A 247,340-nucleotide genomic window follows, 5' to 3' on the forward strand; every position below is an offset into this window, starting at 1 on the left:
TGCTCATTTGATACATTGCAGTTTATTAAATGTGACAAGAGTGTGAAATAGTAATGCGTAAGAATCATTATGGTTGCCAATCATTGTGATGCCTTTGAAAAAGACATTTTTTTATGAAACAACAAAGGGGAAAATAAAATATATCATGTTTGAAGACAAAGGCAGCGAGATACTCAGTAGGCTTTATTTTATACTAATGATCTACATGTACTGAATTAAATACATTATTGTCAAATAATACATGACGAATGCAGCAATATTTTATATGAAATCATAAATCCAAGTCAGAATAATATGTTTCTTTTTAAAGCCCTTCAAGTCATGTAGCCCATTACACTAATTTATAAAAGATAAAAATGGGTCAGATATATACTAAGTACATGTCTTGCATTTCATTTATTTTGTTTATTTGCAAAGGCATTTAAGTCACTAGAAGTGTGCTTGTGAAGAAATGAGACTTCGTCTTTAATGCAGCCTCGTGTTGGGGGAAATCAACCTAAATGAGTAATGAGACCATTTTCTCCAGAGAATTGTACTGACGGACAGGAATGGGCTGGAATATGTTCCAGACACTGCATTTCAAACCTTCATATTTCAATTTAGATCTTTAAACATGGATAATTGTATTGGAAAATTTGATGTTGAATTCCGTAATTGAATTTGTATTGTTCAGTTTGAATAATTGCACCGATAGACTAAATCTGAATTAAAACTTGACACGGATGCATGATCAGAGCTGTAAAGTGGTCTTCAATTGCCCATCCTCAGCGGCCAACTTTACATAGTCCACAAGTGAAGATCTTCTTGCAGTTCCTTTTAAAGCACAATGATGAAAGGCTTCATTTGGCGCAAGTCATGTGTACATTTTTTTTTTTTTTCTCTGCATGGACTAATGCTTGTTGTGCACACCTGCGCCAGCAGTAGCCCTACATACAGGGCCAATTATTTACAATCCGCTGCAGATACTGCACTTTATATCATGCAGAGTACACAGAAAAAAAGATTATTTTTTATAAAATATTCTTCCCAGAGGAATTGAGGCTCATGTGGTTTAGTGAATGTAACCCAAATTGATTTTCTCGTCCTGACATCTGCTCCACATATACAATTTGCCACATTTATTTTTTGGTACAAATTATATATATATAAAACTACAAGCTCGCCAGTTTGTGGGACTTAGTATTATGATAAAGAACACACATACAGAGTGAATAAAGACTTACAGGTATAAATGATTCAGCCTATAGGAAGCAAGTTTTAAGCCACAGGGGGAAAAAAATACTTAAACAAGCTGAAAACCTCTGTTAGTACATCAGAAGTGCTGTCTAAGAGCATCCCACTCATTAAAGTCACGAGCTGGATAGTTTTATTATTGATGCAACAGCAAAAGGATAGGGCATTAAAATTAGAGCAACAGTCAACACAGTTGTGACATTCTTACGTGCCTTAGTTACAAATCACATCAACTCAGAATGTAAAATGAGACATTCTGCCACAGCAAGTGTGAATGTGGTACATTTTTAATTTATTGAATGTTAACACTTGTCTTAATTCCCAGAAAAGCTAAGAGGGATGTTTTGTATTTCATGAGTCTTGAATATTTTTTGACAGTGCAGGTAGGTCTCACCGAGTTTTCTACACTTGCCTGTGCACACAAAGTAACGCACTAAAGATCACATGCTGTGAGCAGCACTTAGTTGTTTATCTGATATGACAGCCTGACCACAACCATCAACCTTTGCATGCAATTTGAAAAGAGAAAAGTGACAGTTTCTTTTCTTAAGAACTAATCAGAAGGGTTGTCATGTTGTGGCTGTGTCGTCAAGACAAATGGAGCCAAACACAAACTATGAGCAAAAATAGACAGTAGGTAACGTTTTAAAGAAACTCTTTGCGACGGTTTACGTTGCCTTCCAGTGTGGACAGCACATGGGCATATTTTCCTGAAGTGATAAAAAAAAATCCTCAAAGTTTGACGAGGCATCGTTGCAGTTCTTTGGCACGTTGGCCCAATTCCTGTGTTACTGTGCACGGTCCACCATCATAAACAACAAAACAGTGGCGGGTAACTCAAGTGGTCAAATTAACCCAAAACTTCAAAACTTGTATAATTTCAGCCAATTACCAGTGTTGTACAAAAGTTCATGAAGTCATTCATAATTTGGACAAACGTGATGAGCGTAGGGCACTTTTGCTTCATGAACGTTTTTGTGAATGCGCTCATTCTGGGGCCAATGAACTGTTTTCAATGCCAGGTTTTCTCTTCTTAGACTTCATAATAAAACCCAGCTAAACACTGTAAACGAGGCTTAAACCCCGGCCACAAACAATGCGTTTCATGAAAATGAGATGAAAGCGTGATTAACTTTGTTCATAAATTTTCAATAATGAATTTTTAAAATTGTGAACTAAACTTTGAACTAGTTCATGTAGAAAATGAACTTTTCCTAACACTGTGCTTGCACGTCTTAGCAAAATGGCATGTGTTGATTTAGTTGGCATTTTTTGTATTTTAATCTTAAAGCCAGGGAAAATTCACCTCGCACACTTGCGCATTTTTCTGTTTTCCTGTTCCATCTCGCACAAGTCCCGTTCCAGAAGACAGATTTGAAAAAAAACCAAAATCATTTTTCTTGCTCATATAAGCACAGAATATACATTTGGTGTATAAATCTTGTCAAACTTATCAATTCAATCAAATGACATTACTATTAATATTTTACTAATATTAGTAGTTTATAAGAATTATTTCCTTTCCTGAAGCTCAGCTGTGAATGCCTTTTCACCATGGCAACCAATGGAAAGCCGGCCCAGCACTAATTGTCCAACATGTGTCAAGTGTTTGTCCTCCTCTGTGATTGGTGATCAGAACTTCTCAGCCTGCTTAAAGTGCACGTGTGCCCACCTTTCCTTACTGTGGCCATTTGCTCCTTGATTCTATTGTTTGTCATGATGGTTGTGTGCCTGTTTGTGCTTCTGCTGTGGTGTGCTACGACGTTTTCTGGTTTGGCCGCGGCAAACTCTTTACCTCTGGTCACATGCGACGACGACAGCGTGATGGCGGCAGCCGGGATGGCCGTTCGTCTCATCAATGAAAACCACAAGCATGGCTTCAAGTTCAATCTGCAGAAGGTCCAGAGCAGTAACTATCAACAGGTTAGCCTCATAACACAATCCCTAATATAGTTTGCAGCTTTTGTAACTCAACTTTGGTGACATGTTTGGCAGTTTTCTGGAGGTTGCCATATTGATGTCAACGTAAAGCTGGTGCAGACCAAATGTCACTTCACTAACCCCAAACCTGTGAACCAATGCAAGCTGTGGCAGACGAACGAGCGGGTAGATATTCTTTTGAGTTGGGAAAGTGGACAGCTATGTCTGTTGATGTGCTGAATTATTATTAATTTTTTTTTTGGGGGGGGGGCGTTTAGGGTGCAGTGGCCACCTGCAGTGTTGAGTTTTGGGTCATGTGGGGTGTGGCCAAAATCACCAAATATGAATGTACCACCAGGCCAGGTTTTGACCCTCACTTTATTTTATTTATAACTGACTGCTAATCATATGCCCATTGAATGAAACGTCCATCTGTGTGCAGAACTTACCAATGAAGAGGCGTTAACAACTTGTCCCGACTGCCCTCGGTTGTTACCCCTGGACGAGCCCACTGCCGTCAAGGCGGTGCACGATGCAGTGGTCAAGTTTAACATTGAGAGTAAACGCCACAATTACTTTACTCTGATGGAGGTGGCGCACGTCACGATGGGGGTAATGATTTTTTTTATTTATTTTTAACCTCGCCAGTGTCCTTTTCAACACATAAACGTTCTTTTGATGGCAGGACCGAGCAAGGATCGGCACAATCACCTGGCTCAAGTTCGCCCTGGTGGAGACCACGTGTCCCAGAGGGGCCAGGAGCACTTTTGTAGCCTGCGTGCCTCTCTGTCCAGATAGAGCTGTAAGTTAGCGTTCATGCCAATGGTCAAAGATGAACACAATTTTGTTTTACCTCCCTTGCAACTAACTGGTTCTTGACATGTGTTCTGTACTATTTATAGAGTTGTAAATTTTTTTTTTTTTCTTAAAGTATCATGCCTTTTGTCAAACCGCCTATTACAACTCATATGGACAAGTGGGTGAACTTGACTGTGAAATATATCCACCAAAAGTAAGTCAATGTAAGAATGAAATCTATGTACTTGTACACCCAGAGTCCCTAATTGTTCCTCTTGGTTCTCCACAGAATCCTGGCCCCTACCCAACTGGTGAACCAGAGCCCATTTGCATGCCGTTGTTCCACCAAAGTTCAGAAGCTTGCCTCTGCAAGGACAAACTGAAAAGCCCTGAGCCGTCCCTTCATCATGTTTGTCCCTTCCCGCTAAAGTGAAATCATCACACTTGTTGATTTTTGATTAGAATAAAGTGGTTGGCTACCTCTAGTCCAATGTGACTCAAACATCTTGGTCCTGACGTTGGCTTTCACTAATGCTGCATGCTCATTGCTGGTTAGTTTCTTTATATGTATGCACTTGAATTTACCGGTCCATTACCTACCACTATATTGTTCACCCAGTGACTTGAAGGAGCTTTTCAAAAGTTTGTTCTGTGTATTCCCACTTGTCTAAATGGATCCTAGGAATGAATATTGCGGTTGTGGAATGACAAGCAGCAGAAATGTGGGCATTTTGTCACTTTCTGTCAAGCAAACTTTATTTTTGAGTTTGCAAATAAGCTGTGATTGATCATGACAAGAGGCAAAATTGGCTCTCGGGATAGGCAAAACAGCTGGGTTTAATTCCTTAAATGCAATATTCATCAAATTGCCATTACTAGTGATTCTGCATAGAATATTGTCAAATTTTTAGAATTGACCTCCCTTAAGTCATGAGCAATGTGGTGCTAGCATATTGCTTTCACATCTGATTTTGAAAATGGGATGGAAACACAAAATCAAAGATTTAAAGTAATAGCAGCACCTTGATACTAATGAGAATAGAATGGATCAATATGTCAGAGGGTAACAGCTCACAGCAATCTTTTTCTGGATGGGGGGGAGAAAAGAACTATGAACTTTATACTTTTTTCAACGATGAACTTAGTTTATAAATGTTGAATCTGAATTGTGAACTGAACTATGAATGGCTTCATGTAGAAAATGAACTTTCCCAACACTGCTGATTACATTCAAGGCATCAGTTTCCCAAACTGAAAGAGTCAAAGGTCAAGGGGCCCTAATATATCATTGAGAATACCAACCCAGACACAGGGTTAGGAAATCAGCACAATAAATGTTGAAATGTTGAAATCGCCATCTTAAGGTGCAACAAGGATGTATTTATTAGGTGTGATGAGCACAGCCGAAGAGACCAGGTGGGCCTAACCACATCAGCGAGGGAGGGCACTGTGACAGAAACATACTTTCCTTCTCTTTCTAATGTGATTATGGACTACAATCATGTCAATGACTGAACATTGTATGGCCACATGATTAACGTCCCATTATTTGGTAACAGTAGCTGGTCATTGCTGTCATATTGGATCTCACACACAACAATAAAGGGACATATAATTGGATCAAAGCCACATAAACATTTGTAGCTTCTGTTCCAGTGTTCTGAGTTTAGTGTGATAGAAGGAAGCAAGGTCAGGAAAGGGCCAAGAGAGCGGGGGCCTTGGAAAGTATCCAGGTTTGACTGAGTGTTTATGATGGGATAGTCGTGCGCATGCAATAAGTCAACCAGACAACTGCAGGGGCGGGTGACACACTTTGAGAGTGTAACCTCAGGAAACTCAAGCAGGGAGCCAGACCAGCCCACCATAATGCAAAGCTCGGTTCATTCGCACAAGGCTGAGAATGTTAATGCTGCCTGAGGTGAGGCATTGTGATGGGATGAATGAAAGATGAGAAAGTGTTAATTACAATGTTGAACAGATCTGTATCATTAGTGTGTTAAAAGCAAAAATACAAAAATATTTAACAACGTAGGGTTCAGTATGTCATTTGATTAAATGAATTGATTAACTGAGTCATTTTGTAGCGTTTTGTAGCAAATGCAGTCTCTTGTTCGTGTGGCTGAAAAAAACAATGTAAAATATTAATTAATGTAACTTTATTGTGAATTTATATATGTATTTGTTTTGTTTTATTTATACTTGAGTGCTCAGTGCTCCAATATGAAACAATGGAGTAGAGCACAGCATTGAACAATCGTTTGTGAAGAAAGGGCTAAGTGATTTATTGACTAAGTGACTTTATTTATTCATAGCACATCATAGCCGGGTTTGATTTGAAGCATATATCTAGTCAGGTTCAAACCTTTTATTCTGTCTGAGGATGCGGAGCCCCTCCTCCTATAAGCTTGAGCCTGGTGAACTCAGCCATGCAAACAAACATGGGTGAGACACGCATGGGGTGTTTCCTTCAGTTGCCATCAAAAGGGGAGTCCATCAGTGACAGACTGAGAAGGTCCATTTGTACTGACCTGGTTAGTTATTATTCCGGCAACAGAGGAAAAGCGTAATTATTGAAATCATCCACTTGTCAGATTAATAGTTTCACTCATTCTCAGGTCAACACATTTGAAAGAAAACATCACAGTCAAAACATGTACATACATCAATTTTATTCAACATACCGTCAGTGATTACACTGGGTGTTTTTTTTTTTGTTAACTGATTAACAAGTTACACTGGATACTCACTTCTCAAAACCTACCATTCAACGATGTTCAAGGCAGTTAATTGAATCTACTAGAAGAAGAAGCATACTTTAAAATACCTTTATCTGTGCATTTTTTGCGGCCTACCCTAAAGTAAAATTTTGAGGGATTTGTAATTGTGTAATGCTATCTGTCCTGCTATTTACTGGTTTACAATGTCAAAATGAATCCATTGTTTAGAGCTGAGTATAGGACAAAGGAAGTTGTGGCCAAGACTTAGTACAGTACATTTTAGAACATCTAGTGAAATTTACAATTTACAATTAACATTACAATATATGCATCTTTTTAATCTTGTATTTCAAGGCCTGGCAATGGAACAACAGATAGAATATAAATTCATACATACATTTTTTTTGTGCCAGTAATTCCACAACAAAAACATACAGGTCATAGGAATGAAGTGACTTCTCAACTAAAAAATGCGAGAGTTACAACTGCTGTAGTTTAACACTTAGTCTCTACATTATGAAAGTCTACCATCTATTTCAAAAAACTACAATTAGATTGTGTTAAAAAGTACAACAAAGGAACAATTGACTGAGTCATGAAGCCTGTTAAGTTGGTAGAGCAGTCTAGTCAAATTAAAAGGTAGGCCAAAAGAATTTCCTTGTCATAGTTTCTACCTTGAAGCTTTCAATATAGAAACTATGTCTTGTTTTCACATTTGTCATACATATATAATTAAAAGAATGTACATATGTACCGTACGTACAAAGCCGTCCATAGCTCTGGAAGAGAAAACTCATCCAGCTTCCACTGCACAACAGAGTTTAAAGTGTAATTTACACCTACATAGCAGATCAGAAAATTATAGGTATATAGGACATATGTAGGTATAGTATGCCAGCTCTGGTCAATGAGAGACAATTTTATTCTTGCATCCTAGAAATCTCCATACCTATGGAAAGAAAAACATAAGTTGAGAAAAGAAGCAACCATCACGAATTGGTTCTGTCTTCAGGATTAAGGTTGTATCTGCTCTGCTGCTCACTCGGTGAAGTAGGCTGAATCAATATTTTACACTGTAAAACGAATCACCTGCCTAAATGCAGGGATGAACTCAAAGAAAAGAATGTCTGCAGTACACTGTTCTTTTTTTTATGTAGCATTTTAACAAGCGTTATCATCTTTAGGAGTCATTTTGCATGAGTAAGGCATTAAAAGGTGCCATGACATACACTGCCCCTACTTGACCTTAATCTATGACCTCAGGGTCAGTATCCTGCATGTTTTCTTCCTTCAACACGCCTGATCCAAATGATCAGCTCATTAGCAATCTCTGAAGAAGCCTGGTAGCGATCCTGATCGTTTGAATTCGGTGTGTCGGAAGAGGGAAACGTCGAATCTATAAGGACAACATACAAACCTTTAGGTAGGTTTTTTTTTTTTTTTTTTTCCTTGCCCTTTTGGGAGCTCAAGATCAAGGGATGCTTTGAGAATAATTGTCAATTGTTTGTCTATGTGAAGCCCTTTGAGACTGCTTGTGATTTAGGGCTATACAAATAAACTTGACTTGACTTGACTTGACTTGACTTGACTTGACTTGACTAGAACCATCGCTGTATAGCATTCAGTGAAATTCAGTTCGCCATATGCAGAATGTCAAACTGAAAACGGGTTTAGCTGACTTCCTTTATATGCTATAATAACCGGCATAACAATGCTAGTCGTGGTTGGTTTGAACCCAAACTTCCTAAACTTTTGTTTTCTTTACTGCTCACCAAAAAAAAAATCATGTATAGGATTTATTTATACAAATACAATAAATACGAACTAAGCTTAAACATTGTGTTGGATATTGTCGTCTGTGGTACCTCTTGAAGACATTTTGTTAAAAAACAAAAGAAACACCTGTAGAAACTTTAAACATCCACAATCATTTCAAGTTTCTATGGGTGGTTTGTTCTGGAATGCTTTCATTCTGTTTGGCCGAGTAAGGAAGTGGTTGCACATGTACCAGATTAATCAATGTGCACCTTTATATTGATCTGTACTGATCAATTCTCCTTTGGGGCATGCATCCTCCTCCTATAAAGTTTACAGCCAATTAGCTACAGTACCTAACTGAAACGACTAATACTGAACCTTGCATAAATCACATACAATTAAAAAAATATATATATATGTAATTGGTTTTTCGTCCGTGTTAACAGGATTAGGGGAATTACTGCATGAAGAATCAGGGTTTTGTTTCGTGCTATTTGAGTGCTTTCTAGTCAAGCTGTTTTGTTTAAGTTTATGTATAGGCCTATGTATTTTTCAGAAATTTCCAACAAACATCTATGAGAGGAAAGCGTAGTCTTTGCTGTATGTAGTTTGTTGCTATATATTTGAATGTTCAGGGCATGTTCATGACTTACTCAGCATCATCAGCAGTTGGTGTGTTGTAGCTTTGGAACAGAGGTTGCATGAAGAGCCCTAGTGTTCCTATCACACACACCAGAATGAAGATCCACAAAAACAAACGGTCTATCACCATGGCGACATACTTCCAGTCCTCTATTATCTGAAACACAACACACACAATAAAAATACACACAATAAGAATGTTTTCTGTGTTTTAGGGTGTTGAAGCTGAATTATAAGGATAGGCTTGTGTTTTATTAATGGCTGCTGGGATTGTGACTGCACCAGCGCACCAAATGCACAAGATCCACTAAACTAAAGTGCAATTAAGATTCTGTAATATTTATTAAGCAAGGGAGCTTTGTGGAAGTTTTTTTTAATCTAAAATTGCACAAATGGGGCTCTATTTTGGTAAAGAGCGCATGTGCGCCCGGGCATAAAAACGGGCAGATCTTGATTTTCGTGCAGGTCCAAGCGTATTTGTAAATTTGACAGACCAAGCTGTAACAATTTGGTTGTTCCATCAGACGGAGGTTGTTTTTGTTTAAACACCCCCAGCGCACCTTACTATTTGGTGGCAAAAAGTTGAAAAAATTTAGACCAGCTAAAAGCAGGTCTAAGTTGCAGCGCAGATGGTTTATGACCATTTTGGTAGATTTGATGGCGGTGCAGGCAAACAGATTCTGATCTCCGCGGACGTGTAGTGGATGTCATTGTATTACGTTCATAAATATGACAACAGCGTACCTTATGAATCATTGTAGAAATCAACAAAGCAAATACCCGTTTCTAAATGTACACGTCTACAAAAATACCAAAAGATAGAAAACTCTACCCTTGCGCACAGTTAGACCACAATTAGTGCTAGACTTGCATTGGGCAAAAAAGTAGAAGCATTGGTCATCATCTACATGCCCTCATGCTGTTGATTTTAATTTGAAAAAAATCAAGCACCGCTCATTTAGCATTAATTATATAATTTCTTCACTGCATGGGTTTTTCAGGTATCAGTACAATTTGATTTTTTCATCAACTCCCTTACATTATAAAACAGGTACCTTTACTTTCTATGCCTTGTGTAATAATAATAATAACAACAATATGAATAATCATTTTCTGCAAAGCTATAGGAAATTGTTTCAATACTTAAAAGTGGAGATAACCTTTCTTTTCAGCATGCGCACTATGATATTAATAAAAAAGAGAAAACCCTTTGTGTGCAGTGAAGTTTTTTTTCTTGTTATCAAAACAAGTATTATCTCTAAGCGACATTATGTCTTTTAACTTTTCACTTTGGTACTTTTCTATACCTGAGTCTGAATTTTCACAAAATTTTCTAAAATAGACAAGTTGAATCAATACATTGATTTTGATCCTTTTTGTTTTCCACAAAACATTACTGCCCTTACTCCTTCATCATCCTCTTCTGTCTTCATGTGCTCAGCGATGTATTTCACACCTTCCACTGCTTCCTCAAGGTCGGCATCCCATTGTGAGCGCAAAGGCCTCGTGGTGTCTGAACATCCACCACTTGCATCCGGGATGTCACCCACCCTCCAACAATACTTGTGGGCCCAGTCCGCATTCACATAGAATGAGTCAGAATTTTCTTGAATTCCACCAAGTTTTATATTTGAGAAACGATGTCTATCAGTTGCGGTCTGAGAAGGACTTTTTCTGGCTGCGTTGCGGTCACCATACTTCCGCCTGAGCTTGTCACGGACATTCGTCGCGCCTGGACGCCTCATAAGAAGCAAAGTAGGAAGTTGTACTAGAAAGAGGCGGTTCACCCATTCAGGCATATAGTGAGTGGACGGTGAGCGGTGATGGACGTTCAGAACACACACGGAGGTCACAATGGAGAACGTGACTAGCACCATGGTGAACATCAGGTATTTACCTAAAACGGAAGAAGAGGTGTAATATTCACACAGCATTCCCAAAACAGAATGTAACATCTCCATTTTTTTCCAACTTCACATTAAAAGTCATTCATAAGAAAGAGCTCTTTTCTATTTTCAAGCAGTAGTGTATTTCATGACCTGATTTTCTGCAAGACTACTGATGATGTCTTACTACATTCACCATTAAATGTAATAACTCCTTTGAGTTGAATTTTTGTCATATGTACCATGCTATGAAAAGGAAGGGTACACTTCCACACATTGCAAAGATATCAATCAACCAATCATACCAGTTGAAATGTTTTACTAATTACACAAGGCAGTCATATGTCTTTAGAACAAAGTAGAATGTGAACAATGCACCCAAATCCATAATTGAATGAGAATTGGACTCTGAAATGATTCAACGTCAAATGGAAAAATTAATTATAAGCCGAACTAACTTACAGCAATTTACTCAACACAAATTATAGTTTGTTGTGTGTCTGACCCCCATGTAGCAAAAATCATTTATTTTTTGTCATTTAAGTTTATATTCATTGTTTCATCTCATTACAAACAATCAGCTCTTCCAGAGTTCACTGAATTTAAAATGATTTTTTTTTTTTTTTGTAAATGCACTTTGAGGTGTCAAATTTGATTTTTGAATGCACCCTAATTGAGAAACACAAAGAGTGCACGTCACTTCCACAATTGCAAGTATAACTCACTACAGTTTGCTTTAGGACTGGGAACATGGTGCTGTTCCTGAACCCCAGTCTTGTATTGTAAAAATAAAAACATCCAAATGTAAGTTCTCGCTTATTGTACACATGTGAACAAAATTAAAACTCACCAATAAGAGGTACCGCAAGGGAGGTGGGCGGTACAATCTTTGAAATAAGTAACAGGAACACAGTGAGTGCCAGCAGCACTGAGATGCACAACGTCATCTTCTCGCCACAGTCTGATGGCAGGTAAAACACAAGAATAGCCAGAGAGGTGATCAGAATACAAGGGATGATCATATTAATGGTATAAAATAACGGCTTCCTCTTGATAACAAAATCATAGGTGATATCAAGGTAAGTGATGTCATTCGGGTCCTCATTTTTCCGTCCTGGGAGTGAGACGATATCCCACTCTCCACTGGGTTTGAAGTCATCGCGGCTGGCGAAGTCACTGGTAAGTATCAGGTCAACTTCTGTGTGATCGTACGTCCAGGAGCGAAACTTGAGGGTGCAGTTCTGCTGGTCGAAGGGAAAGTTCTGCACCTCAATGGCGCAGGCTGATTTGTAGATGGCCGGGGGGAGCCAAACAATGTCCCCCGTGTTGGAGACCACAGTGTTGCAATAGAAGGACACTTCATACACACCATCTGCACTGTGACCACATGTGGGGCAGTAAAAGGTGAGGATTAGTAACGCAGTGGTGGGACAACAAAAAAAATCATCTAGGAACAAACACAAATCCAGTTCGTTATTGATTGTCTATGATATATTTGTAGATTTTAGTTTTACGATACATGTGTACCATTTTTGCACCAAAATGTAATGAGGTCTTTTTTGGCACGTAACCACATCACGAGTATTTTTTTTAATTGTCCATGCTGATATTTTTCTTTAAGGTTAGCTGAAGGCTAGCCTAGCTGACACCGGGTGAGAGTACACATCACAATTTACATTTAGGCAAACAGCCATTCGCACCTATTCGATTTAAGTCTTCAATGAACCGAACGCTTGATTTTCGGAATGTGGGAGGAAGCGACAGTACTCAGAACCTTGCCAACCGTTCTGCCCTACGTTCAACTTGAAAACATAAATGAATATATAACATCCTCGCACTCACTTGTTGTACAGCACAATGTCAGGAAGCCAGAGGAGTTTGGAGGGTATTCGAAGTTTCTTTATGCCTTCGAACTTCTCTGGGTCCCATCTCAGCCTATAGTCATTCCACTCCTGTGGATAAATAATAAAGCAGACTTTGACTTTGACTTTAGATGCTTGATGAAATCAAATTCCATCCCTTTCATGTAATGAAATACCGGTGCACAATGAGTTTCACTTACCTGAGACAGCCACAAGTTGGTCGTCATTATTTGCTCTCGTTCATTCTGCAAGAGAACAGTCCCATATTACCTTGTCATTGATGATCAGTTGTTACAGTTAACCATCAAAATGGCTTGTAAAATTTGGGTCCATTAAATCGAATCAACACGATGATCAATGATGACAAATTCAATATTAGTTGTGAAGAGTTGTATGGGAGGTTGCGATGGATTGTATGAAAGCTACAAAGAAAAGTGTTTTCTTCAGCACTGTGGGTTGGTCAGTTGAATGACGGATTTTTCTATTCATAAAAAAAATGCAAAAGTGGATTTAATAAATAACAACAGATTAAGAAATATTTAAAGCAACATGCTTTCTTGGGGAGTTCTTTTGGTTCTTTCTAAAATATAGGAAGGATATTTTTGTTGCGATCTGGTGGAACAGTAAATGACTGTACGCAAAATGCCTCTGTCTCTTCTGTCTCTATATTGTCTTGTATTTTTGTATATCGTTTTGTAAAATTGCAATGTGATAGTGGTGGAATTAAGAAGTGGATTAGGTCAATTAAATCCTTACTAAAGGACCAGATCCAAAATCCTGAGTTATGATAAGGATAGATTTTGATGGCTTCTGTACTTCTCAGGCTATAAAACAACTACCATATCTGAAGATAATCAAACGAAGTTCATGAAATCATCTGCGTCATTAGTTAGTCAGTTATTCTGCATGCTGGGCTGTAATAAAATGTATCGAATGATGCTTGACCACTGGCCTCTTTCCCTTTGAACTCCAACTTGAGTAAGACAATGATTATACTCACCACACTGATGAGCTGAGACAGTGACACTCGAATAGAGATGGTGACCTGTTGGCTCTTATTGACAGCCGGTCTGATCAGTTTGTTGTAGCGTTCAGGACCTAACAAGAAATTAACCAGCCGCTCCTCAGCACTCTCTGCTCTGCTGCCTGAAGAATGGCAACACAGCAACAACACGTTTCATGCAGTTATTCTTCCATTTATTTTATTTTATTTATTTTTTGCAATCATCATAGTCAGGGTCATGATTGAGTTGAAGTGGTGTAAAAGTGTATTCCAATAAATTGATGGGTATCATGAAATTAAAATATAGCATGCAATTTGTTTAATTTGCTTGCTGTGCTGAACTGAGCCTGAGCTGAGATTCAAAAGCAGGACCTCTCAAATTTTGCAAATGCATAATACAGAAAGTTAGTGTAAATATAGTTGCATCCCATTATGAACTGAATTTGCTTCAATTATCGGGGGAAAAAAAATGTTGCCCTTAAAATTGACACAATAGTTTATATGATAAAATGCATTCAACGTGCTCATTGCAAATGTATTAAAATTGTCTGAATTAAAATGGCAAGATTTGAATGTTTGTGCACTTTGCCACCACACATCAAAACCAACATGCTGAAAGATACAAACATGGATTCCATCATTTAAATAATTGAGACCATGACTTGAGGGTATCGTTGTCTTGAGTACAATGCGTTACTCTGGTTTCTGTCATGGGCCTACAACATCTTTGTCAGACGAATGGTTGTGGAGCAGATGTCAATTTGTAGGGATATATGATTTCAACCAAAAAAAAAAAAGTCTCCGTAAAATAAAGCAAGTCAGTCATCCTTTCTTCAGATCATATTTCTGCTTCCTTGATTATAGGTTGAAAGAACCATTGGTAAATTATTAAGGGCACCCATCTGCCTCTAGGTAGAGATATTTTAAGTTAATGGACACCACATACAACCAGGTCAATGCATTTGGCTACTATGAAAAGTAAAGAAAATTGAGGAAACACCACACAGCCATTTCTGCACACGCTCACTGGACTTTTTCATTATAGTTGCAACAGCCAACACAATTTCATGGAAAAGCTGCAGCCCAGAATTTTCCTAGGCAAAGATAATGTTGCAGTGCTGGGCGTTTATTTTTAATAGCCTCATTGTTCAAGCTGATATTGCTGGAGAAGGATATTGCTGAAGAATAAAACCTACAAATCATCTCAGTTATGATGCAATGCAGTCATAAACTACATCAAACTACATCCGCAATAATAAACGCATGGATGTTTTTTATTGTTTATGATTATTATTCCAGCATACTATTCTGGTAATTAAATGCGTACCTCTTTGACAGATCATTCAAAACTGCGCATTGCTATCCTTGGTTTACTGCTGTTTTTTTTTTATACTGATCTTGGATGGAGTTTTGGATGAAAGGTCATTTCTGATCAATATGATCCCCGATTATTTAATACATTGTGGAGGAGTTTTGTTTGTCTGCATAAGTGTTCCTTTGATGAAATTGGTTCTTTTCCCAGTCCAAACATCAAATCAAAAAATAATTCAGAGAATAAGGAAATAAGGAGCAAATGATCCCTATTGAAATAAAACATTGATGCACGGTGCATGCATGTGCGTTTACGCCCCATGTAGAGCAACAAGATGAAAAACACACAAGAAAAAAATATCCTCACATCAGTTGAAAATATAGAATATAAAGTCCATCTTACTTGTAAAACAGAGTGTAGCAAGAAGGAGAACGGCGTTGATTCTCATCCCCATCCTCGATAAAACTTGAGATAAATGGAAATAATTGGTTAAAATCTTAAAATAAAAAAGAAAGAGAAACGAAAAAAGTCCTTTTATATGGCTGTTTTCGTCCAACTTTCGCACTGATGGCTTTAAAGCTCCTCCAGCTGTTTGCGCCAGGAATGCGCCTCGCAGTTACGGACATATAAACTTGAGTTCTGACTTTTGTCAATTCCAGCATGCTCGCTAAAAGAAATGTCACTACGCGTACTTTTGTCTTAGGTTTTGAGGGGAATATCAGCGCTTACCTTCAAATCTTAGATCCCTTTCTCTCCTTTCTCACAAAGTAGGATGTATTTGGGATGCGTCTTCCGAGGGCGCACACGCACCTCCCCACTTAAACCACTTCAGGTTTAAAACGAACCTCGGATTGGAGCTGTGGAAGGGGATGGGGGGGATGGGGGGGGGGGGGGAATACATTGTAGCCGCGTCATAACTTGGATTCATTGTTCAGTTTGTGCCCAACTGGCCTTTCTCGTTTTTGTGCATTGAAAGCCAAGAAATGTCCAACGGTGAGTCACCTTAAAAAAAAAAGGGGGGGGGGGGGGGGGAATAATAAAATAAGCCATGCAGCATGACAAAATATTAACACACTCCAAATCAGATGAGTCAATTGTCACATTTGTCACAGTTATGGTTTCACTCACAGGGTGGTTATGAGTATGGAAAAAAAAAAAGGTAATTTCATAGTCAACTCATCACATACACAAATTATTTCATGGCTATTGTTAGCAATTAACTGAATTTGAAATCCAAAGTCATGTAAAATTGTGGCACACAAATATTTAACTATACAAAAGTCTAGGACTGGTATCACAAAAGATATATTTCACATTCAAACTAAGTGTTCCTTTTCAAAGTGATTGCTTTCCCAGTTTTCTCTGTCCCACCTTCAGGCACTACTAGTAGGATACTTTGAGTAATGTTGTTAGTGCAACGTTCATGTCAATCATGTCTTTAAAACGAGTCATTTTGATGACACTGTTTAGCTTGTTGCAGAGGGGGAAAAAAATCACACAGAGCCAGGTTGTGTTGGGGTTAAATGTGAAGCAAAATTTCAATGTCAGCACAGATTTTCTAATAAAATAGACTTTTTTTTTTACTCTGGGCCATGTAACGTGATATGGAAGGGCCGGTTGTGGCCCTCAGTCCTTGGATTTGACAACTAGGCTCAAAGGTGTATTTCAGAATTACAATGCTGTGTCTGGCTCTCAAAAAAAGGTTGTTGTTTTTATCTGTCTTTTAAGGGGAGAGCGGTTTCTCATTGCTTTTATGCCAGTGACTTAAGAGGGGGGCAGACCGAAGGTCATGAGGGTGTCGGCCTTGGAAAAGTAAATAGGTAGATAACTAAAAGTATAATAGATGACCACTGGCAATAACCTGAGTAAACTGAAACAGACTGCTAATGTACCGCAAATGCATTTCTGAGAGTATGGGACTGTAGAATAATTTATTTTTCTAATTTGTTGAGATTTGTATCAAAATGTTAGATGGTTGGTATTGTGAGGTGGCACAGCTCCATTTAGCATCCTGAGAAGACTTTTTTTATACTGTCCAGTATGTTTTGCCATCCCAACTAGCTCGTGTGAGAGCTGCAGCCAGAGTATTTTTAACAGCGCAACAGAGTGCACACACAATTTGCCATCATGGAGATTCGAGAAGATTCGTGTCACAGACCACTAACACAGAAGAAAGATGCTTGGGTCATGCATGGAAGAAATCAAGAAAATATGCAATCTCACTGCTGATTTTTAAGACATATGCTTGTTTACTTAGGAAAAATCCATTTGAACTGCAGTGATGAGAAATGATTAATTGTGAAGGCACTGGCCATGAGTGAGCATTGTGTATTTTAGAGTGGGGGGGGGGGGCTAGTTTACAAAGCCACATGAGAGCATTGTGTGTCTAAAGCAAACTAGAGCGAGAATGTTAAATCCGTATACTGGTCAACCGCAAATTTTCATTAGAGATAGCTTTATTTTTACCGAAACGTATTGCAGACACTGATGTCTGCTTTTTTTTTCGTGCACGTCAGGTTTTAGGGCTATGTTTGCTGTTGTTTTTAAGTGTACCCTATAAAACATGGCAAAATTGATTTCACCAAGCATTGACATTCATACCTAAGACGATTTTGAAAAATAATCCACCTGTTGTTAAACCTAACCCTTTAATCGAAAACATGACTAGTTACAATACTGTATTGCGTGTTATTATTGTGGAAACCTAATTTGCTAGAAAAAAAATAAGGGTACATTTCGAATCAGCAGGAAAATAAAATTCATCTGATCATCTGGAAAAGTTGACATACAAAATGTTAAAAAAATGTGTTGAGCAGTTGTGTTAACTCTTCTGGCAAAAAAAAAAAACCCTGCATGACCACTTTTGGAATGTTCATTCGTTTAATTTTGTGGACGAATAGCAGAAGAGACATGACATATAATTCAGTTCCATAAATTATTTTTTTGATCTGCTTGGTTCAAAAGCCGGGTGTTGCTATTTTGGGTGACTTCATATCTGTGATTTTACCTTTTCCCATAAATAAAGGACTAAATTAACATCTTCTGAGACTAGTAATTGCAATATTTTTGACAGGGGCTGTATAAAGGAGGGTTGAATGGGCGAAGGGGGGGGCACACACTGAAGGACACTGGTGATCCACTGGAGATTTCCATCAGAGTGCCTGGCGATAATACAATGTAGTGGTGACTATGTTGTGACTCATGTACACCACCAGGTGGCAATAAAACCATCATGATAGAGTCTGACGATACAGTACTACAGTTCAGTTTTACTGCTGTGTATTAAATATTCAAGCAGAAAATTATCATTTTATTTGATCGTTCTTCAGCCTTCGTGAAATATTTGAAAAGGGGTGACTTAAGTTTTGATTTATTATGCATATCACCACAAAAGAGTACAGTACTATACATCCAAGTTTGTATGATAGCAAGTTTATGTTTGTTGCTATGACTAAAGAAGGAGTATTAACCGGCCCAGAGTGAACTTGATCCCTGGTCACTGCTTAAACTCATCTCTGACAATAATCAGAATAGCGACTATAGAAAATAAACGCATGGGTAAGTGAATACGCTCCCAAAAAGCATGTGATTAGTGTTGTAGTTCAACAGGAAACTATGCAGGGCGATCGTGTGCATAGGTGGAGCGATAATTATAGAAAACCATTGACAAGAAATGACACAAGAAATTAAATGTTTGTTAATGTATTACATGTTTAATGACAATTTTTTTTGTTGCTATAAGACTGTGGGCACCCTCTCTCTCTCTGGTATTCTAGGTTTTCAGGTCATAACCATTGCTTACTATAAAAATGATGTACTTTTTTTAATGAATAGATACATTCCCCAGATTTACAGCTTCAAGTAAAGTATTTTCACCACTGCAAAATCTCACATTATTCTTCTTTTAATAGCTGAAAAGAACAGAAAACTGAAACAAGAGCAACAAAAACACATCATTGTAAAGATGTAACACTTGGGGACTTAACAATTTTGAAGATTTGTGTTCCCTGTAGAGTCTTAATGTTATTCTATGTCCGTTGTATCATGTCCTCTTGGAACTGCTTCCTGGCCGAGGGCCTCCAGGGTGGCTTTTTTCAGCACCTTTGACCACGCTGAGGGGCTTGTGTAGGGTTAAGCTTGCCTTGTGGGTCACATCATGTTCAATCTTGTTCCTGATGGCAATTTCCAGACCCTTTTGGGAAAACAACAAATGATGGTTAAATTCACCATTCAATTCAATACTGAGGGGGGGGGGGGGGGGATCTCAAGATGTGTATGACAATAAAAGTGCACAAAAGGCAAAACCAGATACTTAGGAGGAAAACATAAAGATGCATGTGCAATAAGTGGTAGGTCACATTCTGCTGCTACACTAACAAAGCAATGTTACTTTTGTCTTTTTGCGCTGGATTTGTGGGTGACATGATTTCCAATGCGTGGTGGCACAATTCAGAAATGCATCATGTCTGTGTTAATAAAAACTGGAGCAGGGTCAATATATTCCTGAGAGTATTACAATATGTTTTGTTTGTATGTATGTGTTGATGCGCATCAAGATGGAGTACACGATTATTGGTATGGTTATAAATGAGAGCTGAGAGAAACGTCTTACCTTCTTGAGTTTTTGTTGTTGAATAACCTGTGTCTTCTTGGGTGCAATGATCCTCCCTTTAAGAGGAAGAAAAAAAATGTTCCTTTACTCAGGACACAATTTTTAAACAGCCTGGAAGAATGAATAGACGGGGAAAAATACACTTGAACCATGTTTCGTTTTCTGTAAATAAGCACTAAAATAACGATTGTGAATGAGTTTTGTCGTCGACAAAAAAAACAACAACACTACTTTTCAGTAGGGTTTGAGAATTCCTACATCAACCATCGAAATTTCAGTCATTTGAAATGCAACAAAACGAAACGAAGGCAAGTCTAAAGCTTTTCCAAATTACGTCACATTCAGTGTTTATATAAATTCCTTTACGCATTCCAAAAACAATGATTTTCTAAGGGGGGCTTCTGCCACTCCGTCTAATACATGATCCGGCCGAATGGGCAGATACCTCACCGCAAAACGTTATTCCCCAATACAAACCTTTTCCAGGGAACTGTGAACAAATTAAGAAATTTAAGGTTGGTAATTGTTTGGGAAAGTAGTTAGTACGATCGGTGCAAACAGACCCACGTGCAGAGGACATTCAAGGATTAATTGTTTCACCTTTTGTCCCAGCTGCTAACTGGCAAAATATGACATTCATACCTCCTTTCTTTGGGCCCTTCTGTTTGTTTTGTTGTTGCTTTTTCGGGGCTCCAGGACGTTGAGCTTTAAACTTCTGTGAACCTTGAGCCATGTTGACGAACCGGAAAAGAAAACGTCAAAGGTCTTCTTCTGTCATTCAGCGCGTGGTCTCCTTACCGCCATCTATTGGTTGGATTAAGATATTAACATCGTGCAACCATGCCACGAAAACAAACGATTTTACTGTACTTTTATTTATTTTTTTCTTATGTGAAAAGACAGTACCTGATTGCATTGTAGCTATAGACACAAAAAAAACACATGGAAAAAACACTAAATAATTTTAAAAGTCAAATATTACCCTTACATAAACAGGACCAATTCTTCCAGAGTAGTTTGAGATTTCGGTCAGTCAGTCAATCATTCGGTTTCATTTTCTCAGTTTGTGAAAGTAATTTACAGTCATCTTAAATTCGGTGGCCACATGACCCCAGCTTGAGGAATAAATAAATAAATAAATAAATAAATAAAAATAAATAAATAGAAAAAAATGAAAGAAAAAAAAAAAAGAGGACCAATTCACACTTGAATGTCAAACATTTATTTTGTGATAGTCTATTCCTCACTGTGTATATACAGCAAAAGCTGTTTTGGTGATGTTTTTTTCCCCTTTGGAAATTCTTCATTCCATATGCGACGAACATGGTGACAACGGTTTTGAAAGAAGCGTGGCTACATTATATAGTGTAATAATTAAGCGTGTATTGAAAATGAAGTACCGTATAAATATAGCTATGTGTCATCTTTGGGGCCCATCGAGATATGCACTTTTATAAAATGTTGCCACATGGGCTGAATATTTTCATGATTGTTTGATATTACAGCTACAAATTTGGATGACACTCCTACTAAAGTATCTACACAAAGACAAAACTGAAATGTTAATATAACATTTTGATGCCACCGACTCGTGCGTCATTTTAACTTGATAAATCAGCCGCAGCAGTTGGTTGGATTTCTACATTATGTACACGCTACCAGCAAAAACACATTTGTATTTACAAGTAGACAGCAGCACTTTCAGATACCATAGTTGATCCGAATATTAACTTTAATGTTAAAATCAGTCTAGTCATTATTATTGTTTGTAGTTGCCCTGAAAATGCCCCAGTTATTTGTTGCCATACACAGTTGAAAGATTAGAATCAAATTAGCATTCACTAGGGTCTTTTGAAATGAGAAAGAAGCGGCCAAAAAAGTGTGAGATAGGAGTAATTATGGGAAAAATATGAAAACGTATGGAGGTAGGGGTGCCCTGTCCTGTTCAACTCCCTGCAGTGTGTTTCACCTTGCAAGTGATTGTGTGTATGAAGGAAAGACAAAGAAAAGTTTTTTTTTTTCTGCTGACATGTGACCACATTTTTTTTTTCAAACCAAAATTGAATCACATCATGACCGTGTGTGTGTGTGTGTGTGTGTGTGTGTGTGTGTGTGTGTGTGTGTGTGTGTGTGTGTGTGTGTGTGTGTGTGTGTGTGTGTGTGTGTTTTACGACAAAATTAGTGTCTGAAAGTAAGGTGCAGTGGCGCCAAAATGCCAAAAGGTGGAGCTCTAGAGGGCAGTGAGGCGGCCAGTGAGGGCTGCTTGAAGCTCTGAGGGGAGGAAGACCCCCAGCTCTGTGATGATGCCTCCAGTGATGAGCTGGTGGGGAGTCACGTCAAATGCCGGGTTCCACACCTCAATACCTGCAGATTCATAGCACAAGTAGAGAAAGCAGAGGATTTGAAGAGAAGGTCAATGATAGGAAGAAAAATACAAATATGTTGTCAATATATTATGTAGATTTTTCATGTAACTGTACTTGATTATTGATTTATTTTTTATTTTTAACTCAACCGTGTACCCAACTTCTGACTCAGTTTGGATAGGCTGCTCAGCCACGATCCGAATGTGGACTATTGCGATAGAAAACGCAAACAAATTCCTTACTTTGGTATTACTGTTAACATCTGGACAGAGAAAGAGGTTCTGTTGACAACGATAGCAAAGAAGACTATGTGTAAAATACAACTGCTCATCCTCTCATCCAAGGACTGTTGTACCCATTAAATGGGTGTTCTTCAATTACTGCGGAGCAGCTCTCTGCTCTACAAATGCAATTATAGAGTCAGCCCAGCACTAACCAAATGAACTTAAACACCCACAACCTCTATCTACAGACTCAACTTAGAAGTGCATAAGCTAGGACACCTTACAAGTGCCATTTAAACTATGTTCAAAAGTCTCCTTTATCCTTAATTGCCAGTGTGCCAGTCTATAATTATGCTGGACACCAAAGCAACATAAATCAATCAGACATTTTTTTTTTCTTTCATAAAATATTTTGCAAACATTCTTTTACTGTCTATACAATCTTGTGAAGTGAACAACATCTTTGTTGTTTCCATGGTGACCCTGAACCACACAGTTTTGGTCTGCAATACTGGTAGACCAGCTGCGACAACTGTCATATAGTGTTAGCGCTAGCGTCCATGCTATCCTTATTTTTTAGGAGAGTGCAGAAGACATACTGTATGCTAAAACAATAATCCCCTTTTTTTTTTTTTAATAATGATAAACATGCCATGTGCTGTATAATCATTTGAACTTCCTTTGTTTTGTCGGCTTCCTTAGGAAAAAAAAGAAAATCAGCGTTGGATGCTTTCCATGGAAACTTGGGGGATTTTGTTTAAAATAAACTGGAGTAAATGAATTCCCTAAAGTGATGACTGGCTCTAATGTAGTTATAGGATGTAGAATTTCTCATTATCCTGACTTTACGTACCTGATTTAGTGCAAGTACAGTGGTACCTAGACTTACGAGTACCGCAGGTTAAGAGCTTTTCTTATTACGAACTTTGCTTGTTATGTTGTGAACCAAAATTTGATTACACACCGGTGTCATGAGGAGATGGTAAAATGGTTTAAAAAAAAAAAAAAAAAAAAAAGTACATTGGGTATGTGCAAAGTTTATATCTAAAGCTACAAGAGCATGCATAGTTTTTCCATACCTGAAGCAGCAATTGGGATTCCGTTTATACTGGTGAGTTCCTCAGGCGGGCGAACTTCGATTATGATGTCCCTGCCACTTTCCAGGCTTAAGTCACATGAAGTGCTGGGAGCGGCCACATAGAAAGGAATCCCATGATGCTTGGCAGCAATGGCTAGCTGGTATGTTCCCACTTTGTTGGCTGTGTCGCCATTGGCAACCACTCTGTCTGCACCTACCACCACAGCTTGTGGGCCAAAGGGAACGGACAAACAGGGTTAAGGATGAGGTGGTTGTGAAATGAGGGGGGGAAAAAAGAAGTGAGAAACACCAAACCTGTGATGTTCATTTCTCTCATAGTGAGGGCCGCCATGCTGTCTGTGATTAGCGTAGCGGGGATTCCATCTGCTACAGCTTCGTACGCCGTGAGTCGAGACCCCTGGTTGTACGGCCTCGTCTCTGTGCAGTAGACTCGTTTCAGCCTGCCCAGCGTGTGGAGGCTTCGCACCACACCTACAGTCCACACCCAAACTCTTGCTTAGATAAACTTACAGTTGCCAAACAGCCACCTCACACAATTAACTCTTACCTAGTGCAGTCCCGTATCCAGCCGTGGCGAGCGAGCCAGTGTTGCAGTGTGTGAGGATGGTCACGGATTCCCTCGGGACGCCCGAAAGGATGTGCTGGGCGCCAAAGTTTCCAATCTTCTTGTTGTCATTGACATCTCGCTCCAGCATGGCTTCAATCCAGGCGATAACACTGTAGTGATTTAATAATTTTGTGATTAGGTCATCAAAGTTGAATTACTTTATTATGAAAGTATTTCTTTCTATTTATGCAGCTATTGCATCTCACGCAGCCATATTTCTTCTTCACGCTGACTGTTAAATCTTCAATTGAACATTCAGAGAGAAGGCTTTCCGATTTTCACTTTCTGCTTAAGTTTATGTAGCTTCTAGAATACATTTGTGCTGTAACAGCTGCTACCTAAAATGTGAAAGAAAACCCCAAGTTAGATTGTTTAGACTCACATTGCTGGTCTTTACGTCTGAGTTGGTGGAAACAGAGGTGGTGAAGCAAAAACACCAATACTTTTGCCTCACTTTTGAACCAGTACAATGAATTCAAAACAAAATATATAATGTAACAAAATTGGTAGTCACTTTGTCATCTGATTACTAAGATTCAAACGTAAAGTAGGCAAGTCCTTGTGGCCTTCTTTCCCTCAGTCACAGGACATTAAAAGGTTTGATTAGAGGTGATTCCAAGAAAAAAAAAAAAAATTTAGTAGCTTTTTAGGGAATTGCTTCAAAGAATTTCCAAGGCAAGAGAAATGGCTTATTATCATTATAATCAACAAAAATCTATCAAGGCAGATGGCATCACCTGTAGAAGTTGCCAAATATTCAATCTGCTACATTGTTAACAAGAAAGAATGCAATGGTAGCCACTGGAGCAGCCAAAGGTTTAAATCACAGGTGTCAAAGTCAAGGCCCGGGACCAGATACGGCCCGCGAAGACAAATTGTGCATCCAATTCATGTCAATTCCAAAATTTCAAATTGTTTTCACTTTTAAAATATAGAGATATTGTTAGCAATTTTTATTACCGTTCATTTTTTAAATACTTTTTATTTTTATACATTTGATTTGATTTCAATATTTCATTTTTAAATATTCGAACTGTTTTTATTAGTCTCTGTTTTGAAAAGTCGTTATTCATCAGTTTGTTGTGTAGCCTATACCATATACACAATATAAGACGTTCATACATTTATTTGGGTTGATGATTTTAATGGCCCTTTTGAGGCAAACTATGACTATGATGCAGCCCGCTACAAAAATAAATGAACAGGAATTGCCAGTTTTATGCGATGGAGCATAGTAACAACATCTAGTCCCTGCAAAGATTGGCAAATGGCCATTACAGAAAGTGGCAGTCGAACAATCGAATATTAGTTGACTCAACCCTGAAACTTTGACATTCATGAAGATGGCCAATAAAGGTTCAGCTCCTTACCACAAAGTTCACACCACTGGTGAGACTTAAAAATGAATTGTTGGACAGGCACAATTAAGAACTTGTACCACAATGCTACGAATAGAAGAATGTGCTCCAAAGCACCACAGTCCCTGTCAATCATTGCTGAGGCAGCATTATTACCATAAGAACTGGGTCACCTGATGTATTGATTGATTCCAATGTGTGATGGATCTGCATAGTATATTGTATAATGACGCAAAAAGAGCATGAGGGTTCATTAACCCATGCGATCTGCTTAGGACAACGTAAAGAGTCTCAAATGAGACGCAATATAAGACAGATTATATTCACAACTGACACATTTGAGCCGACGCGAGTGGCAGTGATCGCATTTGCTCAAGTTGGTAAATCTGAACTGGAGGAGACACATTACGGCGTCCTGAAAAAAAGACACGCACTGTGCAGGTAGCATGGAACAAAAATGCAGAAGAAAATATTTCATGTGGTTCGTGGGCACCGGGAGTTGTACACCACAGCGGGACTACTATCGGTTTAAAAAAAAAAAAAAAAAAAGGAGCAGGTTTGGAGACGGTTGAGTGTGGATGTTGGCGTATTAGGTTACGTTGTTAACTTGTTTACTGGTGTTAAACAGTGAACCAAGATAGCGCCAGCAATTAACATAAGACAAACCACTTGCTACATGATTGACACGTGATGTTCATATTTGTGTCAGAGGAAAACGAGGAATTTGTTTCTTCTGTGGAGAAGTCTTCTTGTTTATCACTACCAGCACTCAAGTCTTCTGCCTTTACAATTGTGTAGTTTGCAATAAAAGTATGACGTTAATAAAAGCAGGTGCCGTTTTTTTCTTATTACATTGATTGGATTTTCTTTCAACTACCAAACTAAACTACTTTACAATTTACATATATGCTTATTAAATGATACCAGAGCAAATAATAGAAAGCATGCTGGCGCCTGAATTGAAATCAAATTTGCCCACCTTTCTCTCAGCTGCTCGGAGTTCTTCTCCATGCTCTCGTTCTCGGCAAACTCCATTAATTCACGGGCGGCACGACCCATATTGACAGCGGTGGGCCTTGCTGATGTCAGGTGACACAAAGATTCACGGATGAACGTCACGGGGTCATCACCACCCGCGCCAGCTCGTAACTCCACAGCCAAGCTGAGGCAACCTACGATGGCGATGGCTGGGGCACCCCGTACCTGGTAAAGAGAAGCCGCCATGTTCACCAGACCGGATACCAAACCATATTGTTTCTTTACGAATTGTAGTGGTACTTTGACTTATGGGTTTAATTTGTTCAGCGACCAAACACTGAACTTTATTTCATCGTTAATTTGGAATGCCTTCACTGGTTCTCAGTACACTTTAGAGTTCTTTTGACGATTCTGTTATTTATTTTCAAATCTTGAAATGCTCTGGCCTCAACTTAACTCTCTGAGCTCCTTCTCCCATACGCACCTGCTCCACAGTACCGAGAACTAAGCTAAGCGAAGGCTCAGAGGGGATCGGGAACTTTTTTCCGTTGCCGGCCCCACTCTTTGGAATGTCCTTCCGCTAAATGTTAGGCAAGAACCCCACCCTACCGGGCCATCTTTAAAACTTGTCTTGAAACACAATTATATTCTTTGGTTTTTGACTCAGCGTGCAACTTGGCTTTTGGATTCGCTTGTTTTTTTTTTTTTTTTATAAATTGTCTTTGTTATCTATGTTTTACCTGGTTTTTTTTGTTGCGTGACTTTAGTTGTGTGAATTTTGCTCTATCTATAGCACAGAAAAAAAAACTTGTATTTGTTAATAAAACCAACATTAAAATCACAATAAAAGACGATCTAAAGAAATAAACTGATTATATAAAACATACCTAAATATGTACATTGGGATATGGTAGAGGTCACACGTTTCTGTGGCTTAGTGAGCAACATCAGGAGCAGCTCACACCACAAAGCAAAATTATCTATATACAAATAAATAAATATTTTGACCAAGCGATTGCTTGTCACTTCAACAGTTTCTAAGTTGCAGCCCTGTATTGTTTCTATCTCAATTTAATGTTGTCCTCTTAATTGAGTGTGAGAAAAATGCTTTGGGTCATTGCTCTGAAATTCCGACAACAGTTAGTCATTTCACCCTCTCCCCATAAACTACATCATCATGACATCACCTATCTGCTTATAGAAAAATTTGGAATGCTGACACAACATCACACTTAACTGCCGCATATTTGTGTAAGTGGGTGGAAGAAAGAGGGTCTGAAACATCTTGTCAATTTGCTCTTAGCTACTGAAGAAGTCCAACAGCTTGCAAGTGCACACATCTTCTTCACCTCTGGCCTTCAAGTGTGCAGTGATAAATGCAGTGGGGGTGTCACTGAGTGCAGCATAGGACCAAAAATGCGAACAAAAACCCAAGCAAGGGGCATTAATAATTCATCAATAAGCCGTGCTAGAGAAAGGAGGGGACCGCTTGATGGGTGACTGGATAGAAGTCGATTGTCTAGCTTGCACTTTATAAGTCATCTACATGAAAGATTTGGTTTTTTTGTGGGAAGGGGGCTACTGCATGTGGGTACAAAAAAGAAATCCAGGCCGAGTGGAAGCGAGAAGGGGGCTACACATGCGTGCACCGGCAGTGGCGGGAGCACAAAGGAGTCGACGGCAGAGGCGCGCATAGACGACGGAAGAAGATGCACATGCAGCCGGCGTGCATGGAGGGGAGGGGGGGGGGGCGAGGTGATGGAAGGAAGGGTCTTACCTTCATGGACTTGATAGCCTCGTAGGCGTCCTGTACCGAGCGGATGTCATCGTAGACGGTCTGGTGAGGCAGCAGCAGCTGGTTGAGGATCTGCAGAGACCCGACACGATAGCGGATCGCTTCCAGCGTCATGACTGACAAAACGAGGCGGGATGTTGGGGAGGATAACACGGGCGGGTAGTTGGCACGCACACATACACGATCACACACGCACACTTTAGCACTTCACTCGTCTCTTGAACTAGTCAGCGAGGCCTGGTAGTCGGCTGGTATCGATACGAACAAAGTTGACGAGAGAAGGAGGAAGATGAGACGCAATAGGAAGGAGGAAGATAAGGGGCTAAGGGAGAGAAGGGGTGGAGAGCTTCACCTACTCCTACACTGACAGGCAGAAAGACACGGAACCACGTGTCCACGAAGCAGGAAGTCCTCGCCTTGTTAGCCACGCCCACCCAAACCAACCCTCGCTCTCTCCAATATGATCGCTACTCCTTCACTGTGCCCCTTACCCCATCCCCCCATGTCTCTCTTTCAGCCCCTTTGTCAAGGGAAATTTCGCATTCAAAGCCGTTATTAGCATAACAGCAAAGCCCCCCGGTTTCCCCCGACAATAGCAAGCATTTTCCACCAACAATGCTTCTATATTTACTGCACACGGTCGCTCTGTTTACACTTGTTTTTGTTTGCAATGAGCTTCAATATTGCTTTCGCGAAAGAATTGCTCTGAAAATTGAATTAATGTGGGGGGGGGGGGGGGGGGATCAGGGATTGTAGTTCAGCAGAATTACTTTAAAACTCATCAAATAGTCCTGGACAAATTCAATGGTACCTTTAACATCATCTTTTATTGCACGACAATGAAACGATTTTTGTAACTTTCAGTGAGACAGCACCTCTCAATTGGGCTGTTGTCCCATGCTTCATGAACAAACTGTTTCAATTGTCTCAGGTTTGAGGAATGCTTCCTGCAGATGGCATATTTTCAGTTCCTTCCAAAGATGTTCAATAGGATTTTGATCAATGCTCAGTGACCACTCCAAAATAATCGAATGTTTTGCTCTTAGCCATTAATAGTTGTTTTTAGCTCTGTTATTATGCTGTCGGAAGCCCTGTGACCTTACAATTGCGATCAAGCTTTCTGATTCTAGGCAGTACATTCCTCTCTAAACTATATTGGTAGTTTTGAGATTTTATTGGCCACCCCATGGGATGAGCTGGATGAAGTGGCTGGGGAGAGGGAAGTCTGGGAGTCCCTCCTAAAGCTGCTGCCCCCGCGACCTGACCCTGGATAAGCGAAAGATGGATGGATGGACGGACGGACGGACGGAGATTTTATTGTACACGCCACACCAGATTGAACAATTAAAGCCACCCCAGAATACAACACCTGAGCCTCCATCTATCAGACATTTTCTCTGTATAATAAATGCAGTCCTTGTCAGGTTAAATTGTATTCAGTGAGGTCAGTTTGATTTATAAAGTTGTTCCATATTTTTACTTTCCACTCAAAAATAAAAAAAACGTTCAATTGTGTTGTAGGTCACATTCATGTTTAAGTTTTATAAATTATTTATCTTGGTGTGTATTTCTTTTAATCATCACAAACACCTAGCTATTTGAACCAGGGTGTGTGAATCTTTTACATCCGATTTGAGGTCTATGTATTATACAATTGTGGTATGTGCTGCATAGAGTGGGGATATCCCCATGAACTGTCAGTACCAAATTTTATGAACATACATTACATTCTAATTACATAAATAATCTTATAAGTGTGTGAAATCTGAATATGGTCTCTAAATGATCTTATTGCCTTTTACCAAACATTGAGAAACAATGTAATTAACTGGTGTATCAACAGTGTAATGACACAAACACAGTTTACCATTTATTCATATTAAACCAAACCCTGTACATATTACACTTTTGATTCATTCCCGCTTTGAGTTGCACAAATCATGACACGTTTGAAAATAGAGAAAAAGCATCAAATGCCATTGTTTTGTATATAAATAGTTTCTGATTGCACTTATATGAAAGAACAGAATAAAAAAGGTGATTTGTTCAACAAGTGCAACCCAATGGAATACATATAACTAGACAAAATAACGCCATAATGACAATAATAAGCCACACTGCCTTCCCTGCAGTCATTCTGACGATGGAGCCTCATTACACGCACACGCACACGCGCACACACACACACACACACACACACACACACACACACACACACACACACACACACACACACACACACACACACATACATATACATATATATATATATATGTGAGAAAGTAATTTTTTTTTACCAGATGAGCAAAGTTTTGAATTACAGTATGTATGTAATTCTGCACAACTCAAACCATCTGAAATCCTCACTGAATGCTGATGAGCTTGTCACCATGACAACAACACAGCCTCTTACTCAAAGAGCGGGTAATGTGTCAGGTTGTGTTTGTGTGTTTTGAGGTGATGTAGAGTTAAAAGCTTTTGTAACCAGGTAGGAGATCAGATGACATGAGTAAAATACATTCATATTTCTTGAAGTCGATTGGAGTGGTTTTGGCTATTTTACTGATGTGTCAAAACTGTTTTACATACTAGATAATTGTTTAATTCATTGGGTAAAAAGTAATAACGATATAGTGCTTCGCCATCAGTAAAAATTATAGTTGATGGTTTTTGCGAAACTGTTTCCATAGCAACAGTAATCTGCTTGAATTTATAAGTGAATGTGGCATCGTTTTTAATATGTCAGGCCAAAAACATATGAACATTATTCATCTAAATTCAGCACGATCCACGTGGATTCTTTTTTTTGTCTGCTCCATCAAGAAAACAGTTAAAAAAAAACAACTCAGAATAATTTTGACAAAACTGTGATGTAAATGATATTTTCCAAATGTAAACCAACACAACAGCAAACATTTAGGCCCGTTATCGTAAAAAGCACAGGTATGAACTGCCATTAATGATGCTCTCTTAACTGTCAGAGAGAATCGAAGCAGTGAGCAAGCACACGTGAATACAGCATATCACCGATATGAAATCAAGCTCCCCACCACCATCGACAGCAGAAGCATTTGAAAATGCTTGGATTGACGGTAATCTTTTCTAACACCATTTCAATTAACAAATTGTAATTCAGAGCACCCAAAAAAAAGACATCTTCAGACATAATCAAACAGATCTTAAGTTGATGCCTGTGCCCAGCATTTATATGAATGAATACACAGTTATAGCGGTAGAAGCTGCTAATTATTTTCTATTAGACGGCACCGAGGATTTAACTCTGTTTGAGACTTAGAAGAAAATCCAAATGTAACGCTGAATAATGCCTGAACGTATGTGAAGGGAATTAGTGTGAAGACGGAGAAGGTGAAGGAGGCATCAAAGAGCAAGTGGCTGATGAAGAAGGCAGTGCTAAACTGCTCCAACATTCATGGCACACTGTTAACGCTCTACCCTTCTGCAACCCCAAAGGCGACTTTATGTCTGATGTAGTTGTCTCCTTGGTGACACAAACACTAATCCCTCATTATGGGATGTAGGCTATGGTGCCCCAAAGCCCCGTTTTTGTTTTTGTTTTCCACTCCCATATCACACCACTGCAAATGCAGCAGATTACTATAATCGGGGAACATTGAACCAGACAGATTAGATTAAAAATCCTTATGCCCATAAAATAACCAGGAAAGGTGTTAAAATACCTCCGAGTATTAATCAAGCACGTAGTCATTTTGGTTATGTGCACTTGAAAGCAGCCATAAGACAATCATGGGGATTTTTTGTAGTGTTTGTCCTTTTAACAACAAATACGTCTTGTCTTTTATTTAGTGTAAAACTATTCTATTTGTTATTATTTAGGTTTTCCTTTTTTGTGGAGTTTTTTTTTCCCCAACAAAATATAATCTGATTTAACACATGGCTCCCTGCATTTGCCATGGTCGTGCAGCATAGAACCATGACAAAGGTCTCGAGTGTGGAGTGCTAGTGTTTGTATCTTTGTGTACATGTGAGTAAGAAGAGAGAAGACAACATTACTCCAGCCAATCCTTTGCCAAACTAGTCTCCCCTTATCTCGCGCGTTTCCTCTTCAGTGATTCCAGCTGATGAATAAAAAAAGATACACAAGGTGAAGCCTTTCTACAAGCAAACATATTACACTGCACCAGAATCCTCACCTCAGCCTCTACCATCTTCATCCTGCTCAGAGCATCCTTGGCAGCATCCTATGAAGAGCAAAAAGAATGGAGTTTTTACACAGGGACATACTGATGCATGAAAATAGACCGCAAGTACGGTAATTGGCCGACATCATGTTTGAAAAGGAGTCAACCCTGACACCGCATTCACCCGATTGCCTTGACTTGAGAATTTCTTCACGGAGTCAGTGAGTCCTTGGGTGAAGCGCTGCAGCACATTTTCGTAATCTGCTCATGGACAAGGAGAAAGAGTTTTATTTATTTATACAATTATTATTATTTTTTTAATAGAAATCAGATGTTTGTGGGCTACCTGAGAGAAGAGAAGGAGGTGCTCCCTCCAACTGAGTTTTTTGCCACTGCAGCCTGTGTGTGATCTCTTTGTACTGATGAATGACATCAGATGGGGGATCCCGCCGGTTCTTACTGTACTCTACCATCTGAGAGAGGACATGGTGACTGATGGGATCTTAAGGAATTAAATGCAAATCACATGCATAAAAAAATACCTTTCTCTCTAAGCGTTCCTTGTCGTAGTTGAGGAGGCTGAAGCTGTGCAGCTTGTACTGGGGGGGAGAGCTGCTGGAGTGGCTGCTTCTGTTGCTGACCTCATGTTTAGGTTTAGATGCAAAATTTGGAGTCTGGTTCATTAAAATACACACAAAGTTATTGAAACGTCATGTTAGCATTCTTATATCATTCCGCATGAATACAAAATGATTATTTATCACCATAGCAAAGCCTCTCAACAAAATCCTCTCCTTAGTAATGCACAATTTCGGACTTGTGATGATCTTCAGCACTGAGCCCTTGACACTTGTGTATGAATTGACATTAATGAGAGAATCTTGGATCAGTGTTTAGCAGTAAATAAAGTTTACAATGTCATCCTGAGCTAACTTTTCAACAAGGACAGCAATATAGGTCATTGACTCACCCGTTCTCTTTTTCGCTCTGGAGGTGAGACAGGGGAGACTGGTTCAAGGACTAGCCACTTTTCTGTCGTAGGCTGGAGTTCTACCCCGGATATGGGCTCTCTGATCTTCACCCTCACTTCTAACTTGCCACCTGTGGCTTTACGTCCATCCATCACCTAAGAGTGACAAACATCTCAAGCCACATGCGAGCAAAGGTATGCGAATACATGTTAATGTCTTCAGAAATGAAAAAAGAAGGAAGGAATTGACCACCACCAATGTATCACTTGTACTACCACTTGTACCAAACACCTGGCATTTCTAAAAATTCCAAAAACTCCCAAGAAAGGCGCTCCACTTGAGCCAATTGCCAGTAGCATCGACCCCAGCACCTACATTATTGCCAAACATCTTGCCATCATTCTACCTCCACAGACTGGAAATAACCCACATCTTATCCACACCGCCAATAACTCCACAAACAAGGTCAGGAACCCGAGCACTCCAGCTGTTGAAGTAGTCAGGGTGCCATAACTGCAGTCTACAGGACAGAAGCTGTCTCACCCTACCAGTTTATCTGGTTTCTCAGATATATACAGAAGAATTTTCTCTAAACCTAAACATACCAATGTACTTCAAAGTTGGTGGCGCCCACAGTTAAAAGATGGTTCACCCCAGGGACAAAATCCCCAAATGCAAATGGAGCAATGGTGTTCATGAGTGTGGCCTTGTGAGTAGTGCAGTGATATCTACATTGGAGAAACTAAGCAACATTGGAAAGCTGTCTCTTTGGATTCAGAGTCAATTGTTCATATGTGCCTAAAAATAAGGGCCATGTCTACATGGTAACAATGTCCAAATTCTATATCGGAGAAACTGCGAGTAAAAAGAAAAACATCCTTAACAACCAAGACTCCATTTGCCATGATTCAACTTTTGTGGATGATATGAATGTACTCATTAACATTTTCATTAAAATGTACTTTTATTTTTTTTTTTTAGATCAAAACAACTCACCTCAATAATTTCTCTGACATCACAACGGTTTTCTAAACCCTCGAGCTTCAGTTGAGCTGTGCCCACAACCTTGTCTGTTTTAAAGAGGCCTCTGTAAACACGCAGAAAATCATTCATTTCAAAGGGATCATTTGGGCATCGACATGAAAGCAGTTCTGATTTGTACCCCTTGTGGATGATCTCAAATTTCAAGCCTTTGGACTGAATGACTCGTTTAAATCCTCTGTGCGCTCGGTTGATGTTGAGTTTGAACTGCTCTTTAAACTCCGGACTGGTAGTACTTTTTATTGTGCTGGTTTTGTCCCTCTGTGCCTCCTCCTACACATGCATAAAGGGAAATTATTAAATAACACTTGTTTTTTCCTCTCTCTTGATATTACAACTCCTTACCACACTGGGAAAAGGAAACTCAAACTTCACACTGGCATCCAGATCATTAGGCGAGACACCTGAAGGCAAAGACAGCGGTGTAAATTCAAAAGCAATTTCATTTGGAGCAGATTGGCAGGAAATCTGCCTACCAGAAGGAACTGGTAGGTTGATGCCTCTGATGATGTACAGTATCATGTCATTGGTAGTCAGATTGGGGTAGTTCCTACAGAAACAGACAGGTGTCTTGAGTCCAGTATGAGTGACAGACATCAGTCAGCATTACTGTGATCCAAACAAGTCGGACTGTTGAATGAGTCATTTAGCTGACAGCTTGATGGGTTAGTGAAGTCCGAGAAAAAGCTGTCACACTGAGTCACTGTGAATCAGCCACTTGAAAACAAGGATTAAAATGTGTGAACAATTGAATAGTTTTGAAAATAAAGATGAAATTCACCAAAATGTGACTTATAGGGTTTCTGTCTAATTCAATTTGCATTGAATTTGAATGCGTTTACTGCTCACTTGACAACACTGAAGGTCTTCTCTTGCGTGTGACACTTGGGCACTGGTTGGCCCGTGGTGTAGGAATCCTTCAGTATCTCTAAATTTTTTAAGGAATCCTCTACAAGCTTTTCACACCTGCAAAGAAAGAGAAACAGCCCTAAAGCACAAAATATTTGCACAATATTCATAGCCTGACTACGGTGTCGCTGTTAAGAACAAATGTAATCCCATAAAACTAGTTTCTCAATACAGGCACAAGAAACAAGATCAATACAGGCACAAGAAACAAGATTTCAAGATGCTAGAACTTGACAAATCAATAAACCTCCTTATTTCAAGAAAAAGCAAACTGTTCTGTTAAAGGAATGCTATTTTTTTGTTAAACATGTTTTTCAAAAACAATATTCTATAAATACAGTGGTTCTCAACTGTTGTCACAAGAAAGATTTCAAGATGCTAGAACTTGACAAATTAATAAAACCACCTTATTTCAAGAAAAAAAGCAAACTAACAAATTACAGGTTCTATTAAAAGAATGCTATTTTTTGTTAAACATGTTTTTCAAAACCAATATTATATAAATACAGTGGTTCTCAACTGTTGTCACCTAGAATACGCATTTTCTTATTGTTGCAGTCATGACCCATTTTTTTTTTTAAACATGATTTGTTCAAATATACCCTATAAAAACATGTATATGCTATATTCTTAAAAGCCATTTGATATACTGCCAAAAGCATATTGCGCACAATGACTTTCATCAGCCAAAGACTGAGCTGTATTTATTTACGGAGTAGACGGGTGGCTAAAGCACAAAGCAGCCACACATAATCAAAATAAGAAGATATGTAATTTGTTTTAAAAGCTGTCCACGACCAACCCAAAATGGATTCAGGATCCACTTTGGGGTCTCAACCCCTCTGTTGAGGATTACGATATGAATATGTATAATAACTTCTTTCTTTATTCATCAATTGTACTTGTTGCCCGTTTATCTTTTCTCTTTTTTTTTTGTATTGGACCTACTGTGGCAAGAATAGCATGGGATACGGTCTTAGGCACATACACATTATTTTTATTGAATGTCATTCATTAATTAGTTCAAACAAGATTACGAGTGAAGCTGGACTCCTACATCCTAAACTATCACAATATAATTTGAACCACTACCAAAGAATATATAATTTTTTGAGCATTTAATTCTAAATATTTGGTTAATGTTATTTTGCAACAGGATAAAATGTCCCAAACATTGGATGTAATTAGACTGTGCAGTTAATTTATACTTGACTGCATGTCCACTAATAATATGCTTTGGCCAATTAAACTAAAATAAGATGACAAAAAAAAAAAAGCTTTGCACAACATGGTCTTACTTGAGAGCCTCGCCAATATGGCCCATGAGTATGAACTGCTGTGAGCGACTCAGACATTTCTGGAGATATAGTTGGGAGAGGGAAACATGTGCGGAGGAAAAGATTACAGCCACATTTAGACAATTCAATATATTGTACACAAGTGGACAGATTATTAGTCTATTAATGAAATGCAAACTCACTATGGTCAAAGAAATAACCTCAGTCTGACAAAAGTAATAAAAAAATGTATGGAAATGTACCCAATGAAAATTAGACATTGCTTTCAAATTGTGGTTCAACAGATTCTTTTTAAAAAGCAAATGAATGGAAGAGGTCTGGACAAAAACGATGGTACCCTTGCCCTGAATACTTTCTTTTTCTTTTAATAACATAGGAATACCAACAACCTTGTCCACATGTTTATGAATACATTTGAGCTGCTGTACAGTGCAAGAAAATGTGAATGCCAACCTCATGCTGCTTTCGCAAAAGATCCATGAGGCTCTGGTATTGTCCACTGATACGAGAAGAAAGAGGTGATGTACGGGAGCGAGTCAGCAAAAAGTCTTCCTCACTGACTGGACTGCTGGGTATCTAAGATGAGTACAAATATGGTGAAAAGATTACATTAGAATATTATTTTTTATACGTTTTGGACAATAAAAGACACAAATAAGGATCAACATTAGACAACTGTCCATTGTACCAAAAGGCCTAGCCCAAAATAGGGTGTTTTGTTATTGTTTTTTTTAACTTAAAGCTCATTTGTGATGCAGAACAGGCAAAAATATCAGGTACATGCACCCCTTTCCAATCAACTTTCCATTTTCTATTACAAGTTATGACTACTAGAAGCAAACAAAGAGAGGCACAGTAATAATATTGTTTTTTATAATTAGATTGTGACTCAGTCAGAGAGGAAACCTGTGAGTTATAGGAAACAAAATGCGAGACCAAAGCAGTCGTGGCCTATATTCTAGTGCACAGGTGTCAAACTCAAGGCCCAGGGGGCAGATACGGCCCGCCACATCATTTTATGTGGCCCGTGAAGACAAATTGTGCATCAAATTTGTGTCTTTACTGGAATTGCAAATTGTCTTCACTTTTAATATCTTTTTTTTTTAATATTTGACCAGTTTTTACTCGTCTGATTTGAAAACAAGTTATTTGTTAGTTTGTTTTGTAGCTTTTACTGTATATAACATGAGGTAATCATACGTTAATTTGGGTCCACAGTCATAATGGCCCTCCGAAAGAAGTTATGACTACAATGCGGCCCGCGAAAAAAATGAATTTGACACCTTTGTTCTAGAGTCACAGACAACATGCAGGCTGTACGGTGGAGTTCACACATGTGAACTCACACCGTGGCTTTTGGTACACCTCACACATTCAATTTCTTTGACAAACATATTTTGTCAGGTACAAAGGACTACCATAATATATTGTCTCTCATTAGTTTAAATGCATAAATGATAAACCTTGGTGATATCAACAGGGAGGCCAGACTTTGCTGCTTCGATCATGGGGTCGAGTCCTTTGGCGTGTCTGAGGTGCTGCGCTGCTGCCGTCATGTCCTGCAAAATATATTTGAGACTTCTACGGCTATTGTGGTTACAAATCTTAAAGAAACACAAACGTGTCATCCACTCAATCTACCAGGGAAAAATAACTGTATGGAATACCTTCATCTTTTTTGAGTGCAGTGCTGCACGCAAAAATGCCTGTCGCCGTAGCAACAGGAAATCCACTTGCTGTTGTGCTACAATGATCAATAAAAAATAAGTTATGGCCTTATGCAGCAGTAAAAGTATGAATATGCAGGCATGGTTCAGAGTTAAACAGCCAACACACCTTTGGCTCCCAGTTTTGGTAGTGTGGAACCCCCAGGGGCTTGAGACGCTGGAGATTTAGTTTTTTGGGCAACTACACGCACAGAGGACTGAGGAGAAATAACTGTCTTTAATAAGGATTCGAAGAGAGATATGAGAGAGTGATGAGATAAGAATAGTGACTGTCATTTAATAAAAACTGCGTAAGAGTATATAAAATTAACAGAAATACATATAAAGATTACATTATGGTACATTAGATTAAGGTACAAAAAAAAAAAAAAAAAAAGGTCAAGATTCAATGCATGCGAGTAAATACAACAGATGGTATTTCTATCTGGAGTCTAAAGGCAACCCAATCAAAATCCCTGGCTGTATATCAATTAGAGCACTTGGCAGTATATTTATTCATTTTTTTTACCTTGGCAGCCTCTTTTGGACCATCCTCGTCTTCATCTGCGTCTGGATCCCGATTTGCTATTTTCATAGCTGTTTCCAGGACACCCACAAAGTTTTGCGGATCCTTCTCTGAGCCCTGTAATGGTGGACAACCTAGAAAAGAAATACACAATATTACACAGTATATAATTGGTACACACTAAAAGCAAATTGTAAATGTGTGAAATTGGAAATGTACCTGGTGGTACAGGTAGATCCGACAAGTTGATAGGTCGGCCAGCTTTGTGTGCTTTGATAGAATCTTGGTATTGCTGTTAAAAGCAGAAGTTATGAGTTTGCCATTAGCCTTTGAAATCATTTTTTCTTTAAACAAGTAATTGGTGTCTTTTTTTTGTGATAAAAAAATTTCACTAAGGGCAGATTGACTCTCAAGACATTCCAAGACCAGAGTTATGGCGATTCCATGTAACTCGTTGAGCCTCTTTTGGCATAACCTGCAACCAAACATTTCCTATAGCTGTAGCTCAGAAAAACACAATCATCAGAATACATTTTGGACCATTTCTCTTGATAAAATTGTTCCAACATTTCTGTTGACAAATCTGCCATATGTCTACGTTTGGAAAGAACTGTGTGGAGGAAAAAAAATTGCACAGCACATTCACATCAAAATCTTATCCCAACATGGTAGAAAGAGCATAATACTATGGGTATGACTTGCTTACTCAGGTCCTGAATAGTTTGCTATCATGAAAGGAGACATACAAAATCCAATTTCTTAGCTTTTATATACATTTTACTGTGCACTTGGAGTCTTCAGAATTGTAGAAAAGTTCAATTTAATCACTCCAGGTACTGCAGAGATACTTTTAGAATCTGTTTGGGGGATATTTTTTAATCCGTTCAATTTCATCCATTCCCTATTATGTATTTTGAACAATTAGATCACAGTCTTTTTGCAGTGAGACTGTCAAACAAGGTAATGGGTGTGGTTAAATGGTTTCGCAAATGCTCTATCTTTATTCCTCGCCGCGATCCTGTCAACAGTGATAACACGCCATTGTGATAGCTCATCTGAAGTTGTGGTTCTGCCAGTTCGTCATCTACGCTGTTCTCTCACGCTAGGTCAAAGTCTTTTGTTGTTGACATCTTTTAATCGTTCAAATAAGTTTGCAAGATAACTGTACCTCTCCTAACGAACTACAAATATGTCCGACCGGAGTGGAGGTGCATACGACTGGAAGGGGAATACTATATTTGCATTTAAAGAGACCGCATAAAAAATGATTTGCTCTGAAACGCTACTCAAAACAGGGGTTAGGGCCTGTGATGCTATAATAACGAGAAATTCAGACAAAAACATTGCTGTTTCACTTTCTATAGACCACAACGAAATGATCCAAATGTAAAAATAAAGGATTTGTAAGCATGATTAATAGGTTTATCAAGATATTTTACAGAAGACCTTAAGGCCATCTGTTCAAAAAGTTAAGGCTTAATAAAGGATGTTAGAAGAAATGCATGTTCTGAAATGGCTCAGTCAAAATCCTGACCTCAATCCCACTGAGACGCTGTGCCACATGATCTCAGAACTACTCACACCGGACACAATTTTGCTGAATTGCAACAGTTTTATAAAAAAGACATTTTGGGTACATTTGCTCTGAAACCACGGGAAATGTTTGTCGGTTATGTTTCGTAGTTGTTCCTGCCAACGGAGGTGAGACAAATTAGTAAAGCCAAGGGGACATTTTTTTTTTTTTTTTTACTCCCTGTCCTGTAAATCTTTTTAAATTACTTCAAATAAAACCATGAAAATCCTTGAGTCCTGTCTATGAGTATCCTTGTTTGGCATCATAGCTGCACACACACAGATTTCTGAGTTTACTTTACAGGACATTTAAAATGAATTTGAATATGACTGGTTACTACTTAACACAGCCAAAATTAAAGTTTGCACACTTGCAAGCAAGCCCTAACCCCAACCCCTGCAAACACGTTTCTACTTTCTGGTTCCCCCTGCAATAAAGAACTGTAAATTATATTGATCATTTCAGCGTAAGGCCAAATTCATACATAAAAGTATTCAAGATGTACCATTAGGCAGAACAAAAACAATGTAATTGATTTGAAGTTAACAATAATAGTGACATTATTCTCCTTATCAAAAGATGGTACATGGAAATTCTTTTGAAGCCGTTAATGGATTCTTTATAAGGTTGAGCTCCGTGACGTGTACCTTAACAATACGTTGATGCATACGTGCTTTACGCTCATCTCCTTTGCTCTTAGCTCCATCTGCTGCTGATTTGTATATGTCCATTCTTTGCTGCAAGGCTTCTGCCACATTGCTGGGAGCGGGAAGGCCTTTGAAAGGCACACACCCATTTCAACAATCATCATCACCTTCATCCCACAATGCTAACCAGTCACAAGAATCATGTCTACTTGCCAGCAGCTGGTTCCTGCGTGGTTGTTGGAGCAGCAGTGGCTTGTCGTTTAGCGGAAGGTGGTGCATGTGACGCGGCTACGTCTCCTGTGAATCATTACACAACAGTTGTTGACAATAGAGTAACAGTAGAGTTATAGGTAATTAAACTAATTAAAGATTCAACATAAAGCTCAGGACAATAGAACAAACTGAGCAGAGAATTGTATGGCTGGTGCATGAATGACAAAATACAAATTTTTTTAACATTCGGCTTACCAGAACACTGACCAGGGCTTGGAGGAAGCAAGCTCAGGTCTACTGGTTCACTCCTATCAATGGCCTCCACCAATGGGTCCAGATTCTGTATATCAAGAGCCCATCTAGTGTTTAAAAACATGTTCTAACAGTCAACTTACACATGCCAATAAGATTATTTTTACTCCTGTTACCTTGGCAATTACATAGTGCTGTTTGGCCAGTTCAATATTACCACTCTGTTTGGCTTGTATGGCCGCTAGCTTGTACTCTCTCTGTCGGGATAACACTGCCTGTTTAAGTTCTGAAAGAATAGAAGAAAATCATCTACATTACTCTTCACAAAGAAAGAGAAACTTTGAGAGCCGTATGCTATCAGCTAACCTGAGTGTTGCGTGCCAGGATGAGAGGGTGTGAGTGGAGAGATCATCGGGGTTTCCGGAGTGATGGCAGCAGCTGGGTTGTGGGGTGGAGCTAAATGGAGTGGCTTAGTATTAGGAGCTGCTGGCTCTGTCTCCCAAGAAGGTTTTTGATTGACCGGAGGGTAGGGAATCAGCATGGGCTCCGACGTTTCTTGTTGGTTTGTGGATTCAGACTCAGCTGCAGCACCAGCTTTTCCGCCTAAAGCAACAGGAGGTGGCATCTCCTCCTCGTCGATTGGCTTTCCTTTTCTGACTGATGCAAGCATGGACTGCAATTTCTGAGGATGGCAAGGACAGGAACTGTAAGCCTAATTTACAACTTTAACAGAAGAGGCACTCATGAAACAGTTCAAAACCTTTAATCCACGATCATATCTTCGAGCTTTGCTTGTCTCCCCAGATGCAGATGAATTGGAGACGGCAGTCTTGTACATCTCAAGGCGCTCCAACACACGGCCTTCCAATCCAGTTGCACTAGTGGAATTCGCAGGAGAAGAACGGGAGCCTCGAGGAGCCTGTGAGATCTGAGAAGGACTGCTTTCCTCATTGTCCCCCAAAACATCATTCAGTTCCGCCTGTGAACAAACACAGATAATGAAATGCTCACTACAGAGGGAGTCCTTGCTGTATCGTGGCCAAACATTTGCGGCCCAATGAAATAACCGATTTTTAAGTCATTGATATTTCATGGGTTTTTACAGTACGCTGCCAAATCCGAATTCAGACTTCAGTGTAGTTATCACATAATGATGCAAAATCCTGGGCAGCAGTCAAATATGTTACCACATTTTACTGTTTTAATGTTCATCGTCCACAAATACCAAAGAGTATTTATGCCACTGAGTATTGAGTATTATCATAATATAGAATACATCCATCCATTTTCTGTACCACTATCCCAGCGGTCATTGGGCAGTAGGCGGGGGTCACAGGGCACAAAGAGACGAACAACCATCAGCACTCGCACTCCCACCTAGGGGCAACTTAGAGTGCGCAATCAGCCTATCAAGCATGTTTTGGGGATGTGGGAGGAAACCGGAGTGCCCGGAGAAAACCCACGCAGGCTCGTGGAGAACATGCAAACTCCACACAGGGAAGGTCGGAGATGGAATCAAACCAGCACCCTCCTAACTGTAAGGTGGACGTGCTAACCAGTGCGCCACCGAGCTGCCCTTTATAAAATACAATACCAGTCAAAAGTTTGGAAACACCCTCAAGTTCAGTGTTAAAAATGTCCTGAATTCATCACTCCTTCCATCGATTTTCTGAACCGCTTTCTCCCCACAAGGGTCACGGGCATGCTGGACCATAGCCCAACAGACTGGGCGGTAGGCGAGATACATCCTGAACCCCAGCAAATCACAGGGCACATACAGACAACCAACCATTCACTCTCACAATCACACCTACGGACAATTTGGAGTGGTCAATTGGTCTACCATGCATGTTTTTGGAACGTGGGCGGAAACCGGACCACATGGAGGAAACCCACATAAGCACAGGGGAATATGCAAAGTCTGCAAATGAAGGCTGGAGCTGGACTCGGACCCCACACCTCTGAACTAACGTGCTAACCAGTGCTCCACCATGCTACTTACATATAACAAGAAAAGCCTTTTTTCCTTTTTTGTTCTTATTTTTATTAATTTATATATTACAATTCAGTATTCATCATTTTAATGTTCAATTAGCGGTTAAAAAAAAACACACTTGTCATCGACATTATGAATGTTAATCAAAACAGAATCAGTTTTATATTAATTGAGATTCTTCAAAGTAGGTAGCTTTTGTCAACATAACTGTTGTGGACATGTTGCTACTTTCTCAATCAACTTTATGATGTGGACGTTACTTTATGACCAGAAATGACTTTCAGTTCACAGCTCTGCATTATCAAGAGTTTAATGGCTGGCATTTCTTGACCTATTACTGTGCTTGGAACCATTTCAATTTCGTTTCAAAACTTTTGACGAGTACTTTGTCAGGTGTGCCAAGATTATCTTTTGTTTCAGGCCACATTGTAGTTTTGGTTTCCCTGTACACAACAAATGGATGGATAGCTATAGCAGTTTTGTTATCAGAAGCCAGTCAAAGAGTGTTTGTTCTATTTTTTTTTAATTTAGTTTAAAAGATGAATTGCTAACAAATGCTTGCAATGTCTCAACAGTATTGAAAATTTATATAATTTGGAATTTTGGTATTTCCGTAAGAAACATGAAGTTGACACGCACTTGTAGACCAAACAGATCTTACCCCTGTTATCATATAAGGTTAATTTTCTTTAGTTTTATGTGTCAGCTAGTCAGTAAACGTATACTTCAACAAAGTTTTATATTACCTTCATCTCAGATTTTTTTCTATCCCACATTTAACATATTCCCGTGATAAAAAGGACCACACTATTATCAAGTGCATTCAAAGACATTTGGAATGCAAAAACAATATCGACAAATACGGTAAAATGTAAGTTAAATTATTATTCCTTCAGACAACTGAGACAATACTGTGTTTTTGCACACAAAAATGTGCAGTGCAGTTAATAGGCTTAACAGACACATGCAAGCAAAATATAAGTGCTAGAATACAGAATGTTATTAATTATCAAGTAATTCATTAATACAAGTGATTGTTTTACCAGCAGATCTTCATCATCATCCAAATCCTCATCATTCATGTCCTCTTCATCCAGGTCTTTCATGCAAAGAGCAGCCATTCTCTCAATGTCAGCCATTGCAACGGGACCTAGACACCAGAAATTATTAAAGCACAATGAGACACAAGCAAAATAAATGTACATAGGGGTGGAAGACAATCAAGTGGTCGCTGCACCTTTATTTTCACGTTTTTTCCTTTGCGGTGCTCCTCCTTCTCCCATCAAATTGTGTAGCTCAGCCTCAAACTCTTCATCGTTACCATCATCATCCATCCCCCCATCCGGCGTCAGGTCAAGGAGCAGCCCCATCTTAATCAAATTTGAACAGATCGAAGGTCAGACAGGTGTTCAAGAATCGTCATCTCCTTCAAACCCTGAGATGAGTTACCTGTTTAGCGCGCGCTGCCCCTTGACCTCGGGGAGGTGGGTTCCGACTTCGACTCATCGACTGTTACCTATGTAAAACGTGGCTTCTGATTAATTGTGTCAACGACAAAAAGATAGGTGGCCATTTTTACCTTCGGTCAGAAGAACCATTTAAAATTTAGTCATCAATGTTGGTCGAGTAAGGCAAGTCGTCGTAGTTTTCTGTGTGGGGCTAATGCCTTTTTTAAAGTAAACTCCTTACCTTTTCACTTTCACGCACTTAGCGACAGTTGATAGAATATCAGATGTTGTCGAATATTATTCCGAAATAAACAGTAAAAGGTTATAAGAACAGTGTAGTGTCAACAGACGTCTAGCCGTCAAAACAAGCCCGACAAGCAGTGAAATTACTTCCTACATTACATCTCCAATGGCAACAACGAACAGCTTTACGGCTGACCGCAAACGCCAGTTCCTGACGTAAACTCTTTTGAAGAGCTCTGGCTTGGCTTCAGGTGAGTTACAAAAGTCAAGTTTAATTTAGTCTTTTTATCACAATCCTCCAGCAAAAAATAAATAAACGCGAAATGTACATTGTCACATATTATTAAGTTTATTTAATATACAAACCTTTAATGTTATAGTAATTAGATCTTCTTTAGCTCAAGAAAACCATAAATGTGATAATTAGCTTTATGCTATCCAAAATCCCGCAACCCTGATACAGTTCCTATTGGAAGGCATGTAAAATTAGAACTCTATATGTAACATTTATTCATGCAATTTATTCATAAAGGTAACATTTGAAAGATGCCAGAATCAAGCTCAAAGAACCACAATGAAGGTAACACTATTTTTTATCTTGCTTCTAATTTTGAAGTATATAATAATACTGTACTGTTATTAATAAGGTGCTGTGACGAACGTTTTTGATTCCTATGCTTTATTTTTGTAGGCAACTCAGATCCACCACAGTTTCCATCCCTCAGGACAAGAAAAAGGGCTTCTGACAATCTTTCCTCTACGGATGTTGACCATAGTTTTCAACAGGTAATCAGGTCATTTTTAAAAAAACATCCTTATTCTAAAAAGCCACCAATAATTCACCATAATTCAAGGATACCAAAGATAATAAAGTAGCAAGCCGAGCTGCACCTCTGTCTCGCCTCTGCAGGTATCTATTGTCATTTCTGTGCAAGATCAGAAAGTGGCACAATCCACTCTGACCAAACCAGATGTCACTTCTGATGAAAAGGTTGACCAGTCAGAGCTGAATGATCCTCTTAAAAAGGAACAAGAGACAACAGTCACACATCCCATCAGTGATTCTCAACTCGGGATGTCTCCTGTAAAGGATGATACCATGAGTGGAAAGGACGAGGATGAAGATCAAATGACAGAGAAATGTGACCAAACATTGTCTCAAACAGAGCAAAACCAGGTCTTTCCATTGACCTCCAATGACTCAGGTCAGTTATGTTCAACTGCTTTAGAAGATCAGCAGAGAACAAATAATGGCCTTCAGTGTAATTTAGTAAGAAACCAAAAGGTGAGTCTTGGTGCACAGAGCAATGAGAGTATGGGTGACAGCAAAGATGACAAAACTGAAACAGTGACAGAGGAGCCAACCAAAAAAAGGAAAAGGATGGGTATGTGTGGTCTGACAGAAAAGGAGCGAAGTCATTTTTTACTGATGAGTAAGACTGTAAACGGACAGAACAGCAGACAGAAAGTTGAACGACAGATATCCACAAACAAAGTTGACATTGAATCATCTCTCCTACCACCATCACTGCTTTCAACCCCGGTGACCATCACTGGAGAACCGAGGAAAGAAGAAGTACTGGTACTGCACACCAGTCAGGATAGTGCAGCGGACAGGTTAGTCAAGAGGTCTCTTTTTTTTTTTTTTTTTTTTTACAACAGATTTTTTTCTGTTTTATATTAAACTCACATTCTCAAAAATATAGTGGGTCAAAATTTTATCCGGAGCACATTTACATTTTGATGTAAAACCTCACAACAAGTCAGTCAAAGTCAAATGTGTTCCAACAAATAAGTCAAGATAAAATGTAATGATGAAACATAAATAACATGTTAAGTTGTTTTAATTTGTTTGTTAAAACCCAGGCCAGTAACAGACCTCTACATTCCTGACACTCCCTGTAATGGGTGTGACATTGTGTGCAAGTCAAGTTGTTTGGACGGCGAAAGACGTCATGTCCATGAAGAGGGCTCAGTTCTTGCTCCGGATCCAACCGTTGACACCGAATCAGCTCCACCTGCAATGGAAAAGGAACATCCTTTGGAGAAACCAAATCTCCAAGAAGTGGACTGTGGATCATTCAGTCGAACTTCTAGCGATGTGGAGGTCCAGTGTGTTTCTATAGGAACTGATGAGAAGATGCATGATCTGCATGGTGATGCTATGGACTGTGAGGAAGACAAAGCAGATGTGTTGTCTGTTAACACCCAAGAAGGACACTGTCGTGTCAAACTCTGTGAAGTCATCCCCTCTGGCGGCTCAGAGACAAATAACATGGTGAGTAGTTCATCCAGTTTTCCTCCAGGAATTAGCCGTTCAAGCATTGAGGCACACCCACATATAGAACCATAGTGGTGCTCAGAGTCATTTAGAAACAAACTTTTTTTTCTGCCGGAAATGTCTAAATAAGTTTAAAAAAATCCCTTTAAGAGTTATACTGCTTTACTTACTAGAAAAGTCATTTAAAGTACGTATTTCTTTTAAATTATAATAATGTGAAAGCCTGAAGAAAAACATGACTATGTTACCCAAGCCATGACTCTGATACTGTGGCCAATAAGCAAACGATTTTAAGTTTTTGCTGCTGTGGGACATACTTTAATCTCAATTTTATATGAAAATAATTGTATTTGTCTTTATTTTTCTTGCACACAGCTTGGTCATGATGATGAGCGTTGCCCTGGTGCTGTGAACACAAAGCAGCCGCAAACTATAAACTCCAGTGACTCTCTTGGATCTGGGCGCTTCGATTTTGTCTCAGACTCGCAGCTCAACAACATTGAATTGATGTAAGCAGATATATACTGTTAGAAATATGAGAATATAGTGCAAGTCCATTTACGCCAAGTTCTTCATTGGACAGTCCTCACTGATGTTTGCATCTTTCCAATACAAAAAGGTACACCACATGTTAGTTTCTTCCAATGCATTTAGTACTTTGGACTTTGAGCAAACTAAATCTACAACAATCCCCAATAAATAAATGAATAAATAAATAAATAAATGGATGAATGAATGAATGAATACAATAAATAAATGTGATCATAGAGCTGATCACAATAGACAAATGGACCTTGAGTAATACTTGTATTTCCTTAATCAATATTAAATGAGTTAATACGAAGTGATTTGTGTCCCCTTCCAGTGACGGCCAGGCAATAATGGAGAAAATTGTTAAACCCTCAAGCCATGAAGAAGATGCCTCTCCATTGATTTGTGGGCTCATTAAGGAACTCTCCTTTTTAAAGTTTGTCAATTTACCATTCTATTTTTCTGCCTTGTATGAATTTGTGGATAATTTTAGATGCATTCTCTTCCAGTCGAACAATTATGGCCGCGCATCGAGAGATTGAGAACATGCGGCGTGGCAATAAGAACACAAGGAGCTTAACTCGTTGACAGGCGATCCAACTTAAGTTCTTAAGTTGAAGGTCAATGTAAACGTTGGATCTTTGTTATGCAATTTAACCATTAAGTTCACTTTGTGTTAAAAAAATTACATTTTGATGTTCACTTTTTTGCTTTTCTGTTCATATGTTGCAAAGTAAAACCGTTTTTTTCCTATTCATTTCTTATTCATGGTGTAAGGTTTCCATCAGAACCAAAAGTTTAGGTTTTACAACACACCATTTTTTATTTGAATACACACAAAAAGCGATCCAACATAGTTCTTAAGTTGAAGGTCAATGTAAACGTTGGATCATTGTTACGCAATTTAACCATTAAGTTTAGTCTTTAAAAAAAAATACATTTTGACGTTCACGTTTTTGCTTTTCTGTTAATTTGTTGCAAAGTAAAGCTGTTTTTTTCCAATTATATTCATTGTTTAAGGTCATTATTTCCCATCAGAACCAAAAAGATCAAACACCAAAAGTGTAAGTTTTACAACACACTTGTTTTTATTTGAATGCACACATAGCACTATCTCCATAAACGTTAGTTTTTTTCAAACTTACATGCATAATACTGAAAAGAACATGCTTCGTAATAAAATTATTCCCCACACACACACACACACACACACACACACACAGGGTTATAAGGTAAAAGCGAAACGGGGAACGTGATTACAATTTTTTTTTTCCCCAAATAGCATGCCAACACGTTTTAAAATATTTTAAAGTTTCCAAGCAGGGCCTGGCAGCCAGCATACTGGCATGTCAACCGAACACACTTCCAAAAAACATACACGTGCATATTAAAAACGAGAACCACAAACAAAAAGCACACAAATGCACACACGTGTTGAACTAGTTCACAGTCAATGATAGCTATCAAAGTTCTGGGATTTACTTGAGCGAAACCGGCCGGGTGGGACTCCATCGTCTGGACGGACGTAAACCGAAGTGTACGTGGGGTCAACATTTGGGCAAAACCGTTTGGTGTGGGCATTGGCGCCAGTAGCACCACACAGTGGACACACGTAATTGCGCAAATACGGACATAAAACTTCTCCAGCGGGATTTTTCAACCAGTGAGATTTATAAATAACTTCAGTCTCTCCGTTATGTTTACAAAAGCTGCACCTCATGGTTGCAACATCCGGAGATGGAAGCTTGGGTGTCTTTAGACGCGCCATCTTCTTCCACTGCTGTGGTGCACTTGTTCCGCCGAAACCAACTTCTTTTGGCGGATGAACAGAATCAGTCAAAAGCTCCCGGTGGCTGTTAGGTGGCTGTCCCGTGGAGAACTCTCGATTTATAAATCTAACACGATCAGATGGAATACTGGTCCCAGTGCTATATTCCGAGTGTGGACCAGCGGCCACAGAGCGTGACTGGATGGAGGTATTCGTACTCATAAGTTCTCGGACTACATCCGACAGACCCATGTAGTCTTTCCAAACCTCAAAACTTTTGCTGTTTTCCTCCATGAGGGAACGCTTCCATTCCATGCTGTTAATTATGGCGCTTTCAATAAGAACTGCTGCTACCTCTTGGTCACGTGACTGTTGATTAAGCGCCAAAGGAAGAGGGGGGGAAAAAAGGGGCGGGGCGGTGTCTGGCGGGAGTCTTTGATTGTTAATTGAGGGCACGCTTCGACTGGGGCGGGGCGTGCAAAGGCAGATGCTGCCTTAGCTCCGCTTACTGTCACTTTTTAAACAGCGTTGTATTTGCAATAAAATGAAGATATGATAGTGATCATCCATAACGTTTTTTTAGGGCTTAAAATTAGGACATGTCCGGGAAAAGAGGACGTTTGTTCACCCAAGCTAAGATTGATCTGACTCTGTTGCATGCATGCAATTCAGAAATTTTTAGCTCTACTAGTCAATACAGAAAAAAAATCTAAATAGCAGCCAATGGTTACGTGCACAGCTGTACTTTAAAGTGTGTGTGTGTGTGTGGGGGGGGTCCAAATTTGAAAATTAATTTACTTGGTGTGTCTGTTTTGCGCAAATTTTAATTTCTTTTAATGAATGAAAGGTTTAATAAAAAGCAACATCTTGGAAAGTTTTATTTTTATTATTTAAAAACATGCACATTTTAAAACGGTCTTGGAATTCAGTCGCCTCAAGATGACTGATCCAAAGGTGGAGCTGGGTTTGCATGCATCTCGTCTGTCTTACTATCCCATCTCTCTGACTGATTTTCTCCCTTTTTGGCTCTGCAGACAGCAAGCACATAGTTCACATAGTATACTATTACTAATAATATTTTTTTGCATCTAATACAGTGGTTCTTAACCTGGGTTCGATCGAACCCTAGGGGTTCGGTGAATCGGTCTCGGGTTCGCCAGACCCTCCACTGCGGAGGTCCGAACATACCTGATTTATCGTGTAAATTCGTGATGACGTATATTTGAACTGGTCTCGCAAAGTTAACAGCAGAAGTCAAACTGATTTGCAGGTATGTAATTTGTTTTGCGTTGGTTTTGTACTTTGAAGGTGATGTTCATACACGGCTCATTCTGTGCACCAGTAAAAAAACATTGATGTCTTGAATTTGGAAAAAAATATATATTTTTCTCTAAAAAGGGGTTTGGTGAACACATATATGAAACTGGTGGGGTTCAGTACCTCCAACAAGGTTAAGAACCACTGATCTAATATTTGCCATGACTCGCTAAATTCAATTTGATTTCTTACATTTTTGTTGTTTGTGTTTAGACTTGTGTGGGACATAATTGCTGACAAGGCAGAAAGGAAAATGGTAGACCATGAAAGGCTCCGAGACCCACTTGACACTTAAAGCCATAAAAGATGTACTTGACTGACCTGTGGTTGTATGACAAACTGAGGGCAGCATAGAGCTCTGGAGTACTAGGTGTTAAAACCCTGACTCTTCCCTGATGGCATGCTGAAACAGTAACGGGGCTGAATTCAATGGAAGATGGGGAAATGGGAACACAGCCATATTTGCTAGCAGGCCCCAAACCTGAGAAATCAAAGACCGTAGCTTTTTAACCTACACAAACATTAGATGCAAAGTTAAGACTCAACTTTATAGAGCACTTTGCAGATGGTGTCCATATACAAGGCTTAATAGAATATACATAGGGCATATTTTGTGCACCGCATTAAAAGACAATAAGTATAATAGCGGGGTCTATCATAAAAAAAAAAGCCACGCAGCTTTCTACTTACTAAGAAGAGTGAAGTCACTTTTGTCGCTTGCTTCTCTTCCACTACACAAAGGAGAATCATGTAAATACTGCTGCTTCAAGAGACAGCCTTTCTGATTCTCAAAGTTCTGACGCTGTTGACACAAAAAAGTGCATTTCCAGACAAATGGACAGAATTTCATGTCGAGTTTGAACATTGTCACCTCACGACTTAGGCGTATGGCAGCCTCCGTGAAGGACTGTCTCTCGCTTTCAAAAGTCCGTTTTTGATGGTTGAATTCTGCCCAATGCATTTGGAGGTGCTCCCATTCTTCCAAAAAGTAAGAATTACTCAGCTCAGATGGGATGGGTGATTCAAGATTGTCCTATTGAAGAAGAAAAAAAAAAAGGACCATGAAGAGGCGTGCACGTCAAAACAGTTTTGCATGTGTTATTAGTCTACGTTATTGACGATAACACCTGCAGCATTTGCTGTTGTAGTTTCACAATTTTTTGACTCTCTTTCAGTTCTTTTTCAAGCTGAGCCAAGAGTTTATCATGGTCAGTGCCATCACCCATGTGACCTACAGATAAACAGCAATTAGAATAAAGTTTATCATTGTAACTTATACCAGGAAGCAGGTGCACTTCTTTTAGTCGATTTTTGTTCTCATCAAGCTGTGAAGATGCACAAGACAACAAAATGAAGACAAAAGATTCTTCAAAGTTTTCACCCTCACGTTGAAGGTCAACCAGCCTTTGCTGCACACATTTCCAACTCTGAACTACACCTCCTGTCACATGGTCACCAAGCACTGCCTCAGCTTGAGTTAACCTTTTGTTCCCGTTTGGAGATCCACTGACGTCCTCCTCAGCGTTTGACAAGGTCTTAAAAGAGAACAACGGACAGTATTACAAGAACATCACAATGGCTAGTTTTGAAGTGGCCTGAAATTTGCGCTGTTGACAGACAGAGGTTCAACTGTCTGTTATGTTTTGGCGTGTTTCACAAGAAATTCAATACAGTAAAAATAACATGAAGAGGTTATATATATTATCAGATATCCTAGCTTCTTCCATTTCTTTGTATTTCCTGGAAGTCTGGGTGACCCATGCTATCTCTAAAAGGTCAGTCATGGTACTAGATCGGACTACTAGTTCGGAGTGAGCTCAAGTGTCGGAAAAGTGGGGTAATGGATTGAATGTGGCGTGCGTTGCTGCTAGCGTAGAGCACACGTAAGAGCAATAAAAACAAACTAGATTTTTTTTTTTTATCCCCTCGTCATGTATCTGTCGCATTTTAGGAATCGGTTGGTTGCTGTATGCAAGCTTACTCCATTTTGCTCCTCTTATTTATCTATTTATTGTTTATTTATTTGGGTTATTTGCTTATTACTTATTCATCGCTCTTGTCTGTTCGTTTTTACTCTTTGTGCTATTTGATGTGAGTGTTGTGTGCTGTCTAGTCACCGTGGGAAACGTAATTTCGATCTCTGTGTGTCTTAACATGTGAAGAAATTGACAATAAAGCTGACTTTGACTTTGAAATGTTCAAAATTGTGTTCCCACTGTAAGTCACCCGAGTGTACGCTAATATGTATTAGGGACTGCTTTGAGCATTGCCATTGTTTAAGGGGAGGAAAAAAAAAAAGTTAACAAGTATCGCCTTTTTCTTCCCCTCACTTGCTCCATGTCAACTCTGATAGCATGTAGTAAGGTGGTAAGGCTGTGTCGCAGCTTCATTGCTTCTCGGAGCTCCGCTTCTCTGCGCTCCAGCATCAGGCGCAGCGCTGCCTCTTCTTGCCTAGCCAAGGGAACAAAGAAACATCCACCAAAGTTTAAAGTAACTTCATACCAAACACTACAAGATATGAGAGTAGAATTTACTTTGCAGTGGACTGGGATGACTTTATTGACTTCACATTTTTGCCTCGACCTCCCGGTGGAAAGTTCAGCACCTCAATGGCTACAGAAAAAATGCTGAGAATATTTGACATGAAGGCCACAAGTTGTAAATGGATTTTGATCATCTCACAAGGTCCTTTGTCCTTGTTTCTGTCAGGCAAATGAGCAAGTCGTTCTTTCATTCTGTTGCTTTGCTGCTCCCTTCGTCTCAGCTCAGCTTCATGCTGGTTGACCCTAAGCTGCAAACGGGTACTCTGGCAAAAGATGGAGTTAAAACATTAAGAAAAAGGAAAATACTTTGTTCAGCCCACAATTTACCATAAAGGAATTGAGATTGAAAGTTTGCAGATAAAGTTCGTACAGAGCGGACACGTAAACGTACACCTTACTTTGGCCCGTTCACACTTCAGCATGTCCTGGAGTCTAGCCACATGTTCATCCATCTCTTTTAGTTGCTCCTATGGGAGCAGGTTTTGCCAAGTGAGTTTGAAACCCTTCACCATACCTGATAGTGTCAATTCACTTACTCTTAGGGAATCTGTTTGATGGCGGTATTCCCATGAGGGCAAGCTGTGAGTGTCCCGAAAAGAGTCTGAAGAAATGCCAGATGACATTGATAACTTTCCATTAACAGGAAACAAGCTGTCAAGCTGGTAGTAGAAATTGAGCAGAAAATGACTTCTGAGTAGGTGAAATGGGAAGGGAGGGGGGGGGGGGGGGGGGGGTCAAGAAACATCATAACAAAATGGGTTATGATGTTTCTTTAAATGTAAGATGCCAATATGATTGGGACTGGAACAGCTCCAGTCCCACCATGAATGACAGATCAAGGTATTTAATGATGCACATGCATGCAACGAGTGGCAAAATGAAATAGTGAAAGAAAACTTGGAATAATTAAAAACATATTGAATTAAAAGTAATTGAAACAACCAAGTGATGAAATACTAAACAAAGTAAATATGAAAGAATACATAATGAAATACTAAATATTGAAATCAAAATACATTAAAACACAAATAAATATGCCATTTCATATAATCCCATTTTTATTTAATTTTAGAACTCTTGTTCCTGCATAAAATGGGCACCATTACCTGGTAATTGCGGCTTTTTTTCAGCTCTTGTCTGAGTAAGACTTGAAGCCATATGGGGGTCACACTGAGGCTAGTTAAATTTCACAAGTTTTTGAGACAAAATGGTAACAACAGTAAGACTTGTATTAAGAAGGTAAGTAATTGGGAAAAAAAATGCCAGACAAAACTACAACAGGTTCCCATAATGTGTGCTGTCTTACCTTGAGGACTGCAACGTCCTCTGGTGGGTGTGGCCATTCAGGTGTTTGCTGTTCTACTAATCTGCAGGCAACGACAAAGTAGCTGTGACGTGAGAAGACAAGGGCCACTGGAGATCTGGAATGAAGCATTTATTCCAAAACCCGTAAATTACAGTATAGAGGAATAGCATTGCATGCAAATCCATAGAGAAGATGGTCAATGAGTGACTAATGAAATATTTACACAAGAGGAATATTATGGGTATTTATTAGAGTGGGTTTGGGAGGAGAAGGGGTACTATTGATCCAATTATCCTCACTAATAGTGAGTCTCTATAGGGAATCTCGGGTGTGCTGGAGCTGCACTGCTGTTTTCGGCCAGTAGGTGGGGGTACATTCTGAACTGGTTGCCAGCCAATCGCAGGCAATGTCCACTTAAGTTTTCAGGTGGAATGTTGATTGGTCTGGCACAAATTAAATGAGTTCCAAAGCCTAATGGCGCGATGTGGTAACATTGTGGATTGAAGTCAGATGAACATGGAGTGGTCACAAACATCAGCAGGCCAATACGATGCATTTGTCTGAAGAAATTCACAAAACAACCACCCATGGATCAGAACACCTCTTTACAGCAGAGGAGATGCAACCACTCAATTTAGGAAAATCAGCATATAAAAAGCAGTATACAATTTGCATCCCCCAAAAATTACATTTCCCAACATTCTTAAGATTAAGACATCATATTTCACACTGCCACTACAGAAGTGTGGGTTGGATAGCATATCAGTGGCATTAAAAAAAAACCTTGCGTATAATTCTGAGAACATATAAGAAAATGGATCATGCCAGGACCAAAACTCAACTAACGTAATTAACCCTCTCACTGGAAAATTACAAATAGCATTTTTTTTTTTTTTTTTTTGCCTGTCTCAGCCTTTTTGGAACAAGTTGCAATATCAAACTAAAAATGAGGGAATATTTGCAAAAACAACATAACGTTCATCAGTTCAAAAATTTAATATCTTGTCTTTATCGCATATTCAATTAAATATCTATGCATTCTGTTTTCATGTTTCACACACGTATCTAACTTAAAGTTCAGTTTTGTAGATAAAAATGTTCAGATTTAACATTTTGTATAAATTGCTCAATGGCCACTTTTCCTTTAATCTGGACTGTTTTCCTTTCATTTTTGTACCTCCATGGGCATAGGGATAGCAAAACATCAGACCTATTTTTGTTTAAAAAAAAAACCAATTAATTCTGATAAATGAATTTAAAGCAGTAAATGAATGTCAAAAGTCACCACAAGAGCAAAGTTCCAAAATATAGATTTCAGATGTCCATAAAGAGCATTATCTTCCTAAATTGCTTTTTGTGGTCAGTGACAACGAAATGGTTCCAAAAACCCAAATAAAAACAAATTGTTACTGTGTGAAAAAGAAATTTAATTTCTAAAATTGTTGCTCACAGTAGCAAAGACAAGGACGATATAGGGTAACAGTAGTAAAAGACCTGGTTGCTTGGCATAAAATTCCATTGTGGAAAACAGCTCATGCAACAGGTCAACTTCAGTAAGATTCATTGAACAGGAACATCTTTTCAAAATAGCTGCTGTTTGGCTATTTGCATAAGTCGTTATTCAAATGGTATAAGGCATGTGTTTTAAAGATGGTAATAGAGTAAAAGCTAATAAAAGCAACAATAACAAGCTATTAAAAAACATTTAGATCTGTACCATGTCATAGTGTGTCAATAGTGAGAAGATAAGCATAGCTATAAATATCTGAAAAATTAACCACAAGTTCGATTCTGTGTCTGTAGTGTTTGAATAAGAGTATCCTGTATAACAGCATTGGGTTTTAAATTAATACCTGGCTTTATCTACGGCATTGAATATAAAATAATGTGTTTGGAAACTAAATATCTAGCAAAACGGAGAAATACTTTAAATGTATTAGTTATGTTGATGCGATTTCATGACTATTTTTAGACTCCACAAGTTTGGTGCAGCATGAAAGTGATTCACGGATTGTTTTGGCAAACCAACCCCCCCACCCCCCTCCTAAATCCATCCATCCTTCCTGAGGTCCAGGAGAGAGCTGCTGGCAGATCTACAGCAACAGTAAGTAAAATTGAAGACAGCCTCCGGTATATAGATTCAGAAATTCTTCATTGCTCTTGCCAAACTATAAGGGAAGAAAAAAAAAAATAGCAAATGTTAAAAAACACACAGTTTCCTAAACATGTACTGTATTGCATCTTTGCACAAGTTGACTATGGTAATTTTGGAAATGGGATGCTTAAGGACAACACTAAAAGCATTTGGAAAGAGCCTACTGTATAAGACTTGTTGCACTGTTGATAGTTGTACTAACTAGCAGAAGTTGAGAAATGTTTTAAACTAGCACCGTAAATGAGGAGCTAATAATAATAATAATAATGGTTTTCAACACCAACTCAGGGGAAGAAGAATTAGGGTGAGAATTTGAAAAGACCACCCCTTTTATCTTGTAGATAAAAAGCAAGCTGCAACACGTGCTTCGATCTTCGTATTTACGTTAAAACAAACTGCGAGAGACGATTCGCCGGTGTCACAAGGAGAACATCAGTTATTTTCAATGTGTATGAAATCAAATACAAGAACTACTTCAAACATTTATCTTTATAAACATAGTATTTGGCTTTGGTGAACAGGTATGCAATTTAATAATAAATACAGCTCTGGCAATGTCACTTTCAAAGTAAGCATTATCATGTTTGAGAAGGATTATTTTTGACACCACTGTATTTGATCTCAATAGATCAGCAGCAGCCATATCGAAAATTTTGTGTAATTCTTGCTACATTTTACGTGTTGTGTCATTGCAAGTTTTCCCACTACGTCTACCTCAGAACAGGGAGCAGGATTTTGGTGGTCGAAAGGGATTATCGCTGGAGGGCACACCGACCAGGAGGGGGTCCTTGGAGGCATTTTGCAGACAGAAGTTCCTCAACTCGGCAGCAGCCTGAGACACCTGCGAGTCACATACGACGTCAGCATATGGTGAGGAGAAAAAAAATAATAAAGCTAGACGTCACGCAAAACACAAAACCTCCACACAACAACAGGCCTGGCTGTTATTTGCACACAATTTGCATGCAACGGTACAACAATATGTACAGTTGCTTGTCAGCTACGCTAAGTGTTTACAGACGATTATTATCACGTGATTAGCGAGTTACTGGCGTGTAAGAAAAGTAACTTCACCACACAGTAAAACTTATGAATTCAAAGTTTTAATGCTCGGTGACAAAGTTAACAAAGAGCAACAACGTTTAGTCCCTCTTAGCCGAAGATTTTGTTGTCCTCCATATAAAACTGCAAATGTGGGAAGCCTGTTTATTCCCCAGACTATCAGTTTGTCTCCGCCATTCAGCAGTCGATCGCTTAGCTTGTTGCTCTCTCGGCGTTTGTGTGTCCGCGTCGGTCGGCCGCTGATACCTTGATCCTCCGGATGCTGGCCTCCAAACGGAGCTGCTTCACGGCCCTCTGGGCGACGATTAAGTTGTTGCTGGCGTTGTTATTGGACATGACTACGAGATGTGGGTGAGAAAAGTCAGGAGCGCTTTATGAGTAGTACACGTCTACCAGCGACAGGAAATTGGTCCAAAACACTCGTAAGCATTTGGCCCAATGGGATCCTTAGGCTGCAGATTGTCCCTCCCAGCAGGGCGTTCTAATTGGTTTCCTGCATGTCAATCAAACTCCCTTGTAGAAACTTGGACATCATAGTGCGTGTTGAACACGTCAGTGAGCAAAAGGACTGACCTGACAATAATTTGATGTATTGGTTCATAGCCAGCAATGAAATAATGAAGTTGAAACTTCAATGGCATGTTTATTTTTGCGGAGGTGTGTGAAAATAGAGCCCTAGTGTCCCCCATGCAAGAATGATCAAACATGCTGGAATAATCTGGAGTGAATACAAGCCACTAAATACTATTCTCAGTGTTCATCAGTAGTGGAGAAGAAAATTCTTAAAACCTCTTTGCTTTGTAATCTGTGCACACACACAAACACATGATTAATATTATACGACAGACAGTAGAAGGGTAAATGTTTTGTTATCGATGTTGGAATGTAAATAGTCTGTCTATAGTCTATAGAAAGAGTCTGTCTGTATCCTGGGTGCTGGTTTCAGCACATTTTTTTATCAACAGAAACAAATGCAGGCAGGCAGATTTATGTAATATTCTTTTATTATAATTCTGTAACGGTTTAATTACATTCATCCATGATCCTATGTATTATATTTTATATTAATTTAATCTCATCATTTTGCCGATTGGAGTTGCTGAATAATAACTGGGTAGTCGAAAGGATGGGCAGCGCAGTGGAGCTGGTTAGCATGTGCGCCTCACAGTTCTGAGGTTTCAGGTTCAATCCCAGCTTTGGCCCTCCCTGTGTGGAGTTTGCATGTTCTCCCCGTGCCTGCGTGGGTTTTCTCTGGGTGCTCCGGTTTCATGGATGGATGGATGGATGGATGGATGGATGGATGGATGGATGGATGGTCAAACAAATTTATTCTTTGACAGCATGTCACTGAGATGATTTCTCCCCTAATAAAAAAGAAAGAGGAAGGAAATAGAACATTTAATTTGTATTCTATTTAGTCAACATGAAGCTTGATCCTTGAGTGAGTATGCTTACAAATGATCGGGCCAATGGTGAGTGGCTTCAATGGAGCAGAGTTTGAGACAGAGCGTTGGGCTCTCCTTGTGCAAGGCTACACGGCGGACCGTGGAAGCATGCGAAAAGCAACAGCATAACATCAGAAACAAGTGGTTAAGAAGCAATGGACATGGAGTTGTTATGCTGTGAATAAAATTGAATACAGTTTGCTACTCACCGGAACGCAAGAGTACCTCCTCCGGTCACACAGACTGAGGCTACAGTGCAGGTAAACATCTCGGTAATCCCCCTGAAGCAGGAAGAACAGGGCAGCGAAACGAGCCCGGAGGGATGAGCCGCTCTCAGCCACCGACACTTGTTGACGGTCAGCGGGACATCTAACAGGCCAAGGGGAGATCAATGGTTAGCTTCACCTTTGAAACAGTCGTCCCTAATGAGCAGGCGCATACTTGTTGCGGATGAGAGAGTATCGCTCGGGGTTTGCAGGGTTTGGGGAGTGGGAGGCGAAGCAATCCTCCAAAACAACTGCCAAGCTGGGATCTTTTTTGTCCACAGAGACCCCCACATACAATGGTGAGCCTACTGGAAGGACCACCGGACCCGCTGAATAAGGCTCTGTATAGTTGGAGTTATGGAACAGGACCATGGAGGCTCTGGCTTTGTCACCTGAGCCAACAATACCACCTTCCAGGCTGTCAAGAAAGAGCAATTATCATGATAGTCTCTCTTTGCTATTACTCTCTAAAGCTTTACATTGTCTATGAGACTTATATGAATCCTTATGACAGAAAATTACAGCTGATTTAAAATAAAGATACTCTGGATTCTGTCGTTAGCTTTTAACACCAAGGATTATGCACAATATCTACAAAATAGAATGTTGTTGTTTTTTTGCTTTACCTGACAAGAATGTTGATACTAATGCACTGCAATCTACATTAATACATTTTCCCTACTACTCACTCCAGGAACGGGCTGACGGCAACATTCAGCCTGCTCTCTGTGTCCAGGGGATAAGCACACGAGAAAGGAAGATTCACAGCGGGAGAGAAGGATCCGTTGTTCAATGGGTAGATGAATAAGCTGTTGGAGTAGATGGCATGTGTACTGTTGGTCTAAAAGAAAAAAAAAGTTGTCATTACATGGGGTGAAGTTGTGTCAAGATGTAGTGTTTCTGTATTTCTTTTTACCGTCAGCACGTTTCCACAAGCATTTGCCTTAGCGTCAGCCTCGTACCACACAACATCACCTTGCACCCTGACCCTTGAACAGTTGCGGACTGCCAGGTTGCCAGAGAGCGGGTTGTAACCAGCGCTGGTTATGCTAGCTGAATTCAGGCCCACTTGGATTTTGTCAGGGCCACAAATAAGGTGAGAAGGTCTGAGTGAAGGTCGGTTGTCTAAACAAAAAATATTTATAAGGGTTCATTAATTACATTGTTTAAGTATCATTATGCCAAAACGTCATAGAAACAAAAAGCTACCTTCGCAAACAACACCGGCATCCTCCCTGTGAACACAGTTGTGTCTCCCAAATCCGAGATGTCTGCAACTTGTTATTGAGGTTTCATTTCCAAAACAACGGACATCGTCCAACCAGATGGGTCCAGTGCCCTGTCCAAAGGCTGCACTGTGTAGTGCTGAACGAGCCCTGCCGCAGTCCAACTGTCTGCACACCACGTTGGCGTTGGGGAGGTTCCAAATGTCGTCGCACACAGTCCCCCACTGTCCATTATGATAGACCTCAACTCTTCCGGAGCAGCGTCTGCCAGAGTTGACCAGTCTCACGGGTGAAGCAGCTAACACAACAGCATAGCCAAAAAAGTATTTTAAAAAAAATGTTGCATGTTTTGGAACTACCATGGCAATTCAAACGCAAGTTGTTACCTTCACAAACCACTCCAGCATCCTCATGGTGGCCACAGTTGTGTGATCCAATCCCTTGGTGACTGCACTCACCCAGCTTTGCTTCGCTTCCCGTGCATTTGACATTGTCCAGCCAGATGGGCCCTCTGCCCTGTCCAAAGCGGGCTCTGTCAGGGGCCGCTAGGGCCCTGCCACAACCCAACTGCCTGCACACCACTTGCGCATGCTTCAAGTCCCAGATGTCGTCACACACTGTCCCCCACTGGCCACGGTGGAAGATTTCCACTCTACCAGAGCAGGAGCTGTTCCCACCGTTCGCCAGACGGACCTCCCCCTCTTTTCCTGGCTGCACTGGTGTTGTCGCTGTTGTTGAATTGGTGTGAGCTTGTGTCGTTGTCTCAGTGGCACGGGTTGTCGTTTCAGTGGTGATTGTTGTTGGCTCCATTCCAGAACCATCAGGTTCGGGTGTTGTAAAATAACTTGTCTCATTAACCTCTGAAAACAAAAGTCCAAAGAGTTGTGTTAGATTGAATGACTTCGCAAAACACCAACACACCATTAAAAGATCATTCTCCTTGTACCTGCGCAGTATGCCCAATGACAGGTGGGAGGCTTCACAAGTTTGTAGACATAGTAGCTGGAAGCTGCTCTAGAGCAGAGCTTCACGTGGATGGGTTGTGAATTAAAACGGCAGCAATCTTCACTCCAGGTATTACACACAGGACGAGTTACTATGACATCAGACTGTGTGGGATGAGGTTCATTTAGAGAGATGGTGATATGGGTTCCGCACTTGAATCCGTGGACACATCCCTCAGGAATATGTGCGTCATCTCGTCCGAGAAATAAGCGATACCAGCCTTGCCACTCAACATTTCTGTCACACTTTGCAGGTGATAACATTCCATGTTGTGTGGAACGCCAGTCATCATTCAGGACGCTGTAGCTCTGACAGGGGTCAGTACATGTATTTTCAATGCAGTCCATGCCCGCTGGACACGTTATGTTTCCACAAAGGAACCGGACCGATTGTGAGGAAGGGCCGGATCTGGAACGTGCGGCGGGCGCGAGGCATTCATAAGAGCCCGGTGTGTTTTGGCAAACAACCAGAGGTGCCGTGCAGGGTGAGTCAGGAAGCGAGCACTCGTCAGTGTCCACGCAGCCACTGTCGGGTGCCCACTCATAGCCTCGGTCACAACAAGAGCCATCGGCGCACACTAAGCGATTGTAACAAGTGAGACCATCGCCGACAAAGCCTTCTTTGCAGACGCAGGAGAAGCCGGGAAAGTCGTCGCCTCTTATCTGTGACTCTTGGCAGGTTGCTTTTTCATGGCACGCATCACAGCTGGAAACAACTGTACCTAAGAAGAGTAATTCAGATTGAATTGCATTTTTCCACAAGAGGCTTTAAAAACACAACTCACAAGAAATAGTAGGAAAAATGTTGGTGTGGAATACAATTTGAAGCTATGAAGGTGTGAACTGCATCTTGCTGCAAGTTAGGGTCTATCTTTAGGCATTCTTTCAAAAATAAATATGGCCCAATCGAACGAAATCAATATACAAATTCCTAGCAAAAATGTGGAGAAGCATTTTTGCACAGTTTTACTATTGGTACCTTAAAACAAACTCTGATGACTTTATCTGTGCACTATTGAAAGGGGTACATTTCCTGGAACCAATTCTCCCCCCCCACGTCCTGTATTTGATTAATTCTCTTTGAATGACTTGCACTTTTCTGTAATTCTGTGTGAGAGGATATCAAACCAAAATGACAAAACTAATATCAACACTGTACCTGATCCTCTTGTCATGAGCTGCAAAACCAGGAAGAGTAACACTTCACTTGGTATCCCCATATTGGCCTTGTGTTGACCTCTCAGAGAAAGAAAATGATGGGAATAAAATGTTAGCTAGATCTGAATAATAAGCAATTTGGATTTCATTGTGCTACTTTGCATAAAAATCATTGCTTTGCTTACCTTGTTCGCTTGACACGGAGTGAGTCCAGGCGCTGGTGGTGATGTTTCAAGTGAGGAAACAGCTCGGGAATTTATAGGCCAGAATTTCTATACGAGAGGGCGTACAGTTATTTGTCAAACACAAATGGTTCCTTGACAATTGATTCGGATGGGAAATTCAAAGAATATGTTACATATTAATAAAAACTATACCCACAAAACAGTCCTCAAACAGAACTAACCCAGAGTCAATACACTTTTATGGTAATCAGTGAATATCAGACGTTGTTGAAAAGACAACAGAAAGTGATGAATGTAGTTTGTACATTCCCTTGTTAATGTGAAGCAAATACTACCAAAGTATAGTATTGTACAACATGTGAATAACAATTTTCAATGAAAATGTGAAATAATTATACATTTCTGTAGAAATATTAACAATATTATAGTTGAAGTATAATGTCGCAATTTAGAACTAAAGTATATTAAAGTTATCGATTTATAACTTTTGCAATGAACATATATGATAGAATATCACAAAACCAAGAACTTATCAAGAACATATCAAATGTATTGTAGATACTAAGTTAATAAAACCCAAAACATTTTGCCTACATTTCTAGAAATGAAAATATGTACAATGATATTATGTATGATTATAGTCCAGGGTGTTATTATATTAGATATATTTATTTGTTAAGCTATAAACCTGCATATAATTAAAAAAAAAAAGTGTATTGTAACTCTTGTTTTCTCACACTTCACAACACTTTCTTGAACGGTAACCAGCTTTCTTTTATTTTATGTCTATTTATTTTGACCAATACGGGCTTTCATTTTTTTAATGGAATTGTTTGGGTATGGTTTTAAAAGCATAACCTTTCTAAGCCACAATTGCTATTGTGTTTCTATTGACTAGAAAGTACACATCATCACCCTTTTAAAACAGTGGCCCGAGTCATTCACATATTTTGACAAAAACGTTTTTGCCTTAAACATCAACTCGGTATGCTGGCCACGTCCGCTAAAATCAGCTACAATCTTAGTTAGACAGATCATTTAGCTCTAGCGCTGAAATAACATTCCGAATAAATATAATCAGTATGCAGTGTAGTGTTTGGTGTCTACTGAAAAAAAAATACTTGGGGCATTATTTTACAAAATTAACAATATTTTACAATAACAAAAATGTTTTTTCTCCAAACATGAAAAAAATAAATGCTTTCACACTTGGTTTTTATTCACCCTGGTTATGCAATAGTTTGTCTGAATGACGAATTAAATAATAGCACACTCCTGAAAATGTTTTATACTGCATAGCTAGGGTAAATAATTAACTTGGTGCTTTATTCTACGCTTACCCAATATAAGCAATCATTTTATGACAATAAACTGCACTTACATATCCCTGAAAGTATTCTATGAAGCAAGCACTTACCGTAATTTGGGTACAGTTATGCAACAACAAACACATTATCCTGAGATTGAGCCAATAACAGACAAAAGGCTTGACTGCAGATGATGACAAATGACGACTCGCAGTTCATAAATATTGATTACAGATTACAGAATAAAAGACTCTGTCAAGGGAATTTAATGATTTTTTGATAAAATGTTATACATGTGTTTGGTAATAATTGCTGAAAGCATGTGCAAATAGTGTTATGTAGACACTGACTTAACACCAAGCCGGAAAGCATCTCATCGTAGCATGGAAAACTCCGCGATGCTCTGGTGGAATATACTATACCAGTCACCAAACATATTTTAGCAGTTTAACATGTTGGTTAACGTGTTGGTATGTGTAGCGTAAACAAAACAAAGATGCTAGATTTAGTGGTATTTGAATAATGCTTGTGACTTGTTGTTTCCATGCATTCAGGGGACAAGTCCACAACACTTGGGAGCAGAAACAATAACTCGATTTTTAACTATTTTGAAGCCTCATTTTATATTCTTGGTGATTTTTTTAAACAATCAAATTTGGCATGATCTTAACAACACTGTAGTTGACACATTCAGACATGAAGATTTAAAGGCCAATTAAGATTATTTAGCATACCTACAATGAAGCTCTGTTAAATCAAGTCAATTCAAAGTGGGATTAAAACTCATTTATAGGAATATTCATCTCAGAAAGACAAAACTACATTTGCTGGTGTGACTGTTAACGTTATCTTACCTGCCTGCAAAAAAAAAATTCTCTCCAGAAAGTATATTATTGCCATTCCAGTGGGTGCAAGAACGTGAAATATTCACACTGCAGCTTTTCTTTTGCATGTTGCTTTACCTAAAAGGTGTTTGTAGCAGAGGAGGCTGAATTTAATTACGGTAGAGTTAGCTGAAACCAGAGCCGACACCGTTTGGCATTCTACGTTTAATGGCCCAATCATTAAAATCCTAGCTAAAAAGCGAAAGGACACAAAAATCTCTACCTTCTTCCAAATTCTAAGCATTGTTTTTTCTTAGGTTTGTTCCTGCTTGTATTTTGAATGTATTGAGTATTTTTGAGCATTTCTTTTCATGTACTGCACTTCTTTTTGTTTGAATAAAAACTAAAAGACTTTTTTTTCAGAATGATATGATCCTTTATTTTTAAAATGGTTTGTTGATTATCAGTCAGAGATTGGAGATAGAATTTTGTGATAAATGATCATGTCGCAGCTCAGTGGAATTTGTTGTTAACACGTACGGCTAACAATCAGGAGGTCAAATTTCTGTTCAAACATCTCTGTGTGGATGTTTGCATTTTCTCTGCATGCTTGAGTGGATCTTCTCCGGAATCTCCAGTTTCCCCAACCTACAAAGAACACCATATCCCAAAAAATTTCCTTCTCTGATTAATGAATTACTCTGAGTTTGAAAAAAAGCGTAAATGATTGTTTGCCCATTTGTGGCATGTTTTTGACTGCTGAACAGACCAGGGTGTATCTCACTCCTCCTCTGATTTATCCCCTGAAGATGAAAAAAAGGAAAGAAGAAGTGATTGCAATTATTTCTATTTTCTCAGTATACTATGTACTAGCTTAATACCTGAGTGAGAATACTTACAAGTGATCGGGCCAATGCTGAGTGGCTCCATTACACCAGAGTTTGAGACAGAGCGGTGTACTCTCCTTGTGCAAGGCTATGTGGTGGAAGTAAGTAAGAAGCAATAGGAAAGCAAAAGTATATTTAATTTGGCCCTAAGCAATGAGAGACATGGAGTTGCAACACTGTGATTCAAATGGAATACAATACTCACCGGAACGCAAGAGTTTCTCCTCCGGTCACACAGGCTGAGGCTACAATGCAGGTAAACATCTCGATATTCCCCCTGAAGCAGGAAGAACAGGGCAGCGAAACGAGCCCGGAGGGATGAGCCGCTCTCAGCCACCGACACTTGTTGGCGGTCAGCGGGACATCTAACAGGCCAAGAGGAGATCAATGGTTAGCTTCACCTTTGAAACAGTCATCCCTAATGAGCAGGCACATACTTGTTGCGGATGAGAGAGTATCGCTCTGGGTTTGCAGGGTTTGGGGAGTGGGAGGCGAAGCAATCTTCCAAAACAACTGCCAAGCTGGGATCTTTTTTGTCCACAGAGACCCCCACATACAATGGTGAGCCCACCGGAAGGACCGCCGGACCCGCTGAATAAGGCTCTGTATAGTTGGAGTTACGGAACAGGACCATGGAGGCTCTGGCTTTGACACCTGAGCCAACAATACCATCTTCCAGGCTGTCAAGAAAGAGCAATTATCATGATAGTTTCTCTTTGCTATTACTCTCTAAAGCTTTACATTGTCTATGAGACTTATATGAATCCTTATGACAGAAAATTACAGCTGATTTAAAATATAGATACTCTGGATTCTGTCGTTAGCTTTTAACACCAAGGATTATGCACAATATCTACAAAATAGATTTTTTTTTTTTTGCTGTACCTGACAAAGAATGTTGATACTAATGCACCGCAATCTACATGAATACATTTTCCCTACTACTCACTCCAGGAACGGCCTGACGGCAACATTCAGCCTGCTCTCTGTGTCCAGGGGATAAGCACACGAGAAAGGAAGATTCACAGCGGGAGAGAAAGATCCGTTGTTCAATGGGTAGATGAATAAGCTGTTGGAGTAGATGGCATGTGTACTGTTGGTCTAAAAGAAAAAAAAAAAGTTGTCATTACATGGGGTGAAGTTGTATAAATATTGCACACTTAACATGTAATCCATTACTAGCCAAATTGTATGGAAGCCGTTTAAAAAACGTGTGAGACAAAAGATGTAGTGTTTCTGTATTTCTTTTTACCGTCAGCACGTTTCCGCAGGCATTTGCCTTAGCGTCAGCCTCGTACCACACAACATCACCTTGCACCCTGACCCTTGAACAGTTGTAGACTGCCAGGTTGCCAGAGAGTGGGTTGTAACCAGCGCTGGTTATGCCAGCTGAATTCAGGCCCACTTGGATTTTGTCAGGGCCACAAATAAGGTGAGAAGGTCTGAGTGAGGGTTGCTTGTCTAAACAAAATACATATAAATATGGGTTCATTAATTCCAGTAAATATCATTATGCCAAAACGCAATAGAAATAAAAAGCTACCTTCGCAAACAACACCGGCATCCTCCCTGTGAGCACAGTTGTGGCTCCCAAATCCGAGATGTCTGCAACTTGTTATTGAGGTTTCATTTCCAAAACAACGGACATTGTCCAACCAGATGGGTCCAGTGCCCTGTCCAAAGGCTGCACTGTGTAGTGCTGAACGAGCCCTGCCGCAGTCCAACTGTCTGCACACCACGTTGGCGTTGGGGAGGTTCCAAATGTCGTCGCACACAGTCCCCCACTGTCCATTATGATAGACCTCAACTCTCCCGGAGCAGCGTCTGCCAGAGTTGACCAGTCTCACGGGTGAAGCAGCTAACACAATAGCATATCCCAATAAATATTTTAAAAAATGTTACATATTTTGGAACTACCATGGCAATTCAAAGTTGTTACCTTCACAAACCACTCCAGCATCCTCATGGTGGCCACAGTTGTGCGATCCAATCCCTTGGTGACTGCACTCACCCAGCTTTGCTTCGCTTCCCGTGCATCTGACGTTGTCCAGCCAGATGGGCCCTCTGCCCTGTCCAAAGCGGGCCCTGTGAGGGGCCGCCAGTGCCCTGCCGCAACCCAACTGCCTGCACACCACTTGCGCATGCTTCAAGTCCCAGATGTCGTCACACACTGTCCCCCACTGGCCACGGTGGAAGATTTCCACTCTACCAGAGCAGGAGCTGTTCCCACCGTTCGCCAGACGGACCTCCCCCTCTTCTACTGGCCCCGCTGCCGTTGTTTGGGGGGGGTTGGATCCGGTCGGCTCACCGTTGAAAGTTGTTAAAATAGGTGTTGATGTGGAATAACCTTCGTTGAAAGTTGTTAAAATAGGTGTTGATGTGGAATAACCTTCAGGTGCTGGTGTGGAATAACCACTTTCAGTAACCTCTGTAAACAAAAAAAGTTTTGTTGTTCATGAATAAATATTTCCAAGAACATTCTTATTTACATCAACTGACTATGTTTTCAAACGGAGCAATACCTGCACAGTAACCAAGACGGCACGTAGATGGCTTCACAAGTTTGTAGACGTAGTATCTGCTAGCTGCTGGAGAGCAAAGCTTGACATGGATGTCGTGAGAAGAAAAATGGCAGCATTCTCTCGACCATGCGTTGCACACAGTACGACTTGCGATCACATTAGACTGTGTGGGATGAGGTTCTGTTATCCACAATGGTGCGTGGGTTCCACACATGTTTTCCTCGATACATCTTTCAGGTATACGTGCACTGTCGTGCCCAAGAACCAGACGATACCAGCCTTGGAACTGAACATTTCGGTCGCATTTGGCCTGGTTAGAATTATTATATCGAAACTGTGTCGAACGCCAGTCATCATTCAGGACAGTGTAGTTCTCACAGGGGTCAGTACATGTATTTCCAATGCAGTCCATGCCCGCTGGACATGTTATGTTTCCACAAAGGAACCGGATCGATTGTGAGGAAAGGACGGATCTGGAACGTGCGGCGGGCGCGAGGCATTCATAAGAGCCCGGTGTGTTTTGGCAAACAACCAGAGGTGCCGTGCAGGGTGAGTCAGGAAGCGAGCACTCGTCAGTGTCCACGCAGCCACTGTCGGGTGCCCACTCATAGCCTCGGTCACAACAAGAGCCATCGGCGCACACTAAGCGATTGTAACAAGTGAGACCATCGCCCACAAAGCCTTCTTTGCAGACGCAGGAGAAGTCGGGAAAGTCGTCGCCTCTTATCTGTGACTCTTGGCAGGTTGCTTTTTCATGGCACGCATCACAGCTGGAAACAACTGTACCTAAGAAGAAAAAATTATTAAAAAGTTAAGTCAAAAGAATGTGATAAACCATTGTGTGCATATGACACCACATCGTGTTCAAAAAGTTCTCTGCAACCTTCAGTGTATCCACATCATTTCGCTGATTTTCTATCGTGACCCTAGCAAGTATAACTGGTATAGAAAATGGGTGAAGCTCAACAAAGAGGCATAAATGATATACAGTGAATGGGAAATCCGAATTAGAATTTTGCTTTATCAGTACAGAGACTTTTAGAGCAAATCATGCTTTCGACCTATGCAACAACGTGGCTGCAAAATTGCTAGAGAAACTGTTTAAATGAACTTTTGGGGGAGTTTATTAAACTCCCAAATACTGTATATTTAAGTATCTGCATTTTTTTTTAGCACATTTTGATGTTACAATGGATCAACAGTAAATCCGACATACACTCAAAGTCAAATTAATATTTCAAAATTTGATTTTACAAAAAAAAGACGATAAAAAATGTGTACCTGAAATCATTCCGGTGTTGAGCAGCAGGATTAGGGGCAATAACACCCCTCCAGACGTCATCATTATGGACCACACACAGAAATTACTGAAAGACATTTTTCCAAGTTAGACAAATTGCAAATGTACAAACAATTTTTTTTTTTAAGATTCTCCAGAAAAACAATAGTTGTCTTTAAGTTACCTTAAGAAATGAAGGAATCCCTGGAGCTGTTGAAAATGTTGCAGATGACAAGAGTGTGGGAGAATTTATACTGTAAGCCAGCTATTGTTGCCAAAAGATCATACAAAGAAATCTTTTGTCATAGGTCCTTGATCCCACTGATAACAGAAGGATTGGTAAATATGACAATCAAACAAAATGGCAAACAAAGCCTAAACCCAACACACACATTACAGAGATTCAATTTAGAATTAGATTGAAACAACACACCAGTGTGATAAATGAAGCTTAGCCGTTTTACTCAAGAGGAGTGACACAATGGAATGATATCAGAATGAAGAGATCATATCATTATTTATTTGTTATTAAATAGAATCATTTGAATAAATCAGTCTGCAATCATCACATCAAAAATGTTTGTACGTAGAATATATTGGAATGGTGGTGGTGGTGGTGTGGGTGGGGGGGGTCAGTGTGCCCGCCACTCCTTATCATAAGAAAAAGGAATATTGTACCCCTTCCAGTAAAGTTTCGTAAAGGACCAATTCATCACAAGTCAATTGTTGATTTATTCCAAGAGCCATTGCATTGCAGTAAGTGTTAATGGGGTCAACATGAATTGAAACTGAAAGTATGAAACAAACAAAAACACGAAGGGATCAAGTAATACCTTTCTTTCAAAAGACGCTTTGTGTAAGTATGCTTGGTCAAACACTTATCACCAATGTTATCACAGAACATGTCATTGGACAACAATAGAGGTTTGAAAAAACAAATCACTGAATTCATGAGTCACTTTCGTTTGAATATGAAGGTTAGGTTTCTATGTCAAGCCATGTTTCTGTCATTGACTGCATAATTTAAGCCATTTTTCGCAGCAGAGCGAATATTTTCCAGTCTCATAATCGTGCTTGAGATGTTGATGCGATCATGTCCACTTCATACACGGTCAAAAAATGAACATCCCTTCAATTGGAGGTTTTGCCAGTGAATCCTATGAAGAAGTACCTCTAAATTGATTTAAGGTTTGACTAAATTATTATATGACATTCAAAATAAGAAAATCATTTGAAATTGGTATTCTAAAAAAGCCCAAAAAACTATTGTCGTTGTTCTCCGTGCCCGGCTACGAGGCACTCGCCATTGAGGCCCTTATCTAGCCCTGGCTCCAAAGGGGAGCCATCTTTTAAAATATTTCGTACTAGTCTTTTTTGGCAGTTTTCTCGATCCCAGGAGCATGACATTCTCATCGTTTTAGGTTGACCTTCACCTATAAGCTCCATGGTGCAGTCTTAACTTTGTGTTTGAATCAAATGCGTGCTGTCAAGCGGCCAAGAATGCAGCCTTCAAGTTTCATCCACTTGGCCATTGAGAAAGGCAACTGTCACCAAAATCAAAATCCAGTGGAGGACAATGTTGAATAAGAGTCAACATTTTTGTGATGCAGACATTATGGCACTAGCGGTATTTTTGCATCCGCGCTAGTTTTTGCAACTTATGAAACTAACTATTAACTCTGTGCCTTACTGTACAATTCTATTAAATAGACCACATTTTATGGGAACTGACTTTTTTGTGTGTGCGTTCACCTTGCAGTAAATGAGCATCTGAAAAAAATTGACCTCTTTGAGGTTTGAATAAAAAATATTTGCCCAGTTTCCTTTGTGGCTGACAGACAATTATTAGTTCCCATTCAACTATATTTCCAATAAGTCAATATGTACAGTATTCTTATTACCCGAATTACAAAATCTTATTCGCAGAAGAATCGAAGCACAATAAAAGTATGTACTTAAGATATGGTACAGAGGTGCTGTCAAAAATATCAAGTCATTCTTTTGACTAAAACAAACAAGTATTTCCAGTCTATGATTATTTATACTGAGCTGTCAAATGAACATGCGTGACAAATTCCTTAATTATAAAGTAAGGATCGTACAAAATTCCTATACCAAAAGTATTAAAAAAATTAAAAAGATATATGAAAGTATTTGGTTCAATTCAGAAAACATGGGTAAAAATGTTGAACAAACAATATTAACAGCATTCAGGTCATGTAGTATTTTACATACTGGTGGCTTGGCACCTAAAAGTGGGCCACAGAAGCATTTGGGTGGACCGCTGACAGATAGTAAAAACAAACTGTAGTTTCTTATTTTGATTATTCTATTACAGTACAAAGATGTTCCAAGCACCCACGTGGAACACATTGGAAACATTAGTGTACCTGTTATCGCATTTTAGCCACTCGTGTGCTTTGTACACAAATAACATGGAGGTCAACGATGTCGTTGCGAAAAATTTGCTTTTGGTGGTACATGAAACTACCTGAAAATGTGTTTTCAAAGGCTATTTATAAACAAGTGGTGGAAAACGTGCGTCCCTGGTAAGAGCAGTCAAGAAACACTGTACTCGAGGATCACGGCACTAACAAAGTGTCTATTTATTAGCTAATGCCCTTAGCTGCTGATATGTTGCATTTACCAGCTCATTGAGAGAATTATAATATTCAAATGAGAAGATGAGGATCAAAGTCTGCCAAGTTCATTTCTAAAGACGTGAAAGCAGACGAGAGCTTTGGAGCTCACAGATCTGTTAAGTGAGTACTTGGTGGACCGCCTGCCACCCCGTTAGTTCGTGCCCCATTTAGTTTTGTGCATATGTGGAAACATCTCTTCCTCAGGCAGTGCTGGACACTTTCTTCATCATAAATTGAGGTTGCATGATTCCATTTGCAGTGCTGACTCAACACTATCAGCATATATGAGGCCCTCCAGATCTGCAGCTAAAAGAATCTCCTGGACATTTGGCTGGTGGGGAACCAAAAAGAGACAAGAAAGATTTTAGATGTCGGACTGTTTTCTGGATAAGTCAAAAGTCATCCATGGTGAAGGAGGAGAAAAGAATACTGCACTGCTCTAAGAGGGAGCAGTAAAAAAAATAACAGACAATGGTAAGAATTGAAAAATGTACTCCTTACATGAAATGATCATTGAGTATACCTGCAATCGAGAAAGGATCAGATGTACATCTTGCCGTTTGAACTGCCTCAGCAAGTCGCTCAGCTCATTAATCACAGTGTAATCTATCACACTGACATGGAGGCAATCCAACACAACTGACCGTGGAAGAGACTCTGGTGAATGTTGGGAAGCGAAAGATTGATCATCATCACTCTTAACCGTTTACTGTTTTGATCCTTTGATTGAACACCTACCCTGAAGAGCTTGAGTGTGTATGACGTGGCTGAGATGTTCTGCGGCAGGAAAGCTGAGCCCGCTGGCCAACTGAATTAGCAATACACTTTGATTCGATATCTGCACACAACAGACACATGGAAGACACAACGGTCGTCAAAAGCGCAGATATATGTTGTGAGAAATGCATTATTATGAATGATTTGTCTGCCTCAATCATTTTTGTAGCACAAGTGATATAGAAAATGGATAGATCGATGGATGAATTCGTAATAACACCAGTAGTGATATTAATAATTGCTCTCCATCACTATTGTTTATGATCACAATACCAATCAGTATTAATTCTTCTGTATTTTTGTCGTTTGTATTTCGGTTCCTGATAAATCTGCAAGGTCGGCAGAAGTTAGACAAGGATCTTGATCATTTGAATCAGATGCGCTGTAGCAGGAAGACATAAAACAGGACACCCAACGCCGAGGTCCGGAACTGGCTATCTCATAATGTTAGATTATATTTACTTCAGCTTCAATACACTTCAAAATCTTCAATCCATTCAATGAGTCAAAATAATAAAAGTAACACACTCTGTTCAAAACCCACAGAGAACCCACAACTACAAAAAAATATATATCTGAAAGGTCGGCCCATTGCAGACTAGTGGTCTCCACTGAAATACCCAACGATTTCCCAGCAACAATAAACGACATTGAAATACCTCGATTCGAGGTCTAGCCATGGTGTACATCAGTAAAGCTCCAGACACAGCCACACCTCCTATGATCCCATACTGCACCCGCCAGAAACTCATCAGGAATGTCACAATAAAGGGAAGAAGGTCCGACTCTGGGGATGACACAGAGGCACAATGTTGTGAGATGAAACAGTGAAACCCTTGGACACTACCCTACGTGTAAGTGTAGGAACATACTATGTATTTTCCACATCTTAGCCACGACTTGATAGTCAAACATTGGAGCGACTGCGCAGATGACAACAGCAGCAAGAGAAGCTTTTGGGATGTAGTAGAAGGCCGGCATGAGGAACGCCAAAGACAGCAACACTATCACACCTGCAAAAAATATATATATATATATTTCATGCTAAACTAACAACATTTCTAAATCAAGGCTGATATATGTGAAAGTAACTCTAAACTAAATTCAGATTTTGCAACGCTGTATATACACACTAAATACACAGTTTTAAAACAAATTACTTTTAAAAATAAAAACATCAATGCAAAAGTGTATGGACTCACTGGTGACAATCCCTCCAGCTGGAGTACAAACCCCAGTCTGAGAATTCACTGCAGTCCTAAAGATGACAAAATATTCATCTTTACAATTAACACACACACACACACACACACACACACACACACACACACGCACACGCACACACACACACACACACACACACACACACACACACACACACAATAACACACCTGCCAAAGCTGCCAGTAACAGGGTAGGCTGAGACAAAGGAACCCATAATATTAGTCATACCGATGGCCAATAGTTCCTGGTTGGCATCTATTCTGTAGTTGTTCTGCCTGGCTGAGAACAAACAAGTCAAAAGCTTAGCCCAGTATTACAATGGCCAAAAATATCTAGCTGAATAGCAATAACAACCTTGCAATAACAAAATATTCAACAGAACATAGTGTTTCGACTAGTGGGGGGGCATATACATATTATTGAGAAAGACAAATTTGGGTAAGATTTCTCTTTAACAATCTAATTTTCTTGGTGTAACTGCACAGAACATATGAGAAAGAAAATTTGGGGGTTGACTTTCCCTTTAATGAGGCCATAGATTCATTATTTCATAACTGTGACCTTTATCCCTTTGGAAAACTCACCAAATGCTTTTGCAATTGCAATGCTCTCCAGCAGTCCCATGAAAGGAATCACAGCTAGACCTCCGCCAAAGCCCTGTGCACCATATTTAGAGGAAGACTAAGAGCTCAGCCTTGAGATTTTAATCGCCAATTTCTCAGCCTCACCTGGACTCCTTACCTCTACAATCTCTCCAAATGTTATCACAGTGCCATTGACGTCGGTGTCCGAGGTAGGCGGTGGACTGAAGGGCGGAAGTCCCCGGGAGGTTTTCCCAGTGATTGTGAAGACACGAAAGCCATAAGCTTCCCACGAAAAGGCGCAAAAAGAAGCGGCCACGACGATGAGGGCGTTACGCACTGGCCAAAACACAAAAGGCATTTAAGGAAAACTATTGTGCAGACACACTTGCAGGTCAAATGAATGGAGTGTTGTACACTGGTACTGACTGGTAGCAACAGTGCAGACAAATTTTCTGGCAGCCCTGGAGAACCTGGGAGAATCATCATCATCATCATCGGAGCCCAGGCTTGTCTTCATTGACATCAGCATTACCAGCAATGCTATGCAGAGAAAACCAAGGACCACATCGCCTATTCGTGCCTCGGGGATCTTGTAAAATGTGTAGTAGACTTGTGGGAAGAACTCATGAGGAATATCTTCAAGTCCCAGGATAGTCTAGAGATAGAATTTCAAATATATTTTTTAAATGCCAGAAGGAAAACAAGAAGTTATGAATGTTGCAGTGAAATAATGTGCCAACTATTCAACTAACCATTTCTCAATTGGCTTTTTTGTTTGTTGCAAGTTTAGAACAGACAATTACGCATAATATTGCTCTCGTTAGTGTGTTTTGTGTAATGTTTCTGCAATGACAATGATTATCTCACCTTCACCTGCCCAAAGCCAATTGTTATTGCTGCGGCACAAGTGAAGCCTTTTAAAACAGGGAATGAGATGAAATCCAAGAGGAAGCCTGCAATGGAAGATTTTACCTTTTACATTTTGACTTGCAGAATGTGCAAAATGTACAGTAAGACCATTCATTCATACTCGTATGACTACAAATCCGGAATGTGCTAACCTTCTTTTTTTTTTTGTGAGGTCAAGTGTTAGTAAATTAAATCACTCCAATTTCACATGACTAAAGTGGTTCCCTCCCCTCACCTAATCTCAGTAATGCCAGTGAAGCCTGGATGAGACCGCAGAGGAGGCTAAGCAGCACGGCTCGGTGCGGCTCGCCCCCCACCAATGAGAAGCAAAGTAAAGACATGATGGCTGTGGGACCCAGTGTCACGTCCTTGGATGTCCCCAGGACGGTATAAATAAATCCTCCCATAAAGGCAGAGTAGAGCCCGTACTGTGAGTGCAAAAGGAATTGTGTTATGCAACAAATGATCAGTTTATCTCTTAACATGGATGGAAACAAGATAGATTGATAGTTTAGATACTGCTGTAGGACTCACCTGCACGGGAAGACCTGCTACTTCCGCATAGGCCAATGCTTGCGGGACAGTTGTCAGCCCGACAGTGAGCCCAGCAAGGAAATCCATCTGAAGCCATTTCAGATTGTACTTAGGTAGCCAGGAGAGAATGGGCAACCACACCTTTAACATCTTGCTGGAGCAGCAGCCTGTCATTCTTTCTCTCTTCTCTCTTTGCAGCAGAGGTTGGTCCATGGTGAACAAAACCTTGAGTGTGAAACAAGAACCTACAGAGGTCAATGATGGCAGAATTGGAAGGAAATCTCCTTGTTATGTAAATATACTACATAAAGCAACATGAATACTGTATTTGACTTAAAATACCAAATCCACTCACACACTGAGATTAAATGTCCACCTTTTGTTTTACATCTTACTCATGTTGTGTCATTGGACTGGAGATTTGCTCCTCTAACCTTTGTTATATTTGTTTGTTTGGGACCTGTGCATTCAGTAAAAGAGCTTCTCTGCATGTTAAGAAGAAGACACATCTATATTATTCATGTACACAAACTTGCATGAAATTTGACCTCTACATTTGACCCCTGATAGTGCTTGCTGGGGGTGGATGGCCTTTAATGGTCCCCACGGTGGCAGGTGACAATTTAACCGCTCAGCCTGTGGCAGTCTGTGTGTCCTGAAAGACCAACACAACACGAATTAGGAAGGTTAATTTGGGAAGGTCAGTTAGTGCAGAAGCACATTAAACCTCACCCACTCCTCGAAAGGTTTAGAGTAACGCTAGACGGAGAATTGATAAGCTCAGGTAGATTTTAGTTTTGAGTTTAGCAAACTGGACTCTCAACCAGGAAAATCGCGTCAGACCACAGCTACAATTATACCTTTATAGATTATGAGCACATGAGAATCATATGACACGCACGCTGACCGACAATAGCGCAAACAAGGTGTTATGACAGAGTCATAACATTCATCATTACAAAATTGCATATAGATAATAAGTTATGCTATTCAGGGTGCATCGAGTTGAAAACTGTGGATGAAAACATTCAAATAAAAAGAGAACTACACGAAGGGTAAATAACATGTTACTAAGACAAAAGTAGTGATTAGGTGGCAGGCATTAATAACCCAAAACGACAAATTCACATTGGATACATTTTTAAATATGATCAAGATATGTCATTCCACCTTACAAGTGCAAGTTCCCAAGTTCTCGGTCGCCGATCCGCGCTGCGCAAAGCACTTCCCAAAAGCATCCATACCCTACCGAGTCTTCCTGTTGTGAAATGTCACATGGCAACGATCACGTGATAACATGTTTGCGGAAGACATTTTTTTATTTCTATTTTTTTTCACTGCAGGCTAATGAACCTTGCATTCCAATACAAAACTGTGAACTACTGTAGAATATTTTGATTTCAACAAAGTCAAATTTCCAAATTACAAATCCGAACATCATCAACACGAGGATGCTCAAGCCATTTCTTATGTTTCTACTTTTTTGTCGCCTCGGGGAGTCCAAGAGAAGAAATGTTCTTCTGATAATCGGTGAGTGTTTACGTTTGAAACTTTGACAAAGTTAAGACAAATGTGCTCGACATAGTACAACCGGTGATGACATGAATTGTTTTACGTCGAACGTTGCAATAAGAAAATCCGTAGTGCATTACTGCGTTACTACTTGCAAAGACGTCGTAAACTCAGAGGTGACAGGAGTACTCGCAATGTGTCCGAAGTAGAAGTACAGACATCTGTTTTTATTTTTTATGGTAAAAGGAGAAGTAATCGACTCCATATGTAAACCAAACTGAAATGTCTTTACATTTAGTACAAAAGTATAAATGCATCTTTCTTGTCCAATGCAATTCCCTTTTGATGACACAATGAAAACTTTGCTAAAGCATCTAACGTTGACTTAAAAAATACACCTTACTTATTATTTTTTTTAGATTAGTCAGGACACACTTGTGGTTTTCAGCACATTTGCTAGAATAATTTTTAGAATCAACAACATCAAACAATTTGAAAGGTCTTGCCTTCAAAATATCTAACTTACTTATCTTTGTTTTAATGGAAAAAAAAAAAGCAGCGCAGGGAGTTCCAAGGCTCAGTGGCATTTCTTGCAAAGGTAACTTAAATAAACAAAATAGCTCCCTGAAGTTAATCCAATTGATGTCTTTATCATCTGTCACGTTTTTTAATAAAGCATATCTTGATATTTGGCATTTGTACGGATAGGGACATTGACAATATTGCTTGATAATCAGCCCGACCAATATTTCATCTATTCCTATTTGTTTTTTCCTCTTCCAGCCGATGATGCCGGTTTTGAAACGGAGGTGTACAACAACTCAGTGGTCCGCACCCCTCATCTGCGTTCTCTGGCTCAACGCAGTGTTGTGTTCAACAACGCTTTCACCTCTGTCAGCAGCTGTTCCCCCAGCCGCTCCACCATCCTCAGTGGTTTGCCACAGGTAATGCTTAAGAACCACCATATGCAGCCAAGTCTTGTTCTAGGAAGTTTTTCATCAATCAGATCATTTTGATCTTCTGATCTGACCATAACGTTGACATTTCGATGAATTTTATTTCAGAAAAAACTGATTTGGTATAGAATAGGGAATTGAATTGAACATGAAGTGAATCTGGAACTCTTTTTTTGATTTGACAAACCACATTGAATCGTGAATTAATAAACATGACAAAACCTAAAGCTGTACCCTCAAAGTAAATTGGAATCCCATTAAATTGAGGCAGGTTAAATCGTTACATTTTAAAATCCTTACATTATCGAATTGCATTGTGCTCCATATATCTAGAATTGTATCGAATCATCTTTGGTGGAGAGAACCAAGTATGCAAGCAAATTGATTTATGAACTCGGCCCAAAAATTCCATTCCTGAAGGCATGACTATATTTCCGGAAGAGCATTTCAAGGGGGTTACCATCATAAAATGTTAGCTTTTCATTTTGCCCCAATATTTTATCTAGAAATAATGTTTGTCTGCTGCCTTCTTAGCATCAGAATGGCATGTATGGCCTTCACCAAGGGGTCCATCATTTTAACTCTTTCGATGGTGTCCAAAGTCTTCCGCTGCTCCTCAGTCAAGCCAACATACACACGGGTTAGTAATAAAGTTAATTCCTCCTACTCAGGTACAATGTGCAAACATGTGTTAATCTTTATTTTCATTTTCATTCGCAGGTATAATTGGAAAAAAGCATGTTGGTCCTGGCTCTGTATACCCTTTTGACTTTGCTTACACGGAGGAAAACAACTCTGTCCTTCAGGTTGGGCGGAACATCACCCGCATCAAACTTCTCGTTCGAAAGTTTTTCCAGACCCATAAAGAGGAAGCTTTTGTCAGAAAACAAAAAGCGGAAGACAACATAGTCAGCAATTTGAAAAATGAAGAAAGGCCTTTTTTCCTTTATGTAGCTTTCCATGACACGCACCGTTGTGGGCATTCCCAGCCCCAGTATGGCGCTTTCTGTGAGAAGTTTGGGAATGGGGAGATGGGAATGGGTAGAATTCCTGACTGGTCTCCACAATATTACACACCAGAGCAAGTCAAGGTCAGTGATTACAGACAATTAATGATGTCATTGTTTTTACTTTTTATTTTATTTTGTCAATACAATGAGATGATACAAATTCTATTTCTCTCCAAATCATAAACTGTCTTCTGTTGTTCTAATCCAGGTTCCCCCTTTTGTACCAGACACACCTGCAGCCCGAGCTGACTTAGCCGCATTGTATACTACAGTTAGCCGACTGGACCAAGGTACAATTTTGTGCACCACGTGCGCACATCACAAATTCGTTCATGTGAAACTGCGTTTTTTTTCTGGGTAGGTATTGGATTAGTTCTTCAAGAGCTCAGGGATGCTGGTTATGAAAATGACACCCTGATCATCTACAGCTCCGATAATGGCATCCCCTTTCCTAATGGCAGGACCAACCTGTATCACTCTGGCACAGCAGAGCCCATGCTGGTGTCCTCTCCAGAGCACAGGGAGCGATGGGGAGGCACCAGCCAGGCCTATGTCAGTTTATTAGGTAAGATAAATTGAAAGTTGAGCTTCTCGGCCCGGCCGAACGCGTTCTGTTTGTTCTTCAACTTTAGTTTTGTCCCTATCAAGTATTTGTTGTTAAGAGGAACCTCACAAGAACCACTCAAGCAAATTGGCCTCCACGTCTCCAAGCAAAAGAACCAATATTGCATTTATTTAAGCAAACAAGCAGCTCTGGCTTAATACATAGATATTCTCTTGAGGAAAAAAAAAAGCCATCTGCTTTCATCTCACTGTGTAGTAATTGTTGATGTTTAATGAACTAGAAAAAAGGAACTGATTGTTATGTTCTTAATTGGCCACCAGAGGGAGACTATACGACATACTTACTATACATCAGAACGAAATTGAAAGGTCTGCATATGAACCGGTAACTTGTAGACCTAATTTGATTGACATGCACATACTAAAAATAATGCCTTTTTAAGTCTGTTTGGCTTAATTGCATCAATTTGTTTACAGTTTATACCTCGTAGTACACGGTTAACAGGGTGGTAAGTGTTTCACCCAGTTTCCACCCCTGTTCTCCCCCTGTTGGCAATCTATCAATACTACATTTGAAATGTTCATTTTATTGTTTCTATAGTATACATAAAAGTGTGTTTCAAGCAGTATATGCATGCAGGAGTACGTTAATCGGCTGTTCACGCGTATTTGTTGCATTTAGCTACAAATACATTTTGTGTCGGAACATATTTGCAACTCCGCTTGAAAGTACTTGCATTCATTCGTGTGAATCATTTTTTACCATTCTGACTTCTGAAAACAGAATCACTTGTATGTCCCCGGTAATATTGTAAATATTGTAATTGTAATTGCTTCTTTTGGCAGATATCACTCCCACCATCCTGGACTGGTTTTCTGTTCCCTACCCATCATACAGCCTCCCTGGGAGCAGCACTGTCCCTGTCCACCTCACTGGTCGCTCTTTGCTTCCTGTTCTGGTCACTGAGCCCAGAAGCTGGCATACAGTCTACGCCAGCCAATCACTGCACGAGGTCTGTGAGCACGAGACGATTTTCTTAAACACGACAAACACAAGCAGTAGTGGAAATTCATGAAATACAAATACTACTTCCTGACTGTACATATAAGTATTTGTCAGGTATCATTCTGTGCTTTACTTGAGTGCTTATTTTTCGGACAACTTTTTACTTACTCTCCCTCCCTGATACTTTTTTTTTTGCTCGTAATTTTAGTCGATGAGTGAGTACTTCAACAGATGTTGTCTGTTTCCGACCAGATCACCATGTACTACCCCATGCGTTGTGTCCACCAGGGGGCATACCGCCTCCTCCACAACCTGCACTACCGTATGCCCTTTCCCATCGACCAGGACCTGTATGTTTCGGACACCTTCCAGGACCTGCTGAACCGCACCAGGCTGAGTGAGCCCACACATTGGTTCAAAAGCCTGCAGCAGTATTACTACAGAGAGCGATGGGAGCTGTATGATATCAGGTTGGCCTTCATCTGCAGCAACACTATGCACTCACACTTTTGGGCCTAAAAAAGTTAATAAGACACGACTATGCTAGCATTACTGTACACTCACACTCTTGGGTCTGAACCATTTGATAAAACACAAATATGCCAATTATTGCTTTAGGATGAAAATTCTCTGAGGCCAAGACTAACATTTTAGTGATTATTCCATGGTTCAACACTTTTCTTCAGATTTTTGTGGGATGGATGAAAACTACAAATTGACATTTGCACCGGTCTATGTTGTAGGACACCTTTTAAAGTTGATCCATCCTTCTTTGACAGCTCTCCACAGCACATATTCTACATTATGTATAGAGGAGACTCATGTCCTCCATGCCTTTCAGTTATCATACACGTGTGTATGATGATGTGAAGTCATTTTTATTCAAAGAAAATTTACCACCAACCAAAAATGCGATATTCTCCTCACTAATGCACATCAAACTGGCAGAGGGCTCAACCCAAAATACTCAATAGTAGTGCCAAAACGTCAGCAGTACTTGTACAACCTTGCTGCATTTTTTTGCCCATTACTGGCCCATTTGTAAATGGAGTGTTTGTGAACTATGTTTTTTTTTTCCATTCAACTACTTGGACGATGCAGAAGAGACCCACTGGAAACCAAGAACCTGGCGCCAGACCCGTCCTACAGTGACATACTGGAGAGCCTGAAGCAGAATCTGCAAAAATGGCAGTGGGAGACAGGGGATCCATGGGTCTGTGGAGCAGACTATGTCCTGGAGGACAAGCTGGAGCCACACTGCAGACCGCTTTACAATGGACTTTAATAGTACATGGTATCTTAAGACGACCTTGATTAACATCTAAATCTGCACTCTGTAGACAATAAATTTTATTTTTGTATGCCATGCTGCTTTTAGTGGTCTCATCTCCTTAAATTATATAATGCATACTTGATTATGTTACTGGATGGGGCCTTTAATCAGTTTCCATACATCTATCTGCTGTATTCTCATCATACAGAGCCTCTTATAGAGAGGCAAAATGGGAAAACATGACATTTACCTGTTTCATAATTTTATTAGAGGAGCGTATCCCTCGCTATTTGTCTCCCAGGAGGGGAGTGGAGCTGCAGATGCAAAACGAGTGGAATTAGTTCATCAATCTGCAAATCACTTTATATTGATATGTTTCTGATTTCCTCTGAGCCCAAATTTCAAGCAAGACTGCTGATTTTGGATCAGTGAGGGAATGGCCTTTTTTTATTGATGTGCTCCTTTTTCCCCTTTAACTTAAAATCCATGTTGACTCATTTGAAAGTCTTTTAAAGCTATGCATTCACTGTTCTTTTTTGTTTAGTACTGTCAATTGGTGTTTTCCACAAGACTTCATAGACAACCGTCACACTTGTGGTGTATTCAATCATGACATTTACGTGTTTTATGATGGTCTGACATGGACGCCTAACTCTTTGTGGTATGAGCCTCTTCTCCTGTGATTAACTGCTCCAGTTTTCCAAGTTACTGACATAAGGATATGGACACTTGTAAAAAATAATGTAAAGGAGAAAATACAAAATGAACGAGGTTGAGAATTTCAAATGAAAAATGCAACACGGTGGGGCCAATGAAAGGTGGAAAAAAGTACAGAACCAGTTTTTACAACTAAGGAGTAAAAAGTAAAATCCCATTGTAGGAAAACTCAAGTTAATTGTTACCTCCCATCACCTAGGACAAGTGGTACAGACGGTTAAATGTCGTCCTAGTTACTAAGGCGTTCTTTGAGTAGGCCCATTTACGTCACAGTCTTGGACTATTCCCCCCACAAGCGTGACGCGTTTTACGTTTCTCTCGCTCTCTCCACGCACGCGCACGCATGCACGCCTCCAAATCTAACACAGATCAATTGGAAACCGCCCCCCCCCCCCTTCTTACGCATCAAGACGGAAGATCATCTGCTCTCCTACAATTTGATTTGACGAACATCCCGGGTCACGATACGTCTGGCAGCCCGCTTATAAAAGCAGCAGGAAATTTGCCCAACAGGCAACCAAACGCAAACAGCGTCCTGTAGGAGAAGAGCTCACTCTGAAAAGCCTCAACCTCACGGCACCAGTGCTTTACAAACATGGAGAGATCATTTAGGTTTGTTGTGGTCTGCGTTGGAGTGTCCCTCCTCATCTCCTGTCACTCCGTCCAGGCCTGGTATAAGCAGTCCACCGGCCCCACTTATTATTCTGTGGGTCGCGCCTCTGGTTTGCTCTCTGGAATCCGGAGGTCGCCTTACGTGCGTAGGTCCGAATCCCAAGAAACGATGGAGAGCGGAGAGACGACCAGTGCCAACGTTGTTCCGGAAACAGGCAAGCAGGTCTCCTTGCTCAAAAGTATGGTGAGTACTATTGAGATGGTGATCATTTCATTCCACACTTCTTTCCCACGGGCTTGTCTACAAGCGCAGCACACTTTATTCTTAAATTGCTTGTCACAGAACAGCTACAACATATTTATTAAAACGTCCAATCGTTGTGATCTTTGTGCGTAAAAGCTCGTGCGTAAAAGCGCGTTTTACGCACGCACGTCAAGCGCGTTCCAAGCGTGCGCCAACGCGATGCAACTGAGTGACTTTATGAGGATGTTAATTCAAAGAACGCTCTGATTGATCTATTGTGAATGTTAAAGCGCTGGGAAAAAACTCAAGTTGATACGCTCCAAATCAAATGTCTTCTTTCTTATGAATGGACTGAAGGCTATTTGCGTGAAGGATATCTCCCCAAACCTGAAGAGCTGCGAGCTGCTGCGGGACGGGAGCGGCACCTTCCAGTGCAAGGCGGATGTCTTTCTCACCCTGGACTCGCTGGACTGCCTGTCCGCATGAATTCACAATGTGCTCATCTTGTACAGCAGAGGGTCGATGTCACCCAGTATAGACTTGAATGTTTGTTTTTAACTTCAATTTGATTTCTTTTTTTTTGTTTGGTATGAATCATTTAAAATCATAGATTTCACAAGTGTTCTCTACCATGTCCGTGCACTGACATTGTGTGTGAAAGTTGATTTCTGTATATCCGTTTTTATTGTATTGATTAAAAATGAACATATATTTGGAACCTACTGTGTGTCTTTTGACTAATTAAATTTCATGTCAAGGGGAAAACAATTAAAGATTCCAGCCACACATTTTTATTACACATTGCAGTGTCAGGACAATGTTGAACATTCTGAACTGAGTAAGACACTGTTCCCATAAAGAACAACAATGTGTATTTTCCTTTTTTAGTTATTAAGAAAAACAATAATATAAAATCGTCATAAGGCATCAAATTCCTTTTACTTCCAGTCAAGACATGAAATACTAAGGACATATAAAACAGCTGCTGTGAGACATTACAAATCACATTTAAAAGGCACCTGGTTAGGTGTGATCCCAAACAGTTCAAACAGGTAAGTAATCAACTTTTTTAAGATACACCTTGATAAAATAAAAATGGGTTATTAAAGCACTAACTAATTGTTACTCCCGCATCATGTCCAAAGGGTTGTTTAGGGTTCAATTGTTAGGAACTCAAACTTCGGTCAGCTACAGGAGAGATACGGCCTCCAGGTTCTCTTTTATAATAGTGTCCATAACCACCTGAAAGACCACCTGGATGTTGGAGGTGTCGGTGGCTGTGGTGAAGTGGTGATAGATGAGCTTACTGGTAGCTGCGTCGAGTGAGACAAAGGTGGCGGTGATAAAGCGGGCAGCCGAATCTACGTCATAGTCTGCTCCTGGAAGATGATATTGGTAACTTAAACATAGTTTAGGGGGGGTTCGGGACAAGATTCCAGAAGCCATCCTTTTTTTCCCCCCATCCTCATTAGAAAACAATCCAAGCATAGCGAAAACATGCAAACTCCACAGGAGAAAGTAGACTGCGATGCCCAGACTAGAACCGAAATAAAAATGGTCATAAAAGGTAATCCACGTTTTATAAAGTAACATTTATTGGGAAGTTTAGAACTAGCAAAATGAAGACTTGTTAAAATAGCCAGGGTGAGTTTGTTTGAATAAGAATTTGATGATTTGAATGAGAATTATGATGGACAGTCAATTTTTCTAATGAGTGATGGACAGAATTTTCACATGTTCCAAAGGTAAATATAAAAGTTAGACAAACCTTTAAACTGAGGGAGGTAATGGCGCAGGTGTCGCCCCGAATACAGAATCTTGTCTTGAAAAAGGTCAATTTTGTTCATGAATAAGATCTGAAACAAAAAGAGCATGCAGAGAGAATAAAAAAAAAAAAAATCAGCGTTCAAGGTGTTCATCATGAGTCAGACGTTTACTCTCAAGTGGAAATGAAAAATCAATTTGAAAGATCATCAAACATCAACAGAGACCATATTACAAATTCCCACTTGTAGTAAAACAATAACGAAGCAAGCAATGAAAGCAATTAATCAAGTTTTTTAAATGAACTTGTCTCTTTACACTGTACGTGCCAGAGTGTCGAAAAGTCACAATACGAGTCCTTGCTTTTTGAGTTGTGTTGAAGGTACGGGACAGACACGAAGCCATTGTAGGCTTTGCACTTTTTGAGCATCCAAATCTTTTACTTGAAGCCTTTGAACAATCTGAAGTCTCCAAAGCATCCGATGAATTGAGCTTGTCGAATTTCATTTCATCCCTCCGTATAAACTTTCACTAGCTTTGCGTGAATGCCTGCATGCAATTGTGATAGCAGCTAGCCTTGCACTGCCATCGATGGTGTAAAAATGCAGTAGCAGTGAAATCGCCCAAAAAAAGAAAGTCTTGCCAGGTGACAATTTTCCAATGAAGCACAAAGATCAATTAGCAAGTGAAGTCATTTAGTGCTGACCAAAACTGCAAACCCTAAAGAGATAAATGCTGATGGCTTCATGACTTTTTGGACACGCTTATGTCAATGAAAAAAAAAAAAAAATCACCAACTGAGCCGCTCCGGGCGGATGTTGATTATGAGGTCAATTAACATGTCGTAGTACCATCAATGGCCTGTCGGTTGCAGTGCCGAACACACACATACACATTTACGTGTTCTTGATGCTCAAATGAACTCCTGTTCAGACGCCAGGTCTCACGGGAATACATTACCGACTTTGCAGTTGACCAATTAAAACTATGTCAGTGATCAAAAAGGCCCAGAGGTGTGTCATTACAACTGACCAGGCCAGAGGAAGACTTAATTGAGGTTACAAATGTTTCTTCCCACATTAAAAAGTATCTTAGGGCTAATGAGCCAGTTAGTCGCGTCACCATGCAGGTCCACACACAATGCCAGCACACAAACTTTTCATTTTCCACTTTCCAAACACACAAAGAGTTTCTTTAGTTTACAAATAACTCTGACGTGTATTTTCAGTCAGAAATAAAAAGGTAACATTTTGGTTGAAGTCACATAAAGCAAACAACCGAGCCACTCAGATATGGTGTTGCTTGGCAAATGTATGTTCCTTTTTTTTTTTATAAGCGTCTTGGACTGCAAGTTTAAAAACAAAAAAAACAAAAAAGTAGAGGGAAGTGCAGGCTTGCCCTCCGTTGACGGACACGTGCATTTTCTTGTAACGCAAATGAATTGAAACGCAAGTTAAGTGGAAAGAATTGAGCAAGCCTGTCACACGATTGTCTTAATAGAATAATTTAGAAGACTGGAGAATGGAAAAGCTCATCTTAATTGTAACTTAGTGTTTAATTACAACTGACAGAAGGCTCAAAGGCAGGGGTCACAATGAGCATATGTTCCACCTATATTTTTAACGCCGCTGCACTGCTCAGGCTGAATATCACTTCATCAAAAGCTAATTAGTTCATTTACTGTGGAAAATTGCGTCTGAGAAAAGGAATGACAAAATCAAATGTGTTTGAAGGACACGATTTCCAAGTCTTTCATATAAGTATGATTCACCCATTTGCTGTCTGTCTTATACTCTATGTATAGTAGCCAGGAAATATATAATAAACAGTTGATTTGCAATGTTTTGGATTTCGATTCCAAAAAATCTGGGTAGTCTAAGTGATCTGAACTGCCACAATTAATTCTAAGCATGTATATCAAAAGCTTATGAGTAATAAATAACAACTGAAAAATATACATTATACGCTTCTTTTCCAGATAAAAAAGAACATTTTTAAATGCCATAACCCAAGACAACGAACGCATTTGCCATCAGAACCTCTGATATTAAACAATTTTCTTAAATAAGGCGACGGGTTTGGAATAAATTGATTTTCGTCTTTAATGCTCCCCTTGTTTGCATCCCTTTGTGTTGTGACTGTCCATGTTTTTAGAGATTTCAACTTTTGACTTTCTCTACTACTTACACATCATCATCCATTTTTTTAGAGATTTCAACTTTTGACTTTCTGTCTCTTCTACTTACATCATCATCCATTCGACAAAGTAAAGAATAGAACTAACAGCAAAAGTAGTTTCTCACCATGGATGTATTTCGGAAGAAGACATTGTTGCAGATAGAGGAGAAAAGCTTCATGCTCTCCTGCAGACGATTCTATACAAGAGACACATACTGCCATGAAAAAAAACTACATGGTGCAGTGACAGCATTCATTTTTTTTTTAATTGAACAATTCTTGTTTTTGTATCAAACAGTTACCACGGAGGGATCCTCCACCAGGGTCATGTCATAACCGCTGAGTGACACCACAAAGAGTACGGCCCGAACGTCCTCAAAGCAGCCGATCCATTTCCTCCGCTCCGTTCTCTGTCCTCCGACATCATACATCCTATACACACCCAATGGAAAAGTCGGGGGGGACCAAAATATGGGGGGGAAAAAAAATTATAAGCATTTCTCAATACGGAAATACATACTTAACATACCTGTACAAGCTGTAAATGTGCCAAGTAAAAGTAAATAGTCACACAGCTTTGAGCTCAAAAAAAAAAAAAGTCAAGGCAAAAAAATGCAACTTTTTAGCAGCAAAATTCATCCAAGCTTTTTTCTCACATTCTTGGTTTGCAGGCACGGATAAAAGCTTTATCGTTAGATGAAACTATTATTGTCTTGCCGTGAAATGAAACAAGCAATCTGATCTCACAAAGAAGGCTTAAAATGTGAACATGAAACGAAATAAGCTTAGGGAACAGAAAAGATATTTCTTGTGCAGTGGTGGACCCAGGTGCTTCTCACAAGAGTCAACACTCAAACGTTTACTATTCAACATGACAAGGGTTGCTTTTTTGATTGTACAAACTGCACTGGTTTCATTCACGTCAAGGCACAGGAATAAAAAAGCAGCATGCTGGTGGGGTGAATAAAAAAAAAAAAAGACAAATATGAGGTCAATCTGATTTAATAGCACAAAAAAGAAAAAACAAACAAAAGAAAATCAGAGATGAGCACTAGCTGGTCACCAGTTGGTCAGGTGCACCACCTTTCATTGGAGCATCCTTGGAACTAATGTTGCCGTTTATCAAGAGGGGTCCATAACAGAGACACACAGAGGGAAACAAACATTGGATGTTATGCCCACGAGAAAAAAAAATAAAAATTCAGATGGAAATATTCCAGACACTCATTCGGTCAGTGAAGTTTATAGTGTGCCATGACATAAAGCGAGCTATAAACCCTTTCATGGACCTCAATGATGTCATGGTGTTAGCTGGAGGCATAAAAATAATTTAAAAAAAATTAACACCGGAATAACGTTCCTACATAAACACTTTTAAAATATGCTAACCGGTATTTTCAAGCGAGCGTGTTGGTATCTTTGCTGATTAATATTCTGATTTATATTTTTTTGGTAAAGTAACATACTATCTGCACCAACTGTGATGAAAAGTGTTGTTTATCAGAGTCCTTATGTTTCACTTTCTAATAAACACAGCTTGTAAAAAAACACCAGTTGGAATATCATTGCAAATTTAAAAGTAATAACTTTAACGTGCTAAACTCCCCCAGGCAACACCCGGGATTTTGTTCCTAAAGCAAGGTGAGGATACACATACACACAATGCTGGGTGTAAATGAACCAAACTCATTTATGTATCTCCTCAAGATTTCTGGCAGATAAGAGGGATGGTGTTTGAGAAGGAGGAATCGGAGATTGTCTTGCAACACCACCTGGGACATTGCTCTCCTTAATCAAATGTGACATTGTTGTTGAGATTACCAACAATGAGGACATCGATGCCTCACCCACTGCATCACAGACTATATCAACGTCCGTGTGGCGAACGTCTACCAACTAACTTCTCCGACAAAAAAACATGGGTGACCTCAGAGCTGAAGGCCCTGCTGAACGAGAAGAAGTGAGCTTTCTTATCTGGAGATTGGGAAGAACTGAAAAGAATGCAGAAGGATCTCACTGCTCAGAGACTGGCACCATGCGGACCGATTCACGTTTGTCAGAAAAATGGCAGAAGCGGCAGATTAGCCATCTTCACAGATGAGAGTGGGTTCACACTGAGGTAATGTGACATACGTGGGAGATCCAGAAGGATACTGTGGAGAACATTCTTCTACCAGCATCATCCTTGTGACATTTCACCAAGTACATACAGGGACATGGAGCCCATCTTGCCACTTCTATCCAACAAATGACACAACGTGATCAAAGCTTTCAAACTGCAATGATCATGAGAAATCATGACAATCATTTTAAATCATTAAGATCTGAGATTTAGGTTTTCTCTTCACATTTTTAACGGTGAGTTATACAAACAATAAAGAACATAAAAACAAAGCACGTACAAGTTGGTTTTCCAATCTATATTCAATTAAATGCACTAGAAAGACTAGATAATTAATGTTCAAGCTTTCCAATGTCTTTTTTTTTTGCAGACAGTCACTCATTTTGAGTTATATGCCTGTTCCAAAAAGGGGATACAGCTCTGGACTGCTGGCTGGCCAGTACATTGATGCCGTCCCCGTCCACCAGACTCCCGTGACTCTCCACTTGAGTAACAGATCTCTAAAAATATATATATTTTTTAAATGCAATATTTATTTTATAATACTGGCTATTTTTGTGCATGAAAAGATTCATGCTGAATTAACTAACAAATATGTCAAAATGGTGTGATTTTGTTTAATTGATAGCCTGTTATTATCTACAACAGCCTACCACATCTTAACTAAAAAGAACTTTAGGTGCAGAGGCCTATATGTGATAAATTTGTCAATGTTTTATGCAAGAGTTGTTTTTTATTTTTGTGTGGCATTGTGTAATGTGGCATGACATAATTGTAAAATATGTACATATTTGTAAATAACACGAGACGAGGACACCGTTGTTAAATGACCCTAAAACTGAAGCGTAATGTGTCAGATAACAACAATCATTTGTCACCAAAATCTATGTGGACATTACTAATTATCCCCACATCAACCTTTAAATACTGTATATTACACACAAAAACTTTTAAAAAAGCAGCCTACACTGATCACAAAATCATGTTGTCTGAGATTATGATTTCAACCCCAAAACGATAAATCACTCAGCTCCAACATCTAGTTGTGAGTACACTGAATGAATAGTTTTTTTTTCTGACAAAAAGAAAAAACAACAACAATTTGACACGTGATTGTCCATCAAAAATCTATGCGAGTCTGAAAGGGAACGTGTTGCACAAAATATAGCAAGGTAAAGGCAGTTGTAAGAAATGGAGCGTGTGGCTTTTATGTGGGCCGGGTAATAAATGCTCTTCAATATTAGTGAAGCATAACTGAAAGAACCATAAATCAGCAGCACCCAGAGACAAACAAACAAACAACATTTCGATGTTGACTTTAGTAATGTGCTGATAAACTGACTCACGCTACGTTGTTTGTATACTTATGAAACGCAGAGCTAATGTGTTTCATGATGCTCACTCAATATGAGCTGTGGGGATGAGGGACAAACTATATTGTGGAATCTTCACAGCCGAGGTAGTCCTCAGGTAGACATTAACTAACAACAGAAAGCACATCATTCAATTCGGTTGTAATGCATATCCCGCCCACCGTTGCCTGTATGTCTTGTCGAGTGCGTCGCAATAAAACTACCAATCCGTTCAGCTAAATAACACTAGTCCAATTCTAATTAATTTGGAAGATCACCTGTATTTGGTTGGTGGAAGACCACCTGGTTGGATGGATGGATTCGTAGATAATTTGTCTGTTCAAAATGTACGTTAAATATCTAATATTGTCCTGAAACAGCATATATAAATGAATGTATGTTTGCACTGTTATTAAATACAATACATTGGTTACTATTATTTTTAATTCCTCTTTAAAAAAAAGAACCACATCAATGGTCTGACATCTGCAGCAGCATTAAAACCAAACATTATAATGATGACAGGGGTTGTTCAACTAAAGCCACAAAGAAATCAAGCTCATTATCTGTCATTCTGTCAAGACCATCAGCAGCTTGAGGAAATGAGTTTAGCCATTGAGAGACGATATTATGTGACACTGGCCCATTGATCAGGAATGAATATGATGATCTGACATCTACCCTCTGCTCCTATACTGATAAGGCCACGACAGAGATGCCTTTGACTTTGTGTATGCGCATGTATGCGTGTGCGTGTGTGGCCGTATTGACTTATTGATGAATGAAGCCACCCATCTCCTTCTTAGATCTGCACATCATTGCAGGCTTGTAGACAGAGATAAGAGTGCCACAGCTCAGAAAGTAGGGTAACTTTGGATGAAAGGTGTTTAGGAAAGGTGTTCAGACCTCCTGTCTGAGGTGAGGCGTCTGTCCACCACTGCAATGTATAGGTGAATACAGTATAAGCTCTCTACCTGAAAGTGAGGTGCTTGACTTTGAACTGGGTCTCTATCACGCCTGTAGTCCTCAGCCGCACGCGCAGAACGTCCATCTCTGTAGGAATGTAGTCTGGAGACGAGATGCGGCTCATATTTTCAAAGAAACTGGAAAAAAAGGAGAGAGAGGGAGGGAAAGTGGCACAAAAGGTCAAAAACAGAGGAGACGTGGGGGAGGGGGGGGGGACAACAAATAACCTGCAGACAAGCTTTAGATCAAAGAAAAAACTAGGAATAAATTACAAGTGTGTATACGTATGTATGTACAAGGCCATTAGGCCAATGTAGCAGGTTGAGTGTGCAGTGATAAGAGTCAAGCCCCAGGGGGCGCAGTGGCTCCTCATGATGAATATTCACTCTGTGGTTTACCATGTTGATAATCCGAGGCAAACGTTCAAACACAGATTTGCTTGTAACACAATTAGCACAACCAAGTGTGCGTTGTGCCTGCGGAAGTGCGATCCTAATGGAAACAAGCATAAAAGACATCGAAAAGTAGCTGGGCCCACTGTGACATTCTCAACTCGTCATCCTGAATCAGTTTCTTGGAAGGCAAGTCGCATCCTGCTGTTTGGTAAATACAATAACAACATCCCTGGCTTGGATGGTGCTACGCAAGTAAAAGTGTTGTTGCTGATTTGTTTCTCCATAAAGAGCAATCTGGGTTGAAGACTTCCCATGGTTGACTTTTTTTAAACGCCTGTCAAATGTATATTTAAAGCGGTGTCTGTCTCAATTGAATCTCCGCCAAGTGTCGGTTGGTCATTTTCACACTATAGGAAATTGTTCAATTTTGTTTCAAAACATTTAGTCACAAAATGTATTTATTCTGGCGGCACGTCCGCCTTACAGTTCAGAGGGTGCGGGTTCGATTCCACCTCCGTCTCTCCCTGTGTGGAGTTTGCATGTTCTCCCCGTGCCTGCGTGTTTTTTTTTCCGGGCACTCTGGTTTCCTCCCATATCCCAAAAACATGCATGGTAAAATTATTGAGCACTCCAAATTGCCCGTAGGTATGAGTGCAGATGGTTGTTAGTCTCTGTGTGCCCTGCGATTGGCTGGCAACCGGTTCAGGGTGTCCCCCACCTACTGCCGGATTGCTGTTGTGATAGGCTCCAGCGTGCCCAGAAAATGGATGGATGGATGTATTTATTCTAATTGTCTAATCAACCATTATTTTTTGTTAGTACCATATATTTTATGTTGGCGTACACTAGAGTTTTTGGGGAAAGTCAGAGAAAAATATCAATTGCCAAATGATTTGTAAATTGTTTGGTTCCACTTTAAATGTGAAAAGCAGTAGATTACGCTTGGATTCAGTTGGGTGGCTGAAGATAACTTCCAACAATGGCTCCCTCCAACAAAATAGAACAGATTCATATGTAACGTTTTGAAGACGGCTTGAAAATACGTTTAGCTGTGACGCACTTTGCCTCGAAGCCCCTGACGCTGACTAATCTACGTAAATACAAAAAGATTCAGGCACAAAGATGCATTTGATGATTTTTCTCTGCCTCGGCTGATGTCGAAGTCATCAAAGACACTATGAAACATTAGGAGTTACGTGATGGAAGCTGATTCTCCTTGCCGCTGGGACACAGGCAGACACTCACGGATTTCTCAATGAAGTGCATTTATAGCTTACTTGAATATTAAATCACTCTTGAGCCAACCACTTGTTCATTTTCTACCACTTATCCTGTTTAGCATCTAGCTGGAGCTGGAGTCTGTCCTACTTGACGCCGGGTCTCTGTAGACCCTGGACTGATCACAGTCAATTTCAGGGCACATGTAGACAAAAAAACAAAACAAAAAACTCTTTGACAATATTTCCACGTAAGTGCCACATTAGAGGTATCATATTACAACCAGCCATTTATTCACATGTGCATTTCGTACAGAACCCATCGAAGTGTGACTTTGCCGTGCACGTTCACAGAGCTTTGCCCATTCGGATAATCAGTACAGTATATTTGCGTCAGATTGGTGGACTTAAGTGTCAGGTGTTGAAGCCACTTTTTTCACGTATTGGGGCATCTGACTTTGTTTTGATGCCCTTCAGATTTGTGATTTATTCTGACAACTGTGAGCTATCAGCAAGCTGTCTATGGGTGGAAAGAAAAGGAATTTGGCTAGCAGACATTGCACAGATGTTGTTCATAGCCACTATAACCATCTTCTATGTCATGTAGAAGAAAGAAAGCAACCAGTCTAAGTACCAGAGATCAAATGCTTACTCAAGAAGCAGGACGGAAATCATTGTGATAGCTGTTAATCAGATTCGGACTGTCTTACTAAATACCAATCAGATTAAATGGCAATCAGATACTGATTGGTTCTTTGAGGTAGGCATTTTTGCAACAGCTAAATTGGATGATGGAGAGTCTTTTCCTGAAAAAAAATAACTGACTTTGGCAACAAAAAAAAAAAAGTTAGGTTGTCATGCTCTTAGCAGATGTAAGCAATATACAAAATTTCGCTACTCAGTCATTCATTCACGACCTGGGCAGCCTTCCGTCATAGTCACTCTGTCATAATATATAATATAATCATCCGTCCGTCCCTTTCTGTCAGTCATCAGAAAAATGGCTGTCCGTCAGCACTTGAGCCAGTTAGGGACAATTAACAGGGACCCACCAAAAACATTTTTGTTTTATTCAAGTATGTTACAGGCTATATCGAAAATAGTAGGAGCAGTGGAAAACTTTGGTTGATAACAAGCCAATATGGAAAACTATGATGAAGTGCAAGCGTTGAATTAGTAAACTGATTTGACCACACTCTTACTTTACACAAGCATCTGAACTTAAGTACTTAAGTACAGAGTATGACTAATTGTGCCACCTCTGGTGGCTCTCGGTGGGGGACCAGTGTGGCCTGTCGGGGTAGATAACTGCAGAGCCGCAGCCTCTCGCTGGGTGGCGAATGAGACCAGACAACCTCCCCCAGCTCTGACGTACTTGTGCAATACACACGCCATCATCTCTACAGTTACCTTTCATTTTGAGTTCTCAACATGCTCCGATTTTCCGCCACAAAGAATTACAATTAAATTCAAAGCACATATTTACAAATAAAACACGTGTTGCCTGCTGTATAAGGTGCCAAATGGCTGATGAGGATGCACACTTTGACCTCGGCCAAATGGATAATGTTAGGCAAGAGGTCATGTTTTGATGACCATTTGTTGTAGAAGTGAGCCACAAGCTTTAAAATGTTGGTACAGATCCAGATAAACGTGCAGACTGAGCAATGGCACAACACCTTTGGCCATTACATTTGGCTTGCATTGATACCAAGAGGGTTAGAGAGGTACCAGCCATCAGATGTTGGAAAGGTCGCTGAGCATGTTCATCATTTTGTAATTCCTGCTGCCTGGAATGCACCAATATTAATGGCTGCGTCGTAATATTTCAGACATTTTTTTGTTTTGTTTGTCCTTGGCAGATGGCTGTGCCCTGCTGGGTGCGATTGGAGTTTTTGTTCATCATTACGCTGTAAGATTAATAACCAGTGGCAGCAAGCACATGGCTGAGTAGCAGCCGTAAAGTCCAACTAATTAGACCCCTGCATCTTTACAACACAATGTGTGTGTGTGTGTGTGTGTGTGTGTGTTTGCATGCTCAGAGAGCACTTACTACAGCGCTGAGTCGTTGAGCTCATACTCATATCCCCGAGCCACAGCGGCCCGCACCCCGTGGTCAGCCCACAAGCAGGCAAGGGCGTGACTCAAAAAGGGAAAAAAGACCTGATCTTCGTCAAAGCAGCGACCACATGACAGAACTGAGTGGGCGTGCACCTGGAAGAAAAGACGGAAATTAGAATATATGAATATATATATGCTGTGGCTGCTCTCTAGACGTACTTTATCGCTATAAAACTGATAAATGAACACGGGCGCACACAAACACACACTGGTGGCAATTATCTGAGGAAATTCTTTGATCAACATCTTCTCCCAACAGGATGCGATTAGTGGGTGGAAAGTGTGTGAGCTCCATTATGTTAATATAGGACTTTATAATCAAATGAATCCTCCCAATCAACCCCCTTAGGAATCTTAATGTGACAGTCGTGCATACAATTGAATGCTGAGAGGCAGTCACGGTGGTGAGATGCTGCTTCTTAGTGGTGAACCGATGTCAGTACACGAAATAAATTGCAGTGGGAAAAAAAATAAAGTACAGAATAGGGTAGCAAATACAACAAAAGCAGTCTAACCTTATTCCTGCTGTTAGCCAGGTTGATGCGGAGGACGCCCATGCCGTGAAGAACAAACTTCATAGATGTCAGGAGGTTATCCAACACTGCAGGCTGACATATCAAAACATATTAATATAGGCTACAAAAATTATTCACATCAAAAAAATTAACTGGATCAGATGACCTAGGAGTAATGTTAATAATATGAGTTTAAAATTGTACTTTTCTTCATGGTGAAGAATCACCAGCAAAGATACGTAAACCCGTCTATACTCATAGAATTGCCAGATTAGTTTTTTTTTAATTTTGCATATTTTGCAGTCAATATGAAAGTTTCTGTTTTTGAACATGATGCTTTCGTGCATCCAATTCATCAATTAAAGCAACAAATAATCAACAGATTAATCTATTATTAAAATAATCATCAGAGACAGGCTTCCAGCCTTAATAAATTCAAAAGGAAAACAATGAATAAAGCACATAAACTATTCTCCAGCCTACACAGCTATTCTCATGAACAATTTGGGCATGTGCGACAGAAACTTAACAGTAATTTTGAGCAATCGACGTCGACTACCTGGAATTTAAGCTTAAGCGCCCAAAATGACTTTGAACATGACTGTTTAGTAACTTTTACAGGTATGGCTGTTGTCTATCCGCCTTGCTAAGTAGCAATACCACTTATTTATGCACATCTGTGAAAATGTGATGATGTCAACAAACATTATTGCAATTGGTTGGTTGGCAAATTTTATGTCAGACAATCAAAAGTCGCCTTATCGACAGAGTAAATGATACATTCAGGGAAAACTGGAAGTCGAATCTATCTGACCCTTGTTTGTCCCTCAAAGCATTTGAGGTGAATGTTAACAACAAAGATGGCTGATTCTGATAAATTGGATGTTGCTTTGGTTCTTCACAACACAGTTTAACTCCAGCACACCTTCTTCATAATTGTATTAATTTATATAAAAGGAATATCGTTTCTTCAAAGCATTTCATTCTTTTCACAAAATAACTTCATGCAGGAAGACGTCGTCATATCTTCACGCTGTGCAAATCAAGTAGTGTTACGTGAAGTTATTTTTAATGATGAAATTAATAAATACTGTTTATAATCTTTTTTTTATCATGTTTTGCCATTCAGGGTCTAAACATCTTGTTAAATGACAAAACTTACACAAGAGCAGTAACTTACAAAAGCTTTGAGCAGACGGTCTCCTGCTAGTGAACGTTAAGCTTTGCATTCCATTCCAATTCTCTCACAGTCTGATGGCTTCTCTCTTGATTGTCCACATGGGAAATTGTTGCAGTTTCAATAGAACATGTGCCTGAAGCAACACTACTTCCAATTTAAACATCGGTCTCTATTACGAGAACATTGTTGACAATGCTATGATGATTTAGGTTGCAAATGGAGCGGGAACACCGATGCGGAGGAACCTCAAAGGCAAACAGTGGAAACCATCATTCAAGTGTGACATTACACGAGATGTATTCAGTTCAGTGCGCGTGTTAACTCCAAAAGTGGCTCGCTTTTGGACCACTTTTATGGTTCTCTACTGTCAACATTACAACAATACAATCATTTAAATACAATAGATACATACTTATCTTACTGGGTAGCTTCATAATATGTAACTAATGGCATAATCTGCTACGGATGTGTAAATCAGAAAGTGTGAGGTCTGCAAACTCAGGGGAATTACAGGAGCCCTGAGTCCAAAGTAAATATGGCGAAGCTGCATTTAGCCGCTATGCTGCACACAAATGGAAGAGGATGCCAACAGATGTGAAGTCAGCCACAAGGGAAAATGCTTTCAAATCCAGGTTAAAAACGATGCTTTCTGATGAAGGTCTTTTAAAGCATTTTTGAAATCTACTTTCTTGCACTATACGCTTTCGTTAGTAACTTTGGTCAGCTCCTTTTTTTACTGTGATTTTAAATGATGTACTTTGAATTATGTGACACATATTGCGATATCTTGTGTATGAAAAGCAGAAAGCTGCTTTGCATTGCCTAAATTTGGAGAGTCATGTGTTTTTGGAGAGCAACAATATGAGGGGGGGGGGGGGGGGAAACATATTTCAAAGATAAAAATCTGTCAGAAATTTGTTGGCAGAGACGGTGGATTCCTTGGATGCGTTTGTGTTTTTTTTTCCTGGCCCCTTCCACCTTTTATTCAACTGACAGTAAAGCTTTGCCTCTCCCTCTGCGACTCATGCTTAGCTTTCTTTTATGTTCACAACAGTAGGCAAACATCAGTAATCAATCTTTGTTGGCTCATTCCACATGCCGAATTATTTTTAAATGGGTTATATCTTCAGATCAAAAAACACAAATTAAAGCAAAGAATCTCTCATCCAACCACCACCATGAAAATTAATCTCTCTCACACACAAAAAAAAAAACCAACAGCATGAAGCCTCAATTGTATTACGCAGTCTAGGAACTTATATTGGAATTCCTCTTTTTTTTGCCATCGCAACTTTGCAGGGAACATAGAAAAAAAAAAAGACACCTGGAATCCACTGAGTGTGTATGTGTGTGAAAGAACGTGGAGAGAGGGAACGTCAGCCGTGTCAGCGTTTTTAACACCTAAAAATAACGAGTTGCCTTGTGTCCTAATATTTATTAACCACACACTGCTACAGTTGCATATTGAACCAATCAAATAGATCCGCCAATGAAAACACCAACACAATGACTAGCTATACTACACAAGAGTTCAATGCAATCGTGTGAAAACACATTTGCACACAAGTCCCTTGTTTACACAATGTTGTGTGTCCACCGGCTTGTGAATAGTCAAAACAACACACTGGGGCCCTCTGGCTGAATGAAGGATTAGATGAGAAGCAGCCCCCTTGGTCCCCCATTCCAGACATTCGACCTGGCGGTGTCCTCATGTGACACAAAGTCAATAGGAAGCATCATCAATGAAATTCAAAACACAAAGGGGATTAACTTCTTGCATAGTTTGAAGTACCTGCTCACTTTAAGTTGACTTCCGATGTGGGATAGTGCACCAAACAAATACATGAAGTGACCAATAAAGAGAAGTAATGATGCCGTAGTGTGTGCGGACACAAGGAATGGTGTGTGCAAGGGTGATCAGAAGTCACCAAAGTGCACATTGGGGGTGAGGTTTTTAATCCCCCCCAAAAAATTATGCTTTCACATGAGAGCGAATCCCAACAACAGTTTCTTTCTTTTATTTTTTTACGGCATTAGTGCAAGCCTGTACATGCCGACTATTTCGGGATACAAATTGTACACACCCGCTTCAATAGATATCGTACACTTGGATTGCAGCAACTGGCAAAACGGCCAAATGAATAAAAACGTGAATTTTGCTGCTTAACTCATATGCCACAAACGCAATATTAATCAGAATGCCACTGAGCTCAAAATGTTTTCCCACATGTGATCTAATGCTCAAGTGAACAGAAAATCATTTTGAGAATTTATTTAATATCCAGCTTAAGGTCCATCCATGTACTACTACGATTGGTGTGCACGAGTAGAATGGCTTCAACTGCTTATCAGGAGTAAATGTTTGTACTCTACATATAAATCATTTGAACAATTCAAACTTTGCTACTTGTGCTGTTTCATAAGAGTCTATGTGCAACCCCTGTGAGATCAGTTTTTTGCAATGGTTAGTGTTAAATGTCAATCCAATCTTCATTATCCGCCTGTATTGAACCTTTTAGCCTCCATCCAGAGTGGAAAGATATACAGAGAAATGCAGATAGGAAATGACTGGTGGGCCAGAGGATGGGTAAAACACTGCAGGAACGGGGCGGGAACAAGAGGCATGTGACTAAAGATAAGAGTTGATGGAAAATAGAATACAATTGTTTCCGTTCCATAAGTGTTTCCATTGTTATCTACCAATCACAGAGCAAGCAAAAGGGAGGAATAACAAAAGTTATCAGGTGAACAGTGAGGGAAGCTATTTAAGTTCCAATTTGGTCAAAGTGACAGAAAATTAAGTTGAAAGAAAAAAATTCAGACTAAAAAAATAAGACGGAAAAGTCACAAAATGTTATAAGTTCCAACTTGGTCAATGCTAGACCAATTGAGTAAAGTTTAAAGGGGAGAAAAGCATACAAAATATATGACGGAGAAGTCATCACATGTTTTTCTCTGATAGTTGCTGACCTTGAAGCTGCTGAGTTCTTGTTTGGTAAATCCATTGCTGTGGATGATCTTCATTTGTTTGACCAAAGTGCTTTTCCCACTTTCTGCCGCACCTGGAAGGCATCGCAAGGTGTATAGTCATTTATAAAATCACATTGTATAATTTTTACCAACTCATAGTTGATATGGTTGTAATGTCTTCCTCTTTACCACACAATATAAAATAAGAAAAACAACTAAACATTTACAGAGTTTTCCTGAAGTTTCAATTTTAGAGACAGATTTGCCGAAAATGTCGGCTGTGGGATTTCATCCGGCCACTCATCCACCAATTATTTTCTTGATTTGGGTCGCAAGTGGACTGGATGGAGCCTATCTTAAGTGACTTTGAGGTAGGGTACATTCTGGACAGGGCCAATGATTGATTCACTGGAACAAAAATGTAAAAAAAAATTAAAAAAATGCAGTGTTGCTTCCTGTTACAGTGTTAATAAATAAAGTGAAGATAACCCTTTCAATAACATGCTGTAGCAAATCTTCAGATGTTACCTAGATTCTTGCAAGAGTTTCTTTTATAACCTTTGTCTTTGAGACTCTGAAGGCATCTGTGATTGTGATTGGATGAGTTAATCGGGGGTGGTGGAAGGAGACAGAGGATTGCATGCATGACAGAGAAAACATATGTTTTCTTTTTGATGCATCCGTGAGAGGCGATTACTATCAATGAGAAATGACAACGTTCACGCGTCGACGAGTCCACTTGCTGATTTAACTCCTAATGTGGTGTGGGAATTCATTCAGTTTCACTAAAGTGGTCTAAAAATGATCTATGTCCAACAAATATCATATCTGTTTTCATCTATATATGCCGACGACATGACCGGGTAAGGCCTGGGTATCATAAAATTCAAGCCCTTGACAACATTTTATTTGACATGAAAGCAAACCATGTGTCTTTGATTCTTAATCAAATCTGGACTGAATTGCCATGTTTAATAAATTGTGTTGAAATATTACAACTTAGCATTTGTTGGTGTTACCAAACATCTTGTTACAATAACGTGAACAATTGTTGAATAGTTGTAATAGTTAAGGAATAGTTTTATCCATGACTTGATTTCAAAACTAGTTCTCCATCAATTTGTTCTGTAGATGTAATCATATGTTGAAAAGAAATCATCATTTACAAGGTTATAACAACTAACTGAGGAAAATTACATTGTGGCCCATGACAAAGATGAGTTGGACACCTACCCTTTTATTAGATGGAAAAAAATGACATAATTGACCTGCTACAGTTTTTGTGACATTTTTGTTTGGTTTTGAGACATGAGATTTCTTTCCCAATGTAAAATACTGTATGTTCCTTGGCTCTATATTTGGGAAAAAGTCATTCAAAATGCCCAGTGGGCGTGACTGTAATAAATCCGTTTTTTTCATTGGTCTGTGAGAAACAGTAGACCAAGTCCTATAAACTCTACCTTGCGACAAGTGGCTGCAAAGGTCTGATTTTTTTTTTTTTTTTTTTTGCCAGGGAAATCAGCACAACTAAGATCATAAAAGTTGCTTATTAAAATCAACATTTAGTAAGAGATTTAAAAAAAAAAAAAATACGAGAGTTAGTAGTAAAGCCAGGAAGACGTTGTCAAGTTTGTCTCTCACCTAAGAGGAGTATTTTAACCACATTCATCTCCCGCTTGGCACCTTCGTACAGGTCTCTGTCAATCTTGGCACTGAGTGTCCTCGCCTTCTTCTCCTCCTCTGTAACGTCGGTACCGAAACACAGTCCCATCCCGAGCACACATGTCCTCCTCTCGGAGTTGGACTCAAACAAAGTCCTGACTGGATTTAAACCGAGCGACTTTGTTCAAACTCAAGTGCATGCTTACAGCTCCTCGATTTTAGCGTGGGTTTTTTTTGCAAGCCAAACTCACTGGACGCATCGCTCCCGGGTTTTCTCGCTTATTATTTCACCGCAAGTCCAAAATATTGCGCTTGTTCACCCCAAACAATCCACAGTTCCTCCCTCTCACTCCAGATGGGAAGGCTCTGGAGTTCGTGGGAAGTGACGTCATCGTCGAGCCTATCAGATTTGTCACTTTTAAGTGTGTGACAGGAAAGGTCAACATGCGCAAGCCCTCCACCCAGGTTGCCATCACGGGTGGTTAAACCACTGATTAATTTGTCTAACTATAATTTGTCTAACTATAATTCATTTACCAATCATAACGGGGGGGATAACTGTTGTATCCGGGTTAAATGCTGGTCGTTTGTCTTTACGTCTTTTTGTAATAATAAAAAAAAAGACATTTCCCAAAGGTGGGATTTAAAAAAAATGTTTAATGTAATTCCAAACTTGTTTCTTTACATACATCAGTGACTGGTGTATGTAAAGAACAATGATGATCAGTCTTATGCCCACAGTAAAGTATTCAGGTCAGATTGTACTTTTTGGTTCTATGATGGCAACTGGTCGTTTTTATGCATCTCTGAAGTGACTGCTGTGCCTTTTACGCCATTTATCTTTAGTTAATTAATAGGGTCTTTATCTTGTGAGTCTTGCTAAGTTTAAAAGCTGCTGCATGTCTTGCAGAATGACGCGTTTGGTCTTTGGAATGTGACAGGCTGTCTTCATCGTTTCATGTGGTTGCCTCAGAATACGATGCTATATGCGTGACGATCATTTACGCTTGATCATTTTTGCGGGTAAAACAAACGCGGTAGTGATACGAGTTGACATTAACGCAGTTGCTACATTTTAGAATCAGATTGTAATCAGTATTTTATTTTATTAGTTGTTTTTTTTTTTTTTACCAAATTAGCAAGATTAACCAAGATTTAGACAAGGGCATTGCAATAGCGCCAATTTTGAGTTAAGAAGTCTTTTTTTTTTTTTTTAAATGAACGTGATGGGAACCCTAAACAGGAACAACATGCAAATTCCACACAGGAAGGCCGGAGGCAGAATCATACCTGCAACCTCAGCGTTGTGTGGTGGACGTGCTGACCAGTGCCCCACCGAGCCACTCTTTCACTTCACCAATTATTTAAAGTTATTGCTTGATCATCCACAATAAATGCTCAGAGAGGGATTCCTACATCATTAGGTAGAGTGGCACCAACGTTTCAACTTTTTAACTTGACCCTCATAAAACTAACAAGTTGGTGATATAGACATCAATCAAACCAGGAATCTCTGCTCAGTCACACTGACCTGAAAAAATGTTGAACTAGACAAAAACAAGAAGCATCTATGAATCAATGTTTCAAAACACACTACCAAAATATGTCAAAATAAATAAAAATATGCAAACTTTTTTTTTTTGAAACAATTCCATGACTGAAATGGACATTTTGGTTACCGAAGCTTCAGCTGTTTTTGACATCAGAGTGAGTGCGGTCCAGTGTTTACCCACAAACAGAAGGGTTTCTATAGCGTCAGGTTTTTGGTGTCCCTCAGCTGGGCCATGCCATTATTATGACATAAGCTCTTCCGCAACTCTTTGTTCTTATAATGAGGCTGACAGTTTGCGTTTTTTTGCCAGCGGCCACTACCAAACCGCACCCATCACATTTGGCAGGTTTGGACCAGCCGTGGCCTCATTTCACCAACTCAGCGGGTCGTGATGCACGCCCATCCAACAAAGAGCTCGTAACAAAGAGCTCTGTCATTAGCGGGCTTGCTTTTTGAATAAGCTAGCGCAGATTCATCTTCATCTACCGGCACACTTTAGAAATACATTGTCTGACAAACTTAATTTGCATTGTTTTATAATTGCAAGATGCAAAACCTTGCAGAGATTTTCTACAACAAAAGTATTTCTTACTCTTATTTTCGAAAGCACATTTCTCTGGGGAAGAAGAAAAACTGAAGCCATGGAGTCAACATTTTAATTAGTTTACATAACCTTAATAATTGCTATAGCTTTTGAGAATGAAGCATTGAAAGCAACACTCCTTTATCTTTGTATTTAGAGCTCTCACACGCGCACACGCACACACACACGTGCACACACACACACACACGCACACAGAGAGCAGCGTGGTTCAGTGGTAGTGGTCGTCCCCCAACCCAAAGGTTGGATGTTTGATACTCTGCCAAGTGTCCATGAGCAAGACACCAGTTGCTCCTGATGGTATATCATCAGTAGGTGAATGAGAAAGCAGTTTCAAGCGTTTTGAGTACCAAACGTAGAAAAGCGATATACGAGTTCACACAGCTCTTCAGGTAATTAAGTAGTAGTTAATGATCCAGTTTATAGGATGATATTCACAAGAGTCTTTCTAAAGAAATGTATCCTGTGTAAGATGCTTAAGACTGACAAAATCTTCAGCAATTTAAAATCTATTATTATTCTTATTGTGTTAAAATAAACATTATCCATGAAAAGTCTAAAATGAATCATTAAAAAAAAAAAAATACATTCCAAAATAAGTGTCAATTAATCTTTTTCTAATAAATTTTAGATTTAACATACTACTTGTACAGCCATGGGCCATGTACTATGTGATTACAAGAACAAATTGAGGATTAAAATATTGCTCTAAAAAACAGGTCTGAAGCAGAGTACAGAGAAAAGCCATTAAGCAGCAGAGACACAAATGAGGATTCTGTTCGCAAACAAGTGTCTGGAACCAGCTGGATGGAATTGCTGAGACAGAGTGGATCTTCCACGAAGGTTCAGCTCACCAACGAACTAGAGCCAGTACATCCCATACGGAAGCAATAGAGTCTAAAGAGTGCCATTTCTCTAATGAACCGTTTCACTCTGCTCCTCTGTCTTCTTCATGGCCTCAATCACCGCCATCTCCTTGGCCTCCTTCTTCTGGTTCCTGGCTTCAAACTGCAGCCTGTACAGGGGGATGATGACCATCAGACACAACAGGACCTCACCAAAGGCTGCCGGAAAACGAGTGGGAAAAGCACAAAAATTAAAGGGTGACCTGTTTTCAATGATCCTCTGAACGATATCATCGGTGGTGAGACTATTTGCACTATCGATGGTCCGAAAGATCCCTCTTCTCTTGGGCTCCTAAGATGAAAAAACACAAACGGTTACAGCAGTCTGCCACCATTAAGGACCAACGGTCTTCAACCAAGTCATGCCGTCTGCTTAAAGGATCACAATTAGAAAATATTTCTGACGAGTTCCACTCGAATCAGTTAGTTTAAATTTCTGCAATAATGCATTATGAGTTTAACAAATGTGGGTGGATTTGAATGAATAAGGTCTCGTCTCTGTACTTCAATCAGCTCCAGAGACAGATGTCACTCGTGAATTTACTCTAGCAAAAATAAATATTCTTTCCTTTAAATGATAACAAGTTACAAATGACAAAATCCCATGTGCTGTACTTGGGTTTGATGCAAAATGCATTTGTACTCACAGCGTAGGGGTCCGACGCATCCTTGTCGGGAAATACTTTTGTCATGCCATGACAAACCAGGTCCACCTGCAAATGCATATTGTTGAATTAAAATGAAAACATTTGAAACCAGAGCGTCCAACATTCCAAATACAAAAAATATCAAGTATTTTTGTCAACTCATATAGTCCTCACATAATCATCTTGCTTAATTGGCTGATATATATGATTTTCCCTTATTTTGTATCAAATGTTATTCGAGCAAAACAGTGGAGGGTGAATGCAGTTGAAAAATTACAATTGGTGTTCTATTATAAATATTTAAAAAATGTCAAACCAAACCACCGACCTTGAAATGATCCAGTAGATCTCTGCTCACTGCATAGGGTGCACCAATCACCACTTCCGACACATACTGCACACAGGGAGAAACAACTGTCAAGATAATGCATACCAGTTTAGTAGTTTTAAACAGAACGAATGAATCCATACAGTACGCAATGGAAAAAATAATAATAAATCACAACACGGACTCTCATCGCTGAAGGACAGCTAACCGAAAGCCGAGTGGGACCTGAGACACTAAAATCCTCTGACTGAGACAATTAGCGTGTTTGTGTACGTGTGTGCATGTGTGTGTGTGCAAACGTGCGTGTGTGTTCATGCTACTACCCGACAGGCCAGGACGCTCAGGGTCCTCTCGTGGACGTTCATGATTGGGTAGTTCTTGCCCTTGTACCGATTCACTTCCTGATTAAAATAAAGAGTTGCATCAGTGGCTTAAAGGTGCCATGGCAAGAAACGGGATCTGTTTTGTGGTAGGTTTGCCAAGATGTGCCTGATTTAACATACCTGGTCAAAATGTAGACCTACGATGACGTAGGGTCTCTCTGCCAGCTTGGAGACCATTGCTAAAAAGTCAACATGGCCGATGTCTGCCGGAAGTTAGAAGTAAAGGCAATAGCCAATAATAAAAGGCTATTTTGCACTAGTGGCAAGTGGAGCAGTTATGCAACATATCCAGCAGATGGCAATAGATTACATCTATTGATCTGTTTTTTGTTTTTTTTTACATTTCTTAAGTAGGCAGCCTTAGGAAAATGATGCCCATTTACAGAGAGCTCAAGACATAAAAATGTGTCCATATTGTAGTCAAGCACCCCAATTGCACCCCTGATCACTTCTCATTCAAAAGCACATTTTTAAATGTAGTACTTGGCATGTATTTGACTAGCGAATCTGAGTTATGCGAGTAATGTGTTCCTGCTGGTTTCAGTAAATAGAACTTTGCAGGAAACGTGTTATCAAGCTGTGTGTGTTCCGCCAGCGTGGCATACTTCAAATGTTCACACAGGGGCTGATATAAAAAGCATTTCAAAAGTTGATGATTTCCTTGTCGCTGTTCCGTAAACAACACACAAGGATACGGAAGAGGTCAAATGCCCCGGCGACATAAATGATGGTGTCCCCGGGCTGAGGCTCCTTCCCTGAGGCAAACTGGATGATTTTCTGGGACGTCTGTAAGAACTGGGACACTCCCGTCCATGGACTGTGGCCTTTGGGGCCCTGTAACTCAAGAAGACAACATGTCATTGTGACAAAGGTTTTTCATATAACTCACACCTAAGATCGAATAAAAACTAACAGACTTCCGTACCTTCCCAAAATTGTCTGTATGCTGCTGATAATCTGGGTTATCCTGCAGGAAATGATGACAGGAAAACGTAATCTTATTATCGACAGTAAATGAGGAGAATGCAAACATACATTATACCAGTCCACATATTATTTGCGCCTTCAGATATTTTTGTAGAACTGACTTTTAGTTTAATTGGTCATGTCTATGTGACCCAAATATTTCGCAAAGGATTGTTGCTGCTGAAGTGATTTGCCCCAAGTCTACTTACTACTTAGTTGTTAGTTGAAATGGCATGAATAAATTGAAACTATCCAAATAAACAATAATGGGGAAACAATTACTCTACAATTACAAGTGCACTTCCTCGAAAGTCAACGCTTATTATTCCTCGCAACCACAAGTGTCAATCAAACTCAAAGCCTAGTGGCCAGCTTTGGCCCCTGACATAATTTTCTTTGACTTTTGTTGAAAACTAATCATCCATCATAAAAATGAAACCAGTAATGCAATGGGGCAATTATTAGGGTTTCCCAAACAGACTGCAAATGCAAACTCACCATGTTGCTATGATGTGATTTGGTCATGAGGAGCATACGTCCAACAAGGTCTGTGGTGGACACTCCCTGCGTGCGTTTACATTCCCGATAACGTCCTGCTCGCTTCACCTCGTCATATGTGTCCTTACCATCCACAGTCAGCGTGATGTCATCTGTTGGGAAGGGGGGGGGGCAGGCCAAATTAATTGCTGGCATCATGGCAGAGGGTTGTGACAACAGGGTTAATTTACCTCCATGCACACAGAAGTCACAGTTGTACTTGTCCAGAGTATCCAGCGTGGTGACATAGGGTGCTCCTTCCACGATCTCATCCACCCACTTGATGGCCCGGACCATTTTATAGCGCTCTTCCTGAGTGAAGACCGGTGGGCCCTTGTGCTTGGAGATTTCCGCTTTTGATGGCAAAAGATCAACAGCAATATTAACCATTCATATATAAGTCCCAGAAAACAAACTATCCATCCACACATTTTCTTTACGGGCTTGCTGGAGCCTATCCCAGCAGTCATCGGGCAGTAGGGGGGGAATACCCTTAACCGGTCTCCAGCCAATCACAGGGCACACAGAGACGAACAACTATCCACACTCGCACTCACACCTACGGGCAATTTGGAGTGCTCAATCAGCCTACCGTGCATGTTTTTGGGATGTGGGAGGAAAACGGAGTGCCCGGAGAAAACCCACGCAGGCAGGGGAGAACATAAAAACTCCACACAAGGAGGGCCAGAGGTGGAATCAAACCCACACCCTCTAAACTTTGAGGCGGACGTGCTAACCAGTGCTCCATCGTGCCGCCGGTAACAAACTAATGTACACCAATTCAACTGGACTGCAAAGGCAGTCGCAGAGTTAAAGCAAGACCTTCACTTTCTTTCCATCTTTAAATATGTTGGCAGGAAGGCACAGATACAGAAATAAACATCAATAGAAGTACTGCAAGGTGAAAAAAAAAAAAATCAATTAATCAACAACGCATTGATTATTAAATCAGTAGATAACGATTGTTTTATAATTGAATGTTTAGTTAAACTCTTCAAATTAAGAATGTCCAAATACTCAGAAGTTCAGCTAATCAACATTCAATATTTTCCGATCTCCTCCATAAAAGCAGACCAATTATCTTTGCATTGAAGCAAAACAAAACATTTGCTTTGGAAAGTGATGATCAACATTCTTGCCAATTTCCCAACATGCTAGGGACCAAAGCATTACCTGAATTAAGATTAATTTAGGTTCTCTGCTTTAAAATAATGTCCCATTTCAAATGAAGATTAAGGTTTTATTTTTCCCCATTCATTGACTAATCGATTACTAATGTAATCCTTAGTTGCAGTCCTAAAAAACACCCAAAATTAGGCTCATCTTCACAAAAGTGTGGAGCAAAGATTAAAACAACACAGAAATGTGTGCAATCTGTAAATCGGGTCCTTACCATCTGTATGCACTCCAACGATAAGGTAGTCCCCCATGCCTTTAGCTTGCCGCAGTTGATTTGAGTGACCATAGTGGACCATGTCATAACTACAAAAAGAGTACCGCAGCACAAACCAAAATCAGCGTGGAAAAACTCCATACAGTAAGTGACAAAAAAATACTTGCTTGCTGCCCTTTACAAGTTGTGAATTTACTCAGGAAGGAGAGACACAAGCTATGATTAATCAATTAAATGATTACGAAGAAATTGTTCATTTAAACTGCGGTAAAATATAACTAAGACTCAAAATTAGTGATCCATGAATTGATTTTTATTTTCCCCCTCATAGTAGATAGTACATGAGTCAAATCACATCATTTATTTTGTACTGCTCAGCTCTTTGCATGACTTTCTGCACATTGTTTTACTGCAATATTACACAACAGAACAGACTGTAGATTTGAATTGCAAAAATATGACATAAACCCCATAAAATGAGCATGTACACATGACAAAGATTAATAGAAGAATGGTGACATACTAGAGGCATACTGTACGATGTTTACCTCTTAACTAAGCAAAGAAAGAATAAATGTCATGGTCATGCGTTTTTGACTATCCAGCTAAGCCACAGGTGTCAAAGTCAAGGCCCGGGGGCCAGATCTGGCCCGCCACATCATTTTATGTGGCCCGCAAAACCAAATTATGAGTGTCAATTCAATGTTTTTTGTTAAAATGTCAAAACTCTAAATTGTCTTTTCTCTTAACAGTGAGATATTACGATGATCTTTTGTTAAAGTCACACTTTCAAAGTGAATCAGGAAATTGAACTTTTTTTTTTTTTACTGGATTTTATTATGTGTATACGATAATATGTCATTATTGGCCCCATGAGGGAAACCATAATGACAATGTGGCCCGCAACAAAAATGAGTTTGACACCTCTAATCTAAGCCCTCACAAGTCACTTCATTAAGTACACCTATAAATATAAAGCATGCCTTTGAAAAGATTTCTTTTTAAGTTTATACTAATAGTGTGATCTAAAATATTGTTTCTTAGATTAAAAACAAGTCACTCAACAGTGCAGGCAGTCTAGTTTTTTATCTATGCAAAGTCAAGCCGCAATATTGAACATAGTCAAAACTGATGAAGGAAAACTTAACCTGAACGCTTCACCTGAATTTCCCCTCTAGATAAGATACAATCAATTATTGATAAGACTCCTGATATGGATCACGTTACACTTGGCACTTGCTGAAGAGACCAGAGTAGTCGATAAAACATATGAGCAAAGCCTGGAGCGCTATTTACTCCCAAAAATCCACAAACAACACACAATCTCGGTCTTTGTTATGTTCATTTTTGAGAGCAGCAGCACTTTGTACATTGCCAGGAATTAACAAGCAAGTGATTTATGACATGTTTTGTGAAGTCTTGCTAACTCTCAACAAGTCCGTCTACTCCAACTCTAAATCAACAAGTCTACTGGGCAATATGTTTCTTATTTATAAATACCAAGCGAGAGACACAGATACGTGTCAGGCAAGCTGTCAGAAACTTACTTGAGCGGCATCTGATTGAACAAATGTATTTATAGACTACATTTTATAAAGGGCGTCTGCAGTTTGAGGTTGCCGCGGCACAAGTCACACAAAAAGATTGTTTTACATAGGGATGTTTGATCATATTTTTCTTCTTTGTAGAGTTTTGTTATTTTTTTAGGCATATAAGTGGTTTTCATACAAAATGTATTGTTTGATTTCTTTTTTCAAACAATACTACTGTGTAGGTTAGTAATAGACCATGGCCCGAGTTTGAATATACTTTCTATGCTTGTGTGGATTTTCTATAGATAGGCCGGCTTCCTCTTACATTTCAAAACGTGACTAAATTGTCCATACGGGTTGGATGGACATTAAAACGGGGCAGTATGGTGGAGATGTGGCTGGCACATCGGTATTGCAGTTGAAAGGTTCTGGGCTCATCAAACCTTAGTCAATCAAGCCATCAATTGTGGAAAGCATGATCTTGCTGTTCTTTGTGGTTTTTTTTTTTTTGCATGATCAGACTTCTTCCCACATTCCAAAAATTTGCAAGATAGGTTCATTGACAACTCTGTCAGTAGGTGTCAGTGTGGATGGTTGCTCATCTATTTGTGCTCTGCAATTTTGCTGGCGACCAGTCCAGGGTGTGAACTGTTTGTCCTCGCGAAGGTCGCTGGCACCGGTGGAACACCCAGAACCGGTTGCCAGCCAATCGCAGGGCACACAGACGAACACTCCACTCACAGGCACACCTTACAGGCAAGTTGGAGCATCAAATCCGCGTACAATGCATGTCTTTGGAATTTTCGGGGGACCCGGAGGAAACCACGCAAGCACGGGAAAACATGCAAACTTCACACAGGAAGGCCGGATTCGGAATCGAACCCAGAACCTCTGCACTGTGAGGCGGACGTGCTATCCAATGTGTCCCCCCCCCCGCGGTGGCGTCCCTCGCAGAACTAATGTCGTTTCTATCCAAGATCGTAAAAATAAATGTTGCTCGATGATCCCAAACAATGACAAGTCGATCTTATTTACGTCGTGTAGCAATCGGCTAAGTTTAGCATGCTACCAAGGATAACCGTGCATAGAATAGTGACTACTAATTATCTATCATCTCCTGACAACCCTGCAACATGCGTGGAGATAATTTCACGGAGTAAAACATACTCACCAGCCGTCACACCAAAGCCGGACAACGCGCTTCCTTTTCTCCGGGCTGCACTCTGAACCTGCAGTCAGACTACTACGGCCGCCTTTTCCAAGTTGCCCCTCCGTATCGTGGTGACCGTTTTTAATCATTTTAACTGAGTTTTCCACACAGACGCCTTGAATTTAATATAAATCACTCACGATAGGGTTTGTCTTCATGGGGATTATGCCAGGTACTACTGTACACCCTCTGGGAGGTTCTTCTAGGGGCGTGACGTCACTGAGTCGGACGACGCCTCCAGAAACGCCTGATCGATCACGTGGTTCAACGTAACCTTTCCTGCAATTGCGCATTGTTGCCAACAGGGGGCAAATTGTTTTCCACCGTTTTGCATAGGTGAAGACGCTGGTTTCCTCAGGTTACAGTTTCTCACCTGCTTCACATTCTACATGACCTTTATGGAAAAAGTCAACTTGCAAAACAACGAATACATTTAGCTCAAAATGTTCGTCATCGGCATTTATAACTTATCTTGGAATTGTATACAAAAGGAGCGTCACATATGAAAGAAGAGCCGAATAGTCTAGTCATAAGAATGTTGGCTTAAACGAGTGAGTCAGTGACTATTACTTGTTACCAAGGTGTGGTGTGAGTTGACTGGGTTGTTGTGGCCAAGCAACTCGAATGAATGTGCATCTATTTGTTGTCAAATGGTGTCCGCGGTCCAATAGTGGTCCGTGGCGGTATTGGTGGTGGTCCGCGAAATTGGAAATGGAAAATGACTGCAACATTTTTCAAAATAAAATAATTTAGACTTGCTTTATTCTCTAGCTAATTTTGTGAGCAATTTACCCATCCAAATGATGTCAATTGTAACTGAGATTCCCAAAATAGACATACAGATGTAAATAAATAGTCTGTATAGGTCTATCCTCCTTCAGTGCAAAATAAAATAATATTCTACCAAAGCAGTGATCCCAGAATTGCTTCTTGGTTGTAATGGTGGTCCCTTGGACAAAACTAGTTGAAAACCCCAGGCTTAGTTGAATAAAGCTACTGAAGACCCTCACCGACTGTCATTCCTACGAAAGCGTATCACTGTGATTATTCGGATGCAAACTATATTTGCTCAACAGTTCCAGGAGTTATCCCCTGTAAGTTATTACTTTAAAAATAATTCTTGGATATTTTCTTGACAAAACAATGCAAAAAGCACGTTTTATTGATTCACATAAACCATGTTTTCATCCTTTTTTTTTTTTCGGAATACAGACAGAACATATTAGATGAAACTGTGACACAAGTGTTAACAGTGGTCCATCACTTGATTTGGTTACTTTGGCCCCACAAAACCTTCGAGGTAAATGATGCAAAATACAATTTCCTGAGACAAATCAATGGGCATAATGTACTTCGACCACAATGCAGTATAAAAAAAAAAAACTGTAAATACCATGATACTTAACAACCATGAATAAAAATTAAAATTTATAATTCTGTCTTGAACTTCTACGTCTTTGATTTCCATCAAAATAGAATGTAATCAGCACAGATCAACATTTAATAAAGTTGGTCTGAGAGGTCACAAAATAAGTAAACGACAATTCAAATGCCATCAGCAAAAAGTAAAAATATATGGAAGGGTTGGTACATTCATTGATGCAAGAAAAAAAAAAAATGGTTTACAAATTATTTACACCAAACGCTTGTAGAAAACTTGGACTAGCTGCCAAACCTTGTTACAATAATTTACCACTTGGAAACAACATGTATAACTAGTTCAAAGAACCACTACAACCGCTAATATCTATGAACATTGCTTACTGAAATGAAGCTATCATCATTTCACGCAATAGTAACACTTAAAAATTAAATTTCAGGTAAAAGACGACTGTGCGCTGTACTTGTTTACTTGGTTGTAGAAACGTAATCTGCCGTGATACAAGTACAAACAACAGACATAACACATTTTATTGTGCCACACTTTATGGCAGCACAGGGAAGAGAGTCCCAATAATACTTTGAACAAGCAGTTTGTCACATGACATCCATTGCCACGCGAGGTCCCACCAGAGCACCAACACCTCACCAACTTTAATGTAAACGTGCTGAAAGCAGCTTTTGTCACACATGAATAAAGTTACCCCCAAATAATAAACTGAGCTAATAAACTTATAAACTAGGCCACTTATAAATAGCTGATGCTTTATCAATGTATTGATACACCTTTCAAAATCAAAATTCTATGATCATCTTTTCTATATTAAAAGTCACTGATGAAGTAAACAAAAGTAGCACCTCAATTTGTCCACCAAATGATGCATCACAGGTACGCTGCAATGTTCTTGTCCTTAATTCAGATCTAGGCCGCTTTTTTCTTCTTCCTCCCTTTGCCATAGCCTCTTCCAAACCAGCCACCCTGAACTGCCGTAGCTTTTGCAGCCTCTCCGGGGTTACTGAAGGAGTCATTGGGACTGACGTGGGGAGCTATGATGGCACGGGTGTGGCTGTCCTTATCCTCAGGTTGAAGAGGTACAGCAAGGTTAAAAATGGGGTCCTCGGCCCTGAAGAGACACAACAAAACTGTGTGACTTCCTGGACTTGAGGTGACCGGTAGAGTCACAACAATATTCAAAATAGCATACAGAATTGACACACGCACACAAAGATGCTGAAATTGAATGAATACAGTGGAACCTCTGAGGCTGAGCACAAGCTTGAGATTGTCCTCTCATTTGTCCATATGTTGAAACAAATATTAGTCTTGGCAAAATGAAATGGAGATACTGGTATCTGCGCTCGGTCATAGCAGGAAGTGTTGTAAAAGTGCTACAAATAGTAGCAAAACAAACACAAACTGTCATTAATCCTCGGATTCTTGCTGAACTAACAAAATGTCACGTTCTGACATTTTTTTCCCCATAAGTTTGGACTGAATTAGTGATGGGGTTTCTATCTAAACTTGAAAACAACATTTTCACATACTAGTTATTTACGATTGGTGACGGCTATGGCACACCGGAAATCCTTGTCAATGGATGGTTTTATTATTTGAATTATTGTCTTTTGTTTTAAGTCCAGCATTTTTTTTTCTTGCTATGGTTACTGCTAAATTGCAATAAAAATTAATTTGTGTTTTTAACTAAATTATAAAAGGACATTTGAACTATGAAAAGCCTTTCAATATTTTTAAAAAGTTACAAGAACATAAACACAATGTTAATCCAGCATCACATTGGGTTCAAACTCACACTTGCCAAAATCATCACAAGTAACAGCTAATGCCATTCATTTCATGACCTGGCCATAAAGTCACAGTACCAACTGCTGTTCTTAAACTATCCAAAAAGGATCACTTTGAAAGAGCAGGCCTATCTGTAACTCATCAGTAAATGTGCAATATTTAGCGTGCACATAGAAAAACATACACAGAATTTTTTTGGGTCCCTTTCGCCTTTCAATGTGACTCAGCTGGGCGCAAAAGTGGCATCCTAGCGCCCTCTACTGGTGCGTTTGTTTGACTTGTCGAGACATACCTGTCGTAAACAGGAATTGGGAGAGTAAGCTCTTCCATGAGAAGACTCATGACATCATCACACTTGGCATTGATTTTTATTACAGCCAATTCATCTTTTGGTGTCCACTAAAACAAAAGAGAAGTATAATATTAGGTTTCAATGAGCACACTTGTGCAGCAGTACTACTTTTTCAGACCAATGATAGTATATTACATGTACCTGGAGATTAATGATGTATAGTTTGGGCCTTTTGCTTGATGGTTTGTTCATGGACCAGAGACAAGCGTATTTCTTCAGCACCTACACAGACAGAAGGTTTTAACATAGATATGGCAACACAATGTATTCCACAGTGAAAATGTTTTCAATTAAAACTATATTCATTATAGCTCTGCGTAGGAAGGAAGAATGGAAGGAATTCGGAAGAACAAGGAAGAAAATTAGGTATTATTATTTACTCAGAGCGCTAGCATTTTGCATTGAACGTATGAAAAGTAATGTCATAACATCAATTGAAAACTGATCTGAATAAAGGCCCATGTCAAGATTTCATGAACACTGCAAAACTAACAAAAACATGGAGCAAAGTTGTTGATAGGAACTACCTTCAGACTGGAACCTAAGCAGAGAATAACATCAGCTGCCTTAGCTGCCTCTGCAGCTCCCTTCCAGTTGAGAGGTTTCTCCAAGGTTCCTCGCTCCCCGAAGTGCACTATTGTGTCCCTGAGTTCACTGCCACAGTGGCAGCACTTTCGGCCTGTGCAATGCCGGTGGAGGGATGTCCGCTCTGTTACATCGAATAAACGCACGTATTCCCTGACTGGAGAACAATGAGTACACACCTGAAAGACACAAAAAGAAATGCTAAATTGTTGCCAGGGACAATTCTAGAATGAGCACTTCAGATACGGGTGGGGAATCAGGTTGGTGGAGGGTGTTGAGGTCAAAAACTCACTTACGAAAATGAAATACCAAAAAGAAAGATTATATGTTTGTATTTTTATATGCGTTATTTCAGGTTTTCTGTGTAAATATTTGTTGAAGAAATATCACTCTCGAAGCTCAATGCGATTACCTCAATAAACATGTTTCCATGAAGTTCAGACAGGGCATCTCTGGGAAGACCACTACGTAGATGAAGTCCATCACAGTTTTGAGACACGACATGCTTCACCTTTAAAAACATGCACCTTTTTACACATCGATGAAATAGCCACTATTACACATCGGCTAAACATACCAGCCTTTCCTCATAAAGCGCCTTAATGCACATATGTGTGAGCGTCGGCTCAGCTTTGCTTAGGTCAGATGAACTGTTTAGAAAGACAAAAAAAAAAATGGTAATAATGAATCATCCCATCAAACGGATTATGGCATACAATTAAAATCCCACAAATGACAAGAATCGACTTGACACCTGACAGCATGGCCCTTCTGCAGTTGTGTCCAAACACCGTTCGGCCCTCGGTAGTCGGGGATGGAGGCTGCCTATCATTAAATTATATTTTAACCAGGCAGAAGATGGAGATGCAAAATGTTAAAGAACAATAAGAGTTTCTTACAGTGCTTATTCCAGCTCCAGTGTAAAGAACCAAGTGTTTTGCTTGTTTGATTGCCACAGCTAGGTGTCGTACTTTACTTTTCAGGGCATCAGCAGTATCAAACACCTGTAAGAAAGAAAGAAAAGGGAGAAACAATTGAATAAAATCTAAATGCCATGTCTCTTTACAACCAACATGTTTACAAGCTAGGTCCTTTCAACCCTCTCATGTCTATAGTGTCGTGGCTAGCTAGAGTCTATGACAGCTGAATTGAGATTTTGAATCTTCAAACAAAACGAACGTGCATGATGAATGGATGACGTCATGAAAAATAATGAAGGCGTGGGAACCTGTTAACTGTCTTACCTCTTCTTGCTTCCTCTTGAGTTCATTTCGGCGGATCTTTCTTTTACAGAGCTCCTCCACCGTGTCTCTGTGAAGCAAAAGCACGGAAGTGTCCTCTTCGGACCTCTCAGCTTCAGGTTTTTTAAGGATACGTCCAACCTGAAGTTCAAAAGAGAAGCCCAACCACGATCTGCTACAAATGGTCTAGTGCCGATTTATATTGTTCGTATTTTTTAAGCTTACCAATCTAAAGATCTCTCTCTCGTTTTCTCGTTGTAGTATCATTGCCTTTTGTAAAGCTTTCCTCTCTGCCCTGGAAAAGACACCGCGGTCCGTCTCGTTTGCCATTACGGGTTTAACCAGCCGAGTGGCTGCGTTTTCAAAACAAAGCTCTCTTTAACTACAACCAGGCGGATTCTGGTCCAAGTTGACTCTACAGTTGATAGCGCCCCCTTGCGTCTCGGGGTAGGCACAACTTTTGTGAAGAACAGCAATAAAGTCCTCTTAAGTGACTAAAGTACTTCACTCTCGTTCATATCGTTGGCCACAGCATAATTGCCCAAATAATAATTCAATGTTTTGGGAAAACAAGAAAAAAATCAGAAGGCATATTTTATTTTATTTGAACACATTGTGTTTTTAATTGATGTAACAAAAACTTCAACCAGCAAGGATAACAAGTAAGCAGGGGGGGAAAAGTAACAAAACAGCAACGTGTGTTGAAAAAAAGTTGTTTTCTCTTATTTTGCCAAAATATTGAAATATGAATTGGGCCATTGGGCTATTTGGAAGGATATATGTAATCATAGCATGTTTCTTTCAGTGTGCATTGTGGAAAAACAGTTGTATGGTTTTAAACTGTTGGAAGATTGAAACATCTAAAACACGGAGGATAAAATATCTTGCGATGAAACAATATTATGTTGCATTCATGGCAAATATTTACAATTGCAAATGCCATTCGCAACCTTGAAATGCCATGCATCAGCCCCGAGGGCACTGTCTACTTCACATAACTCAAATACAATTGTCAAGTTGTAAAAACATTTATTATACTAATAATAAATTCCAACAAATATAAATAACATATAGCCACACTGCATCAAACAAACCCGGTGGCTTTATTTGAGTAGATATGCAATGCAACCCAATAATCTAGGCCTGAGGCAAGGCAATACTAGAGGAGAGAATTTATTGAAGGATAATAATCCAAATTAGGACTACACAACACAGCAATATAAATAAAGAATCAGTGTTTTGATGACATTGCTTAGTTAGAAGGCATGCTCATCTTGAAATGAGAAAAACGGAACAACAATTGAAAAAAAAAAAAAAAAAAACGTTTCCTCTATGTTGAGAGCAAATATTTGCTGAAACCAAGGCTGTTGGTGAAGTCACAAGCATAGCTGCTAGATGAAGTAGGTGTTTTTATATCCAACACGCCCATTTGCAGGCTTTCAGAAACCAGACTCAGCCATTTCAGTGCTTTGATGGGAAAGTACCCTGTAATTTATAATTAAGACACGAGTAGTTTATTTGAGAACTGTAAACTTGAGTTCTCAGTGGGTCTAAATGAGCAGGTGTCATCGGGATATGGAGTAGCTCCAGCTCTGAGAGCTCCTTGCGGGCTTTGCTCTCGACCGCCCTTGCTTGCTTTCAAGCGGCTGCTTGCTGGTGAATCCTGTCTTGTGTTCAGGCGTCACAACTCCTCTACGTCTTTCTGACACCTTCTTCTGGATCCTGGAGTGTAAAAGACAGCAGTGGGTCAGAAAACTAATTCAAGGTTCTGTCTGTGGTACAAAACATTTGATTTCATAAAAGCATAGATTGCACATGGTTACCCAGGAATACATGCAGTATCGCACAAAAATGAGTAGACATTTTTGTCAATATTTTATCTTTTGATGGGACAACACTCAGGAACTGTGGCTTTACTGCAATATAAACTAGTTAGTGTATAACAGGGGCGTCAAACTTTTTTTTCGCGGGCTGCATTGTAGTCATTGCTTCTTCCGAAGGGCCATTGTGACTGTCAACCCAAATAAATGTACGAGCACCTCATATTATATACAGTAAAAGCTACAAAACAAACTGACAAATAACTTGTTTTCAAATCAGACGAGTAAAAACTGGTCAAATATAAAAAAAAAAAAAGATATCAAAAGTGAAGACAATTTGCAATTCTAGTAATGACACGTATTTGATGCACAATTTGTCTTCGCGGGCCACATAAAATGATATGGCGGGCCGTATCTTGCCCCCGGGCCTTGAGTTTGACAACAGTGGTGTATAGGTTTGTAGTCCTCTTAATATAACTCAGCACACAGTGATTATTGTCAAAACCGCAGGCAAAAAAATGTGACTACACTTCTAAGTGGAAAAAGTTAGAAATCTATCCCAGTCAGCCCTTTTCCACCCTTGATCACGAGCCTCCTTAGTGTTTACAAACCCTCAGGTTTTAATCATGGCGTTATCGGTTATCGCTCGAATGAAATACCTACAAAAATATGATGGCTGCACTGCACTCCCTTTTGTGAGATTGTGTAGCTGTGTATTCCATCTGGCATTATTTGTGTATGCTGGTTTTCGAGGTCTCATAAAATGAGTTGGTTCCGTCTCAAATATCTACAAGAGAATACTCACAAGATGTTTCTTTTCCTCATGAGTGACTTCTGTGTTGCAGCAGACAGAAAACTCCTTCCTTTTGGACAGCTTGTTTGGTTTATCTGAACAAACAAAAACACATCGGAATTGTCCTAGTGTGATTCGCCTCAAAATGCAGCCCAGAAACTGTTTTAACTACTAACAATTCAATCTTTGTAGACTGTAGTCAAAAGCTGTGCTGACAAATAACATTCACTTGTTTTTCATGTTATGACACAGATAAGCCAAGCGTCCTGTCTTCCATAACACTGGTTCAAATAATATAATTCCTTATCAACCTATCGAGGTAACTTGACTTTTTAATTGAATTCATTCCGTCACCAAACTTGTAACTCAATTCACATAGATAAAATGTTCCCACAATTGAAAGGAATTGAATGCCACTAATCCATTCCTTTGAAAACACTTTTGTTTGAGCATTTTAATTAAGAAAATATACTATTTATTGAAATAGAGGATAGATGCATAAAAACATGAAAGATGAAACAAGAATCATTTTCGAGGTTGGTTTGTTGTTAGAGTGGGGGTAGTTATTATTTTTTTTAAAGGCTTTAATTATGTTAGGTCCCCAACCACCAGTTCACGGAAATGGGATCAGACCACACAGAAAAATCAGGGTTAGAAAAAGAACAAAATAAAATTGTGGTGACACATTTCAAATATGTTCCTAAAGGAAATGTATGGCAGCACCCTCAATCCACAAAAGGTCGCCAATCCATAAAAATAAAAAAAATTACATTCTGTACGACCATGAAGCGGTCCATGAAGATTGGGGACCACTGGTATAGTGCACGGAAACTTATGGACAATAAATCCAGTGCAAATGTGCATCCATGTGAATGAAACATACTGGTGCATGTCTTTTTCCAGTATAAATCGAGAAGATGCACTTAAAGCTTATTGGCTAACAACTTAATAAGCTTAAGTTGGGGTACTAATATGTCAAGGGACCACTCTTGGGTAGGACATTCAGTGATTTTGCCAGTCTGTTTCCTACTTGGCTTGAAAGCTGTGTTACCTGTCGTCTGAGCCCTCTCTCCTTGACCAGCTCTCTGTCCAAACTAATCAGGTGCATCCTTTCCGCCACTGACAGGCAGAAGAAGACATCGTACAATTCGTAGCGTGCTGCTCTCAGCTGGGGGGGGGTAAACAAGCACACAGCAGACGCCTCTTTGTGAGAAACTCACTATTTATTGTTGGTAAATTGCTATTTAAAGGATAAACGCACATTGGCAGGAAGCAACTCAACAGATGGGTGCAACATGTGGCTGACTTAATACCTGCAGAGAGACTCTCTGGCGCAAGACACGATCCTGTTTGCTACAGATATCCCCTCTGTTCGGAGGCAGCTGGGAAGCCTGCAGGAATTGTTGTGAGTCCTGAAAGAAAAAAAAACACAATCACAGAAGAAATTAAATATTTCAATTAGGGTACAGCTTTAATAATGAAGGACTTCAATGAAATGCCTCATTTGCTGTCTTGAGCAGAGTACACACATACAAATAATAGAGTCCAATTTAAGCATTTTCCCTTCATCTAATCACAGTCAGCAGGGGCCTGATTATAAGATGCAAATTTGTATGTGTGCTCAAAAAAAAATGTCAGTCCAAGAGTTAGGAAAGCCACGACATAAATATGTAATAGGGTTAGGGGTAATATTTTGAATGAATTAATGAATGGAGTGAATTCATATTTCCTTAAGGCCCTATAACAATGGTGATGTTATTGTGATGTGTGGTCCTGTGTCTTTAGGACCAGAAGAGCATTGTCCTCATTGGATGTGAAACGTGTACAGTCGGCTTTCAACAACTACTGAAGTGAAAATGGTGTTTCACCAAAGCACCCGTGTTTGACAAGAGCAGGTGTCAAACGGCAGACTTCACTCACCCCAACGGTGCGCGCCAGCTGAGCCACTCTCTCGGTCCTAAGCAGCCTGCGCGTCAGATAGCCTTTGACAGCAGCTAACAGCAGGTGGCGCCAGTGCTCTAGGTACAGCCTCGGGGGCTAATGAAGAGGGAACGAGCGGATGAGTCGGGTGAATAATGAAAGCAAGAGGAGAAGAGAGAGGAGAATGCTAATTCCATCGGTGACAACCAATTAATTTTCCAGACTCTCAAGGTCTTCTGTTTGGCATCTGTTTAGTGCGTCCATGCACGTGCACGGCTTTAATACAGAATCATAAACAACTGATAGGTTCTTGTCACTCACTTGTTGATTGGTATGCCTTCAAGGCATTTTTCTTCTCAAAAGAACTGACAGAAAACATGGGGAACTTACTATTTCATTGGAAAGGGTCGAACCACTGGTGTTAAACAGCAGAATATTTTGGATCAGTGACAAACCCAAGAGTCATACCTGAGAGAGCTTTGTTGATGTCAATGCCTTTCCATGATGAGAACCTGACAGAGAGCACGGGAAGAACGAACCCTGGAGCAGGCTGTAACGCACTCCGAGCGCCTAGGAAAGAAAGCCGGGCAGACATGAAGTCGCAGTGTAGAAAGACAGAAAGAGCGTGCGTGTGCGTGAACAGCAGCGAGTTTTTGCAAAAGTGGACAAGGTCGGCAAATAGTGAATTGGAACAGAGAGAAAATGAGGCAGCAGGGAGGAATTAATTGAGGATAGAGGAAGAAGTGGAGGGATGGGGCATAGGAGAGGGACGACGAAGATAATGAGACAGGTGAGGGCAGAAATAGTACAGCCAGAGAGCAAAAAGGACAGCAGAGGCGGGATGAGACAAAACAGAGAGGGATGAGAGACAAAAAAAAAAAGGGGGGATCATAAGCAGTGGCGCAGCGGCAGGACGATCTGGCACTTAACGGTGGACACTCATGAATTAAACAAATGATTCTTTTCTGTGTCAATTTCCTCGCTCCCCTCCTCCCTTGAAGCAAAGGTGGCCATGCCATCTCATCACAAATCACAAAGGGGAAAGAGGGGAGGCGAAAAGGAGCCTTTCTATTTAACGGCTTAAGTTCATTGTATTGTGTTAAAGGATATATCAATTAAGCAGAGCCCGTGATTAATAGGGCGAGAACATCGAACATGCACAGATACAAGCTGGAGAAATGGCTGGTAAAGAACAGCCGGCGCCCTTGAAGTGCACACAAGCACACAGGCAGACAACACACAAGCGACCGTACGTACGATCTCAGCTCTTAGGGATGTGATGAAACATTTATTGTTGGAATCCCTTAAGGGTTTTTTTTTTACGTGGAAACAAAGAGTCTGAAGGTCTCTTGTAATGAGCGGATGTTTGTAGTCTGCCCACGACTTGACCAGATAATGCAACATCATTTTGAGTGTGTGTGTGTGTCACAGGGAACATATGGACCATGCCAATTTTTCAAAAGAACGTTCGGATTGCTGTGAATCACAGCGGAGAAATTTTCATTCAAACTTTGCATTGTAATCTTTAAAGTATGGCCCAAATATTCATTCATTCATGATGTTGTTGTCAACCCCTCGCAGACCAGTTTTTTTTACGGCTGTTCTACAGGAAGAACTATTACACCTGCAGAATGTGATGCAACATCATGCAAGAAGTGGCCCCGTTGATACGAAGGAGTTTTGTGTGACTATTATGTTCAGTGTAGTAAATATGTCGTTTCAACATGGAGAATTTGATTTACTTTTCTAGCTTTTGGCTCATACAACTTGACATCCACACTGAAAATCAATCATGTACATATCTTAACTCTCACCTGGCACAGTTCTTCCTGCTGTCTCCTGTGCTCTTCTTGCAGGGCACTGACCTGAGCAGCGTGGACCTGTTTTAGGTCCTCCACAAAATGATCACTCCCTGGTGAAGCTACTGAAAAAGCAAAAATGATAAAGGGGATTAAAAAAAAATAAGCTTGTTATTAAAACAACATTCATCTATTAATACTGATAACAATAGTAATGCTACTACTACTAAAAATAATAATACACCAGATTGATGTATATATATATATAATGCTTTTCTGGACACTTAAAGGTGCCTTTCAATGGTTACATTATGTATGCACTCACTCATTCACACTTTGGTGGTGGTAAACTACGTAAGGAACCACAGCTGCCCTGACATCCCCTCCAACCACCACCACTTTCAACCCCCCTGCCGTTAAGCAGTGTGAGTGGCACTAGAGGCAGAGTGTCTTGGCCAAGAACATGACGCCACATGACTTGGATAGAGAGGCTGACCCTCAAGTTACTGAATGACCTGCTCTACCTCCTGATCCATGGCTAATCTATGCATGCTGAGACTTGACACTTGACCATCTGATCTTGGACAAGAGATGGGTTACAGCTAGGAGTGGTCACCAGACAACTGCAGTTTTCATTGAATACTTTGCTGTTAATAATTGGTGACCTTACATGAAAAAGTGAGACTTTAATACAGCATGACAGAAATAATCTGCACATGTGATGGAGGGTGTCTGTCGCCTTGTATGATTTTTGCTTCTATAATACTTGGTGAACATCTTCAAAATATTTGTTTCACTATCACTTCCGAACTTCATTTTGAGCTAGTGGTGCTCTCTAAAATTCTCTATGGTCTTGCAAATCATTATTTTGAGGGAACGCACAGTTTAGCAGACACTATTTTGGTCTTCGTAAAAGACTGCTGCAATATATTACAGTGAACGCACCATTTATTGTTTCTTTTTTGATATTTTGGTCTATCAGGCCCTTAGAGGCCCTCAGATTTCTGCCACAACATAAATAGCTTTGTCAAAAAAAGGTACCTTACTTAAGATAGTTAACAATATATTTCATGTCTGATACAATACATGCAGCACTGCATTTGACATGCGAGTCTTACCTCTGGAAGAACTGCAGCTGCGGTTGACCTCTGACAAGTCTCCAATGCTTGGTGCTGCAGCCACATCCAGGTTATCTCCCAAAGGCATAAGCAGTCTCCGTTTGACCTTGGATGAGTTGCCCTCAATACCTGCCACAGGGGTCAGTTCCTTTGCTTGATCCAAGTGCTCGGCTGAGTCCCGCTCGGATCCTGAAACTTCGAGGAGCCACAACTCAGAGGGTGTGTCCACCTCAAACGACCGACGGTTGACAGAAAGGTCATTAGTGGAGCTATGACTGTCTTCGTCCAATTTATTTGATGGTTGATGCTGTCTGTTTCCCTCGAACTGTCGAGAACTCCCGTTCAATGCTTCTTCATTCACATTTTTTTCTTTATCCTGCGAGATCGGTGGAACTTTGTTGCTTTGCACATCTGTGCTTTCCAGCGTGCTACTACAAGAGTCAAGTGATTGTCTATTTGGATCTTCATTGTTCTTTTGCTCTTGCTTTCCTACACAGCCGTCATCAGGTCTATCCTGCCATTTCCCTCCAATTTGCATGAGGGATGTCCCCAGATCAGAGATCACCTCTTTTAAGTTGGACAGGCAGAACTCAAGCTGGTTTATGGGCTGTGAACTCTGGACTATACCGCTCGGTACATCACGTTGCGCTCGCAGGCTTCGGTCTTCATCAGCCTCGTGGCTTTCATTATAAATTGAGTTCATCAAAACTTTACCCCCAAAGTTATCTGCTTCATCTGGTAAACTAGTTGAGCTGTTATTGTAAACTGGACTCAGGCAGAAATGAGGCACTGGGATAGAGTGATGGGTTTCATGCCCTTCCAGACAAGTAATGGGGTCCGCGATTGCTTGTTCACTTGTCATGAGATGTATCTTTTGAGTTTGTGATTGGGTCAAGGCCTGTGGTTGGGGAAGGGTGATTAGTTGTGAAACTCTTTCAGAATCACGATTTGCCTTTTTACTGATCAATGCATCCAGAAAGATTGGAGTCTTCTCATTGTATCTTTTGCAGGTAGGATTCATTGTTTTGACAAACCTCTTCTCTTTAGTTTTTCTCCCGTCTGTACATTTAGAGTGAAACTCATTGTTCTCCTTATCAGAGAGGCTCTTCTCCTCCACTTTTGATGGTTCTTGGGCTTTCTCCTGGATTCTCGCATTTTTGGCTTGGTTCCTCAGCATGCGTTGTTGCCTGCGGTACTCCTGAGATTTCCTCAGCAGGTCCTGGAGGCTTGACCGATTCGGAGACTGCGTCTGCGTATTCACTGATTCTACATTTCCGGGGCTGCTCTGAATGAGCTGATCGGTAGGTGAACATTCAATGATCGATGTTTGAGGTAACACGGGACTGTGTGAAGTGCTACAGCTGTCCAAAGAGAGGACGGGGACCACAACTTGCTTAATTTGTTGGCTTTCCTTCATGTTAAGGCCAACAGAAGAGGGAAGATTATCTTGACTCTCATGACTTTCCATTTGGCCGTTACCACATTTCTCTCCAGGAAAATGATCATCTCTCACTGGATCATTTTGACATACAGTACAAAAACTGCCATTCATTGTTATAAAATCATGACAAAAAGATAACTCTTGGCCACTTCTCTCTAATTCCTCCCCATCTATGGGAGGGTAGCTAAAAATATCTGGCATATTGGCAGTTGTCTTTGGAGTCTTGTGAAGGAAAAAGTCAGTTGTATTCGTCATTCCCTGTGGGGTTTGGTCAACACTCCCTACGTCAAGACTTTTTGAAAGACCATTGGTGTTTTCCAGAATTTCATGAGTCACGCGGCCCAAGGATACAGAGCAGTGAGTCGCACTATCAAAGGAGCTTGGTTGAGAGGCGTGTTGGTTTTCACGATGCTCAACAAGGCTGTGATTTGGTTGAGGAATCACATGAGAGATGAAAAAGGCACTATCTGTAGTAGATAGCAATGGACAAATGTGTGGACTATTCATTTCTGCCACAGTCTCTATACTTTGCTGACTAGATGCACTGGAGCATGAGGAATCCAAAGATGTTGGAGTGCCCTTCAATTCCAGACGCAAGTCCTCCAGTGTTGTTGAATGTCTTGTCTGTAATAAAATGAATAAATAAACATAAAGTGGTATATTTACAATGGGCCAGACGCCACACATACAAAAACTTCCTGACTCAAAAAAAGAAAAAGGCTACCTGGCAGAATGCAAACCAATGTTCCTTTCAATGGAGGTTATTCTGCTTCAAGTTTAACAAGAACATGTAACTACTAAAATGCATCACTGGTACGCAAATGCACAGCAACATATTTGATTCTTTTGCACATTTAATTAAAGTAATATCATGAAACCAAATGGAGAATATCAACCTTTGCATTGGGACTGAATGATATATCATTTTTGGATCAAAATCATTATCTCAGACATTGTAATTTTGTGACCATCAAGTGGCATGCTACTCGTGATACTCTGCGAGTCACCTTTCCCGGCTGTTAATTTATGAATTTTTACAGACACATTTGAAGAATATATGTAACAATCAAGGACATCACAGTGGACCAATGAAACTGTCAGAGTCGGTCCTCACACTGAATATTCAGATCAGTCATTTGCATAGTTAAGTGGGATCCTTGCATGCCAAAACTTTTGATTTGACCAAAACACTGACTTCATGCAAAGAGTGACTATTGTTGAAATGTGCCAGTGGATGTTGACAGTGTAAAGTGGCAAAAAATCCATTAGCAATGTTACCTTCATAAAATATTACTGATGGCAGGACCTATAATTGCATATTTATATCTATGTGTGTATCTGTGTGTGTGTGTGTGGTCTTGCTTTATTAATTTAACCATTTTAAAAATTCTTGAAAAACCTCCCTCATACAGCCTTCAATTGAATTTGAAATATCTGTCAGGAAAAGCAATTCAATCGTTTCCTAAAATCGTTCAGCCTAAGTCTGTGCCACAATATATACTGTACTGGAACATAGTGTGGTGTCAGAGACATTGCCAAATTTCAAGTACCTGAACACTATGAAGAATTGTTTGCACATATGCCAGTCTTTCATTGGCCTTCATCCTTCGACTGGCAGCTTGATTTTGAGCTGCTTTTTTGTGCTGCTGCATTTCCTCTCTCCTTTCGCCTGTGACCTGTTATCAACAGAAAGTACTCATGAGAAGTGAGACATTACCAGGCATGATAATCATTATCACAATAATTTGAGTTATGGGATTATGTGGTGGTGTACACAACTCACTTGAGTACCCAAAAATGGATCTCAGTGTCTACTACTCATAAAAAGTTAGGGATACCTTCTTACAGATGAATTTTCAGGAAGAACCTTTGTAACCATTTGGATGCACGTGTCCAAATGTTGTCTAACGAGGAGCTAAATGGCCAAATCCACAATAGATGACAGATCCATGAAAATGTTCAAGGCAAAAAAAGCGAGCTCTAAGAGTCGATTATCAAGGAGAATATCGTGGAGGTTACTACCCCAAGTGACAAGTCTCATTATACTCAAAAGGCAACAAATTTAATACCTGGAATAGAATTAGTGCTAGCTAGGTCGAAACAAATGGTCATACCACGGGAGGGAGGATGGGCGCCCCATAGAAGAGGATGGCAGAAGACGCAGGCTTTTTGTATTCCTCCTCTTTCACCCGCAGATGTGACAGCCGATTCCGCACAAATATATCGTAGTCCTCCATTGGGGTTTTCCTGAAGCCGGTCGTGAATTACATTAGGCTCCGGTGCGATTATGTTTTTTATAACGGTAGCTATGACGTGAAAATGATTGCTAGCTAGCTAGCTAGCGAGCCAAATAGCTTGCTGGATAGTTATATAACGCTATTTCATAAAATGGTTTAATAGCAAGCAGGTCTAGATCAGATCTGCAATAGACCGGTGGGGGATAACTCAAAGATAATCAACCATACTTTCATCAATAAGGTTAACACAATTTGTGCAAGCCAGTTTTACCCGCCTCTCTTCCCGGAGAAACTAGTACTAGTGTTGACAGTTTGGAGAGCTGCAAAATCAGGAGCGGATTCCAGGACGCTCGCGGATTTATTCTACCAAATAACAAAAATCGTCAAAAACATAACACGTACATAAACGTAACAATTAGTACTTTGGCTTCGCTCGTTAAGACCTTGTTACCACGGAGCAAATTGGTTTTAAACTTAAAGTATCAACTTTAAAAAAATGTAATTGAAGTCCATATTTTCATAAACTCCAGTTCGTAAGGCGCGAAGAAGAGAGTGCTGCTAATACAAACACGCTACTGCCTCCTACAGTCACAACGGGTGCATTTTATTTCCTCTTAAAGGTTAAATATAGTTTGTATTTTGCATAAAATACTCGTGATGCCAATCCACACTATTACAAAGTTAAGACACTTTTACTGTAGATAAAAATTACACTCACTGGCTACCACACGACATACACACAAAACTTTTTCCTTAGGGGAATCAATAACACAATAAATTTACCCAACATAAAAAAAACTTGTATTAGTCAACTAGCACATTTATTTTTAACGAAAGCAATAATAAGGTGCACTAACTATATTTATTTTATAATTATATATATATATATATATATATATATATATATATATATATATATATATATATATATATATATATATATATATATATATATATATATATATATATATATATATATATATATATATATATATATATATATATATATATATATATATATATATATATATATATATATATATATATATAGTATACATTACGTCACAGTAAATTGGACCGTGTTTTTTTTTTCCATTTCAGAGGTTCAATTCAAATTGTGTTTTCGGTTTTAATACTGTATTCTAATTTTCTAAGATGGTGAACTTTGGATTTCTATTGACTGAGAGCCCAAATCGTCATGACTACAGAATCAATAATCTTTAAATATTTCACTGTGTGAAGTGCTGTGTATTGTGTTTCACTTTTGATTTGAAATAAAACAAATTGCTTCACAATATTTTGATTCATGTGTTGGAGAATAATGAAGACTATGCTTCAGGCACTTTACCAGGAGCAGTAACAGAATTCTCATTCAATCAACAGCAGCCATCAACTAACTCCCATGGCCAAGCACTCGAAACGTCTCTTTTTTTTCTTTCATCTGAAATGTTTATTTGGTTTGTTACTCGATGTGAAAAGAAAGTGGAAATAAAACGGTGCTGTCGAAATTGCACAAGAAATTGAAATGGAACAATATTTAACGTAATTTCACTTTGGTATAATAAACTCAAAGACAATTCAAAACTCTACTTTAAACCATGTTTATTGGTCATATATAAAATAAAGTAAACTGTTTATTGACAAACATACAGTATATACATCAATAAATTAAAAGAACATTAGACTGATGATGAAACAATTAATTCCATAATCACCAGTACTTTGTCATCACTTATGTATCTACAAAAAAACAATAATTTAGTAGAAGATAAATACTTACAAAGACTGTCACATTTTCAGTATTTTCCCATAGAAAGAACAGTATAATAATTTATTACACCCCATACAGAAATAGTACAAAACACATAATTTCTTATTACAGGACTTTTTCTTAACAGGCTGCGTCATAGTCGAACAAACTCACTACTTCTCTATAACTCGAAACTGACCGTTATTTACTTTCAGACACAAATATATCCCAGCTTCAATGTATGTAATCTGACCAAATGATCACCATTAAATACACGTAGTTTGAAGGGAAAACTGTCAACAGAGAGATGAAAAAGAAGAAAACAGCAAAAAAAAAAAAAAAAATGAAATGATTTGATGCTAGTGAAGGCCAGCAGAGGCAAAACAAACATTATTATTGATCAACACACCAAACAAACGATCAAAGGAATGTTTGGTTCGTTTACTCTCATTGATCAACTTTGGAGGTGGGTGAAAGGCCTTTTCGTCTGGACGTGTGATTGACTGCTCAGAGAATTAACTACGCATCAATTGGCCCCACAGAATGGTAAGAAGTTATTGATAAGCATTCTCTTCACAATCATCAGATGTTTTCAATGAGGGCCCAGTTGATTTCGTCTGTAAAACATGTTATTATTTCTTTTCCTGTGTCATAAAATATTTAGGAATATGACTTAGGAGCGGCTACCAGGGCTGGTGATGAAATACATTTGTATTAGTAAGGTAAAACGTCTACGCAAACATGTGAAGCTCATGAAATATGTTACGGAAACCCTGTTTGATAATGCCTAATGGTCACTCTTTCCAGCCGACCACATGTTTGGATGAACTCCATTCAAGATCACAAAACCAAGACCAAAAACACAACTAAGAAGCATCGCCTTTCAAACTTAAAGTGGTAGAAAAATATTCTATTTTTCCTTGTCTATGCACATTAATAAATACAATAATATGCTGTGGGGAAGCAAGATAAATCACAACACATAATCCAGATATAAACAAATAAATTGCTAAAACATTTGATACCCAGTCACATATTGTTCAACACTGTAAATATAAACTCTTTAACCTTGCCACATTACACTGAACCTGAACAATTTGACACAAGGTGACAACAGCAGTACAGCGCCTGGGTGACACAGTTTGCATATTAAAAGACAACTAAACACCAGCTTGACACTGTTACACTCACAATGTATGATATTCATCCTGAAGGTTGGCAAAGTGTGTTGAACGTGGAGAATTTTCACAAAACAGTTTCACCCTTTTTAAAAAAAAAAAAAAAAAGTACACCATATCAAACACAACAGTCAAAAAACAGAATGGAGGCATTCAACAAGCGAGACAGAGAGAAAAACACACAATTATGAGGAAGCAATACATTGAAAACAAAAACAAACTTGTAAAACGTATGGACATGATTTGCTATGTCTTCATCTGATGTCATTCTTGGCAGGTTTTTCATTTTTTTAACCCAAGATTAAATTAAATATACAAAAAAAAAATGACTTCACATTTCTTCTTTTACAGGTGTTTTTTTTTTTTTTGGAAGGATGTGACCCTTGCACACCGAGATTAGTCACAGTCTCCACTATTGAGAGCAGAACATAAAGTGAACAAAGAGTTGAAAAAAAAAAAAACTACATAAAAACCAAACATGCAAATTATGGCAAGTTCAGATGGTCCTGGAGCACACGTCGTAATGAGATGAACAAGCACAGTTACCAGCTGTGTCATCACTCGCCCTGAAATCAAACAAGTAGTACCCATCAAATATAGTTACGTTATCGTTTCCCCCATCACATACACAGCACACAGCACACCACACGCTAATTCACGGCTACACACGAGTGCCTAGTCACTAGAGAAAGAACAAAGCTATTCAGTAGTTAAGCCACTTTTGGTACAATTGCAAAATAGAGAGAGACTGTATATCAAACTGATTTTCTTACCATATTTTTCACAGGTCAATACAAACAATGCAAAGCTAATTGTCTTTATAAAATTGGAGACGCTACCATGTACGGACAATGATTATTTGTATTTTTTTTTAAGCCATTACTTTTATTTTAAATCTTGTCAGTGACTCTTCATTTATGCGAATGCACATTTAAAAATAATAATAATAATAATTATGTCAATTATTTTTTTAACTGTGGGGAGACTGTACCAGCTTTGTTGAGACTTTCCTAAACAACTATTCAAATAAGGGAAATGCATCAACAAAACAAGTTTGTTAATACAGCACATGTACAAGTGCAAAATCACATGAATGTATGCCATTACAGTTTCTATTATTATTAGCGACTACTTCACAGCTCAGAGGACAATGCAGAGTTAAATGTCATAGACATTCAGACATTCAGTTAGATTATCCCATTGATCACAGGTACAACCAATTTTTTATAAATCAAATTCCTCATGAGTCCTCCCAACATTTTAATTAGTAGTCCACGTTACTTGCCCTTCCAAAATGTTTCCAGATGTACAGTATACACTACTTGTGGAGAATTACACATGTCAAAATTATATATATCCTTCAAACTGCTGGGTTAAAAATTGGACCAACCCAGAAAATTGGGTCAATATGAACCAACTTTAAAGTTGGGTCAATTGGGTCAGTCCAATTTCTTAACTCAAATTGGGTTAGCAATTTTAAGGGTTAATTTTCTTTATCTGCTGGCTACCTGTATAGTCGTAAAAGTCAATTTTAACTCGGAAAAATGGGGAAGGGCAAATATGAGTGACGAGTGAAGAGTCTGAAATAAAAAGACAATTGAACAAACAAAGCAATCACGAATTTCACAGAATTCCTGATATTTAACAATTCACACACAGAGAACACATTTTGAACCTCATGTGAATGACAACACGGTACAAAACAGTAAAAATACACGGAACACAAGTGCGCATCATATACGTATATATTCCATCGTACTGATATGAAAAGGTTGCAACTGGATGGGACTCATCTGCAGCCAATGAAATGAGCAGGTCACATGAGATGGATGATCTAGCAGACTAAATCCATCACAGAAATGTTCCAATACCATCTGTTTGTTTAGCCACGAAATGGGAACGTTGGATCCTCACTACAAGAGTTCATTGTTCATGATCAGTTCATGATCAACTTTAAATTGACTGATTCTTTGTTAGCAAGCACTGACTACCTCGTTAAGTCCTTCCCTGCCCTGGTGAACTGTGTCAAGTGACACAAGCCCCGACCAAGGGCAGTGAAGGAGGCGCGGCAAGCAGAGAAGAAGAAATTCGGCGATGCAGTTGAATTCCATCCCGACACACCTTTGTCATTCGAAACCTCCCTCAAGACCGTGCGTCTGTTTTGGACTTTACTATTGTGATGACACTCGTCGCCGTTGCCGCCTTCCCGGGTATGAGAGGACCAATGACGGATGACGCTCCCCCTCCTCCTCCTCCCCCTCCGGCCCTGACTCCGACCCCTACAGTGGGGCTTCTCGCCACAGTCCTGGCGAAGGTCTGTAAAGCCTCGTACTTGGACCTGAGAGCGTCCAGCTCCAGGCGCATGGAAGCATTCTCATTGGCCAGTTTGTCCACTTCCTGTTGCAGCTGAGCCTTTTGCTTCTCCAGCTCTTCCTTCTGGGTAACTCTTTTTACCCGACAGCTGGCGGCGTAGCCCCGATTCTTCAGGGTGCGCCGCCGCTGCTTCAGTTGCAGGATCTCCTCCTTGGTGAGACCCCGGAGATGCTGGTTAAGCTCCCGCACCGACATGGTCACCAGCTCGTCATCTGTCAAGCTGGTGCCATTCTCCCCCGGCTCTCGCTTCACCTTTATCGAGTTTGAAGGAATCAGATCAAATCAATCAATCAAAAACAACAATCTGAGCGATATACTGTTTGGGCATGGCAACATGGGGTAACAACATGAATGCTCATAATTGATTGTTAGTATGCTGCACTACGTACTGCCATGCCCATTTACTGTTTAATAAATTGTCTTACTTCTATGCTATGATGTCATAAAATTCATGGAGCTAACACAGCAATCGCCATGCTGTCTAAACACTCAGCAATGTAAATTCCAGCCTAATCGGGATTTACTTGGTAAACCTGCCTGAACTTGGTGGATGTTCTCGCTCACCTTTAAGGCTTTATTTCCTTTGTTTGTCGTCGTCATGCCACAGGAGCCTTGCTCTTCTGAACAGACCTACACAAATGCAGAAAAAAATATAACCGTTATCCACTATGTGTACAGAAGCTTGATTTAAAGAAAAAAATAGGCCTATATTATTTTCATAATTAATGATTGTTATTTGTGTTTCACTACCCACCAGACAAACCAAATCCAATAGTACCTCTCAAGGACTGTTGTTTGGACACATTAAACGTTGTGCATCAATACACTCAGAATGTATGAGTGAAAGTGACATGCAATATTTCTTAGAATTTCCCCGACTTCCTGTTTGGTGATCGTTACAGTGATAGTACCAACTGTCACAGAACAGAGCAGGGCCGCCAAGTGGGGGTCGGACCAAGATTTATTGAAGGGAAAGGGGTAGTGGAGAACAGGATAACAGGTCGGGCAACAGACGGGTAGCATACAGGATAGCACCGTGGGCAACAGACGGATAGCATAAAGGAAAGCAACATGGGGCAACAGACAGGTAGCAGCAGGTAGGGCAACAGAACGACTTGACACAGAGGGAAGGGTGTGCGGGGTTTATATAGGGCGGCGAACGAGCCGGGAGCAGGTGTGGAAATGAGTCGTAAGTGCGGGCAATCGTTGTAAACGGAACGGGAGGGGCAGGAGATATGAGCTGTCCAGAGTACCGTTGATACGGATGCATGACACCCACAGCTTTTTGTTACGTTGAACTGCTTTTGGTTGGCTTCAGGCCAATCGTTAAGAAGTAAACTGAGAGAAGAGGAAGTAATAGAATTTGTGGGAAGGACTCCAGGGAAAAAAACCAACTGTTTCAACCCTTACACTTTCATACAGTGTATGAGAAAGCAGCATATAAGAAAGCAGAGCTACGTATTAAATCAAACAAGAATACAAATGTCTAACGATAACAAAAATAAACGTACAAAGCACGAGTACGGTCTACATGTCGTTGCTTAAAGGGGGAAACAAAAGACAAAAGCCTGGAGATAAAGACTTCAACACAGGCGGGCAAAAAGATGACATCAGCCTTCCAAGTGCACATCTCCACAAGAGGATGCTTTGTGTTCGAGCACGCGAGTCCATCTCTCATTTCTCAGACCTCTGTGTGTGTGTGTGTGTGTGTGTGTGTGTGTGTGTGTGTGTGTGTGTGTGTGTGTGTGTGTGTGTGTTCACTAAAGGGTGTCTCTTGTTGCTGCTCTGACCTAAGCGATCATCATGAGACCAGTCACGATGACTCAGCAGATTCCAGCTGGCCTCACTCTCCTCCCCTCTGCTCTTTCCTCTCATTGCCGCGCAAATTTCATCTCTCTTGCTATCAGGCCACCCTTTTACTACACGACACATGACACACATCACTACCAAACATGTGGCAACAAAAAAAACATTTTGCCTGCAGATATTTGATCATCTTTACAAGCATCATTGGGTTTCTTGAAAAGCACTATCAGTGTCATTCATATTCTTCTTCATTTTCTTCTTCTTCTTCTTAATTTGGCCCAGCAACATTGAGCAGTCAACCTCCCCCACAGTGCACTTCCGTCGCTGTGATGCTACAGATTCAATCGTTAAAAATAGCAGCAGATCAAAGAAAATGTACATTACACGCAACGTATGCATAGCCAGCGTAACCCACAACTGTGCCATCATCATTTTTTAACAGCTTTTCCCAATTCATCTACCTGCCACCAACATTATGACCACTTAAAGATTTGAATACTTTTCTTACCTCATTAAACTCAATGAAAGAGTCGATATATACAATATGATATAGTGTAGCTCTACAACACAGCAAAGTAGAACCTCAACACTATCTATTCGTGACGGTCAATCAAAACGGAGTATTATTGTGTTTGTAAAGGCAGATTTTTTGATTTAGCAGTAGCTCTCTTGAATTGTGCATGCAGTGTGCTGGGATGCATTGTACGCTCCCGTAGCTGGAGATGCATCATCATCATCACACAATAGATGGATCAAAGACATGAAGACTAAGGGTGCCTTTGGGGCTGGGGGGGTGGAGATACGGTGGGGGGATGTGAAAACAGAGAGGCAAAAAAAAAAAAAAGGAGGCGTTTTTACTGCCAGGCACAGGTTTATTTCCCCCGTGCCCAACCCCCAACCTCCATAACCCCCCCCATCTACATACAAACAAAAAAGCATGCCAACACATTCCCCTGCCACCATGCTAGGGGAGGCACAAGAATATCCACATGTTCCACTGCAAGAACCCAAACGTGCAAATGCGTTCAAGTTCAACACAATACAAGCAAGCGTTAAGATGACCATACGTATTTCGTCGAGACATCAGTGACTTGGAACAAGCCATATAAGAGGGACATAAAAATGATGACCCTATGAGCACTGAAAGGTCCCTTAGAGAACCAAAAATGCATTTTATTTTACAATATTGAACTCAGTATCTTTCATAACAACACATTATTGAAGTTTAATACATATAGTAAAATTATGTTTTTCTTCCATTTCATTTTATGTGCATCTTATCTCACAGGGAAAGGATTCCACTCTTTTTTTTTTGTCTAATGGCAATTGAGCCCTTTGCCACAATTTCTAGCTTTACAGTTACCACCTCTGGTCTCTAGTTGGCGTATGTTGCAGTAAAGATGTCTGCTGTGGCACATGAAGATATCAAATGTCATATTAAATGTAATTATAGTCCGGCAAACACGACGCTATTATGGGTCTCTATGTCAAATGAGATACTGTATTTGAGCAAGTACTGAATTTCTTTATTTTTCATTACCGTGTTGTTACTTGGTTACTTAGTGAGCATCACGATACAAAATTCAATCAAAAACTAAAAAAGAATGTAAAAAAAGAAGCTTCATGTCCCTATAAATGCATGAACAGTATACAGTAATGTACAATACATTATAAAACATTTTACAATAGTTTCCGCCCTGACAAAGCGCTTTATAAAAACATCCGTCCATTTTCTGAACCACTTGACCTCAGGGGGGTCGCGGGTGTGCTGGTGCCTATCCCCAGTGGCAGTTCTAAACTGAATTACTCCCTGGGTGAGACTATTTCCGAGCACTCCCCCACCCTTGACGTAAAAAAAAACAAAAAAAACCACCATATTTTATTTTGCACAGATGTTATTTTTAGAACCAAAATTTTAGAAGCGCCCCTGTAATTGCAATTGAGCTTGGTATACGACAATTCAACTCTTTTACAGAACATCCCTCTATGAATTATACATTTATATAAACATGCCTTTATGTGCTAAATGTCATTAATGTAAATATAATAATGTACGGAATAATTTAATAAATAATCATAAGAAATAATAATGTAATAAATGTTATAAATGACAATCTGTCTTTCAAGGAAGGAGGAACGATTAGTTCCTAGGGAAGGTTCCTGAATTCTGTGCTTGGCACACTTCCAGTTATGATACAAAATACAGTTGTCATGAAAAATAGTTGAGCTCGTGAATGGCAAACGATTGTCTATGAAACTAATTTCAGATATGAACATTCCGTTAACTAATCACGTAACAACGTTAACCCAAGGGAAATAAGTAGGTCTAATAAGTGAATTTGTAACAGTTTTGTTGCAAAGCACAATCTTATCATCTTAACATTATATATCATATTTATCGAGTTAAGACCGAATTATAAATTGTAGCCTATAAGCAAAGCAAGCATAAGGGAAGGTGGAAAAATAACCTAAACAGAATGCTAACAAACGTAAAAGGTAGGCTATATCACAAATTATTATTAGCCCTTAATTTACAGTGTTGGGAACTCGTGCCGCCCCCCAAGTGCCATTAAAAAAAAAAAGCCCCATTTGGCCACCCGTGCCAAAAACCACTACTGCCTATCCTCAAATGACTTCTGGCAGTAGGCAGGGGACACCCTGAACTGGTTCCCAGCCAACTGCAGGGCACACCTAGATAACCATTTGCACTCACACTCACTCCTACGGGCAATTTGGAGTGTTCAATCGGCCTACCATGCATGTTTTTGGGATGTGGGAGGAAACCGGAGTGCCCGGAGAAAACCCATGCGGACACGGGGAGAACATGCAAACTCTTCACAGGAAGGCCGGAGCTGAAATACATAACTGTGAGCCGGCCATGCTAACCAGTTGACCACCATGACGTCTTAGGAAAACATATAATAACAATACAACAGAAAATATCACATAAAACATTAATTGGCTATAGAAATATCACAATCCCTCCATATGCCATTTTGTTTGAAGTGGTTAGAGATAAAAGAGGAGAGATTCAAATTCTCCTTTCACCAGTGGATCAAAGGCATCTGCTCGAGCTAAGTTTGAAAAGTAAACAATTAGCTGGAGAATCCATGCAAAAAAAAAAAAGGTTTCATATATTTCATTTTAAAAGATTCTCCACAATTGTAAAACTATATAATGCATTCTATATAATTTGGACACGAGACTTTCTTACAATATCAGTTTTGTTTCAGGTCACGGCGCAGTCTATAAGTTAAACATGAGCCTAGCACAAGTCGAGCACAAAGCACAGTATGAGTGTGCACATGGGTAGAATTTTCATTCTTTTGTTATTCTCATACACACACGCAGTTAAAATTGCCTTTGTGGGAGTGAGTCCAGCCAATTTGCCCCCCGGCCAATGGTAGCGGGTCCTCGTTAACGTCGTCGCTTGAGAGGCAGGTAGTCTACATGTCAGATAATAAAATTGACTCGCTGGAGTTCATATAGGACATTGACGGCAGTGAAGTGGTACTCGGAGACATTTTCAGAACTCGGAATCCATCTGCCTGTACCTAGGTCAAGTTCACCAAAATGGCATCACACCAACTTGCGCCACAACTTAGACCTGCTTTCAGATGTTCTAATGTTTAGTCTACTTTCAGACACCAAATTGAGTGTGCCGGGGGTTGTGTAAAATAAAATACACTCAGCCAGCCAGAAAACCCAGCATGGTGCAGCAGTCTTCCAGATTCACGATAAAACACGACTAACATCTACATGAAGATCAAAATATGTCAATTTTTAAGCCTGAGCGGACGTGTGCTGTCTACGTAAATAGTGTCCTCGGGGCAGGAATGCAAATAACATATGCATCATCTTCTTAATATCAATCGTATCAATTTTGTGTGTGTTTTAAAAAAAAAAAAAGCTTTTGAAGGTGGACATAATGTGGTATTGACGCTAAGGACACAAACATTTTGCTGTTCAGCAGTTTGTGAAGGTGCACCACTCAGCACTATTTGATCATGTAATAATGTATCGTAGATTGCTACAAGTTTAACCATGTTGGGAAAAGAACTGTTAAATACTGCACACACAAAAGAAGCTCTTTTTATAATAGACAAAAAAAAAGGTGCCCGCCCTGCTGCGTAAAATTGTCTCGGACAGCACAGGTCATGTGTCACCTGGGTTAGGGATCATCTGCTGAGCAAGGCCATCGCCATTCATCTTGTGCTCGATAGTGGCGTCCTTCCCAAAGTGCATGTGGGGTGGTCGTGGTGCTGTGGTCAATGCCGCTCACCGCCACTCTTGCTACAACAGACAGCTTTTCTGCTGTGCTCGGCTGTATTTTTTTTTTTTATGTAGCCACAGAAAGAACGCTGACGACTCAAGAGCCGAGCTGCTTATGGTTACCGCTGAAAGACAGCACACACAGAAACAAACATACAAACGCACACACGCGCAAACAGATGACATGCCGTGGAGATAGGTAAACACAAGCGGAGATAAGACTGTGAGGAGAAAAGAGGAGGTGATGCTGGAGGAGTTGTGTGAAGGAGGACGGAAAGAATGCTGACGTCTCCAGAGCTGATTAGCGCTACAGCGGAGACATCACACCCACAGCTGAGGAAAATGCTGAGTATGGAGAGAGGACCGGCTGGGGGGTGCAAATGACAAGGGAGACAGAAAAGAACTTGAGCAGGGGGGGGGGGGGGGGGTGTTATAGGTAGGGATGGTACAGCAAGGGAGGAGGGGAGGACGCAGAGGGGGTGGGAGGGTGTTTGGGGGAAAATGCATCCTCAACACATTTGTAAGAGCTTAGCTGTTGGGCACGGAGGTTGGGAGGAGGGAGGATAGAGAGAACACCAGCAAGGGGAGGGGGGGGGTAGCGGCGGGGGGATTGGGGTCGGGGAGAAAAGAACTGAGCTCAGCAACGACCATGGCTAAAACCTCCAATTAGAAAAGTTCTGAAGCTGATCCAGTGCAACAAAACTACTAGTGACCATCTGACACACACATAACACAAAATCTTGGACCGGGTGAAACGGTTGATAATCATAGACAGCAAAAGAATAAACACTTTTATGTCGTGCAGACGGAAAGTAATGTGTGTGCGTGCATGCGTTTGTGTGGCTAATTATAATTCTTTGAGGAAAAAAACGTTTGCGTCAGGCCCATAACAACACGGAGAGAAATTTCTTAGAAAGCGTCTTCTAGCCACAGACACAAATAAACCCCAGGGCTTGCGAGCGTGGATGTAGGCAAGCACAAACAAGTCAACACAGAGAGAATGATTAAGAATAACTCGTTAGAGTGGTGCAGTGGAGAGTCTATATTTAGTCGGTAATCCCGGCATGACAACAAGTTGCCTGCAAGTGACCGAGCGATCATTGAGTGGAGTAGGACGCTGAGATCACAAAAGACAAATGTGAAAAATGACAGATTCAACAGTTCACCTTGCTTGTAATCAGAGGGATCAAACTTGCACTACGCTATGTTGAGCAGGGAGTGTTAGCAAATAATTAACATTGAGCTCAGTAGAAAGGCTAATTGAGATTTAGGAATTAGATCAGCAATAATGGCAACTTGTGAGAGAGGGAGTGGCCTCGCGGCAGAGATCATGAAGAGAGTGAGGAGACCAACACAAGGATATATTTTCTGGGTTTAAATATGTGAGCCGGAAGCTATTAAATGGGAAGATTGCAGAGCGTGAAAAACGCGTGAAGAAATAGGGAGAGAAGCGGAAGACATGGGGGACATATTGGACAAGTAAAACTCTTGTCCGATGAATGGCAATATGCACGTACCATCCACAATATTAGGAACACTTTGGTGGTTGTTTGGTGGAAACAATATAGTTGTGCTTTTTCAAATTTCAGGGGAAAACTGTGACCAGGATTATAAATGGGATTTTTTACACAAGTTGGGGAAAAAAATAAACAACTCCCTCTAGACATATGAGTGTCGAACCCGGAAGGGACAACATTTATAAGTGCCTTGCACTCTGCTTCTGAGAAGTCACGGCTAGCCATGTTTTCTATCCATCCATTCATTTTCTATGTCGTCATTAATGATCACAGTCTTGTCTGTACTTGTCTGTATTGTTCATTTAAAAAAAAAAACCACTAATTATTTGAGTTAAATTTAAAAAAGAGACATTGATAATTTTTTTTTTTTAAATGTTCCCATTTGTTTTGGATTTTTTTCCCTTTACTATACTGAGTGCAAACTGAACTGTGAACTTTTGTTTTTGGAGTACGCTTCTGGGCAATAATACATTTATTTGGTTTTACTGTTTTACAGCTCAAGCTATGAAGATGGATGTCATAAAAACAAGTATGCCACAATAGTTTTGATAGTAGTTTTGATATGATATTCGATAGTAAGTTAATTAGTTGAATAGTACGTTAGTAGGATTACGTAAAGTCTACATAAGCTGCATCCATTCGTGTTCTATTCCCCTTGTCCTCATTAGTGTCACTAGTGAGTTAACTTTGAGCGAGAAGCAGGGCTCATCTTAAATTGGTTTCCAGTCACACTTAAACTCACCATTTGAAGAAAGAAAAAGAAAAAGAGAAAATGCTGCATGCTGTAAATGTTTACCTGACTTTTTATAGGCATGACGGACACCTACAGGACTAGAGTGGAACAGTATCGCTTCGTAAATCAAAGGTCAATGGGACACATTTGGATCGTCTTGCCTTTGTGGATGTCTGTAATCTACTAGCCAGTAAATGTAGAGAAGGAATAATCACTGTCTCAAGAGTTATCTGTGTGTGCAAGATGGTTAAGAGTGCATGAGCCAGTGATTGTGCAAAGTGAGTTATTAAAAGTGAGGAAAAAGTCCTGGCGTCAACACGATTTTCCCATTGCAGGTAGTAAGTTGGAGTGTGATGATTATTTTCCCAACACAAGCAAAAAAAAAAAATGCATCGTCAGACTGTTGAGCCCTGGCTCTGCTTTTTTTTTTTTTTTTCAGAAGAGAAAATCATCCTTGGTCAAATTGGTTCTCATTTGGCTTGTACAATCAGAGGGCCACAAGAAAAATATTAGTGACGAGTAAAAGCAAGTAAAATGATGTTCATGAAGTTGAAAATAATTCAGTTTGACATAGTATCCTGCCCATTCTAATTAAACTATCCCATTTATTGCCACTATTTTGGAATCGCAAAGTCAAATTTGGAATTTTATGATGTCTATTCTTGCATAGAGCAAGTTAAGATTGTTTTCCTTGTGACATTATAAGGAGAAGCTGTCTACTCAAATTGCATTAGTCAGGGGTGTCAAACTCCTTTTTGTCGCGAGCCGCATCGTAGTCATAGTTTCACTCGGAGGGCCATTAGGATTGTCACCGTCTTCAGTATAGGCTACAAACCAAACTACTTTTGAAATCAGAGACTAGTAAAAAACTGTTCAAATGTTTTAAAAAGACAAATGGTAATAAAAATTGCAAACAATATCTTTAAAGTGAAGACAATTTGTAATTTTAGTAATGACACAAAGTCAATGCAAAATTGGTTTTCGCGGGCCACATAAAATGATGTGACGGGCCATATATGGCCCCCGGGCCTTGAGTTTGACACCTATGGCATTAGTTGTGTAAGCTTCTGTATGAACTCATAAGTGCAATAATGACATGCTATTATTACACTGGCGTAGTGCAGAGCTCCCAGTAGAGCTGTGAAGTGCATCTGTCACTCTGTGCTCTCTGTTGACAAGTGCGCAGTTCGGAAATAGAGCACATGCTCATCTCAGAAAGTGTACACATGAGCGTACACTTTGTAGCTGGCCTAGTTCCTCTTGAGCTGTGAGGTTGAATGTCACCAGGAGGTTGCATGTGTGGCCAACGGACAGTTGCTACTCAAGTGTGATGCATGTTGTCGGGTATTCAAAGTAAAAAAAAAAACATCCATCTGTCTGTCGTCTGTATGACTTTTTAGGTTGCAAATCTATTGGAGTTTGTTCAACGAGTTATCTAAGATTCATCAGACAAGAGATTACGACGAGTGATGGTATTGGATGATTGTTTTTTTTGTTTTTTTAGTTTGTCATCCTCCGTGAAGCAGAAAGTAGTCTGTTAAAGTAAACTATTACTAAATAAATACAAATGTGGCTCTTTAAAAGTGTGTTAGTCTTACTTTTGTTAGGAGCTGGACCTTGATTGGCTACACGACAGTATTTGTGAGCATCACAAGGTGAATATGTCAATGGCGAAATGAACAATTTGCAGTAATTCCCATTTAACAAGATGCAACAAAACAGCAAACGACAAAATTGAATCTTGTGATAACGTTTAAAAAGGACAATTAAGAATGTACTTTGTTGCAAGAGCTGTTGATGCGTTTCCTTTTCTTTTCTTTTCTTTTCTTTTCTTTGCTCTCTGAACTTGATACAATATGTGCACGTTTCCAAATAAGGACGTTTCATGAATTCCAAGCACAATTCTGGTATCGTCACACTGCAGTCAGAAATGCGCAAGATGATGCAACTGGTAGAAAACCACTCGTACAGATGCTCGTGTGACCAACACCTTGCATCTCAAACGCTACACGCCATTCCTAATACCGAAGCGTAGCATAAAAAGCAAAGGCAATAAAGTGGTTGGGCGTCTTATTTACCAAGTGAACGCCGAAGCCCTTGGAAGAAATACATTAGAGGTGCCAAACACGAGCACAGATTGTAGCTTGATTACTGATAAATAAAAGCTGCTTTGTATAATTGGGATCTTGAATTCGCCGCAGTCATTTCAGCACTGGAGGTTGAATTAGTAAAACGAGTGGCTTCACCTCAACTAAACCAGCTTTCAGGTTCTTAACCACATTTAGTTTATGTTGCATTTGTTTTTCTGTCTCCTCAGGGAGATAAACACCTTTGGAGTTTGGGCTAATTTAACATACACAGCAAGGAGACACATCTTACAGCAAATTCACCCCCCCCAAAAAAAAAAAAAAAACAACAACGGTGGAGCATAGAGATGATTATGCACCAGATCTGCTTACACCATATTTCATCATTACCGTTGGGGGGGAGAAAGAAAGACTCAACTATTGATCTGCCCAAATGCTTTCCCCTCACATACTCCCTGTGCTTCTTCTGTCATTTATTCTTCTTCTTTTACTTCCACTTCACTCCAACTAGACTTTTATAAAATGGAGCCGATAGTAGCAAAATAAATCGAGATCCACAACACATACAACCGTTCGAATTTAAAAATACACCCGTCGAAGGTGAACACTGTATTAATGAGCAAATCCATTATAAGACACTACCAGTAATTGCAAAGCGAAAGTATGGTGATGACCACAGAAATGGAAATTATTTCTAAAGTTTATTATTGTATTTATTAATTTTATTGCAGGCTATTTCATTTTCTTTATAGCTATGCAATTTTAATTTTGCGGCATTTATTTTTGTTCGTGTAATACAAACTGGAGGCTTTTGCACATTGCTGTGGCAGTTCTTTTTTTAAATAAAAAAATGATAAACCAGGCGGCACTTTTTATTTATTAGTATTTTAATTGATTGCTACAGTGATTTTACGGTAAATAAACAGCCTCGATGATATAATTAGTAGCCCATTTAACGCTTTATCACTTGGAATGATGTCATTTCACCCCAGTCCTCTCTGTAAGGGTAACACTGCTGCAATAACTTTATAGTAGGTCTATCAATGATTCCTAATCAATATTATTGGCAGAAATAAAGTGCTGCAAAATCAAATTTTGCTCAAGACACTATGTGGGCCAGTCGACTCTGCTCTACGTGTGGATGTCTCTTACACACAAAGTCACACATACACACACACACACACACACACACACCTACACGCACACGGGACAAGTCAAAGAAACTCGCTGTGGTAAGTAACAAGTGAAAACGCCATCTGTCAAGCGAGGGAGCATTTGCTTTGCCTCAGCATTTTCAGGGGAATGCCTTGAAGACAAAAAGGTCCTTGTTCTCAATCTCTCCACAAATCCCATCTCTCATTCTTCCTTCATCCCCCTTTGCTCCACGCGCATTTTGCCGCCGCTCCGCCACCATCAGCAAAGTTGCACACATAAGCATTGGTCAGCGTTCAATTACTGCGAACACCAGGGAAGGATGGGGGAAAGTACTTGACAGAGAAATGCACTTCAAGCACTGATTAAATACTGATACCAAGTATAAAAAGCTTAGCCCCTAGGTTGTGTGTGTGTGCGCCTGTGTGTTGTGTGTATGTGAATGAGAGAGAAAGCGGGGGGGGGGCACGTTTCTATCCAATACTGATACAACTATTTCATCATTATGACCCTCTATTACAGTACTTGCCAACTTGCTTACTACATACTTTTGATACACTCTGCAGAGTGCTGACTCTAACTAAAGCTGCTGATTTGGAATCATTAGGGGGTGAAGTTTCAGTTTTCTTAGGTCCACAGAGCTTCCCTATTACTCTTGAGTTGCAATGCGCACAGGTTGCAACCCGTCAGCAGGTAATGCAATAATCATAAGTCAATGAGGAGGAAGCGCTCACTTGCAACACCCGAGAGATAATTGCTTTATATTTCTCGTTATTTCATTATTAATTTTGATATATTACTAGCCAGGCTGGGTTAATGAACTTCATTAGCGATTCATCTATTTCCGAGACTGGTTATCCTTTTCGGGGTCAACTGGGAGCTATAGCTTATACCAGCTGCCTTTGGGTAAAAGGATTGGACTGGTCAGTCTCAGGGCACAAACAGCGGCAGATTATTTACAATCATCGCATCACCCGATCACTAAGCGGGGATTGAATACACGCAGACGTTCAGGAGAAAGGACCACGATTCCATGGGTAACCTTGAGCTCTGCCAAATTTTGTCGAAATATGACAAGCACACTTTAAATATGATATTGTCTTGATTGCGTGAATAGGTAGTCTTCGTAGGAAACCAGTAAGGAATGTATTTTCCTTGTAAAGGATTCACAATCACTTTAAAGGTTCTGAGTGACGTCATCAGGTGTTCTGTTGGAAATAACCAATTTCACTCAATTTAGATGTCAAATATTTTAAACCAAGCACAACCAAAGAAAATACTCTAGCTCCCCAAATGTTTATCGAAACGTTCATTAAAACCAAGGTAGGTTTTATTCCTAATAAGTATGGCACTGTAAGACTTAGTAGAGTATTAACATTCCGGTTAACCGGAGAAAAACAAAAAAACTCAAGCCTATATTGACACGTATTGCTGAGATAGAAATGGCGTCTATGTTTAAAAACACGCAGGAAATTTCAAAATACATCCGAACTGTATTTATTATATGTAAGTATTTATTTTTACCTATGTAAATTGTACAGTTCGTACATTTTATTTTGTGATTGTTTTACATACCACTCCCGCACTGACCTTTTTTTTTTTTTTATTAATTTCCTCAAAAAACGTAAAATATCTTGAGTGAAATGCTGGCGACATATAGTGACAATTAGAACAATTAGATGATTTTCCGCTCCCAACTCACATCACGACTGTTTGGTAGTGCCGAAGATTTTTCGAAGGTTAAATACGCGCTTGGGCTCAATAAGTGTTGGCAAACACTGAGATCAAACTTAGTCGTAATCTTCAAATCCATGGAAAATAAGCGTCACGTTCCTCATCGCGATGGGCGGGTGCACTTGTTTGCAAGGCGCCCCCCCAATAGAAAGCGAACGCTTTTCCCTCGCTTAAGACCTTTGTCCGCCCGCCCGCCTCCCACCCGCCGATGCCATGTTGCCATGGTTCCCCCTCATGCCTCCTTCTTTAACGTTCACAAATAACACCGACGTGATCAATCAGCCTCAAAAAAAAAAAAAAAGCGCGAACCGGACCAACGAAACGAGACGCTACAAGGCGAGGTATCTCCACCGCGTTTTGTTCCACATTCCTCCGGGTAGGAAGAAAGAGGCCCGTCGGAGGGCACAAAGCAAAATGTCAAAACACGCACGAGGCAAAGCAGCGAGCGCCGCTCCATGGCTCTCCCAAGCTAGCTGCTGACAGAATTCCGTCATGAATTCAACTTAAAGTGTGAAGCCAAGCAGGAGGAGAGTCAAATACATTGACAGCAAAATAAAAAAAAATAAAAAAAACAGTTGATCTGGCACGACGCGTACCTGCGAACAAGCGCTGGCCATGCAGCCGCTTTCAGCACCTCCGCGCGGGGGATAGTCGGCGAGGCGAGTTCCGCGCTCTCCGTCTTCCGACTTGTTACTTAACACATTTCTCGACTTTTCCCCCTTTCTCGCTACACACGTCTAATGGCTTGCAAGACAGGCGTCACCCCCGCCGACCTTTGCTGTCAACGTGCCCTCGCCCCCCTCTCATTCCGACACATGGCTTCTTCTTTCCAAGGTTGCCAGTCACATCGTGCACATCGTGCTCCCCCTTTGTCCGTATTGTGGAATCACCGTTCAGAGCCGCTCGTACGGTCGGTCCCGACTGGACGGACGACCGGCCGGCCGGGTGGGTCGTGATGATTCAGCGCTTCTACGAGGGGGGGCTTTTAAAAACAACAGCTCGACGCCGCGCGCACTCAGCCAAACAAGGCCACTTTTATTCAGCACTTTTGTGGAGATTTGAAGTTGGGATGTGAACTGCTGACTCACCAGAAGTGGAAACCGCACCGGCGCCGTCCGTCCGTCCGTCCGTCCGACCAACCCGCCCGCCCGCCCCCGACCCTCGATGGCCGGCGTTGGCCTGACGGTTGAAGGTGCTCAAGTGATCGCAGAGCGAAAAGGAAGGAGCAACGTTTGGCCCCTCTCCTTCGCTTGACGCCTTGTGTCACAACCGCCTTGTGCGCTGTATCCACTCCTTCCTCGCTTGTTTCGGTCTGGTCTCAAGCGAGAGACTCAAGTGATGTTTGGATCACATGGTTTCCATTCATGAAGACGCTACGTAACCCGCATTTAAAGAGACACGGCCCACTACTACGAACAACAACAACACTCGAGTCACAAGTGGAGGATTAAGTGGAGGATTTCCTTTCTGCAAATTCGGTTACCAAGAGAGAATGCAGCCTTTATCATCTCGCACTTCCTGACTGTTTTTACCCAATAACTCAGAAAAACACACAAGTCACGAGAATTATCCTAACAAACACAATTATTTACTGTGTTGAGTTTTCTAGGTTCTGTTCTGTATAGTATTTTTTATGACGTTTTACGTCCCTATATTTTGAGGTTCGTTGTTTTCAACCTCTGCAAAAAAAAAAGACAGAAAAAGGAAATAAAAAAAACCCTCATTGATTGATTGATTGGCTGTCATGGGAATGCGAGAGAACGGCAAGCTACTTGCAAAAAAACTGCAAGATTCGAGCAGTATTAATAATAATAATAATAATAATAATATCAAAAAAGGTGGGAGATGATTTGCTGAAAATGCTGACTGGCAAGAATAAACTATTTCCTGCCAGATATGATTTCAAGAAAACAACTGCTATTATGTCAAGGTAGCACACATCATCTTAAGAAACAGACAATGGCTCATGTATCAAACTAACACAACACTAAAAATAGTTTCAGGCGTTAGGATTTGATTTCAACTTGTTCTACTATCTTTGTATAGGCTTTTTCCCCAAGGTGCTATTTTTCATCAAGACATTTTATCAGCATTGGAGTAGATAAGAGACGACTTTATCTCAAGTAGTTGCCTCTGTTTGTGCAAGCTCACACACAGTTTTGTTTTGCGGTGGAAAAGTCACACGCACACGCACACACACACACACACACACACACACACACACACACACACACACACACACACACACACACACACACACACACACACACACACACACACACACACTCTCTCTCTCTCTCTCTCTCTCTGTCTCTCTTTTTTTTTCTCTCTCTTTTTTTTCTCTCTTTCTCTTTTTCTCTCTCTCTTTCTCTCTCTCTTTCTCTCATGTAACCCTTGCATGATGACACAAGCAAAAAAAAAACATGCTGGCTTATTTTCCCAACACGCTCACTAGGTAACTATGTATTTTGAGCATCTTGAGTTACAATTACCAATGGTTGACATCAGGTTTGGAAAGGCTGAAGAGCTGAAACTCGTCAGAGAGCCACAGCAGCACTGAATTGTCATGAATGAATGGGCATGAATGTGTTCACTGTTATTGGTTGTTTTTTTTTGTGGTTATTTGTCTATTATTCAAATACATTCATGACATGTATAGAAAGTGAAGGCGCTTCCCCTTTTTGTGTTGTTATTATTTCAAGTGACAGCTGCATCAAACTGATACGATATCAGCCTGGCTTTCACACTACGTCAAACAAACACATGTTCAGAACACCTTTTAGCACATTGCTCGCAAGTTGTTTATTTCAGTTTTGTTTGATGTTCTCTAGGTTTGTTGGATGACTACAAAAGGGCTTCGTTGAATTCAGTCATGTGGGTGTCTGGCATCCGCATTCCTTGATATGCAAACATGTTCTCGCAAAGGTCAGTGATTAAATTGATTGAATGTAGATAACAGGTAACATCTGGCTTACCTGTGGATAGAAGGCACTTTCCAAATTGTGGTCTACACAAAACTAGTCTATTCTATCCATCAATTGTTATCTGCTGCTATACTGATGTGTTGAAATGTTTTGTTGTTGTTTTTTTAAAAAAGAAAGTCTCAGGTGCAAAACATTCACATAGCAATGTGAATCTATCAATGAAATCAATGTATCTAGAGCAGGGGTGACCAGCTCTGGTCCTCAAGGGCATAAATCCAGCCCGTTTTAGGTGCAAGCCCTACTAGACCACAACCCTTGAGGACCAGACTTGGTGACCCCAGATCTGGAGCAATGTCAAATATTTGCAGTAGTGGGACACACTGAATAATTTTTTTGATCATAAAAATGGGATTAACAAAACACTGGACGATAATACTTTAACACAACAATAATGACATAATGAAGTAGAAATACTGTCTCAAGTAAATTTTTAGTTCTGACTTTTTTTCTGAACTTCTTAACAGAAATCGGCACTATGTACTGTTACTTTTATTACTTTTTTCAACCTTCGCTGTTGCCGACATGACATAAAAAAAGAGCAGGTTCTGATCTTGGATATTTGTAGTGTGGAAAAAAACAGGGACAGCAGCAACAGCGGACCGACATCCATGGCTCCAATGACATGCACACTGGCAGACATGACTCAATTATTACATTATTTATGCATAAACATAGTATTATCAACTAGATGCATGTGCGAAATATGATGAGAGCTCCATAGAAATGTGCAAATGGAAACATTTAAGAAAATGCTGACATCTGCAGACCAGGTTGTATCCTCAGTCATCACTTGGGGACAATAAAGCAGGAGATGCTTACTGTTGTTGTCACAGCATGAAAAAAAAAAAATAAAAAAATAGCACAACCAACATACAAAGTGAATGGAAGCCAAACAACCTTTTTGCTTCAATTTGTTTAATGTTGCATGAAATGGAAACACCAAACCAGAAGTGGTTGCCATTAGAAAATTTGGTTTCATTTAAAACAATTGGGACATTTGGAAATGCAAAAATCACAATAGGGATGGATTATACTGACTGTCATGGTCTAACAGGACCGTGTGATACGTCGGACACTTGTGAGGAAAAAAAAAAAGCTTACTCATGCCTTCATAGTTGTACAATAATCAGTCTTCAATGTTGATGGTGCTGTTCAGAGGCTGTTCAGGCTCAACAGACCCTAAGCAGGTAAAAAATCCTCCGTAAATCTATTTCCAAACCATAATTAACATCCCATTTCCAAATGCGATCGACTGATTATTGCACGGACAAAATATACATTGCCTTTGAACAGACAAAATATACTTTGCCCCCACTCATCTATGTGGATGTGCACGACAGTACAAGTGCAGCACAACATAGATGCATGTGTATCTTTATGAGATACACTAAGTAGAAAATAGTAGACTGAAATAAATAATTTGGTAAGAGAAATATTGATCATTGGTGTGGCCGTTTCAGACACCCGAGTCAGCCGAGCATGGTGCACGGCTGAGAAGGTATGCAAGAGACATGGCCATCTGTAGATTGGTAATATAAAAATGCGTTTGTTGGTCTTTTAGTTTCTTTACTATCAGTTCTTTTTTTTGACTCCAGAGCTGCGATTATTGTTAAACAGGTTGAGCCCTGATCTTCCGTTTCCATTGCCCACTCCACTGACTGCGACTCCGGGCTGCTGAAGCACTTTGTCCAGCGTGGTCTTTTTAATGGCTGCTGGAGAGATTCGCTCTTGATCCGCCAGAAATTGTAATTCTCTGGAAGAAGAAAAAAGGAAGCTCATGGTCAAATTCTATTCAAACTTTGAAGTCATTAAGATCAGAGAGTGTCAAGTGAAAGCTCCTGACATAGATTCATTTTGTCTGGGCAGTCATTTTGCTGTTATGAATGATAGAAACAATCCATAACTAGATCTACAGATGCAAAAAAGAGATACACTAAAGGACTACTATTCAACTGCAAGGCGTTTTAACTCGGCTAAATGAAGCTCTTCACCTCAATTGAACTTGGTTACTTAGCACTAAAAGGCCACAAGATAGTGTTAAAGTACTAGATTTCAATTAGTCATGACTTAAACACCATCTTGTAGGAACTTGGGTCGTTTCAGAAAGAAGCAAACAGGCGAGTTTCAATGTATAAGAGGATATGGGGGGAAAAAAAAAAAATCATCAGAGAATAGAAAATAGTGAGTTGCAAAAAGGAACATACTTCAATATCCGGCGAAAACCACGAGTGTGCAAATATGCTTAATTTTTGTTTTCTTTTTTAGAAGTTGCTACACAGGCACTATATCGACTGCGGCACATTAACAAATTTAAAGTGCTGAAAATAGAACAAATCTATGACACGACGCTCTCTTTGCTCACTCTGAAGGAGTTATTTAACATTATGTCACCTCCAGATTGAAAAGATATCGGTTTTTTTTTTTATCCTTTTAGAAAATAAGATACATTTCAGTAGGCCTGTTTTGTTACGCATGGATTTCTGCAATCGTTGGTGCAGATGAAACTGCTCAGCCACAATTGTGCATGCAGATTCATTTTAGTCTAATAATTGTACCTTAAGTGAATTCAATATACTGTTTGGTTTATTGCATGACTCATGGGTCTAAGACCTCGGAGAGATTTCAGGAAGATGATGTGACCAAAGTTGCTGCTTTATTACATTAAGATTTGTCAGGTCAGGGCTTGGAGTGAGGGCAGACTCTGATGTTACAAGCTGGTGCAGGTCTTTTACCATTTTAATCACCAACTAGATCGATGCAGTGTGTGAGGTGCCTTTTTTTAACTTCGTGAAAGAATTGCGTTTGGAGATGCAAGGATTCTGGCCAACAGTGAGGAGAAGTAGTGAGTATTATTTCTACTCACGTATATCATTTAAAAAGTTAAAGTATGCCTTTTATAACAAAAGAAATACTGGCAGGATGACATCAAAAACTAAATATCGCAGACATCCATTTTGGAAGCGATATGAATCCAATCACTTTACCTTGTCCTAATACAAGAGGCCTCCACCGCATTGATCAGAAGACTGCGGAAGCCCCCACTCTCCATGACGTGGAGGGCATGAATGGTGGCGCCACCTGGTGAGCACACGTTGTCCTTTAGTTGGCCTGGGTGCTGCTCAGAGTCCAGCAGCATCTTAGCTGCTCCCTGCAGAAGAAAATGAAATAGGGAGGACTTTCAGATTGCCAGTGGACATAATTCAATGTGTGTGTGTTTGGGGCAAAAACAACAACACACAAATGGCTGAACACCACTGACCAATAGAGCCTGAGCTCCTAGTCTGACAGCAAGTCTCCTGGGTAGACCCATCTTCACTCCTCCATCTGCTAGTGCATCCAGCGCTGTGAATGCCTGTTAAGAGAAAAACATCCCTTCAGGATACCATCACATTATTGGTCATAGAAAAAAAAAAAATCCTGTGCTGCCTTTTATGCTATATTTGCACCAGGGGGGTGTTTTGCATTTACATTTGTGCATCTGGGATTTGTCATTACAATCTGCAGCAGTCAAATGTACAAATAGATTTCTGATGCTACATGCACATGATCAAAGAGGCAGTGTGACAATTATTGGTGGAATTTTGTAAACATGGAATGAGCCCTTGCAAGTGCCACTAAAAAAAAATCCACCATAAATACATTTACACAGTAAAAAAAAAAAAATAGACTAAAGATGTGTGAAAGAGAATTTCATGGCTTACTGCGTTCCAATGTGGCAATTAATTAATAAGCCATTTGATTTTAAGAAGTGAAGTTACCCTCTTTTCAATTTAGTGGAAGCCTTCTGCCAGCTGTAGAAAGACTAATTTTATCAATACTGATGCAAATCGGGTAAATGAAACAATCAGTAGGAGTAGTAACAAAAAGAAGAAGAGAAAAGGGGAAATGTACAAATGACAGACTATGTGGAACAAAATGGCCACAAACATTATGAAAGGAGAAGTAGAATTAAAAATGGCCTGAGGGTTAAATAGGGTGTGTGTGTGGGGGGGGGGGGGGGGCATAATATGACACCCAAAAACAAAGTAAAGGCTCTGTGCAAAATATGCCAACTTCCTGTTTTGTCATTTTTACCACAACAGACTCCTGCTGACTAAAACTGCTGTGCGAGTCAAACAACAAAGCAGCTAGCAAAGAAGAAATGGATGTGCGACTGAATGTCAGGTGGAGCGGCAAACAACACAACCACTACTGCAGGGAAAGCTATCTTCGGAATACGGAGGGTGGTAAATGCTCTTCCAATCACACACACACACACGCTATCACTATTAAGACCTGCAAAATTCCTAGAATTTTTATTTTCCAAATTGGTACAGTCTAGCAAGTTGCTTACATAGGCAGGCCCGCTTCCGCTTAAGCCGGTGACGGCGTCAATGAGGTCCTCCTCCACTTCAGTACAGAAGCCTACACTGGCCATCAGCTGCTCCAGCAACTTCCCATCCTCCACCTGCCAGGAAGAACACAACAACACTAGTAACTTCAGTGTCAACAAAAGTGAAGAAGATTGTGTCAGAAAGATAACTAATCATTCCAATGTGGGAGAATACTAGAAAAAAAGTCAAGCAAGCCAAATTCTATACAGGAAGCTCAAGTTGAACCCCAGACCTCAGAGCTTTGCATTTTAAATCTGCAGCTCATGACAGAAACACATTCTGAAAAAAAATGACACTTTAAAAATATAGAAGCAATTTTACCCTACCCATGCACAGTGATCCCTGAGAAAAGATTTACATTGTACGTACTAAAACTGTAAAAAAAAAAATTAAAACTATCAAATGATAGTGATTTGCCATCAATAGAAAAAAAAAAAAAAAAGAGAACATCTATTGTGTATTTTTTTTTAGATAACTAGACAACATCAACTAAAGGTACAAGAATGAAAAGGATCAAACATTTCAACTAAGCTTTTTATTTTATTTTTTTAAATATTACCTCTGCATGACTGCCAGTCGCATATACTGTAGCTCCTTCTCGCACTACCACTGGAGTGTTGGTCATACACCTCATGACTTTAGGGGCTGCGCGGTACTGAAGCAGTTTCTAAAAATGGTCACAGGTACATAAGTTCAAAGGAGGTCTCATCAATAACAATAAAAAGAACAAAGATGAGTATGCATGATATGTCCAAAATAAGAGGGAAAGCTGACCTTTTCAATGGAGCTGATGGTGACACCTGCGGCACAAGAGACGATCAGATGGCGGTCTTCGATGTCTGGCCCAATTTCATCCAAAACAAATGGGATAATATGTGGCTTGACAGCCAAAAAGAGAACATCGCTCTTGCTGACCGTTTCTTTATTACTCGTTGTCAGGCTCACTCCCATTTTCTACAAAATAAAATGGAACAAATGTAAGTAGAGCACCAAACAGCATGTGCGTCAGCATCGAGACAGGCATATGATTGGAGGGGGGGAAAATTTTTTTTGGGGGATTGAAATCAAAATTATAAATTCAATTCAAAACGTCAAGTACTCACATCCCTACACGTTGAACATTACTCTTGGAACACTGCTCTAGTAGCGAGTCGTAATTCTGAAGTGACAAGTGAAAGAGATACCCAAGTTCCCCATCTTTGCCAAGAAAACAGAATGTTTTTTTCTTTTTTCTTTCGAATTTTGTCGGAAACAGGGGCACCCCGACATGTCTAGAATGCAGAGACAGCTGTGGCGCCAAGAGAATAAGATGCCTTTACTCAACTGGACATGCAAGGAGGGAGCTAATAAAAAGTCACCGATTTTCTTTTTATTCTAAAGAACTATTCATTTTCTGAACGTTTGAAGCACTCCGAATCCATTTCTAGCAGGCCGCACAGGAGATGAGTTCGAGAGTCCTGCTCTCATCCTTTTGTCAAATGACCTTGTAAATATTGTGAAACTCAAGTCTCTCTTGCATTTCTATTCTGCTGCAACCATGACCTAACTGCATTGCACCTTGGACACATTCAAACCATGAATAAGCATCTCTATTATGTCTTTATCAGGTCTGTTGTATTATTTTTTTTTTTTTCACAAATCTTGTGACTAACCTGAGACTTCAGGTGTTGGATTGGGTGCCATACTGTATTACGCAGAAATGTGTGTCAGTATGACAAAACTCCTTGAAAACTCAACCAAGTATAGGTACATGGTAAAATAACAATAAATGATAAATAAAATACTGGCTGTTCCTGCAGAGTGTGTTGTCCTCTTAGGGCCAGTATGGTGCCATGCACACATTGATAAGAGTAGGAGAAAGATGCAGCTGTTCATTTTAGAATTTTTTTTTTTCCCAGACTGGGTTATTATATGTACCTGATTATTGTCACGTTACCTATGCGTACAGTATCTGTTTCTGCAGCGTTTGTTATTTCAAGGAATACCACTCAGTCGATTTTCTATTGATTTTAGCATTAAAACTGGAATTGGTTTGAAAATGAAGTATGTTTTGTATTTAAATATACAATGTGTGTAATTCTTTTTGGTTTGCGTTCATGTCAACAGTGAACTGCAACTGGGTTGTCATTCAACAGTTAAACCTCACTGAAGGAGGGCAGAATCACAGAACGTCACATGTTTGCTGCACAAGTAACACTGTGCATTCTGGGTACTTTCACAATGTTGTGCACACACACACAAACTGCTGTTTGCCACATTGAATTATTCTTTGATTAAAATGGTTTCAAAATTAAGAGAAGCCAAAATAACAATTCATTTTTGATTCATTGCCCAGGGCTGAGAGCTAACCATTTCTGCTATATTTTAAAAGTTCAATTCACCCTGAGGCCAGTCACGGTGGGCAGGTCAGTGTCCGGGGAGCTGGCTGTGATCCTATGTGTAGCGATCACACCTGTAGAAAAGTGAAAATTAATGTAGACATTTTAACACCTTGAAAAAAAAATCATTAAAAAGTGACGTACGCATAGCAGCGACTACGTTTTTTTTGGGGGTCAAATTTCAAATTGATGACAATTAGATCAGTGATTTCCAACTACAGTAAAAAAAAAAACATCCTGTGAGCCACACGAAAGTATCCAATTTCATTCAATTTGTGAAACACATGACATACAGTACAATAATCTATATATGTCTGTGATACACAGTAAAGTGATGAGCAGAATAATTAAAATGCTATTCCACTAGATGGCTGAGGTACAAAATTAACCTGTTGCCATTCATACAACAGGGGGGGGGGGAATTAAAATCAGCTAGTATGTGTTATACTAAACAGGTCCAGATTCCGCACAATAGTAGTACATTGGTAATATGGTGGTTTTCCATGAGGTTTTTAGAAAATAAAGATATGTGCCTTGGTCACATTATTGGTTGGGAAATTGTGCACCATAAATACTGCATTAATTTAAATGCGAGAAGTACAACTCCAGCTTTTAAGTGCAAAATTGCACTTAATGAAATGCAAGTACATTTTTTTCGTAAAAGTGAATTGAACAAGGATTTTCACCTGCAGCTGTGAAACCTTTGACCAGTGCATGAGCCAGCTGGCCTGCTCCTATAAATCCAACACTCATTCTATCAGATGAAGTGGCTTCTGTACTCTGGAAGGAAAAAGAATGAAAACACCAAAGACCATATAATCAAATGCATGCACATTATGAAAGTCTTGTTTTGGCAAAAATGGGTCGCCAACAAACTGCATTATAGAAGAAAAAAAAAAGTCCCTCAATTGGAAAACTAAACTTTCCGAGCTCACAACCCGGGAAACATAACATTAAATCTATTTCTATTCATCACAAACAGTGTAATAAATCATATATTCCAAGTTTACTGATATTGATGCTGATTGAAAAGATGCTGATGCGCCATGCTAACTTGTGACAGCCTGTCCTCTGCTAAAAAGCTAGTACACAGTTAGCAAGCACTCATCGCCAGTAGAACTAAACAAGAAACACGACAAATATGCTCTTAAACAAGGATTGTTACCTTTGGTTGGATAGATAACTGTCGACGCGTCACTGACAGCTGCCTAAGTGACACGTACCTTGCGGGGCCGGAGGAAAAGAAAAGAAAAGAAATTGACTTTTTGTGTCAACGTGGCTTGGCGCTCGCACTGGCCCAGTGCTAGGCAAGTGTTATTGAGACAAAGCTGACCAATTATATTAGGAAGACGAGGAGCAGCAACCAATAAAAACGCATTTGGGCGGGATTTGTTATTACGTCACAGCCAGTTTCATCATCTGTGGAGTGAAATGACCGATGAGTCGAAAACTATGTTATATTTAGTCTGGAAGATGAAAAATTATGACCTCATGTGTTTCATACGTGACAAACTATTAAACCTTTAAGTGTCTGGAATTGGCACGCAATAAATCTTGCGCTGGAGAGTAACAAATTACAAATATGTAATTACTATGCAAATACAGCCTATATTTTTTATGTAGTCCAAATTTTCTTAATTCCCTAATGACATTTTTACTCACAAAATGTGAAAACAGATATCGATACTTTATATGGGTTGCTTTGGACAATCATTTTTCCTACTACTGAATTGTTTATGTAAGTGTACTAGTCAGGCAATGCTTTTTGTCCTCACTAGTAGGTCAATTCTGCACGCACACACCTAGAACGACTATGCTTTACTTTCACTTCCACTGAATGATATTTCTGTTCACTTATAGAACTAGAACATACTTGTAGAACACTCAAACCAGTGCAGAAGATGAGTTTACTACAATCTTAAAATTGCTGGGTTAAAAATTGGAATGACCTAAGCAGTTGGGTCGATTTGACCTAAATTTGTGTTGTTTTGAAAACAAAAACAACCAAATTTACCACCAAACCAGGTGTCATATGACAGTTTTTTTTATTTTTACTTTTGTACGTTTCCCAGCCTGTAATTTATAGCTTTAACTTAAAAGGTTGAATCTGTAATTCTACTTCTACATGAATAATTTTTTGATAAGTGTCTGAATTTCCACTTAAGCAGAGTGAATAATTTTACCACTTTTGATCTACAAATAGCTTTATATATATAAAGTGTACTCAAAATGAGCATAACACAATATTATTGCTGTTTGACCTTGAAATGACTCTATTTCTTCAGTATGTCAGTGAGTTGTCAGGAGCGTGTCACAGCCTTACTTCATTTGTGCCTTATCCATTGCTCAACATTAAAACCAATGTTGGTTTTGGTTTTTGGTTAGCAGGTAGCACCCTACCTGCTATGAAACATTCCACCTTGTTCTGGTGTGACGGAAAAATAAGGTCCACCTAATTCCAAGCTATTAAATTGTTCATAACATGTGTGTCATTACTTTAAAACACGTTCAACTCCCACCACCATGACAGAAAAATAAAGTTAAAGTCATGAAAAAAACATATTTAAACATACAATCAAAATAAATCAAAAAATTAAATAAATAAATAAATAAATAACTGAATAAATAACTGTGTTTGGGTAGGTTAATTCCCCTGACTAGCAATGTTTCTTTCCCACTAATGGCTTCCACCACTGTGTGACATGTCTGCATAACGGTATGACAGTTTTGGCAACACTGCTAGAGGGCATTATGGTCCCACTAGTAGAGTACAGGAGGCCACTACTGGGCGACATATTTGCCTACTAGCCCTCGTAATGTTACCAGTGCAACACAGTGGTTTACTTGTATGATTTCATGCTGCACTCATGGACAAAATTAGCAGTAAAAACGTGTGTATGGAAATATTTGGTTGGCAAATGAACATTAAAGTGTCACTCCGGAGATCCCACGTTGAGGTCTTGATGGGAAAAGGGAGAAATATTGTAATGTTTGGTCAATATCTGATGTTCCTATTATTTTGTACCTAATCTTGTATATGCCAAAATAATCCCCCTCTCTGAAAGGCGCCATACAAATAAAATGCATTATTATTATTATTATTATGATTATGATTATGATTATTATACCGTTTGATGCACAGTGCCATGTTGGGAACATACTATGGCGTAATGTTATTGACTCTTTCACCCACCACTTGCTATTTGAGTGATACAGAGATCGCTTAGCTAAGAATTAAAAAAACAATTTGTTTGGTTTTATCACTAGGTGACTTTGATAAGCTGCCAGATGAGGGAAAAAAAAAAAAAAAAGCACACTCCCAACCACGCATGCTGCCAGGCAAGCTTGTCGCCTCCACTGCCGCCAGCATCTGCTTCCTCATTCAGCCCAAGCAGTAGACAACACCTGATTTCAAATAAATCCGAATCATTAATTTTGCAATGTCAATATTGACAAAATGCCAAAGTATGGCACGTTTTTGCCCCCACCAAATTGAAAATATGATTTTTTCAAGGTGCAGTACAGTGGGATAGCAATTAGTATATTTGGCTAGGTTTTCGGTTTAAACCTCGGTCCAATGTGATGGTAAAAAAAATCCCCAAATGTCAAATGATCTTTAAGGATGTTTGGTGTTCATTTTGAAAGCATATTTATTGGAATTTAAATGATCAATTCTCAGATTGAAAAAGTGGCAGCAGCACAGTGGTCTCGTGCTTATTATATTCACTGTTGAGATGTTCTGGGTTTGAATCCCCCCTCCACTGGCCTTTTCTCCAAGTACTCTGCGCTCCCAATCATGTTGAGTTAATTGAAGACTCCAAATTATCCATCGGTATAAATGAATGTTTTACTATTTCTATTTTAATTCAGGATCATCCAGTTTTCAGGTGCTTAACTATTTTCTCCAGTAACTGTCAATTTGATGTTTTAATCTGAATTCTGCCCACTCGAATGAGACAGGTCCACTCGTGTGTGAAGTCTGCTCTGCCTGGCCGTCTCACATCTATTTTCATACCATGCTTCTGGAAAGGAATGCAATCTGAAGGATTTTCTTACCGCTCATTTCTATATATAAAGCACAAGGCACACCAGCTGTTACGATCCTTTTCGTCTTCACAAAAAGACACTCGGGGTTTTTTTTGCATCCACGTGAAATGGACAGCGTTTTAGTTTGAATTTTCAAATGCTTGATTCTCTGATGTGTTTGTCTAATTGGATGACACTGATTAGGATGCATAGGGGAAAGGTGTTTTATATAGTGACAGCAGCGACAGTACATGCAGAGTAAGTCAACTAACCAGGTTCCTTTTCAATTTACACAGTCACACTCAATTTTACACGTGAAATGTGTTATTTGTCATGCTGTGCAACTCAACGTGTGAACACTTAATATACCATCTCATGTGGTTTTGGAGGAACTTTTTTTTTCCATTTGGCTGATTTCTTGTTTTTACTTCTCTTCAATTTTGTCTTATTTAATAGAAAAGCTACATTTCTATCAGTGGCTGTCGGGGATTCTGAACACAGTCAGTCCACTTGCATTAATAGCATGGGCTGGTTACTCAAATTTTTCAAGTTCTTTTTTTTTTTTTTCCTTAAGCGGTTAGAGAGTCCCAAATGAAATGGGGAGGAGGGGCTTTGCACATACCAAGTATGAAATTAGAAAAGTATTTTCAGGTTTACTTGACTTTGTATTTAATTACAGTCTTTATGAAAGGCTTTGCCTGGCCGATTTCAATTAAGTTATTTTTGGCTTTAGGCCATTTGGGTTGGAGGTATTCCTTTGATAGGTGGGATTGTGATATTGACAGGTTTAAAAAAAAAAAAAGCCCACCTTGGTGTAAAATGGGATCTGTGCAGCCACACTTTCCAATATAACCGCATGGATCCAATTAAAATGCCAAGGTGCAAACATGAAGCTTCAGCCCTTTGAAAAGGCTCGTTACAGAGTTTATACAAAAGTCTTGGAATGAAGTTTTTTTATGTATCAACGAAATGGCACTGTTATAGCAACAATATATAGCAGTGTGCTTTTTTTCTTTATTTCAATTTGGAAAAAAAAATCTAATTAAATAAAAAAAAAAAATACAAAGCCAACACAACAACTTGTATTCCACATGTCAAGTACAAGACACATGAGAAAACACAAAAAAGTTTACCTCTGTGTCCACAGTCCAAATGAAGGGGCGCCAGTTTTAAAAGACATTTAGAAGGTTACGCTAATGACATTCATGGATTGTCCAACTAGCATGTAATGAATGAAAATCATTTTAAAAACAAAACATTCAATGTAGAGTACTTTTGAGAACATATGAGTGATGGGGGCATGCTAAAGAATAAAATATATTTGATAAAAAGTTATAAAAAGCCAAAATCATCCATCCGTCTTCCCGTCCGTTCCTTTGTCTGTCCATCAATCCATCTATCATCCCGTCCGTCTCTGTTACCTGTCCTCTGGGATTGAAGATGAGCTGTCACCACTAACTGCTTTATGGATAGATGGCCTTCAGAGGACATTCTAGAAATTGAAATGGCCGATTTTGGTGTGAAGGGGTATCCATACCTGTGCGCTACAGCAAGTCATATTTCAAAATACTATATATTAATCGTAGATATTTCTTCTAATTTGTCCATCGCTACATTTGTCAGAATACCATCCATGCTCAAGTTTCTAGTTTAGCATTTGGCAGAAATCTACTGCAAAAGGTTAGCACATCACAAGCGGACCCTCTGTCGCACTGGCCCTTCCCATTGGAGATGTTATGATGGACACCTGTCACAGCAAATCTGGGTCAAAGGGTTTCATCGAATGCCATGTGTGTGTAAACACAGCTATGTTTAAGATGAGTCTGGAGGGAGTGGGAAAGTCAAAGGAGTTACTAAATGGAGGTCTGAAGATAGGTTGCATTCATGTGGCTATGTTCTCATGGGCATTAGTCATATTCTAATATCATTAATACTTGGGGGTGTATTTTCCCACCCAACACAAGTCTAGTGCAAATTTTAGTCTGTGTGCATGAGTAAAATTGTATTTTGGAAATTTTCAAAGATAACATTTTCATTTTTCAATGGGTTCTAATGGGAATGTAAACAATAAGTAGCAGGGGGGCAGGGAATGTGAATGTTACATTATATTATTGTTATTCTTATGATACTATTAGTATGAGAATCGAGAATCTCCATAACATAATTGTCAGTGAACTTGGATATCTTAGTACTCTTGAGAATATTGCTCCAACAGTGACTCCAGTTACCTGATCATAAAATGAAAATGTTTCTACTTAGAATGAGGCAACAAGTCATTGTATTGCTGTCAATGGCCGGTGTTTCTGATTTTTATTTCAAGGTGTCTCTCTCCATTGCACTAATTCTCCATCTCCTAATAAAGTCAGTTCAGATGCATCCACAAGTGATGCAAGAGTTGCCTCTAATGAGAAATATCCCTGTGGGATTTATCAGAAGAAAGTCCATGGCGGAAGAGGCACGCCTTCAAGCTCAACATTCTTAGCATTACCAATTTAATGTTGGGGTGTGGAAAAAAAAAAAAAACTTTTGCAACCCTCCCTCAATAATATGCACACTATTTTTGCTAGTAGTTACCAAAATAATGGCAGTATTCAAATGTGAACAGTACACAATTGAGATAAAGTACAACTTTTTTTATACATCGCATTAAAAATGGAAAATGAATTGTATTTATTTATCTATTTATTTATTTATTCATTGCTCTTGTTCATTCATTGTATGTGCTTGTTTTTACTTTTTGTGTGGTTTTCTTGGATGTTTTGTAATATGTCTTGTCACCGTGGGATAGTGGGAAACGCAATTTCGATCTCTTTGTGTGTCTTGGCATGTGAAGAAATTGACAATAAAGCAGACTTTGACTTTGACATAAAAGGGCTTTGCCTTACATTTAAGGAGAGGTCAATCCAGAAAGAAGGACCGCTAACAGGAAAGGCTCCATTCCCGCTCGGCAAAAGTCATTCCGGAACGAATAGAGAAGATTTACTTTTCTTTTCTGAAATGGCTTCTCAAAGTCCTGACCACAACCCTATTAATCATAGTATGTAGGTTACATTTAAATGTCAAATGCATTTCAGGGAACTAATCAATTGAAATGAACTCTATCCTCTGCCCAAACAAGTGGTGGGATATCAAGTCAAAACAATGGTACAAGCTTCAAAGAGAGGCTGTTCAAATTGCTCAGGGATATTAAATCAATTATTAGTGGGAGACTAGAAGTATATCTATTTTTTTATTTTGCCTGGATGCATAATTTTGACTCTGTATTGATTGAAGGAAAACCACAGAATAAATTCAAGCATGTTCACCCAATTTTGTTTTTTAAAAATAATTGAAGATGGTCTTTATCATTAGACTGATTAAAAAAAAAAAAAAGAATAGTTAAAAGTCCAAACATGACATACCTGGCAATGAATGTACGTAAACCTCGTGCACGCTAATTTTGCGGAATTGGACTTAAAAAACCTACCGAATATTTCGTATGTAACCCAACTACTTAAAAAGTATAATAAAACAGGGACATGATACTGACGGGTTCATGTGTACTTTGAAAGTGTGTGCAAACATACGGTATTTGTGTCACCCTGCCCATGTTTGAATTGTGCAATCATAAATGTTGTGTGTTTTAACTTTGCCATTTTTATGGGGCACATTTTAGTGTGACTGCTTCACAAGTGCAGAAAAGCCATGTGTTTATTCATGCTAATATCATTTCTATCATCTTGGTGTGAGTTTTTCAGATAACAGCCATACCGCAGATACCGGTCGGATATTACAAACTCGATAAAAAAAAGAAAATAAGTGTTGGATTTGACAGCACGTAGCAAGCGGCTGTTTGGGTGAGGCAGTCTAGTCAGCCTAATCCCCTCGGAGGTCAAGAAGGGTCAGTTCAAAGAATCAAGCCTCTGCTTTATTTGGGGTGTGGTTGAGCTCATGTGTCGGTTACATTCCAAGTTTAAATTCCTGAGAGAATCCAGATTGAACAGTATAGTATAGTTAATCGTCATCAATGCATGCCAGGCCAGGATGAGGTAAATGTCTCGTGATGATACAAAAAAAAAAAACATTCAGCTGTGACAAAATTAAAAGTCTGTGTTAGGGCCTACGTGAGGCGTTGGCCAAATGTGATGGGGCAAATCGTATCCTTTGCGAGTAGACCAGGTCCGCCACATAGAGCGCCAAGTTGACAACGGAGAAAACGGCCACCACCACTTTGCTGTCCCATGGACACTTCCCTTGAGGACACGAGTACGGTCGCCAGGGTGAGCCGTATTTGGTGTCGAAACAGAACACGGGCCACACCACCGATGCGCTCAGGTAGAGCAGAACCTCCAGCAAGGTGCACACCACCACGAAACGATCGAAAGACATACAGCGCACCGTTTTGGTACGCCCGCACAACGTCATGATGACCACCAGTGTAGTCAGAGCAAAGCAGAAAGCGTAGACGGCAACGCAGTAGATGGTGGCGGCGTAGAGGGAATACTGACTCCCGTTGGCTAGAGCGCCAAAGATAATACAGGCCACAAAGCCTTGGACTACTTTGAGCAGGCCCGAGACCGTGGCCATGTAGCCTACCACGGCTTGTCCCGGTCTGGCTCGGCACAGGGCCACCTCGGCACCGTAGGCCAGAGTCCCCAGGATGGAGCAGACAGTGACCGCAATGCGGAAATTGCGGACATCGCAACCAGCGTAGGGGCACTCGGATCGGACGAAGAAAAGCGGGTAGACCACAGAGGCCGTCACATACCTGCAAATAAACACAAGGAGATATAGACATAACACAAACATATCCACAAGGTCATTTTAGATTTGTATTAAATGAATGTTTTTTTCCATGCTTTTAAAAAAGCCAGAAATACAACTGGCAAAAGATCTACAAAAAGTCAACACTTTGCCTCCAGCATGTTCTTTCCCAAAAGCCTGAGCAAAAGCAAACTAAACTGTTTGCGAGCAATAACATATTCTTGGCCCCAAGGAAATACTTATGTTGATGTTTTTAAATACTGTACCTCAGATTTATTATCTGTACTTATTATCCATTCTAGTATAAGAACTGGGAATTGTTTGTTTTTGTTTCAGGGGATGCAGTCGATGCAAACAACATAGTAGATAAACAAAATGAATTGGACTGGGACCTTTCTGGCGTACACAGTCTCCGTTTATTTGAATTACTCTTAAAGGACAAGCACGGTGGAGTTTGTTCATTCTATTGTGACATTCAACATATTTCAAAATAAAAGTAGAAAACTGATTTGCCAAGTATTTTTTGGAATACATGCCATAACATTTGTCTGCATTATTTATCTTATTAAACTTTTAAGGTGTTTCATATATTGGGAATTATTTTTTTTTTTTTTGCAATGTAGAGGTGACTTACACAAGTGTGGCAAAGGCAGCACATGTGACGGTGAGGTTGTCCCAAGAAATTGGCAGGCAGCTGTAGAGACGAGTGGCATCCAAGAAGAAGATCACCACCGACATGGCAAAGCAGAAGCACCATACGGCCATGCAGAACACGCCGTGGGAACCGCTGTAGCCCGCAGTGTGGATCACCATGGCGAGGACGGCACAACCCATCGCCAGCTGGCAAAGGCGGGTAGCGCCGAGAGGTGAGAGGAGCGCCCTCGTGTTCAGGTATGGCGAATCCATCACTAGGTGGCCTACAAAGTGAATCTGAAGGCCACGCTGTTCTATAGTCTGCCTTGAAACCTTCACTCTGAATTTAATGTTTCCCTCAGGCTCTTTATGAAGGTAAATCTCCCAGTAGGCATTTCCGTGCCCTGTTGTCTCTGCTCACTATTCCAAACTTCTTCTGATCAGCGCATGGAGAGTATAAAATGTCCACAATCCTCTCAGGCCCTTTGTCCAGTGTAGGAAAAAGTTCTGATTAATAACAGCTTGTTATTCATTTCAATAAAAAAAAAAAATAGTCAAGAGCAAAATGTGATCGTACATTGTATTGCTGTCAAATTTTCCCACTCATTTTCGTCGTCCTCAAGCACCAACAGCGTGTGCCGTGTGGCTGGTATGCTGGGGCTCGGTGGCACTAGAATGGAAGTTATTTAGAGTTGGGAAGGGTCTCGACCTAATGAATGTGAGGGGTGTGTTCATGGGGGTTACCAGCCATGTGAGAGCCGAATACTGTAAACGTTACATGACTGAACCCTGAAATAATAGCGCCAATTAAACCATTGTTTCATAATAAATCACTGATAGAAGTGAGCAAATTGGATCCATTTTTAAAATATTTGATTCTGAACATTCATTTTTGTTTTGCACTTTTTAAAAAAATAAAATTTGTTTTTAATTAAGGTCAAATTAGGTCAATTCATTCCCATTGCAACTGAGTTTGGAGCAGTCCTAACCAAGCCTTGTTGATGAGAAGTTAAACATCTCAACTAAGACAACCAGAAGTACAGTTGCAATTGATTCAATGCCACAAGAATAGTATTTCCTTCCCTGCATTTTCAGTGACTTCTGACTTGAAATGCAATTTACAGTCAAATATGTGGGGCAATTGTGAATATGTCATCATAATGTCATTTCACAGTCTAATGGCCACCTGAGAGAAAGCATAACAATGCGACTCGTGATGAAAATGACTTTGACATCCCTGCACTAAGAAGTACAGACCTCATTAATTCTTCAAGAATTTCTGCACAATTCAGGTCTTTCTGGCTTGGAAATTCAAAAGCTAGGACTCTGAAGTCATTAGTTTTCTTTTACCTTACTTACAGACATACATCATATATAGTGCAAGTATCTGCTTTTACCGCTGTCAAATAATCTCAAGCAGGTAAACTGAAAAGGCCTTTTTCGACATACTCATGTTATGTAGTGGTAAACCAGGGGAAATTGCTATACACTCATATCATGTGCGCAATCAGAATTCAAAGCAAACGTCATTTTGTCAGAAGATGGAAAGTTTCTGAAGGAGTGTTGTCTCCTCAAGAGATCAAGAAGACTCTGGTCTGATTGTGACATTTGTTCTCAGCTCTCTGTCTCCACCTGGAGGTGTTTTACAGACTTGTGAAGCTCAAGGACCAGTAATCATTGCGTAATTTTAAAAGCAAGAAATATGTCAAAGGTAAGGGTAACACCTAAGTTATTTGTAACAAGACTGAATTGTGCAACTGCCTCCGTAGAAAGCCTTCAGATCACCAGGGGTAGCAAAGTTTGCAGTGTCGTGCTGCACCTGTCTGCATTCTTCATTTCCTAAGAAAGATTGATGTTGCACTTCAATAAAAAAAAAGAACTTAAAGATGTTTCTTGTTAGTCATTCAAGCTAAAGATTATCCACTTATGCGAGTTCTACAAATAGGACATGGCCTTACATCCTAACAGAAACAATTGTCTTGTCAGTAAATTAAAAATGTATGCCTACACTGATTTACAATTTGTGATAGAACACAACAATGATCAGTATGCAAAGCAAAGTCAATAAAATGAAGTCATAAAAAAAGCCCCACATATTGCACTGTTCAAACAGCATATTTAATTCTTGAACTTTGTTGAATAAAACACATCCAGCAGTCTTTCTTCACACATCAACCAGAATGAAATCACATCAGTCTTCTTACCAAATATGAACTCTTCACCCCAGCAGTCAGTACCTCACACAGTTCAAAGTGACAGGCATCTTCTAAGTTGAATTGAAGTGCACAGCAGTCACAAAGCTGAGGTCCAAGTGCATATATTGGCTATGCAGGGCAGTGTGTGTCACACATCTGACACAGTCTCATTTCTTACCTGTAAGGAAAAAAGACGATCAAAATTAAATACATAGCAGTTTTTTAATATAAAAAAAAAAAATAAGCACAAACCTTCACAATTAATGTGAATCACAACAGTTGGAAATGTAATATTAATGTATTCATTTACGTATGTATGTACTTAGCGTTCTGTTATTCAAATAAACATTCAATAGACAAACAAAAATGACCTGGAAACGTCTGTCAATAGCCTATAAAGTGAGCAGCTGCTTGTCCATGTCTGGGATCAAACGCCAAAATTCAAAGCAGGGGAGGAACAATGTGTGCGTGTGTTCTCGGTTGAGTCCCATCCTCACCTGGAAGCTTGAGCCACTTGGGCACATTGCCCAGGTTGGATCTGCCAGGCTTAGCAGCCTGGGTGTGAGTTGACGGTTGGTTTTGATCGTTCTGCGTGGACGCGTTAGTGTCAGCGGTTGGCTCTGCGGGAGGCAGCGTTTCTTTATCAGACGAAGGCCTGGGGGAATGTTTGGTCGACTGGAGCATACAGCTGGGATGTCGGCGGTCGGTTAGAGATGAGGAACAAGTAGGAAAAAGAAGGTTGACAAGAAAACCCTTTAGAATGTTGTACTTTTGTTTTCTAAAGAAAAAAATCTATAGAGAGAGGCTACAATGGTAAGTTATAAACAATGTAAGTCTTATCTAACAGTGTAAAATTATAATATTGACAATCATTAATATCGAACTGGCAACATTAGTGAGTACACCCAGGGCCGTCTTTACCTACTCATTGGCCCTGGTACTATGCTGAATTAAGCTCTCGCAAGAAGTCATGTATGATGGATAAACTGTGTTTGGAACTTCAGACATCCACTTACAAGATAGTAGTTTCGCGAAATAAACTCCACACATCTATCGATCAACGCACCTGGCAATCGATTCATTTGCTTGCAAAGCCGAAACCGAAGAATCGAGGAGTTCCCTCTTTAAGTAGAATTCTGTCGACACACGCACACAAACAGACAAGTGATAAAGAACAAATGCCACAATGGGATCCACTTCAAATGAAGCTTAAAAAGGAAATCAAACATCAGAAACCTGTCTTCACGTCAGAGCCAAGGTAAACCAGGGCACCGGGAAACAGGTCAGCCTAGGGAGAACACATTAGGATGCAAGACATCAATGTACAATAATGGCTCAATGCATCACATATTTCAGGCATCATTTTTTTGTTGCTATAAATGAATCAAAAGTGATTAGCACATTTACTTAATCACATTTCATAAATTTGATTTAATCATTAGTCTTAGAATGATTCTGACAATGTGACTGATTGAATCCAGTCCTTCAAAGAAACGGTTGTGCTCCCTAAACTATCAACAGTGTGATGCGGCTTACCTGGAAAAGTGTGACAGCAGGATCATTTAGAATCTTTTTGGGGGGAGTGATAACTGGAAAAGAAATGAAATCAACTTGAGCTATCCAAAGTTGCCAAAATGTACACTGGTCTACTCTTTACATGTTTAAACGTATTCTAATTTATATTTATTCCTTTTATTATTTGCTGAGCAGGACTTTGCAGTGTATGGATGACAATGAAAAAAAGAAACGCAATCGTTTTCCCAATTTGAAGGCCCGATATTTGCAAACCAAACGTGGAAACGGTAAAATACTATTGGATTGACTGGATTAAGTCAACACTCTTGATTATGAACAAAGTTTTCAAAACAAATGTCAACAGGAAATGGTGGGTGTGAAGGAAGCATCTGACTGCACGTCACTTACAGAGGTAGAAACTGAGCAGCGGATCCTCCAAGTGGCTCCTTACAAAATCCGTTAAAGCCCCAACTAGACAGACAAAAAAAAATGAGACCATGCTTTTGTTTTGTGTTTATGTTTTGCAAAGGCGCTGAATTATTAGGGAAATTCATCAAAGTGTTCCATGCGCAAAATGCAGCCTTTGCGATTTGAAATTGCATTCTACTACATGGCTATGTTAGTTTGATTTTGATTAATTGTTCGGCTATATTTTAGACTGGAATTCCTCTCCAATGTGTGGTTGCTGTTGCGAACAATTATTAAGTCGCAAGTAGCTTTAATATTACCGGCTGACATGAAAAACCTGAGACACCTACAAACCTGTTTCGAGGGGCCTGAAGAAGCCTTGTAAAACATGCCGATCTGGAAACTGGATCCTCAGCACAACCTGGAGAAACAGTACGAGTGGTCATATATGTGCCTCACTGCGGGAGTCAGCATGTATCAGGTGTACACACTTTAGGGTATCTGTCCAACTTCTCCTTCATCTGTGTTTCTCGAAGCGCTTGAGTCATTAGTGGTGCCTCCTCCAACAATTTTCTGTAGTGAAAAGGGATAAAGAACAATGAGTTATAATTTGATGAGTAGAATAAATACAAAGGTTGATTCGAACTTTGCTTAGTGGGAGCAGAGCACAGTTAAAGGTAATGTGTCAAAGAAGTGCGGGACTAGTTCACAAGTCGACACTTGCTGTGAAGACATTTGCTGTCAGTTCATCAATAATGTAGCTTGAGATAAAAAAAAAAAGATTAAAAATAACATTGTATGATTGATATTCTGTCTCACTATCACTTTGAGCGACTAACCTCTCACTCTTTAGCTGGGCAAAACGCTTGCGTACATCATCCACAGTCACTTCAAAAAACTCATCTGGCAGCTGCGCATCCTCTTCAGAGCGATGGGACACGCGCTCCAGGTGGTAGATGAGAGGCTCTCTCTCCACTGGCTGCCGTAACAGAGAGTGAAAGCAAAGATGAAGACGAGAGAAATTCCCAACAAGTAGCATTTAAAGCAAGTATTTACCGCCAAGAACTTTCCTGCTCCATCCATAATCTCATCGGACTTTTCGGCAGTGGCTTGAGGCTGCAGAAGAAGAATTTCTCATTAGAAAATGTTAACTTGAGGCAAAAATCGATTGCTCAGCGTGAAAGGTTCGTGGGGAAGCGTGAAAAGACGATGGTTCCCTCGGTGCAACCTAAGCCTATCTAGAAGTGCTGCCACAGCAGCCGACCAGGAAGTAAACAGGGAATAATTTCCCACTTGGAAGCTGAGCAGGGAGCAGTTTGAAAGCCTCATCACATTTATTAGCACCGCTACCATTTTCCCCATGCAGTCGTTGACAGTAAAGTGCGCCACTCGTCGGAAATCATTCTACAGCCCCCTCCCTAGACTATTGGAGGTGATTTATGATATCACAGGTATGCTGCTCTTGAATTACATTGTTTAATTCGAGGAGTGACGCCATTTCGGCAAATGCCCTCTTGACAGCGCCTCGACACGACATTTTGATGGCGCTGCACGGTAAGTGAACTGGCCTTTATCATCTCCTCCATGCTAGTTGCAAGTGTTTTCATTCTATATCTGTTTGTCCCATATTATAAACAGCTGAAGGTGTACCCGTAATATTTACAAGAAAAAAAGATAAAGCGAACACTTGCATCTCTAGAAAAGGCACACATAACTCAAGGCACTACTGTAGATGCAAAAAAATAAAAATTAATAGCATATTCATTTTCATGCATCACATACCTTGGCGGCAGAATGATGAGAAGGCTTTGCTTTCTTGGCTTTAGGCGATTCTACAGCAGACGCTGACAATGATGAAGACGATAGAGATGAGGAGAGCGTGCGGCCAACTGCACTTCCTCCAGGACCACCAAGGCGCTGACCCCCACCAGAAAAAGGAATGAATGGCACAATGGGATCAGAAGACGATGATGATGATGATGATGATGATGATGACTGGGAGTTCAGCCCTGATGGCCCTGCCTCCTCACTATCTGTCTCTGACATTCCTCTTACTACAGGAGGAACCTTTGGTTGATTTGTAGCCTGCAATGTTTGCTGTAGAAGAGAAGGTGTACTAGTGGAAGAAATAGGAGTGAGCACCGGGGTGGTTTTGAGTGACTGAGCAGGTTTAGGCTTTATAGTTGTCTCTTCTGATACTGAGTTTTGAGAATGAGAAGTAATGGAGTCAAACTGAGAGGCTGAGCTTGGGGGGCATTTTTTGACAGCAGGGGGCACTGGCACAACAGTGGCTTCAGTTGTGTCCATGCAATCTTCTGGTGCTTTGTCCCTTTTCTGTAAAAACCTGTCAAGAGCAAATTATAAACACAACACGATTAAAGGACTTACTTACCAACTAGGATTTGATGGTTATGAATCAGAAATCACAAGTAAACCTAACAGGGAAGTTTACCTGACAATGGCACTTCCTCCAGTAAGGCCTAAAGACTTCAGAGTAGCCTTCTTGAGGGCTTCTTCGCCACACACCTACACACAAACGCACACATGCTGGGTGTCAAACCTACGGACAGATTTTTGCTGTCTTACCAGATACATTTCATACCTCATCTCTCATGTAAACACACACAGGAGTGGACCCAGACTCGGTCAGGTCTGACACACTGCGGAAAGAAAGAAATATTTGAGGCAGGGTTCATTGAGGTGATTATCCACATTGTAATTGAGAAAACAGTGAGAAAAACTCTCTTGTTAAACATAAATAGCACACTGCATCTGTGAAGTGAAGTGTGGTCATTGTCACGTGTTGAAAAAAAAATGGAACCATAAATGTTTTATCAGTGTTTGGCTAAATTCGGAAAATCTTACCTTTTGTTTGTTTTCAGACAAGCAGGTGAATTGCTGCTCTGTTTATTGTTATGATTAGAATCATTTTTTTTTTTCTCTCATTGTTTTGACTATACATTTTGTGCTGGCATGTTCATAATAAATCAAACCAAATCAAACCAAAACTGCCAGTTAAGAAGGACATTTTCAAAGAGGCAAATTTTCTTTAAAAAGAATGAGAATGTGGAATTATGTAATTTACTAGAGATAAGTGTTAGTTGGATGCTGGAACTGGAACTGTTGGACAAAAGCTGTGTGTGAGGGGGGGGGCCTTGTTTTGTGTGACCTCAATGTACAACTAAAGACACTTAGGTCAAACTGTTTTAAATAGAGTTGAGAACCAGCAAAAAAAATAAAAATACTAATAAAAACCACACTTGATCTTTCAAAACCAGAGAGGACTATTAAAGAGCCTGACACCCACCTGATCTGAGGAAAATGTGTCAGGAGTTCCCAAAGAGTCTTGTCACAAGAAAAGGCACCCTGGAGACGAGAGCCATCCTCCATCTGCAGCGCAATCCGCACCTGGAAGATATAGAAGGTAAGAATAAGTATACATATTGATCCAGTTTTCTTATGAAATAGCACATTATTAATGGGGTTGGATGGAAAAAGTGAGAATGTTAGTTAAAAAAGCTAGCTGTGCCAAAGGGTTACAAAAACACACCTAAATGGACACTTGATATTCAATTAAAAAAAGCAAAGATTAATTCAACAATATACTCAAATCAGATATTTACAGAAGAGCAACTGAGACTCGCCAAATGTGTATACCTATTTCCAGATAATATCTGCATTAGTGGACGTTTTTCACCTAGAACTATGAAGAGGGCTTCCACTTCATAAGTTCCTGACCAGCATTAAAAGAGAACCCATTATTTATTTTTTTAAAGATGGGCTCACCGAAGAGAAACAAGCGGACTCGTGCCCACATAATTTTTGTAACTTACCTGACTATCAGCTACAATTTGTTTTCTTGTACTTGGCACCACTTCCAGCTTCGCATTGTTGGGCAGGTTGGCAAATCTCCACTGCAGTGTCAGGTCAAGAACAGTCCTTTGGAACCTGCCAAAGAAAGAGCCCAGTGGTGTTCATAGAATTATATTTTAAAAGCATATCCACCAATTGTCTAAAAATGTCCCTTATGATGTGACCGAACTGTAAATGGGAAATATCAACATTTGATTTGTTGGCATCAACACGAAAGATCATCTACTGTATATATAGACAGAAAATATCCCAAGTGACCACTACATGAAGGAAAACATGATAACTAGTATCCATCCATCCATTTGCTGTTGAATTCTAAATCTCAATAAGTGACTCACTACTACTTACTTCAAGCCGTGATTGTCAGGTTCAAATCCATGCTTCTTGCAGACCTCCTCCAGCACCTACAAGAGAGACAACTGAAACTTAAGACACTCAACCTTACGTGATGCAACAGCAAAACAAACCCCAGAAACACAAATGTGATCTGTCACTGCAACGACGGCTACAGTTAGCCAAACAAGCTAACCGAAAGCAAAATTGTTTATACCAATACTGAAACAAACCGCCGCAAACAGGAAAGGTGAAAACTTATTTAAATGAGCATTACCTGTAATAACGGTGTATTTGGAGACACTTTAACTGTCTGTCTTCTTCCATTTGGAGCTAGGACCGTCACGGATAGACCACTCGCTGCCATTGCGTTTTGTGACGTCACATAATTTCTTTGAACAAGCTTTATTGATAAACAAAACACACACACGCAGTACAAAAATGAATTATTGGTGTGATTTGAGATGGCGATTAAAAACATGAAACATGCTGCGTCACATTGGCGTGAGGATTCTATATCATGACATTTTTTAGCCATTTGTTGTTATGCTTTCATATTCAATCACTTATGTCAGATGTCAAACCCAAGGCCCGGGGGCCAGATACGGCCCGCCACATCATTTTATGTGGCCCGCGAAGACATTACTAGAATTGCAAACTGTCCTCACTTTTAATATTATCTTCTTTTTTTTATTATTTGGCCAGTTTTTACTCGTCTGATTTGAAAATGAGTTGTCAGTTTTGTTTTGTAGCTTTTACTGTACAATATGAAGTGCTCATACGTTTATTTGGGTTGACAGTCATAATGGCCCTCCGAAAGAAGCTATGACAACAATGCGGCCCGCGAAAAAAATTAGTTTGACACCCCTGACTTATGTGGATTAGTTCCCCTGCCAGTGTTTTATTCTGTCTATGCCTGCCTTTCTATACAGCATGCACTAAGTTACTTAGCTCCATTTGTACGGGCATCAAATTCCAAATGTGAGAATATTTGCCATAATAAATAATCCCCCTATTTTTTTAGGGGGGGGGGGGGGTTAAAAAAAAGTGCATTTATCACCAATGCATTTATAATGAATGGGTGCCAAATGTGCATTTTCACTATTTGCAAGTTGACTTGATGAAAAAGTTGCAGGCTTCACTTTATGATACTGTAACTGTGCACCTTCACCAGAGAAGAACAATGACTGCTTCCTTTGCTCACCAGTTCAGGCAAAATCCGGCATCCAGTCTGGCCGAGCTGCTGGACTCCAAAGGCTGTACGGGGTTGCAGGTCTGAGACTGCACTGACTGATTGAAATCAAGGTCTTGTGTTTTTTATAAGAAAAGAAAATAAGACATTTGAACAGAGATGTGTACCAAGTGGATTTGTTTTATATCCACTACAAGTCAAAAAAATGTATGCGTATAATAGACTTAAAATGTCCATAGGTGACAATGTTTGTCTTGTTTGTGCCATGCGATTGATTAGTAGTCCAAGTCCATGACAACATGTATAAAATATAACTTAGTTTTAATAAGTACAATTACAGTGTTATACCTAAAAAATACACAAATGTAAGACAATTTCCAGCATCCAGTTGCCTTCAGCACACACTTTATACCACAATGTAAAAAAAAGACTATTGCATACTTTTCACGCAAGCTCTGGAAAAAAAATAATAAAAACAGTTCACAGTTCATATGAAAGTGCATCTACAACTTTTCAAAATAGAATGAATCAGTTCATCACTTATGCAGTCTATTATTTTGACTCCCTAACATCTGAGTTCAGTTATTTTCTCAAAGCTGAAACCTTTGTTTCATCTTTCTTATTGTCAGAGAATTTTTCCTGATCAAATACACCTATGTTCAGTTCAACAAATGCTTTAGACATTTGAATTTTGGTCATATGGCACTACCCTTTTGTCAGTGATTTTTCCAGTTAAAAGGCCTTCAGGTTTGAAGGAAGCTTGACAGCTGGAGTACAGTAGTTGGTGTCTCAACAGTTGGAATCCTGAAAAAAAAAGAAAGGAATTGAGCAGGGGTTAAATTCTTTTATGATGTAGATGTATGTTGGGGTGGAGTTTACACTGCATTAGTCTATTGACACAAATTAGATAGTTTGATGGATTTTTAAAAAGTAAAACTGATATAGATACTAAATTGGAACTAAGCATTTAAACCCACAGCGCGAACCCAGATTTACTCACCTGGCTTGTGAGTCTCCGGGCGGAGGTTCGTCTCTGCTCATGGATGGACTGCAGGCGAGTGATGAGAAACTTCTTGTCTTCTCCTTCCTGAGCATTACACAGTGGGATGTTAAGAAAGATAGTCAAAGAACATTTAGGTGGGTATTATATGCAACTTTGCATACATTCTCGATCTGCTCTTGGAGTAAGCCGATAATCTTCCTTTGACCGTCAACCACTTGACTGTGGAAATAGATGACGATCCTGACGGGAATGACAGATATTGTGTCATTGGCCAATGAGGAAAAAAACAGAACCAACCAACCATGTGCGAATATGGGTATATTGTGTTTGAACGGTCACACAAGCATCTGTATCCATTGATATTAGATTTTCATTGTTGAGTACTAACAGGAAGATGCCTGCTCCCACAAACAGGAAGAGTGGGTTCTCCACCAGAAATGAGTGAGCCCTGGCCAACATGGATAAATTGGGATTTTCTTTTTCCAGGTCCTCCACCCAACGCTTTCCAGCCTGAAACATTGTTTTGAGTTCACGAAAGGGCCCACATGACGAGGAGGGCGTGATACTGCACAGACAAACAATGCATATGATGTGAATGAGACAAATAGGAGTTGGTCAGAGGTGATCTCTGTTTGGACACGGTGAGAAACAAAGACCTTATGTAAGTTATTTACAAAGTGAATTTACCTCCACATGGTGTAGGTGACGCACACAGAGGCTCCGAGGAAAGAGGGGAAGCAGAGTAGAGTGATGAAGATGGTGGTCATCTGGCTGACTCTGTATGGTCTGCTAGGAGCCTGGCAGTTCATCATTACACTGCTCTGGAAGGGTGAATGAGGTTGTTGCGTACAGTATAAAGATTTAGTTTCCATCTAAATATTACATGTAAGACAACAGAAATGATCAAACCGCCGTCACATTGTTCATATTCTATTCCTGTTACAACTCAACGTACAGTTGACAACACAATAGCTCAATATTTATATTTACATACATATACTCACATCCATACTATCCTCAAATTGTGTAATTGAAGAATATGCATTGATTTGCACAGTTTCTCTCAATGACAATGTACCTTTTTAATGTAAAAAAGCAGCAGGAGTTTCAATATCTGCACCGCAGGCAGCAGAGGCGTGAAGAGAACGCCTAGCCTGTAACAACACAATGTCCCATGTAGTGAGTGATCAATCAGTAAGTTGTACATCAGAAGCAGAGGAGCTCATACTGTACCAGGCTAGCGTTTGCCCATAGATGAGGTCAAGGACATTCTTGGCAATATCAAACACCGGTTTCCTCTTCTTCTTCAGCACCTTCTCGGAAAACAACCTGCAGACCAGAAGAAAAGTGACATGCATCACAAAGGAACACTTGATGCATGTCATTAATTTGGGGCTTTTAATGTTTTATCTGAACTGTTCTTTTTACAGGGTGGAATGGTGCAACTAATATTTTGTTTGAAGGCTTTACATTTGGTATTTTCTCTAATCCCCACAGTTAATCCAAAAACGTACATACAACCGTTAAATGATTTTTTTCCCCCACCATGTGCTGGATGTTGTCGGTAATGCTGCATGTTGCCCCTAATTAACTCGTTCATTACCTAATTACCCAACGAGCGCACACTAATCAAAACACAATCTCTTTTAGCACTAATTACCCAACACACAAATGAAAAAATAAAGGACAATTGTGAATGACCAACCTCCAAAGAAACTCTCCAAACAAGGTGTCTAGTAGAGTAAAGATGAAATCTATTAACAGGAAACGATAAAGTTCTTGGCCAACAAAACTCTCCCAGCACTGCGGACGAAAGAAATCATTACACATTGAAGAAAACATACCAACACGATTGACAGATTCCAAAAATGATTTCTTAGAATGATAAGCGGTTGGTTACCTTCAGGCCGAGACTGTTTGGATCAGCAGCCACCCGACCCAGCCAATGATAACAGAGGACTCCGAGCACGCTCACTTTTAACATCAAGTTTCTAGAAAAAGACACACCGGTGGTAATCACGTTGCCTTTTTAACAGTCTGATAGTCTTTTTTTTTTGCAATTGCTCTGGTGGTCCGACCTGCTAATGGCAACGTATGTGCGGACGGTAGGTGACTCGTATTCCTCCATCCATGCGGCCAGGTTAAACATAATAGGCAGCAGCAAGTTGATACAGGAAACCACCACAGGGAGGGCGAGGAGGCTGGCCTCGTTCAGCAAAGGATTTATGGTCATACTTCGAGAACTTTGCTGGAGGTTCTAGAGAGACACAGGGAGTACAAGACGGGATGATGTTAGGTATACAACAACATTCCAACAAGAGGGCACTCGACCAACATTTGTGCCTTTAAACAAGAGCCCAAACAAAATAACAGCGTCAGAGAGTTACCAATGTTAGAAAAATGCTATGACAGCGCCATACCCGGTGCATGTGTTCAGAGAAGAAATAAATGGAGAGCACACAAGCGGTGGTGCACGCTACACAAATAGCCCATGCCAGACAATGGACCGCCACTCTCCACAGCTTCTGGCAAAGAGTCTTTTTGGTGTGTTTGCGATTCACCTCTGCTAGCAGCTCCTGCAAATTGGGGATCGAGAGAGATCACGTGAGAAAAGGTTTTGCATCACATTCTTTTATGCTAATTATGGTATTATTTGCACAAAGTATTGAAAGCTCATTTCTGTTTGATGCAATATTATCATTTGTGAAGAGTATCAAACTGACGGATCTCTAACATATTATTGTAGTTTCATGTATAGAAAGCCACTCAGAAGAAAAACAAAATCGTATTTGTTGAATTAATTTGCTTGATAATGGGTGAGCTCAGCTCAACTCTACTGCACGGTAGAAACATCGTCAAAGTAAATCAAAATGCAAATAAAAGGTTCTTTTTCCTTATACCTTGAGCTGGGTGCAGATATTCTCAGACATGAGTTTAATGGAAGATTTTTTGATGACCTTGAAGTCCCAGGAGCAGAAGGCCTTAATTGCCAGGATGCTATGAGATTTGTCAATTCGGAAGCTTCGACCAAATGACTTTGACATGCTGGTGGGAGATGAAATGAAATGAAATAGGTAAAGGGAGAATTAAGTGTTCTCATAGTGCACATAAACACGTACCTGTACACAAGGATGATACATGTGACAAAATAGGCCATGCCTATCGTAAAGAAATAGGCAAGAGGCATCTTGTAAGGCAGATGCTTCAACGTGCAGTCCATACTGCTGCCATTGGACACGGATATATACTGCGCAGCACTTTGATTGGTGCAGCTCGTACGCAGCGTGCAGTTACAGTAGTAACCATAGTACATCACTGAGTCCGAGAAATATCCCTGAAACATGAAATGCAATTCATTCGGTGAATATTATGCTTGAAAAATAGATAGACGTATAGTCTATAATCTATAGTATGTATTTTCCAACATTTACAGAGGCAAAGTGACAAGAATGGCACAAAACATTTATGGAAATAATGATGGTCTCAATTTACTGTGAAATATGGGCCTGTTTAATTGAACACAAATTTATTATTAGGTTGCATGAATTGCAATGGGTGAATGAATACAGCACAGGTTAATTGTATAACTCATTCTATATTAATTCAGCTGAAATGCATTTCATTGTTTTGCCTGTCACTATATGTCACTAGCATAGATACATTATTTGTAGTAAATCTTTTTTCAGAGCAATTTAGTGGAATTGGATCATTTCCAAAAGCACCCCCTGATGATACACTAATGTGAAGTGGCACATCTTACCGCTCCAGTAAACAGTTCCAGTCCAGTGAAAGCTCGTGTGTTGTTAAACAGAGCTGGTGGGTGCACTGCCTGAGGGAGTACTACGAACACACCCGTCATCAGAAAGAGGAAGAAGTTGAAGAAAAGCAGGGTCTTGAGAAACAGGAAATACGACAGGACCCCGCTGCCGAAACGGCCGCTCACTCTCTTGAGTGCCACTTGCCACAGCTGGAGAGAGTGCACGAAAGACAACCAACTGTACCAACTCTGTCTTGCAGCCTGAGAGTAGGAAGTGAGCACAAACAACATTTCGTTAACACCAGTCACCCCTATCACATCTTAGAAAAATATCCAGATATGTCATCTCTGTTAACCACTATCAGAAAATGTGGAAATAATTGTGCTCTTGTGTTCTAAGCATGATCAAAACATTTTTTTTTCTGATGGCTTCTTATAGATTAATAACTTTTTGCTCCACCTTATCATGAGATGATAATGCAGTCATTGCCAAATTATTACATTTACCACAGTAATTTAAAAACAGTAACAGAGTCTTTGTGAATAGAAATGAGTAAGTAAGAGCAGTAAATCACAAAAAAGGCGTGGAAGAAGCGCTGTAGATAGAGGAGGTGATAGTAACTCACAATAATGATGTAATATTTGAGTCGAATGCAGCAGGAGATCTGCTCGCTTGACCGAGTGCGTCTCTCCTTTTGCAAAGCTAACTTTCTGCACACGAGCACAGAGGCAAACACAATATTCAGCAGACAATAGAAGGCATCCATACAAAATAATACGATCAAACACTACTGTACCTAAGTTCAGTTTTTTCTGAAATACTAAGAGGCATAGCCCGGAGCATCCTGACTCTGTCGCTCACCGACAGGTTCTGCAGGTTATTCACCAGACGATCCCTTTTATTTGCTAGAACACAAAGAGTTGGTGCAAACTTTTAAAAAAAAAAGTAGAGTTAAACATACTTAACAGCTTGCAATAGCCACAAAATAGGTACAGAATGCTCACAATTCACTCAAACCCGACACAAAGTCATTTGGAAATATATCTTTGCAATGAAAATTCAACCCTAACTGTTAGAAAAACCTTTCATTGGACTTTTTCGCTACTGTGAACTCTTACAATGATGATCACGGTATTGAATTTCAATCTATGATCATTAATACATCAATACTTTATTTTAACTGATAAGCTTGTGTTTCACTCTTCTCACCCTCTGCATCTACACCGTCTGTCTCGATGCCGTAACCTCGAATGCTCGGTCTAGCCGAGCGGGAGAAGTCTTGGATGGAGGGTCTGCTTTGCTTGCGTCTGCGAAGCTGCATGGTCCTGTTGTAGTATTGAGAGATGATGGCTCCCCTGTTGCGACCTAAAAAAAGCACATGGACCCAGTTTCAAAAACAGTCATCACCATTTAGAATCTTGTCTCATGCATGCTTCATAAAAAGGTAAATAAATGACAAGCTGACAAGACTAAAATATTCCCAGTGATGTGGTCCTGTACAAAAGCTGACAGGAAAATATTTTTTCTGCTTCCCCATGAAACTCTGCTCACCTGAAAAGGCCAGTTTGTCGATCAGCTTCCATATCTATTTTCGAACGCAATTAAAGTTGCAACGGTATCTGCACGCGCAAATGCCTGATCAGCAAGTATTTTAAGTCTGTTGTCTGCATGCAATGCGTGACAAGACAACTAAAAACTGCTAATGAGCTTCATTTCTCCACAGGTATGGTAAGACCAACCGATGGTGCGACTGGGCATGGAGGAGAGGATCTTCAAGGTGGCTGAAGACCAACGTTCACTCGTGGCAGGGTCTAGGTGTTCATCATCCTGCATTCCCACCAGTCTTCCTTGATTCCTCCGCTCACTGCGCTCTGGTCCAGCGTTGGACAGATGAGCCACATTGTCTAAGGGAATAAGATAGATAAAATGAAATAAAAAAAAAAATAATTGTGATTGGCTGGCAACCAGTTCAGGGTGACCCCCACCTGCTGTCCGATGACTGCTGGCATAGGCTCCATCACGCTCGCGACCCCAATGGGGCAAGCGGTACAGATAATAGAGGGAAATATATATATTCATTTTTTAATTCAATGTTTTACCAGGTAAGCCAATTGAGAACATTTTCTCATTTATAATGGGGACCTGGAGGCAAGGTGTGTGAAGTGTCTTGCCCAAAGGACACAACGACATGTGACTGTGACAGAGCTGGGATCAAACCCCCAACCCTCCGGTTACTAGACGACCCACTCTACTGCCTGAGCCACAGCCGTCCCATATATACTCGATTTTACGCGGACTTTGAGATCCAAAATTTGTTGTATAGAAAGTTTAGTTTTTTTTAGAAAGGCATGTTTTTAGGCAGCTGAAGGAGTCTTTTGCCAAATGAATGTTGTAAAGTTGTGGATGGAATGCAATCGTGTTGCTTATGTACCTCGGCTTTCATCATCCAGTAATTGTAGTTGCTGCAGTTCGTAGGCATCATCCAGGCCTCCATTGTGAATCTGCTCTGCTATTAGTTGGTGGAATGAGTCATGAACACCTTCCTCATCTGCTGGGCTTCTGGGCGTGATAAACAAATAAGAGCACAGTCACAAAGACAGGAAACAAAACTATAAACACAAAAATACAAGTGGTACAAAGATACAAGCGATACCAAGTCCCACTTTAGTACAAACACCGCACTGAGAAAAAAGCGAGACACTAGAAAACATGACAGCTAATACTCTCAGTGGAACAAACTCTAAACAGAAGCTCTGTGTTATCTTGATGTACAGTACGTCAAAGCCCACAACACAGCTTGCGTAAAAAAAAAACTACAGAAGTGGTTCACATCTGTACTGTGAGGCAATAATCACAGACACAATATGAAAAGTTTCCATTCCATAGATTTCCATCTATTAAATCCATTACTCTCTAATGCATTTAGTAGTTAAACCATTAAATCTTGAAATTGTGGATTATTTAAATACATTTTTGATAACCGTAGTCCTCAGGAGCATATTTTCAATCAGTTATTTTTCTTTCAGCATTTTATGGTTTATCTGTCTTTGTTTCATTATGAAGCTTGCTTCTCTCCAGCTTCTGTCCATTCTGCAGACGCTTCTCCTGCTGGGGCCAAGCCGCTCGGATATCTGGCTATTTCTGGAGTCCGTCACTAACCGAACCATACTGCTGGCCCAGGACTGTGAGTCAGCATTTACTATGACTTCGATAATTTCACCATACCCAGATGTGTGTGTAACGATGATCATTGGGACTTTAACTTTTTTGAAAAGATCATGGAGCGTTTGGTGTTCTCCAAGGGCAAGTTGTCCAAGGGTGGTCAAGAAGTGGATGGCCAGCCAGCCAGAGTGGACAAGGCTTCACAAACTACTAGTCTGCAAGACCCAAAGCAGGTGGAGAAATGCTCAGCATCACCTCAGAAGCCACTCTTTGCTCATCCAACTGTTCATATCCCACCTCAAAAGCCACCTGTTTAGGCAGGCAGTAATTTTATTACTCTGCTGCAGATGTTCTTTGCTTTTATACTTTTTCTTTTAATTGTGCCTGCTCTTTTATGTGTTCGGCGACCTTGAGTGCCTTGAAAGGCGCCTTACAAATAAAATGTATTATTATTATTATTATTATTATTATTATTGTGTGACAATAATTACAGCAGAGCTTTAAATTCATGGACAAAGGGACAATAACGTCTCCAACTGGGTCAACTCGTGAAAAAAACTTAAGGCTCGTCATAGAACTTGAGAGTGTTCAAACAAGCAAATAAAGAATGGATTATGATCCACCCTTGCACAGACAAACAATGTCTTAAGAGCAAAAGCGTCCAATCACCTGAATTCCTTACTCTCCGCCCACTGAGCTTGAAACAAGCCAAAGAAAAAAGTACACAACTGCAGTCTCAGAACATAAAAATACATATGAATTTTCACTCACTCTAGTCCGGATTCAATAAGGGGATGACCCAGGTCAAAGTTCACATTCCGAGCCATTCTTCTCTCCCGCTCCTTGTTGCAAAGTTCACAACCTCACCGGCTCATAAATGCACTCTACTCCCACCATGGCACTGACTCCGCTACCTGCTGAAAGGGGAGGAGACACAAAAGAGGAGGCGGGAACATGAGTACATGACGAGAACACGACAGGTAAAGAAAGGAGGGAAAGCCAGCGCACTACTTTGGAATCTGGACACACAGGTCGTGACTTGCCCGGTGCAATCATTCAACTCTATGTGGAAATAAAATCTAGAGGTTTATTAAGCTTATTATGATCATTGAGATTTTGTCAAAGTTTCTTTGTAAGGGGAAAAAAGTAATATTACTGTCATATAGTTTTGTGATAAAATCCTATTAGGGTTCTTTCCATGGGTGCGGGTCTTCCAAATTAAACAACACTCTTGTCAGGACTTGTCATGAGAAGTACGTCATTGTGTTTCAGTCAAGAGCTCCTTTGTAGCAATGCATGTGATGAGGACTGAGTCAAATGTCACCGTGTCCCTTGGAACATGAATATTCATGAACAAAAGCAGAATATTGCATTGTCAAAATTGTGTGTGCAACCAACTTCATAATGTCAAGGGATTACTTGAAATTGAACTGCAACTCAATCCATGTCAACTTTCAAAACCAAATATCTCAAAACTAATTGATTCCCAAAACCAAAAAGTAATTGATATTTGTATGGAATCAAAATAAAACATTTGTGTTGTTATAGTGTTCCCTCACTATATCACGGGTCATCTTTCGCGGCAAAGGCTTTATTTATTCTTTTTTATTTAGGTAAACAGTAAATGGCAAATGGAGTGCACATGTATACTTTAATTTGAAAAACAATGACAAGTAACTGAATCATAATTATTTTAAAGTATTAGTCCAGAAAATAAAAATGAAAGTCTTGATTTTTCAATAAAGTGATAGAAATGAAAACATGTTATGATTTGATTAATGGACAAAATAATGATTAATCACTATTCAAATAATCATTAGATGCAGCCCTATCCGTAAATGTTTATCGTCACGAGGGTCACAGGTGGACTGGAGCCTATTCCAGCTGACTTTGGGCGAGAGGCACAGAAAACCCTGAATTGGTCGCCATTTCAAAAGTATAAATCTATTCAAGCTAATAAAACAGACCTTATTTGAATCATTATTAAAATCACGAATTAATCAATGAGGAAGGGGAAAGCACGCAACCTCACACATCTCATTTTGTTATCATTAGTCGTCACACATAGCATAAAATAAAATCCACCACAAAGTAAAACATTATTGTATATATTAATAACACAAACCTTTGTCTATAAGTGAGTAGTGACAGGAATGTGGAATTTAACCAAACTGTCTATGGTTAGCAGAGAAAGCTTCAGTTCATGTGACTTGTCAACACATCACAAATAAATTGGAAACAAACGCACACCAGTCACAGTCAGAAAACATATCAAAGTCCTTAAAGCTTTTTGCGAGAACATATACATACGAAAAGGAGCAAGATAGTTTTCCATTAAAGCTGCATTGCGCGACTTGTCTTCATATTCATCCATCAATAACCCTATCTACTCCTCTAAAATCATGAAGTATTTTCCGTATTTTAAGGTTTTATATTTTGGTGACTTCCCAGCAGTACAAATGATGCATTTTACTGACCAATGGGAAGCGGCGGCCCTTTGTCTTTCATTTGTTAACTTAGCATGTTACTTTGCGTTTCTATAGCAGAACATAATCACAGTGTTATCACCTCTTCTAAAAAATTCATTTTGTTTCCCTTCAGCAGTTGTTCTTCAAAAGAGATGGGTGATCGTCAAGGGCGATCGCTATATTTTTGCATTACAGAATTCCAGCCTCGGGGTAACCGAAGCTACATACAATGTTATATCACGGAAGTGTTTGACATCATCACCCAAAGTTAGTGACAAATGTGTCATAGGGGAAGTTGGTGTGTTTGTGCTCATGACATTTCTTTTCGGGGTTTTACTGTATCAATAAATATACCTATAAGACCACTCTGCGGGCTTTACAAACACGCATCAAGCAACCTTGCATCCGGAATCCCAAATGTCTGGCCAGAGCCAAGACGTTGCGCAATGTCAACCTCACCTATTATTCCGTTCATCAACTGTTGACTGAGTTAAGCGGTAATTAACTGTCTTTAAAATATTTAAAGTATCCTTGTACAAGACTGAGTATATTTTAGTGTCTGGACTGCCCGCTAACCCATCAATTGTGGAAATCCCCCTTTTTGCAGTCTATATCCAAAAAATGTGTCTATGAGTGAGCTGTTCTGATTTTTGCACAATACTCCCCACACCGTAAGCGTCTAGAACAGGCGTGTCAAACTCATTTTTGTCACGGGCCGCATTGTAGCCATAGTTTTATTCAGCAGGCCAATCTGACTGTAAACGCTTGATCTTATATGGACTACACAACAAAGTGATAAATAACTAGTTTTGACATCAGAGACGAGTAAAAATTGTTCAAATATCTTTAAAAGATTACAAGCAATAGCTCTATTTTTTCAAGTTAAGACAATTTTCATTCTATGCACAATTTGTTTTCGCGGGCCACATTAAATGATGTGGTGGGCCATATCTGGCCCCCGGGCCTCATGTTTGACACCCATGGTCTACAAGTTAGAAAAATATAAGATCTACTACATTGATACATCTTCAGAAAAGCACATTAAACCAAAAGGTCAGGAGAGCTGCAGTGCTAGTGCGCACAGACTAGGATCACTGATCATCTGTATGAATTCTGCTGCTTGGTGATGAAATCCTGCCGCTACCAGTGAAAATGTCCATCTTGAAAGGGGGCTGGCTTTTCTTTTTAAACTGGGTTGTTTGAGAACAAGTCGCCTCTTGCCTAGATGTAACGCAACACTCCGACCTCTTGCTAATGAACGCCCATTTGCCTCATGAGAGAGGTTGGAGTGAACAGTGTTTCATTTTATGAATGCTGTCTTGTTAACTGGTGGGAAAAAGGTGCAGTGACTAAATGTGCATTTTGTTCTCATGGCCAAATCAGCGGGGATAGAATACTGCGGGGGAATCATTGCCACACTACTGCCCCCAAAATAGTCCAGATTAGAGTACAGATGGCCAAAGTGTTCAGATTATCAGGCTGATTAATTTACAACAGGAAAAAGGAGTGGTGTCACATCTGTCATTGTAAAGAAATGCTCAACTTACTCAATGGGATGGAAGATTCCCAGAGGGCCAAATCAAATCCAGAGCTAAAAGGAATGTGTCCAAAGTGCAACAACAAAACCCAGCAACACAACTGTCCATAATTATGTGCTTACTGTTTAACTTGCCAAAGCAAATGCATGTATTTATTGACAGTAACAATGTAAATAAATGAAGGATAAAGTATTATTATGTAGATTGCAGCAAATCCAATAGGAAATCTAGGAAAGTGGGAAGGCGCAAACACAGTGTACGTGGAACCTCCAGAACAACAAACCATCCTGCCATTGTTCAACAAAAGAGACAAGCGCTTCACCCGGCTCGGTCTTGTTTAAAACGTCTGCATTTTTTCTTCTCTGGATGACATAAGGATAAAAGAATATATTTATATATTTTTTTCAATTCATTGCAACTTTATCAGTTGTTAATGGAAGTTAGGTGTTCCGGTTACTTCGTCAAATAATCAATCTTAATAAAATGTCAAAAGTTTCGATATGGCGACATATATTAATTCTATTGTTCTAACAATGTCTGACTGGGAGCAAATACACGAAGTGGAATAAATCTGTATTCACTCACCGGTTCTGAAACTTTGCAAACTGCCGAGTCTCAGTTTACCAGTTGTCAAAACAGTCGGCAGCCCAGTCCAACCACCGAACTCGCACGGGGGAAACCATCATGATTGAGTGGGTGTTTGATTTTGGGGCATTGTACAAAATGCAAAAGTGCAATGCTGGATTAAGTTTGACGCGTTTTATATCCTGCTTAAAATTGATTTTACCGAAGAAAACACTGGACTTATGTTTTTAGCAATATTATGACACTTTGATTGATAAGTGAGTAATCTATATGTTACCCCCAGGCAATTCTCACAGTGGTTACGCCTGATTCGCTCCAGTCGCTCAACCGATATTTGGAACCACTTTTTGAACAATATTAATATTCTATATTTATATTCAAAAACATATTTAGTGATCTAATTCAAGGAAAATTTCAATAGAGTCTTAATGTATGTGTTTTATAAATGTATGTAAATATATATATTTTTACTGCCAATTATGCAATGCAACAGTGGCCCCCAAGGACGATATGAGAAGCAGGTGGGCTGGTCTATCAATTTTGTAGGTCACCAGTGACGGGACATTAAGATTTTTGATTTTATTTTATTTTTTTCTAGTTTTGTTATACAAGTGATCATTTGAAAATGTCAACAGTGACAGAGAATTACAGTTCTAAGTTTCCTAATGACTATGAGAAATCATGATCAGGATTGTGTCTCACTTAAATTAATATAACAAATTATTAATAATAACATGGAATACTCACAACATTAACAAAGGACATTTGAGCGGATTTGTCAAGCCAGAACTGAAACAGGTAGCTCTTCACATTAATCGGTACACAAGAAGTTGCTCTCACTTTCCCAAAAAAATAAAAAATGTGATTGCAGGATCGTCTCATGATGAACATTATGTTCTGACTATCAATACATGCAAAATGCGTCAATATACCGGTACTGGTTTTCCTCCATATTCACAATGCTGATGCAGATGTCATATCAGGAATGCAATTGGTCAACCTCCTACGATTTTTGCAAAATTTACTGTAAGCAGGGACTGTCTGTGACGTGACAAAAGCATAATGCTTGCTGACAAGATGAAAATGACAGGGTGGCTGACGGGGTGAACTTAATATTTACATTTTTAGAGGCATTTTTTTTAAAATCTATTACTTCACTGGATAGATTGCATTTTGATTCTAATGAATAACATAAATGATTTGTGGTTTTTATTATTATTATTATTATTATTATTATTATTATTATTTAGCATTTTTAATTTGAATTTGCTGGGGTTTAGACGCCATAAAGCCTTTGAATCCAGTTAGATTGTGTAATTATGATTGTGGTCTTGGTCGATGCATGTTAGGAGCACTGTTAAATGATCACTCACAAAAATGTTATTTTTCTGCATCCTGTCATGTGATTTCCTGCCAACCGTAGAATTGGGGTTTACTTTTCGGTCAGATGATGCCATATCTGACGTTTGCTCCTCTCATTAAGTAATCTGAGTTGTTCAAACGGGACTTTGAAGAGCAATGCTAACGCTAGATCAGCCTCAACAGCGTTATCCAAAACAGGATATTTTGTTTTAGATTGCGGAACTAACTTGTCAAAGCAAGGTGGCTGCTGAGAAGATCATGTTTTCTGTGTGAATAATTGGACGAGACAGACATAGTGCGTTTGTACATTTTGCTTATTTACAAGTTTATTCGTCGGGATAAAATGGAGCATAATGTCAAGTTCACAAGATTCTTATCAGGTAATACAACACTTTATTCCAAACTGTACATCAGTTATCTGTGTGTGGGAGGCTAGATATTTTTTTCCCCATGACAGATTCAAACAACCAAAGTAATCATATTGCTCTCTCTTTTTAATTTTATTTTTTAATGTTATTGCAGAAGAAAGCAATTCTTCCACCCTTTCGTCAGGCTCCTGTGAGAATTATCCTATCCAGATATTTGACCTGCTGCCGTGTAACCAGGTTGTCCGGCCTGAGCAGAGCAGGCAGGATGCTTCAGAGCACATGTCCAAAGGACCTAGAGACATTTCTTCACAGCCGCTAAGGAATCTTACCATATGCATTCAAGGAAAAAGACATGCCAGGTGGGCTGGCTGACCTCACATGAAACTGCGTGCTTCTCGTTTTATTTCTTCACTTTGCACTCCAAATGTACTTTAACAATTCTGCAATAATTGGTTATTATGTTATTTTAAAACCTTCCACAATAAGTATTGTGCATGTCTTTACAATGCTGCAGTGATGACTGGAAACAGTTTGTCCTTTAAATTCTTTTTTTTAATAAAAATATTACAAATATTGGGGTTTCTTAGGAACAGAAGGAATTTGCAAACCAGCAACATTGGTTTCTGGGAGTCTTGGAGGCAGAGCCAGACCAGCAACAACAAAAGAGTGTGGTCTAAGTTGGGAGAAGCTATTTCAAGACCAGTACCATGGAAGCACACGCTACATGTCATAGAAGGTATAGAATAAATTGTTGAGACCAGCGCATCTGGTATCTGGGCCTTCAGTGGGGAGGAAATCGTCTCTGAAGATAACCACTATCAAATCTATCATCTGGAGCAGTTAAAAATCAATATTTATATTGAGACAAGATAACAAATCAAAATTATACATAGTTACCAAATGTGCCGGTTATAAAATGTGTGCAAATGTCTAAATGTTTTGCTGGTCAAAGGTGCTGACATCATCCCGGGAGCAGTGTGCCAGCATTGGAGGACAAATTTGAAATCTGATTGGTTAAAGAAATGATCTCATTCCCAAAGTATGTAGTTAAAGTTCATTAGCCGACACTACTACATTTGAAGACCCTGGGCAAATTGACATGGCAACAAGAGAAACATTTCGAATTAAAGAAAATACAATCTTGGGAATAAGTTAATACATTTTCATGGAATAAATCTTATTTAGATTTGCAAATGCGAGTGTTAGGCTAGCAAAGATGGGCTTGCTGATCCCGGCTTTCCACCACTGGTTCAAACAGTATATGGATGATGATGATAATGATGTAAGAGAATAACCTTCACATTGATCTGTTTCAGGACGGTTTGGCGTGGGCGTAAATGCCTATTTTGTATTCCTCAGATACCTGGTATACTTGAATCTGGTCAACTCTGCTGTCATATGGGCTTTTATTCTGGGGCCTACAGCATTTTATGGTAGAGGCAACACAACTGGTGAGTGAATCAGTCAAAAGAGTAATGTAATTGGAAATAAATCAAAACTTGACTTTGATTCACAAAGAGCTGTGTGTGAATTCGCAGATGCATTCAAGTTTGGAGGCAATGACTCAATTCTGGATTTCTTTCTTGGCTCGGTAATGTGCAATGTGTTTTGTGTGTATGTTTATTTTTAGGCTTGTTTTACTGTAACTCTTTAATTTCTTCTTCTCAGGGCTACCTGGATCGTTCTCCAGTCTTCTATGGTTTCTATACACGTGGTTCACTCAGTTATTCTTGTCTGAATACTCCACTGCTGTACCTCATTGGAATCCTTGCTATCCTCCTCCTCAGTGTCATTGTGGAGATCCGTAGGTCAGTGGTTGAACAAATAATCTTTTGTCAGTCTGAATAATTTTGCTACGCTGCGAGCGTATCATTTTCTTTTTGCAATGGTGACCCTGGAACAACAGTAATAGTTCAATATTCAATAGTATTAAATATTTAACTACCCCTAAGGTGTGCGTTAACATGAGCATCATTAGTAATTTACTTTTAAATGCCAGCGTGTGTTCTGAAAAACTGATACAACTACAAATGTCCTTCCCTTTGTGATGAGTCTCTTTAAACGTGGCAGAAATAAATGTATAGTGATCTTCCTCCTGCTTGTTTACTGCCTTTTCTAAACCATGGTAAATAGAACAACCGTTGGCTACAAGCACAAATGGATGCTGGGAAAGCGTTCCAGAATGAATGTAAGCTACAAGATCTTTTGCGGCTGGGATTTCACCATCAAGGATGCTGATGTAGCCACGCTCAACCGTAGCTTCCTGAGGAATGACCTCAAGGTGAATGGGCACGTAAATAGTACCATCAGTTGATGGTTGAGACAAGTTGAGTCAAAATTTAAAATAGAATATTATCTATATTATATATCATCAACTAAAACAACAATATGAGTGAATTGAATGCCACAAATTAAACTCAAGCCAAAGTACCACTATTATAATATTAATAATGCCAAAAATGAAATTTGACATTTCAATATTCCCATGGCACTCACACACCTCTTTGTTCTCAGCTATACTTGGAAGAACAGCGTTTCTCCCTGTATGCAGCAAGGAGGACATTATTGCAGCGGATGCGTCTCTACCTGCTCCGAATCATCCTCAACCTCTTTGTTCTGTCTCAACTGGGTGGAGCATTCTACCTTATCTACTTTGCAAGTAAAACATCACAGTCTATTGGAAAGGTAGTAGGAGCTCATGTCAAATGCAGGATTTGACTTCTCACTGAAAAGCCTTCTCTTTGTGATGCCACCTTTATCTCCATGTTTTCTCCAGAGCAACCACTACTGGTTGGTCAGTCTTCTTCTCCAGTACCTCCCACCCATCACCATCACCTTTGTTAACCTTGTCCTCCCGCACATCTTCCGAAAAATTTCATTTTTTGAGGACTATTCTTTCACCATGCAGGTTAATATCACATTGGTGAGGTAAGAACCACAACATACTAAAGCCAATATAATGAAAAGCTCACGTGCATGCACATGCGGCTCAGCTCTCGTTGTCTTTCCTTAGGAGCATCTTTTTGAAGCTTGCCTCATTGGGGATTTACTTATTTTTTGTCTACACAACAACACATGAGCAAGTAAGACTTGTTTTACTTTCAATGACAAAACTCACCCATCTCTAATTCTAACTGATAAAGGACTCAGTGGGATACTGAATTTCATCTTGGGGGTCCACCTACTCCACAGCTAACCTACAAAAGTAGCGCCTTCTTTTTTCTTTTGGGGTTTCCCTTGCCCCCATGGAGAGCTTGTAAAGCCCTTGAGACTTCTCTGTGATTAAGAGATATATAAATAAGTAGGACTTGACATGGTGCACCATTTTGCCATTTCACCTTAGAACTTGTACTTTCTGTTTCATAGTGCACAGAGAATCAATTTGGAAGAGAGATGTACAAACTCTGTATCTTTAACTTCCTTGCCACTTTCTGCACTGCCTTCCTCGTCAAGTACCCCAGGAAGTGGGTTTGTTTTATCTCTCCCACTTTTTCTCTTATTTCAAACTTCAAGTTCAGTTGTACCAAGCAACTAATAACAATCTAATCAGAACATTCTCTGTATCGACGATCAGGCTGATGCAGGAGAAGTTCCATTCATCATTACTGGGCCGGTTATTAGGGAAGCAACATTTCTTGGTCCCCATTAATGTGTTAGATCTGGTCTACGTTCAAACTGTTTCTTGGGTGGGCGTCTACTTCTGCCCTCTGCTGCCTTTGATAGGAACTGTCACACTGATACTGACATTCTACATCAAGAAGGTTGGTGAAAATGACTCATTTTGGTTTCTACCTTAAGAAAATGCAATGAATTGAGCACAGTGAATTTCATTTTTTTTTTAAACATGCCATTGTTAACGTAATAATTGTTAACATACTAATAAAAAAAAAATGTCCATGGAGAAATACAATGGTTAAGATTCATTCTGTATAAAATGGATGTTCACATCTTCAACCCTGTGATGTCAGTTCACAGTCTTGCGGTGCTGTGCGGCGGAACAGAGGATGTTTCGAGCCTCTAACTCCTCAGTTTTATTCCACTTCATGTTGCTGCTCGGTCTCGTCATGGCTGCCACCACGTTGGGCTTCACCCTCTTCCAGCAACAACCCACAGTGGACACAAACATGTACTGTTCCAAAGAGTTTGACCTTGAGGCTTATTCTGGCAGTTGTATTCTACCGTATTGATAAATTTCATTACGTGTTGTTAAATTTGTGTGGCAGATTCTCACAGCATTCCCTCTGTGGCCCATTTGGAAATGGATCAAGTATGGTTAGTGTGGTAGGAGTGTGTGTGGAAAGTCTTCCAAACCTGGCAAAAACCATTATCCGCTACCTGACCTCTGAGGCTTTTGCACTGCCACTCTTATTTGCTGAGATGTAAGTTGGCTCCGTCCTCAGTCCAGTGAACCATAATCTGCTCTGGCTTTTTATTTCAATGCCTAAAAGCAACTGCAGTAGACATACACAAAGAAAGACCATTTCTGGCCAAGTGACTTCCAGGCTGTTCTTTAAAACCTAATAATGTAAAGTGAAATAATTAGTTGTATATGTCAACTTTAAAAAAAAAAAAAATACAATAGACATGTGCTTAAATGAATGAATTTAGAGCTCTTTATTAAGAAACTCAGGGTGAACGTTTAATAAGTTGAATGAAATTTTAAATGTGCACAAATTTGATGAATTTATTGTATGGTAGGATTCTAACAGACAAAATATTTCCCTTTCATAAAGTGTTGACCCCTGCTATATGTGGTTAATAGAAACTGGGCCAGTCCACAAATCATGAAAAGCCGCATTTAGTTAATGCCCATTGAAATAAAAATTAACTCTCCCCCCACCCCACCCAAAAAAATAAAAGCTATTGCGTATTCAATATAGTTTTTTTATGAGTATTTACCATTCATAAATTGTTGACCTGTGGTTAATAGGGACTGGGCCAGTCTACAAATATGGAAAAACCACATTGAGTTAATGCCCATTGAAATGAATTGTGGAAAAACTAATAAAAATTGATTCCCCCCCCAAAAAAAAATAAACATACAATATAGGTTTTCTATCAAAAAAAATAAAAATAAAAAAAAAGAAGAGGAAAATTGGGTGGTCTGGGCAAAAATGTGTATCCCCAAATGCAAATCCAAGGGTGCCGGAGCACATGTAGGAGACTACGTATATGTATTATGACCTGAAATCTGTAGATTGTGTTGTGTGCAAAAACAAACAACCAAACATAACCTTTTTCACCTAATATTCACAATAGCAAACACTTTTAACAGTTATCAATGAAATATTCCAAAATCATTTTTAGATTTTCTGACACTGCCTAAGATTGAAATGCAACATTCTCTTTCCTCCTCAGAATGATCTTAACCTCCTATCTGTCACAAAGACGAGCCAATCAAAAGACTATCGAAAGATTTAAAGATATGCTGGTTATGGTAAGTCATGCGATAATTATTTTTTTTTTTAGACATGCTGCTATGATGTCATATAAATATCTCTTGTGCTCATGAGAATACAGTCAGAAAAGACTTTGGACTCTATTTTCGTGGATTTTGTCATCTATAAAATCTTGCTGAATGATGATCTGGTCCTGTGGAGCCTTTGAATTCTGGACCCGCTGTCAGCTCAATGTCACAAGTTTCCAAAGCTCACACCCGTGTTATGTATTTTTTTTCTTGGATGGTGGAATTTTGGATGTGGTCACCATCTGAGTCACTTACTTTTTCTGTTTGATCTAATTTAACCGACCTCTCTAATATCCACTCTTGTTTTTCTCCACCTTCACAGAGCAGTTCAGATAAGCGTTTCCTGGTGAAAAAGTATGCGACAAGGCTGCGACATAAAAACAGGCTCTCTCTGCATGCTAAGAGAACACCCTCTCAACCTACATGAACAGGAGGACCATTAGCTTGTCTTCCACTCAAACAAAAACATTTCACTTAACCACACCGCGTTGGAGTATGACGTAATAATCTCTACTTGTTCTTGTTCTTTCTCAATTCAATGTAAAAATCAATGTAATATCATTATTATTTTGTTTTAGTATTATCATTCATACTACTGTTGTTATTATTATTATTATTATTATTATTATTATTATTATTATTATGGCTTTACTGTGCTAATATCATACTGTATCATACTATAATACTGTGCTAATTGTGCTTCAAATTTCTTTTTACATGCATTCATTGGATTGAAACACTTTTATTTGTTGTCAGCCTTATGAACATTCAAAGTAGTGATCATTAAAGCCAAGCATGAAGCCAAAGATGACGACTAAGTTGTTATCTGTTTCTAACATGCGTGTGACAGGAGTAGAATTAAGTCATGCACATGAAAACAGGAAGACAAAAAAGTGTAGTGGTAAATGTAGAAGAGTGTTATGAGGGTCCTACACGCACTTTTTTTGTTGCCACTTTTGGGTGAGTGAAACAATTTAGTTTAAAAAGAAAATGTAATTCACTGTTCCAAATGATTTTGCTCTGCTGTATGTTTGAGTTCTTTTTTCTAAAAAAAAAAAATCAAATGTCCAATAAGTACAAAAAGGTTTAATAATAAATATTTATATTGGATCCCAAAATAATCAGTCGCTCTTTGAAAAAAAAACAACAACAAATAATATTACTCTATACCATGCTCCAGATTAACATGATCAACATTTTCAAAAAAATAAAAAAAATGTTTGTATATATTTTTCAAATAAACATGTTGTCCATTTTGCCAACCACATTAGATTTTAAGGAAAGGCCTCGTCTTTCTAACCTTAACAACAGTTTCATGCTAGTAGCAGTGCATGTCATGTATTTCCTCAGGTGGATCAATAGCTTCTCACCCAGTGCTGGATGGTCCTGACATGGCATACCTTGGTTCCCAAGTAGTTTTCCGTTGTATCGTGTCCGACTCCTCTTCGCCAGGCACATATGAACTAAGAAGGGATGGTCGCCTGATTGACGCAAGAACACATCTCCAAGAGGACCAATCTGCATCCTTCTTCCTGAGGGTAACTGTGAGATCAGGAGGGTTGTACCATTGTGAGGCAAAGACCGAGGGAAGCGTGAGATTGAGCAACAGCATCAGTCTGAGTGTTGTTAGTGAGTATCCAGCTAAAAAAATGCTCATTTAAAGTGATGTCCACACTCATCCAACGCCTCACTTGCAGCTCCACCATCACACACCAGGTTGAACTCTGACCCCTCACCTGCGGTCCTATTTGAGGGGTCCGGAATGGTTTTGAGCTGCGATCCCGCAAAGGGCTCCCACCTCTCCTACAGTTGGTTTTTTAACCGGATACATGTTACTTCTACTACCTCTCCTGGATTTAACATCGCTGGGAATAAGCTTGTGATGGAAAGAGCGACTGAGGAGCATGCTGGATACTATTCATGTGTGGCATGGTCCAGGGTGCAGGACGTCCAAAGGTTTTCCAGCAGCTCAGAAGTCAAGGTGGTAGTCAAAGGTATAGGTTATATAAGTGAAATTACAGTTATGTCCATAAGTAGGTCAAGTGACACTTGACATGATTTCACAAGAATGATTTGGGTAGTGCTTTGCACCTCTGCCTTATTGTTAGGGTCAGATATGGAAATATTGAAAATGGACTAATGCCGCATTCAAGGAAAGTGGGAAATTGAACTTGTCCGACTTTCGACCAGGAAAAGTGCACTAAAACCTGCATTAAATTTGTTGGTAAAATGAATCAAATGCTTTTGAGATACGATATTCCTTTATTGTTATAAATTAAGAAAATTATGAGGAAGGTTTGGTAGAGGTCAAAACATGTTGTGAAGGACAAGAAGAAACAAACTATGGGAATAATCTTTGTTGTTTACATTCACCACAATAAGAGGTTTAACTGTAATGTGGTTACAAGAAAAGCTAAAAAAAAAAAAAAAAAGGATTTTCTATTTCTATAGACTAATTTTTTCCTCTTGATATGTGAGGCGGTTTTTCATTTTGAAAATTGGTACGAGTGTAGTAAGCAGAAAAAGGCTTGCCTCTCAAAATTCCTTATAGGATGAATAAAAATCAATAGAGAATTCTTCTTAAAAATCAAAGTTGAATTCAGCACACTTTTGTCCAGTCACTTTCCAAAGTAAATGCAACAGTTTAACATTTTTTGCCTGTTGTCCAACTATTTGTCATCTCTCATCCTTTTCTCTTCTTTTATACTTCAGTCCATCTTTTGAAACCGGAGATCTCCCTTTCCGTCTTCAAAGAGGGAACACATTACCGTGGTAACGTAACCTGCTGGACATCCAGAGGAACTCCTCCAGTCAACTTCTCTCTTTGGGTGGACGATAAGAAATTGGCCTCCGTTCTAGCTTTGGACTCTCTCAGTGCCTGGTTCAACATATCAGTGGTCCCTGGGCTAGATATGGGCGCGGCTCGATGTTGGGTGAGAAATGAGGTGCAGGAGTTGACGAGTGAGCCTCTGACACTGGAAGTGGGTATGAGCAATTCCCGTGTCGAGACTATCTTGATCGTTTCTTGTGTTTTTTTAATGAACAATGCATTCTCCCCTGCTCGTCCAGTGCCAGTTGGAGGTGACGTTCACGTCGAAGTTGACTATCTCTACACATCCGACTCCAAACTAGCTGCGGCCAGACTGACTTGCTATGTCAGTCGAGGATCTTTTCCTTTAGTCTCTTGGCTTTTTAATAATGCTACACTTCCTTCTGAAACACAAATGAACTCCAAGATGCAGCAGGTCCAGCCTCAGTATGCCCTGATGGACTGGAGACGTATTCTTATTCTAGCTAAGATGGACCACAAAGACTCAGGCTATTACAAATGCAGGGCCAGGGACAGATATGATGACTCTGCCGCCTGGCTGGAGAGTAACGCTGTCCTCATCCAAGTCAAAGGTGTAGTTCAAAAATTACAGAATTGGTATATAATGTTTGCCGGCTAATTGTTTTAGAATAAACCAAGTACCAGTATTATGAATATGTCATTATTATATGTCATATTACCCATACTTCCTATCCCCCAGGCTATAACCTGTATTTCAAAAAAAATCAAATGATGCCTTTAATAGACGGTAAACCATATTTGATATTCTTTTCCATCAACATTATGTTTTGATTTTGCATTTGAATTTATAACCAGACTGGATGCTTGACAACACACCCCAAGAAACAACATCTCCTGAAACATCAGCAAGTAAAAAGTTCTTTTTCTTATCAATCACTGATTTGGATGCTGCTTTACCGTATCCACAAATTCTTTTTTTTTTTCTATGACATAAGTAACAACGGAGATCATCGCGATGGTGTTCTGCTCCTTTCTCCTCCTGATGTTGGCAGTCAGCAGCTACTGCGTGTACATGATGATTGACAATAAAAAAGGTGAGTGTGTGTGTCTGCATATGTGAGGAGAAATTTCCATGGCTGCAGAATTAAATGGGAATTTTCCACCAATGTTTCTCAGGTCTTCGCTCCAGTTCAGTCCCAAAGTAAGTTGGTTATATTTTGACTACATATATTATTTTGACCAAAAAATGTAAAGTATTCTTCCTTCCAGTGCCACTTCGGATGTACTGCCTTTGTCGATACCTGTTTTCCACTTGGAGGGCAAACAGGCTGATAAATGCTCAACAGTAAAAACTCAGGTAACACAAGAAAGTAAAATGTAATTAAAATGATTGAAAATCCATTCATAATTAAAAATATGATCATTTCTGCTTTGAATGGAAACTCAATGAGCCAACATCAACATGTGTTGCCTTTTCCTCTTCTAGTATGTGGAGATTCCTGTATGAGAATGCAGCTTTCATCAGACTCTTCATTTTCTGCTGTCATTTATTGATATTGGCATATTTTCTGTTCATCTGCTTATGTTGACATTAAAACAATCCTATATAGACACATTTAAAAGAGTTTCATAACTGTACACTGGTCATCTCCTGACAAATAAATTGTGACTTAAACAATGAAATGTTTATTTTTTCAATTCAGCAAACATTAATTTTTGCTTGTTTGTTGATATGCACGATTTGTTGTAGGAATATGAAATAATAGCATCACATGGTGTGAGGATTGGTTCATGCTTGTTTCAGAGGTGGTGGCTCTGGGAGGGAGCCATACAATGCTATCAGTTATTTGCACATTTCAATGAATTGCGTGTGTGTGTGTGTGTGTCTTTGAAAACTCCTAACGCAATGCCTCACGACATTTTATTACAACATGGCATAAACAAGATTTTCCTCAATAGAATGTTTCCATACCTTCTTGTGAGCATGCTTCTGGGTAAGTAGAAGAATTCAAAGCGGACTGCAGCACTTTACTTACTTGATCTTTTTTTTTTTTTTCAACTGTTTGTATCCTTAGGGTCATGTGACTGCAGCAAGGAAGGCAGTAAGTGAACGCTTTGTCACAAATGTTGTTGAATTTATTTGATAAGTGATTTTAGATATGTGAAGGTTCTAATCCCATTTTTAATTAGGTATGACATTGAGACGTCCAGAGTTGTTTGGCCCTTCCGTGGCTTTATTGAATGACTTTGACGTCTTTAATTGTCATCTGCCGAGTTACCCAAAGAATGAAACTATCCTGCTGGAGTTGTTCAAGTGAGTATTTGACCATAATCATACCAAATGCTTTCTCAATTCCTCAAATGTTCTTCCCAGGAAGGGAAACCGTAACAAGTTGCTGGGGTTCTACATTTCCCTGAATGGGCAGGCTGCGTCCTTCCCCATTGTAATCCAAACTTTTCATGAGGGGAACCTGGAGTGCGTGGCTAGAGTGCAGAACAATTCTCTCGTGGAGCCCTCTGTCAGTTATACACACAAACTCAAAGTCATTGGTGAGTGATTCTGCCGTCCAAGGGAAATATTATGTAACTCGTTGCATACATAGGCAATTTAGAGAAAATCCTGAACTAGAGGGGAAGAAAAATGAGTTTCACAGTTCTGAGACACTTTTTGACATTTATTTTACTCATTCTATGACTTGGCTGTGGATTACAAGGTGGGGGGGCATACAAAGTCAAAGTCAAAGTCCGCTTTATTGTCAATTTCTTCACATGCCAGGCACACAAAGAGATCAAAATTACGTTTCCCACCGTCCCACGGTGACTAGACAGCACACAACACTCACATCAAATAGCACAAAGAGTAAAAACGAACAGACAAGAGCAACGAATAAGTAATAAGCAAATAACCCAAATAAATAAACAATAAATAGACAAATAAGAGCAGCAAAATGGAGGTTATCACTATAGGCTGAGAGAAACATCAACAAAATCATATAGCAATCAATATTTTCACCAGGTAACCAATTCAAATGACATCCTACACGATGCATGCCATGTTATCAGTATTTGACAACAATTGTTCAACAGAACCAGTTGCAGGTGCAAAGGTCACCATTCAGTCGGGTGACGCCGAGTTCTTCGAGGGAAGGACACTGGAGCTGAGGTGTACTCTTACAACAGGAAATTACGTCTCTTACAAGTGGCTTGTAAATAGTCAACCTGTCTTACAGTCACCGCTCCACAATGTTACAAATGACCAGCTTGTCATCAACAGGTCAGCTATCTATCTCACAATTATGAGTATTTTTGTTCCCGGATGAATATTTCTGGAAGGAAGAATTTCCAACAAAGTGAGTTTAGACAGGCCGATGTGTGTCACCCTCAGAACCACCTCTGCAGACAGCGGCTTGTACATGTGTGTTGCTACGAACAGCTACAACACAACAAGAGTCTTCACATCCAATAGCTCACAAGTGGAAATCACAGTCAAAGGTTAATTTAATTGTCATTCGATGTAGAATTTTTAGGATGGGGGGGACGATTTTGTTTTTCAAATGTGGGAAAAAAAAGTTCTAATATAAGTTTGTTTTGATAGGTTTATAACATTTTGTCCATTTTTACAGTTGTTAACAGTGGAGAGCTTTGGCACGCCGTGAAGTGTATCTTGTGGTTTTGCCATCTTCTAGCTAATATAGCCTAGCTATACTTTAAAAATCTAGCAATTACTATTGGTGACTTCTGAGACCGTTTGCAAATGAATGATATGTGTGTTAAGCCATCGCTCGCTAATTGAACAATATACCCTTTTCACAAACCCGCCCAAATACATAGATAATGAAATATTTACTTGGTTGTTTAATTTCATATTTGATGACTGGGCATTGTCAGATTGAGCACGGTAGTTTCCTCTGTATGTTGTTGGAGTGGATTTCTTTTAACTGAACCTTAACCAACCCTATTTCAACATCTTCATTCCTTCAGATTTGGTAACCAACCCTGACATTTCCTTCAATGTGCTGAAGGAGGATTCCAACAACTATTTTGCTGTGGTCACCTGCCGGTCAACCAGAGGGACACTACCCATCACTTTTTCCTTCTACAACAGGACAGAATTGGCTTTCAGTACAACAGTTGAAGAGAGAAAAGTAAACTTCAAGGTTCCATTGGTTTTGGACCAACACTTGACACTCCAGTGCCAAGCCAATAATAGTGACGAGGTTGCATACAGTCGGTGGTTGCCCTTACAAGTTGGTAGGTTTGTCGGACAAGGTACTGCTTGCACCACTACAGCGAGACCAACCATTTTTGATATCTCTCCATTCGTCTCTTCTCAACAGTAAGTGTTGGCGGGCCAGTTGTAATTCACTATGACTTCGACATTGGACAAAACTATGCTGTAATTGGTTTGAGGTTCTACTGCAAGGCAACAAAGGGAACTCATCCACGATACCAGTGGTTCCTCGACCAAACTCTTCTCCAAGATCGAGGAAGCTTTTACTATGTGGTCAATCAGCCACCAGACCAGTCCATTCTGTTGCTGTCTGTCGGGAGCAGCAGTGCAGGAACGTACCATTGTGAAGTGTCTGACATCTTTGACAACACCACGACCATCAGCAGCAATAAGCAGTACATAGACAAAAAAGGTAATGTCATTCCGGTCCTCCTCCTGCTTGGATTGAATTGAATGATTATGATTTTTTGTTCTTGTGCCCACCTAGTGCTCAATGAACTCCCTGTTCCTGTAGTAGCCGTTGTCTTTGGATGCTTCACTTTCTTGGTTGTCCTTGTATCTGCTTGCTGTTTTGTTGGAGTGTTATCCAGTAAGTCCATAAACAGGTCTGTTTTTTTTTTTTTTTTTTAGTTGCTCTGGTTTCTTTTCTTTGTAAGTGGTGCCATGATTTTAACTCTTCTTTCAGGGAGAAGAAAGAGTGGAAAAGAATCCCTGTGAGTTAGTTTTTTTTTGCCCAATATGACTATTTATAGCATACATTTCCAACCATATAGACTTCCAGAGCCCTCATCCAACCCCCACACCCCGAAAAAACCAGCATCTTCAAATACAAGGTTATTATTTATCTATGTATTTCAATCTAGGACACATTGATACATCTTCTCTCGCGCTTCTAAATTCTGGATAAACTAAATGTACTCCACAGTTTAAACACAATGATATGAATGCAAGTTAATCATCTGCAAGTTCAAATATTTTAATTGTTTATTGGTGTTGTTTGGATCTTGCAGTGTAACCCAGAAGATGGAGACCTTTTCTGCAAATGAGGATGAGCTGGTCAGATTTCTTCTTTCTGTCTATCATTAGTAAAAAAAAAACGTTTTTTCGGTATTGCATATGCTAAAACTAATACTACCTAAATCTACACTTGCAGGATATGTCCGAGTACACGGAGGACAATGATGTGGTGAGATCAGCCAGATGGGATGACTTAGATTGGGTAAGATCAAATATTGTGATTGAAATAAAAAAGACATGAGCCCTACCAAAATTTCTGCATGAATGGCTCCTAATACAACCAGTGTGTAATCTGACCAAAATCACTCCAATAAACTCAAATTGTCTGCTCAACACAGCACAAACTAAATGTAAAAAAAAAAAAAAAATTACTCTAGGCTGGTAAAGTATGTAAACACCTTTTGCAAAACAGTCCGAACCAGCAATCTAATCAGTGTAAGCAAACAAAGACAAAAAAAAATAAATCCTATCAATACTACTTTTGAGCTCGCTAGTATTCTCAAGGAGCAATGTCCATTGTAAACAACGCCTCGCATAAAATAACTGACATAGGACTGTTAAAAATAAAGAATTGTCAACAAGCATGGCGCTGGAAATGGTTCCAAAAATATTAAAAGCCTTTTTTGTCCACAGTAACAGAGATTGTCTCTGAAGAAAGTTTGGCACTGTCACCACTCTCCATAGGAGTGACCATCGTATTCCTATATGTATTTATTATTTTGCTTTATTTATTTATTTAGTTATATATTTTTAACATACAGAGAGAGTGGGTCCTTTTCTCAACTCTGGATGGTTTAAAGTTGAAATAAACTTTGCAAATTGTTCATAAGTTGTGATATTATTTCTCGTGCACGTATATTGTTTGAATGATGAATGAACGTAAACTGTACAGCAGAGGCGCAAGACGTCCGGTGGTCCTCCTCCAGCACCAGTGTGGACAAATCTCCACCCCTTGTAACTCCATAATTCAACTCTAGCGTCAAATCAGGCGTGGCGTCGCAACGAGGAGGCGGTATTTTGCTTGTCACACTCAAGACTCCCCGAATCTGCAACCGACTTGGCTAACGACAGAAAGAAGGAGTTGGTTGTCAAAGGCAGGACATGGAGGAGATCGGATCTACGAATGCGCACGGTGTTTCATTCGCCGGAGGAGGCTTGGACATTGCAAAGTTTGCCCGACAACCGCAAACCATCGTGCGGCTATTAAGTTGGGTGAGTAGAAAATAGTCTGCAGGGCCCCTTGATGTTGACAAAAGAAGAAAAGTCGCCGTGGTTTGCGAACAGGTGCGGCACTACGCTCACTCGCCCGTGGGGCGAGCGGGCTGGCTGCCAGAATATGTTTTTTTACGGCTTAGCTCGGATACAAGCGCAAAGCAAAGCAACGTCTTGAGAGGCGTCATGTTGCCTGCAGCTGTTTGCTGACAGAACCCAAAGGACAAAAACAAAACATGCTTTCCAATCAAACAAAGTTGGCACGCGTGTACTCGATAATTCTACGATTCTCTTTCAAATCCTTCATTCGGAACATCTATCTATCTATCTATCTATCTATCTATCTATCTATCTATCTATCTATCTATCTATCTATCTATCTATCTATCTATCTATCTATCTATCTATCTATCTATCTATCTATCTGTCTGTCTGTCTGTCTGTCTGTCTGTCTGTCAGTTTGCTTGAGTGACATTTAAAAGGCAGACGTGGCCCACTCTGTACTTAAAAGTAGATCTACATATACTTGTGTACAAAATAGTGGTAAATGTGCAAGTATTGATTCAACTGCTGCACTCAAGTAAAAAAAAAAAACACCACCAAATTTACTTAGGTTTAAAAGTAAAAAGCAATTGGCTCGATTTTTATGCTATTTAAAACATTTTCCCATAGCTTTGCTATATTGTTAGTTTGTTTGTGAAATGGAAAAGTTAAAATTTGCAATTGATAACTGAAAAAAAAATATGGCTACCTGCATGTTGGAAGACTGACAGGATTTGAAAAAGAGCCTCGGAAAACTACAGTATCATCTTGCACCTACCTGCTCCCACTTGAAAACAAGTTTGAGTTTTTAGTCACAGTCTAATCTTTCGATTTTACAAAGACTGAGTTTTGCAAGCTCACCATTTACAAGATGACTACATTTTCCCCCACTCAATACAATTTGAAAGTAGCATTTTCTCCTGTGTTTCTATACATTTTACTTCCTTTTTTCATTAGAGCTCAGATATTGGTTGTTGGTTATGTCACATTACCATTTTTTTTTCTTACAAGTAGTCTGAAAACATATTGGTCATGTCTTACGTCATTGAAGCTTAACCAGGAAGCTGCCATGAAATGTCCGTACTCGGATCAATAATGTTCTGTGAATCTGAATCAAAATGATTTTTTTCTAATGAAATACGGGCCTGTTTCGTTGAACACAAAGCTGGTTGCCTCAGGAAGCCACCACTTATTTTGTTGGATAAATGTCAACAGGTGGATAAATAGGTCAAGTGTACCTTTTTCCATCTGGCAAAAGGGCATTTAATTGTTGTGCCTGTCAATATATGTTGCTATCTTAGACTGGTGAGCACAGATGTAACTTTAGTAAGTAAATAATCAATTTGGGGCTAAATAATGACATGATTTGCCCTGGCACACCTGTAACCATTCTGGGAAGTGTCACACTGCTGGTCATCTGTTATGCTTTTTTTAAGTCAGTGGTCTCGGTACAATTATAGAAGGTCTAATATTAACCACAACCTGGCAAGCTAAATAATGCATGCTGTCTTTACCCTGACTGATGTGAGGAAGCAGGTTGTAGGCTTAATGTTTGAACTATTCGCAGCGCTTTCGTTCCAATGCCAATCGTCCCAAGGCTTGCTCTCAGTAGTGAATTTCACACACTTGTGTCACCAAGTTAAAAATGTTACCCATGAGGACACAATGTGCTTGGAAGTGTTTAGTTGTGTGTGATTGTGTGCATGGGGATACACAGTTGATGGTGTGTGTGTGTGTAAACAGAAGCTTTTTTTTTGTAGGTAAGATGATATTTATGCTTGGCTGAGCTTTCTTTCAAGTTTGGCTCATCTCGTTCTAGCATCGCCTTCAGCGAGATGTGCCGAGCAGGAGTGGGCGTACATTTACTTGGCTAGGTGCCTGTATGTTGGGGTTCACCCCGATTTAAAAAAAAAAAAAAAAAAAAAAAAAAAAAAAAAAAAAAAGGACAGTGAAACCTGGAATCAACCTGATTGGTGTTGTATTATGGGACTTCTATACTTACCACAGACTGTTCTTAAGGATCACCAAATTCAAGCGTGCCCATGTATGCACTTGAAAGAAAGAAAGAAAGAAAGAAAGAAAGAAAGAAAGAAAGAAAGAAAGAAAGAAAGAAAGAAAGAAAGAAAGAAAGAAAGAAAGAAAGAAAGAAAGAAAGAAAGAAAGAAAAAAAAAAAAAGTGATTATTTCTAAAATTACATACTGAATATATTAACCAATTTTGTCGTCACTTCCAACAAATATATGACTTAAAGACTTCATTTTTCAAGAGAGACATTTATGGATAAAAACACGCAAAATATGTTATAATTGGCCGATCTATAAGGTGCTGACACTCGAAGTCAAGGTACAACTGTATTTTTATAATTGATCACAATGGGAAAAAGTTGGCCGTTCAACATATAAATACTTTTCAGTTGACTGTACTTGAATCATTTGTAATAGTCTTGCCCTTTTTAACATTCCACATATTCATTCCACCCAGCAGCTCAATGTCTGGATCTTTTGTCTCCTCCTCCCCACCGGTCCAAAAGGTCTCCTCCCAGACCTCATTTTGAGCATTATTAAGGAACTGTTGCTGTCTCTGGAGTCACATGGCTGGCAGCAGCACTTAGAACTAGGTCACATGGTGAGGTGGTTCACTCATATGGATGGCAACATATCACGGGATGGCCCCAGGGAACCAGTAAACTAAAGTCATTTGCCATATTATTTACGTGCTAAATCAGCAGATTGCTGTTAGAAAAGGTTCAAATAAAAATCCCACCACTTCTACAACTCTCAGCCAACATTAAGATCTCATCAAAATGATATATTCTTGTAAATTGTATATCAACTGTATATATTTGTTGACTTTTTAGTAAGTAGTTGGCAAATACTGGAGTTGAACTTTTTTATGTACATAGCGTGTTGTAACTAAGACGGGTTTTTCGGGTTTGGTGGTAAAAACGACCTTCTATGTATTTTCTAACCGATCTGGTTTGTTTGTCTCACCGTAGCTCTTTGCCATTGTGGTTTTCGCCTGCATCACCACAGAGGGCTACATCAACCCAGTCTACAGTCCTGAACCAAAGTGCATCTTCAACCAAAGCGACTCGGCATGTCATTACGCCGTGGGAATCGGTGTGATTGCTTTCCTCGCCTGTGTGGCCTTTCTGGTTTTGGATGTTTACATGCCTTTTATGAGCAACGCACAGCATAGGAAATATGCTGTGATGGCAGACTTGGGATTTTCTGGTGAGAGCGTCGCTTTTGTCATGCCATTTTGGTGGATGGATGGATGGATGGATGGATGGATGGATGGATGGATGGATGGATGGATGGATGGATGGATGGATGGGGAGGGTTTCTCGCTTACTGTAAGGAATCTAGAAAAAAAAACTATGAAAAACACATATGTATGTCCAATTTAGTTCTTTTTAATGAGACCATATATCCCGGGGATTTTTTTCCCTTAACACAATAGTAGCCCGAAAGTATCGAGAGATGCTGGAAGCCACAATTTCTTTTTGCCGATTTTACTGCTGGCCCACCAATCCCTGGACACCGGATCTCATACAGAGAGCCTCAGTCTCCGGTAAAGCGAGACAAACCGTTCACTGTTATCCTCGCTGCAGGACAAAACGTATTCTTCATTGTTGCAATCAGTAGCAGATGATGCTGAGTGAGCATGGCGATAAGCGAGGATGACCGCACAGATTCTCTTTAAATTTATCAGCTGGACAAGACATTCTTCATGGAAACAAAAGAAAATAGATAAAAAAAATCCCTTGTTTATCGCGGGAGATGCTTTCCAGAACCATCCATTAGAAAATTAGACAATTAAACAACAATTAGAAATCAGTGAGGTTTGATATTTCTTATGCATATTTATCTGTGTTCTTCTCAGGGGCATGGAGCTTTCTGTGGTTCGTGTGTTTCTGCTTGTTGGCCAGCCAATGGAGTCGCACACACGACGTCAGTGGAATCCCCCAGGATGCTGCACGAGCAACAGTGGCCTTTTCATTCTTCTCCATCGCTACCTGGGTGAGCAAGGCACTCTTTTGTTACAAATACTCAACAGTCACTAACAAGAAATACTGTGAGTCTTTTCGCATTTCGTCACTGTTGGGTGGAGATCCATGATGGCCAAATATGGTCTTTTCCCTGCCTTCCTTTTTCACTCAATTCTTTTGGCCATTGTGTTATTTATTTATTTATTTATTTTCTCTGAAAGTGAACTTTTATGTCCACAAACACACTGCACATTCCTTTCTCAATCTAAATAACAAAAAAAAAAGACAACATAGTTGAGGCTGGTATTCCCAAAAAGGGGCAATGGAAAATCAACGTTACTACAATGAACCCGTCTGCTCGTGGTTCACAATTCACAAATTGACCTATTTGTGTTTTTTGTGCTCTTTGTGAAGTTGCTACAGGATAGCGTGAAAGCCCTGCCGAGTAGGAAAGTAGTAATTGGTGTCAAGGAAATATGATGAAGTGATAGAATGTACGTCAACCAAGAGACAAACTTATTTAGTATGTCAGAGGGCTATAACCTGGCAAGAGCCAGATGGTCCACAGACAACACTAAGGATGGGGGGGGGATTACGAACCCCCTGGCCTGATATTGACCCCAATCTCTGATGTTGTTTTATTACACAGGGAATCCTAACCTACTTCGCCTTGGGTCGTTTCCGTAGAGGCGCCGAAGGCGTCACCATCCCGACTTATACCGAGCAACCTATCGACGAGCGGACGCCTTACCCGCCGACTTACGCCCCCGCCGCCTACAACCCCACGCCATACACCCCCACCACCTATAGCGCCTATCCCGACTTGAGCCAGCAGCCTACCTTCACCCCAAACCTGGAACCGACGCCCGGCTATCAGCCGCCCAATTACTGACGCAACCGCAACAAAGCCCCTGGCTCCAGCATTTCTCCAAGTCGTGTCTCCGTCGATGATATGACATCCCATTGGGTTTTAACATTTTCGAATTTGTTAAAGCTGAAAAGTTTAAGAACTGCACGCAAATGAATAGGAGGGACAGTGCGGAGTACCGCAAGGGGTCGAGGCTCTTCAGATCTTCACATCGGACAATAGACACGAGATGTGATCTTTGGCTCAGCTGATCTCTGTGCTATGACACAACACTTACCTCAAGCAGGCTGACATGCAAATGGAATGTACCCACAATTTTAGAGTCATCGTGACTGCCAATTACACTTGGTGAGATCAGCACTGCACATTTCTCTCACATTTGTACAAATTTCTTGGTTAAACCGTTTTAATCGCTCTGTAGTGTTTAACACTACTTACTTTCCCGCCCCATCTCCCATTAATTGTCTTCATTAGTCGTACACAAGTCATAAGGTATTAATTACTTCGAGTAAAAGGAGTCATGGCAATATCGTTGGAAAATTGCTTGCAACTGCTTGTTGTTTAGTGTTGACATTGTACAGTCATATCATAAAACATCTTTGACACAATTGAGTTCTTTTTTTTTGTCCTTTGCCACAAAACAAAAGGCGTCATTCAAAAATACCTGGTTGTGTGGCCTTTACGGTTGGGATTTAAATTAAGATAGTGAGTGGGAATGTAGATAAAGGTGCAACCAGTGAATAGTAACTAATTAACACGAGAAGTGCCTCTTTTGGAGCAAAGAACATGCCTAGTCTTCACACAATCTCATTTTGATGTTGAGCCGAACTGCTTTACTCTTGACATTGAGGCTTCTCAGTGTCAAGTAACAATGTGTGTTTCCATTTCTCCTTGTGCTGCCTGGTTATATATTGTGATGGCAACATTCCCACTTGGATCTATGTTGAACAGAATGTTGAACTTAGAGTTAAATCATATTGGTACTATTGTGGGTTACCTCAATTAGAAACATGGAAACATGTTTGCCTTTTAGAAGAGGAAAAATAAATATCTAAGCTCAAAGACAAACTGAATAATTTCCGGCAATGTTCCATAGCTGCTCTTCACTAAATACACATTCCAGAAAAAAAATAAATTACAGTACTATATTAGTTCGTCAAGCCTGTGCAGGCATTCAACAGATCACCTGTAGTGTGTAGCTTAGTGCAAGAATGTCAATTTTGATTTTAGATTCCTTTATGGCTAACAAGTATTTTATCAATTACTTGTAACCTAGCCAAGATGTAAGTCGGTGTGAGTTTTATTTTGAGGGGGTACTAAAAGCTGGGAATGACATAACTTGTTAAATACATTTATGGAGAAATATTATGCATATTTATTTTCTACCTTAAATGATTCCTGTTCCTTCTGACATTATATGGACAGCATTGTATTGAGAAAACTGTATGAATTAATTCGTTTTTTGTCAAAATGTTGGGGATGAATGAAGTTAATTTTTTCTTCAGCCATGTTCTCCTTTCTAGTTAAGACAAACATAACCACACCCCAAATTAGTACCTTTCACAAAGCCAAGTTATGATTATAATTAATCACACCAATTTGATGTGACTCATAATTACAGTTCATCAACCTTTTGTTTGAATCCAATACAAAGTGTATTTTGAGTTGCTCTACTAGACTACAGGCCATACAGCATCACAGGGAGGATTTTAAGCACATTTTATTAGTCTAGTACAAGGCAGACACTGAAGTTTACTACGGACCATAAAGTTAGATCCGGTCCGCCATGAAATTCTAAAAACAAGTGTCGAAACATTGGCACCGCAGTATGTACTGTCAAAATTTCTGCAATTCATAAACAATAAAGATCACTCAGAGCCAAATTATTTTCTCCATTTAATTTTAAACCAAAGCCCAGTTTATGAAGAGGTAGTGTTGCTATAACATTAAATCTGATCAAGAGTAGAGTAATTTATCTTTCATAAATCTCCCTGTTAATACTGATCATTAAAACCCCAAAAAGGCAGAATTGTTTAGAAAGTTAAGTTATTAAAATAAAACAGGTTTAAACATACAAATACCAAAGTGCTTGAAGTGATTACATTGCTAATTTATAAATACATTATCACCACTAAAAGCACTATGACCAGAACCCTCATATTTTTGTCATGTCAGCATTTACGAAACGTGACTTGACCCCAAATGTAATTATTAAATTGGAACTGTGTGGAAAGTAATGAGACTTTACTTTAAAACACACAACAGCTAGAATTCTTGGCCTCCATACTTCAGCAAGTGTGTGTGTGTGTGTAAGTGTTCAGAGATGGAGGGAAGAGAACAGCTTCCTGGGAATTCCAGAGTCCACAAGTTTTCCATTAAGTGCATTTTGAGGAGTTTCATCCCTGAGGGGAGGTCGGTTTTCTTTGGTCGCCATCAGATCTCCGTAACAATTTCGACAGACTGCCTGGTATTTGTCAGCTCCGCCGATCAATTCCAACTTTATTTCACAGGAAAAGTGATGGGCATTAAGTACTAAATGACCCCTGGGCATTTATTTTCTTATGTGTCCGCTCACCTCCTTCTCCGCTCCAATCCTCTTTGTGTAGGCTGCTTCTTTATAACACTGCATGCAGACGGCGTGAAGCTTCACCACGCTTTCCGCCAGAGGGACGAGGTTCAGGATGTTTCCGAATGGCTACAAAAAAAAAAATGCACAAGAGAGTACTTGACACTTGACTAAATGCAGATATCATCATTGGCTAGAACAGCAATGTCTTTGTGAAGAACAATGAGCTGATTGAAAAAAACAGTTTGCTCCACCTTGACCGTTGAATGCGTCAACACATTTTTTTTACTAGACAATGATGCACATTTTTTCAGGAAGAAAGAAAGAAAGTCACCATTCTCTGGAAGGTCCCATCCAAGGCGGCGACAATTACGATCTTGCCCAAATTGGCCATCTCCTCACAAAACTTCACCGTGTCTGGGAACTGCAATGACACAACAGTTGATTGGCCAAGTGAAAATAACCGCAAAAGTCAAATGCTGTCAAGTTGTCTCTGCTGCGAGCATATCGCACTTTGCTTATTGCATCCAATTATGGTTCAGTTATTGTTATCCGTATTACTGTAGTAAAGCAGTTATAAAGATCAAACAGCGCGACTTATCAAATGCCTTTAAATTGGTCATAGAAATTCATCAAATCACTAGCGCTAAGGTTAACACGTTAGTCATTTAGTTTCGTACGGTCCTTATATCGTCCATTTAAAATACTACTTGAAAATGTATTTATGACAATAAAAAATTGGGGTCCATGACCAAACCGCGTTGGACAGAAAGTCGCTAGAATCGAAGGGTGTAAAATCGAGGTTCAGCTTTATTATTATAACTATTATATCACTTTGTTGTTCTTTTTTTATTTTGGAATTTACTCAACTAACTTGGGGCCTCAAATATATTTCATGCCACATCATGAGGGGAAATGTGTGGTATAACAAATAAAAAAAAAATACTGAACACTTGAAAACTTAACTTTAAATCTAACTTGAAAGAACAACCAGAAAATTAATTGTGTGGCAGCATGCTTGCATGGAGTGCATGTAATGAAATAAGAGTAGACAAGAATGTTGAGCTTGAGATCAAAAATATTGAGGGACTAAAATCAAAATCCCGATTAAATTGAGATGAATCGCCCAGCCTTACAACAAACAACACTGCGGTGGCATTATTCAATGTTCTTTTATTGCTGTTTTCTTTTCATATTTAGCATCCTTCACTATCTATTATTGCTACTCCCCCCCAAAAACCCAACAGTATAGGGAAGAAAAAAAATGTACACTTACAAACTGCCCTTCATCAATCCCAATGACGCAGTTTTGCAGTGCCAATGACCGGATATCTCTCAGAGAGTTTGCAGATACTGCCTCCATTGTGTTTCTAAGAGACGTACAAGGTCAAGTCAAATCTTTGCATGATCGACACTCCCCTCAATCAAGCCAAATATATGCAATTGTTATGTTAAATAAAGCATTTATATTTACCAAGAGTTAAACTAATCTTACTCTATTATGGGTCATCATTCATCAAGAAAATTGTTTTGCAAGACATAGCAGGTACTTACTTATCATGTGTGGCCATGCCTATGTCCGAGTACCGTGTATCTTTGGCGTATTTGATCAACAAGCAGCTGTATTGGGCGATTTGGAAACGCCGTACCCTTCGTATCAATTCAGTGCTGCAAAAATCAGACATCGGTTTAGATAATTAACTTAGTTACACAAACAAAGCATTGTAGCACATTCCACATGCGTTGTGCAATGATTTTCAAAAACAATTACTGTATTAAAAACACAAATAGAATTTATAAAATCTAATGTATTCGATACAGTCAAACACATTAGAAGAAAGATTACAGTTTTGCATACAGCTAATTCTTTTTTTTAAATCTCATACAATAATTTGCCAACTTTCAACAAAAGTATAGCTGTATTTAATTTGTAAGTACAGAAAAAAATATTTTGACATTATTTCGAGGAGCATGCAGTTATTTAACTTCAATGCACAACTCTTGACTTTGCCTTTTGCTAAATTTAAGCACATTGTTAATGTTCAAACTGCATAATGTTACGTGTCGTACAACATGGAGTCGTTTATAAAGGTACACTAACTGGATTTTGATGTTGGTCCCAATGGTGGTGTGGTATTTTTGGAAGGTGGTGCTTGGTTTAAAAAGTTTGAGAACGATTGGCAGAGCACATTTGAGTGAAAGCAAGCTAGAGAGAAAGTTGAGTGACATGACTGTGATGTGATTTTTTTTTAATTATTATTATTTGTTTATTTCAGCAAGTACAACACACAACAACTTCATTTCACATTTCACATTCACAAGACTTGTCGAAAAGGGAAGCGGGTTGAAGCAATTCTGGTCATCTAGTACTGTCCCGATTTCAACCAAGTATTTCCACCATAACCGAGGAAAAAAGAAGGGAAACAGAAATTTGAAACAGGATAACATATGATTTGAATTCAGAAATGATTAGTTCTCTGGAAGTTCGATAACAATTGATAGTAGTTTGATTTGGATCCAGCATTGACAAGTAAATTAGGTTGACATATATTAAGAGTTTAATTTGAATACAACAGTAACAATTAAATAAATTTCGAAAGAGTTGGAGACACAATCTTGCAGTTAACTGAGCCCCCCAATATAGATACCGGATATCCGTATTGGCGGGACAGTTTTAAACGTCGTTGTTGCAGCACACATTTTCAAATACAACCATTCAAGAAATGAGATTAAGGAGGTCAAACAAAACATATTGTATTAAGATTTACCTTTTGCCTGAAAACATTGGTCCAAATATGACCTGTGGTGAAAAAAAAACAGACAGAGAGACACTGAGCAATAGTTAAGGAAATCATGAAATAGTGCAAATACATAGCTGGCACAAATATGAAGAAAAGGGCTACATTGAATAATTCGGTTCGTTTGAATGTGAACAAAGACAAACCTGGATTTGCCCCTGGGCTTTCCTCGGAGAATTGGGAAAAACTTTAGGAAAATCCATACACTCCATTTCTTTTAGGGACCGACCAAAATACAGACAGTTAAAAAATATATACAGACATTCACCAACTTGGTGGATATATTTGGTGACACCGAATAAGGCCAAGCAGCTGCTCTCAAACAATTTATCAAACAAGCGCGCGCCTTTTAGTATATCCGTCAGCCATGCTTAAATTCTAAACCGGAAGTAGACTCGACCAATTGGAAGACCCTCTGAGAGGTTTTCCAGCCAATGAGGGTTGATGACCCCCCCCCCTCTCTCTCTCTCTCTCTCTCTCTCTCTCTCTCTCTCTCTCTCTCTCTCTCTCTCTCTCTCTCTCTCTCTCTCTCTCTCTCTCTCTCTCTCTCTCTCTCTCTCTCTCTCTCTCTCTCTCTCTCTCTCTCTCTCTCTCTCTCTCTCTCTCTCTCTCTCTCTCTCTCTCTTTCTCTCTCTCTCAATGTAAACAAAACCGTGAAGGCTAATATATGGTCAACACTCACAATACAATTTAGGACAAAAGAATCACACAGACAGGAACTATTGTGACTGTGTCCTCTAGTCTTTTTCATCAGATCTTGACATTAAAACTTGAGAAGTTTCAGCTTGATCGCAATACAACCACAAACAGAGCATATCTATTATCACTTTATCAACACCGAACCGCCATACTATAATAAGCAGTGTTCTTGACTTCAAGAGAATCGAGGAGTAGTATTTTACTCTGAAATGGTCGGTTTGGTGAGAGCCAAAGGTCGAAAGTCCAAAACAGGTCACCTCACTGCTGTTCATACTGGTTGCTTAGCTTGGTCAAGTTTCAAGAAGGCTGAAACAAAATGGCATCCTGGACTGCCATGAAGAAAGATGTAAGACTTTAGTTGTGTTAGAAATTATGACCTGACTAACATGGCGGATACCACACTATAATCAGAGGAAGGCGCTGTTTTCCCTGTTTCGCGTATCACTCCGCGAAATGATAGCGGGCGCCGTGTTCTGTTTCATGGCGACCGGGCTCGGTTCGACTCACCATCATGCTGTAACCAGGAGCTCGAGAGGCAATATTCACCCAGCCGGTGGTCGCACAGGATGGAGGCAGACGACGTGATCAAGGCTCACGTTAAGGCTCTAAAGGAAGGTCGGTCGCTTTTAAAGTTGAATTTAATCATCCCGATCGTATTACTGTTGCTAATGTACACATGAAGCCTGCTCAGGTTGAGAAGATCGAGCCGTGTAAGAAACTGGCATGTCATTCATAATAAAGCCGTGGGAAAAAAACGATGTCAGTCTTGAGTTTCTGTAGCTCTTAATTGTCATAAGTTATGATATTCACCAGTGGGAGACGTTTTCTGAACAAGCCACTCTCACTGTCATTGGCAGGCGTTTGGAACCTGATGTATGCATTGTACAAAAATACTGGATTTATATTTATTATTGTGCACTGCTCGTTCAACACATTTGGGACTTTGGAATCACGACAGAATTGAGAATTTGGACTTTCACGTGAAATTTCAGGATGAATTTAAAGTATATGCACTGTAAATACCTCAAAATTAACAAGAGATTAAAATATGTCCTATAAGATGTCCAATGCACATCTAACTTTTCACTGTTTTAGTCCAACCTTCTCTTGCAAAGAGCTGAATGGCAAAATTAATATCGGTGTCATCCATGAATGGACATTTATTCTATGTTGCAATCAGCACTGTGTGACAACAATTAGCTCAGTTACCATTTTGCATTGAAAAAAATCCAGTTTGTTGTTGTTTGCTTTTTACATGTAGGTACAGATCGTGCACGCAGCCTGGCTCAAACTCTACTCAACGTGCCCTACGGAGAAGGTGAAGGTGAAAAACTGGATGCCTACATCCCTACCACCAACTCTCTTGGTATGCAGCTGTCATGACTCGCTAACATAGGGTCCAATGAGTCTTGATAATGCTGCTCTGGTTTTCAGATTTACCTCTTGTTATTTACCTTCATGGAGGATACTGGCAGTTTCTCAGGTAGGATGTTTTGCTCGCCAGACTCTCATGACAATTATGGAGTAGTTTGTGTGTTTTCAGACCACACAGTAGGAGTACGTTTGTCAAAACTGCCTCGTTTTAGTTTAGTTTTTTATTTTTAATATTTTTTTTTTCAAGTGTTGTGTAAAAACAAAGAGGAAAAAAAAGGACTGCCCCATTGAGTAATCCAACAGACATTTCAGTGTAACTATACTGTACTTAGTTTTAGTTTGTTTTACTAATAAAGTTTTTTTTTCAAGCCTTATTGTTTTTGATCTTATTTCATGATGAGAATGTTGTCGTTTTTCAATTGTTTAATTAGTTTTCATTAACTACTGTATAATAACCTTAATAGAGGTACTATAAAGGTACTATCTCTGGCTTCTTCCCACATTCTAAAAACATGCGTGTTCATTCACTGAAGATGACTTTAATTCAGACTCTATAATTATTCAGAAATGTGAATGTAAATAGTTGCACGCAGCCCAGGATGTATTATTTCTTTTGCCCAAAGTCAGCTGGGATTTGCTGCAGCTCACCTCCGACCATAATGATATCAAGTGCTATACAAAAATGGACGAATCAGTTGTTATTTTTTCTTCTTTTTCATTGTGCTTTAACAGTAAGGAGGAGTCAGGATTCATGGCAGTCCCACTCATTGACAAAGGTGTAGTCGTAGTGGCAGTTGGCTACGACATCGCCCCGAGAGGTAGAGTCCATTCCTGATGGTTGTCCAATGGCGACTTACACGTGCAGCGTGTAAGTCTTCCTATCAAAGAAGCAGGATCATGTGTGTCTTCTTCTCTGAGGTAATATGGACCTGATGGTCTCTCAAGTGCGCAGGAGTGTTGTGTCCGTCGTCCAACAGTATTCTCATATCAGGTATTCCTCGTAATCAGTTATCCCGAAAATAACGACGTGACACTTATCAGTCACGAGATGTCTTTTTAAAGCGGTCTGTACCTGTGTGGCCACTCTGCTGGTGCTCATCTGGCTGCGATGGTCCTTTCCACTGACTGGTCGCAGTATAGCGTCAAACCTCAAATTAAAGGTTGGACAGCGTGGTGTGTTATTGTTTTTGTCATAAGCGGAATGAAAGAAACATGAATCCCTTCTTTATTTCTCTCAAGGCGCTTTTCTTGTCAGTGGGATCTACGACCTCTTGCCCATCCTGTCTACCTACGTCAACGAGCCTTTGAAGATGACAGAGTAAGTATGGAAATATAACTGTCTAGTCTAGCTTAGTTTAGTTCATCATCACCATTTCAATGAGAGATGTTTTTAATTTTCTTTTTTTTTTTACGAATGGCAGGGAGGTGGCCATAAGAAACAGCCCCAGCAAGTTGATTCCTCAGGTCAAACTTTCCTCCTCCAGCTGCCAATTTGTCGTGGTAGTGGCCGAATACGACTCGCCGGAGTTTCGCAAGCAGTCTGAGGATTACTACAATGTCAGTATTCTGTAATTCATTGTTTGTGTCTGGGGTGGTGGAGGTTCTTCATATTTTTTTAAGATGAGCCCTGAAAAAATATTTTAAGCAATTAAATAAACTGCTTTTTATATGCGCCACTGTAGTTTGACCTTATTCAAAGAAAGAACACAATGTAAGATATTTAAAAGAGAAAAGCTCGGTTATCAGTATTGTACTTATTGTCATGATTAAGAATTTTCTGACTTCTCTGTGACAAGTACTTATTAATTTTGTCCCTTAAAGACTCTGAAGGCAAATGGGCTGAATGTGACCTTGGAGGATGTGTCAAACACAGACCATTTCAATATCATTGAGCAGCTGGTCGATGGAGATTATCACCTGACAAAGGTACTCTGGTTCTGAATCATCCATTCCCAGTTTCTAAATATACAAATAAATTCCCCAAAGAGAACAAACCCTTGACATTCAGCACAAGAGTTTTTTGAAGGCATCTGTTATTCTTGCAGCTCCTGTTGAAGATGATGGTAAAGTGCTGAGGCGGACGTGTCATCCATCTGAGGAGACTTGTGCACCCATTTGGAAACTATGATGATAATTGAATTTCAGAATCAAGTTAAACTTGTATAGTCATCTTCACTATAGTTACTTTTGTTTGTGTGTTGAAATTGCATCACCATGCCATATCCTTAGGGGGAGCTTGGGCAAATTCACTGGATTCTTGGTTGATGTATATGCTCTGGCACTTTTGTGCTCAGGACACAGTTTATAGTTTGATCGGCTAACATTTATATTTTGTGCTGTAAGAGTTGTGTTCAAGATGGGCCTGAAATGGCTGTAGTTTTGAAATTGTGCTTTGTTAGATATCAAGAACAGGCTGAGACACTTCAGACACTTCACTTAATTCAGTATACCGTCATAGTTTGTTTGTCTGAGGAAACAAAACACAATGGCAATATAGAATTAAAATGCAGAGTTGATGTACATCAATGACACGTGTTATTCAGGGATTAATTTAATCACATACTGTATCTTCATTTTATAATTATTGAATGGAGATGGTCAGTATAAAATATCTATATTTTTTTAAGTCAAAGGCTTAAATAAAATAAAAAGATGCATACAATTACTCGCCATTTTGCATTTTTACACGTGTTTCGTTGTTGAAATAAAAACATATTTACGAAACGGATACCGATGTTATTGTTGTCTTTAAGTTATGTAACGGATTCACACTTATTCGAGATGAACGCTTTAATTATTTTTAAGAGGGCTTAGTCAGTGTAGCAACCACCGCCCCCCTTTTTTTGTCTTCTACCAGGAAGGAGGTCGTTCGTTCGTTCGTTCGTTCATTGGGGCGGTAATGCACTATGTCGGTTTACACACCGCCGTGTACACAGCAAAAAAAATAGAGAAAAAAATGTCGTTTAAAGACTTGTGACAGGATCGAGAGGCATTCAATGAAGACGCCTTGGAGCACCTGGAGAAACATCGGCAACATCTACGCCAGGTAAACCAACAGATTAAAAAAAAAAAATATCGTTAAGTTACTTTAGAAATTCCATCTGGGTCTGCTGGAAAAGTTTACCGGGGTGGCTCACCGTTAGCGCCATGGCGACGTTCTCAAATTGGCTGTAAACACATAGTCGATTGTTTCTTTTTCTTCTTTCTCTCCAATTGTGTGTTGTCGCTTCCAAGTTCAGATCAGTCGTAGTTGGATGATGTGACACAAATGTAACGGATTGCTGGCACCAACAAGGCGTTTTTTTTTTCTAAATGTGCCACGTCGTAACATGATTTATCTGCTCGGGTGAATCCAGCTTCTGTTTTCAGTCAACCATCACCGGTTGTGAGGTGTCTTAAATATCAGGACAGTAAGTAGCATGTTATTTTGGAACCTGTTATTAAAAATAATTCATCCCTACGCCTTGACTAGAACTACGGAACTAGTCGTTCGCATGTTTGCTTAACAAAGTCATTTAGTTATAATTACTGATCACAAGTAACTGTTACTTTACTGGTTGGTTGATTTCCAAAGTAATTTAGCTAGATTACAAGTTATTTGAATCATTATATTCAGCAGACAGCGACAAGTTGACAACCTTGCTTGGGACAAAAATGACAGCTGGTTTTGGGACTCAATTGGAAGTGCATTTCTACGGTTTTCAGAATAATATTTGAATTTTATTTAATTTTTTTGATAGTGTTTTTCTGGACTTCAGTTAACCTAAACGGGCTATTTGCTTTTTTCAAATATAAATTCTTCCTAGAATTCACTCAGCGTGAATACATTTTCAATAAAATGTTCAATAAAGGCAATCATTTTTACTTGACATTTGTCAAGGCAAAATTCAACATTTAAAATGCACATAAAATAACTAAATAAAATATTCAATTTGGTGAACATCTGTAGAACAACTCTTTGAATTACTGACGTCACCATCAAGTTGAAGTAAATATATCCGGCTCAGTCACTTTTGCTGGTATTTGAAGAGTAACTGTAGTCTGAATACTTAACTGGAAAAAGGTCATGTGATATGTTCATCACTACTGGAAGATGTTTTGATGTAACACATTACCTAGTCACAGTTGGCTGGTGACCGGTGCAGGGTGTAACCTTGCCTCTTACGTTTTAACTTACCTGCAACCCTAATGAGGACAGCGCTTTAGAAAATGGATGGATGGTTTGATGTCTCAAACCGTCAAGTTCAGAGTATAACTTAAGAAAAACCAAGGGCCCTTCTAGAAAACACCCATTATCCACATTTCCTCTTAATTCCTCATTCTGTGTTATACAACTCAAAAGAAGCACAAAAAAACTCACAACTTAGTCACACAAGTATTCATGAACTTCATGCACAACAGTTTTTTTCCAGCCTAATATTGACATTGTGATTTTTTTCTTTTTTTTTCTGAAATATCCACCTGTGTGGTTAGAAGGATAGAATCATCCATTCATTTTCTATTGCACTTAAATCAACAGGGAGTTGATGTGGAGCCTATCCCAATTTATAATTTGAGCAACAGGCACATGTCACCCCGTAGTCCATCACAAAGAAAGATCTTGAGGGATGGTAGTAACAGCATGATATCTTATCTGTTGATGCAGTGTTCCAGCAAGATGGGGCCAGAAGAGGGCAGAATCGGTGATGCGTAGTCATGACAAATATGGGTCGTGCTTACACTAGTGGCAACAAGAGCATTCTTTGTCTGTCGTGTGTGGGAACAGTTGAAGAACCCTTGTGTGCGTGCATAGAAGTATACAGAGGATCAGTTGTTCTCACGGTTTGAATTTGACAGTAAAAAATTCCATTGGAAATTATATTCTAACATCAAGGTGTCCATGAAAGCAAATTGTTATGTTTTAAAGTGAAGTGGAGAAATTTGATAAATAGTATTTGACCACACCACAATCAGTTATCATCAACAATGATTTCCCGATGCCACTCTTGCTTTTGAAAGATGTATTTGCGGAATAACGTTATTGTCAGTGAGGGAGGAATCGAATGATGCTAACAGTCTGGTGGGCAGTCTTATGCATCTACATTGCATGTGTGTCATCAGTGTTGTTTGCCTCGAAGCACAACAAAGCCTTGGGATGAACAATGAACAATGTAATCAGTAGGTCGCTTTCTAAAATGGCCTTCAGTTCATTCTTTACCATTTTTTTTTTTCCAAAACCCATTTGCTGCCATTGTAAATGCAGCTGACGTTTAGTGTCATTTTGTGTGATTCCAAATTTTGAGTTGTAGTTGGAAAAAAAAGGGGAAAACGGAACCCCCCCCCCAAAAAAAAACATTTTTTTTGTTTGAAAACAGGCTAACAAACCTTCAGGTTCTTTAAAGATACGTCATCATTTTCTATGGAGGACAGAAAGTGCCATAATTAAATAAATAAATACACCATGAAATATTGAATTAAAATGTCGTCAATGAAATGTTTTATTCCTTCATTAAACATGGAATTAAATAAATGTAATAAATAAATAAATACACCATTAAATCAATGAATAGATGTCTTATTAATTAAATGTTTCATATTTGAAATCCAGTGCAATCTATTATTTTTCAACCTCTCATTCCAGAATCGAACCTGCACCCTCGCCAGTCTGAACTGTACGATGAAGGCAAAGACGATCCTTCTATGAGTGCTTTTGGCATCGCCTTCCGAGGCCTCCTCTTGGCCGTGTCATCCATGACGCAAGCTGCTACTTCGGACTCGCGCTTCCGGCCCAAATGGCGGGCGATCTTTGTGGCCAGCCTGCTGGCTTTAGTCCTCATGTTGTACCTGCACCGCACGGGAGGCTCCGGGGATGCTCCCGACAACCACTCCTACGGCAGCAGCTTGCAAATGTATCATGGGGGTGATGCCCACGTGTTCTGGGACACTCGGAGACAAAATGTGCTACGTCAGCTACACAAAAAGCAAAAATCTTACAATGATACCTACCCACTAAGTCCGCCGGTGAAGACCAACAATGGCATCAGGTACCGCATAGGAGTCATTGCAGACTTGGACACAGCGTCACGTAGTCCGAAGGCCCAGACGTGGTTCAGCTACATGAAAAAGGGTCACGTGACTGTTTCGGAAAGTGCCGACACACTGGATGTGGAATGGGACGAGGAGACCATCACACTGGAGAGTCACCTAGCGGAGAAAGGACGAGGTTGAGCGACCGTTGATGTCAGCGTCTATGCGTCCTCCACCTTTCGTAATACTGTGTCTTCTTCAGGTTTGGAGTTGTCTGAGCTGGTGGCGTTTAACGGGCGTCTGTACACCGTGGACGACCGCACGGGCGTGGTATACAGAATTGATGGCAGGCGGGCGGTCCCCTGGGTCATCCTGCCTGATGGCGATGGGTCTGTTTCCAAAGGTCAGTCAACTAACTTCTGTCTCGTTTGGCTCCATCTACACTGTAGGTTCAATTTCAATACTCCCATTCCCAGTGTTTCTCCAACTCGTTGCGATTTTGCTACTGGCAGATTTTGTCTTGGAACGTATGTCCTTTTGTAAAAGTGCGTTTTTGTGCGAAATGCCAAAATGGGTTGCCCAAGCCACAAAAGAAAATCAATGCATTTGCTCCATCTTGTGGCATCTTGGTTCTTGAGACATTCTTGACTATTTAGTATTTTGTTTTAGAAGCCTAATTTTGCTAAACAACTAGATGCTGTTTTTCCCAATCAAAGTACTTTTCTGGCTTTATCTCGGAACTATGTGGAAGTGAGTTGTAGTTATCTTTCGACAAGATTAGTGCTTTGCCACCATCTTGCGTCATCGACAGGAGAATTGCAAAGCCAACACTGAAAGGTCAGCAGAGATTTGAGTCCCAAACTTTAGAAGTGTGTTTGGCTTGGGTTGACTCGGGGAAGTCTCCCACTGAAAGCCAGCACCAGTCATAATAGATGTTCACATTCATGTGTGCATTTGTAGGCTTTAAAGCAGAATGGCTCGCAGTGAAAGATCAGCACCTGTATGTTGGCGGTCTTGGGAAGGAGTGGACCACCACCACCGGAGAGGTCGTCAACCACCACCCGGAGTGGGTGAAGGTTGTCGGTTCCGACGGCGACGTTGAGCATAAAAACTGGGTGCCTCACTACAACGCCCTGCGAAGAGCCGCAGGGATCAAACCACCAGGTTTCGACACTTTCCGCTCTCGTCAATCTCATCGATCCGTTCGTAACAACAGCGTGTGTGCATTTTTGGTCTACTGCAGGCTACCTTATCCATGAATCTGCTGCATGGAGTGAGCGGCTTCAACGTTGGTTCTTCCTGCCTCGCCGCGCCAGTCACGAGCGCTACGAAGAGAGCGCCGACGAGCGGCGCGCTACCAACCTACTGCTGTCCTGCCGGGCGGATTTCAGCAACATTACCACACGCCGTGTTGGGCCTCTGAACCCTACCCACGGTTTTTCCTCATTTAAATTTGTTCCCGACACAGATGATCAGATTGTTCTGGCGCTGAAATCTAAGGAGGATGCGGGCCAGATTGCTTCCTATATCATTGCGTTCAGCCTTGACGGTCGGGTGCTGATGCCCGAGACAAAGATTGGAGACGTGAAGTACGAAGGACTGGAGTTTATTTGAAAATGACGAGGCTCGCTATTTAATTTTTTTTAAACGTGACCCCAAATAGGCTTTAATAATGAAGCCCGATTTATAGAGAGAGGCACACTGGCATAATTGATTGATTGATGACACACAAACTATGCAATTGGTCTCCTGGGGTTCAATTCTGCTGGTCAGACGCTCAGGGGAACATAGTCAAAACTTGTAATGCACACTTTTGAATGTTCATGAACTACTTGAATGGTCTTACTTATAGCTTTGCCCTTACTGGTAATTTGGAAATTTATACTGACCAGATTAGCATTTTATATTTTAAGAACGTCTAAATGAATCAATATATTAAATAAGCACAAGAGCTATTTTATTTAATAATTAAACCATTAATATATTTCATTTGTATGCAAGCAACACAACTCAATAAATGTGTGCCCTTTGAGTGATGTGTGATTGTACCCACCTTTTTTTTTTTTTAGACCGCCACATAAATGAAACTATCAGATTTTGTAATTCCTTTAAAACATACTACAGGTCAAATTGTACTATTTTTGCTCTATAGTAGCCACTCTTGGCCAAATGAAACAAATCTGAATAGTTGTTTTAAAATTGAAGATAAGTGACCATGGACAAAAATACATAATTCAAGTGATCTAAATTGAAATATGAAGTGTGGAAATAATGAGATATTTCATACTAATGGCAAACAGATTTTTTTTAATGCAGAGCAAGAAGCAAAAAACACAAATCTTGAAAATTACAAGATGTGCATTGCCAATAGGAACAAGCTGAGAGTCCACCAAACAGTTCCACCATCCGACAAATAGATTCACACTTATTCTGCTGAAAATTTAACAATCGCGTCAACATGCATGATTTAAAAGTCTGCAATTATAGAGTTGATTAAGTAAATGCAATTCTCATAGCAGTAGATGAGTGCTAGTAAACAATGATCGGTATTTGCACCAATTTCTCTGAACATCATCACAATTTGACATTAGAGGCTTGTTCCCATGGCGATAACATCTGAAGCGAGACCGTCCATTTTGAGGGGTTGGAAGGAGCTACTTTTGGTGTAAAAGTCAAGCATCCTCCGGTCACCGTGCCTCAACTCGCAGAACACTCCTTTTGAACCTGAGGAATGTTAAAGTAGAACGATTGATAATACAGAATTTATTGGTTCTGTATAATTTGATTCATTAATTCTTATTGCTCTTTTTTTTTATAGTTTGAAAAGAGGGTATTTGTTTTTATGGGATATCAAGGATAACAAATAAAGGCTTTAATGGCTTTCCTAGTGCAACTAATGTTGAAGTGACAGTGAGAAAATGGAGTTTTAATAAACACACCAGTAGACTGAAAGTGTGACAACTTACCACAGCTCCTGATGGTGGACAACAGTTGTGCAATCATACGTTTCGCCGGAGAGGGGTCGCTGACCCTCGGCAGCACTTGTCCAGTGATTAATGAAGGGAAATCCTCCAATACACGATCATGTGTGTCATTCTGGAGGAAAAAGAAAAAGCAGAAACATTTGGAATTCATTTTGCTCTTCCATTGTTTGGATTTATTGTCTCCAAATTGTCACCTGAACGGAGGCTGCAGTTGCTTTGGCATCCACAAGTGCCAGCATGTAACCGCATGGTCCCATGTCATCCTCCAGGACAAGCGCGCATTGAGGGGTTGGGGATATTTCACCAGTTGACAGGCTGCAACAGACACATTCAAATCAGGATGGCCTGGTGGTTAGCCCATCTGCCTCACAATCAGAAGATCTGGGTTCAAATCCATTGGCAAATTCTAATGGCAACTTACAGATCACTAATAAGAGGAGCATCTGTCATGGAGCCGACTTGTATCCGTCTTTCTTGTTGCATGTTTGTGAAAATTCTTTGGATGTCCATCTAGAAAAGACGGAAAAGCAATGCCAGGTTGATAAAAATGTAAGATGAACTGTGTTAAGGAAATTTAGAAACTTCACCTTATCCTCGGCACAGTAGGGCCGTATGCAGTATACCGCTGTCTTGGGCGGATGTTTGAACAGGTCTCTGTTCCCATGGCCCGGCAGCATTCTCTGCACAGCCATGAACACAATTTTAACAATAATAAAAATGTAGGTTTTTAATTGATGCTCAATTTGTCTTCGTGAGCCAAATATATAATATTAAAAATTACACTGCGAACCAAATTTGGCCAGAGTTTGACACCCCTGCTGAAGACAATATAGTATGTGATAGTCTTTATTTTATTTATTTATGTTTTGATATACGTTTTCATTTATATACTTATTAATGATTTATTAGTATTTCTATAATGGTGACATAACAGTGAGTGTATTAGGTCCATGCAGGCACCAAATGTTCGGCCACCCCGTTGCATGTTCGGTACTACTCAGGCATCTGCCTCTTCAAATTCAATGTCATTAGAAAGTACCAAATAAAAAGAAACTTTTCCATATGAACATCGCTCTCAGGTCGCAACGAGGCAGTCAGTTCACCTGAAATTCTCCTGAGAGTCCTCCTCTGAAGCCCCACGGTTCAGGATCAGCACCCATTAGCTGGGCCGATGGTTTGCCAAGTCCTCCTGTGTCGAGCAAATATCCAAGTTAAGCATTTATTCCGTTTATCTTTACAAGGAGCAATTTGTAAATGGTATCAATGTGAAGATACAAATTATGTTTGGCCACTGTAGCCCGAAAATGAGCCGCACACAAGATTGATTCTACTTCTCTCACCCAGAGATTTGACGTAGGCTTGAGCCAGATGGACGCCGCTCTTGATGTCACAGATGTAGTTATAGAGATCGTACAGAATCCTGCGATTGGGCGCGTTGGATAAGCGGTTGAACATGCGCACCACCGCTTCGCACATATCGTCAAAGTGGCGCGCTCGCGAGTGCCACTCAGCAGTCTAGAAACACAGCAGCGGGTGATGACCCCAAATGTCATTCTTTGCTTTTGAAACACGATCATATTTCCGAAAGTAACCCAAAATAAACAACAATTAAAACATGTTAAACCACTGAAGCTGTTAGGTCCTACTCAAATGGATTTTAGATTTATCTGTGCGTGTAGTTTTCAAAGTCAAAGTCTGCTTTATTGTCAATTTCTTCACGTTAAGACACATAAAGAGATTGAAATTACGTTATGTGTGTGTGTGTGTTAAATCAAGTAAAGTGGTGGGAAACTTCAAGCTATGAAACTGTACATGCCATAAAAGAAAAATTCTGCCTGTGTTCCCGCAGAAACATGCACCTGATGCTCTTTGACATGCTTGATGGTGACAAAAAAAAAAAAAAGACTTTCCCTTTTGCCTGAAATAAATGACTCATCATCCGTTTATTAAAGTGAATCGATTTTGAAAAGATCTATAGTTCACTATTATCATGAGGTTATTCACGGCCTGGGTCAATGATATATTGAATATATGTGTGTATGGAAAACAAACAATGCAATCGTTACGTCAAATCTGACCTGGTCCGTATCGACGGCGGCGGCTTGACTGTGACTTTTGAGCCAGTTTAGCTCATGCAACATGGTCTTTGCTGTGGAGCCGTATTCATAAGGCAGGTAGAAAAGGTCGGATAGCAGCTTCAGATCGTTCAGGGTCAGTGGCTCGGCTGTGTAAAGTGGGTTCTCTCCCGGCCCGGGTACATACGAGTGTTCTCCCAGGTCTGTCTGCATGGGCTCCTCTTCAGAAGACTCCTTCTTTAAGCAAGCTGAAAGACCGCATCATGAAAATTTGGTTATCTGTGACTTTTTTGTGGTCTTAATAGTAAATGGAAAGTTAAACGCCACATTTTCTTTTTCCTAATTTGTTCTGTGCAGCCCAACTAGTCAAAACACAGAGTGGTGATGTTTCAATTGTGGAATATGAATGAACAGGCAAAATCTACCTGTTTTTATCCATTTCAGAAAATGTCCGCCATTTTGCCACTTGCTTCTAATTGATAATGACATCACAATTACAACCAATCACAACTCAGCTTCAGGAAACTGGTGGGCTGTGATTGGATGCAATTTTCTATTGACAGCAAGTGATAAAATGAAAACAGGTGAATTTCTCATATTCCACAAATGCAATACTGATCAGAATGCTGTGCTTCACTAGTGGGGGCACATACAACATATTATTGTAAAGAACATTCTGGGGTTCTTCTCTTAAGACCCTCTCGCAATGTTTCCCACTCATGCTGTTTCTTTGTTTGACCATTTAGTTGTGTTGCTCTGAAATGTGTATACAAGTTTGAACCATTTCTTTTTTTCCCCCTGAGTTCTACAAACATGTGTTTAAAACTTCTTTGGGGCCAGATACTTAAATATGCTGCATGTCACATGTTGGCTGTTTGACCTTTTTTTGCAAAGATAAATTGCTCCTTAACTTTTAAGATTTCTTCATCAGAAGTTGTTTTTTCCAAAATTCAAAGCTATGTTGGAGATTGTTTACCTGTAGGCTGATCTGTGCACATAAACTCCTCTAGCCAGTCAGTGAGGGCCAGCGTCAGGGCTTTGTGGGGGCTATAGCAGGGGTCCTGCTCTTCATCGCCTCACGTTGGACACACAAGAGCAAGAATAAAAACACAGCAAATAGCAAAAATGCAACTCCATAAAAGCGCAAAAGCCAAGCTCACCCATTTCCACATCCCTGGCTGCGCTATCAGGAGAAGCTTTGCACCACGTAGCCAAGGTATGGATGGCCACAAAATTGGGATAAAACTCACAGTTGGGATTAGTGAGAATACCTCTCAGTTTGGGGATTAGTTCTGTTGGACGATCCTGAAAGGAAACCAACATTTTAAGAGTGCGCAAGCCAGACTCCCTATTCAATGCTTTTTCCACACTCTGTCAACTTACATTGTGTATTACTGTGCTTGGATTAAGTCTCATCTTCCTATTATCATTATCATTTAATATTGGTAAAGATGGAACAGATTATTTTTTTTTACCTCATATTTCATCTTTTTTTTTTTTTTAAATCAATCAGTATTTACCTTATATGGTCCCATGAAAATTCTTTGTGGGTCATAGTCGTTGGCATGTATATTGTCCCAAATGACTGGCGCCCTCTTGAGGATGGAAGACACCTCTTCTATGGATTCCACTGAGATTTTATGGGAGACCACCTTTGGACCTAAGATCAAATTTTATTTGTGTAAGGTTGGGCATTTTTTTCTGGAGGGGTAAAAAGCCAAATAGGATGCAGATAAAAGCATCAAGTTTAAAACTAAAATATGGCTTGAGGGTTAATTCATGTTTTCACACTCAAATATTTAACATATGGAAATATTAGTCAAAAGCAACATAGGTTCAGTAAACACAAAAAAAAAAACTGTTTTGAAATGAAGGTTTTCTCATTAAGGGAGAAGAAAGATCCAAACCTACACAACCCTGTGTTGAAAAAGTGATTGTCCGCTAAAGCTGAATTTTGTATTATTTTTTTTTTTTACACGAGTTTTTCACATGAGTGTTTTTGTGAATGAGCCTTTTAAAGTTATGTTCCAGCATTTTAAGCCGAGTAGGCCTTTTTTCACACAGGGTTTAGTAGCTTTGAATATTTTTTCCCCCTGAATACGTTAAATAATTTAAAAAGGGAATTTTATGTTGACTTTGGTTGTCATTTTTTTTTCAGACTTTTACATTTGCTGGATGATGTTAAATTATTAAGCAGGGGAGCTATGTGGGTAAAAAAAAAAAAAAGGTTAAAAAAAAATAGAAATGAGGAAAATACTTTTGTGTTTCTGTATGCCATTACCTGTCCACAACACGTCTATCCCCGGCAGCAGTTTGTCTCCCACAGTGCGAAGGTAAGTCGACTGCGACACGTTTGGGGTGCAGAATGCTGCGCAATAGTCTGGATTTTTCAGAAAGAACATTTCAGAATGAGTTTCACTGAAAAATAAGGGAAAAGCTGTGTATAGACAGGCGCTTGCTTATGTTTTTAGTGCTCATGCAAAACCCGTGTCAAGGAACTATGTTTAAGTGTAATTTTTGCAAAAACAAATTTTTTAATTTGACATTTTAAGAGTCATGTTGTAAGATTTATTTCACCATCATAATATAGTTTGTATTATATTTAGGCTTGAAATTAGTCTTACAAATAAATATTCTTTGTGGATTTTAGCGATTACCCATGGTGCCTAGTCCCTAATTTATGTGAATATCAGAGATGCACTGTGAATCACATTTGAACAATTCAAATGAAACTAGAGGATTTAAAGAGAATTGCTTTGGACAAGTTCTTCGGTGTGACCTGTGGGACAGAAGAGGAAGGTCTCTGGTTCTCGCAAATGCTGGTACACCTCATTGGTGATGGCCACCTGTGCGTGGGCGAAAGAGCTGAAGGCCTGCTTGTCAGCAGGGCACATGTCCGCCTCGATGTCATCAAACAGTAACGAGAAGGAGCAGCAGCCAAAGTCCCTAACCTGGAGAGGGTACGGGATGATATATGTCACACATTTTTAACCTTCAAAAGAACCATGGCCATAGAAAGTCCTACCTGATCTAGTTTCCTCTTTAGAGCAGCCACCTCTTTGGGGTTGGAAAAAGTGATGTCCAAGCCGGGAGAGATTGCATAGATAAAGTCAATGTTGTACTGCTTCGCTGCTGATATCAGGGCTATAAGTTGCACTGCAAACAAGACAAATGGAATAACAGCTTTAAATTATATTGTCTTGTTTATCAGCACAAGTAACAAGGTCAGGGGGTCAAAGTTTAAATGAACACCTTCCAGTGTCTCTGCAGAGATAATGATGACAGAGATCATGATGCTTTATCTTTCAAGAATTTGAGAAACAGCCCAGTTTGTAGATAAGAAGTCTTGGGAGTCCATTTCGAATGACTTTAAAAGTTTGAAGAGTAAATATTTGCACAATATAGATTTGTTTTTAAATATAATGTACAGTGAAAACATTTATTGTCATAGAAGTATATATAGAAATTCTTAATTATAATTCTACTATTTTTTCTGCCCTTTTGTCTGCTTTTTATTTACAGTTTATGCCATAATTGAAATTTAATTCACAAAAATACATCATAATTAGTGTATTTTAAAATAATTAAATTCTAATGTTAATTTATTCAATTAGAATAGATTCTAAAATCTAAGGCATACCAAAATTAAAACTAGTAAATCATTGAATTTACTACATTTTACAATCAACTAATCATAGGCTTCTGCAACCCTTGTGAGGACAATCTTAGACTTATTTCATTTCATTTTTACCATCTCTGTATATAATTGTAGTACATGCTATGACAAGATTATTATATCACCCATCTGTCTGCATGATTAATTGTTGTTCACACTTTGCAGTGTATTATTCTAATGAATATATTGTTGGTCATTCATTAGTGAATAAAATAGAGTGCTGAAGTTCATGTAGGACTAACAAAAATAAACACAACACTAAAACAAGATATGCAGTTTTTGCTTCTGAGCCTTTCAATGAGTGAATGTGTGTCTGATCGATTCTATTTCTTCATGAAGAAAGCAGGCAGCAACTGGTGTGACATTATTATGTGGAATATTGAATGTTTATATCTGAGGACAATCCACAGCAGCAATAAACTGATAATGCACTAGGAGTGGTGACCGACTCACCTGCCTCCTCAGGAGAATAAAGATCTCGCCAGTACATGCGGTGTTTGTAATCATCCTTAGGGGCGTACAGGTAGGTATTCAAATCCCACTTCTGTTCCCTGAGAAATTAGGAGAATCAAATTTTCATTTTATTTGAACACAATGTAGGGGAAAACAACATTGTACTGGAAATATTGTTAAAGATCCCATTCTACCTTTTGAAGAGTTCTGTTCTTTGCTCCATCGTCCAGGGTCGTCCATAAAATCCTGCAGCAAGCAAAGATCGGATTCAAATACAAGTTAACAAAAATAATCACGTCAATCAAATTGCATAGGTAAAAACTCGCGATGATGCATGTATGTTTACATCCATGAGGGGGAGGGGCCGATTCTCCACGCGCCCCCCCAGAAACAATGCTATTGTTGACGGGGGGCGACCGAACTCCGGGTTGCTCACCTTCGACCACGCCGCCAATGAAACGCTTGGCCCGACCCTGTGTTTTCTCGCTGCCATTTGTTGAAGTTGCCATGACTGACATTCCCTCTGTTGGAGTAGAACGTCTTTCGCCGTATTCGAGGTGTTAAACGCCCCTGTCAGTCATGGCGTGGAGTAATAAAAGCGCCACCCTTTAGTCTCTTCTCACGCCTACGCGCGTGTATTCATCCGTTGCGTAACACACAGATGCCAAGCTCTAAAGTCTGCACTTGTAAATATGGAGTAAGCATATAAATAAGCACAATTGAGGATGAGTGAAGTTCACCACTACAAGGGCCTCGGTTCGAGCATGGACTCGACGTCACCTGCTGCCGGATGATCGTATTAAAGAGACAGTGCAGCAGCTTCTTAAAGGGACAGTTCACCGCCTTCGAACAGGCCACATGAAACAGCATTACATAACATCCATGTATATTTCAAAATTCACATCACCCACAGAATTTATCACAGACTGTGATTATTTTTTTACATTTTTCATATCATGAGAAGCTATGAGTATGTCTATATATATTGGATTCATTCTCTAGGATAGACAGAGATATAGAGATAGTGATTAACTGAACAATCCATCGAGTAGATCACAGAAAAAAATATCACATCTTGAGGTTAACAAAAACTTTTATTGGTTTTTATATATGAACATTTTGTTATGGAATGCAAGAAATATATGAAAAGGGCTCCATTAAAAAATGCTGTGATAAGTGTGACACAAGTACAAGTGCTTACAGAGGCAGGGGCTCACATGCATGAAGAATAAAAAACAAACAAAAAATAATAATTGCATGGAATTTTTTTGCCATTTTACCTCTGCTGTGTGTGAGCAATATTTATTTTCATTTTGACCTAAATTAAAGGACCAGTGTAGATTTTTTTTATTTTTCAACACCATCTAGGGGTGAACTAATAGAATGCAATAACCCAGTGCCTCACAGTTAGGAGGGTGCGGGTTCGATTCCATCTCCGCCCCCCCCCGCCGGCGTGGATTTCCTCCCACATCCCAAAAACATGCTTGGTGGTAGGCCAATTGAGCACTCCAAATTGTCCGGAGGTGTGAGTGCGAATGGTTGTTCGTCTCTGTGTGCCCTGCGATTGGCTGGCAACCGGTTCAGGGTGTCCCCCGCCTACTGCCCGATGATTGCTGGGATACGCTCCAGCAGGCCCGCGAACGCCGTGTGGACAAGCGGTGTAGAAAATGGATGGATAGCGTTGTGTAGTCAAAAGCAGAAACTACCTCATCTTTACTCACCAAAATTTCAACCATATTGTCCATTTCAAATATGACATAAAAAAAAAACTGGGATCCGTAACCAAACCGTGTTTGACAGAAAGTCGCGTCGAATCAAAGCGCGTAAAATTGAGGCTTACATTTTTTTTCATAAGTGGCTGTCAATTAAATGGCAAATGCACTACTCCATTTGGTTTATTTTGTAAACCTGACTCTAATATCAGTGCTTCCCCCTGTCATGAACTCAAGGGTGGGGGGTGGGGTGTCACAGGGGATTAAACACACCCAAGTTTGCTACATAATTGTGAGCAAAAAGCTCAAAGGTTGGTAGTTTTCTCTCTTCTCACTCTGCACTGCTACCTCAGTCCTCCTCTTTGGGCTTGTTTCAGTAACGAATCAAAGTCAAGCTCCTGAAACCTGCTCTTGGCTGGAGACTGCTCTGCATCCACTTTTGCATCTGAGGAACACAGGTTCATAACATGTTCAGTGAACCAGAGGAAGCTTTGAAATGTTCAATGAAACCAAAGAATCACACATTAACAACAGACAGGACACTTTGTAGAAAAATGTACAGTACAGTGGAACTTCGAAATCTAAATTTAGGTCATACATTACAGCAGCATTTATGGAAATGTTTTAGAACTCTTTTTATTGACTGACAAACAGCATCAAATTCACAAAGGGTGGCAATTTCCATTATTTTTTTTATTATTGCTGTTACAAATCATTTGAAAAAGGCTAAGTGACCAGTGGCTAACCATTGTCTCAGGAGCTTACTGGATTGAATGAAGTCATTGCTTTATTGTATGGACAAACAGCGAGATCGACCAGTGTTTATAAAATAATTGCGTTGGGGCATCAGAAGTTCCATTGTATATGCGTTTGGCTAATCTCTTACCTAGATCGGCATAGTCTGAATTACAAAACTGCCTTCTTCCTCCAAAGCAGATGTCAAAGGGCAGCTCGTCAGCCCTTCTTAGTTTTCCGCCATTGTCGATGGCTGCAAATGCATCGTCCATGTGGTAGAACGTGACAAAGCCGTAATGGTCACTTTAGGAAGGGCCACAAAAAAAAAAAAAAAAGAAAAATCCTTTTAATACTTCACTCATATTACAGTGTACAGGAAATGTGTTCTGCGTACTTACCCCTTTTCTCTAAAGTGCAGTGACACGCATTCTACTTCTCCGAAATGAGAAAAGCGCTCTCTCAGTTCATCGTGCGTCATTGACCTGCGGATGCGGCCCACGTACACAACTCTGCGCTCATCCTTTGGCAAAAGACAAAATTTAGCACGTGTTGCACACCGAACAATTACGATTGTAAGACACTAGGTGTTCTTACTATGGCTTTCAGCTTCTGAAGTCTTGCCTGGTGCTCCCCTTTGACCTTCCAGGACTCTCTGTTGATGGTGGGATTTCATTTTAGTGATGCAATTTCTGGGATGGAACTTATGAGTGGCTCAGTTTATGATTTCTTTAAGTCATAAGCCTTTGCTTGGTCATTTGTTTTCTGCTTTGTGTCGTGAAACACATTTTTAGGTATAAGCGAGCTTCAGGTACACCGCTACGAGACTTAAGTTAAAAAAAGAAAAGCTAAAGTAGCTGCAGTACACCACTACTCACTAAAATATGTTCATAACAAAATGGAAAAAAAATGGATAAAAGTCAATGTGCCATTCTATTATCATCACAAATTGGGTTGTGTGGCAATGGAAAGCCTTTCATTTGCACTTACCGGTAAACGTTGCTCCTGCGCGAAGGAAAGGTTGGCGACGAAGGGGATGGGGACCGGGAACGAGACCAGGATCGCGATCTCGATCTGTTACACCTTGAAAGCGTGCAACACTGTTTGCGTTGCCGGGGTGGGGAACGAGAGACGGAGTGGGAAGGGGACGAAGACCAAGACCTGCTTCCCGAACGCTTGTGGTGGGACCTGTGTGGACACACAAACACATGAGTGACAATATCAGTCGAGCACAAAATGCTAACCAAAGTTTAATAGGGCGTAATCATGGACTACCTTCGTCTTTTGGGGGAACGGGATGCAGAGCTGGAAGATGACGAAGACGAACGAAAGCTTTCCGAGAGAGGGGATCTTCTGGGGTATCTGCTCTTCTCTCGTCCTCTGCTCGGAGGGCTGGGCGGAGGTGTTAGCGGGGTGCATGAGGTGGCTGAAATTGTGCATGAAGATGAGGCTAATTGGTATTTCTCATCAGCTCTGATAGGAGAGTCACATTTCTTGATGGAGGCTTGCGAGGAGGTCTCCTCTACTTCACGAGTGTTCTTAAGTAAAGGTGGGACCTTTGTATGCAAATAATCCACAGGCAAACAGTAATCGTGATCTGCGGACACCGAGGAACATATGTAAGGAGGTGCGGAGAGCTCTGAAGCGTTTGTCTTCCTGGACGGCAGAGGGCGAGGATCGATGATCTGAATGCCCTTGGATGGTGGGCTTTTCCGTTTCATAGAACTGACAATTCCCTGAGTGTCGACAATGACTTCAGTGCCGAGAGGCTCAGGAGTGACGTGTTCCAAACTTTTTGGGTCCTCCAGATAATCGATGGTGCTTTTTGGTCTTACTGAGTGCAAAGTTCGGAGAGGCTCGTGTTCCTTAGCGGAGGTCTGTATTAGTGCAGTGGTCCTTTCTGTGTCTTTGTGCAGACTTGAGGGGAAAGCATTTGAAAAGTTTGCTGGATCGCTTTCTTCAGCTGAAAGGGAGACAACCGCAATGGGTAAAATTAAATGAGTAGACCTTAGTTGGATTTCATGTGAAACCTAGCTGATTTGGCAGGCTTGTTAACAATCTCTGCATTGTGACAAATACACCCAAAAAAACTTTTCAGGGTCTTTAAGTTACATTCGATCAAAGGCCACATTTAAACAAGGCCCTAATCTTGATGCATCAAATGTACGCGTGGTATCGGTACTTGGCATCGATACCGGTGACTACTCAAGAACTGATTTCTCGTACTGATATCTGGCTGGAAAAAATAAGTGGTATCGACCGGCCGAACTTTTGATAATACGCATGCTCTATTGTGGCCAGTGATGCAAAATTTGAAATCGTATGCTGGTTAACATTGCCTTTGCAATCGACGTATCGTTGTCAGATAGTCAAATTACACAAGGCAGACGAAAATGATCAAATCTCTTCACAAATATTTTGGCGAAAAACGACAACAAAAAGGTTTCGTGCCGATGAATCACCTTGTTTCTCCTCAAACTGCTCCAACAAGCTGGTAAGATCACAAGCTTCAATCCCTTAAACAGAATAAACAGACAGCAATGCCATCAATCACATTTTTTTTCTGTTATATGGATAATAATAATGTTCGAATACTCAACGTGTGTTTTTGGTCTGTACCTGACTCAGCTGCAGCACTTGGTGGTGCTGGTCGCTCAGGAAGGGAACGTCTTGTGGGACACGTTACTGGTGTTAGCATGAGGTTTTGTGGTTTCCTGCATTCGGAACTGGGTTTTGTTTGAGGTGTCGTCAGGACTTGGTTCTCCACTTCCCGACTTGGATGAGGTTCAACAGTGGACGGTGCTATCTGTGATGCTGCGAACACGGCTAAAGGGTGACAATTTGATAGGGTGGGCATCTGGCTAACAGGCAAGCGAATGATGACAGGGTTTGGGGGATCAGTGCTGAATGTCGTTGGGTTCTTTAGTGGACTTTTCTGGCTTGCAGCTTCTTTAACAGTGTGCTCATCTTTGGATTTGAGTCCATCAAGTGAGGTGTGTTTGGATTTACTTTGAAGAGATTTCAATCCGGGATGCCTAGCAGCAAACAATGGCTTCTTCTCGACTGGTTTGGGATGATGACGACGTGATGTCTTGTAAGTAGCTCTTTGGGGTGGACACATAGCAATTGTAGACTTTTCTACGTGATGGGGTGAAGACTTTGTCTCACAGAGGTTTTGTCTCTGCCCACCTGAACAGACAATGGGGATCAGTTCTTTGGGGGGTTGGGGAACCGAAGGCCACTTGGTTGTGTTACTCCGCATTTTCTCCGCCAGAGGCTGCCTTTTCTGTCGCAGCAGTCTGTACTCTTGGAGGCTTAGCGATTTAGCTTTGACCTTTCTTTTTGACGGTGGATCCTCAGCCTTGTCATTATCCTCTAATGATACCGATGCTGTTGTTGCGGTTACAAGCATTGGACTAGCCGGACCTTCAGTGGCAGAGGCTACGCTGGGGAGAGTTTCCTCGATGACATCAGCATCCACAGATTGATCAAATGAAATCACTTGAACGGGGCCAAAACGGACCCTTTTCTTTGCCTTGGGTAACAGATCTCTGGATGAATTGCCAGTGAGCAATGTGCTTTTTAGCAGTTTGCCACTATCGTCTTTTGCAATCCCCCTATTATTCTCCTCCATCTCTTTTAAGGTTGTATCATCATCATCATCATCATCATCATCATCATCATCATCATCATCATCATCATCATCATCATCATCATCATCATCAGATACAACATTAATATCTTCATCACTGTCTCCAGTTGGCTTTTCATACTTCCAGACTTCTCCCTGGGAGAGCATTGTGTGTTTCTTCTTCGATTGTGACGGTCCAGCTCTGCTTTGACGGTCTCTCCTCTCCTCCTCCACATGCATCTTAAGGCAATACGGGTGCATGAGTTTCACCAGGTTGACCAAAGATGACGAAGTGAAGACGTTTACTTCACTATCGGTCTTCTTTTTTGGGCCTTGAAACAAAGTCTGACTTTGTTGTCGGAAGGCCGGCTGGAGTCTGGCTACTTTGCTCTTGTCTTCCTTTCCTGCATCAGTCTTGGCTCTTGGTCTAAGTTTTGCGGAAAAGGTTATTTTGTCCTAAAGAGAGATGGAGACATAGGAAAGAGCTAGTAGTTATTAATTGGGCTCAGTTTGGGTGGGCTATAAGTGAAAAAGCTGATGTTGAAAAATGAAGAGTAATTGCACTTACAGTCGAAATGCTGTTGTCGAATTCCTGACAGTTGAGGAGCGTGGTGTCTGGCAGGGTATCAAAGGGAGAAAGAGTGCAACCGACATCATCCTCCACACACTCTAACATCTGAGTCAGAGCCGACAGCAAGGTCTCGCTCTCTTCCTCCGCTTGCCTTGTGTCCTATGATGGGTAACAAAAGCTACTGGTTATTCTGGCCCATACACTTTTAGCGAGTGGCCATGAACACGAGTTTTTTTCCTCTGAGTTAGTGCCATTTCTGGCTTGCACTCTGACCTCTGTTGAAACAGTGGAGTCCTCAAAAATGGCCATGATGGAGTGTTCCATACAGGACTGTGTGTCGACATCTGCCCCACCCATGTTGCCTCCAAATGGTCCAATCTGCAGCGATATTGCCAAAAATAGGAATGTATCAAAGTAAACATACACCATGCAATAATTCAATCAACTGAGTGAGGTGCACACATACTGAAGATTGTAGATCGATTTTAAGCATTCCTAGCATAGATTAATTGCAAGTTAGGAAGCAATCTGAAGCTTGCACTGTTGCTTGACAGAAGTAGAGGAGCAATTAGTTGTGTTGAGAATTTGAATAGCACATATCAAAAACCATTCACCACTATAAAAACATAAGGTAAAAGAGATGCTATTATTTCTATTTCTTTTCTTTCTCTGTGTGATTGGCAGCTGCCATCCAATTCATAGGTGAATGTATGCTCCCTACTGGACAGGGTTGATAGCAGAAAACTAAACTGTCTCGAATTCACAATTTCTTTGACAGAGATTTACTTTTATGCTCACCAGCCACTGTGGCTTGTGGTTTCCCAGCGTTACTAGGCACTCTGCATTTTAGTCGTTCTGCATGACTGGCGCCCAGACTTGATGGACTGAGCGAGGTCACGTCGGAAGGCTTAACTCAAATATTACAGTAAAGCCTGTAATGCTGGGGCATTTAAAATAGAAGTGTCTCATATCTGAAATCAAAACTTCACAAGAGGTGTAGCTCAGACTATATAACTCAACCAATCGTCATCATCCGTCACCAATGAAACTAAGTGGGATGTTAATATCAAGCCCCGGTGTTGTGATGTATGGGTCCTCTTCAGTACACCACATAATACTTAATACATAAAGAGTAGTGGCGTAAATCCAGTTCGCTACACACAAAATTGCATTTTCATGTTTTTCTGTGAAATCCATCCTCAGCCATTTTCTCCAAAACCCCATAATCCTTCAAGGAGAAGTCAACCACAATTTTTTTCTGAATAAATATGTTCGGTGCACCCCAACTAGTCAAAACAGTGTTCTGATTCATCCAAAATCCCAATCGCATTGCTTTTCCTCATACTCCCCGCTAATAACGGGTTTACTGTGAAGCGCACACTCGCCAGTTTTTCTTATCCTGAGTGGAATCGTTCACATTTTAAAAACTGGTAAAAAGGTTTAAAATCAGTAGGACATTCTCCCAAGATAACCTGGTCGCACATGTTCTACTCACATGCTCAAGATTCAAACAGTACTTTTTTGTCGTACAGTATAATATTAAGTAAACCAAGTTGATGTGTTTAAATATTTGTATAAGCGTGGATTATATTTACCGAATCAGATGGTTTTATTTGCTGTACCAATTATGTGAAACAATAGTACTAATAACATTAAGACGAATGTGCCAGGAGGAAAATATGACCATCAACTGTCACATTTGACAGATATTTACCATCAGTAAGCAATAACAAGTGGAAAAGGAATTTCTAGGGTTTAACACAATGCTGAACCGATTGACACATAAAAGCAAACTTTCTGATCTATTGGTAATTAGGATATTTATGCGTTTGGAATTCCTAGTTGCATATAGTGATCAAAATAAAATGCATGTGACACGTTTGAATAAACATCGATCAAAATTAAACACGACCACGTATTCAATAAAGACATCAAATGTCTCTTCAATCTCGTCTTCGGTGTGAACGAAGAACGGAACAAAATGTTCTGGATCGGTGGATAGTGAGCAGCGCCGAATTGAACGAACACTGGAGTAAGGAAATTGTGTACTACTTCGCTTTGAGCACTGCTTATTTCACATGCAGGAAGTCAGACCAGAACACCCGGAGTGTATATTGGAAGTGTCTGATTGCACTGTCCGTGCTTTGGAGGGCCCAAAAAAAAACGTGTGCAGTCCAGCTAACAGTTAAACGGTCGCTAACTGCTGCCAAGCCCGTATTAGCCACGTGTCGCCACTCGCGCATGTGCCGGTCAAACAACCTCACTAGGATGCCCCAAAACATCAACCGGAAATCTACTCGGTGAGCGTAGTCGCTTAAGTGGCGAAAACGATACCTGGCAAGGGCTTCTGGTGCTCAGAATGTCCACGTTGCCGGCTTTTAAAGCCACGTCTACGGGCTTCCACTGCGCCGCCATCTTGCTGCTCCACATGGTCGACTCAGCAGAGCCTGACACGTGGTCACCGGCAGCGCGCGAACAACATGGCTGACCTGGGACCAGTTCGGCACTCACGGTACATATGTTAAAGGCCTGAAATCGGATTCTAGATCGGTAATGTGTTTTATACCCACAGTGGCATATTTTGGGTGGAATATCATTGTATCGCAACGTTGGCCCGTTTCTGATAACGTTTGTTAGTAGCTGGTCCATTTGCATCTTGGTTAGGTACATTAAAGTCATTAAATACGAGCTTCTCATTGTATACGATTTTGGTTGTGAAGCGACATCTAGCGTTCACTTGTAGATTTTCCGGCATTTATTCGGACTATTTTTTTTTCATTTCCTACATTTGAAATCAAATATCCGTTATTTCAAAACTGTAGATTTTCAGAAGCAAAATTATTGTTTTTCAATTTAGATATGGTGCAAAAAAAAGATGTAAATTGAAAGAGGTAAAATCAAACGCGTTTAAATTTTCACTTGAATGAGTTCTTGCAAGAGCGTCCCATGGGGACGAGAACCAAGGCGCATTTATGATGATGCAGCGTTTCCACTTTCTATTCTTGTGGCAAATGTGTAGTCTTGTTCCAGTGGCCAGCCGAAAAAAACACAAGCTTCTACCGTTAAAAAAAAAACAAAAAACTTGCCGAACAATGGGATCACATTGGTAGCATTGCTAACCTGATAACCCTGAAAGTAATAGCTTTCAGTTTCGGGCCGTGTCTCTTTTAGTAAATTATTATTACCTTTGGAAGAAGGTATCAATTAAAGAAATATGACCTGTTTTTGTTTTTAAACTAAAACAACAACAAAATTAGTACGTTTCTAATATGGAACGAATAAGAAAAGTCTAAAACTATAATTTTTTTATTTCCAAAGCAAAAATATAATATAGCACAAGACACAAAGCGAAGAATGGTCCCCCATATTTGTTTTGGATTACCGGAAGTTATCGCTGTCAGTATTTCTTAAAGTGACCAGAAGATGGCGACCGCGTGACGCCTACGCATACCAACTCTAAACTCATGAATGAAATAGGCCACGACAAAAATAATTGTACTCATATTTTGTTGCACAACATTTTGAGGCAATTACTCCAAATACAATTTATTTCAAAACTTTCTGTCAGACATTTGCACCTCTCAGCAGACCCACTTTTCCAAACTCCTGCAGTTGTCTTGGGTTTGATGGGTGCGTTCTCCTAGGCAAGGCAAGGCAAAGCAAAAATAAAAACAATCACTTCCCTCATGACAATGACAACAACATGATCATGAGAACAAAAACAACCTTTGGCAATGAAAGCTAGAGTTTAAGCTCGACACCAAAATTCAGTCCAGTATTTCTAATATGAGTTGATTCTTTGTTTCTCCACTAGATGGCAGTACTGCCATCCTTGCGGAACCGCTTTCCTTTATGAGCTTTCAAAAGTTGTGAGTTTTTCTCATGTGGTGTTTGTCCTACCCACCTAGCCACAGAAAATACCAATCAGATAGTGGATACATAACAAATGTAATGTATAACGAAGCGAGGTTCATTGGCTTCTTTGTACTTGTGCCGTTATCTTGTATTATCACTCAGTTTTTCATAGCGGACGATGCGTGTGTCTGGCCTGTTATCTCTTGCATACCAGCAAGGGGTTGACCTTTCTTCTGAATGTCATGCCGGTTTACAGAGTCAATGGCTGTGCAAAATTAATAGGAAATGAAATATAGTCACATGAACCTGCTTGTATAACCCGGTGTACACGCTTTCTCTATTGTCTTCTTATATGTCGTTTGTTGTATTTTTGTCATTCCGTTATCATTCAGGATTTCCTTACTATTTGTTTGGAACTACTGTACACAAAAACTACATATCCAACTTCCACAATCTTGTTCGAATGGACCAAGTAAGCAGCAATTCAAATGTTATGCCAATCCAGATGGTATAGACGCATTGCTTTTAATTTTCCTCAATGTTGAAACAAATGCTTAAATCTCAAGTTATTTGAACAGGATTTATTTCTTGTTCTTCAACCTGTAATATTTTTCTTTTGTTTATTATTATTTGGCCATTAAAACCCCTAAATTCCTCTGCTACTGTTATTCCCCAAGCTCTCACTCATACGCCCACACGTACACATCTCAAAAGGAATTACTGTCTGAAATGGGGCCAAAGCCTCCGTCAGTCTCCTGCGGGTGCAGTATGTTTGGGAGTATGTGGAGACTTGTGTTGAGGAGGGGCAATTCAGTGGAAGTGGGTCACCTTACTGCAGCATTCAACACCAAACAACATCAACACCCACAGTCACATTTTGTATTTTGCCCACTGGGACCCGTGTTTTTTTTGTTTGGCAGTAAAATACACTCTCACTCACAAATGGACACTTTCCCAAGGAGTTAGTGCTTTGGAGACAAGCAAAATGAGGAAAGGCTTATTTATTTCCCATCATGTTTCTCAACTCCTCACTCTTGACCTCCAATGGCTCCCTCTGAGCTTGTTTGAAGAACCTGTGAGGTCTTGGGAGTCAAGTTGCCGCTTGTGTAACACACCTCCTCCGTATGTTCTGTTTTATATGACCCCCTCCCACCTCGATGACTTCATGAAATCTATGTGTGCACTTCAGTGCCCTGCAAAAGCACTCTGATCTTTAACTTGACACCTTCTCTGCAGAGAAAGCAGGACATATATGTATCACTTGGTTGAGGAGTTATCTTTCTACTGACCTCATAGGAGCCGTCTTTGCCTCAAGTCCCTTTTGCTTTCACAGCCGAGAAGAAGAATTTAGAGTCTTCAATCGGCCTACCAAGCATGTTTTTGGGATGTGGGAGGAAACCAGAGTGCCTGGAGAAAACCCACGCGGACACGGGGAGAACATGCAAACTCCACACAGGGAGAGCCAGAGGTGGAATCGAACCCGCACCCTCCTAACTGCGAGGCGGTCGTGCTACCTAGTGCTCCACCGAGCCGCCCCGATTAAGTAAATAATAAATAAAAATACTGGTTGTTATGTGACATTTTTGGAAATCTTTATACAGTGGATATAAAAAGTCTATGTTCAACTGGCACCTTTTTGTGGTGTGAAAACGTAACATGGCATGATACATCATTTAATAAACTCGATTAAAGACTACAAATCTTTTCAAGAGGGGAAGCAAAAATAAACAATAGTGCTGTATTGTGGCTTTAATTGTAGATCTGACTGTTCAAAATACCTACCACCAGTAGTGCATTATGTTTTTTTTTTCTTGCAGCAAAATATAAATATGTGATAAATATTTCAACGTGTATATCCGAGCACGGAATAACGCATAACTTGTGAAACTGTGGAAGGTGAACATTTGTCCAAATAAAATTTGGATAAGAAAAGTCAATATTTGGCAACTGTGATACTTTGCATTTTTTTTCCTCTGCTCTCCTTTGTCATTTTATTTACTTCTAGTCCTTTCTTTCCCTTTCTTTCTTTCTGCTTACTCTGTCATTTCAGTTTCTGTGACACATACAGACTGTTATTTGTCTTTATTACTCAGGCTTGGACTGTCATCATGATATTTTACAATGTGGTGGTTTGATGATATTCTATATAAGTACAGAGCAGCTGCTCTCGGTTCTGCACAGAGAGCGATTCTATGAACTTGTCAAAAGCGTCTTAAGGAACAGTTTATGTGGGCAGATGACAATTTGAACTGGTAAATGCGTGTGTACGTGGTCTTTGAGAAGCTGATCATGCTGGTGCTATCCTCTTTCTGCCACATTGCCATGGCGACAGTGCCCTCCCGGGGTAATGGGGGACGAGTGCGCAAGAGCTATTTATTCTCCCTCCCTTACCCTTGCATTGCCTCCATCTCTCGCTCACTCCATCTTTGCCCTCTCTCTTCTGCAACCTCTCCATCGCTCTCCTCTCGCCATCTCCCTCCTTCCCTTGCTCTTGCTTCCCCTCGCTGATTGGCTTAGCACTCCCCTCCTCAAAATGAGATACTGCCTAATGAGACGAGGGTGAGGACAAGAGCAAGGGAGACAAAGCGCAAGTGTCTTTTAAAAAAAAAAAAAGAGAGAAAAAGAAATAGAATGGGGGTGGTGATTTTCGCAGACTTATGTTCTTCTTTGCATGTAAAGCGAGAACCTGTTTCGACACAACTCTGCGATAGTATTTTGGAAGCAAACAGTGGACAATGATGATAACACTGTTGAGATATGTGACCTCCTTTCTCTGATGTGTGGAGTATGAACAAACAGGTCATATCATTAGGTACACACGTGCAATCGAATGTAATCAAATAAAAATGGTGTATCAACTATTCGGCCTTTATAATAATAAGTTGGGGTGGTCAATGACTTATTCATTTAACAATTGTGAGTTTTCTTATTGTAGTTTGTACATTACTGCACTTTATGAGATCAAATGCTGCTTCCTTATTTGGGAATGGGAGAAGGCATGGAAAGATTTTCGGGTATACGCAGTGAAAACAATATCAAACTCATTCCAATGAACAAGTGGGGATTTTAAGAGAAAGTTAAGTAAGAAAAAAATAAAAATAAAGCTTTACTATAATATTTTCAATGCGGCCCCACTAGTTTAAACACGGTATTCTGATTAATATCAAGTTTGATCGATTTCTCATTAATATTAAATTTGATCGATTTCAGGAGGCAGCTATTTTGCTACGCTGTCGACAGAATAATAAGTCACAGTTGTTCGGGGTTAAAGTAACAACCAATCACCAGGTTTCTGAGTTTGGTCATGTGATCCTCGCGTG

General features: G+C 39.8%; 32 protein-coding genes and 1 long non-coding RNA gene across 65 annotated transcripts; 11 read left to right on the forward strand and 22 right to left on the reverse strand.

The window, feature by feature from the left end:
• Nucleotides 1-2,901: 2,901 nt before the first annotated feature.
• On the forward strand, nt 2,902-4,453 carry LOC147056630 (antihemorrhagic factor cHLP-B-like). Its single transcript, XM_085913057.1, has 7 exons — nt 2,902-3,156; nt 3,229-3,339; nt 3,432-3,516; nt 3,596-3,765; nt 3,839-3,955; nt 4,085-4,165; nt 4,241-4,453. The coding sequence occupies exons 1-7, from the start codon at nt 2,950-2,952 to the stop codon at nt 4,382-4,384; spliced, it is 915 nt and encodes a 304-aa protein (XP_085769183.1). The 5' UTR covers nt 2,902-2,949; the 3' UTR covers nt 4,385-4,453.
• A 2,239-nt stretch (nt 4,454-6,692) lies between these two features.
• On the reverse strand, nt 6,693-15,917 carry chrnb5a (cholinergic receptor, nicotinic, beta 5a). Its single transcript, XM_085911322.1, has 9 exons — nt 15,861-15,917; nt 15,534-15,596; nt 13,817-13,962; nt 13,017-13,061; nt 12,797-12,906; nt 11,805-12,331; nt 10,475-10,965; nt 9,080-9,225; nt 6,693-7,617 (listed from the first exon to the last, which is right to left on the reverse strand). Exons 2-9 carry the CDS (start codon nt 15,583-15,585, stop codon nt 7,602-7,604), a joined length of 1,533 nt encoding a protein of 510 aa, XP_085767448.1. The 5' UTR covers nt 15,586-15,596; nt 15,861-15,917; the 3' UTR covers nt 6,693-7,601.
• A 2,900-nt stretch (nt 15,918-18,817) lies between these two features.
• c5h19orf53 (chromosome 5 C19orf53 homolog) lies at nt 18,818-20,551 on the reverse strand. The gene is made up of 3 exons (XM_085912235.1): nt 20,386-20,551; nt 19,744-19,799; nt 18,818-19,323 (listed from the first exon to the last, which is right to left on the reverse strand). Exons 1-3 carry the CDS (start codon nt 20,474-20,476, stop codon nt 19,174-19,176), a joined length of 297 nt encoding a protein of 98 aa, XP_085768361.1. The 5' UTR covers nt 20,477-20,551; the 3' UTR covers nt 18,818-19,173.
• Nucleotides 20,552-20,670: 119 nt separating this feature from the next.
• On the reverse strand, nt 20,671-28,605 carry mri1 (methylthioribose-1-phosphate isomerase 1). The gene is made up of 6 exons (XM_085913187.1): nt 28,153-28,605; nt 26,377-26,600; nt 23,980-24,149; nt 23,727-23,903; nt 23,413-23,637; nt 20,671-22,107 (listed from the first exon to the last, which is right to left on the reverse strand). The coding sequence occupies exons 1-6, from the start codon at nt 28,282-28,284 to the stop codon at nt 21,974-21,976; spliced, it is 1,062 nt and encodes a 353-aa protein (XP_085769313.1). The 5' UTR covers nt 28,285-28,605; the 3' UTR covers nt 20,671-21,973.
• A 3,013-nt stretch (nt 28,606-31,618) lies between these two features.
• On the reverse strand, nt 31,619-45,359 carry cc2d1a (coiled-coil and C2 domain containing 1A). Of its 2 annotated transcripts, none has more exons than XM_085911837.1 (28): nt 45,152-45,359; nt 44,912-44,978; nt 44,700-44,832; nt 44,506-44,612; nt 42,227-42,445; nt 41,833-42,148; nt 41,643-41,752; nt 41,482-41,554; nt 41,215-41,298; nt 41,002-41,129; nt 39,001-39,073; nt 38,785-38,915; nt 38,386-38,473; nt 38,217-38,293; nt 38,013-38,108; nt 37,003-37,125; nt 36,550-36,608; nt 35,192-35,308; nt 34,819-34,892; nt 34,688-34,746; nt 34,464-34,615; nt 34,298-34,388; nt 33,301-33,456; nt 32,873-33,004; nt 32,677-32,803; nt 32,515-32,591; nt 32,343-32,390; nt 31,619-32,267 (listed from the first exon to the last, which is right to left on the reverse strand). In XM_085911837.1, the coding sequence occupies exons 2-28, from the start codon at nt 44,966-44,968 to the stop codon at nt 32,235-32,237; spliced, it is 2,940 nt and encodes a 979-aa protein (XP_085767963.1). In that variant the 5' UTR covers nt 44,969-44,978; nt 45,152-45,359; the 3' UTR covers nt 31,619-32,234. The 2 variants fall into 2 exon arrangements, with proteins under 2 accessions (XP_085767963.1, XP_085767962.1); XM_085911836.1 differs by having other exon boundaries at nt 41,470-41,554.
• On the forward strand, nt 44,794-48,718 carry LOC147056635 (uncharacterized). Of its 2 annotated transcripts, XM_085911839.1 has the most exons (9): nt 44,794-45,404; nt 45,686-45,733; nt 45,845-45,939; nt 46,064-46,358; nt 46,713-46,770; nt 47,020-47,431; nt 47,810-47,943; nt 48,300-48,401; nt 48,475-48,718. In XM_085911839.1, exons 2-9 carry the CDS (start codon nt 45,700-45,702, stop codon nt 48,551-48,553), a joined length of 1,209 nt encoding a protein of 402 aa, XP_085767965.1. In that variant the 5' UTR covers nt 44,794-45,404; nt 45,686-45,699; the 3' UTR covers nt 48,554-48,718. The 2 variants fall into 2 exon arrangements, with proteins under 2 accessions (XP_085767965.1, XP_085767964.1); XM_085911838.1 differs by having other exon boundaries at nt 44,795-45,404; nt 46,064-46,770.
• A 312-nt stretch (nt 48,719-49,030) lies between these two features.
• Nucleotides 49,031-50,125, reverse strand: nanos3 (nanos homolog 3). Its single transcript, XM_085911840.1, has one exon. It carries the CDS (start codon nt 50,046-50,048, stop codon nt 49,416-49,418), a length of 633 nt encoding a protein of 210 aa, XP_085767966.1. The 5' UTR covers nt 50,049-50,125; the 3' UTR covers nt 49,031-49,415.
• Nucleotides 50,126-50,544: 419 nt separating this feature from the next.
• On the reverse strand, nt 50,545-55,043 carry LOC147056637 (afadin- and alpha-actinin-binding protein B). 9 transcript variants are annotated; one of them, XM_085912461.1, is made up of 13 exons: nt 54,900-55,043; nt 54,700-54,769; nt 54,130-54,194; nt 53,992-54,060; nt 53,733-53,856; nt 53,585-53,663; nt 53,381-53,501; nt 52,438-52,585; nt 52,178-52,281; nt 51,922-52,083; nt 51,741-51,852; nt 51,372-51,531; nt 50,600-50,761 (listed from the first exon to the last, which is right to left on the reverse strand). In XM_085912461.1, the coding sequence occupies exons 1-13, from the start codon at nt 55,026-55,028 to the stop codon at nt 50,668-50,670; spliced, it is 1,437 nt and encodes a 478-aa protein (XP_085768587.1). In that variant the 5' UTR covers nt 55,029-55,043; the 3' UTR covers nt 50,600-50,667. The 9 variants fall into 9 exon arrangements, with proteins under 9 accessions (XP_085768589.1, XP_085768587.1, XP_085768586.1 ...); XM_085912460.1 differs by having other exon boundaries at nt 50,602-50,761; nt 52,432-52,585; XM_085912463.1 differs by lacking the exon at nt 51,372-51,531 and having other exon boundaries at nt 50,545-50,761; nt 52,432-52,585.
• Nucleotides 55,044-56,302: 1,259 nt separating this feature from the next.
• Nucleotides 56,303-58,542, reverse strand: LOC147056638 (guanine nucleotide-binding protein G(I)/G(S)/G(O) subunit gamma-10). Its single transcript, XM_085912471.1, has 3 exons — nt 58,363-58,542; nt 57,769-57,895; nt 56,303-57,067 (listed from the first exon to the last, which is right to left on the reverse strand). The coding sequence occupies exons 1-2, from the start codon at nt 58,450-58,452 to the stop codon at nt 57,770-57,772; spliced, it is 216 nt and encodes a 71-aa protein (XP_085768597.1). The 5' UTR covers nt 58,453-58,542; the 3' UTR covers nt 56,303-57,067; nt 57,769.
• Nucleotides 58,543-59,418: 876 nt separating this feature from the next.
• Nucleotides 59,419-63,277, reverse strand: LOC147056639 (uncharacterized). Its single transcript, XM_085912666.1, has 10 exons — nt 63,217-63,277; nt 62,000-62,779; nt 61,440-61,913; nt 61,037-61,351; nt 60,744-60,952; nt 60,517-60,668; nt 60,003-60,245; nt 59,771-59,930; nt 59,572-59,647; nt 59,419-59,480 (listed from the first exon to the last, which is right to left on the reverse strand). The coding sequence occupies exons 1-10, from the start codon at nt 63,275-63,277 to the stop codon at nt 59,461-59,463; spliced, it is 2,490 nt and encodes an 829-aa protein (XP_085768792.1). The 3' UTR covers nt 59,419-59,460.
• A 2,666-nt stretch (nt 63,278-65,943) lies between these two features.
• On the reverse strand, nt 65,944-70,441 carry LOC147056640 (uncharacterized). Its single transcript, XM_085912665.1, has 11 exons — nt 70,404-70,441; nt 70,222-70,307; nt 68,941-69,726; nt 68,358-68,846; nt 67,962-68,276; nt 67,671-67,879; nt 67,368-67,519; nt 66,856-67,098; nt 66,624-66,783; nt 66,431-66,506; nt 65,944-66,334 (listed from the first exon to the last, which is right to left on the reverse strand). The coding sequence occupies exons 2-11, from the start codon at nt 70,283-70,285 to the stop codon at nt 66,312-66,314; spliced, it is 2,517 nt and encodes an 838-aa protein (XP_085768791.1). The 5' UTR covers nt 70,286-70,307; nt 70,404-70,441; the 3' UTR covers nt 65,944-66,311.
• A 340-nt stretch (nt 70,442-70,781) lies between these two features.
• slc26a11 (solute carrier family 26 member 11) lies at nt 70,782-78,145 on the reverse strand. 4 transcript variants are annotated; one of them, XM_085912804.1, is made up of 15 exons: nt 78,065-78,145; nt 77,245-77,544; nt 76,890-77,114; nt 76,591-76,783; nt 76,314-76,399; nt 75,873-76,101; nt 75,604-75,782; nt 75,447-75,519; nt 75,030-75,141; nt 74,841-74,896; nt 74,511-74,651; nt 74,298-74,425; nt 73,600-73,699; nt 73,385-73,518; nt 70,782-73,192 (listed from the first exon to the last, which is right to left on the reverse strand). In XM_085912804.1, the coding sequence occupies exons 3-15, from the start codon at nt 77,100-77,102 to the stop codon at nt 73,088-73,090; spliced, it is 1,749 nt and encodes a 582-aa protein (XP_085768930.1). In that variant the 5' UTR covers nt 77,103-77,114; nt 77,245-77,544; nt 78,065-78,145; the 3' UTR covers nt 70,782-73,087. The 4 variants fall into 4 exon arrangements, with proteins under 4 accessions (XP_085768930.1, XP_085768933.1, XP_085768931.1 ...); XM_085912807.1 differs by having other exon boundaries at nt 77,438-77,544; nt 78,060-78,142; XM_085912805.1 differs by having other exon boundaries at nt 78,060-78,142.
• Nucleotides 78,146-78,162: 17 nt separating this feature from the next.
• Nucleotides 78,163-83,547, forward strand: sgsh (N-sulfoglucosamine sulfohydrolase (sulfamidase)). Its single transcript, XM_085912808.1, has 9 exons — nt 78,163-78,419; nt 79,185-79,345; nt 79,892-79,997; nt 80,078-80,448; nt 80,576-80,657; nt 80,729-80,932; nt 81,778-81,944; nt 82,190-82,407; nt 83,039-83,547. The coding sequence occupies exons 1-9, from the start codon at nt 78,341-78,343 to the stop codon at nt 83,220-83,222; spliced, it is 1,572 nt and encodes a 523-aa protein (XP_085768934.1). The 5' UTR covers nt 78,163-78,340; the 3' UTR covers nt 83,223-83,547.
• Nucleotides 83,548-84,455: 908 nt separating this feature from the next.
• Nucleotides 84,456-85,456, forward strand: npb (neuropeptide B). The gene is made up of 2 exons (XM_085912624.1): nt 84,456-84,783; nt 85,141-85,456. Exons 1-2 carry the CDS (start codon nt 84,523-84,525, stop codon nt 85,267-85,269), a joined length of 390 nt encoding a protein of 129 aa, XP_085768750.1. The 5' UTR covers nt 84,456-84,522; the 3' UTR covers nt 85,270-85,456.
• A 95-nt stretch (nt 85,457-85,551) lies between these two features.
• gnav1 (guanine nucleotide binding protein (G protein) alpha v1) lies at nt 85,552-103,602 on the reverse strand. The gene is made up of 9 exons (XM_085911899.1): nt 103,205-103,602; nt 101,564-101,655; nt 97,414-97,506; nt 96,831-96,991; nt 93,174-93,302; nt 89,028-89,157; nt 88,851-88,922; nt 86,552-86,639; nt 85,552-86,162 (listed from the first exon to the last, which is right to left on the reverse strand). Exons 1-9 carry the CDS (start codon nt 103,332-103,334, stop codon nt 85,972-85,974), a joined length of 1,086 nt encoding a protein of 361 aa, XP_085768025.1. The 5' UTR covers nt 103,335-103,602; the 3' UTR covers nt 85,552-85,971.
• A 1,815-nt stretch (nt 103,603-105,417) lies between these two features.
• On the reverse strand, nt 105,418-113,493 carry pcyt2 (phosphate cytidylyltransferase 2, ethanolamine). The gene is made up of 12 exons (XM_085913027.1): nt 113,241-113,493; nt 110,538-110,626; nt 109,336-109,497; nt 109,106-109,257; nt 108,567-108,608; nt 108,337-108,475; nt 107,762-107,844; nt 107,582-107,659; nt 107,259-107,324; nt 106,931-106,996; nt 106,487-106,575; nt 105,418-106,393 (listed from the first exon to the last, which is right to left on the reverse strand). Exons 1-12 carry the CDS (start codon nt 113,366-113,368, stop codon nt 106,294-106,296), a joined length of 1,194 nt encoding a protein of 397 aa, XP_085769153.1. The 5' UTR covers nt 113,369-113,493; the 3' UTR covers nt 105,418-106,293.
• A 913-nt stretch (nt 113,494-114,406) lies between these two features.
• sirt7 (sirtuin 7) lies at nt 114,407-119,025 on the reverse strand. The gene is made up of 10 exons (XM_085913019.1): nt 118,867-119,025; nt 118,645-118,782; nt 118,300-118,404; nt 118,155-118,225; nt 117,978-118,050; nt 117,813-117,911; nt 117,343-117,579; nt 116,957-117,037; nt 116,756-116,862; nt 114,407-115,783 (listed from the first exon to the last, which is right to left on the reverse strand). Exons 1-10 carry the CDS (start codon nt 118,969-118,971, stop codon nt 115,582-115,584), a joined length of 1,218 nt encoding a protein of 405 aa, XP_085769145.1. The 5' UTR covers nt 118,972-119,025; the 3' UTR covers nt 114,407-115,581.
• Nucleotides 119,026-119,267: 242 nt separating this feature from the next.
• Nucleotides 119,268-130,328, reverse strand: cp110 (centriolar coiled-coil protein 110). Of its 2 annotated transcripts, none has more exons than XM_085912774.1 (11): nt 130,045-130,328; nt 129,647-129,779; nt 129,083-129,208; nt 126,092-128,156; nt 124,989-125,098; nt 123,643-123,744; nt 123,175-123,291; nt 122,568-122,666; nt 122,306-122,422; nt 121,267-121,349; nt 119,268-120,363 (listed from the first exon to the last, which is right to left on the reverse strand). In XM_085912774.1, exons 2-11 carry the CDS (start codon nt 129,767-129,769, stop codon nt 120,207-120,209), a joined length of 3,099 nt encoding a protein of 1,032 aa, XP_085768900.1. In that variant the 5' UTR covers nt 129,770-129,779; nt 130,045-130,328; the 3' UTR covers nt 119,268-120,206. The 2 variants fall into 2 exon arrangements, with proteins under 2 accessions (XP_085768900.1, XP_085768901.1); XM_085912775.1 differs by having other exon boundaries at nt 130,041-130,328.
• Nucleotides 130,329-131,372: 1,044 nt separating this feature from the next.
• On the reverse strand, nt 131,373-149,763 carry mafgb (MAF bZIP transcription factor Gb). 3 transcript variants are annotated; one of them, XM_085913080.1, is made up of 3 exons: nt 148,968-149,763; nt 135,635-135,700; nt 131,373-135,322 (listed from the first exon to the last, which is right to left on the reverse strand). In XM_085913080.1, the coding sequence occupies exons 1-3, from the start codon at nt 148,986-148,988 to the stop codon at nt 134,840-134,842; spliced, it is 570 nt and encodes a 189-aa protein (XP_085769206.1). In that variant the 5' UTR covers nt 148,989-149,763; the 3' UTR covers nt 131,373-134,839. The 3 variants fall into 3 exon arrangements, with proteins under 3 accessions (XP_085769206.1, XP_085769208.1, XP_085769207.1); XM_085913082.1 differs by having other exon boundaries at nt 149,460-149,495; XM_085913081.1 differs by lacking the exon at nt 148,968-149,763 and adding an exon at nt 141,043-141,490.
• Nucleotides 149,764-151,157: 1,394 nt separating this feature from the next.
• LOC147056649 (uncharacterized) lies at nt 151,158-157,863 on the forward strand. Its single transcript, XR_015066111.1, has 3 exons — nt 151,158-151,296; nt 155,438-155,581; nt 156,984-157,863. It is a non-coding gene; the product is annotated as an uncharacterized LOC147056649 (long non-coding RNA).
• On the reverse strand, nt 152,254-159,412 carry pycr1b (pyrroline-5-carboxylate reductase 1b). The gene is made up of 9 exons (XM_085912717.1): nt 159,272-159,412; nt 158,793-158,886; nt 158,110-158,180; nt 156,503-156,682; nt 156,288-156,395; nt 155,689-155,802; nt 154,615-154,707; nt 154,340-154,503; nt 152,254-153,108 (listed from the first exon to the last, which is right to left on the reverse strand). Exons 2-9 carry the CDS (start codon nt 158,857-158,859, stop codon nt 152,928-152,930), a joined length of 978 nt encoding a protein of 325 aa, XP_085768843.1. The 5' UTR covers nt 158,860-158,886; nt 159,272-159,412; the 3' UTR covers nt 152,254-152,927.
• Nucleotides 159,413-166,072: 6,660 nt separating this feature from the next.
• Nucleotides 166,073-169,327, reverse strand: LOC147056651 (myeloid-associated differentiation marker-like protein 2). Its single transcript, XM_085912521.1, has 3 exons — nt 168,086-169,327; nt 167,510-167,991; nt 166,073-166,879 (listed from the first exon to the last, which is right to left on the reverse strand). The coding sequence occupies exons 2-3, from the start codon at nt 167,779-167,781 to the stop codon at nt 166,225-166,227; spliced, it is 927 nt and encodes a 308-aa protein (XP_085768647.1). The 5' UTR covers nt 167,782-167,991; nt 168,086-169,327; the 3' UTR covers nt 166,073-166,224.
• Nucleotides 169,328-169,602: 275 nt separating this feature from the next.
• On the reverse strand, nt 169,603-176,235 carry aspscr1 (ASPSCR1 tether for SLC2A4, UBX domain containing). 2 transcript variants are annotated; one of them, XM_085912654.1, is made up of 17 exons: nt 176,110-176,235; nt 175,848-175,903; nt 175,460-175,574; nt 174,934-175,034; nt 174,229-174,286; nt 174,079-174,152; nt 173,409-173,970; nt 172,683-172,742; nt 172,466-172,605; nt 172,118-172,199; nt 171,981-172,047; nt 171,627-171,689; nt 171,240-171,292; nt 170,940-170,991; nt 170,770-170,839; nt 170,201-170,391; nt 169,603-169,774 (listed from the first exon to the last, which is right to left on the reverse strand). In XM_085912654.1, the coding sequence occupies exons 1-17, from the start codon at nt 176,197-176,199 to the stop codon at nt 169,695-169,697; spliced, it is 1,914 nt and encodes a 637-aa protein (XP_085768780.1). In that variant the 5' UTR covers nt 176,200-176,235; the 3' UTR covers nt 169,603-169,694. The 2 variants fall into 2 exon arrangements, with proteins under 2 accessions (XP_085768780.1, XP_085768781.1); XM_085912655.1 differs by having other exon boundaries at nt 169,603-169,881.
• A 1,093-nt stretch (nt 176,236-177,328) lies between these two features.
• On the reverse strand, nt 177,329-189,636 carry tmc6b (transmembrane channel-like 6b). Of its 2 annotated transcripts, XM_085912653.1 has the most exons (21): nt 189,539-189,636; nt 185,719-185,864; nt 184,217-184,344; nt 183,525-183,689; nt 182,995-183,150; nt 182,582-182,690; nt 182,411-182,495; nt 181,788-182,045; nt 181,147-181,361; nt 180,928-181,072; nt 180,448-180,603; nt 180,106-180,284; nt 179,928-180,018; nt 179,733-179,830; nt 179,261-179,356; nt 179,106-179,181; nt 178,715-178,848; nt 178,416-178,592; nt 178,189-178,267; nt 178,025-178,111; nt 177,329-177,828 (listed from the first exon to the last, which is right to left on the reverse strand). In XM_085912653.1, the coding sequence occupies exons 2-21, from the start codon at nt 185,772-185,774 to the stop codon at nt 177,814-177,816; spliced, it is 2,505 nt and encodes an 834-aa protein (XP_085768779.1). In that variant the 5' UTR covers nt 185,775-185,864; nt 189,539-189,636; the 3' UTR covers nt 177,329-177,813. The 2 variants fall into 2 exon arrangements, 1 of the variants encoding a protein (XP_085768779.1); XR_015066107.1 differs by lacking the exon at nt 177,329-177,828 and having other exon boundaries at nt 178,041-178,111; nt 178,416-178,537.
• A 1,282-nt stretch (nt 189,637-190,918) lies between these two features.
• Nucleotides 190,919-197,561, forward strand: tmc8 (transmembrane channel-like 8). 6 transcript variants are annotated; one of them, XM_085912917.1, is made up of 16 exons: nt 190,920-191,280; nt 191,423-191,627; nt 191,856-192,004; nt 192,585-192,719; nt 192,807-192,859; nt 192,937-193,076; nt 193,402-193,549; nt 193,783-193,953; nt 194,045-194,196; nt 194,282-194,351; nt 194,635-194,732; nt 194,843-195,029; nt 195,237-195,394; nt 195,492-195,647; nt 196,627-196,705; nt 197,058-197,548. In XM_085912917.1, exons 1-16 carry the CDS (start codon nt 191,244-191,246, stop codon nt 197,160-197,162), a joined length of 2,043 nt encoding a protein of 680 aa, XP_085769043.1. In that variant the 5' UTR covers nt 190,920-191,243; the 3' UTR covers nt 197,163-197,548. The 6 variants fall into 6 exon arrangements, with proteins under 6 accessions (XP_085769046.1, XP_085769045.1, XP_085769043.1 ...); XM_085912918.1 differs by having other exon boundaries at nt 191,506-191,627; XM_085912922.1 differs by having other exon boundaries at nt 191,229-191,280; nt 191,426-191,627; nt 197,058-197,552.
• A 30-nt stretch (nt 197,562-197,591) lies between these two features.
• On the forward strand, nt 197,592-201,174 carry LOC147056655 (Fc receptor-like protein 5). 2 transcript variants are annotated; one of them, XM_085912924.1, is made up of 10 exons: nt 197,592-197,695; nt 198,086-198,364; nt 198,433-198,729; nt 199,448-199,720; nt 199,805-200,137; nt 200,382-200,435; nt 200,522-200,620; nt 200,703-200,727; nt 200,796-200,883; nt 201,013-201,174. In XM_085912924.1, exons 1-10 carry the CDS (start codon nt 197,656-197,658, stop codon nt 201,031-201,033), a joined length of 1,509 nt encoding a protein of 502 aa, XP_085769050.1. In that variant the 5' UTR covers nt 197,592-197,655; the 3' UTR covers nt 201,034-201,174. The 2 variants fall into 2 exon arrangements, with proteins under 2 accessions (XP_085769050.1, XP_085769049.1); XM_085912923.1 differs by having other exon boundaries at nt 199,448-200,137.
• A 124-nt stretch (nt 201,175-201,298) lies between these two features.
• Nucleotides 201,299-205,786, forward strand: LOC147056656 (Fc receptor-like protein 5). 8 transcript variants are annotated; one of them, XM_085912195.1, is made up of 14 exons: nt 201,299-201,520; nt 201,602-201,628; nt 201,717-201,840; nt 201,901-202,076; nt 202,614-202,800; nt 202,912-203,018; nt 203,508-203,777; nt 203,864-204,169; nt 204,245-204,346; nt 204,443-204,470; nt 204,531-204,590; nt 204,768-204,813; nt 204,911-204,976; nt 205,667-205,786. In XM_085912195.1, exons 1-14 carry the CDS (start codon nt 201,433-201,435, stop codon nt 205,730-205,732), a joined length of 1,653 nt encoding a protein of 550 aa, XP_085768321.1. In that variant the 5' UTR covers nt 201,299-201,432; the 3' UTR covers nt 205,733-205,786. The 8 variants fall into 8 exon arrangements, 5 of the variants coding, with proteins under 5 accessions (XP_085768321.1, XP_085768323.1, XP_085768322.1 ...); XM_085912197.1 differs by lacking the exon at nt 205,667-205,786 and adding an exon at nt 205,408-205,545; XR_015066064.1 differs by lacking the exon at nt 204,531-204,590 and having other exon boundaries at nt 204,245-204,362; nt 205,667-205,737.
• On the forward strand, nt 205,717-212,948 carry syngr2b (synaptogyrin 2b). The gene is made up of 4 exons (XM_085912201.1): nt 205,717-205,986; nt 209,025-209,262; nt 209,915-210,051; nt 210,670-212,948. Exons 1-4 carry the CDS (start codon nt 205,876-205,878, stop codon nt 210,910-210,912), a joined length of 729 nt encoding a protein of 242 aa, XP_085768327.1. The 5' UTR covers nt 205,717-205,875; the 3' UTR covers nt 210,913-212,948.
• tk1 (thymidine kinase 1, soluble) lies at nt 212,772-216,650 on the reverse strand. The gene is made up of 7 exons (XM_085912202.1): nt 216,399-216,650; nt 216,223-216,254; nt 215,009-215,122; nt 214,731-214,824; nt 213,789-213,878; nt 213,464-213,583; nt 212,772-213,385 (listed from the first exon to the last, which is right to left on the reverse strand). Exons 1-7 carry the CDS (start codon nt 216,462-216,464, stop codon nt 213,206-213,208), a joined length of 696 nt encoding a protein of 231 aa, XP_085768328.1. The 5' UTR covers nt 216,465-216,650; the 3' UTR covers nt 212,772-213,205.
• Nucleotides 216,651-216,916: 266 nt separating this feature from the next.
• On the forward strand, nt 216,917-220,987 carry afmid (arylformamidase). The gene is made up of 11 exons (XM_085912758.1): nt 216,917-217,297; nt 217,476-217,566; nt 218,213-218,317; nt 218,386-218,434; nt 219,058-219,143; nt 219,244-219,316; nt 219,388-219,485; nt 219,565-219,643; nt 219,747-219,882; nt 220,147-220,251; nt 220,371-220,987. Exons 1-11 carry the CDS (start codon nt 217,268-217,270, stop codon nt 220,398-220,400), a joined length of 882 nt encoding a protein of 293 aa, XP_085768884.1. The 5' UTR covers nt 216,917-217,267; the 3' UTR covers nt 220,401-220,987.
• A 135-nt stretch (nt 220,988-221,122) lies between these two features.
• cant1b (calcium activated nucleotidase 1b) lies at nt 221,123-226,363 on the forward strand. The gene is made up of 5 exons (XM_085912757.1): nt 221,123-221,371; nt 223,946-224,527; nt 224,594-224,734; nt 225,292-225,495; nt 225,575-226,363. Exons 2-5 carry the CDS (start codon nt 224,005-224,007, stop codon nt 225,943-225,945), a joined length of 1,239 nt encoding a protein of 412 aa, XP_085768883.1. The 5' UTR covers nt 221,123-221,371; nt 223,946-224,004; the 3' UTR covers nt 225,946-226,363.
• Nucleotides 226,364-226,621: 258 nt separating this feature from the next.
• Nucleotides 226,622-234,297, reverse strand: ogal (O-GlcNAcase like). The gene is made up of 17 exons (XM_085912301.1): nt 233,956-234,297; nt 233,714-233,765; nt 233,520-233,617; nt 232,416-232,546; nt 232,170-232,341; nt 231,672-231,770; nt 230,911-231,050; nt 230,551-230,695; nt 230,367-230,465; nt 229,394-229,638; nt 228,656-228,830; nt 228,419-228,504; nt 227,903-227,995; nt 227,737-227,825; nt 227,510-227,630; nt 227,298-227,427; nt 226,622-227,055 (listed from the first exon to the last, which is right to left on the reverse strand). Exons 1-17 carry the CDS (start codon nt 234,035-234,037, stop codon nt 226,919-226,921), a joined length of 2,094 nt encoding a protein of 697 aa, XP_085768427.1. The 5' UTR covers nt 234,038-234,297; the 3' UTR covers nt 226,622-226,918.
• Nucleotides 234,298-234,604: 307 nt separating this feature from the next.
• On the reverse strand, nt 234,605-242,687 carry LOC147056662 (uncharacterized). Of its 2 annotated transcripts, XM_085912300.1 has the most exons (12): nt 242,500-242,687; nt 240,439-240,543; nt 240,163-240,324; nt 239,901-240,050; nt 238,583-239,834; nt 238,426-238,479; nt 237,239-237,926; nt 236,954-237,151; nt 236,561-236,618; nt 236,365-236,486; nt 236,118-236,269; nt 234,605-235,676 (listed from the first exon to the last, which is right to left on the reverse strand). In XM_085912300.1, the coding sequence occupies exons 1-12, from the start codon at nt 242,593-242,595 to the stop codon at nt 235,576-235,578; spliced, it is 3,138 nt and encodes a 1,045-aa protein (XP_085768426.1). In that variant the 5' UTR covers nt 242,596-242,687; the 3' UTR covers nt 234,605-235,575. The 2 variants fall into 2 exon arrangements, with proteins under 2 accessions (XP_085768426.1, XP_085768425.1); XM_085912299.1 differs by having other exon boundaries at nt 238,583-240,050.
• Between the last annotated feature and the right edge of the window lie 4,653 nt (nt 242,688-247,340).

This window comes from Syngnathus leptorhynchus, chromosome 5 (assembly GCF_054491065.1).
Source record: "Syngnathus leptorhynchus isolate UIUO chromosome 5, UIUO_Slep, whole genome shotgun sequence".
NCBI lineage: Eukaryota > Metazoa > Chordata > Actinopteri > Syngnathiformes > Syngnathidae > Syngnathus > Syngnathus leptorhynchus.

What these genes read in the sequence shown, in the direction of transcription:
- LOC147056630 (XM_085913057.1), top strand. Translation starts at nt 2,950, where the DNA reads ATGATGGTTGTGTGCCTGTTTGTGCTTCTGCTGTGGTGTGCTACGACG. An exon ending in AGAGCAGTAACTATCAACAG is followed by an intron (nt 3,157 to 3,228) that starts GTTAGCCTCATA and finishes CATGTTTGGCAG; the next exon opens with TTTTCTGGAGGTTGCCATAT. An exon ending in TGGCGCACGTCACGATGGGG is followed by an intron (nt 3,766 to 3,838) that starts GTAATGATTTTT and finishes TTTTGATGGCAG; the next exon opens with GACCGAGCAAGGATCGGCAC.
- chrnb5a (XM_085911322.1), bottom strand. Translation starts at nt 15,585, where the DNA reads ATGGGGATGAGAATCAACGCCGTTCTCCTTCTTGCTACACTCTGTTTT. An exon ending in TGTCTCAGCTCATCAGTGTG is followed by an intron (nt 13,062 to 13,816) that starts GTGAGTATAATC and finishes GTTCTCTTGCAG; the next exon opens with AATGAACGAGAGCAAATAAT. An exon ending in CCTTGCGGTACCTCTTATTG is followed by an intron (nt 10,966 to 11,804) that starts GTGAGTTTTAAT and finishes CTTCCGTTTTAG; the next exon opens with GTAAATACCTGATGTTCACC.
- c5h19orf53 (XM_085912235.1), bottom strand. Translation starts at nt 20,476, where the DNA reads ATGGCTCAAGGTTCACAGAAGTTTAAAGCTCAACGTCCTGGAGCCCCG. An exon ending in GAAGGGCCCAAAGAAAGGAG is followed by an intron (nt 19,800 to 20,385) that starts GTATGAATGTCA and finishes TTCCTCTTAAAG; the next exon opens with GGAGGATCATTGCACCCAAG. An exon ending in AACAACAAAAACTCAAGAAG is followed by an intron (nt 19,324 to 19,743) that starts GTAAGACGTTTC and finishes TTTTCCCAAAAG; the next exon opens with GGTCTGGAAATTGCCATCAG.
- mri1 (XM_085913187.1), bottom strand. Translation starts at nt 28,284, where the DNA reads ATGACGCTGGAAGCGATCCGCTATCGTGTCGGGTCTCTGCAGATCCTC. An exon ending in GAGAGAAATGAACATCACAG is followed by an intron (nt 23,638 to 23,726) that starts GTTTGGTGTTTC and finishes TTGGCCCACAAG; the next exon opens with CTGTGGTGGTAGGTGCAGAC. An exon ending in AATCCCAATTGCTGCTTCAG is followed by an intron (nt 22,108 to 23,412) that starts GTATGGAAAAAC and finishes ATGAATCTGCAG; the next exon opens with GTATTGAGGTGTGGAACCCG.
- cc2d1a (XM_085911836.1), bottom strand. Translation starts at nt 44,968, where the DNA reads ATGAGTCGAAGTCGGAACCCACCTCCCCGAGGTCAAGGGGCAGCGCGC. An exon ending in AGCACTATGTAATTGCCAAG is followed by an intron (nt 41,555 to 41,642) that starts GTAACAGGAGTA and finishes CTTGATATACAG; the next exon opens with AATCTGGACCCATTGGTGGA. An exon ending in AGTTTCCTTTTCCCAGTGTG is followed by an intron (nt 34,616 to 34,687) that starts GTAAGGAGTTGT and finishes ATGCATGTGTAG; the next exon opens with GAGGAGGCACAGAGGGACAA.
- LOC147056635 (XM_085911838.1), top strand. Translation starts at nt 45,700, where the DNA reads ATGCCAGAATCAAGCTCAAAGAACCACAATGAAG. An exon ending in TTGACCATAGTTTTCAACAG is followed by an intron (nt 45,940 to 46,063) that starts GTAATCAGGTCA and finishes TCGCCTCTGCAG; the next exon opens with GTATCTATTGTCATTTCTGT. An exon ending in GCTCAGAGACAAATAACATG is followed by an intron (nt 47,432 to 47,809) that starts GTGAGTAGTTCA and finishes TCTTGCACACAG; the next exon opens with CTTGGTCATGATGATGAGCG.
- nanos3 (XM_085911840.1), bottom strand. Translation starts at nt 50,048, where the DNA reads ATGGAATGGAAGCGTTCCCTCATGGAGGAAAACAGCAAAAGTTTTGAG.
- LOC147056637 (XM_085912460.1), bottom strand. Translation starts at nt 55,028, where the DNA reads ATGCTTCATTCCAGATCTCCAGTGGCCCTTGTCTTCTCACGTCACAGC. An exon ending in AAACAAGGACAAAGGACCTT is followed by an intron (nt 53,664 to 53,732) that starts GTGAGATGATCA and finishes TTTTTTCTGTAG; the next exon opens with CCATTGAGGTGCTGAACTTT. An exon ending in GGTTGACCTTCAACGTGAGG is followed by an intron (nt 52,282 to 52,431) that starts GTGAAAACTTTG and finishes GTTTATCTGTAG; the next exon opens with GTCACATGGGTGATGGCACT.
- LOC147056638 (XM_085912471.1), bottom strand. Translation starts at nt 58,452, where the DNA reads ATGTCCAATAACAACGCCAGCAACAACTTAATCGTCGCCCAGAGGGCC. An exon ending in CCAGCATCCGGAGGATCAAG is followed by an intron (nt 57,896 to 58,362) that starts GTATCAGCGGCC and finishes TGTGACTCGCAG; the next exon opens with GTGTCTCAGGCTGCTGCCGA.
- LOC147056639 (XM_085912666.1), bottom strand. Translation starts at nt 63,277, where the DNA reads ATGGGGATACCAAGTGAAGTGTTACTCTTCCTGGTTTTGCAGCTCATG. An exon ending in GCTCATGACAAGAGGATCAG is followed by an intron (nt 62,780 to 63,216) that starts GTACAGTGTTGA and finishes TACTCTTCTTAG; the next exon opens with GTACAGTTGTTTCCAGCTGT. An exon ending in GCCGTCAGCCCGTTCCTGGA is followed by an intron (nt 60,246 to 60,516) that starts GTGAGTAGTAGG and finishes CTTTCTTGACAG; the next exon opens with CCTGGAAGGTGGTATTGTTG.
- LOC147056640 (XM_085912665.1), bottom strand. Translation starts at nt 70,285, where the DNA reads ATGATGACGTCTGGAGGGGTGTTATTGCCCCTAATCCTGCTGCTCAAC. An exon ending in CAACACCGGAATGATTTCAG is followed by an intron (nt 69,727 to 70,221) that starts GTACACATTTTT and finishes TTTTCTTCTTAG; the next exon opens with GTACAGTTGTTTCCAGCTGT. An exon ending in TGCCGGTGTTGTTTGCGAAG is followed by an intron (nt 67,880 to 67,961) that starts GTAGCTTTTTAT and finishes TATTTTGTTTAG; the next exon opens with ACAAGCAACCCTCACTCAGA.
- slc26a11 (XM_085912804.1), bottom strand. Translation starts at nt 77,102, where the DNA reads ATGGACCAACCTCTGCTGCAAAGAGAGAAGAGAGAAAGAATGACAGGC. An exon ending in AGCTGGAGGGATTGTCACCA is followed by an intron (nt 74,652 to 74,840) that starts GTGAGTCCATAC and finishes TATTTTTTGCAG; the next exon opens with GTGTGATAGTGTTGCTGTCT. An exon ending in TGGCTAGACCTCGAATCGAG is followed by an intron (nt 73,700 to 74,297) that starts GTATTTCAATGT and finishes TGTTGTGTGCAG; the next exon opens with ATATCGAATCAAAGTGTATT.
- sgsh (XM_085912808.1), top strand. Translation starts at nt 78,341, where the DNA reads ATGCTCAAGCCATTTCTTATGTTTCTACTTTTTTGTCGCCTCGGGGAG. An exon ending in TCCTCAGTGGTTTGCCACAG is followed by an intron (nt 79,346 to 79,891) that starts GTAATGCTTAAG and finishes CTGCCTTCTTAG; the next exon opens with CATCAGAATGGCATGTATGG. An exon ending in TGGGAGCTGTATGATATCAG is followed by an intron (nt 82,408 to 83,038) that starts GTTGGCCTTCAT and finishes TGGACGATGCAG; the next exon opens with AAGAGACCCACTGGAAACCA.
- npb (XM_085912624.1), top strand. Translation starts at nt 84,523, where the DNA reads ATGGAGAGATCATTTAGGTTTGTTGTGGTCTGCGTTGGAGTGTCCCTC. An exon ending in TCTCCTTGCTCAAAAGTATG is followed by an intron (nt 84,784 to 85,140) that starts GTGAGTACTATT and finishes AATGGACTGAAG; the next exon opens with GCTATTTGCGTGAAGGATAT.
- gnav1 (XM_085911899.1), bottom strand. Translation starts at nt 103,334, where the DNA reads ATGGGACTGTGTTTCGGTACCGACGTTACAGAGGAGGAGAAGAAGGCG. An exon ending in AAGAACTCAGCAGCTTCAAG is followed by an intron (nt 97,507 to 101,563) that starts GTCAGCAACTAT and finishes TTGATATGTCAG; the next exon opens with CCTGCAGTGTTGGATAACCT. An exon ending in CTCAACGACTCAGCGCTGTA is followed by an intron (nt 93,303 to 96,830) that starts GTAAGTGCTCTC and finishes CTTTTTTTCCAG; the next exon opens with TTTCTTTGAAAATATGAGCC.
- pcyt2 (XM_085913027.1), bottom strand. Translation starts at nt 113,368, where the DNA reads ATGATTAAAAACGGTCACCACGATACGGAGGGGCAACTTGGAAAAGGC. An exon ending in CGGCTTTGGTGTGACGGCTG is followed by an intron (nt 110,627 to 113,240) that starts GTGAGTATGTTT and finishes CTCTTTTTGTAG; the next exon opens with TTATGACATGGTCCACTATG. An exon ending in AATCACATCATAGCAACATG is followed by an intron (nt 108,609 to 109,105) that starts GTGAGTTTGCAT and finishes CATTTCCTGCAG; the next exon opens with GATAACCCAGATTATCAGCA.
- sirt7 (XM_085913019.1), bottom strand. Translation starts at nt 118,971, where the DNA reads ATGGCAAACGAGACGGACCGCGGTGTCTTTTCCAGGGCAGAGAGGAAA. An exon ending in TCAAGAGGAAGCAAGAAGAG is followed by an intron (nt 118,405 to 118,644) that starts GTAAGACAGTTA and finishes TCTTTCTTACAG; the next exon opens with GTGTTTGATACTGCTGATGC. An exon ending in CAGAAGGGCCATGCTGTCAG is followed by an intron (nt 118,051 to 118,154) that starts GTGTCAAGTCGA and finishes CTTTCTAAACAG; the next exon opens with TTCATCTGACCTAAGCAAAG.
- cp110 (XM_085912774.1), bottom strand. Translation starts at nt 129,769, where the DNA reads ATGGAGGACTACGATATATTTGTGCGGAATCGGCTGTCACATCTGCGG. An exon ending in CAGCTGCAGTTCTTCCAGAG is followed by an intron (nt 125,099 to 126,091) that starts GTAAGACTCGCA and finishes TTGCTTTTTCAG; the next exon opens with TAGCTTCACCAGGGAGTGAT. An exon ending in GCCAGAGAGTCTCTCTGCAG is followed by an intron (nt 122,423 to 122,567) that starts GTATTAAGTCAG and finishes ACCCCCCCCCAG; the next exon opens with CTGAGAGCAGCACGCTACGA.
- mafgb (XM_085913080.1), bottom strand. Translation starts at nt 148,988, where the DNA reads ATGGCCAGCGCTTGTTCGCAG. An exon ending in TGGCCAGCGCTTGTTCGCAG is followed by an intron (nt 135,701 to 148,967) that starts GTACGCGTCGTG and finishes GCATTTGTGTAG; the next exon opens with GTCTGTTCAGAAGAGCAAGG. An exon ending in AAGGAAATAAAGCCTTAAAG is followed by an intron (nt 135,323 to 135,634) that starts GTGAGCGAGAAC and finishes AACTCGATAAAG; the next exon opens with GTGAAGCGAGAGCCGGGGGA.
- pycr1b (XM_085912717.1), bottom strand. Translation starts at nt 158,859, where the DNA reads ATGAGTGTTGGATTTATAGGAGCAGGCCAGCTGGCTCATGCACTGGTC. An exon ending in CGACTGGCAGTCATGCAGAG is followed by an intron (nt 155,803 to 156,287) that starts GTAATATTTAAA and finishes TCTTCCTGGCAG; the next exon opens with GTGGAGGATGGGAAGTTGCT. An exon ending in GCCTCTTGTATTAGGACAAG is followed by an intron (nt 153,109 to 154,339) that starts GTAAAGTGATTG and finishes TTCTTCTTCCAG; the next exon opens with AGAATTACAATTTCTGGCGG.
- LOC147056651 (XM_085912521.1), bottom strand. Translation starts at nt 167,781, where the DNA reads ATGGATTCGCCATACCTGAACACGAGGGCGCTCCTCTCACCTCTCGGC. An exon ending in GCTGCCTTTGCCACACTTGT is followed by an intron (nt 166,880 to 167,509) that starts GTAAGTCACCTC and finishes GTTTATTTGCAG; the next exon opens with GTATGTGACGGCCTCTGTGG.
- aspscr1 (XM_085912654.1), bottom strand. Translation starts at nt 176,199, where the DNA reads ATGGCAGCGAGTGGTCTATCCGTGACGGTCCTAGCTCCAAATGGAAGA. An exon ending in CTGCTGTCACACTTTTCCAG is followed by an intron (nt 170,992 to 171,239) that starts GTAAGCCGCATC and finishes TGTTCTCCCTAG; the next exon opens with GCTGACCTGTTTCCCGGTGC. An exon ending in TGGCTCTGACGTGAAGACAG is followed by an intron (nt 170,840 to 170,939) that starts GTTTCTGATGTT and finishes GTGTGTCGACAG; the next exon opens with AATTCTACTTAAAGAGGGAA.
- tmc6b (XM_085912653.1), bottom strand. Translation starts at nt 185,774, where the DNA reads ATGGCTCGGAATGTGAACTTTGACCTGGGTCATCCCCTTATTGAATCC. An exon ending in CATGCCCAGTCGCACCATCG is followed by an intron (nt 183,151 to 183,524) that starts GTTGGTCTTACC and finishes TGCTTTTTTTAG; the next exon opens with GTCGCAACAGGGGAGCCATC. An exon ending in TGTATCATCCTTGTGTACAG is followed by an intron (nt 181,073 to 181,146) that starts GTACGTGTTTAT and finishes ATCTCCCACCAG; the next exon opens with CATGTCAAAGTCATTTGGTC.
- tmc8 (XM_085912917.1), top strand. Translation starts at nt 191,244, where the DNA reads ATGGAGCATAATGTCAAGTTCACAAGATTCTTATCAG. An exon ending in TGACATTCTACATCAAGAAG is followed by an intron (nt 195,030 to 195,236) that starts GTTGGTGAAAAT and finishes CTGTGATGTCAG; the next exon opens with TTCACAGTCTTGCGGTGCTG. An exon ending in CCCACAGTGGACACAAACAT is followed by an intron (nt 195,395 to 195,491) that starts GTACTGTTCCAA and finishes TTTGTGTGGCAG; the next exon opens with ATTCTCACAGCATTCCCTCT.
- LOC147056655 (XM_085912923.1), top strand. Translation starts at nt 197,656, where the DNA reads ATGAGGGTCCTACACGCACTTTTTTTGTTGCCACTTTTGG. An exon ending in TTTTTTGTTGCCACTTTTGG is followed by an intron (nt 197,696 to 198,085) that starts GTGAGTGAAACA and finishes GTATTTCCTCAG; the next exon opens with GTGGATCAATAGCTTCTCAC. An exon ending in GCTCAACAGTAAAAACTCAG is followed by an intron (nt 200,884 to 201,012) that starts GTAACACAAGAA and finishes TTCCTCTTCTAG; the next exon opens with TATGTGGAGATTCCTGTATG.
- LOC147056656 (XM_085912195.1), top strand. Translation starts at nt 201,433, where the DNA reads ATGCCTCACGACATTTTATTACAACATGGCATAAACAAGATTTTCCTC. An exon ending in ACACAAACTCAAAGTCATTG is followed by an intron (nt 202,077 to 202,613) that starts GTGAGTGATTCT and finishes ATTGTTCAACAG; the next exon opens with AACCAGTTGCAGGTGCAAAG. An exon ending in CCAGCATCTTCAAATACAAG is followed by an intron (nt 204,591 to 204,767) that starts GTTATTATTTAT and finishes TGGATCTTGCAG; the next exon opens with TGTAACCCAGAAGATGGAGA.
- syngr2b (XM_085912201.1), top strand. Translation starts at nt 205,876, where the DNA reads ATGGAGGAGATCGGATCTACGAATGCGCACGGTGTTTCATTCGCCGGA. An exon ending in GGCAGACTTGGGATTTTCTG is followed by an intron (nt 209,263 to 209,914) that starts GTGAGAGCGTCG and finishes TGTTCTTCTCAG; the next exon opens with GGGCATGGAGCTTTCTGTGG. An exon ending in TCTTCTCCATCGCTACCTGG is followed by an intron (nt 210,052 to 210,669) that starts GTGAGCAAGGCA and finishes TTTATTACACAG; the next exon opens with GGAATCCTAACCTACTTCGC.
- tk1 (XM_085912202.1), bottom strand. Translation starts at nt 216,464, where the DNA reads ATGGAGTGTATGGATTTTCCTAAAGTTTTTCCCAATTCTCCGAGGAAA. An exon ending in AAGCCCAGGGGCAAATCCAG is followed by an intron (nt 216,255 to 216,398) that starts GTTTGTCTTTGT and finishes TTTTCACCACAG; the next exon opens with GTCATATTTGGACCAATGTT. An exon ending in GGATTGGAGCGGAGAAGGAG is followed by an intron (nt 213,386 to 213,463) that starts GTGAGCGGACAC and finishes TGTGAAATAAAG; the next exon opens with TTGGAATTGATCGGCGGAGC.
- afmid (XM_085912758.1), top strand. Translation starts at nt 217,268, where the DNA reads ATGGCATCCTGGACTGCCATGAAGAAAGAT. An exon ending in CTACGACATCGCCCCGAGAG is followed by an intron (nt 219,144 to 219,243) that starts GTAGAGTCCATT and finishes TTCTTCTCTGAG; the next exon opens with GTAATATGGACCTGATGGTC. An exon ending in GAGCCTTTGAAGATGACAGA is followed by an intron (nt 219,644 to 219,746) that starts GTAAGTATGGAA and finishes TACGAATGGCAG; the next exon opens with GGAGGTGGCCATAAGAAACA.
- cant1b (XM_085912757.1), top strand. Translation starts at nt 224,005, where the DNA reads ATGAGTGCTTTTGGCATCGCCTTCCGAGGCCTCCTCTTGGCCGTGTCA. An exon ending in CCTAGCGGAGAAAGGACGAG is followed by an intron (nt 224,528 to 224,593) that starts GTTGAGCGACCG and finishes TGTCTTCTTCAG; the next exon opens with GTTTGGAGTTGTCTGAGCTG. An exon ending in CGATGGGTCTGTTTCCAAAG is followed by an intron (nt 224,735 to 225,291) that starts GTCAGTCAACTA and finishes GTGCATTTGTAG; the next exon opens with GCTTTAAAGCAGAATGGCTC.
- ogal (XM_085912301.1), bottom strand. Translation starts at nt 234,037, where the DNA reads ATGTCAGTCATGGCAACTTCAACAAATGGCAGCGAGAAAACACAGGGT. An exon ending in AGAACAGAACTCTTCAAAAG is followed by an intron (nt 233,618 to 233,713) that starts GTAGAATGGGAT and finishes CTAATTTCTCAG; the next exon opens with GGAACAGAAGTGGGATTTGA. An exon ending in CCGCCGTCGATACGGACCAG is followed by an intron (nt 228,831 to 229,393) that starts GTCAGATTTGAC and finishes CTGTGTTTCTAG; the next exon opens with ACTGCTGAGTGGCACTCGCG.
- LOC147056662 (XM_085912299.1), bottom strand. Translation starts at nt 242,595, where the DNA reads ATGTGGAGCAGCAAGATGGCGGCGCAGTGGAAGCCCGTAGACGTGGCT. An exon ending in TCGACAACAGCATTTCGACT is followed by an intron (nt 240,051 to 240,162) that starts GTAAGTGCAATT and finishes ATCTCTCTTTAG; the next exon opens with GACAAAATAACCTTTTCCGC. An exon ending in GCAGTTTGAGGAGAAACAAG is followed by an intron (nt 237,927 to 238,425) that starts GTGATTCATCGG and finishes TCTCCCTTTCAG; the next exon opens with CTGAAGAAAGCGATCCAGCA.